Source organism: Nelumbo lutea, chromosome 6 (assembly GCF_056320005.1).
Source record: "Nelumbo lutea isolate HS-2025 chromosome 6, American lotus-T2T, whole genome shotgun sequence".
Lineage (NCBI taxonomy): Eukaryota > Viridiplantae > Streptophyta > Magnoliopsida > Proteales > Nelumbonaceae > Nelumbo > Nelumbo lutea.
The window spans coordinates 24400372-24672885 of record NC_142689.1 but is presented as its reverse complement, the minus strand read 5'-3'; the positions used below and the strand labels follow the sequence as shown (position 1 = coordinate 24672885).

At 38.8% G+C, this 272514-nt stretch overlaps 9 protein-coding genes, 2 long non-coding RNA genes, 2 other non-coding genes and 2 pseudogenes across 21 annotated transcripts; 7 read left to right on the top strand and 8 right to left on the bottom strand.

Moving 5' to 3' along the window:
* Positions 1–12161: 12161 nt before the first annotated feature.
* Positions 12162–14994, bottom strand: LOC148848005 (large ribosomal subunit protein eL24-like). Its single transcript, XM_088950424.1, has 5 exons — positions 14818–14994; positions 13281–13356; positions 13052–13153; positions 12774–12922; positions 12162–12619 (listed from the first exon to the last, which is right to left on the bottom strand). Exons 1-5 carry the CDS (start codon positions 14826–14828, stop codon positions 12463–12465), a joined length of 495 nt encoding a protein of 164 aa, XP_088806550.1. The 5' UTR covers positions 14829–14994; the 3' UTR covers positions 12162–12462.
* A 712-nt stretch (positions 14995–15706) lies between these two features.
* On the top strand, positions 15707–16144 carry LOC148848004 (uncharacterized). The gene has a single exon (XM_088951298.1). It carries the CDS (start codon positions 15707–15709, stop codon positions 16142–16144), a length of 438 nt encoding a protein of 145 aa, XP_088807424.1.
* Positions 16145–29225: 13081 nt separating this feature from the next.
* On the top strand, positions 29226–33731 carry RBL2 (RHOMBOID-like 2). The gene is made up of 5 exons (XM_088949896.1): positions 29226–30223; positions 31369–31532; positions 32293–32459; positions 33033–33283; positions 33400–33731. The coding sequence occupies exons 1-5, from the start codon at positions 29931–29933 to the stop codon at positions 33509–33511; spliced, it is 987 nt and encodes a 328-aa protein (XP_088806022.1). The 5' UTR covers positions 29226–29930; the 3' UTR covers positions 33512–33731.
* A 1945-nt stretch (positions 33732–35676) lies between these two features.
* Positions 35677–35749, bottom strand: TRNAR-UCU (transfer RNA arginine (anticodon UCU)). Its single transcript has one exon. It is a non-coding gene; the product is annotated as a tRNA-Arg (tRNA).
* Positions 35750–35931: 182 nt separating this feature from the next.
* On the top strand, positions 35932–37092 carry LOC148848001 (uncharacterized). The gene is made up of 2 exons (XR_016100925.1): positions 35932–36584; positions 36705–37092. It is a non-coding gene; the product is annotated as an uncharacterized LOC148848001 (long non-coding RNA).
* Positions 37093–39745: 2653 nt separating this feature from the next.
* LOC148848000 (putative pectin methyltransferase QUA3) lies at positions 39746–50006 on the bottom strand. Its single transcript, XM_088950560.1, has 7 exons — positions 49197–50006; positions 44142–44345; positions 43853–44063; positions 43500–43761; positions 42150–42524; positions 40938–41033; positions 39746–40278 (listed from the first exon to the last, which is right to left on the bottom strand). Exons 1-7 carry the CDS (start codon positions 49611–49613, stop codon positions 40056–40058), a joined length of 1788 nt encoding a protein of 595 aa, XP_088806686.1. The 5' UTR covers positions 49614–50006; the 3' UTR covers positions 39746–40055.
* Positions 50007–51123: 1117 nt separating this feature from the next.
* On the top strand, positions 51124–51533 carry LOC148847999 (Bifunctional inhibitor/lipid-transfer protein/seed storage 2S albumin superfamily protein). The gene has a single exon (XM_088948281.1). It carries the CDS (start codon positions 51168–51170, stop codon positions 51531–51533), a length of 366 nt encoding a protein of 121 aa, XP_088804407.1. The 5' UTR covers positions 51124–51167.
* Positions 51534–65082: 13549 nt separating this feature from the next.
* On the bottom strand, positions 65083–68941 carry LOC148847998 (protein IQ-DOMAIN 22-like). The gene is made up of 4 exons (XM_088950311.1): positions 68292–68941; positions 66580–66780; positions 66041–66118; positions 65083–65948 (listed from the first exon to the last, which is right to left on the bottom strand). The coding sequence occupies exons 1-4, from the start codon at positions 68715–68717 to the stop codon at positions 65223–65225; spliced, it is 1431 nt and encodes a 476-aa protein (XP_088806437.1). The 5' UTR covers positions 68718–68941; the 3' UTR covers positions 65083–65222.
* Positions 68942–71841: 2900 nt separating this feature from the next.
* LOC148847997 (ABC transporter G family member 22-like) lies at positions 71842–73407 on the bottom strand (annotated as a pseudogene).
* An 18510-nt stretch (positions 73408–91917) lies between these two features.
* On the top strand, positions 91918–116424 carry LOC148847995 (putative NOT transcription complex subunit VIP2). Of its 2 annotated transcripts, none has more exons than XM_088951551.1 (16): positions 91918–92079; positions 92296–92367; positions 94142–94261; positions 94613–94712; positions 94806–94984; positions 95077–95125; positions 95245–95466; positions 112528–112737; positions 112829–112921; positions 114446–114534; positions 114646–114825; positions 114944–115363; positions 115455–115507; positions 115625–115666; positions 115949–116093; positions 116190–116424. In XM_088951551.1, exons 3-16 carry the CDS (start codon positions 94244–94246, stop codon positions 116247–116249), a joined length of 1860 nt encoding a protein of 619 aa, XP_088807677.1. In that variant the 5' UTR covers positions 91918–92079; positions 92296–92367; positions 94142–94243; the 3' UTR covers positions 116250–116424. The 2 variants fall into 2 exon arrangements, with proteins under 2 accessions (XP_088807677.1, XP_088807676.1); XM_088951550.1 differs by having other exon boundaries at positions 92271–92367.
* On the bottom strand, positions 94632–94712 carry LOC148847996 (small nucleolar RNA snoR35). Its single transcript, XR_016101635.1, has one exon. It is a non-coding gene; the product is annotated as a small nucleolar RNA snoR35 (small nucleolar RNA).
* A 4571-nt stretch (positions 116425–120995) lies between the features above and the next one.
* HAP2 (hapless 2) lies at positions 120996–247194 on the top strand. Of its 2 annotated transcripts, XM_088949774.1 has the most exons (18): positions 120996–121385; positions 121894–122037; positions 122492–122580; positions 126175–126214; positions 153340–153397; positions 153481–153541; positions 166602–166680; positions 167459–167593; positions 208811–209005; positions 211090–211170; positions 211252–211352; positions 211777–211894; positions 211993–212025; positions 212138–212231; positions 212308–212396; positions 227846–227961; positions 246296–246396; positions 246480–247194. In XM_088949774.1, exons 1-18 carry the CDS (start codon positions 121155–121157, stop codon positions 246896–246898), a joined length of 2184 nt encoding a protein of 727 aa, XP_088805900.1. In that variant the 5' UTR covers positions 120996–121154; the 3' UTR covers positions 246899–247194. The 2 variants fall into 2 exon arrangements, with proteins under 2 accessions (XP_088805900.1, XP_088805901.1); XM_088949775.1 differs by lacking the exons at positions 227846–227961; positions 246296–246396; positions 246480–247194 and adding an exon at positions 227208–227339.
* On the bottom strand, positions 247112–249677 carry LOC148847993 (cytochrome P450 87A3-like; annotated as a pseudogene). The gene is made up of 9 exons (XR_016100757.1): positions 249339–249677; positions 248906–249226; positions 248655–248804; positions 248326–248574; positions 248127–248216; positions 247924–248002; positions 247765–247831; positions 247510–247637; positions 247112–247432 (listed from the first exon to the last, which is right to left on the bottom strand). The product of XR_016100757.1 is annotated as a cytochrome P450 87A3-like (transcript).
* A 7647-nt stretch (positions 249678–257324) lies between these two features.
* LOC148847991 (uncharacterized) lies at positions 257325–262712 on the top strand. Of its 2 annotated transcripts, XR_016100759.1 has the most exons (3): positions 257325–257463; positions 260780–260848; positions 262328–262712. It is a non-coding gene; the product is annotated as an uncharacterized LOC148847991 (long non-coding RNA). The 2 variants fall into 2 exon arrangements; XR_016100758.1 differs by lacking the exon at positions 262328–262712 and having other exon boundaries at positions 260780–260935.
* On the bottom strand, positions 257563–260916 carry LOC148847992 (cytochrome P450 87A3-like). 5 transcript variants are annotated; one of them, XM_088949776.1, is made up of 10 exons: positions 260725–260916; positions 259830–260004; positions 259369–259693; positions 259118–259267; positions 258786–259037; positions 258587–258676; positions 258382–258460; positions 258184–258290; positions 257965–258092; positions 257563–257888 (listed from the first exon to the last, which is right to left on the bottom strand). In XM_088949776.1, exons 1-10 carry the CDS (start codon positions 260750–260752, stop codon positions 257798–257800), a joined length of 1425 nt encoding a protein of 474 aa, XP_088805902.1. In that variant the 5' UTR covers positions 260753–260916; the 3' UTR covers positions 257563–257797. The 5 variants fall into 5 exon arrangements, with proteins under 5 accessions (XP_088805902.1, XP_088805903.1, XP_088805904.1 ...); XM_088949777.1 differs by lacking the exon at positions 260725–260916 and adding an exon at positions 260084–260269; XM_088949778.1 differs by lacking the exon at positions 260725–260916 and having other exon boundaries at positions 259778–260267.
* Positions 262713–272514: the final 9802 nt, after the last annotated feature.

Here is a 272514-nt window from a genome sequence, read left to right as displayed (position 1 = left end):
AACACAAACCTAATTAAATTTCTATTCAACCCCCAGCTTTGTATGGACTTACTTGCTAGTAGGAGTGCAACTTGGGTGGGGCCAACCTAACCTAACCCAAGTTTTTGCATTGTTTGGGCTTGAGCTTTTAGGTTGTAGACTAGGATTAGGCTAGAAAAGTTGTGTTTGACCTAAAATTGGGTTGAGGCATTGGGCAGTCCAACCCAATTTGTGCCCAGCTAGCCCAACCCAACGCAAACCCGCTCAAACGAATACAAACACACACACACACACATATATATATATATATATATATATATATATATCAACTCTACTCTTAAATTGGATCATAAAGCCCATTGGAAGATGGCTATATAAAAATATATAATAATTTTTTTCAAATCCAATCAACCTGCTCAAGCCCTATAGGGCTGAACCTGATTCGTGTTGAATTAAGCTCAGATTGGGCCTGAATTTGCAACCCTTAGGGTTGGGCTTGGGTTGAACTTAAACACAACCCAACACACCTGAGTTGCCACCCTACCTTTTTTTGATAGGTAGTTGCCACCCTACTTGCTACTTGCCAATAGGTACAAACAAATAGATAAGGATATGGATAAAAGGCATGCACTCCTGTGTAAACCATGTGGAGGAATTGTGCTATTATTTGAGATGCGCATCAAATAGATTTATACCACTATTAAAAGTACAAACAAGAGTGTAAAACTTTTGTTTGATTTAATTTGGTCCTTATCTAGTTGTAAGGGCAAAAATGCAGTTTGAACTATTATTTTTTACCTTATTTAATTCCCTCTCATTGAGTATTCTATTTAAGGTATTAACAACTCCCATAATCTTTTATTGAATCATATTCTTAACTAAAATGCACTTATCTTTTGTTTTGCCCCTTTTAATATTATATATTCATCATATCAAACAAAAATAAAAAATAAAAGTAGAAAAGTTTGGGTACATGACTACATTTCTAATATTTTAGTAATCATATTAAAGAAAAATGTGTAATAGAAATAAGTGTTTTTATTGATGATAGTAATGAAATACAAAATTCAACACTAATCCAAAAGTGAATTTGTCCTCATGTTTGATGGTAGGTCAATAGTTCAACCTTTTAGGTTAAATATAAAAGGGATGGCTGGTGCACAAGAGTCTCATCAATCTGGGGTCTAGGGAAGGATAGATGTATACAGCCTTACCCCTGCAGATAGAGAGAGGTAGTTTTCAAGATTTTAGGTCAAATATGTAAACCACTGATGTCGTAATTAAATAAAAAAAATAAAAAAAGAAGAAAAAAACTCAAAACAATTACACAACTTAATAAATCTTATAAGAATCAATTGAATACATATTTAATATCAGATATTCATCATACTAAACAAAAGTAAATTTGATAAATAAGAATTATTTTTATATACAGAAACATACAAAATACTGAAAAAATATCTGGAAACATATTATTACTATCGTCACCATCATCATCATCATCCAAAATTGCCACATACAAAGCAATGTACACTTACTAGTATCATCTAAATGGGTGATGTGTTGGTTGCCTTCATCCATGTCATCCATATGCTAATCTTGTACTAGAATTTTACCTAATTAATAATAGATAATCATTTTATTTTATTAATTTAAAATTTTATAATTAAAAATACCTATATTGAACATATAGATAGAGATCTTTACTAAATGAATATTTTTGAAAGTTCTACTTTCTTTGTTGTGTTTTAGTAAGGTGATGCACCCAATGTATTCTTGAATTTGGATTAGTGGAATGCATTAGCTATTCAACGGGCTGTGGAACCAATGATGAGGTTGATGTGGGTCTCATCTATTTAATACTGGCATGAAAACTTATCATTGGTTCCATAACCCACTTAACAGCTAAAGAGTTCAGCTAAACCTTGCTTTGTATTCTTATAATAGAAAGTTTCAATTTGAACAAATTTTATCAAATTCAACATTTGGGTTCGTCCTAGGCCTAAAGTTGGCCCAACTCAGTTAAATCACTCTGCCCGAGCCAAGCCCAAATCCCAACTCAGCTTAAAGTTGCTACCAACTTTTGGATAAATTGATAAACCATGGACTTTGAATATGAATAACCATGAAAAAAAATACGAATGTAATTAATTAAAGATCCTTTTGTCATTTCAAAAGGTTGATGTAAAAAATGCAAAGATTGATGTGTTTTAGATTATCAATGGTGCTTAACCACAAATTGAATATACTGAAATCTCATATGAGAGGCGGAGCTCGATCGAAGTGATATGAACAGGCAACATCAGATGAGTCCAACAGGTGGGGAACTGGGTCAAGCTGAATTCTGGGGATGGCACTTGCTGTCAAGGGATTGCACGAGTTCTTTTGCTCATCAGGCTTTGGAAAAAAATTAATAATTCAAATTTTATATTTTGAAAAATTTTATACGGATTTTCTTTTTTTAGGGGGATTTTGTTTCCATTAAGGTTGGATCCACAACCTATCATTCCTACAAATTTAGCAAGTGTTTGGCATCGATGCCAATGCTTCAGAGATGTTTTATGAGAAAATGGTATCGTATGCATGAGGATCTGTCACACCGTTTCTCAGAAAATAGCTCATTTTTTTTTGTTTGGCATTGATGTTGTCACATAAGTTGTTTTCTGAGAAAACAATACTGGTTTTGTTTGGTACCATTGCTATATAACCGTTTTCAGCAGTGCTTTACATTATCCACCCCCAAGATGATGCCACATCATTGCACCATTGGCAGCAACAAGTTGTTTTTTTAGAAAACATTGGATTTGGCATTTCTTCATACCACACTTTCTCAATTTCAAAGGCATGGCGTAGAGCAACGTTTTTTTATAAAAAAACGATGCTAAATAAGAGGTTATTTTCTGAAGCACTGATTTTTCTGACGTGGCACTGATATGGCGCCGTTTTCTCAAAAAATGGCATCTGATGCCAAACACCACCTTAGGTAGCATTTTGGAATGGCTGTATTGTGGTTCCATTGCTTTTGTACTTAAAGTCCAATTGAACACCACATGGATGTTTTGGTTTTACCTTCCAAAAATCCTGTTTGGTTGGGAAAAGTTTAGGACTCAAACCGAGGCTGGGTTAGCCCAAACCCAGCTACAAAAAATTAGGGTTGGGTTGTAGTTCAGGTTATTAGGGTTGAAAAGTATGAACTCAATTTAACTTTGCAAAATATTATATACATAAGTATTTATGCATGTAAATACTTGTGATATGTGGATTTACCATTCATGCATGTATGTGTATGCAACCATGCAACTATATATATATAGGTGTCTTTTCGCTACAAATATTTATGTATATATGTATTTATCTATTTATTTATATTTCTATACATGTATGTATATATATTGTAGATTTGTATGTCAAGAATTTTTAATTTATAGGCATTTTTTTTCTATAACATGATAATTATGTTCATTTACAAATAATAACATTATTATTGAATTATCATGAACCCTTACAATCTAAGAAATAAATACATTTGACAAACGGAAGTAGAGAAATTGAACCAACCCAAGCCCAAGCTGAACCCAACTTGAAATTTTAGGATTGAGGGTTCAACAACTTGGGTTGGGTTAGGGATGACCTTGATACGATGTGAGGGTGTTTTGATGTCATATTAGTCGATATGCTACTTATACAATGGTGTATCGACCGATATGCCACCAAAACAATACGGGCGGAACTTAAAACAACGAACGAGTGAAAAAAAGCTTTTTAAAAAAGCCTTCTCCCCTTCCCCCAAACCACTCCAAATATTTGAAAAACTTGCCTACATTGCTAGATCCACTAAAAAACCAAGAAAAATGCATCAAAAGTGAAGATTTGAGAAGATTTTTCAAGTTTTGGAAAATATTGCGAAAATAGGTGAGTTTTTCAACTTTTTTTCATTTAATCCTTTTGATTTGTTGTTTTTTTTTGTTCGAATGCTTGAGTGTGTTATGATCTCAGTTGATCTACATTTCCCATGTAAAAAAAATCACAATTTTTTTTTATTATATGTGTAGATCTATGGATTTTTGTGAGGAAAATTGGAAAAAATAAAAAATAAAGAAAATTGAAAAAATGTTTGTTATTTATTTAAATGTAAGAAATTAATATGTTAGAAACCTATGCATGATCTACCATATCCATGAAAGATTTGAAATTCTTTGTGTAATATTTTTTTTGTAAATTTCAGAATTAAAAATTAAATATTACTTATTTATTTATTATTATGATTTATCCATAAGAACTGCATATACTGTTAATATATGGCTTATCTATCATATTCATGGATCATTTGGCATTTATTCTTAAAGAGTGAACTTTTTGTAATTTTTAGAATTAAAAATTAAATAATAACTATTTATATTTTATTGTGGTTTGTCCATAAGAACTGCATATAGTGTTAATATATGGCTAATCTATCATGTCCATAGATCATTTGATAGAATTTCTTCAAATATGATTTTTGGTTGATTTTTTTTTTAATTTTCAGAATTAAATATAAATATTAATTATTTAATTTTTATTATAATTTGCCCATAAGGGTTGAATATATTCTTAATATATGGCTGATCTATCATGTCCATAGATCACTTGATATTTTTAGTTCAAATTTGATTTTTTTTTATAATTTTCAATTACAAACAAATATTAATTAATTATTTTTTATTGTAATTTACCCATAAGGGTTGAATATATTCTTAATATTTGGATGATCTATCATATCCATAGATCATTTGATATTTTTTCTTTAAATATGATTTTTTGTTGTTATTTTGTAATTTTCAGAATTAAAAACAAATACTAATTAATTATATTTTATTGTAATTTGCCCATAAGGATTGAATATATTCTTAATATATGTCTGATCTATCATATATATAGATCATTTGTTTTTTTTTGTAATTCTCATAATTAAAAACAAATACTAATTAATTATTTTTTATTATGATCTCCCATAAGGACTAAATACAGTGTTACTATATTGTTGATATATCATATCCATATTCTATTAAAATATATTAATTTAATGTGTATATATATTAAATCCTTATATTTAGTATTATTGATGTATTTTTATGTTATATTTAAGTTTTTATAGTGCTTCCTATGTGTATCTTATTTTTTTCTCTGATACGGATGCGTATCAAAAGCGTATCTCGATAAGTATCTTAAAATTGCCTTCCTGATATACTAAACGTATTCGATACTTTGAACCTTGGACTAACACAACCCAACTTTCACCTCTGAAAAAATTGAGTACAACTGTTTGTACTACCATTTGTATAGAATAATGTGCATAAAGAAAGGTTGTTTCCCCCAACAAAGGGGTGTTTCCACTTTAGGTGTCATATGTGCACCTAGTAGAGTGAAATGGCATATATGTATTCAAAATAATAATGAATTGTTATGTATTGTATGATGTGACCTAACAACTTAATCTCAAGAAATCTAATGAAAAATCAAATGCAGGCACTTGAACTAAAAATGCAACCACACCAAACACCCACTTAAGGGGTTGTATGCCAACCTAAATGTTTTTGTTTTCATTTGTTTTTAGAATCATCACATCAAGAAAAAAAGGCAATCTGAAAAGCAAAAACAATGTGGTTTTGTTTAAGAAAACAATGCGTGTTTTGAAACGATTAAAGTAATGGATTTCAAATAAAATAAATAAATTTTGTCGTATGAAAATTTTATAAGTTATGAAATATGTTTAACTAACCAAAAAAGAATGCGTGTTCAATAACACACTTTCCATTTCAACTTTGGAAACAAAACACACACGTGTAATCAAGAACAAATTTTTTGTGTTCCTGTAACGAATTCATTTTAAGATCAACCAGTTTTGTTTTGTTTTCTGTATTTGCAACAAGAAAAATAGTTCAAACTGGAAAACTCCCTCATGGATAAGAGTGTTTTCAAAAACCTTGTGGGCATATGAAGGGCTCTAAATATTGATTGGGTTGAAGAGCTAGGAGTTCCATGTATTCAGCCCTATTTTATGGGATACAAAACCCATAATGAGTTCCAAAACTCTAATAACTTGCCATTTATACCAATGGTGGAGCTAGAAATTTTCTTTATGGGAGGGTCAAGTTATATAAATTTCTTTTGGCTTATGGTAATGAAAAAGTTATATTAAGAGAATTATATTTTAGAGGTTCACAATATAAACAACACAAATATTGCTCAAGAAAATCGAGAATGCATAAATGATATGAGGGGTGAAAGGACTATTATATCTTTGGGTTATAGGTTTTGTAGCTATGGATGGCAATTTTAACCCAACATGGCGGGCACCTACCTTGATGGGTTTTCCTTTCTTTTGGTTGAAAAATATATTTTGGGATGGTGATGGGTTTTGGGATTTTAAAACATATAGGTACAAGCAGCGTACTTTTTTGTCAAAACCTTAACCCTTCTCGACCAATACATTGAATTTATTCTTAATGCTTAAAATAATTAAAAAAATATTCACTTATTGGAAATTTTGATATTTGCTCATGTTATTTTGGTTGTTTAATGCTTACATATGATAATAATTTTTTATTAACTTTAGTGATTGTATTAATTTTTTACTAATTTAAATTATTTTAGTAACTTTACTAACTTTATTATATGTGTTCTAGACCCAACCCGTCTCACCCTCAAATGTGAGGGTGGTACGGTTGGGGAGGGTGTTGTGTTTTTTTGTGTGGGGAGGGTTTGGATTTTGAAAATCCAATCCACTATGGGTTATGGGTAAGGCACAAGTTGGGAGCCTTAGGGAGGCGAGAAGGGTCTTGAATTTACAAAATCCTCTTTGAACTCACTTTGTTGTCATTTCCTCTTTGAAGTAACTCCTAGATCCCATAATTATTGCTTAATTCCCAATGTAATTGACTTACTTTGTCCCATGGTCCATCTTCCTAGCAAAAACAAGAAAATGAGATAAGGAGTTAAGCAAGTAGGGTTTGTAAAGAAATAGGGTGGAAGGGTTGGATCAATTACAACTTTTTTATAAAAGAAAAATAAACAAATTTTCCTTTTTTTTTTATTTGAGAGTTAAATGAAGGGGCATTAAAGAGATTGAGAGTGGTTATTAATAGACTTCTATGTTTTTTTATTGGAAAAAGGGGTGTTGGAAGGACTCACTTTATCACATGTCTGTTATGCCTAAATAATAATGGTTTTAACAAAAATTTGGGTAGTGCCATTGGTAAGGTATTACGACTAAACATATGTGTTTTGATAATAACAAACGCATTGACAGTACTAATGGTATACTAAATATGCAGCTAATTTAAGTAAATTTTACTATGGTAAAATTAGGTTAAAAAAAACATGGTAATGAAGATAAAAGATCAAAACATTACTTGATTCAATTGCCTAAACTTCACATCTTCAACACCATGTTCAATCTCTCTTTATAGGGATGATCAAAGCAATTTTAATCATAAAAATGGCTATAATAAGAATTCAAGGGCTTGAGAACTACTCAAGAATATTAATGTTACAACAACTCAACAAAGATGAAGAATGTATTAAGTGAATAGTTTATATTTATTACTTCATCTTCTATTCAACTCCATCAATTACTCAAAAGTCAAATTTGTCCTTAAGATTCCGGTAATAGCTTTCCAACTACTTAAGCCTAAAGATGATTATTCCTTATTAATTGGCCATTTTCATAATTACAAATTTATGGTTGGTCCTTATTCTCCAATTGTAAATCTCAACGCACACACATCTTGTGCAACTTCCTTTATATTTCTCTTCATTTACTTTGAGCTACCTTTACATTTCAGTAGTTACTTTTGCTTTTTGTTGAATCTTTATTTACACACTTTTTTATTAACTTGTTTAGCAACTTCTATACTTAATTTTTTTCACTTACTTTCAATTACTATTTAATTATTTACTTTCTAGTAATTACTTGTGTTTCTTATTATATTTATATTTAATTGTTAACCTCTACAACTACCATGGTCATGTCGTTTATTTGTTTTGAAGTTGCAACAGGTTATTCACTAAAAAGTTATTTTTGGCCCTGTTTGGTGGTACATTTGAAAATACTTTTTATGCTTTCAAAAGCATGAAAGTACAAAAAGTGGAACATGTTTATTTAAAATATTCTTTCTTTTAAAAAAACAAAGTAAAAGAACAAAAAACACAGAAAGCACGAACTCAACTTTTAATATTTCATGCTTTTTGATCATTTGACCTACTTTACACTTGTCAAACGTGTGAGTCAATCGCACGTGTGATACTTATTTAATAACATATATAAATACCATATGAATCATATGCACATTAATGTATTCAGTCACACGTGGCATTCATCTATGTTGTCATGTGACATCCGCATGCCGTCAATCAAACATTCAAATTCCACGTGCACATCGCATATATGTGCCACAACGTGGCATCTGAATATAATTAATGACACATGTATTCCATATAACTTTAATCTATGCTACCATATGGCATCTATATGTCAATGGCCCATATTTAAATGTCACATGACATCCATATATGATGCCACATGGCATGCACACGTATGAAACATTTTGTTGTATTCAAACACCATTATTTACTTTTATATTGAAAAACATGTTTTTGATAAATTTCTATCTAAACAACTATTGAAATAAAACACACGAAGCCAAAAGTATACCATGTAATTTGCACTATGGTGATATTGAAAGTATAAAGCACAAACTAGTGCCAAATAAGGCCAAGTTAATCATTTGAACAACTACCGAATATTTTGATTAAGCCTTTATTTTGCTACAATTTATATTGAATGTTTATTTAATAAATCTCAACTTTAGATTTAGGGGAAAGTATGTAAGAATGAACTATTCAATGTTTTTAAGCTATACTCAATTCACCCCATTCTTGGGCATGGCCTTCAATCCCAACAATAATTAGGGATCTTACGTAAAAAAATTATCTCAGATGGTCTTTGAACAAGGTTTTTAGCCCACAGACTTGACTTCGGACCTAAAAGCTCGGCTCAATTTTTTTTGGGCTGGGCTCAAGATTTGTCAAAAGCCCGACCCGACTTTTATATAGCTTTTAAACCCTAAATTTTCTTAAACCGACTAACCCTTCTCAGTTCTCATTCTCACTCTCAACTCTTAGAACCGACGGACTCAAGCACCGGCGCCACTAGTGAACTCCGGCAATAAGTCCTTTCTCTCTCTCATTAAGTTTGCCCACCTTTCCCATTTCCCTCTTTTCATCATTCCATCTTCTCACTCTCACACTCTTAGGCATAGACACCATTAATTAGGTAGTCTTTCTCTCCGGTGGTGAATCCTCTCTCTCTCATTAAATTTGCCCATAATCATCTTCATCTTTAGGAAAATTTCAGCCTCTGTACAAGTATAAATTCAACCCACGTTTGGTTGAATAACTTTACATAGTTAAAAAGATGTAAGGCTGCTGAGAAAAGAGGAAAAAAATAAAAAATTTCAGCCTCTGTACAAGTATAAATTCTACCCACATTTAGCTGAATAACTTTACATGGTTAAAAAGATGTAGGACTGCTGATAAAAGAGGAAAAAAATAAAAAATTTCAGCCTCTGTACAAGTATAAAGCAACTCTATGTCATTCCGAAGTTATTCCGGGGACTTTTCCTCTGGTTTCCGCTTTTGTTCATCCTTTAACGATTAAGGAAATACTCCAGTTCAGGCAAGTTCAGATAACCTGATGCATTGTGGCAATATTATACTATTAGGGAAAAAATCTATCATTTTGTTAGATTGGGTTTCGGGTTTAGGCCCGAGCATCGGGCTTAGGGCTTTTAAGGGGTGTCAAGCTTAGGCCTAAGTTATAGGCCCGTTGATCAGACCAGGCTCGGATTCAGGCCTGAAAAAATCCTATTAATAAAAAGTAAAAGCCCAACCCATGAGTAGGTCTAGACACGAATACAGTGATAACACCTCCTTCTTTTTTTTCAAAATGGATTAAAACCTCCCTTGTCAGAAGTTTGTGTTATAGAACCATCAAAAACTCTATTTTGCTTTTGTTAATTCTTCGAATCTTCAAACCAAGAGAACTGTTACAACTTACAAATCCATTGGACTCGGGAACAACGGTTTCTTTACCCTCCTAATGTTGTGAGCAATTCGATTTGAGAAATGGATGCAGACCAACCTAATGTTGGGATCACTCGGAAAGCCAATACCATAAAAATTTTTATCTAATATTAAGAAATCAAAGGCAATGGTCGGGATTTCATTGGTCTCCCTGATTGGAAATATTCTAAATCTATTATATTTTGCAAAAGATGATCTTTTTGACATTCTTTCTTTCTTGCTTTAGAGGGAAAGGGTAAGATTCGGCTCCTAAAATTTTTCAATTACATTTAACATCGCAACACAACTTGACCATTCCTAAGGAGGAGAGGTTTAGGGTCAGTTTGGAAGGAGTACAGATGCAAATATGTAGTGTAAAAACATGTAAAATAATACAAAATATAAGATTTTGTACTGTACATATTTTGTATTTGTACTCCAAGGAGGGTAAACTCATTACCTGATCAATCCGCTGTCTGGTTAACGTCCAGATCCATAACCCCCAACCAAGTGGTAATGAGATTTGATCCCAACCAGCCAGAAAACCTATCAAACTGTGTCATATATGATTGGTTAACTATTCTACATTTTAACACTTGGAAAGGGAGTCCAGATTTGATGTACTTGGTGCGTTAAACTTCAACCTGAATGTCTAATGAATGAGAACATCCACATGTTATCTCCAACTAGGGGTACAACTCAGGTTGGCCCAACTTATCATTTTACACTGCTTTGGGCTAGGGCCTTTGAGCCAGACTCATTCAAAAATTCACAAAAGCCCAACCCAACTGTAGCGAGGAGATGGATGTCTGTTAAAGCGGCCCTTTAAAGAAAAAAAAAAAAAGGGTATTAAAAGTAAAATGATTAACTTGTTTACTTGAACGAAAGAGCTTCTATCATAATATGCCAAGTGACACCCAATCTGATTATTTTGGATTTAGATCTTAGAATTAACATATGTTTAATAATTGTATGTTTGTATGCTTGTTTGTATATAATAATTATTTTCTTTTTAATTCACCATTTTAAAGATAAATTTAAGACAAATAAGCAAATTTAGATTAAATTTGAATCCAATCCAAGTTTTGAAACAAAGTATCAATAACCAGATTGGATTTGGGTTTGGCCGAATCCAAACCAAACCCGACTTGATCATAGCAATTCAACTTTTTGAGAGAAAAAGAAATTGAAAGATCCATCATTAGACAATATTTATTAATGGATAAAGATTTAAACCTCCCTGACATTTCACTTAAATATTACCTAAATATTGAAACATTCCCTCATTATTCAAATTGCACACGGATTCAAGGTTCAAAGTATCAACACATTGGCCCGTATCGATATTTTAAACCTTGCACGGATTTGCTGATTTATCTTTAACATAAACAGAAAAAATGACTAATATACATAAATTTTGGAATTAAATTGATTCGTATTTAATTTATAAAAAGACCCCTACAACCTTAGAACAGTGAAAACTTGACCACCAAAATAAATGCTCAAAGAACTTAAAAAGCATAGATTGTTCATATCAGTTTTATAAAATAGTCCTTGTTTAAAGATGCCGTTGACCAGCAAGGTTAAAGTATGACACGTATCGGCTGATATGGGTCGTTACATATCATATTGGGAGCACCCAGATACACCTGTGTTCTGACCTGTTCAGGGGATGGAGGAGCCTTAAACCAGCCCTCCTAAACCGGATTTGTATCGATATTTAGAACCTTGTTGACTGGTGAGGCAAGGTTTTTGTCCATGTATCATGTGCTAAGAGACAGGAGGCTTTTATCTACTAACGTCATCTAAGAACTGTGTTGCAAGTTGAGTTTGAGAAGGGGATGTATCAGTGCCTACTGTTTAGGGTGTTTGAGAAGCGTGATGTGAGAGCAGGGTCTGCCTGCCTGGAATCGAGCTATGCGCCTATGCCCCTTACCATAGGAGCTGCACCCAGCTAGCGCACAACCTGATCCAGCCCAGTATCTCCCTCACACTGATTAAATAAAACATTGGTGCATCCCAATTCAATTTATCATCTATCACTGTAGATTTTGGCTATGTAAATTTTGCAACACAAAACCTGATACAAAATTTGCATCACCTTCCCCTCCACCTTCATTCTATATTAATTAAGTGGGGATCCTTCCATATATAAAGTAGGGACTCGGTCATTCCACTACTCGTTTAAACTCTTCAGTGATCAGTCCTCACAAACACAAATAAAATTAATAAAAATCAACCAACTTGATCTGCAAAGTGCAAAGAAACAGAGCCTACAAAATGAAACAAAATTAAAAGCTAGAAACAGGAAAGGGTATCAAGGCAACGTTTGGCGAACACTTATATCAAAATCCCTGCAAGTAAATTGCAAATGCTGGCAGCTCAGCGCTTTCCACCACCACCTCCAAGTTTGGGGCCCTTCGATCCAGAACCCTTCGGCAAGTTGCCCTTGCTCTGAGTCTTCTGTGACTTTGCCATCACCTCTGCTTTCTTTGCCTTCTTTTCATCCTTGGTCTTCTTAATCCTCTCTTTGATTTCCCTGCATAATAATATTCAAGACATTTAGCGTCTTTAACATTAAGAAAAGCTAAAACTTTCAAATGAATCTAGTTTGCCCACTACCAGCAGAAGCTACACAATATTAATAGCTAGAGTCGTCAGAAGAAAATATTGAAACATGGAACTAAACACACCGAAGAGCAGCCTCCCTTGCAGCATCTCGGACCTCTGCCTTCTCTGTTCTCCTCTTCTGGATCACTTCCAGGGTAGCACCCACTATTGACCTTGAGTAAGGTTTCTTAGTGGTACGACGCCTCTTCTTTACAGCCTCAGCAGCAATGTCCTGTGGGTATGTCAAGAATCAGATTCAGTGTCAATGGACATCAACGGGATTAATCAAGAAGCGAGTCGAAGGTTGAGAGAGAGAGAGAGAGAGAGAGAGAGAGTTTCTACTTCAAAAACATCATATTACCTTCTTGTGCTGTTTCCTGTACATTGCCGTCCAGGTAAGCTTTGATGGCTTCAGTCGGTTGTGAAAATACCTCTTGCATTTCGAATTGGCAAAGAGAAAAACCTGTATTGATAAATCAGAAGAAACATCAAGTACAAATGGTTAAATCAAGCAAATGGTTATACACACATGCATGCAATCCACAAGGAAGAAGAAGAAAGGAGAAAAGAGACAAGGGACATATTCCTACCTGAGAATCTGCACGTACAAATCTGATTCCCTTACCAGGATAAATCTTGGCACCGCTGAAGCGGCAGAGTTCAGTTCTGAAATTCCACAGGTAGAGAATGTAAGAGTTTTTTGCAAATGCTATAGAACCTAAGATTTGGGAATTAGCATTGCAGTTTCTCTTTGCAAGCTCATCCAATTGTACATATACCCAACATTTCAGCTGATGATTTACAATTACAAAAGAAGAACAGGGAAAGACAAATGTACTCCAAATTAATTATCTTGTAATTTGTTGGTTTCATTAAATTACACCTCCACACAAATCTTTAAGCTAGATGGGTACCACCAGAAGAGCTATGGTTATATCCTTAAACTTACTTTTATCAAGTTGTAGAATGACAATAACTGTTGCACGCTGGTTTTGATCTCAAAAAAAAAATACATTAGAAAGAAAAAGAAACTTTCTGGAGGGCTTTTTTTACAAGTCACTGCACATGTCATCGATTGATTTTTTGAAACTTAGAATGCCCGAGATAAATTTACAAAGACCACTCTACTGTACTCTGTAAAAACTAAATAAGTCAAACATATTCTGACTACGGTGATAATTTATTAACACGTTCAATAAACTGAGCTGAAGAAATTATTCATCCTAAATAGAGAATTTATTAACATCATCATCATCAACCAAGTCAACCCCGACCATATGGGGTTGGCAACACGAATCCCGTTTCGTCATTCTGTTCTGTTTAATACCATACCCATTGTTCAAATATGGGCACTTAAATCATATCTAACTACAACCCATGTTCAATTATCATGATAATGATAATTTATTAACATGCTCAATTAACGGAATCGAAGAAATGAACCATTCTAAATGGATAATTTATAGACAACATCCTTCGAGGATAAAACCGAAACAAATCATGATAATAATCCCACCGTCCGGAATAATTGAGACTGCCACAAGCTGTTGTTCACCTGAATGAAATTCAAATTACTAAAGCAGTTCGATTATCCAAATCTAGGTGGTAGACCACCCATCAAATAGAAATATAAGTACATTTTAAGGGTCTCATTAAATCAATCCATCGCTAAATCTAGCCACATAACCACCAAGCATAAGTGAAATTTTTGGTCAAAAACTCGTAGCCCTCAAAAGATTATTTCCTGCGAGCTTGACAGGATCAAGGTGCAACCATTTGGTGGTTCAGAATCCTAAGTAGAAACTAAAGATTTCTATACGAGAAATAGTTCGCATTGAAGAAACACCCATTTCCGGTCAAGCATAATTTCATCTGCAAGTCCACAAAATGACCTAAACCTACGACGACTATTGAATATAATCAGCTGTTGGACATACTTAACTTCATCGAAACGTTAAAACATGTGAAACAGGGAGATAGCAAGCATCAATAATAAATATTTCTATGATTTAAACAATGGCAAAAGACTACTCTAAATAAATCTCAACTTTATTTCACAGAGAGACAGACACAAACGTACACACCGAGAGAAGAAGAGGAAGAGGAAGAAGAAGAAGAAGAACGTACTTTAGAACCATGGCGGCTGACGCTGGTGTTGCCGCTCTACCGTTCCTATCGTCCCAAAAGAAACCCTAAACAGGACGAACAGAATGAAAGGTAAAATAAAACAACCCTAAAGCGATTAGGATCTGCATTTCAATAAGTAGGTCATTTATTATGACACTCGGATTGGAATCTGTCGTCAAGAAAATAAGGAAATCAAACGAGGTCTTTTAAAATACAAAAACCTCCCCTTACTTTTCTGACAATCATAAAAACGTCTCGTATAGTTTCACTTTAATAAAAACCTTCTCTTTATTTTTTAAAAATTCAACAAACACCATCCTTCCGTCAATGGCCAAGATGAAAAACGTTAAAGAGTTGTTAATTTTTTCACAATACCTATTTTGCCCTTTACGAATTAATGTGCATATGTTTTTACTAAAATAGCCCTATCTCAGCAGTTCCATAATCCGTTCGAACACTATTCATCTTCTTCCTCACAACGCATAGTGGCAGAATGGTGGTGCACTCCATAATCCGCTCGAACACCGTTCATCTTCTTCAACTGCTTCGCCATTAAAGCATTCACGGAGTCTCACACGAGAAATCTGTAAGTTCTGCTCATGTAAGAGTAGCAAAAAAGGTCATCCCTTCATCTTTAAAACCCTTACAGACCATTCTTATCAAACCAGAGTTCCAAGCCTCCCTGGGTTTCTCTTATCTCTTCTCTCTCTGTTTCTTTCCAAAGATGGAGATGATGAAAAGATTCGGCGGACCTACAATCTCTGCTTGAACGTTCTCTTGTGCCGGCTTTGATAGTGCTCGGCTTTCAGCTCTTCACTTGCTTGAACGTTCTCTTGTACCAAATCCGCTGGCTGATGGAAGCCGAGACCCCATCTACCCACCGTCGGTAATGAGTGTGATGGTAGGATTTTTGAAAGATCCAGCAGGTATCAAGCCTGCAACAAAAGTTTTGTTGGCATTATGCCTAATAGAATGCAAACGCAACATGGCCGTGGAGGCGGGAGTGGTTGCAGAGGTGGTGGAGACAGTGGCGGAGCTAGAAGGATTAGCGGCAGATCAAGCGCTAGCTGCACTGGAATTGCTACGTATGGTCTTAGAGGGAGCGATGGAGCTAAGGGCCCATGCTTTCGCCGTTACAATGCTGTTAGAGATGGTAACGAAGATGGCGGGAAGAGGGAAAGAGCATGGGATAAGTGTTTTGGCAGTGATTTTTGGAGGGGGTGGCTCCGCCAGAGGAGGTTGGCTGAGCAATGATGCTAGCACCGCAGGGAGAGTGCAACACAAGGGCGAGGAGGAAGGGGGGCCGATTCTAAAGGTGATTCAATAGAATGGAGGACTGGATCTGACGGAGGACAGGCGCTGATGAACATTGATGGACTTTTGCTTCTTTTAGCATAGGCATACCACATACGTAGAGTAGAGTAGAGAGAGAGAGAGAGAAAGAGAGAGAGAGTACAGAAGAAAAAGAAAAGAAAACCCCCATCTTTTTTTAGACAAAATACAAAAACATATGCACATTAATTTGTAAAAGGGTAAAATATATATTTTGAAAAAATGATAATCTCTTTAACTTTAAGGGAAGTATTTGCTGATTGGAGGTCTTTGCTAAAATGAAACTGTATAGAAGGTTTTTATAATTATCAAAAACTTGAAGGGAGGTTTTGTATTTTACCCTTTTCATTATGATATTTTCTTTGATTAAATAACAAAAGATTCAATCCAAAGGAGGCACCAACCCGCAAACTATAGCTAGCCACGAGGAATTAGGGTAAAGTGCATGGGCCAGGTCATAACTAACCAACCAAATTGATTGGGTCGGTTCCCAATTAATAATTGGGCTAGGACCGATTTCTGTTGTTCTGAGCTGATTAAGACGCGATGTATATATTTGGAAGATGACCAAAAAAGCTTATTCCATTCAAAAATCAACAATTACATAAGCATCCTCTCTCATCAATTCCTCAATGAACCAATTATTTTGGTCAATAATATATAGAGTTATTTTGGTCTTCTTATAATAACTAGTAAACGTGCATTTGCATGTGACAGTATCTCCAAGACAAAACTATTTATAATTTATATGTTGTTTTTGAACAGTTATAAGTGGACAGTTTTTGGAGCGTGAGTAAAGGACATATATGCCATTTTTTATGCCCTTCGTATGTTGCTTAGATAAGGGGTAAACATGTTAGTATAGATATATAGACGTATTTGGAAGATGATCAAAAAGCTTACTCGATTAAAAAATCAACAATTACATAAGCATCCTCTCTCATCAATTCTCAATGTATCAATTATGTAGTTAATCATATGAATTATTATGGTTAAAAACACTTATTTTATCGATATATAAATAGTTTACTATTTTGTTATCATTTTTATTAAGATTATATAATAAAAAAAATGAACTTATAAGTTAATATAATCATAGGTAATTATTGATGTTAAATATTATTGGATTTAATTAGATCAAATCTAATTATCTCAATTAATAATTGATTTGACTTTGATCAATTTTATAAAGCTGAGTAATAATTGGTTCCAGACCCATTGAAATCTATGAATGATGGGGCCATTATATAATAAATAAAACAATTGCATTAGGGATGGCAAATTTTCCTATAAAACAAGGGCCCTACCTCAAATAGGATGGGTTTTCCTTGATATTAAATAGAGACAGGGCGGGGATGGAGAAAAAAATTTTGCCCCGAATTAGGGACAGGGGCAAGTTCAGGGTTTGCATATAATTGCCTAAAAACTCAACCCAAACCTAATGGTAAATTTGTATTTAATATTAATTTTTTAAATATCTATAAGTTTTCCCCAAATTCTTAAAATTCTAGAATCCCATAATTTATTTTCTAAAGTACTCCTAAATTTTCATAATCTAATTCCTAAATGCCCACAAATTCCAATAATCCAATTTCTAAAACATCCACAAAATAGATTATTTTTAGGAAGTTGCCTCAGGACAAGGAAAAATCAGGGATTCCCAATTCTTGATGGGGAGTGGGTGCCTTGCCCCAAACTTGCCTTAATGCCTAATAAATGGAAAAGAGTTTCAATATATATATATATAGGTAGTATCTTATTCAAAAGCTTATGCTTTTTAGTGAATAAGTTTTTTAAAGAGTTTGTGGGTTACTTGGTGACCGAAGTTGAAGTTGGACAAATTACTATATTTTTCAATATTTTATTATTTAATTCTTTTATCCACTAAAAGACAAAGTATTAAGTTTATTTTCAACAAAGTCAGAACTAGATCAATAGTAATTTTTTCTACAAAATCAACATTATTTTTGCATCATGCATGTATCTTTTAATCGATCTAATCTACTATACACCCATTGGATTACAAACAATGGGCTATATTATTTCAAAGAAATTTTCAAATTTCATTTTGAAGCATTTTTTCATTTTGTTTTTAATTCTTTTTTTCTTGTTTGTTTAAAAAACCAAAAGAGATAGGGAGTAGAAGACATAGGATTTGGAGAAAAATGGCCTAATAAGTTTTAAATCCACTACAGTTTTTTTTTTAAATTAAAAGTAAACAAATTCTTTTTAATTTTTAACTAGTAAGCGAGCACGTGCATTGCATGTGGGAGGTTGTCATGATAATGATTAAAGTATGACAAATTAAAAGGAAGTTCAAGCGTTCAAGTAAGAGAGAGATCTTGAATAATTCTTTGTGCCAAATATGGGTGAGCAAATGGGTAGGTTCTACTTAGAACCGAATGGAATCGATCTTACCTAATTTGTTATAGGGTAGGGTCTGGTTCCAAATTCTTGGTGCCGACCCCCACCCAAGCCGATTCCAAGTTCTAGGAGTTTATCCTACCCGATGAAACAACCTTGGTTGGCCTTGGTAGAACTTGCCTTGAAATAAATCCCAAAATACTTTTGGGGATGTAAAGATTTGAATCCAAGCACTCATGGTTATAAAGGCCATGGTCTCACTTGACCATTGAGTTACTTTAAGTGATTAGATCATTTGTTTTAATGTAAATATTTAAATGTGTATAATAAGTAATGTAAAAGTTAATGCTTATAAAATTTAAATTTAAATTTTAAGTTTTGAACCATATAATGATAGTCTACATATTAACTTACTCAAGTTAATCAATAAAGATAACATAAGTTTTAGACTATATATGTCATATTTATTGGAAATCAAGTTTTTAAAGAACATTTTTTTTTTTCAAGGGGGAAAGTAAACAAAGAACATGTTCCATATGTAGACCCTGGAACTGACCCCAAAACTATCAAGGCCAGAACTGACCTTCATAGGATAAGTTCCAGTTCCAAAAACTTGGAACCAACACCTATAAGGTAGGTTCTAGGTTCTATCATGGAACCAAACCGAATTGACCCATGCTCACCCCTAGTGGTAAAGAAGGACAAAATTTCAAATTAATGAATCTTGAATAACTGTTTATGATTTATTATTGAAATTGCAAATATGAGTGGATCACTTTGGCCATAATTCACCGAATAATAAGATTCAACTCTTTCCCTATTGAAATCACCAAATATGAGGGCTAAAATTGTAACAAAGGAGGCATAACAAACTACTTCTTTAACAAAGAAATGAAGTTGCTTTCTTTAATGTGTTATAGGTTTTTTTTTTTTTTTTGGATCGTCTCCGCTGGGAGCCTCTAAATGTATGCATTCTAGTAGTGCGTGAGATAAACACCTAATGTTAGATGGTAGTAAAGAATTTTATGCAATGGAAGAAAGCCAACAAGAAATTTATGCAATGAGACAAAGCCAAGACAGTAAATCCAGAAAGACCAAAATCCATACCTCTAATTTCTCTTTTACTTCATAAAGAAGAATTATATGGCATATTCAACTAATATTGATCAACACAATGGCATCATATGGCTTCAATGGTTAATAATAATAAGCACCGATACCATGTCTTCAATGGCTTTAGTGGCATCATATGAGCTTTAATCGGTTTTTGTCCTTGAGAAAATTTGCTTAATTACCAACAAAAAGAAGAAGATGATTCAAGGAATAAGATATCCTACATTTCTTCTCAATATTTACATTCCCAAAAGTAGGGGTGTCAATTGACCGGTTTTGGTTTGGATTCAATCTGATCCAAACCTTATCAAATCGGATTTGGACAGTCCATTATAATTATTGGATTGGGCCAATCCAAAATAAATTGGTCTAGATTTTTATTGGTTTGAATTTGACATAAACCAAATTTCCAATAATCCAATCATGAGGCCAAACCCTTGTCCAATTTGAAATCAATCAAAATTGAAGCCAGCATAAAATCACTTTTATGAAAGTACTTTTATGGAAGCACTTTTATGAAAACACTTTTACAAAAGCACTTTTATAAGAGTAATTTTATAAAAAGTATTTTTACAAAAGCACTTTTATAAAAACATTTTTACAAAAATACTTTTATGAAATTACTTTTACAAAAACACTTTTATAAAAGTACTTTTACATAAAAGCACTTTTACAAAAACACTTTTGTAGAAGTACTTTTATAAAAGCACTTCTATGAAAGTACTTTATAAAAGCAATTCTATGGTAGTACTTTTTAAAAGTACTTTTATGAAAGCAATTTTATGAAAAAAGCACTTTTACAAAGGTGCTTTTTCAATGCTAAAAGTGCTTTTATATGATCTTTGATATTTCATTCAGTTTGGATTGGATCCAATTCAGTCCATTTACATTTTAATGGATTGGTTTGGATTTGATTTGTATCGGATTTGGATCGGATTGGGTCCAGTCCATTTGCAAGTGAGATTTGATTCTACATCAACATTGGAACAAACCAGCTAACACACCAATGAGCCAGCCCTCAGTTGGTTTTACATCTTGGGAGCTGGAGGAGTGTTAGAAAGTGATTTTTTACATTTTAGTTCAGGTTTTGGGGGGAGGGGCAAGGACTCACTTTATTACATTTTTGGCCCTACCTTCACTTAGTATATTTATAAACAATGATTTTAACAAAAAGTTCAGGGGGGGCAAGGACCCCATCAATATACTTGGCACTACCCCTGTCTAGAGCATTGAATCTAGCCACACATTGGGAATATTGTTGATATAAAATTCAAGATGTTGCCTATGTGCGGCTGAGTGAACGTGACCAACAATGAGTTGAAGTCAGTAGGTTCGACTCCTTAATGACTTGTTAGAGCAGTTCTCCAAAGCTTTTGTGAGGGCATAGATATGCGGACCACTAAAGAGTCAGTTTAATTCCCCTGAACCGGAACCAAGTTGAGCCAGTCCAATCCAAAGACCAACCCAGGTTACTAAGCAGTTAGCCACCCTAGATGACATGGTATAGTTTGAGGCAATGTTTTAAAAACTGATCCGAAATTGGAACCTCTTTGGCCACCAATTTCAGGGTCAGCAGTTCGACCATTCAACTAAAAACTGTTGTTTGGTTGAACAGATTGACAGTTTGACCACATGGGTCAGCGGGTTACTAATCAAGTCAATGGCTTTTTACAAAAAACAGGTTAAGGGTAAAACGAAACCTATTGTCTATATGATTTCCAGACCAAATGGTGTCACCGTTCGGGTCAAGTACAGTTCAAAAACACTGGTTTGAAGAGGTTCTTCATTTAGAAAAGAAAAGAGAAAATTTATATAAAGGGTACCCATATCAGACAGGGGAACCCAAATATTCATTCTCTTCTCCCTCCTTTCTTTGATCCTCCTCTTTCGGTGAGTATTTAGTACAACCCCTTTGATTCCAGCATCTTAGAAAGTCACTTCAGTCCTCCCAAATGGGCCCTGAATATCTGGACGGTAGATTATCTTAAATTAAGGAAAAAAAAAGTGATTTTATGAATATAGATGATTAGAAGCCATTTGAGCTTTAGTGGGGACCCATTCAACTCAATGATCAGTTGTTGAGAAATGGGAGCGCACACCTTTCAGTAATCTCCCAAGAGACGCTTCATCAATTCAAAATAAAAACCACATAAAGGGGACCTCTTTTTAGCAGCACATGCATTGAGCACTGTTTCATAATTGAGGTTCACCGGAAATCCTTAGATATGCCGCAAAGTTTCCTCAAAGAATTATTGAGCCAGCAATCACACTTGTACAAATCTTCAGGGCAACTATAATCCAAGTTTCCGATAATTTGGATGCACAGAGTATTAATTAATAGAGTTCATAATGTACTAAGCTACTCCATTTGACAAGGAAACATGATAATATGCAGTTGACTGCTAGTTAAATCAGGAATTTTTACGCCTTATCTCAACAATCTTGGGAAGGAATGAGGGATGTGATTTTTTAGCTATTTAATGAATCCTCTCTTTTTATTTTTGAAATACAAAAAGCAATCAAATTTGTAAATATAATTAATTATTCTCACTTTTTTTAGAGCCCGGATCACATGTGTAGAGGACTCAAAACAAATAGAAATACCGAATATAGGGAGGGAACTCCACAAAATCCTAGAGTCCGCCATTAACAATTGCAGACCTTTTTCTTCAAGCTTCAGCCAGTGGTGGAAGCCATTTGGCAACACTCATATTCCTTCAATCTTCAGTGCGGAACTCTTGAATATATAGACTTCAATCATGGGCAAACTATATCTTATGGTGAAGATGAAAATAAAAAACAGTGAAAATGATAGACAAATATGAAGTAATAATTTGAAAAAGAAATATATCCCAAGTGCTCAGACTTGGGCGTTTGATGTATGTCTCTATAATGCAAACCGAGTTTTGATGTTCTTATCATCGTTTTCCCACTGACATACATGGTTAGAGCAGCTCCTTTCACAGGTTCTTAGAATTTTCTGTTTGCTTTTATATCTTTCCCAATTTCCATTTTTTTTTCTCATTTTTATTATAATTTTGTCATATTTTTCTCAAAGATTTTCAATCTATTCTCAGAATTTTCTATTTGTCTATTAATCTCTGGTTGCCTTATTGGATATATTTCTTATTAAGCAAAATACAAATTTTACTACTTTAATAATACTCATTTTGAGTTTTAGGATGTAGAATTGAAAAAAGAGTTTGGGTTTTGAAATGAAAAATATGTATTTTTCGTTTTTTGCTCAGACATAAAATTCAGGAGTGGGATTCTTTTTTTTTGGATATTCTGGAATGGAAGTTGAAGAAGGGTTTCTTTTTCTGGTTTTCGCTTCTACAAATGGTTTTTTTTTTTTTTGCTCAAACATAATGTCTAGGAATGGAAGTTGGAAAAGGGTTTCGTTTTTTGGTTTTCTATGCTTCAAATGGGTTTTCTTTTTCTTGGGCATTTCTTATTTATTTTTAGTCCTTTTAATTTTAAAAATATGAAAAATAGCATTAACAGAGAGCCATTTAATTAGCTTATGAACATTATTGAGAGTCTCGTTCACTACTGATGTGTTATCAAATGAATGGAAGTGCACATGGGTGTACACAAAAAATGAGTGTAGGAGATCCCAACTCACTTTTTTATGAACTACTCTTTGGATGTTTTTTTATAATGAATCTTTTATTTTAATCAGAAAACTGAATTAGAAAGATTAATATGGATCAACGACATCATTTTAAATCGATAGTATTTTTATAGGTAATCACAAGGTTTTTAAAATCGACCCGGAGATTGAACCGGTCAAGGTCTGGTTCCCGGGTCGAACAATCCGGCTGTTCAAACTGAAAGGTCGACCCATTCTGACAAAAAAAAACAGTCAACTATTAAACGGTTCAAACAGTTCAATCACCTGAATTAACGATTTACTAACCAAATCAACAGTTTTTTTGCAAAAATCTGATTTTAAGAAAAAACAGTACCAATCACCGGTTTCCAGTTTTTCCGGTCCAGTTTTAAAAACTATGAATAATCATGTGTGAAAGATAACTATTTCCACTTATCTGAGTGTGAAAGCTGAAAGGTGCTAGCCACTTGTGTGAAGTGGATAGTTCAAATCAAAATTTTATGTGGTTACGTCAGAATTACCAGCTGCAATTTATATCATTTCCCCTTTTACTCTTTCCACTCTGAGCTCCAATTTCTAGTTTTCTACGTTCTACCAACTCAAATCAGGATATTTCCTTGAAAGCTTTGGAACGGAATCCAAAAAATTAAAAAATAAATAATAAAATGATGATTGAACGTGTCATGCTTTTCACCAATAAACCTGTCCAACGTCATTCGTTTGTTTAAATTTAATACTCATTAGTTGAAAGAAATTATTTGCCTACATCATAATCCAGTAAGTAGGGCCGGTTGGCTCAGCAGAAATTAAAAAATAGAACCAGCTGAGAGGGAGAGATAGGGAGATGCTACCTGAAAGACAATATTATTGTATATGATGGTAATGCTATGGTGCAATATTTATTTTACTAACAGTCATTTTCTAGTCGGGCTTTTTACTGTTTAGTCCATTCTCAAGAATCTTAGGGGTAGATGTCGGTTCGGAATTGATGCCAATGCACGGGGCTATGAATGTTATAGGTGAAGATACTTATAATTTTGAATTATTATAGGCTTGTAATTGAATTCAGAATTTTGTGGTGGAGCGCTGTTAACTTATCCCTAAAATTCATCCAAATGTTGGCCCAACCTTGGACAGGGAGAGCGAACATGTTTTCAATCCATAATCTTGATTTTCCTTCAACTAAACAAGCACAAGGGGAAAACTACTTAAATTTTCTCATAATTGGTTGAAAACTTTGTATTAAAATACTACTTAATGACAAAAGATGCTTCTTATTTGGAAGTGTGCCAATTGACCATCTCAGCTATTGGGTCATTAGAAAACATTTGTATTTACTAATACATCATAATCAATTGGGTAGAGGAGGAGGAGTTATAAGAAACTTTGAAGCATGGCTTCTCTAATTTCTATGGGAAAGTAAACACCTTACATGCTGAAATGTTAGTTTTATTGGATGGGATTCAGGTATGTAGAAACTTGGGTTTAGAAAAATTGAAGTTGAATGTGACAATCTTCTTTTGATGAATATGATGCTTAGGTAAATGTACATTTCTATGGTATACGTACATACTGATCGTTCAGACCATCAAAGTATAGAGGATATCGAATTGATATCGCAAGGATGTATGTGATGAGTTCACAATTCATCGGTTGCCTACGATAAGCTTATAATTCGTCAAACGTTTGTGATGAACTTTGGTCGTGCGGTTCTGCGATAAACTTTGGATGTGCGCAGAACTGCGATGAATTCGAGACCATTATAGAACCGCAAGATCACTATAAACCGAGAACAAATATCGGTTACACATGTGTCCTTAAGTTACGCACGTGGGTTTAACAAAAGTGCGCCTACTAAATAAATGATGTCACCGGTGCCACGTTGGTTAAATGGGTTACAAAATGAAATAATATATGCGAATTATGAGAATTCTTAAATGAAATGAAAGTTTATTTTTGAGAGATCTCATAAGACACATGGTGAAACCCTAATAGTGCTTCTTATTGATAACCAACATTGAATCTAATATTCCATTTTCTAATAGAATCAAACACTTTTGACTCTTTCCTTTCGAGACCTTGGGATCTCTCATAATAAATGAGGGACCATCTCATAACAAAATCATCATTCGATCATTCCCTTACTCATTCAACCTTATCACCTTATCATTTGCCCTAATCTTCAACTTACTTCCTCCCTCCAATCTTCCTTTATCTTTCAAGAAGACCACCCTCGCGTAATCTATTCACATGGATTGTCTTTTATAATCATTGTAGGATAAAGTGATAAAGGAGTTGATGTAGGATTGCAATATCAGGTTTCAACATGCCTTAGAGAAGCCAATAAAGCAATTGATTACTTAGCAAATCTTGGAATTGATAGTGGGGTTCTTAGTAATTATCAATTTAATGATTTGGATTTCTAACCCTAGGATCGGGTTTGTTGATGTGTAATCTTTCTTTCTTTGTGTTATTGTTGTGGGTTTGGGGGATTGAGTGTGAAAGAGAGAGCTTTCTTGTTGGATTTGGGGCAAGCCTGGCTATATCCTCTTCTGATGTTTCTTCCTTATGATAATGGTTAATAAAAATTAGTCAATTGCCAAAAAAGATTTTATTCACATCATGTTGTCAGAGCTGGACTGGATAGGTAGGTAATAACCAAAGCCATGAATTCAAACCAGTTGTTTGTTTGTTTGTTAGGTTCTTAGAAATGTTGACTTGGTGAAGCATACCCCATTTGCATGTGTTGATATGTGCTATACCTTCCAACATTTATTGCTGTAAGCTTATTTTAATGTAAAATAACTTCGATGATTTATAATTATTTTCATTTTTATGTTTTCTATTTAAGCTGTGACCTGATCAATAAAATGGTCATTTTTAAGGGTGCAATTCAGGTTGGGCCGAGTTAACATTTTACACTGGTTCTGGATTTCAACAACCCAACTGGTTTTCATCAACCTGCTTAGAACATTGATTTATCATAAATCATAAAATAACAACAGTATTTTTTTTTTTAATTCCAAACTTTACTCTTGTTGGAGGAGCAGTCTCTTTAAAATTTTATCAATCACCCAACATCAAAAGAAAAGTGAAATAATACAAGCTGAGAAGATGTGGCACACCTTGCCCAGAACCCAAAACAAAAATCACACCTCCTTCTGACGTTATCTTCTCAACCCTGCCTAAAAGATTAAACAAAATAAAACAAAACAATAGAAAGTTAAAGCAACAAAAGCAAAAGCCATTTGTCAATTTGCAAAACAGGGATCTTCCTATAATCTTCCTTGAATGAAGGGTGTGATAAACTTAATTCTCTTGGAATTGCACATCTCCTGTCTCTCTTAAAACATAGATAATATTCCAATACAATAGTAAATTTGGATCTATAATTTGGTCGGGAATAAAGGAGGGGAAAGTTGATCAACGGGCATATTCTTTTGCAAAGGATTATAGGGCATATAGAAAATATAAAATATTATAAATATGATAAGATATATACACTTAAATTGTGGTTAAATAGAATTTTTTTCCTTGGGCTTTTATAAAAGTAACTATGGTTCAAAAATGTACACAAATTTAATCAATATAAATATTAAAGAAGCAAATGCATATATGAACAATAATGGTTTAATATGTTACTTTGGCCCCAATCTTTTGTTGAAAGCATATTTATCTAGGTAAATGCATTTACTCCAAAGAAGTATGGTCTGTATTCATCGTAAGAAGGTGTGTTTCATCTGTTACCGCTTTTACTCTTGGGTTTTGTGTATTGATCAATGGGAAAGTGTTTTCAACTTTTCTGTTTTTTCTCAAGTAAATTATTTGGCCATTTCTCTGAGAAAGTGTTTTCTTTCTCAAAGGTGAATAAATCACTTTCCCATGAAGGAAGAAGCTTTCCAAACCATCATGGGCCTAAAATGCTATTACCATCACACAAGAAAAGTTTGTGGCAAGCAAATTTAGATGACAAAGGATGAGTTGTTTGGACCCATATATGGAAAACTAAGTCAGTTTTCCTAATAAAAAAAAAGTGTTACAAGACTTGGACCACAGTGGAGCTGGTGGGCTGTTGACCCGGTGATCTAATGAACTTACATCCTTGTTTCCTCGTACTACATAATACATATTAAGGGAATTAGGGGTGGGAGCATAACAGGGTCCATGTGAGGCCCATTGTCCTTACCACACCCAAGCTTCCATTTATGGATGGGCGGAATATGACAAACTCGACGACATCAATGAGTTTTTATAATTTAAATGGATTAATATGAATTAATCAATATTTTTTTGGGAAAATCTATGATGCGGAAAAGATATGATATGAAAAGAGTTTTAATCAATTAAAATTTATTTACAAATTTTGATAAATAACATCTTATTCGTTATCATGTTTATGATTTCAATTTATTGGCTAATTATTTTTTGGATATTGTATCTTTTCCTTATCATAGTTGAATCCTTTTTTTTTTATCAAATGGAATAACCAGTAAAATTGTAAAACCATTAACCAGTAGTGAGCATTTCTTTTATTTATTTAAAAAAAGTATATTGTATTAAAAGATTTTTAATCAATAAGAACTCATCCCACCCATGAATTTTGATAAATAAGACCTGATTGATTATCACGCTTTATGCTTGTAAAGTTAAATGGACAGAAGTTTTTAAGATATTATATGTTTCTGATATCATAGTTGAACTCATTTATTTATTATCTTCATGGGGCCACACAACGAGAGGTAGTTCATCCTTACCACATGTGACGTGCCCATGAATGTATGACAGTCTATAACCCGACCCAGCATCCGACCTGATTTGTGAGATTTGGATTTTATAACCTGCATCAGATTACTTTATTAGGATTTCATTCTTCTATATATTGATTTAGTATATAAAATTTATATATAATAAATTCAATACTTCATAGTTTATGAATTTAATTATTTTTGTATAAGCCAAAAATTAATTAAAAATTACTTGGTAGTAAATATGCCTAACTTTAATCTGGTTATAAGATGCATTGACATAGACCCATGGTGGAAAAATTTTCCTAATTAAACCGGTCCATTTCAGGCCACTTGTCCTAGTTTTTGACATTTGTGTATTTTGGATGAGGTGGCTTTTGAAAAGACCCGTCCCTATTGCAAAACAACATATGAAAATAAAATCAAAACATCAAGTGTCCGTATTTCATTGGAGGAAACAGAGGCTGATAATGCTGCATCAAATCAAATATACTTTGCTTAGATTTGACGAATTAATTCGAATCACTATCTATCAAATCTATTTAGATGGAAAAGAAAATATCCACGCGGTAAATTGAATGGGGAGTAGCTTGGAAGCAAGAGAAACAGTCCAAGTGGAGTGTCGACGTTCCATCCAAGCATCCAACCGACTCCACTTCTGTTGAGACTTGGAGGAGGAAAAACGTGGAACCACGGAAATGAGTCATGCTTGCTCACGCACTCCGTCCGCACTCGACAATCGGCATGCACGCGGATTTGCTTCCTATTCCACCCCCACGCACCTACACGGAAGCCTCTCCACCAAATCCTATCCTCACACGAGTCCAACGAGTCAGACTCTGTTTCGTTCTGTGTAATCGGTATACTGTTTAGCCGAAAGGCCCAGTGAATTTACCTCAACAAGTGTTTTTGATAAAAGAATAATTTTAATATCTTAGAAAATTTTGTTTATTATAAAAACCCATTATAATGATATAAAATATAAATAAATTGATCAATTACTCGATTAATCAATGTAATCTCACGAGATACAGGCAAAACCAAAGAGGCCTAATAAACTCTGATTCCCTTAACAGCTTAGGCCACAGCCGATGTTCTACCTCAGTCGGTCCATTTGCATTTTGCTACTGAAAAGGGCAAATGCTTGGGAGCTTATATCACAAAATTCAATTGGGTTTGGGTTTGGTGGGTGGACCCAAAAATTTTTTAGTAGAAATATGAACAACTAAAGAATGAAACCCACAGACAACAATCAACCAAACTCGATTCACCCATGGATTTTACTTTTTGCTGCTCATTGCACTGCCCTTGTAAGAACAATCAAGTACAATTGAATTGCCCCCAAAGGATTCAAACCCAATTCTTCCAACAGATCTCTTTTTCTCTGTCTGACCCAATTGAAGCCGAACTCAACTGAAACATTCATGGAGTACCAAACAAAATGGGGACAATAAGACCATTCCTTTTTTTTTTTCTTCTGTTTCTTGGAGTGCCTAGATACTAGCAATGAAATGGGGACGGATTTTGAGGGATTTGGAAAAACTAACGGAACATGATTGGTTTGGTAGTGTGTCTTCCGGAAACATAACAAATTACAATTGTCAAAGTGTTTCTTACCAAACACAAACACCCCATTAATTTTATCTAAAGTCCCACTCCCACCCAACCACTTCGGTAACTCTTCTTCTCTCTTCTTCACTGATTTCTGTCATCCATAACTGCCACGTTCGGAGAGTCAGAATTAAGAGGTTTGCTCATTTAGATTTCACCATTATTAAAACCCCACACCGAGTCTCCCTCGTTGCTTCTCCCTCTCTCTCTCTCTACTCTATACGCGCACAACTCATTTCCCTTCTTATTATGTATAATCTTTGAAGATATCCAGATAAACAGAGTCAGAGAAGACAGAAAAAGAGATCGATTTGGAGAAAGAATAGTGAACGGATATGGCGAGCGAAGATCTGGAAAGAGGAGGAGCCAAAAACAGAGCCAACGGCGGCCCTCCACCAACATATTACTCCTCTTCTTACTATCAAGATACTCCTGAAAAGCAATGGATTTCTTGGTTGATTCCCGCCTTTCTTGTCGCCAACATTGCTATGTTCATAATAGTCATGTTTGTAAATAATTGCCCTAAGAAAAATCTCGGCTTTGATGGGAAATGTGTCGCCAGGTTTCTCGGCAGGTTCTCCTTTCAGCCTACCAAGGAGAACCCCCTCTTCGGTCCTTCTGCTTCAACGTAAGTAGTTCTTCACCGACTAAATAACCATGTTTCCCAATCCCTTGCAATTTCCTGTTGATTTGACTTGTTGTTGGTTTAATCCACTGCTTTAATTGTGAATTCTTTCTAGTGATTTTATTGAATTCCGTCTTGTTTCATCTTTGATCTTCTAATTTCCCTGATTTTTTTTTTCTTCTGTGGGTTCCTGGGACTCAGAGATGGGTCTTCCATATTAGAGGGGTGCTGCCTGGTTGTGAAGGTTCCCTTTTATTCTTAATGGATTGATGTTTCATACCCAAATATTATGCAAAGTTTCATAGTTTATAAATCAAGTACAAAATTGAATTTTTAGGCTTGTTGACCTTTTGAGATCCGAGGAAATACTTGAACCAATTAGTAATCTTTAACTTTGCTAGGCTGTAACTTGAAATTATGGTCTTTGTGCTTGTTGATGTAATCTGTGCTTGGGTTTGACAAAGGAATTATGCGCATGTTTTGCCTTAGGTTTGTTGTATCTTTACCCCTACTACCAGGGCACCTACAAAAACGTAGTTTCTTCTGCATCCTTTTAACTTAATCTGCAAATTTTGCACATTTCTTTTTGTTGTCTTTGGTATTCAATGTAATGAAGGATGAGAATCATGCCCTATTCCTCTGCAACTAGTTTTGACTCCTGAACAATATACTCTCAAAGGCATTATATGATCATGGTTGCCACTTATTTCTTTTGACTTGCTGTAGACAAATTAATAAAATATTATAGTAAGTTAGAGACACAAAATTCCATAAATGGCATTTACCTTTCCATCGGTTATAAACATGCACACAATATATGGACTTCTGTTTCTTATGCTAAATTGGGTCATTCATGAACAAGAAATTTCATTTCTTTCTTCTTTTGTGTCATTGAATTTTGATATTTTTGGAGTTTCCCTTGATTCAAGTTTGACCTTGTAGTTTGTTCTGCTCTTGAGAGAGATAGATGCCTTATTTGTTTGTGGAACTGAGCAGTAGCAAGCATAGAAACTGCTGATCTTTCTGTTATGAGGTTTAAAAAATGATTTTTTTTTGTTTTGTGTTGTGCATTAATGGAAAGAGTAAAATGAAAAGGGTGTAAAAGTAAATAAGAGGGAACTAAGATTTGATTTTATGCTTCTTGGCAGATTAGAGAAGCTGGGAGCTCTTCAGTGGTACAAGGTGGTTCATGGACATCAAGGATGGAGGCTTATTAGTTGTATCTGGTTGCATGCAGGGGTTATTCATCTAGTTACAAACATGTTTTGCCTCATTTTTATTGGAATCCGCCTTGAACAACAATTTGGGTTTGGTAAGCATTGATTTATCATCAACTTAAGCTAAATGGAATTGATTGCTAATTTTATGAATTAATACAATATCATTAATGTTCAGTTTTAAGTTATAACTTCTAGTACAGTAATGTAAATAAAAAATGGTTTTTGCATCAATTCCCCTATGCTTTTAGTGATTTTGTATATTTCTCAATTGATAGTTGTATGTTTTACAGATTGACTTCATCCATTTCCCTGCTGTTAAAAGCAACTTAAAACTGTTAGTTTAAATAATGAAGTGACAAAAACTTCAGTTAATTCACCTCAATTCATAAAGGAACAGAATCCATTTCCATGTGTAAATAAATTAACAGAAGGTTGAGACCAACAACATTAGGTAATGGTCTTTGTTCCCTTTTTGATTTGATAGATTTGAGGGTAATTTTGTTACATCATAATTTGAAGTAATGGTTATAATTGCTTTTAGATGTAGGGCCATGATACAGTTGCTCTGTAGACATATGGGGATCATGTAAAGTTGAATGGCATATCGGGGAATGGTTTAGATGCAAAAATCCCTAAACAAAAGGCCCATCAGTGAAGCTTGTGTAGACAGGGTTTGATATTAGATATTTGATATTGACACATTAAATAGTTCTTCATCCATCATCTCAGTCTGTGTGTTGTTTATTGTTATTAATATAGTTAGTATATTTTTTTGTCTACTATACCTGCCTTCCGGTTGTATTAGTAATTCTTTGACTATTTCTCACATTTACTTTGGTACGATTATTGCAGTGCGGATTGGGTTAATTTACCTCTTGTCTGGATTTGGTGGGAGTGTTCTCTCTGTCCTTTTCATTCAAAACAATAATATATCTGTTGGTGCCTCCGGTGCTCTGTTTGGACTCCTTGGAGCAATGCTCTCAGAACTTGTCACAAACTGGTCTATTTATACCAACAAGGTGAGACCTTCAACTCACTTCTTTTATGATTTTATGATTCTCGAACAACCTAATTTACATTTCGCTAGAAAATTTTCCTTCTAAGTTTCTCATGGTATTGAATACAACCCCGTGGGCGCTCTTTGTTAAATCCCCAGGTGGTTTTGTTTTCTAATTGACTAAACAACCATCGTATGAGGATTCATGTTATATCCCGGTTGTTTATATCCCGATGTTTTTTCCTCTAATCAGTCCTAAAATTATATACAGCTTCTTTTTGGGCATTAGTTCCAATGAATCTGCTACTCCCTTAACATATTAATTTTTTATGAATAAAAAGTGAGTTTGTTGAGGGAGGTAGAGAGAAAGACACCAAAAGAAAATTTTGCTATGATACCCCTTATTGTAATTGATTAGTTGCTTACTCTTGTTTACAAAATTCTTGCCAAGGTTGTAGGTGCATTAGATAACAGTATTCTCATTAAATGCGTGATCAAGCATGGGTTTCGCTTTATTAATGGCTTCTAACTTCTTACATTTATCCAAAAAAAAAGGGCTTCTAACTTAATTGTTTGCCATTCCTTCTTTGTGAAGGCCGCAGCACTGTTAACACTGGTTGTGATCGTTGCCATCAACTTGGCAGTTGGGATACTCCCTCACGTTGATAATTTTGCTCATATCGGAGGATTCTTGACTGGTTTTCTGCTCGGCTTTGTTTTGCTGCTACGCCCCCAGTTTGGATGGATTGAACGCCATAATCTTCCAGCCAATGCTCGTGTGAAATCAAAGTACAAAGCATACCAATATGTCTTATGGTTGGTTGCACTCATTTTGTTGATTGCCGGGTAAGCTTTACCAGTCTGAACTTTGAAATTGTTTATGGGTGATGTATTTTTACTTTAGGGGTTGGATTCTTTATCATTGAAATCATGGTGTTCTGAGACTGAATCTCTTATTGCAGATTTGTAGTTGGGCTGGTAATGTTGTTTAAAGGAGAGAACGGAAACAAACATTGCAGTTGGTGCCATTATCTGAGTTGTGTCCCCACCTCAAGATGGAAATGTGATAATTGATTGATTCATATGTTTATTTTTTCATTTTCTGTTTGTGTTGAGTTTGGTTTCAGCCATGTAAATAAATGCCTAGTTATGGTTTTTCAATCGAGGATGCTTTCCCTCCGTTTGGACACCATGAGTGGTAAGCTATATTTGTTGCTGTTGCTGGCAATTTCTTTACCAGCATGTGTATACACATAGAATTGACATTGAATGGAGATGTATTCTATTTTTTTTTTTATAATTCTTTTTAGTAGATCATTGTGATTTGTGAATGCCTTGTGTTGTAGTCGATCTTTGTAATCTTTTAGGCCTCATCCATTTGTTGGAAAGTTTTTACCTGGGTAAATGAGACAATGTTTTCAACCCGCCGTTCAAAGTGTCACCAAGCCATAATTTTAGGTTTGGTTCAGTCAAAAGACCCGTCAGATGGTAAAAAAATCTTGACTTGGTCAAGAATAATTTGACCCGGTTGATTTGATGACTGGGTTATGGGTTGTACACTGAATATATCCTATTCCACGAACCCTACACTTGTAAAAGAATAATGGGAAGTACATCGTATTGACCAGCTATTTCGTTAAGCCAATCCCATTCCACGAACCCTACACTTGTAAAAGAATAATGGGAAGTACATCGTATTGACCAGCTATTTTGTTAAGCCAATCCTATTCCACGAACCCTACACTTGTAAAAGAATAATGGGAAGTAGGTTAATTTGCATATTGATCAACTTCTCCACCCTTCAGCTTATCAAATGGTATCAAAAAATAAAATTACCAAATAGACCTTTACAAGTATGTTCATATCAGTGGCATGGGGTTGGGATTTCGAAGAGAAAAAAAGAATGTTAGATTATTGTACATTGAATCACTTCAAAGACATCGGTCTATATACGTTTTATTAAAACCATGATTAGACCTGTTCATGGCCAAGTAGCTGAGCTGGTTTGGCCTGAGCTCAACCTGATAGTATATATATGTCATATTGAGATCATTCATAATTTTTGGATTTTTAAGTCTTTTAATATAAATAAATGAGGGATGGGTTTGAGCTCGGGCTGAATGTATTCTGTGGTTAAGCCTGAAGCAGTTTGGCCCGTGAATAGGTCTAATCATGATTTTCAAAACTGGACGATCGGATCAGAAAAACCATGAATCATTAACCTGATCGGTTTTGTTTTACCCCATAGTCATCTTTTGGTCAAAAACTGTTGATTTGGTCAGCAAATTACTGACCCGGGTGTCGAATCATTCAACAGTTTTTAACTGTTTTTTATTTATTTATTTTTATTTTTGTCAGGGCCGCCCATTCGGTTCGAATGAATAGACTATTCGACCCAGGAACCGAACCCCTGAACGGTTTGTTGCCTGATTCGGTTTTAAAAACCTTGGATCTAACTGTGATATATCATTGTTATCATTGGTTCAAGTTTTTTTGCTTACCCATGCAGTTCATGCACCACAGGTTTTGCCATGTTGAAATAGGGAAATTTTAATTCAAGCTTTCTTTTCAATTTTGAATCTAGAATTTTATTTGAAAGCTAGATGTGGAAGATTAAATAAAGACCAATAAGAAAATTTCAATTCAATATGTTTTCAATTTTGGACTTGTAGCTGTTTATTCTGAATGTAAAACTTTATTCAACTCATAGCAACCTGAAGATAATCTTTCATGGTCATCATTCATCACAAGGGTTTGGAAAGCAAATCTAGCAATTCTAAAGCTGGCATTAGGATGATTGTTAGAAATGGTTTAGGTGTTCATTAAAGCAGTTCAAACTGTGTCCCTCCTTGTTCTGCATCTAAGGTTGAAGCACTGGTCTTGTTAGAAGCTCCATCAGTTGCCAGGTATTGGTCTAGACGTTCTGTGCTTATAGATTTTTCTGGTCTCCCCTGAACATAATGGCCAAATGGAAAACAATCAATGTCTTTAACTCTATCTTATAATCACAACTCATTAGAGTTTTGTCTCTAAAAGGATTTCTGCCAAGACTCTTATAAATTCTGCCATTTGGAAAAAGAAATTGAAACAAAATAGTGGGAATGGCAGAAAATGGAAAATAAACAAGTGACGTGATAACCAACTACACCACGACACCAACCATGCTGGTGGATTACCTGTTTCCTTGAAAGTTAATTATTATTTCACCCAAAGCACAATGATAACGATAAAGCTTTATGCATACCCGGTGGGACTCGAACCCACAATCGCCTGATTAGAAGTCAGACGCCTTATCCATTAGGCCACGGGTACCCTAGTTTGATTGCGTGCTAATAGAAGTTCATTCTTGTCGTGATTTTTTCCTTCAACGATTTAACTCTTGAGCTGTGAGGACTGATGGTTGATGACCGGTAGGACTGACAACTGACAGTGGGGTTAGGATCGAGACTTGACAGACAGCTGAAGAGAAAAGTGGCAGTCGAAGGGATATTATCGAAGGAGAGAGGAGCAGGAAAGTGGTGGAGCGAGAGGGAGAGAGATAGTGTGGGGAGAGGTTGGGATCGAGACTAGTGACTGACAGCTGAAGACTTGAAGAGAGAGGTGGCAATGGAAGGGATATTATCGAGGGAGAGAGGAGCGGAGGGGGAGAGAGACGGTGTGCGAGCGAGAGGGATAGAGGGGGAGAGGGAAACAAAGTGGGAATGTGGAACCGAGGAAGAAGAAGAGGAATGAGGGGGAGAGAGAGAGAGGGCTTGGAATTGTAGTGTCAGACTCGCTCTTCTAATCATATCGGCGGGTTGAGCCTAACGGACAAGGTACGCAGAGAGGGAGACTGTGGGAGAGTGGAACTGAGGAAGAAGAAGGGGAATGAAAGAGAGAGGTAGAGAGAGAGAGAGAGAGGGAGAGTAACCGTTGCAGTGGTGGTGGCAGTTACGGGACAGGGGAGGGGAAAAAGAAGAAGAAGAAGAGAGAGGGAGACTTAGGGGGAGAGAGGGGCTGCGGTGGCGGAATGGACGAATTCAAGAAGACCCCTGTTCTAAATTGTTTTTGTTTCGTAGCTTCGTCTGGATTCCTCTTCAAAAGTCTTGTTGTATCAGTGAATACAAAGTCTTGATTTTACCTCGAGGTTTTGGATTTTCAATTCTATGTGAGATTACAATTTAGGCTCGTCAAAGTTTTATTATTGCTTTATTGGTATTTTTCTACTGCATAGGCATGTTTTTATTTATTTCTTTCTCTTTTTGCTTCTTGCTTGTGGCTGAAACAGGGGCTCTGCCTTATCTTCTTCTTCTTTGTGATGGTGACGAGCTTTTTCACCACTTAGAAAAACATGGGAGGTTCTCTGAGTCTAAAGGCATTTGTATGTCGATAACTTCTTATTGGACTATCAAGTTTATGGATTTGTCATTTTGTTATATTGGGTTTTAGATTCATAGGATGGATGAGGGAGAGCAAATGCAAGTTATATAAGGCTGATGTTGTAATTGTAGATTAATTGAGTCGTAAGTGGAATGTTTTGGTCTTTTAGTGCTAGATTTTTATCTGCATCCCCTTCATAATCACATCATGTTTTTAAAATTTTCATTTTGTTACTTTTTTGTTTTGGATAATCTATTCTTAAAGTAAGATCTATCCATTTCTTTGTAGAGCATGTAGATATTTTGTTTACATTCATTCAAGAATTTTTTATATTTGCGGCATCGACAATATCCAATTGTTACTTCATGAAGAGTTATTCTAATTCAAAGGATGGGAACTCACATTGAACGAAGGCACCACCTAATCAATGAGAAGGCTTCTTTCTCCTTTCCATCTCTGAATTTTTTAATTTATTTTATTTGTTACTCCCTATAATTTGTATAAATTTGTATACCTCTCTTTAGTTTACAAGATGAACCTGCATTTAGAACTAATCTTTTAACTCTCTTACCTCTCTCTCTCTCTCTCTCTCTCGTTATCAACGATTACAATGGTGACTCATTATATATCCTTTTTATTATCTTTCCAGACAAAGATACACATCTAAGCTTTTTGAATGCATCAAAGGGGAACATATTATGATCCTATACGTTGTTACTTATAATAGATGCTCGTATACATTATCTGTTTTTTGTTTATTTCTCTTTTCTGCATTTCCTCATCCAAATAAAAGAAACAAGGAATAGATAAACCAAAAACTAATAACCAGGAAGTAATTCTATCAAATGGGGGTGAACAACAAACAATGTTTAGCCTACCAGAATTCTGCATCCAACTAGGAATTCCTTTGAAAAAGGAAGAAGATATACAAATGGATGTGTAATAAAAGTAGAAGGCACACTATCGATTATTATATTTTGGAAAATCCATCTCTATACAAGTTGTATGGACCTATAGAATTGGTTATGTATGCTCTGATGTAACATATGGATAGATTCCTGTCCAGTAGATTTTTTTTTAGCTATACAGTAGATTGATTAAGCTTTTGATTTAGAATTTAATCCTTAGGCTGGAGACTTAAGATTATTTTTGGCTTTCGCACAAGTAACTTAGTGGTGTCTAATAATAATCTAATATCTAATGTTCTGTTAAAACACATGTCATATGTTATGATGATGATGGTAGATGGTATATATTAGTATATGGATCTACACATGGGTCATAGTTACAGAAATCCACTTTTGGGTCAATCAAGATCCTTTAAATAGAGATTTTGAGTTTGTTAGAACTTGGAAGGATCAAAATTATCTTCTAATCTAATATTGTAGGACAACCAGTCTATTGAAAAGCCTATTTTTAGAAAGTATACTTGTGATTTCAATTTTGAGTTGGTGGTTTGGGTTTGTGGGTTTATCTTGAGCCAATAAAATATAATTTTGTATCTCTTAAATTCATAATTCAGTTAATCGGGACTCAGGTTTGAGCTTTAGGCTGAACAAAAAATATAATTTTGGTTCATGACATACATAATGACATGAGTTCCATGTGCTACAAGTATGTTTTTGTGGGCACGTGAATTATATTGATACGTATCGGCCCGTATTGGCCGAAATGTATCGTGTACATTGGTACATGGTACCAATGTACGAAATCTATTTCCTCTTAATACAAAGTTCTTTTTATCTTTTAAAATAAAAAGGAGCAAGTTCAAAATTATTGGATAGTGGTACATTGGTACCACTATGTGTTGGAAACTTGAACCATATTTAGGAAACATGGGGATATCAACTTTGATTCTATTCATTTTGAATTTATATATGCAAAAAAGAGTAAAAATTAAGAAAGTTGATTGAAATTGGGTTTTTCTTTTTTTTTATTGATATCAGTATTTTATATAAAAATGAAAGAATTTATAGGGACAGGAAAAAAAGGTATAACATATCACAATTTTTTTTCTTTATTTTTATTCTCCCAACTATTCAGCACGGGCACCCCTCGCTGGTTTCTATATAGAACATCAAGTTTCATTAATCTACTCCTTTGACCAATCTATTATTTCTACCTAGAATATAAATTGCTGGTTGAAATGACATTCCGGGTATTACGTGGCAACACATTTCTCACATCAACCCAAAATGCAATTCCATTATATCAAACGCCCCCTAAAAGCTGAGTAGCCACAGATTTTGACACAATCTGCGCCTTGACGGCTTGACCCACGACAACTTGAATTGTACAAGTACTTCTTCAAACGGGTATGACATGAAGATTCAGTGTGTGCCACCCCAACCTTTCATTCTGATTTATTTACGGATCTCCAACGGTACTAACAATCATTGAAATTGCGCAGCTCACAGAAATAAATCGAGTCAAGGACGAGACACCTATATCGTCAATCAAGATGCCTACTGAAATGAGATGGACTCAACGCCCTGTCCAACTGAAATGCCGTAGAATTCAATCACATTCTATGAATCTTTGGGAGTTGGGACTCGGGAGGCGCCTCAGACTGAACTAGGAGTCAATCGGCTACTACAGCCTGTTTTTAAGTGCATCGACATTTAAGATGGGATGAGATGAGTTTACCTACCTACAGGCTACAGCTATCATTTTAATGGAACAGTCAAGATTATGAGACAATAAAATGCATCAACACGTTTTCCAGCAGATTAGCTCCTCGAGACCAACAATTTATATGGCCAGCGGCAGCCCAGGCCCCAGTGCACAAGGCTCCCAGCCTCTCACCAATGTGGGGTCTGGGAAGAGACAGATGCATGCATCCTTACCCCTGGCACATAGACAGTCAATAATTTAACCTAAGGGGCCAGACTGGTGAAAATGGCTTGAACGCCCTATTTAACAATGGATATGGCAGTGAACAGAATAGAGTGGCAAAACAGGATTCATATTCATGTAACTGACCGCATATATAGGCTTAGATAATGAAAAAGAAGATAGCCAATCATTTTGCTTGGCTAAACAGCAGAATATAATTTACAATCAATTCTGAACGCAGCTAAAATGATGCCCTTGCAACCAAAAAGATCAACAAAAACATGAGGCAATAAGAAACCTGCATTTCCTTCTCCTCTCCTTTCTCCTTTTCCTTCCTTCTGTAGTATCATTGACAATGACTTGCTAGATTCACAAGAGATGGTAGGGGATTTGGGATTGAAGATTTGAAAAACAGAAAGCTGTGTCAGTGGGAAGCTGAAGGTAGCTTCCAGAATTTCTTGGTTGCTACAAGAATCTTCTCCCTCCCAGTTGATTCAGGTTCTGGCTCATGTATATTGGCAGTCCACCTTATTGCACGTGCAATCCGACCCACCTTGTCAATGACTTCAGGGGAATCTCGAACAACCACTGTTCCTTCAGGACGCAACATCCGATCAATCTCCACCATCAAATCCACTAAATTACACCTATAACCCAAACATGGAGGAGATCATTCCCAAATCTATATACATCAGGCTCAATGAGAGTAGGCATTCAATCAGAGGAAAAAAAAAAAGTGAAAATTAACCTCATATTTCTGGAGAATTTCTCCCCCTTCCTCACCACAAATAGTGAAAAATGTAATATTAGTCTAAAGAGTTCAACTATCATACCAGAATAACTTAAAGCCAATCAAACAGTACCATAAAAGAGGCTTTGATTGGTCATCAAAATTCACAGAGGTGCTTTTATTGGTCAAAGCTCTTCCAGTACCATGTCTTTCTGGTACCATAGATTTTCCCTATTCTAAATCCTAGTACAATCCATTCCAATGAAAGGAAAGAAAATACCCTCATTTTTTAGGAAATTTATTTTAATAAATAGGGATAATATTTTTGCTTTCCTCAAAATGCAATTGTGCATAATACCATTTCTGGGCAATTTTTGTTCATATGAACCAGCCCACCCCTCTCAAGACCACAAAAATCTGTGATCAACATTGGGTAATGGCCTTTTAAACAACCATATACAATTAAATAATATAATAATTTTACAACAGAACATAAATCATTTTGCATTTGTCAAATCTAAATTCTAATTAAAATATGCATTAAGCAATCAGTAGATGATGAGATTACATCAGTACCTGTTCTTGCCTGATCCAGGATGCTTCACAAGTGATTCAATGCTGGTTACATGAATGAGATCATAAGTTCGAGGGTATGTTGAGAAAGGCTCACACCTATCAGCACCAATCCAACTGTTAGCACATTGATGAAGTGCATAGAAGTGATAAGCTTCTTAGTCCTATAAGAAGGCTTGTACATTGTATCCATGTTTACGTCCATCAAATGAGGCCATAAAGAAGCCAGAAGCAGTAAGAAAGTACTTCACTTCAGAAATGCAAGCTTCTCCAATGCTAGGCCTTCTTTCATTAATTTTTTAACCATTAGCTACTTAGGCAAGATAGAATTATATATATGATCTTTTACAAGATAAGGAAGAGGAAAGGTCACCATCAATGACCTGATGCAGCAAAAACCATGTCTAGTTCATTTTTTTATGGGTAACAGTTGAGTTTTATTAGATCATAAGAAGAATGAGAATATATACAATATGCCAAGCATCTATCTCAATGCAAAGGTTGGAAAAGTGTTTGCAGATATTCTAACCCAATGGAAAGTTGGCTCTAACTCCCTAGTCAAATATTTGATTCCCCTTGTAATAAACTTGAACTGCTGTATTGCACTATTGTTTTCCAACCAGCCTATGGCAACTTTGGAGTCCCCTTTATAACCTCCTTGAAGTGATTTGCCTATTTGCATTAACAAAGTCACCACCAGCTGCCAATCCTAAAGATGGTGTCCATGATATATTGGCCAAAACAGTTCATTGCATTTACCCAGTGCACAACTTTCATGTGATGCTTCCAATGACTGCTTCTTTTCTACATTCTTTCCAATTGAAGACACTAGCATTCCTCTCCTCTCATATTGTATAGAGAACCACTACTCTTGTACATTGCCATATAACCATATCTAGTTTTTTCACCAAGGATGATCCTATTTTATTAACAATAGACAAACATTTCATTGCTTTGGTAATGTAAGGAGCACTGCTCACTTAATTGCTTTGGTGATTTCAATTTTCAAATTCATTCACTTAAATTTCATTGATCAATATATTATAAGAACATGAAACAATAGTTGGTTTCTAAAGGAACAACCAACATATATGGCTCAAATGAACATGAGAAAACAAATGGAAGGGCTTGCGGAGAATATGGCAGATTTATATCACCATTAGTATTTTGTTAATTGTTATGTCAGAAAAAGATTTGTTTGTAACATTTGCTTACCAATCATGATACATTCCAATCAGGCCTCTGTCATAAATCATGCCAAGTGTAGAGGGTTTCCAAGGAGGAACAACATTCATCACCCACACAGGATCAGATAACAATGCTGCTGCAAAGCCTCCAAAAAATGCATTCATGTCCATAACATTGCGTATGGATGGAGTCCCAAGCTTCAAGTTGAGAGATTTCTTGTAGTATGCAACCCTTCTTGCCCAACGCCGTGTATCAGCCTCAAACACAGCAACCCCATTTTTCAGAAGTTTCACTCTTGAAGGAGCTTTTGTTACCCTGTCAGACCAATTAGGAATGGTCCCAACAGCATATTCTCCTTCATGAGTAGGCATCTTACTCACACAATTCTTCAACTTGAAGTACCTGCCAAGTTATCCGGATCAGACATGCATTTCCATTATATTCTATGAAGTTATGTGGTTGAACTCTTTCCCCAGTGCAAATAAGCCAAGTCTTGGACAACTGATTTATTTATTTATTTATTTGATAAGTAGCCTTGGACAACTGATATTAAAGGCTGGGTCCCAGCTTAAGTTCAAAAAGGGGAAAACAAGTTAAGATGCAAAATATCAGCAGAAACCGTAACCAAGATAGCTCAGGATTTTCCGTGTTAAAAATGATTCCTAATATGAAGCAGGGAGCCAGGGATGGGGGCAGGAGAGGGGAAAAAGCAGGAATCAGATACAAGTGCTGACACTGACATACTCCAACTCAGGAAGCAGATATGTTGAGAAGAGCTGAACCAAAACCACCAAAACCATAGTTGACAATATTTTTTTTAAGGATAAAGAGAAATTTTCATTAAATAAAAAAGAAAAGGAATGTTAATGTGTGGTTATTATTCCAAGATTAAAAAAAAATGACTAAACAAACCTAATACATCACAAAAGATTGTTTTAAGCAACATCATGTTTTTTGTGACTTAAAATTTTTGGACAAAAGTCAGCATATCAAATATGAAAATATATGAACAATTATATGATGAATAGTATATAATTAATAAATGCAGAAAATAAAACAAGAAGGCATAAATCATACATACATACATATATATATATATATATATATATATATATATATATATTGAAATTCCATATCATTCGCATACATATATGGTTGATGTTTGAAAAAAAAGTCACATATTCTTGTGGAATCTATCAATGATATGTTTCCTTGAATGTTTATTCACATACAATCAATACATGCATAATATGCAGTCACTAATTAGGAGAAAGTCTATAAGGCAGGATGGCAACCGAGATGGTAAGATCCTAGTCCTGCAACTAAGGGTGAATCAAAACCACACTGCAAAATTATATAAATACCTAGGAATCTTACCATGCATTATTTGGGTCATCAGACTCGTTACACAATTCAAGTCCAAACTCATTTTGACTAGGGGTGCATGAATCAGCAGAAGGCTTTTTCCAAATGACAGTGTTACCATCCACAACGATCAGCTCATAACACAATGCTCTTGCTATAGCTTGGAGATCTGCCCATTCTTTATCTTGTTTAGGCCATTGTACAGGAGGGCCAGAGATTACCAAATAACCTCCTGGTTGAAGCAACCGATCCACTTCAACAAAGTATGTTCCATCTGCAGCCAAATTTCATTGCTGATCAGGAAAAAACATATATATCATTGCAAGCAATTGCGAAGGAAGACATTATCAGAAGAAAAAACTCACTGTAGGCAGTAAATGGGATCAGACAACGAGAGCAGTGAACAAGATCAAAGGAGTATGCAGGAAAGGGTAACCTGCGAGTACCAAGCATGGCAACAAATGCTGGTATACCCCTTTCTAATGCAAACTGTATCTGTGCTTTATGTGAATCTCTTGGGGCAAAAGACAGGGTCAAAATATCTTCCTTAAGTAGGTAACCCCCAAAGCTGGCAACCTGCAGAAGATTGAATTATGCTACCTCTGAAAATACAAATACCAACAGAAGATCAAGGTGATGAAAGAAGAATCCTACCCCACATCCCATATCCAGAGCTGTCCTCAGAACTCCTCCACTTATGGGGATATATTGTCCCAGCTTTTCAATATATTGTACAGCACCATCAGGAAACATTGTACCTCCACCTGGGAATATAAAGTATGGGCCTTCTTCCTTCATCCATCCCTGGTGGCCTTTTCTGTCAGCAATTTTATTATGCGGCATGTTGCTGTGCCATACCTGCATTTAAAAACGCAGCTGTGATACTGAGAATTATGTATCAATTCAATGAGAGAAATATAATATATTTGTTTCTTCAAATACCAGTTTAGATGGTAATGACAACTTCTGCACTGTATCAATGCAGATAAAACAATAAATAGCATTATCTGCCTGCAATGAAAAATGAAATGAGGACTCCTAAATTATAACCAGGGTTCACAATTTTGATATTGATGGACACTTTTCCAAGCACAAAAGAGGATATTCACTAAAAATATTTTGAAAATCAAAAGAAGTTATAGAACATCACTAAAAACATGGAATTTATTAATGAAACATCATGAACTGTTAGCAGTACAAGTCCATATTCAAAAACCACAGTAAACAACTATACATATTGAATAAGAAAAGATTGAGCCACTCGGATAGGGAACTCTCTCTTCCACCTTTTAGTCTTTAGTCATCTTCTTCTATATGCCATTTATGCCCTGTTTGGCATCACTCCGGAGAATCAATTCTCCAGATGAGAATGTCATTTGGGTGGTGCCTTTTCCTCAGATCAGATTCTATTCAGAATACAAAACACACACACACACACACACACACACACACACACACACACACACACACATTTTTCAGTACATTTCTTACAAGTGGAAAAAAAATCACTTCTTACAAGGATGGATTCTCACAACATCCTTTTTAAGTTGCAAACTATATGCCCAAGTTACACATGAAAGCGAGGACACTTGCGTACATTTGCATAAAAAATACTCCTGGCTTGGAAAAAAAAAACCCTTCCATTACTCAGTCTACTTCATTCTATCCTCAAAGGCTCTCCCTTTGTTCAATGATGCACGAGAGCTCCATTGGTGACACCCATTTTCATCTATCTTTGATCTCTCAGGTAAATCCTTTTTCTAATCGTTTCTAGTAAAACTGTAAAAGCTACTCCCATTTCCTCCTTTGTTTAATCTTTCTGAGAAAAATGACTCCATCTTCTCCTTTGTCAATGGATGATCCACAAACGATTCAAATGTTATGGTCTTTATTCTGCGGTCAGGGTTAGAACAGGGGGAGGGGGAGAGAGAGAGAGAGAGAGATGGTGGATCAGAGAGGCTTGTTTCCTCAGTTGAGTTGCAGAAAAAGCAAAGGAGGAAGAGAAAGAAAAAGAAGTGTGGTGGCTAAACATCAGTCTGGTCCTTCTGGATGTTGAGAAATAGGAAGTGCCAAACGCCCACATTGTTTCTTAGAATCTGGAAAATCCAGAGTTCATTCCTTTCTGAAAATTTCTGAGAATGAGAATTTCCCAAAATTGGTGCAAAATGGAGCCTTACTTGCCATTTGATTTTATCTTATGTCACCATCTGTTTTGATCAAATTGAGGATCCTCTTGTCTTTTTTCATTTTTTTTTGGAATTATAGTAATTTAGTAAGTGATCACATCCAAAATAGTAAGCCAGTTTCCAATCACAGAATCCCCATTTTTTTTTTCAGGAGAAGATTTCCAAAAAAATTAAATTGCTTTAACAAAATATCAGAAAATTTCAATAATATTCTCAAGACACTTTTGAAATTTTGAATTGATATCATTGTAAAGGCTCTTTTGAGATTGATGAATGAATGTATGAATTTAAATTGCTCTTGCAAAATTATGGTTTGGTCCTGACTCCATTAGGACTTATCCTTAATTTAAATTGCTCTTGCAAAATTATGGTTTGCTCTTGCAGGTAGTTTAGCCTTATTATTATAGGTTTGCTTTCCTTATTGCTTTTATGTTCTTCTTGCAATACTGGATTAGCTTCTCAATTTCTTCATTTCCCCTTACTTTCCACTCTTTTCCTTTCATTCCCTTGGCATTCTTTTACTTAATTTCTGCAATGCTCTTTATAGTACACCAGTCATCCTCACTAGCTTTTTCTATTTATAATTTATTTAACAAACCTGTAAGCTCTATTTGAAATCACCTTCACCCACTTATCAAATTTGTTTTCACTTGTTCTATTGGTTATTTAATCTCTTCAAGTTCTGTCCAGCCTACTATATTGGGCAAATCAAAGCTAAGTTTCAAACTAACAAGCTGAGGAATTTGTACCCTGTTTCCAGCTTGCTTAGGTCCATTTCAGCCTTCTTAGTTAGCTGCTCTTTAGGTTGGTCCTGCATCAGACATCTTGTCCAGCCATGCACTAGCTGTATCTACGTAGCATGGCTAATAACTTCTCTCTAGAGTGCATGTGGCTTTGAAACATTACTCCTTATATGCCTTATATGCCTTTTTTTTAGATAGAAAGGTAAAGTATTTCATTAAATAACAAAACATGTACACAATCCTTGCACAGTAAGATACTGGACAAGGCAAGCATCAACTTTGTACACCCCAAAAAAACACTATTCCATAAAATTCATACAAAAAGATTGTTATGATCAAAAGAAGAGCTGTAAGGTATTCTTGATTCTTGAATAAACCTGTGTGTTGCCACCAGTGGCGGATCCAGGACCTTTGATCAATGGGGGCAGGTATTATCATAACATCAACTTAGTCACAACATTTGAGCTTTTCCAAAATAGTAAAATCACCAAAAAGAGTAACAACTCCTAACAGGACCCAAACTTCCTAAAAAACATATTTTAATGAAAGAAGACTTCATAACCAAACTTGGACTCAAAATATGCTAAAACAATTAAGATACTTGACTTACTATAAAAGAATAGCTTTTAGAAAAATGCCCGTTCAGGTGCCAAAATGACAGTGCGATACTGGACTTACCTGTTACTTTTCCTATCTGATCAAGTTTCTTCCTACTATTTTTCTTCTCTGGGAAACTAGCTCTAGCAAAGTGGCATCCTGAATAAGTCTTACAGTCTCAAGAACTCTCAACTCCCAAACTCAGTCACAAGTTCAATGAAACCAAACGAATCATGCTCTAACGTTTGTTTAATTCTCTAAAATTTCTATTTTGCCCCTATATAAACACTCATGACAGGCAAATATATGCCTCTAGCTCTGGCCTCGCCTCCTAGGCCTTTTAAAACCATGAAAAAAGGACCCCAATTAGGAAGCCAAGTTTTATTTGACCCCCAAACTATTTTATTTTATCGGGGGCAATTGTGAAGAAAATTAAATTTCTTCATACCTGTAAAAACTTTTTCAAATTGCAGTTCGGGAAATTGCCCACATTGACTTCTACATAGATCTGCCCCTAGACGCCACCCATGAGTATATTCTAATCCAACTACTTTTTAAAAATATATCTTCTGAGCTGAACTTGTCTTAAAAAAGTCTACTGCTTTTTTTTCCAAACTGACCACAGCACTGTTGCTGGAATTACCCCCCAAAAAATCTTTACTTCCTCAACACCCTCAGAGATTTCTTACAAAGCAAAGTACAGTACCCTCGTTATTTTAAGTGACACTTCACAAACATAAAAGTTCTGTTTCACTTACAAACTTTGTTGTAAGACAATAATTTTAGAGAACTCAAGAAACAAATTCTAAAGGAAGTTCCAAACAATCAAAAATGCTTGATCTCCCATTCCTCATAAAAATGTTGGGCTTAACACTACAGACAAATAATGCCTTTTAGCCAATCGGTTCCTCAAGATGAAACATATGATGAATGGTAATTCTGACAAATTAGATAGGGGGTGTTCAAAAAAAGGCTATGATGTGAAACATCAAACATCCATCTTAGATATGAGCATAGATCATGAGACACAGTTCTTCTTGCCCATAAGTTATATCTCTCACCATAAGAAATAAATAGCACAAATTTGTTCACAAATATGAACCTTATTTCTTTCCATCAAAATGAAGCCATAGAAGAATCACATCAGCTAAATGTGCATCCCTCCTGGCAATGCACCATCATAGTTCATCCAACACTAGTAAGAGATTTTTTTGTAATAAAATAAAATTTATTACAAGAAAAACAAGAATAATACAAGGAAGGTGCCTGGAATCACTTGAGGGAAGGAAAAAAAAAAAAAAAACACTACCAAACAAAATCAACTCCAAAACACTCGATTTAACTCCACAGTCAACACCCATACTCACCCCACCAAACAAGGAAAATGGCCCAGAAAATAATAAGCCCCCTCAACGACTACAACCCAACAAAGACATCCCCGAGACAATCTGAAACAAACAGACCAGCTACAAAGCAAGCCCCAACTGAACCAAAAGAGTACGATCAGAAAAGACAATCCAAACACTAGTAAGAGACAGCTCACAAGTTTGAGGAAATATATCGTTACAAAATTACCCACTTAAGAAATTCCACTAAAGACCCGTTAGAGTGGAACGCAAGCACAACGAGGATCTCCGTTGCTATTTTGAGATAACAAAACTGCATCCACTTTCTATAAGGTTGAAATCATTTATCTAGCATCTTAAAATTATTCCTGCTTAATGGAAGAAAATTGATGCAGTATTATTTTGCTAAAACAGTAGTGCCTGTAAGTTAGCGTGTAAACATCTTGATTTGCCATGACATAGAGTTCACAGACTTTTTACTAACACAGCCAGATAGTTCCAATAATGTCTAACAGTTATGCTACCCTATAACATTAAATTCCTATAATGTCCCGTACGAGGTACATTGAAGGTCCTAAATGCACGAACTGAGCTTTTTCCAGTTATACCTCCTGCCTCCATTAGATCATACTCTAGTACAAAACGTAGGATAAAATTCCCCTAAATACTCCAAATTTGTTGATTACAAAACAAAGATTGATTGTTCTTTCCGAATTCTACAACCAAGGACTTAGAGATTAAAAGTTTCTTGAAGAAAGGCAAGACATTAGAGTTCGGGGTGCATAAACCGGTATTAAACTCTGGGACACGTAACCACAAAGAGAAGATATCATGTACCTTGTGCAAGCTGTCAGGCCACTGCACTGAGATCCGGTACCCATCGGGCGGAGGGATCAAGCAGAGGGGAGTCTCTTCGGGCAATGGGCAGTGACGTTCTCGGTAGAAGTTCATCTCTCGGCTAAGCTGACTGTTCCTTCTGGGATCCTCACAGGGCATGTAATCAACTGCATCGGCAGGGCATGCTTCAACAGTTTGCTGCTGCCCAGCCTCAATCAAAGCAATCATCCTCTGCCTCTGGCGGGGATCGGCCATGGAAAGAGTCTGACGTCCGGAGGCGGCTAGCGAATCACCGAGTGGAGTAAAGACGAGGAGGAAGAAAACGAACACGGCACCGAATAAAGCAGCGGAGACGAGATCCAGAAGCCTCCACTGTCGAGAGTTTCGCTTCGAAGATGGAAGATTCAAGTGCCCCATTGTTAGTGTTAGAAGGAAATCAGATCGGATCAGATTTGCATTAAAGTCCCAATTCCCGTGGCTTCCACCGAAATCCTAGGGCTTCTAATGGTTTCCGAACCGAAGTGAACCTTTTCTATGCGTCACTGTGATTACTAATCACAGATGCAGAAGGTATGAATTTCGAATAACAAAGTTTAAGTTCCCCAGGGGGTGTCTGAGTGTCTCACCTAACTCGCTAGCTCCCTCTCACTCACACACTCTCATCAGTCGTTCACCAAGACAGAGGAGCGAATTAATCACAAGGAGCTTCTCTCTATCTCTGTTTCAGCACTGACGAGGGAGTGGGGAAATGGAAAGGCTGTATAGGCGCGGTTAGCTTTTTTTTATTTTTTCTACTGTACCCGATACGATACGATACTAACAACACGATACCTGCTATCTACAAAACACAACCGTCAAATCAAATGTCCCCGACAAAGTTTGGGCTGTTTACTGCTTCCTACATATAGCACGTTACCCTATTTAGAGTACCGTATTCGTCTTTTTCAATTAAAAGAACATTGGCTTAATTACCATTTTACCCCATACTCATGCTAACGTGTCATGCACATTGCCCACGACCGGCCACTGGGAGGGAAGCATAACCAGAGTTACGACTTACGAGTGTAGCCAAAAACCAATAAGCCAATAACGCAATAACAGCCACACTCCACAAGCCAACCCCAGCTCGGTCCAGCCCATCCCACCCTAACTTGAGCTATAGTATTGGACTACAGGTTGGTTACTGATTAGGCTTGTAAATCTGGGTTACGGGATGGACCTGGGCCTGGCATAACTAATGGCCCATCTTTGGCTTGGTTTTCTACCTTTCTTTTATTAGTGAACCCACCCACCATCGTCTAAAATTAAAATACATACGAGTTGAGCAAGAATCAGGTCCTTCACAGTTCACATTAGCTGCAGGACTTCTGGCTGCAGTAGTGAAGCTAAAGCCTTAAGATTCTCTTAACATGGGAACGTTGAAAATGTTATTGGCTCTGACAGCCTATATATATTTCAAAAAATATATATAACATTTATTTTATGATGAAAATAGTTGGAAAAAATATTTATATTTTTTTAATAGTTTATTAAAATTTTCAGATTGAAATATCTGACATCTTTAGTGGATTCGGATTTAGATCAACATTTGTCTGACGGTCTGACCTGATATTTTATATAAACTGTTATTTTTTTCTTTTAATAATTTATTAAATTGCTCAAAGATCAGAGTTGGATATCTAACATCTTTTAGTGGATTTAGATTTGGACCAACATTTGTGTGATTTAATATTTGTATTATGTTTCCAATTCTGATATACCCCATTTCAAATCCAATCCAATTCATTGCATCAATTGAAAACTTTGAAATTAAAGTTAAGTCATCCAACCTTCATGAGGGGCACACATAGTTCATGGTACACCAACTCAGACAAATTTAACACAACCTCAAAATGATGAAGCTATAACTTGATCGGAGCTAGGTCGGCATAGCTGAAGTGGTGTGAAGGGGTCTGTGTGTGTTGATGATATATGGAGAGCTGCAACTGTAAGGCTTGTAAGGCTTGGTTAATGGGAACACTGATCTTGTTCTCATCATGTGCCACACTGGTGGCCGGAACCATCGACTGCGGGATAGTGACGACGCTCGTCTCCACCTGTACCAACTTCATCACTTACGGCTCGCCGGACCCCTTCCCGGGATCACCGTGCTGCGACTCCATTCTAGCGCTGGATCACATGGCCGACTCATCAACCAACAATCGCCAATCTGTGTGCAGATGCTTGATGTCTCTCATAAGTCCTTACAACCCAAATTCCACAGCTATCGCTACGTTACCTGGATTCTGCGGCATCTCTCTTGGCTTTACCATTGATCCTAACACTAACTGCAACTAGTACCTCTCTCTCCCTCTCCCCTTCTCTCTGATTAGGCCATGTTTGGGAGTGTTTAAGTTAAAAATAAGTGTTTAAAAATAATTATTTATTTAAATAATCATTTATTTGCATTTGGCATTCAATTTTTTCAAATATTTATTTTTTAAAATAAGTACTTATTTTATATTGGGTGTTTGGTAAATTTTTTCTCTAATAAGCATTTGTGACAATTTTGTCCTTCATTTTATTTCAAATTTTTAAAATATACCCTTTAAAAACACTTTTATTAAAATTATTTTTATAAAAAAACACTTTATGAAAGTATTTTTATAAAAATATTTTATGAAAGTACTTTTATGAAAATGCTTTTACGAAAATACTTTATAAAAATACTTTTATGAAAGCACTTTTACAAAAGTACTTTTATAAAAACACTTTTAAGAATGTACACTTATGAAAGTACTTTTGTAAATGTACTTTGATAAAGTGCTTTAATAAAAGTACTTTTGTAAAAGTTCTTTCATAAAAATACTTTCTTAAAAATGCTTTCATAAAAGTACTTTTATAAAATTCAAGTAGGGATAATTTTATAAGTGGCATTTTAAAATTCAATCAGGAATAGTTTTGGAAGAAAATAAATTAAATAAGTATAAACACTTAAAAAAATCTGAAAATTTGGGCTTAAAAAATAAGTTTTTATTTTTAAAATAAACAATCATTTTAAATTTATTTTTCCAAATACTAATAAGTGATTGATGGCCCAAATAAATACTTATTTTGATGCATTCCCAGGCATGACCTTAATTAATTTTGAGTAGCTTTTAACAATTTGATTTGGTTTTACTGGCTGTGCAGCATTCCTTAAGGTTGGGGCAATTTGGCTGCGTAAACTGCTGCCTTTGGCCACGTAAAGAGTAGTTTGTTTGCTTTGAATAGTGAAAGCGTTCAGATTATAATAAGTGGTGGGTATTTGTCAGAATTAGAAGCTTGTGAGTAGTTTGTTTATACAAGTGATCTGAGTTCAGAATTAGAAGCTTATTAATATATAGTTTGTTAGTTTGCACCCAGTGAGAGGATTGGCGAAAGTATTTCAAATATGAATTACAGATCGTCTATCTTCACAAAACACCAGTCTGACCGATCACTGGTATTGATATAGTCTGTGTATGGGGAAGTCCGTAGATTATGGGGTTCTCATTTTCATGCTGGTTTGAAAAGCAGTGGCGTCAGTGTTTCGATCAGGTCATGTTTGGCTAAAATCCTGCTTCAATATTTGAAGAATGAGTTTTGAGTCAGAAAATCACTATTTCGAGCCTAGAAGGATAATTATTTTTTGAGTCAGAAAATTGATGAGCTACATTTTTTAGCTCCAAAAAACTAATTCTAGGAATGTATTTGAGCCTAAAAGAAAGGGTTTAATTTCAACAATATTCGTACATCGAAACTTAATATTGATTCTTAGAAGCACAGAATTCATGAGAACTAATTCTCTGAAACTATGCCAATGCAACCTAAGCGCTTTATATATATGGTTGTTTTGAGAAAACCTTGAGAATCTACAGTAGATTTCACGAGAGCAGTCCCCAAATGGACCCTTTTATTTTTTGTTTTATTTTTTTTTATTGAGAAACTATTTCACCATTTCAAGACTTTAGACGGAGCCCTCTTAAATTCTATTTCAGTGCTATGGTCAGACCAAAGCTCTCTTTGTTTACAGTGAACATCTGAAATGAACACATCTTGCATATGGTTCATGGGTTCAGTTTTGCATCTGTTTCAAAATTTGCACTTTTGGCTGGATTTGGTTGCTGTGCAATTTTATTTGTTTCAATACAAATGTATGGGAGTGCAAATGAAAATAATGCAAATTATCGTTTTATTTTGTTTTGGGTTTTAATTATTTTATTGGTCTTATTTTACTCTATTTGTGCTGTAATCAAATAAAATAAGGTAAATTTTGAAACAAAAAAAAAAATCAAGTTTTGCACTCAAATTTTTTGCGCTACCATAATTTTGCATTGGTGCAAATAAATTTACTTTATTTCATTTGCGTTATTTATTGATAACGTAAATTTTATATTAAAACTTTAGGCCACTTTGGCATTTTCTTTTTACCTTAAGGCTCAGTTTGGAAAGAGTATAAATGCAAATATGTACAGCGTAAATGCATACAAAGTATAGAGTTTTGCACTCACATATTTGCATTTGTACTTCACTTGGCGGTATTTAGTGGGGGTAAGAAATTGACCATGATTCCCATGTCCATTTGACGCAATATCAGGTTTCACAATAATTGAAGATACCAGAGAGTATATGTCAATTACCCAGTTACCCTCATGGAAGGTGGGTAAGCAACAATTACCCACACTCTCCCCTGTCTCTCTTAATCGAATAACTTTATCATAGGAGAAGGTTGGAATCTCGCTTACCCAAATAAATTTTAGATAAACATATTTACAAAAGTAAGTCAAAATGAATCACGTCATTTACTTCCTACCAAGGTTCAAATTATCGCTATTGGCACGATTTTTTGAACCTTACTTCCTACCCCATTCCTCTCATATGAATAACCCTACCTCCTACAAATAGGAGACTGCATCATCTAACTTTCTATTTTACTTGTACAAACAAACAAAGACAAAGACAAATCTATAGCAAAAGTAAATCAGGATTAATCTACACAGCGCATTTTCACTCCCATCTCGCCCAAGGTAAGGTCAATATCAGTTGAGAAAAAGATCAACAAATGTGACGTGGCACATGAAGAACACAAGTACAACGAATGTTTGGATTTATCTTTCCATGGTGCATTATTTTCTTTTGCTAAATCCTCCTCCAATTATTCAAGGAAGAAGACTGTACATTGTGAAAATGAATACTGTGCTGAGACATATAGACAAAAAGCCTCAGCAACCGCTCTGTTCAATCGTTTCCCCTCTCTGATTGGATGGAGCTTGTATTGTATGGTCAAAGTTTGCAGCAAATTTGCAGTACCCAGAAGTTGGTTGGATCATCATGTGCCCGAGTTTGGGCCGGGTCGACACATTTTCTACTCCAAGTAATTACGAGTTGTCGCATTGTGAACTATAATCCAATTAACTTGGCTTCACAGTTCACTTCAGAACAATTCTCACATGTGGTGTTGCAATGCAGACGCTCAACACCTTCACGAGCATTAAATAAATCCTAAGCATGCTTTAGTCCTTCATAGTACAGGGGGACCATACTTTGCATTCCATTGTCAAACCTTTTTCACATAGACAGTAGCATCACCCCACTCCAACACCCTAAAATCCTGATTTCCCCACTTCTCACCCATTTCTCTGATATTTATCTTTTTATGCCACGTGGCATCTTTCTAAAGGATTCAATGCTTCTAAATTGAGCCATGTGTCAAGTTGTAGCCATGCTAGCCTGAACTAATATCTAGAGACCCAATTAATTGAGGGACACTGGATAAGAATCTATTGAACAGAGCATACATTATAGTTCAAGTAACTACTTGACATTACTAAAGTATATCTGATATTATTAAAATTAAATACCATAATGAGGAAGACACCATTAATTGGATGTCGGAGACATTTAATTAAGTACTTTTATTTTTCGAAAATCCTGTTTCAGAAAATGACTTTTTCCGAAACCCGTTTAGGCCAAAAAGTACTTCCAAATGCGGTAATGGGATCAATCAATGAAGAATGTACACAGTACACACCCGATTAACTATGAATGTATTCCTCATCCTTATTTAATATGGAAAGCTAGAACAGTACGTTCATAGGTGTAGGAAACCATTCCCATGGTCCATTGGGGTGCAACTTAGATAAAGCTGGATTGGGAATTTGTTAAATTTTCAATGGATTCATGTCTACATTGTAGTTGAAACCAGTATTTTTAGACCTGAAAAACTGGAAACCGGTTCTTTTTAATTCTGAAATCGTTTTTTTTTGCCAAAATCGTTCATTTGGTCAACAAACCGTTGAACCATCAACCCGGCTGGATAACAGTTTTTGGCCACTTTTTATTTTTTTATTTTTTTAATCAAAACAAATCATCCTTCAGACCGAACAATCTGGCCGTTTGACTCAAAAATCGGTCCTAAAATGATTCCCTATTCAGTCCTGTTTTAAAAACCTTCGTTCAAACTCTTCAAATTGATCAACTCGACTTGTATTTATAATCACCGACAATTTTTTAAAACTCACCAATTCTCCCCATTGCTATCATAATTTTTGGGCCCCACCTACTAGGGGTTCTTTGCCATTGTCAATATGCAGGATTTTGTTTCTCAAAACTAAAATCATTTACTGTTTTTTCTGTTTATTTTTAAAAACCTTGGTTGAAACTCTTCAAATTGATCAACTCGACTTGTATTTATAATCACTGACAATTTTTTAAAACTCACCAATTCTCCCCATATCTATCATAATTTTTGGGCCCCACCTATTAGGGGTTCTTTGTCATTGTCAATATGCAGGATTTTGTTTCTCAAAACTAAAATCATTTACTGATTTTTCTGTTTATTTTTAAAAACAAAATCATTCACATTGTCAAACACCCCTTTAAGCTCAGTTTGGAAGAAGTACAAGAGTGCAAATCTTATGTTTTGTATTATTTTGTGTGTATTTGCACTGTACATATTTACATTTATATTCTTTCCAAACTATTTGTTGATACTCAAAGAAATCCATTAAAACTAAACAAAAGGAAGACAAGAATAAGTCTCGAGAGGTTAGCTAGAGTCAGATCTTGCAAGAGCCTTCCATTTGTTTCCCATCAGAAATCAGAAACAAAAGTTGTCTCTACAGCTGTGTTTGGTTGCAGTACAATTTTATTTGCACCAGTACAAATGCATGAGAGTGCAAATGAAAAAAATGGAAATTCTTGTTTAATTTTGTTTTGGGTTTTACTTTATTCTGCTACATGTCTTAATTTACTTTATTTATACTTATACTGCAATCAAACAAAATAAGCTAAAATTTAAAACAAATATAGGTCAGAATCTACACTCAAATCATTTGCACTGTCATAGTTTTGCATCAGTAAAAATTTATCCACTTGGCAGACTGCGGCCGAGAACCAATAAGTTAATTTACAAACCTCACATTTATTAACAATACGGTCAAACAGTTTTTTTTCTTTGACAAATAGAGGTTTAAGTGAAGAAAATTTTCATGAAAATGGGTTTTCACTACAATCATCATCATGGTTTTTTTTTACAATTTCCCGATAAAATAAAATAAAAAATTAACAACCCAATAACAAAGCAGATCATCCAATACTTTTAATTTACAATAAATGTCATTGCATCCATGTTTTATATATTAAAGCCCCCTTGGTTCCCATTTATCAACTTATCCATATTCTTATTTTAGAAACGTGTGGGATTTACAATAAAATTGATTTTCTCGAATATCACTTATGTGGGTAAATGATCTTCTTCTTAAACTTGAGTAAGTTGAATGAAAAAAAAAATCAAAAAAAAAACGCCCCCACAAGACACATTTACCCAGGTAAATTAAATAAAAAAGAATATGAGGATAAATGCACTTATTAAAGAAAGTAATTTCCTAAAACACGAACAAGGCCTAACAGTCATAAGGAAACGCTGCAACAAAATATTAGATATAATGGAGAAAATTCGGGAGGAAATAATGATTTTAGGTAAGAAAAATAGATTTGAACAAAATTTCAAAGAAGATAGAGTGGAAGAGAGAAAGTAGGAATTTCAAGAAAACATTAAAAAACAAAAGCAAAATAATAAAAGAAAAGAACAAAGAGCACAAGTCTGATCTCAGATGTGAATTAAATTTACGAAAAATAAAATATAAAATATAAAAATCATAAATAAAACCCCATGATCATCTAAATCTGCTATAATATATTGTAATATAAAATTAAGTTAGATTAGATAACATATGGGACTACCGCATGCTGGCTGTGGCAGACGTCCTTAACTTGATAGCATAGCCAAGATCCTACCCACCATCACCACCATGAGCTCAGCGATTCCATGGAAGATGATATATGGTTGTGGCATCAGAGTCTGAATTGTAATATATACATATATATATATATATATATATATATATATATATATTAAATAATGAAAGCATTATTGGAAACTTGAGAACTGTTACACACTTAACGTTATTTTTGTTTAATCAAAATGAAGGGTTTTGAATGGTCAAAATTCTTCCGCTATCATACCTTTGTCAGCATCATGGATATTGTGTTTTATTGGTCAAAACTTTGAAATTGACATGGCATATTGAATGGAATGAAACTATGGAATAAGATTTAGTTAACTGCCTCCGCCTCTTTAGGGGTAGGGATATGCTACAATAAAACAGTGCCAATACTGTCCCAACAAACCATTGCATTTTACATTGGGAACATTTCTCTTTGATAGGGAGATGTTCCCAATGTGTGGCTATAGAGGTTGGTTGTAACATGTTGGGAGCATGTGGTTAGTAGCAGATCTAAACTTTGCCCTAGATGATGATATTGATGATGACCATTTGGTTTCTATAATAGCTGGTGAATGTGAATGTTGACCAATTTTTTGTGTTTATTCGGAAAATTGTGTGGAATTCAAAGTCAATAAATTTTTCCTTTCGTAAACTCCTGGTCATTTATTTGGACAATACTCACCATTTTAATAGTTGGGTCATTTTTTTCCTCTAGGGAAAAAAGAGGCTAAAATTAATTGAACTAAAATACTCGCTTAAAAAGAACATGGATAAATAGTTCAGGTAAGGGTAAAAATGGTTGTGAGTTCCATAAAGTTTATGACGGGCTCAAAGAAATGGAGTCATTACCCATTTTTTAGAGGAAATGTGCCTTCATTTTCAAATCAGAAAAAAAAAAAAAACGATTTATTTACTTTGATAATGATTTCGTTCTCCATGGGAATGGCACTGAATCAAGAGATTCTAAAATTCGGAAGGATTGGGAGAGGAAAGGTGTTACGCACCCCTCTCTCCAAACTGCTATAGAAGCCCAATACGGGAGTTGTTCAAGTTCAATTTCTAACAAAACAACACTAAAAATAGTTGCTCAGAGCTCCTGAAATCAGGTGAAAACGCTCCCAACTTCACCTGGAATTGATTTGAGGTGATGTTATCAGGTCTTAGGTACTGATTTCTCTAAGACCCTCGCCTCGTTACCTCTTTTTTTCTCAATCTGAAGGAAATTATGAATGCAAGTTTTCCATGGTTTCGGGACTTTAAGCAACCCAAAGCTAAATTGAAAACAAATATTACAAATTCATGTTCAAATGTTAAAATGAGAGACTTACCTCTCGTGTAGAACATTGACATGAGTTTTTCAGCAGTTGAATTGAACAAAAGAAAGGTTGGATGAATTCTGAAGAGGTTTGAAACTATTTGGAGGTTTCATGCAAATATCAAGTTTGAAACACAGTAGAACAAATTTGGAATTTCAGGTTCAAATGCTTGGGGGTCTTCTCTTGAACAGGGCACCTACAGAAGTTGAGAACGTTTCTTGGATCTCTCATTTCTTTTTTTCTTTCTCTTTCTTCTTCCCCTCCTTCTTAAGCTCAAATTGGATTGGTATTTATAAAGAAAGAGGGGAGATAAGTATGAATTTGTTCAACTACAACATTTGTAATTCAACAGAATTTTATCACGTAAATAGGCAAAGATTCTTTAAAGAAATAAATGTCCAGTTAAACTTTCCTATTTGGTGAAACATTTTCTTCGATTTGGAAGTGGTTTTCATGTGTTTTGTGCATCCAATGAGAGCTTAGGGCATGCCTAACATGGCAATCTCGTATTTGGGGTTGTCAATGATAGAAAATGTAAATTTAGTAAACTTTTAAAAATGTTTAGTCTTTTCTAAGTTTTAAGTGGGGGTATCTTTGGGATTTTAGGTCTTTTTACGCTCAATTTCATTGGTCTAGGTGTTTTAACAGGTCAAGAATAGGTCTGACATCAGCCATCACCCTTTTGATGTTTCAAGTTAGGACAGATGAGGTAATAAATCGATCTGGTGCGTCAAAATGACATCTTTTTAGTTTAACGATTGAATTGGTGAATTAGGATGTGAAAGTTGACATACTGCAGTTTTTTGGGTCTCTGAACACAGTAATGATGTTTGATTTGCCAAATAGGGTCAGGATGATGGAGATCAATGGCTGACAAGTTCAGTTTAATGTGATTTACGAAAATATAATCTTTATTTTATGAATTGTCAAACGGGAGAATTTTGGTTTGAAATTTAGTGGGTATGCATTTTTGAACATCCTGAATCTAATGGAAGTGATGGATCTTTGATAAGAGATGTGGATTTATAGATTTGGTTTGGGTCAATGATTTATCAATTAACAAGATAGTACAAAATAGAATCTTACTTTTTTAAAGGTCAAATAGAAGAGTTTGGTTTTGAAATTTGACATGATGGGTTTTTTTGGGTCTCTAAACATGGTAGTGAGGTCTGATCAATCAAATGTAGCTAGGATGGTGGATGATAAGTTCTAATCGATGAGATTTGTTGAAATAGGATGGTGAGTCAAATGAGAGAGTTTTAGAATGAAATTTAACGGATAGGCACGGATTAAGGTAAGGAGTCAAGTAGATGGTTCTGATCTAAAAGATAAATGTTATTCTAAGTTTTTTAAATCAAGGCCGTTGGAATGGAATCTTGGTACTTTCAAGGTTGATCATTATAGACTTGTAGTGAGATTCGCTAGTTGAGTGTATCCTAAAGATCTTGAGGCGATGAATGCATTGGATCAGGGCCATTAGAAAGGAAGTTGGCATGATGAATTGTGGATATATGACTAATTATATTTTCTAAGTCTGTAGGTCATATTTGATTGGACGTCGATGTTGATCTCAATGTTTTTATTTATCTTGTGGATTGTGTCAAAATAGAAATTTTTGGCTTTATAAAGTCTCAATTTGATATGATTGTGATTCCAAGTTTTGAGTCTAAAATGAATGAACTAAAAGGTAGGGTGAAGGGGTCAACCAAAAATTGGGTGCTAATAATGGTAATAGAAGAAAATGTTACTTAAGCAATTTCTTGAGAAAACAAAATGGGGTAATTCATTTACCCGAATAAGTAACTTACCGATATGGCCTAGGTTAAAAGTATGGATATCTAATGGTAGCAAGCTGCACATCTCAAACGTGTTGGTAGCTTATCTAGTGTCAAAGTTTAAATGGTTATTTTTCATGCTTGACAAGTTTCACTATTTTAAGGCAATTAGTTAAAAATGTCAATGGATTCTAAAAGTTTAATAAGTGTTGTGATTCTTCTAGATTTGGATGTAAGAACTTGTATTCAATTAATAATTAGATCCAATGTAGATTTAACTCCATCCAATCTTATTAAAATCTAAATCCAATATGTAAATAATTTTTAGATATAGAATCCAATCCAAATCCCATATTATCATATTATGGATTGGATTATAATTGGATCGAATCCGAGCTGATTGTAGCCCTACTATTTAGTGTATTGATCAAGCATGCAATAATTTGTATTACAGGGGCTACTTATAGGACAAGGTTATTTGGAATCTGAAAGGAATGGACGATGTTATATTATTGTTCCTAAAATGTTAAAAGGATTTAGCTCGACGATTTCCTATAATCTAAAGGATTTTCTCCAAGACCATGGGTAGCATTTTCTTCTCTAGTTGTGATGGAGACGAACTATGTGGTCTGTAGAGATAGACAACGTGGGTTTCTCGTAGGGGTGGATTCGAGCCGAGCTGAATAGTACCAGGCTTGAGCTCAACTCAAGACTGTTCTACAAGGCTCGAGCTCGAGCTCGATTTTGAGAAAAAATATTTTATAAAAATAAAAAATTATATATATATATATATATAATTTGATAATTAAAAAAAAGAATTATAATAAATAATAATTATAATATTTTTATTATATATATTATTATATATTATTATATATTATATGTATATACCCGAGCCGGCTCACGAGCCTCAGGAGCCGAGCTCTAGCAAGCTCGAGCTCGGCTCATTTAATAATCGAGCCAATGAATTGGGCTCGAGCTCTAAAACTGAGTCGAGCTGAGCTCGAGCAGCTCATGAAAAGCTCAGCTCATTGTCACCCTTAGTTTATCGCATGGGCATGCCTCAATGAAATCGGCCACATCGGTTTCATCTATATAACAAGTCTATAAATTTTCTCCTTTTTTAACTTTTTAACTTTTTTAATTCAAGTCATTTATGAAACCATCAATTAGAAACTCTACTTTCCCAAAAATAAAATCTTCCTAAAATATCTCCCCCCCCCCCCACACACACACTTTCCAATAACCTAAATAATCTAATATCCTAAAACTTCTCCTAAACAACCTCCCCCACTATCCCCAACTTTCTCCTAAGTTATCTCTAATTTATTAGAGAGTTTCTCTCCTAAATTATCTCTAATTCTTATTTATCTTCAACCCCACTTTTTATCTACATATATCTAAAGAAAGTTTGAATTAAAAAATTTAAGATTTATTTAAGTATTGTAACAAAATTATATAATAACTTTAAAATATTTATTAAAAAGACAAAAATAATTATAATCGATTTAATAATATTCATATTATTAAAAATTATATATTTTTATAAAATTCATTACAAACAATATAAATTATGATTTTCTGGATTATTCAATCTAAATGTTATTCAAATAATAAAAATATAACACTAAAAATGAAATATTATTTAAATATTTCAATAACTAAATATCTTAAATAACAAAATATTAAAATTAATATTTTAAATCAATTAATAAGATATTTTAAGTAGTTACTAAATAACTTCCAATTATAATAAATAGATGAAGATTTTAAATATTTAGTTAAATTACTAAATATTTTAAACAATGAAATTATGTATTAATAGTACTATAATTTTATAGATTATTAAATTCAATAAGTAATTAATATTTTAAATTTTAAATACTGATATTATTTCAATAAATAAGTGATATTGTAAATAACTAATTTCATTTATACCAAATAATAATTATAGAAAACAACTTTCAAAAAATTTGTTTATTAATAATTATTTTAAAAAATAAATATATATTTATTATATAATTATATATACTAAATTTATTATTTATTGTATTTCACTAGTTATTTATTATTTTTTGTGATAATATATTTTCAATAATTATGTATAAATCTATTTTTGTTTTGTTATTTAATAGAAATTTCTCGATAACTATTGGAGTTTAAACTACTATTATTTAGCTTTTTAAATTTAATTTTTTCTGTATTTTTGCTATAAATGTTTAATAATTATTGAAGATTAAACTATTGTTCATGGGTTGATTCGATTCAATTGTAGGTTGTTTGGCCAACCAAATCCACCTAGTCAGGTTGGGGAGTTGGTCACTCAGATTATTTCAGTTTGTGTCAATTTTCGATTTGGTTGGTCAGTTCAAAAGATTTAAACTTAAAAAAAAATTTAAAAATTAAGTTTAAACTAAAAAAATTACAATGCCATTATTAAAAATTAAATTTATGATATAAAATATTTTAGCCTAAGAAATATTGGAATTTTCCCACTTTCATGTATTAAAAAAATATTTAAAATATAAAGTATTAATATATATCTATGGTCGAGTCGTTCTATTTTAGTTAATTTACAAATGGCCAAAGCGAAGCTGATCCAACCTAGTAGGGTTGGGAAATTGTTGAATCAAAGTTGACCGGAAATACTAAAAATCGGCTTGGTCAATTTCATTTGTTTGATTAGGAATGGCAACAGGGCAAGGCGAGGACGATAAGCCCCTTCCCCTCCCTGTCCCCATGAAAATCCCCATCTACGTCCTCATCTCCATCCCCGTTAACAAGGACAAAGTTATCCCCATCACCGTCTCCACATGGATCCCCATCCCGACGGGAATCTTCACTCCCCGTGATTCTCTATAATGTCAACGATTATGTTTTTGTTTTTATTTTATTTAAAAAATAAAAAATATATTTTTAAAATTTACAATCCTATTAAAAAAGATTCAAAAATACTCAGCCATATTTTTTAAAAATATTAACATATAGATGTATCTGTACATATATACATCTAAAAGTATATACATATATATTAACAGGGATCCTATGGGGCAGGGATTGAGGTCCCGCGGGGCAAGGAATGCTCTCCCCGTCCCTGCACTATCCCCGCCAACAGGGATGAAAATTTCACTTTCTCAATCCTGAGAGGAATCATCCCCATCCCCATCTCATTTAGGTCAAATCCCCATAGAAATCAGAAAAATTAGGAAAATTGTCATCTATAAAATGTTAAACAATTTTATTTAAAATTAATTATTATTATTTTGTATTGTAAAAAAACTATTAAAAATAATATATAAAATATAAATAATTATTAATTATTATATACTCTTTATTTACGTTTAGCTTAACAAATCCCATGCGATCCCGCTAATTGCAATGATATTAGGTGATGGGTCTGAGTCGTCTGACGATAGAGGCCATTCAGCAACTGTTGATCGTAAGATACGCTCGTGAGCGATGGAGCGCTTGTTAGATTGGACGACTAGGTACAGTAATAAGGAGACGGGGACCCGCATTCCGATCAATTCAGCTACAGAACACATTCGATGGTAATCATCTTAGTGGGTCCGAAGCTCACGTTGGAAGTTGGAACATGGATACGTCGTCAAATAAGAACCTCGTGTTAAGAGTCCAATTCCCAAAACTCCGATAAATGTGGGATTTTGATCCCAACCACCGAGTTCACATCTCCGCCCACAACGTTTCGCCTCACAACGCCCCACTCCAACCCCACCAAGCTATCTGCCACCTTAAAAGATTTTGAGCTTTCTTTTCTTGTGTCCCCACAACAAGAGATTACAATCCAATGGATCTTATAAACAGCCTACTTCTGTATGCGTGTTCATACAGTCATACAGGAGGAGAAAGAAGCATTTAATGTATTGAGCTGGTCGGAAGGTCCAAGGCCGTGGAGGAACCGGCATTGAGCTGGTCGGCCTGAGACGACCACCGACAATTTCATAACAAGAATCTTCTCCCGCATTCACAACTTCCCCTTCGTGATCTGATCAGCTGCCGGCAAGGGGAACTGATCTTGACATCTCATGACAAATACGTCTCCTACCGGGTCCCACGGTAAACTGCAGGACGCATTCTCACGAGTTACGACAAAGCCAACTGCCCCTAAAAACCATTTCTGTACTGGGTAACTAGGTACGGAGGAGGAGAACTCACGGTTTAACTTTTTAACTCACCCAGCGCAGATAAGGAGAGAGAGAGAGAGAGAGAGAGAGAACAAACAATACAGGTCACCACTCACCAAGGAATCGAAAGTCGGAAACTTGGGTATGAAAAGAGAAGATAAAAGAGAGAAACCATGGGAGGTACTTGGTACTACCAGTCTACGTCTTCCGAATTGGTCCTGTTTGCTTTAAGTTTTGACCCACCCAAATGTCCATCCTCCCTCGTTGGACTATCATAATCGTTTAAGGGGGAACCCACCTGGATAAAAGAGAGAAACTGAACTCTGGTTAGGAGCAACTATCAAACAAGTAGAACCCAGTTATTAGCAACCAACAACAAGCTCAATCTGGTATAGATTAAAAGATCACACAAGTCTTGACAAAACAGTGAGCATGATCCAAGCCCAATTCACAAGAAGCCATAAAAACAAAAAGCAGAAAAACTTTGATTCCACGACAAATATTAGTATCTGTTGCGGTATACACCACTAGAGCCAACAGAATCCCCACGATATGGCATTCCAAGCCTATCCAACCGCCCTGAACCAGGGTACGCTTTGCTGGTGAAGTTGGCGTGCAGAACCGAAGCCCTCTGTGAACTTGATCTGGAATCCCCCAAGCCAGGCCCATGAACAGAAAACCTTTTGGTCGAGCTAGACTTCTCAAACTCGGGCCGTTGCTTGGGTGCACTAAGGGATCTGACCTTGGCCTTGGATGATTCGGTATTTGCCATGTAATTAGGATAGTCACTGTACCCACTCAAGAAGCTTCTGGAGCAGTCACTCCTACTTGGCGTGAAGGGGCCTCTCCTGGCACTACCAGGCCGCGAAGACGCAGAAAGAAACTGAGGGCTGTTACTAGCACTGTCATCAACCTCGTAGGAGAACTTCAGAGGGCTCAAAGACTGTACTTCGCCGGATGATGGGCTCGGAATCGACAGCTGAGCTGTGGCAGAGTCCTTTGACAGTGATTCCAATGTGGTGGTGAAGCTTTGACTCTTCCTATCTGAGGCCAAAGTGTGTATGTTATGCCTCCTTGAGTTCAGATGAGGTTTTCCGGTATCTATTTCAAGGATCTTGTCATTTTTCTCATCATCCGTCGGCCCATTTCTCACAAAGGACCAATTTGGACCTCCGTGTGCTTTTTCATTGTTGTTTATGTCCCAGTTATTTGGCTTTGGGCTGTTCCTCTGTGCATGGCAAGAACTGAGGCAATAAGCATTTGGCTATATGTAATAGACACAGAAGGATACACATAATGACACAATACAGTAGTCCATACCCTGAGTGTCGAAGTCCGGTCATATCTGGTACTGCTGGCCCGGATTGAATGTTCATATTTCTCAGGGGTTGCAGGGCCCTGCAACAAGATGAGATAACAAATCATTCATGGTTTTTGTTTATATTTGATATGAAAACTTTTGAAGAAAAACTAATACCAGAAAGGCAGAAAGTCCACCTTTTTCAACAATTTCAATCAAAAGTTAACAACAAAGGACCAATGGACCGATGATCTTCATCATTTCAGACCAGTGTGTCATCCATCACAAATGACTCAAATTCTTGCTAAATTCAGAGACAAATTACATTTATAATCCCAACCCACAACCCACGACGCAATATGCTTTTGTGGGGGCCAACTGTTATTCTGTTCATCCATCAGTTCCACATTATAATAGACAAAAGTTTTTAATCCATGACAGAGTACCAATAGCAGTATAGAGCTGTAAAGCATCTGAAGCGCCAAATATAAAACTACGAAGGAAGCCAGAAAAAGAAGAGCACTCAATGCAAAAAGCGGGAGAAGTAAAGCCTGCTTACAGGGTGGTGAGAGATTGAGTGCTTGCTGTAGGTATGCCGAGTTTCAGAGCCAAGGACTCGACCCGCTCGAGCTCGTGCCTGGGCTCGTACCAGCGCCTGCAGACACCTTAACTGCTCTGCCATCCCCTTTCGAACAATGTGGCCCCTTACCAGCGCCTGAAGCTTCACCAGCCCCTTCAATGCCCGCAAAGCCCTCCTCGCCTTTACACCCAAACATCAAGTTCCAACAATTACCACCACCAACCCAATCAAAATCAAACACTGGAACTGAATCACACTGATCAAAGTTCATAAATTAAAGACTTTTTCTGATGGCGCGAAATCACGTCACCAGTATTGCTTTTGAGAAAAGAAATGCTTTGCCTCACTGAAAATTTTTTAAAAGCAAAGAAGCGCGTTGGGCGAAATCATTTACTCAACAACTCTTTAACATTGGAAAAGTCTGACATCCAGGAAGACAATGACATCTCATCTCGCACGCCGGCCCACACAGGAATTTAAAAAAAAAAAAAAAAAAAAAAAAGAAAGAAGAGGAAGCTAAACACGAGATCAGACTAATTTCTCTACGTAATAAAATAAGCCAACTGGCAACCATTCCCAAAATGACATATATGCCCTTCTAAGGTCATGGTTTCACAAAGACACGTGTAATCCTGCTCTGTAAAATTGTAAATTCCATCCATTTACTTCCTAAAAACAGGTCAACTGATTCGTCTTGCATAGACGCATAGACTGTACTCCTAATTAAGCTGAGCGTTTCCAGTGTCCATTAACGGAGATTAGTAAAAAACTGGAGTTATGATCAGAAACAGAGTCAGATAACACCCATTCAGGAACCGAATTAAAACGGGAAAAAGGGAGGGAAAGACGATTACCAAAACCATTTACTTTCGGATAACAAGAATTGACTTCTCTGATCTCTCTAATGGCGAAAAAACAAAAGTTACGGAAACAAAAAGCAGAAAAGGAGCTCCGCAGTCCCCCCGGCCCCCCAAACATAGAAAGAAGGTAAAAGTTAAAGTTCAGGGGATCGGAAACCCTCTCTCAGAGTATCTAACACGTTATTGCCTGGTGCTTTTGTCCAAGTTTTTCGAATCAAAACCACAATCGGACAGCAATAATGGCCATTACAAAGAAAAATGCTGGACTCCGAACACTGCATCCACAGACGAACCCTTATCCCGCTGTCTCAGATCTTTCAGTCGTAGAGCGCAATGGATAGCATGTCGACCAGAAACAGACCCAAAACATGGAAAGAAGATACATGGAAAAATAGTGTGCCAATTTGCCCAAGGTTCGAAAAACGAAGAACGCGGCAAGGAAACACTCGCTTTAAAGAAATGCAGAGTACCCGCGAAATCATGGAAAGAAGAAACGCTTTTATGAACAATGCGTGAAATTAGTAAACCAAAAGATTAAACCAGATTGAACTTGTCAAATGAAAGAATTGCCTAAGAGCAGAAACAGGTTCTCCGTAAGCTACTTCAGAGTCTTGTTTGAAGAATAGTGGTGAATTTTGGTTCTCTACTCGGCCAAAGCTAGCAGTTTTGCCCCCATTTGTTTTCTTTTCGTATTTATTCTGATTTCAAGACCGAAGACGAGAAAATCACGACCATTCGGCTCTGGAGATGGAGCATTGGCGTGATTTTGGAAAATTTCAAGAAACTTCTTAGTCGGAAAAAACAGAATGGAAGAAATGAATACTCACTAACCAGATAACCTCGAAAAGTTGCTTGAATCTTAACAGCAGCCCACACTTCTCTCCTCCCACTGTTGCTGCTAACGTACGCGGTGGCGCACCGCCCACTACTCGTCAATTTCACAACCGCGGCAGCGGCCTGGGCTGCAGCTACTGCGGCCTCAGCCACAGCAGCAGTTGCCGCGGCAACGGCTATAGCGTGTTTGTTCTGATCAACACTGTCAACGTACGAACACGAAGCTCCTTCCCTGTACGACCCCTTCCTTTCTCCCTCATTCACAGTCGCTGGCACAGCACGCTCCTTGTCCCTGAAAGATCTGACGAAACTCCACTTCTTCTTCTCCTTCGCCGGCTTTCCCCCTGACACACCGGCCCCGGCCGGCGGCTCTGCTTTCTTTCCCCCCAACAGTCCTCGAAACCACTTGGTGGTCTTCCCCATTCTCACTATCTAAAATCCGCCAGCGGTTTTGAGCACTGGTTTCGCTTTCGGATGTACAGGACCATCGCAGAGAGAGAAAGAAGAGGACGAAGTGTCTCAGATGGAGACGGAGAAACGAAATATGAAATTATGAATAGAGAGAGGGAGAGAGAGAGAGAGAGAGAGATTAGAAACAAGATATTAGAAGGGAAAACCAGAAAATAATGACCGAATTTTTTTGCAGCACTATTAACACTAAAATAGTAATAAAATATAAAATTAGAAACAAATAAATAATAAAGAAATGATGATCGTTGTGGCAAATCTACGGTCGCGACGCAAGATAGGATGCTGTTCTCACCGAAATTACACTATTACCCCTGTTTAAACTTGAAAAGTCTTTGTTTCCTATGAGTGTGTGGTGAGAAGTGGGAACCGAGAATTACCTGACTTCATCCTCGTGATGTTGATGGACGGTCGAGATGATTGAGGCTATCATCATCATCGGTGTTAAAATCTCAGAGACTTGAGTTAGTACTTGGCAGTAAGGTAGTTGGTACTATACAGAACATCTCTCACCGAAATTACACTATTACCCCTGTTTAAACTTGAAAAGTCTTTGTTTCCTATGAGTGTGTGGTGAGAAATGGGAACCGAGAATTACCTGACTTCATCCTCGTGATGTTGATGGACGGTCGAGATGATTGAGGCTATCATCATCATCGGTGTTAAAATCTCAGAGACTTGAGTTAGTACTTGGCAGTAAGGTAGTTGGTACTATACAGAACATCTCCTTGTACCGTAGATGCATAGTAGTTGGTTACTTCTTGGTTTAGATCCGAACCTTCCGAATCCAAGGACCAAGATCTTCTAGTTTTGGATTCACAGAAATTTTTATGCAGGAGAGTCCATCACGGACGTGTATGAGATTGATGAAGATGATGGCCCCATCTGCCCCTCTCTCCCTCTCGCATCATTCTCGATGCTTGAGCATTTCATATGATATTTGTTTCCTCTCACTCACACGTCATTTTCTTTTGTACTATTCGATGTGATGACATGGTCATCGGTTTGGTTAACACGGACAAAATGATGAGATTAGATTATTACAATCAAACGGCGGAGAACAAAACAAAATTTCTTTTAAAGGCTTCAACAACTAACCACCCACCATCCCACCCCAAGGTCCCCAATCCATCCGGCGTCCGTGTGGGCGGCCCCACGTAACTTCTGGGTCCGGGCGTTTGCATATTCCTCCATCCTTATGATTGCTACACGTGTCAACTGGACCCACTAAGGATTCTTGACCAATTGAAGTCAAACACGAAACAAGCGAAGACACCATACAACGTGGCCTATACCCAAAGTAAAATGCAGACAGTCTGTGCCTGAGGAATAAGGATCATATATGATCGTATGGTTGATTCCTAGCTACAACATTAATGGGCTGGCTTTAATCCGATGTAACCGAACCAATTATACGAGTTGTGGTTCTGGGTTGGCCGGTTGGGACCGTTTTTCAGGCTATCAATGAGTCGGGTCTATCCAATGGACTCAAACCAACCGAACCGATTAGAATGGTTTTGATTCCATGATTTTGTTTTAATTAATAATTGAGTTGTTTTCAATTTTTGCTTTCTCATATAAATTTAGACCTGGAATCGATTATTTTATTAAATATATAATATTTTATTAATTTTTGTATAATTTTTATGGTATTGTATGTTTGAAAAGGTAAATTTGATAGATAGTAAATAAGGTAATATTAATTAGAAATGTTTAATTTAATTAACATATAAATAATTTAATATTTCTCTATCACTTTTATTAAGGTTATATTAACAAATTTTAAATTTTAAGTTATTATTCCTATAAAAATACAGTTTTTAATACAATCAAGTCTATCAAGTCTAGACTATATAGACCAGACTAATCAAGAAGGTTCGAGGTCTATAATTTTGTTCCGATTAATAATCAGTTCAAAACTGGTTCTACCTGGATCTTACCTAGACATTACCCGTTGATAGCCCTATGTTTTTTGCTCTTCAAAATAAAGTAAATACCCAAACTAATTATGCAATCAATGATATATATTCATAAATGTCAAGTATAATCAGGGCTAATCAGGCCAGACCCCAATTATCCGGTTTAGTTTTAATTTTTTTTTATGTGTCATGATTTAATTGGATCGGGACTGCCCATTCCACAAGTCAGACCCAACCTATTAATAGCTGGGCGTTGCTCTTGACATAAATACATACAAAATACAAGAGATTATATTTTATAAATCGACACTTGTATTCCTTGCAAATTCAGCCGATTGGAAAAAATACAAATATATATATATATATATATATATATATATATATATATAATATAAAATGTAAAGTTTTGCAATTTACGTATTTATATTTGTATTCCTTTCAAACAGAGTCTTTAGAATGGAATGTAGTTGAAAACAATTTGCTTCAGTATCCGGTGCAAGCAAGTGACATGAAGCTATATTGTCTTGCGTCATATTTATATGACAAATTAATATCGATAAATAAATAAATGACCCAAAAAATAAAAAATAGGAAAATACATGTGAAAGGGTCTACAAAGGCGGCAGTCCACGGCTAACAAACCCAGCCGGTCTCCTCCCGAGTCCTGAGTGACATAACGCCACCTACTACGGTCTCAGTTTGGCCTACCAGCCGAACCAATCTTGAATATCTTACAAAATCCAGAGACGGCTAACCAAAATAAATTAAAGACTATAGGAGCTTAGTGTCAGGGGAAGGCTGGCAAGAGTAATCGTTCAGCCGCTTCCCTTTTCTACCAAAAAATAAAGGTATAAGACTATAGGTTTATTTAAGTAATCAGTAATTGGCTTTTTATATATTAATTAAAATTTAAAAGAGTTTTAATTTATTCGTTAATCGTAAATTTATAATGCCTTCAATCAGCATCCAAGAGGTTATTCGTCTTCCTCACTCTCTATCACAGGTATATTCTTCTACTTCTTCTTCTGGTCGAATTTCTTCTACCTCACAAGAGGCTATTCGTCTCCCTAACTCTTCTGTTCGAACTTCTTCAATCAAACATCCGATAGTTGTTCCCTCTCCCTTCTCGGTCAATTGAGATGGTCCATATGTCTGTTAAATTACAAATTACTGAATTGTGGAAATGTGAAGATGGTTGTGAATACAGGAAAGAATCCCCACAATACAAGAATGAAGAACAACAGCCCTACCTGCAAGCCTTCTTGGTTGTTATTGATTGAACAATTTTGAAAGAGTAGCATCTAGAGCAGAATAGGACTAGGAAGATACTTTTAATATATACTTCATTGATCTTTCAACCTTTTGGGAGATGAAGCATCAAAATGCCACCAGAGGAGTCCTATTATTATCACAGTAGATACAACTTGGGTGACTCGTAAACAACTTAAATATTCATGGCACCTCTTTTTCTGACCTCTCCTGAAAATAATTGAGCACTGCTACCACCAAGATGCTCCCCAATCTCTCGAATGTAACTTTCCCTATATCTCTGACTCACTATCAGCCATCATAGGTTTCAGAAGCTTCTGCTTCTCTATGTTTGAAATCCTTGTTTCATAAGCACCTACAAGATACTGCAGAGAAGGCAGAATGTAGATATATTTGAAGGAATTCCATGAAAAAGTAAAAGAATCAAATAAGTAGACATAAGATTAGCCTTATGATCAATTTATAACATATTGGACGTCCACAGGGGATGACCTTCCATATTGTTTTTCAAGAAATTGGCCTCCAAGTAACATTTTATCCTCTAGAACAGATGGGATTGATTTGTCATTTATGCTCCCATTTGCAAGATCAATTAAGAACTTCGTTGGGTTCAAAGTTATCAGAGGAGAGCAACCAATTGAAGATAAATATAGCATAGCTTCATAGGCTTTTCTGAAGTGCAATGAATTGCCTCTGTCAAGAGAATTAACTTGTCGAACTTGTTGAATAGTCTGCTTGATGGCTGATGAATTGTACTCACTACTATTTTTCCAGCCTACAAAATCCCACACTGAAATTCAAGGAAGGGTGTTCTCTAAATTAAAGAAAATAAGAAATGTCGTGCTTTATTACCTTTGCAATATTGTGTAACATTTGAACTATTCTGCTAAGATTTGTAGTTGAGTCTAGACAAGAGGTTGGTTCATCTAGGAAAAGAAGTGATGGGTTGAGTAGGATTTCATTGCCAATGCTCTAACCATGGTGCTCGGATTATCATCTCCAAGGATGAAAGGATTAGCTTTCAATTACTACATTAACAAAGGAACTCTAGGTAAGTAAGCACTCTACTTTAAGGATTAGCTCTCATTATGTCTTATACCCAAAGACCGAACAGTGTACCTAGCCTTTGAGAAAACGGGGGTGTGCCCACTCAACTGCTCAAACACCTTCGCGGCTCTGGTGAGATGATCTCCACCTTCACTCAAGAGATGCTGAGGACTAATTTTTGAACTTTGATCTCCCGCATTAGGTTCAAGAGCTTCTTCTCTGAAGCCATTGCTCTCCGCATATGAGGTTACAGAGGCAACCGAGTGGGTTGATCGTTTACGGAGGGAAGTAGGGGGAGGGTGACATTTAACAGCGAACGTTAATGTCTTTCTTATCTTTAAATGAATTTCTATTATCAAATGTGATTTTAAATGTTGTTTTTGAAATCGGTTACCTACAATAACCCGCATTCACCGAAATAGAAAGTCGATTGTTAATTGGTCCATCTCATCCGATATGATATGGAAAACAACAACATATGTTTTCCCTAATACCCAACAATCGTAAAAGACCATAAGCGATGCATAGAACCTGCGCCAATTTGTTTACGTCCAAAAGCAAGGTTAATCTACTGATATTATCTTTTGATAGAATTTCAATATCTTGATGTACACTTGGAAGAGAGGTGGTTGATCTCACACCCATTACAAGGCAGCCCTACTTAATAGGGGTGAGTAAAAAAAAATCAAAAAGTCGAATTGATTGACAAAATCGATTGAAATTAAATTGAAAAATCGGTTAATCGAATCGGTCATTTTGATTTTGATTTGGTGTTTAAAGAAAACAAAATCAAAGGTATTGGTTCAGTTTTGGCTAATCGATATAGAAAATTGATAGTTAACCGAACTGAATGGTTAGGGTCCGGTTATTGGGTTGAACGGTCAGCCCATTCTAACAAAAAAATAAAAAATGGTTAACCGCCTGGGTCAGTAGTTTGCTTACCAAAATCAACGGTTTTTTGATAATTCCCATTTTGGGGAAAACGAAACCGGTCACCTGACTGGTTCCCAATTTTTCTGGTTTGACCATTCGGTCCGATTTGGATTTGAAAACCATGTTATAAATTAATAAATATTTTATATATATATAAATATATTTATAATATATGACATATTATTTATTATTTAAGAATATAATATTTTTTATATATGTATAAATTTTATTATATATTATAAAAATTAAAAAAAATGAAAAACCAACAAATCGAACTAATCAACTAGTTAAGTGATTGGCATCGAATTGTGAGCACCCCTACTACTTAATGGATATAGAGCCACAAAAGTTTCTCACATGCTTAATTGCTCGTGGGGACAGTGTATGAATCATCACTATTCATCTTGCATGAGAGGAAGGATTTACATGTGAGTTGGCCATAACCATATCTCTTTACCTCGCCTTCTATGTCTAAATTAAATAGCTATCCTGTGTCCCAGTACATAGGGGTGTTCCAAACCCAACAGTTGCCTAACATAGTCATCACTAGCAAGGTTTTAAAAATCGACCTAGAAATGGAACCGTTCTAGCTACCGATTTTCATGTCAGCAGTTCGACTATCTAGGCCGAACAGTTTGGACGGTTTACAACTTTGCATTAGGGAAAATATTTATATGTTTATATGAGAAAGGATAATAGAGAAGAACTGTTGTCATCTAAGAAAGAAGAAAAGAAAGAAAGGAAGGAAGGAGGGAGAAAGGAAAAAAAAGAAAAGAAGAGAAAGGAAAGGAAAGAGGGAAGGAGGGAAGAAAAAGGAGGAGGGAAGATGAGGAGGATGATTCGATGCTCACTGGCAGCAATGGTGACAGTGAGGTGGCAGTAATAGGCACAAATATGAGATCTGAGTTCTTGAATCTCAGATTTGAGATTGATTTCTTTGCAACGTCTGTATTGTAGTCTTCTTCTTCTTCTTCTTCTTCTTATTATTATTATTATTATTATTATTATTATCCTCTCCCTCCCTCCCTCTCTCTCTCTCTCTCTCTCTCTCTCTCTCTCTCTCTCTCTCCAGGATCTCAGATCTGAGTTTACGCGTTTCTCTCCTCTCTACAACTTCTTTAAACTAAGAACTGCTATTCGAGTCAAACGAGTTGGTGGTTCGACCACTCGGGTCAACATTTTTTTGACGAAGTTAATGGTTTTGACCAAAGAATGGTGAAACAGAATCGATTGCTTATACAATTTTGGGGCCAAATAGTCCGACCATTCGGGTCAACGATGGTTCAAAAACATTGATCACTAGTATAGTCCCAATCCCCCCTTTCAACATGTAAGCGACACCTCTGATGGATTAGCAAAAGATAAATGAGAGCCCCAATTATACACAATTAGATCCATAATCTAGTGCCCATTAACCTTGGTGGAGCTATCAACCAACTTACACTTGGCTCTTACATTACACAAAGGCTTGTTTTGACGGTGTTAGGTTTGGATGTCACACAGGTTTCTTCCATTACCAAAACTAACCAGATGACAAGGTGGCTCCTATCACCATTATCCTAGCCAAATCGATCAATATTGAAAGTTGGATATCTACCTCTTCTGCTAAATCAACTTTCCTCCTGTAGGTACATACCACACTAAGACTATCAGAATATAGAGGGTGTTAAACCAACACTACGTGGGCGCCCGTGATGAATCCAAAACCCACCACATGATTCCGATAAATTCATCACAAATTTGCGATTGCAATGAACTCATACCCGGGACAAGTTGCAATGAACTTCAGCTAGCGCGAATCCGCGATAAAGCTAAGACACACACGGATTTGCGATGAACCCCGAACACGTGCGGATTTATGATGAACTCTGAACACATGCAAAGTTGTGATGAACCCGACACCATTACAAGAACTGTAGAATCACGGTGGATCGGGAATAAATGTTGGTTACACATGCGTCTTTTAATTACACGTGTGAGTAAGCACGCCAAACGATGATGTCACTTGTGCCACGTCGGAATATTAGGGTTACATAAAAAGAGAATCCGAAAGGGATAGGATTCTCCAATAATGATCCCTTAATAGTCAAATAAAAGGAAATATCTCATTTCTTAACAGAAAATATCACATTTCTTAACAGGAAAAAACATTTTCCTTGATAACCTTAACTTTCTCCCTATAAAAGGGGGAGAGCAATTCTTCTCCAGGGAGAGAAAGCACAATCATAACTCTGACCTAAGATTTCTCACAAGGGGATTCCCTTATCTCTTCTCTTCTCCTCTCTTCCCCACGTCCTCTCTCTTTCTCGTTGCCATCCTTAAAATACATTTCAGCCATACATCGAAAACTCCTGCATGAGATGTGCTATGAGGTTGTTCTCTATGAGGATCAAAGCCCATGCCAAATCCACAAATAATAGGGTTCCAAGTGGCCTGGACCCCCTCAAATCAGTCTCTTCTCAACCCTTATTGGGTAATGGCGATCGACCATTGAACCGGGACTGACTTTTTTTTATGCCTATTTTGGCCTGTGATCAGTAGTTCGTTGGTCCCCAAAGTCTCAAGTGTGTGTAGAGAACTAGAGATCAATTATCATTTATAATAGTCTTATACATCAGATCAATCAGGGAGTTAATAGTCATGCATGGACAACATCCTGGTGTAGCGTGTGCTCGTTTTACAGTACAGGTTGCTGCTCTAAGTGGGATCTAAATCCGTGATCGGACATCTACCATCTTCCCTCAAAGCCCCAATTGCAACGTTGTTTTCACGTCCATGTCAATATTTGTGGTGCTTCCTTTCTTCCACTTTTGTGCCCAACTCCAAACAAACACTAAACCAAATACGTGGTCCCTTCTTCTTCTGTTTATTACTTAATAGTCTTAACGATACTGAACGAATGTGCAGAGGGAGAGAGAGAGGTCCCCACATTCCGAAGTCGAACTAATGAGGGCAATCATGAACCAACAAAAAACGTATTAGAAGCCAATCCATTCATGGTGATCGAATGGATTAATAATAAGTTGGTAATATAGAGCTTGTTAGGAGTGAGAATTATTTAGTTAAAAGCATGGTTTTTAAAATCGATTCGGTGATTGAATTGGTCAGGGGTTCAGTTAGTGGGTCGAACAATCCAACCATTTGAATCGAATGCTCAGCCCGTTTTAACAAAAAAATGGTTAAAAAACTATGGTTAAAACTGAAAAATCGAATAAAAAATTAAAATCAAAATTTTTGGTTATCTTAATTCAATTTTTAGAGATTTCGGTTTTGGTTTTGATTTTCAAAATTAAAAACTCAGTTAATCGAAAAAATTGAATTGACCAAACTCTTATGTAATATGTAATATATAATATATAATATGCTATATATTAATATATTAATATAGTATATAGTATATATTAATGAAATTCGGTTTTAACTGAAAATCAACTCAAACCTTTCACTTTAGATTATTTCAATTTTCTTGTAATTCAATTTCTGTTTTTTTTTTTCAATTTTAAAAATTTCGATTTATTCAGCTAAAACGAATACTCATCCCTATATACAGCTAGCGAGGGTGGTCCAATTCCAATCCTCATTGACGCTAGAGATCTTGCCCCGTTTCTCGTCACAGACACAAGCGGACCCACAACTTGGTTAGACCGCTATATGGCCAACCGCACTTTTAACTTGTACTTGTTGGCTTTAGACGGAGTTTGGGGGTGCTTATTTGAAAAGTGGAAAATCTATGATACCTAAATTACATTGTATGTGTTTGTTTGGATGGTGTTTATTGAGTAAATGTTTCCACATAGGTGCCCTATCAATAAAGGCCTCATTATGCACATTCATACATATCAATATTTATAAAAGCAAACATAATTTCTGTGCACTTCTCCCATTTTATGAAGTTTTGTTTCGGAACTTCCCTCAACCAATATGTGTTTATTGGTACTTTGGTTGATGTGATGATTAATGGTGCCTGTGTCATAAATGCCCTCATTAATTGTTTTTATCAATTTTACGGTTACATCAAATACAAAATGTTTACTCGATAAATGCCAATGAAACCAAATACATACATTATATCCAAAGAGCTTTCACCACTCAAGGCACCAATACCCATGATCGATCATCTTTTTTATGAAATCAGTTGATTAAATGTTTTTCTGGTATTATGTCTTTTGGATATTATAATCAAATCCTTGGAAAATAAGTGATTATTCTAATCAGTGTTTGTGAGCGTGAAAAAACACCCATGATAAAGAAATAATTATTTATTAAAATAAGCACTTAAAAATAAGTCTATCGCAGCTTATTCAGTTAATCATGTTATTTTATTAAATGGGTCATGGGTGCACCACTTTCTACAATTACATGCCACCCAAATTAATTAGATTTGTTTGTAACTTAACTGTGCAGCACACTGTGTCTACTCTGCTCTGCTCTTGGTCCTACCAGTTCCACACTCGGCTAAACAAAGCCTACACTGAGACAAACAACAAAAAAGGACCTGAAGCCTGAAAGCAAAACTAATCAACGGTCGCCTATCTGAGGGATACATATTGGATGCCATTAGTCATAGACTCATAGCCTCATAGACACCCCACCTTAAAAATCTTCACCCATAAGATTCTTGTCAGGTTTTGTGCTTTGTTATCATGTCTGTAAATAAGAAAACTCTGTTGTAGTTGTAGTTACATTGCCACAAAAATAAGCTCTAAATAGGGGGTGTAAATGGATCGGATTTTGATTCGATCTCATTAGCATACCGATTCTATATTGTGTTTTGGATTTTCGGCGTTGGATTTGGATTATTCCTATCTAATCTGAAAATAGATGGATCCGATATGATATGACTAACAGGGGCTACCCAAGCAAGCATTAAGCTATTGATATGATATGACTAACAGGGGCTGATATATATCCTTTATAGGATAGCAAAAGACATGGTACCCGAAGAGCTTTGACCATAAATACCTGATTGGTCACCCCTTTATGATATAAGTTGATTGATGGTAATTTTTTTCAATATCATAATCGAACACTAAATTTATACACATTCATCCATAATAATGGGCATGTTTATTAGTTCACCTAAGCTATTAGGTTATGTCTTTATTAAGTACTTAAATACTGTTTATAACCAATTGGGTTTCAAAATTTATGTTTGGGTAAACTAAAGATGCCCAATTGCCCACCTTGTACTTTAGGGGGTTGTGACATTTAGCCCTTTGAAATTTGTTTCGAGCTAAATGCCTCTGCTCCCTGCACTTCTGGGTTCCAGCACTTTGCCCATGGTCAATTAACAAAATTAACAGTAAAGGTAAAACTATTAGATTGCTCAGTCAAGATTCTATGGACTGAGATGAACAATGATGAAAATTACAAGGATGTACATTTTAAACGACAATATCTTCTACAAATTACGTAATTGTCTTTCCAAATGGTTTGGGTAAAATCATCACCAAAGAAGATGGCAAGCTACCTATGGATAAATCCAAATTTGAAGGTCAATTGATCATTTGCAACACTTCAACATGTAAGAGTTGGGATTTTATAAAACTAGAGAACATTCCATGTAATCAATTGATGGAATAGTAACAACAAGGGGATCTTTATTTGCAAACAAAGTTCAGGGGAGCTAAGTGTCATTACTCCCTTAGTACAATGTGGGTGTCTACAACTTGATTTTTATGTATTTTTAAGATTTACCATAAATGTATATGTGCATTTATACGTGGCAGTATCTTTAAGACAAGTTTATTTATAATTCATGGGTAGTTTTTGAATAGTTATAAGTAAGTAGTTTTTGAATGGTTATAAGTGGACAGTTTTTAAAGTGAGAGTAGAAGACATATATGTCATCTTTTATACCCGTTGTATTTTTAAATATAGGATAAAAAACATCCGATGAAAAATCCAAAAACAAAGGGCATTCACTTTTTTATAGGTAGTATAGATATAGATATGGGTTTTCTTAACATATCCATGTGTATCCTAATTATTTTATATCCTGCTGTTTTCCTAATTATTGGTAAGTGTCTTAAAATTAAAGGTACAGCCTAGGATGGGTTTGGTTGGATAAGATTAAAGTTCAGGTTATTGACCTTCGCTTGACTATGGGTTGGGTTGGTATTGGTTAATTAGTATTGAGGTGTTGGCAACCCAAACTCAACACGTCTTTCATATATGCATGAAAAATGTAATGATTTAACCTGTGACCCACCACTTGGGCAGGAAAGTGAATTCATTTTTTTTTCAATAACCATTCAAAGCCTGAAAAAGGATGAATATCTAGGCACACCTTTTCCTCCCACAGAAATATTTTGCCTTTTGGACATCACATGAGCCACTCTATTACAATCCATATTAATGAAATAAACTTTATCTGGCCCGAATTTTTAGATACATACAAAATATCATCAATGTACGAAGAACAAGTCCAAGGAGCACTGTCACACCACCCTTCCAACAATTTATATATTAGTAGTTAAACTTAATAAGGATATTTCTAAAATTCTAGTGGTTAACAAACAAAACAACTACCTAAATTGCTTTAAGCTTCATCTCCAAAACTCTCCTTTACTATGCAAGCTCCTCCAGTAGCAGCTATTAGTTTAGTATTACTATAACAAACAAACCCATTAAGACCCTTTGGAGAGCTAATCATGTCCTAATCACAATAGAATTAATATTCCCATTAACATAAGAGTTACCCTCTCTCAAAAAATTCAAATAAATCAAATCATATTAACTTATTTGGTTCAATTCAATTTGATTTTTGATTCGGTGACTAACTTTGAAAAACTTGAATACACACATATATAATTTTTATATGTACATTTATCAATGGAATTTGTGCATATTTTCAACCCTATTAAGTTAGGCTACAAATTCTGATAAAAGACGGGTTTTTAAAAATGAATCGGTGATCGCATCGATCAGGGGTCCAGTTACTGGTTTGAACTGTCCGAACGACTGGCATGTTCTGATAACAAAAATAAAAATTTTAAAAAAATTGGAAAACAGTCAAAACGGTTCGAACAGTTAACCGGCCGATTCAACGGTTTACTGACCAAAATCAACCATTCGGTCCGATCCGGTTTTAAAAACAGTGGATGCAAAAGATATTGAACAAATGCTTTTAGACCCAACCGCTTTGCTAAGCATTACTACCTTAAGCTCAGGTTGGACCAGTATTGGTAAAACTGGGTTTGACCTTGGGATGGGTAAGGCCAAAGTTTGACGCTTGAGATTGGACAATCAAACCAATGTGCAATGGGATTTGACCCCAAGTACGAGTAAAAGATCATACCAATTGAACCACGATCAGTTGGTGAATGGTCATATATATGTTAATAATTATGATGAATGGTCATATATATATATATGTTAATAATTAAGATTAAAGACAAAAATTTTCTATAGCATAATAACCGCGTTCTATACATAATAATGCTAAAAGTGAACTGATCTCAACTTTTAAAATGGAAATTAAGAATATTTGACAAAAAGAAAGAAAATTTTAAAATAGAAAATAAGAATATTTGACAAAAAATAAAGAAATAGAAAAGTTGAGCCAACCAAAACCCAATTGAATAAGGGTAGGGGGTATGGTTTTAATGTATGCACCAATGTTTTCAACCTGTCATTGACCCGATCGGTTGATCCGTTCAAACTGTCACCTAGCCAAGATTTCAGGTATGGTTTAGTCAAGACCCGTCAAATGGTCAAAACCGTTGCGGGTTACACACTTAATACATGCAAATTTTTGGAGGCCATAACTTTGCACTCCGACGTCTAATTGGCGTGATTTTTTTGAATAACTTTTTGATATCTATGTGTCCCAAGGTGCCATACCCGCTATTTTGCAAAAAAAAAAAAAAAAACTCTTTTTTTGCCTCAAATTGCAAAATTTAATATTTTTTTATAAATATAAACTGAATTAAAAAACATAAATTAAATATAAAATAATACATATAACATATATAAAACATATTTATACAATATATATATATATATATATATATATACACACACATATTTATATAAATAAATAAATAAATATGTATATGTGATGACATGGCATGGTCTAAACCATTTGACCTATCCGGTTGAACTAGTGGCCCGCGACCCAGAGGCAAAAATGATTTGGCTTCCGGGTTGGTTTTAAAACATTGGTGTACACTTTCCTTGCATATGATGGTGGAGTGGCCATAGGCCCTCGCTTAATCCTCAACTTATTAGAATATCCAATGGCCATGTGACAAGCCACATGTTGATGGTTGATAGTTGATGATCATTTCCATGCAACACTCTCACACACAATCATTCATTTTAAATAATTACCTATTTATTTATTTTCTATAAAAAACAAATTGATTTGATTGTTTATTTAAAAACATTTTCATGTATGGAAATACCAATGCTGTTGGATTATTTGGATCCATATTCCAACTCTTATTTGATCAATGGATATCCATTTGACCCAGTGTAGACTGGATGATCAAGTGGTTAGATCCTTGGTCAACTTGAGACACTTGTCTCAAATCTGATAGAGCATAAATTCTAATGTTAAGGAATACTTGTCTCAATTGGTCATTCTGGTAGCTTTTGTTCCTAATCTCAAGGGAGAATCAATTATAGAAGGGATCTCTCCCAAATGCTTCACAACAATGAGATAGGCCCTTTACGGAGAAAGAAAAATTATCCTCTCAACTTTAGCTCTAATCAGATTAAATTATTCTTTCAGACACATTGTTTGAAAGGTTGATGTCTCACGTGAAATTGCTATCATTCTCTTTGTATGCAAGTAAAACCGCCAGAAATCTTAACCGTTCGATTCTACATGCACATGAATCAATATGTTGCATCTCTATTTGACAGGTAGGGATGTAACCAAGGTTTTAAATACCAATACGTCTGATACGCCAATAAAAACATATCAGTACTTTTTTTACTTTTTTTAAAATCGATTGAAAAGGCCGGTTAAAACCCCGATACACCCCTGTATAGGCATATTGCCGTGCTCCTCATGTGTCGATTTTTTAAACCATGGGTGTACCATCACACCACGTCGTTTTTTTCATAATATACAATAATGCTCACTTGGTAAGTCAATTGACTCACGACAAATTTTTGCAAAAATGTCCATTCAAACAATCATCATGATTTATATCCACATCTGGCTTACAATGACAATGCACGTGCTTTTCTTTATTTTTTTCTAAAAGTCAAGACAAAACACCCTTTTTTGGGGTTTTGTAAATAAATTAATTAATAATGAAAGCAAATGGGTAGTTCATGTCCGTATTGACCATGGTTTTTTTTCATAGTAAACTTCGATTTCATTAAACAGAAAACAGCACTAAAGAGGGAAACAAGGAAGAGAAAACAGAAAAACTAGAGAGACACTATTGAGAACTGATTAAGAGAGGGAGATCTACTTTCAAAGCTGACGATAATCAGTCTAGAAAGGAAAACAACCAAAAACGATTGATACACCATTGAGACAGAGGCCTTTTGGGGCCAAGGAGTGAGTTACAAAATTGAAACATGCGCATGGAAAGGCATACGATGTTTAGGTTTATTTTCACCGTTCACCTGTTTATATTATTGGGATTGAAAGGGAATGTTGGGCAATTTCAACTTTTGTTATGAGCAATTTCATCGTGTGATAATAATAACTAATGGAGGGGGTCCTATGTTGCAGGGGCTTGCCCATAAATTATCAGGCTCGAGTCCAATTTAAATTAGAGACTTGAGTTCGAGCCAAAAGTTTGGTAGTTTGAACTCGGCTACCTTTGATTGCAGGTTTCTTAAGCATCTGAGGTTTCGAGCCGAGGTCTCCCTCAACTATTGAAGTGTCAAGTTGAGGTTTCCCTACCAGGCGAGATCTCAAGCTAAGGTCTCCCTTAGTTGATGAGGTGTCGAGCTGACGTCTCCCTCAATTGTCGAGGTGCTGAGCCGAGATTTCCCTCAATGATCGAGGTGCCAAGCCGAGGTCTCCCTCAGTGGTTGAGGTCTCGTCTAACTCAAGCTCAATTTGAATTAGAGACTTGAGCTTGAGCTCAGAACTTAGAGCTCGGCTCTGCTTGAACTCAACTACCTTTGATTGCAGGTCCTCTAGTAGCTGAGATACTAAGTCGAGGTCTCCCTCAGTTAGAGAGAGAGTGTGGTATTCTTGTAATTTGTAAGAGCGAGAGAGAGAGAGAGAGAGAGAGAGAGAGAAAGTGGCATTCTTGTAATTTGAAAGAAAAAAAAAGCAAAAGAAAGAGTTGGTAGAGAGTGGCATTCTTGTAATTTATAAGAAAAAGGCAAAAAATGCTATCCCTCATCCTTAAGCCTTTTTACGTACATATTTCAGCTTAATATATTTACTAGCAGAAGGGGGCCCTACATTGTAGGGTATCGTTCATAAACTATCAGGCTCGAGCTCAATTCGAATTAGAGACTTGACCTCGAGTCAAAAGCTCGGAAGTTCGAGCTCGACTACCTTTGATTGTAGGTCTCTCAAGCAACTGAGGTCTCCCTCAATTGTTGAGGTGCCTAATTGAAATCTCCCTCAGCTGCTTAAGTGTCAAGCTAAGGTCTCCCTTAGTTGACAAGGTGTTGAGCTGAGGTCTCTCTCAATTGCCAAGGTGCTGATCCGAGATCTCCCTTAGTGACCGAGGTGCCAAGCCAAGGTCTTCTTCAGTGGTCGAGGTGTTGTCTAGCTCAAGCTCGATTCGAATTAGAAATGAGCTTGAGCTCAGAAGTTTGAGCTCGACTTAGTTCAAACTCGACTACCTTTGATTGCAAGTCCCCTAGCAGTCGAGATGTCAAACTAAGGTCTCCCTCAATTGGAGAGAGAGTGGCATTCTTGTAATTTATAAGGAGAGAGATGGCAAGAGAGAGAGAGAGTTGGTATGAGAGAGTGGCACTCTTTAATTTGAAAGAAAAAAAAAGCAAGAGAGATAGAGAATTGGTAGGAGAGTGGCATTCTTGTAATTTGAAGAAAAAAAATGAAAAGAGTGAGAGTTGGTAGAGTGGCATTCTTGTAACTTCTAAGAAAAAAGGCAAAAAATATTGTTCAATTCCATTTCCCTATCCTCATGCCTTCGGCCTTCTTACGTACACATTTCAGCTTAATATATTTATATAGATATAGATAAGAGCATATTTTTTAAATTACCTTTATCGTTTGATAAATTACACAGACCCCCCATACTATGGGGTTAGTGGCAAAAACCCTATACTTTAATTTGCAACAAAGGCCCCCCAGACTTTTACTTTGTCACAAATACCTCCTTAGCCATTAAATAAGATAATGAAAGGTGTTAAATTACCAAAATACCCCACTAAATGTTTTCTATTTTCTTTTTTTTTTTGCCATTTTTTCTTAAAACCTAATTACCCAAAACATAATTGATCATCACCAGAAAAGCAAAAAAAACACAACTTTAAGACTGTTAATAAGAAAACAAAAGAGAATCCATGGTGTATCTTCAATCTCTCCATGTTCTCTAGCATAGGAAGCAATATTCCCTCTCTCTCTCTCTCTCTCTCTGGTATTGTTCTTTTTGTATCAGAAGAAGAACACATCTCCAAGTTCTCATTTTCTTCATTTGAGTGCTTGTCTATAATGAGAGAGAGCTTCTTCTTGTTTCAACAAATACGCCATACAAGTGAACGACTCTTCTTGGGGAGGTAGTTCAATGCAGGGGTGTCGTCCTCTAATATAATTGGTCCCTTTGATCCAAAATGCAGATGTAGTCACGTGATTCGACAAGAAGTTCAAATCGGGTATCCAGCCAGCTGCCCAGTTCTCTCTAGTATCACAAATATAACATTTCTCAAGCAACCCACTGTATTTGACCAAAGAGCAATTATGCAACAGTGAGATGTCTCACGACATTTTTATCAGATGTAGCGGAGAAGAGGGGTTGAAGCATTTGGTGCTATCAATTTGTATCGATAAGAATAAGGTCATTTAAGTGAAGAGGTTGCAATGAAATTTCAGGGAAACCAAACCATTTTTATTGTAATGGAATGTCAGTGAAGAAAGTTCCTCTTATTGCAACTTGGACAAGTTGATCTAAGATATAAACTCAATGTGCATGTATGTTTCTTAAGCATAATTCCAAGTTGAGATTATGCGTGTGGCTTCTGTGTTTTGGTTGATTTTTGGTCATTTGCATCTGAAATTTACTGGTTAGTGTTTTTCAAAACTATTAAAGGGAAGAGCATAACTAGAAGTCAATTCATGATAAGTTTAAGCCTAGAAGTCTAGTAGGGAATACTGACTTCTAACTTTTTTTTGTTGCAGAATTTGAAGGAGCGCATGATTATTTTTCATGTCATCAAAGGCATCAGTGTAAAGTCACTTCTCGGATCCTATGTGTTGTCCTCTTTAGATTCTCAGTACGTTTATGAACTGGGTTCCTAATGGTTCTTGCTTTTCCCGTTTACGTTTTACGGTTTTAGTGTAGTGATGGGTATCTATGGCAGTTTGGTCAAAGATATCTTTCTCACCATTCAAATAAACATGAAAAAGGGTAATTTAGGGATTTAAAAATAAAATAGTTAAATACAAATAATTTTTTGAAGATAACTGACGAAACACTAACGGAGAGGGGTCTTTGTCTAACGACTAAAGTTTAGGGGGTCTTTGTTGCAAATTAAAGTACTTGAGGGGGTCTTTGTAATTTACCCTTATTTTTTAAGGCAAAATATTATATTTCATTCAACAATGAAACTTGCATGAATAGAAAGTAATGGTCATAGTATCAAGCAAGAAAGTATTAAAACATTGTATGAAAATAGAGAACTGGTAACAGAACCAAGTAATAATACGAGTATCTAAAAAGAACAAAATATTCACAGTGGATAAAGGAGAAAATGAAGAAATATTTGCAACATACAAATGGTGAGGCAGAATCACCAACAGGAGAGATAAATAACCGCATCTCCAATCACCGAAAGGGAGGGATAAATACAATTGTGATTCCCCATAACTTTAATCATCCCTAACCATAACCATTGAAACTTTAACTACTAAATTGAAACTAATTGGAACTTTAATAAGGCTAGAACCATAACCGTCGAAACTGTTATCACCAAAACTGGAACCAACTTGAAGTTTAACCACCTAGAAAATGTAACCGTCGGAAGTAGAACCAATTGGGCCATTAACCACATGGAACTGAAAATTGTCGGAACTATTATCGCCAGAAGTGGAACCAATTGGAACTTTAACCACCCAGAAGTAAAACTATTTGAATTATTATCTGAACTAGAATGTTAACCACTCGGAATTTTAATCATTGGAGCTATTATCATCGAAACTGCATCCACCCGAAACTTTAACCATCTGAAAATATAAGTGTCAGTGGAATAAAATAAGGGAACAGTTACCGGTAGTGAAAATCAAAGTAGCGGTTAAGGCCACAACCCAACATTTTGCCTCCTGTAGTAAAATTCCTACAAAAAAAGAACAAAAGAAAAAAAATGAGAAGAAATGAAAGAGAGTTGAGGATTTGACTGAGTTTATCAAGAAGAAGAGAGAGGGGTGAAGGAAAGGGTGAAAGGAAGAAGAAAACGGAGAAAAAAGTGAGAGAGTGGGAAGAAGAGTTCAAGGACAACTCCAAGATGGAGACTCTCTTAGAGAAGAGATAGAGGGAACCTTTGGAACTCCAGAGATGAAGACTCTTCCGAGAAAAGAGAGATAGTCTCTCTTCTTGAAAATGGAAGAGATACTCTCCCATTAAGAGACTCTCTATGGTTTAGTTAATTGACTAACTCTATCTTTATTATTTACATATTGTCTTTGTGTATCCTTAAGTTTTTTGACAATTGACATCAATGTTATGTACTGATGAAAAAAAACAAAATATTAAAATTGCCCTCTACTATTCCTCACATTTTGAAAATAAAACCCAGTTAGTAAAAAATTGTAGGAAAATGAGGATTCTACCATTTTTCATGCTGATCACCTCTATTTCAGATGAAACGTTGTTGTGGGGATTATGATGTTGATCACCTCTTCTCAACGCTGAAGAAAAAAGGTAGGATTCTGTTAAAATAGAACCCAAAAAGTTTCGATATACTCAAGACCACTCTCAACCCTCTCCTCTATTTCAGATGCAAGTTCCCTTGTTCCTCTCACCAAAGACCACTCTCAACCCTCTCCTCTGTAATGTAGTTGCAAGCACTGACTGTTGCAATGTTTTAAAGGTATTGTGAGGAAAATGAAGAGCAAAATTACAATTAAATACGAACTCCAACTGTGTTCTGAGCTGTGACTGCAGTAATGACAGTGGATCAATACATTCCAAGCGCCCCACATGCCTTAAGATCAACTTGAATTCCAGCACCAGTTTCAGAGTCAGAGTCGGTGACGGTCAATACATGTGGAAATTTCCTTACAAAACACTTAATTCCCCTTGAAAGCATTTTGTCCTACCTTGCCATGGAAGTTGTAGTTCCCTCACCTATAGAAGTTCTAAGTGGCAATCCATGATACATACTTCGTGAATAAGATTTCAAATCTCTAAAAAATTAAAAGCCTTTTGGGCCACTATGAATAGGGTTTTTAGACAAATAGTTGTAACAAGAGGGCGAAAACAAAGTGAACTTCAAATTTGTATACCAGAGAAGTACTTTTATAATAAAACGAGTGGACTTTTTCCTTCCATGTTATTTTTTCCCTTGGTCTCCTCGGTGAACTATTTAGGTGATGTTTGGTACCGCTTACATTTATTCAATAAATGTTTATTGATGGTGCCACATAGGTGCCATCTCAACATTTTCTCTCTCTTGCTCTTTGCATACATCGAAAATGTAAAAAGTGAACTTTTGTTTATGTGCATGCGAGTCATTTGTAGAAGTTATTTTTTGAAGCTTCTACAAACGGCCAGGCATTTATTCATTGTTATGCTAAAGTGGCACCTAGTGACGCCAGCAAATAAAGTATAAACGTTTATTCAATAAACATAAATGGTACCAAACACATACTTAGTATTTACGGTTGAGGATAGCTGCAGGGAGGCCAAAAGAGTGAGTGCCAAAGGCACTTACGCTCGATGAAACGCCGGTTTGAAATAAGGATATTTTTTAAATAATCTCTCTCTCTCCTTTTTTTTTGCCCATCGCCACAACATCGCTGAAGGAGCAAAGCAACAGACCGGAGCTTATGTTGTGAAGTAGCAACAGGAGACGATGGATCTCCCCATTTGCAACCTCAAGTGATTTATTCACTTTCTTTATAGGCTTGGAGGCTGACTTTGGTATGACACCTCTCAAAGAACCACTCAACCTAAAAGCTTAAGTTGTTAAGTGAGGTGCTTGAATAGGTTTTATTCTCTAAGATGCCCCCTCACACGAAAGCCCATTGGGCTTGAAGTGTGAATAAGCACAGGTCCATCCATACCTTTTGCTGTAACTTAATTAATTATAACGGGGGTGACTAGGATCAAACAATAGACCACTTGGTCAAAGTTGCTCGGTACCATCTCAAATAACCATTCATCCTAAAAGCTTGAGCTGTTAAGTGAGGTCCTTGAATAGGTTTTATTTTAGAACAATACCATAACCATAAAATGGTATTTTAGGTTTTTTAAAAACATATCAATCATGTGATGTCACATGTTAACAGAGTGTGATGGAAAGTTAGCAGCAAGATAGGTTTTAGACAATTGTCAGAAAACTTAAGAGTACTTTTAAGATAATATGTAAATAGTAAGGATAGAGTTAGTTAATTAGCTAAACCATAATGGTAGTTTAAGAAATTTGTCATAACAATAATAACTAGCGGAGAAGGCCTGTGTTACAGGGGCTCGCTTATAAACTATCAGGCTTGAGCTCGATTTGAATTAGAGACTTGAGTTCAAGCTCGAGCTCGACTACCTTTGATTACAGATCTCTCAAGCAACTGGGGTTCCGAGCCGAGGTCTCCCCCAATTGTCGAGGTGTCAAATCAAGGTCTCCCTCAACTGCTGAAGTGTTGAGATGAGGTTTCCCTAACAGGCGTCGTGTCAAGCTAAGGTCTCCGTTAGTTGATAAGGTGCCAAGTTGAGGTCTGCCTCAGTTGTTGAGGTGATGAGCCGATATCTCCCTCAGTGAACAAGGTGCTGAGTTGAGGTCTCCCTTAGTGTTTGAGGTGTCGTCTAGTTCGAGGTCGATTTGAATTAGAGACTTGAGCTTGAGCTCAAAAGTTTGAGCTTGACTTGATTCTAACTCAACTACCTTTGATTCCAGGTCCCCTAGTAGCCGAGATGCCAAGCTGAGGTCTTCCTCAGTTGGAGAAAGAGAGTGGCATTTTTGTAATTTATAAGGAGAGAGAGAGATGACACTCTCGTAATTTGTATGAAAGAGATAGAGTGAGAGTTGGTATGAGAGAGTGGCATTCTTGTAATTTGAAATAAAAAAGCAAGAGAGAGAGAAAGTTAGTAGAGAGTGGCATTTTTTGTAATTTATAAGAAAAAAAGACAAAAATACTATTAGATTCCATTTCCCTTTTCTTCAACCCTTCCTATGTATACATTTCAGCTTAATATATTTATATAAATAATAATAATAATAATAAAATAAATAAATAAATAAATAAAATAGATAATTAACAGAACCACACAATTCATGGTGATTTGTACCTAATGAATTCCTAACCCAACATAAACCATCAAGATGCACCCTAGTCCTAGTCTTAGTGCCATGTTTGTCTTTCTATAAAGTAAATGTGAAAGACTAAAAGTTCTTAAAAATTTATCAAGGCTGCAAACTATACTTGATTGTATATTCAAATTCAATTTCGAGGTTTTTTTTGAGGAGGTTCTATGGGAGTATACAACAGGGTAGCCCATCCCCCAAACCAATAATCCCCAACCTTTGTGCAAGTGGGATTCAATCCCAAGTCTTTGATACAACCAACCAAAGACCTTACCGACTAGCCATTTGGCACCTTGCTAAGGGTTGCTTGAATTACATTCATTTACAATTGAATCAAATATAGATATATCCCAATCCAATCTAATATAATATTTTTTTCGACTTTAAATATTAATGTTTATATATATTTAGGTTTTATATTGTATTAATAAGCAAAATTGGTTTTAATATTGTATTTATACAAATAGTAATATATTGTATTTGTGACAAACATTCCTTGGTTGGATGATACAATGTGTTAAATAACCAAAATATCCACCCAAACTGTCCTTATTTTATTTTCCTCATCATTTTCTCTTAAACACCAATTGACATGTAAAGACCTCAAGTTTCTCCTAACAAAACCACCTAAAACAATAGGAATCATTTCGTTGACATAAAAAAATAAGTTTATTTAAATTCTTGTTTCATTTTATTGACAAAAATGTATATCTTCATCTTTAAATATAAAAATTATCCACTCATTTCTTCAATAAATTAAGAAAACTAAATGGAACCTTAAATTTACATCTATCATAAAGAAATCTCTACCATTTCATTTGAATGTATGATAAAAAATGTGCAAGAATTTATTAAAGCAATCGAGGGGACTTCAATTTTATATTTAAAAAATTAATCAAATCATAAACCATTCAAATAAATAAAAAAAAAGGATTGTTTGGAGAGTTAAAAAAATTTAAATAGTTGAATAAAAATATTTTTTCAAAGCTGATTGAGGTAATTGTAATAGAGGGGATATTTGTTACAAAGTGAAAGTTCATGGGTCATGAAAGTTAATGGGATAATTGTCATGAGCCACAGTAGAAGGTCTTTATCTTTAATAAAAGTTGAGGGGTAATTGTCACTGGCGGTCTATGTAATTTATCCGAAAAATAATTTATCTGATGTTAGGAGTAAATGAGAATACACGTGGACGGTATAGATGTTTTTGAGGCCGCAAAACCAAGGAACCTTGGGCTAAATCATGACCCCTCTTTGGATTCAGTATAATTCATTACACAATATCATTTGACCCAAGGATCGCACGGTCGAGATCTTCTCTGGAATTACATAAGTTAGCACTAGAGAAATCATGAAGTGACGAATGATAACACTTCAGCAAGCTACAAGACTTCGACGACCTTTCGTGATTGGACTCCGATATCGCTCTCAAAGGGTTTCTCTTTCCGATTAATCCCCTTTTCTTCTTCTTCTTCTTCAAACAAAGGAAAAAATCACAGATCATTCTACACACAGAGAAAGTATGTCGTCTTATACTTCCGCTTTTTTATTTTATTTTTTATTTATTTTCCATCAAATTTTTAATTTTTTTTCTTTTACTGAATGATTATTGTCTGCTGTTCTAATTTTATTTTATTCTTGATCACTAACTATTTCATGTGTTTGGTAGGTTTTTTTGGGTCTTATTTACGTTTTCATTTTTCTTTTGTAGGCATTTACTAGTATTTCTTTGACAGGATTTCGACTTTTTTCGTCGTTCATATCTCGGATTCAAGGCTTCTGCAAGGACCTCGTTTACGGTCCTCAAGGTATTAGTGTTATTGTTTTATTTTGTAATTTCTAAACCCTCCGAAGTCGAATTTTGAGCTTTAAAATTAAAGGAAGCGATCCTGTTTTGGGCTTGATCGCTTGTATTGCACCCTGGTCTGAACCTCATCTGTTTATTGGCAATGATGGTTGTTTCATCTGCCTTAAATAGGTTACTGGAGTCACTTCGCCTTTGATGTTTAGTTGATTCCCTATGTTATTTTAATATAATCATAATGGGTTATTGCTATTTAGCAAATGTTCTTTTGTTTTCATGCTTCACCCAACTGAATAGTTTAAATACAACCTCCAACTTTACAATTCTTCTCCGCCTTTCCCCTTCTTGATTCGTCCGTGGATGTCGAGTCCACCTTTTGTAGATGCATCAGACAATGATGTTAATTATACATCATTAATATTTGTTTTGTTTTCAAAATATTGTGATTCATTCGGGTTGTACAGCGTCTACAAACTTGTATAAGCTATGGAATATTTGCTCATAATATAAAAATATGTTTGCGGTCTCACCTTTTTTTTTGCAACATAGACCTGGAGATATGTATGGTTCTAGATGTATGGAATGTTTCCGTAGCATATGGAGGGCTTTGCAAGTTCAATGGGAGAGGGTTTTTTTTTTTTTTTTTTTTAATTTTTTTACAGTATTTGACACCAATATGGGGAAGCATTTCTTCTATTATGATTATAATTTATTGCAGAAAATGTAGTCTGCTTCTATTTTTTGTTTTTACTTTTCATGTGCAGACTTGGTTGTTGTTTGGTTAGCCTCTTTAAGCTTTCTCATGCAACAGTAATTGGGGCCTTTGGGTAATAGGAAAATATGCTATGCAGGCTCTGCTTCCTCAGGCTGTTCCGTGATGTTTATGGGGGAAGGGGAATAAAAGCAATTTAAAGGCAAAACATTGTGGACTTCACACAAATACCTTGTGGGTGATGTGCTTTAGAGGTGCCTTCTGTGGTTGCACTGACCTCCTATGGGAGGATCTTTATAGTTTTGGGTTCATGTGGGGAGACTGGTTCTAATTAATTTCAAGCACTAGCTGCTCTTAATGGCTTGATTTTGAAGGAAGAGCTCAAGATTGTTAAACTAATTGTAGGAAACTCGTGGATATTGTCTGTATGTGTGTTGTTTGGGGGTTGGGGTTATAAGAGAATGCCAGCCATCTCAGAGCATTGCCACAACCATGTTATGTTGTGTTTTTCCATTGCTTGCTGAATGGAGGCTAACAAGGTGATGGATGTTCTTGCCAAGTCAGGGGTTAGTTAGGATATAACACATTATTATTGTTGTTGTTGTTATTATTATTATTATCTCCCCAATTTTCTTCACTTCCTCGTTTATTTTAATATAACCAGTCATTACTTGTTGGGAGAAATAAAATTGTTACTTACAAGTTGAAAGTAAGTAACATTTTGGAAAATTTAACTAACTAAAATATCTAAAAGTAGTGATTTTTTCTTTTTTTTTGGTGGACTTTTATGTGTTAAGGGTTTACACCACTCGTGTTTGTATGGTTTTACTGTTCTGATATTAAGGGTATCCACATGAAAACTAATTTTAGAATGTTGTTTCTAGTAGGCAGAGTTATGGGAGGGGGCACTACATGGATCTTTTTCTTTCTTTGAATGTTATTATAGAGTGAGAAGTAATATATCTGCTGAATAAAACCAAGAATGGTGTTAAGGGATTTCTATTGTGGATCTTGTATTTAATAATTTAATATCCTTCTAACTACATTGTTTTGCTTTCTTTTTTAGAGAGGAACTCTTACTTCAAGATAAAAGCAAGGAAAACAAGGCAAAAAAGGCTGCTGCTTGGCGAGGAATGCTTTCCTGCATGCCTGTTTGATATTATCTGCAATGGCTGGGATACTTAATGTATTTTCTCTCCTTTAAAAATTTCTTTGACATTTTCATATATTGGAATTCTAGCAGTTTTGTATTTGAGTGTAAGGATCTTCTCAAGGTGTTAGTGAATAATGCAGTATACACTCAATGATGTTCATATGTTTTAGACCTGTTATTGAGTGCTTTGGTTACTACTTGCATTTCTTACCCTGTATATTCTCTTTGACACTGGATTTAATCCTTTCACTTTTAAAGTGATTTTTTTAGGAGCAACTTCATTCCATGATTCCACTAGCTGTGTAATTGATTTCCATAGACACAAGCATCTATTTGATGCAACCTTTGTTTATTCACTGAAATACATGGAACTTCTGGTTGCAGTCAGGTTCATCTTCAAATCTTCCAGAGACCACTGGAAGACCTTTTGCAACATCTTTTTCTGTTCAATCTGGTTCTGCTGGCCCTGTTTTTCATCACACTGGTTAGTAGTTTGTGCCTGACCTTTTCAGCTATATATATTTTCAAATTTGTTGTTACCCTACTTAAATTTCATACTTCTTTTTTTTTTGGTTAGGAACCATGCAAGGACTGCATAATATTCATGGGAGCTTCAATATTCCCAACATGCAAGGAACACTTGTATCAAGAAACTCAGCGATGAATGCTGTCCCTTCAAATGGTGTTCAACAGCCTGCAGGAAGTCTTTCTAATGGAAGATATACCTCAAACAATATTCCCATTGCTCTTTCCCAGGTGCTTACAGGCATTTGCTGCTATTCTAGCTATGTGATTACATAATTAGTTCTAAATCCTGGTTTTGTTCATTTCATCCTTTTGATATGCAGATGGCTCATGGAAGCTCACATGGACATTCGGGTGTCACAAGTAGAGGAGGTTTAATTGTTTTAGCAAGCCCTCAAGTTTTAAATTTGCATTATTTGAATGGTGCTTCTATTATCATTATGAGGCTTCCCTGACTTATACTGCCAGTATTAATAAGAGTTTTCTTGCAGGATTGGGAGTATCTCCAGTTTTAGGAAACACAGGTCCACGAGTTACCAGCTCGGTGGGAAACATTATTGGTGGTGGCAGCAGCATGAGTAGGAGCTTAAGTTCTGGTGGAGGATTATCTGTACCTGCTCTTGCATCTCGCTTAAATTTAATGGGTGGCAATGGATCTGGGAACCTTGGTGTACAAGGACCTAACAGATTAATGAGTGGTGTGCTCCAACAAGGTAGTGGTTTTAATCTTATTATTGACTATATTATTGGCTTGACATTCACTTAATACCCTGTTATGCTAGTTGTCTTTTGTCATATTCTGTGTACTTGTTTTATTAATGGACTCAACTGACTATGTTGAATGTTGGCATGTTTAGACCTTTGGAACCTAGTCGTGTACTGTAAAATATTGAGAATATATTTACATATGCTATATAGAACTTTTCCTTTTTTTTTTCTTTTTCTTTTAACTTCGTGGAAAGCTTCTTCTCCAGCCCAATAAAAAGGAGATTAAAACTCTGGTGGTTCTTGTGTGCTAAAATTAATGCAAAATTGGCATGGGAAATGGATAACAATTAATTTTCTTTTTGTATTAGAAATTGAAAAAGTCATCTCTCTCTCTCTATATATATATATTTGGTTGGCCATTTTTTGGATGATCATGAAGTTCAAATCAAACTGTTATGATAGGCTTAATTTTATCATGAAGGCCTTGCTTGTTTTTTTGGATTATGGGATTGTGGTTCCCATTGATTGCTTTTCCCATGTTAGTTTTTCATGTTCATGTAGAATCCATAGAAAACTCCCAGGTGGGTGAGTAATTGTCTCACCTGGGGGAAGTTGACAAAATGTGTTGGGACAATTTTGCCCATTTTAACAATGACTTTTCATGGACAAAAGAGTCATTGTATAATTTACCTGAGAATCAAAAGAGCACAGGTAAGTTCACTTACCTAGGTAAATAGCTTTTTGAAAAATGACTGAGACTGAAGAACTTTCATTTTAATGTATCAACCTTCTTCAGTACTGTCCATTTATCAATTATGTTGCTTTTGATTAGGGTTTTAAAAAGGTTAAAGGTGTAGTTGAGGGCTGATGGCTAAAAAAGGTGAGGCATAAACCTCAAGAATTTTTGAAATGATTAAATAAAGTTTATTAATAATAAAAAGAACATATGATAACTTAAGATAGAATAAATAGAATTTACAAGCATTCATAAAATAGAGTCTATAAGTGACAAATTCTTGGCTTTTAGCATTCAACAAAATAATAGCTAATCAGCTAACGAACATCATCAAAGTTTCTATTGCCAATGAGATATTCTAATGAATCATCCACATAATTGACATTTGATTTCTGGTTACTCAACTTATTAGAGGAAAATAAACAACTTATTTGGTTTAATCTATGCAAAAAAAAAAAACAATAAAAAAGAAAAGAAATCCATTAGGAAGAGAGTCGAGAATAGATAAAATAATTTTCTTCTAGAGAAAATATGTAAATGGTCAAATATAAGATGTTAGGTTTCTATTTATCCAAAAGCATAGATATTAAGAAAAATAATCCACTTGTTGACCTAGGATGAAGAGAGAATAGTGATGATTCTTTTTGGCCCTTGTTGCTTTGAACTCCTCTAAAACCCCAAGAGAAACTAGGAAGTCTATTTGATTTATGGTTTTTCATTTTAATCTTTTTATTTAGTCCATAATTACCAAATTGTCCTTCCCATATGTTTTAAACTTAGAAAAAGTAAAACAATATATATTTTTTTGTATTAAAAAACTCAATTGGCATAGGTTTTAGAGGCTTACTCCTTTCTACATTTTTTTTTTGATCAATAACAACAACTTCATTAGTTATAAAAGAAAAGAGGGATTATGGATACAGGAGGGGAGATAAAATATCTTATCTCCCCAATAACAAAATAGAAAGAGAATACAAAAAGAAAAAAATTAAAAACTAGCCCAAAAGACAAACTCCCTATTAACCCCTTGCTTGGCCAACCCATCTGCAAATGAGTTGGCACTCCTCTTCACTCAGCTGTATTGTATCTCAATGTCCCTACACAACCATAAGAACTGTTTCTTTTCATTGTTATAGTTCCACAATTCACTGTCCTCTTTCTTCAACCAGCTAACTACCACATTCGAATCACCTTCCAGGATCAAACGATTGATATTTAATTCCTTTGCTCTTCGAATTCCTTCAAGCGCTGCAAGGATCTCAGCCCTAAGAGAGTCACCTTCTCCAATAGGGCCAAAGAACAAAGAAATAACAATCCTTTCCTCATTCCTGAAAACTCCTCCAATCCCAGAGGGGCCCTGGATTCCTTACACTACTTCCATCAAAATTCAACTTTATAAAACCTAAGGGGGGAGGGGACCAAGAGGGACAAAGAGTCCTCTTGCACCTAGCAATGGAAGCAATCTCTTTCCAATTTCTTAGCAAGTCATCCACAGGAAAGTTTGAAAACAACTCCAAAGATTTGAGCTAGTGGGCAGCCCTTAAAAGGATTAAATCTAACAGTTGTTTCAGGGTTCTTTCCTTGTATGAAAAAATACGTGAATTTCTTTCTTCCCACAGTGACCAGCACATAATTTCCCTAATACTCCACATAGTCTTCCCTCGCTTCTTAGGCCATCTGAAAAAAGGAGAGAACAAACTTTGGACACTCTCCGGAGGATTCCAAGAACACCCAGAACGGGAGAAAATCCACTCCCATACAATTTTAGTAACCTTACAAGAGACCATGAGGTGGAAGCTGGATTCCCCATTATCTTTACAAAGAGCACATCTATTAGGAATTAGATAATAGTTGGGTCTCTTTCTCTGAAGTAAGTCAAATGTGTTTATCTTTCCAGGAAAATTTCCCAACAAAAAAAACCAACTCGAGGAGGAATAGGCTTGCTCCATATTTCCTTAGTCGGAAAGGACAACCCAAAAGGGACAGAAGGCTGAGTTAAGGTTTCAAATAATGAAGCACAAGAGAAAGAACCAGAGGTCGAAGGGGTCCAAAATTTGGTGTCTTCCTTATCGGGATTTAGGAAGATATTCTCAAGGGTGGCTAGCAAAGGTAACAAGTTGTCCAAATCTGTATCCCTAATTGCCCTATGCACGCCTAGGTTCCACCCAAAACCAGAAGTGGAGTCTGAAGGAACCAAGAAAGAGGAGGTAGGTTCATTTTTCAAGCCTGACAGAGCATACAAGGATGGAAATTGGTTCTTCAGAGGTGAATCCCCGACCCAAAGTTGTTCCCAGAATTTTATTCGGTTACCAGAGTTTAGACCATACTTGATCCAAGGGGAAAAAACTAGAAGTGGATTGTGAATGGATTTCCAAGAAGAATGATAGGGTTGCTGGTTGTGTTACAGAAGAAGAGTTGGTTCGAGGGAGCTCACCCTCCTAAAATGGACGAGAGAGAGAGGAAGAGAAGAAAGGAGGAGAGAGGAGAGGAACTCAGGACTTTCATTCATGCCACTCAATTGATTGCTACAGATATTTATAACTGCAGACAGTGGCTTGTAACAACCTAATCGTGACCTGTAACAACCCAACAAACTCTGCTCAGATCTCTGGACGTGGACGGTGCGTGTAAACAAACCTCAGAGGAGGTGTTGCGTGCTTGAGTCGTGGGGTGTGCTGATCTGGGCCTGAAGTGTCCTGGGCCTGCTTCTAGGCCGATCCTAACATCCCCTTCCGCATCAAGAACGACCTTGTCCTCAAGGTCGGTGGTGGGGAAATGCTTCTGTAGCTGGTCAAAATCTTCCCAAGTAGCATCCTCCTGTGGCAGCCCCTTCCAAACAACCAAGACTTGTTTGTGAACCTTGCTGCCCTTCTTCACCCAACGGATGTCCTTAACATGCTGTTGTTGAAACACTTTCTCCGACCTCTGTGAACGGTGGAAGCGTGGGACTGTAACATCAGAGGAAGATAGGCAAGGCTTCAGGAGGCTAACATGGAATATGGGGTGCAATTGGCACTCTGTAGGGAGGTTTAGTCGGTAGGCAACAGCCGCAATGCGTTCAACCACTTGAAATGGCCTAAAGTACCAGGGAGATAATTTCTGAGTTGACCTCGCTAGGGATGCCTGCCTGTATGGTTGGAGTTTCAAGTATACCCAATCCCCAACAGAAAACTCCAATTCCCGGTGCTTCCTATCATAATCTATCTTCATACGTTGCTGGGCCTGCTGAAGATGGAACTTGAGGGTCTTGAGTATCTGATCCCTTGCTGAAAGCTGGCCCTCAACTTCAACAACTGATGTTGTCCCCTTTTCATACGGCAGGATAGATGGGGGGTCACACCCATAGAGCACTTTGAAAGGGGTGGTTCCTGTTGATATTTGGATTGGAATGTAGTGTTATACCAGAACTCGGCCCATGGTAACCATTGAGCCCACTGTTTGGGCTTATCTCCCACAAAACACCGCAAATAGGTCTCCAAACATCGGTTGACTACCTCCGACTGCCCGTCCGTTTGTGGATGATAACCGGTCGAGTGAAGTATGTGTACCCCTTGAGCGGTGAAGTAAGCTTGAGCCACCTCCCGAATGTAAGCTTGAGCCACAGTGGATGCTGAATAAGGTCTGGAGAGGGCAATGACGTATTTACTTAGCCCGTCCACAACCACCAGCACTACTGACTTCCCTCGAGAGGTGGGAAATCCAGTTATGAAGTCCATAGTGACTTCTTCCCAAACTCTTTCTGGTATGGGTGGGGGTTGCAACAGTCCTGCTGGTGCCTGTGTGTTATACTTTTGCTGTTGGCAAGTAGCACATCTCGCTACATACTCCTGCACCATGCGCTTCATGCCTTTCCAATAATAGTGCGAGGCCAAACGTTTATAGGTACTAAGAGCCCCTGAATGTCCTCATGCTGAGTCGTGAAAGAGTCGTAGTAAGTCTTGGTGATGGTTGGATCTGTCAGAAATCATCATTCTCCCTCTGTAAAGGAGAACCTCACCCTTCATGGTGTACCTATCGATGCGAGCTGGTTCCTTAAGAACTTGGGCCTGATTCTGGGCTAGGTGAGTGTCATCGTGGGCTTCCTGCCTTAATTGGTCCATTAGGGTATAAGTTGGCTGTGACACCCCAGTGTTGTGAAGGTCTTCCACCTGTGAGAGTGCGTCGGTGACATCATTAGAAGGTCCCGACTTGTACTCAATGCTAAAGTTGTACCCCAGTAACTTGTAGGCTCACTTTTGCTGGTCAAGGCCCATAATTATTTGCTCCAGCAGATGCTTGATGCTGTAGTGGTTCGTGCGCACAATGAATCTTCGGCCCAAGAGGTATGCCCTCCACTTCTGCATTGATAGTGCGATAGCCATGAGTTCTTTCTCATATGTGGACTTGGCTTGGGCCTGGGGAGAGAGGGCCTTGTTGTAGAAGGCCAATGGTCAGCCCTGTTGCATCAAGACTGCGCCTATCCCTTTGTCTGAGGCATCCGCTTCAACCACAAATTCTAATGTGAAATCGGGAAGAACCAATGTTGGAGGTGTGGTCACAACCTTCTTAAGTAACTGGAAGGCTTCATCAGCTTTCTGATTCCACTCAAATGCATGCTTCTCTAGTAGGCTGGTAAGTGGTGCCGCCAGGACTCCATAATCTTTAATGAAGCGGTGATAGTACCTAATAAGCCCAAGGAACCCCCTGAGGGCCTGTGGGGAGTTGGGCCTAGCCCATGCGACCATGCAAGCAATCTTCTTTGGATCTGTATGTACCTGGCCATTGGAGATGATGTGCCCCAAGTAGTTAATCTGGGTCTGCCTGAAGGAGCACTTAGAAGGTTTTGCAAATAGCTGATGGCGGCGTAGTAAGCTTAATGTACACTGCAAATGGTCCAAGTGAGCAACCCAGTTTGGGCTGTAAACAAGCATATCATCAAAGAATACAAGCACAAATACCTGTAGATAAGGCTTAAAAATCTCATTCATGAGTCTTTGAAATGTCGATGGTGCATTAGTTAAACCAAAGTCGAAATGCCCATCCAGTGTTTGGAATGCCGTCTTATGTATGTCATCCGGGTGCACTCGGATCTGGTGGTAACCCAATCGCGGATCCAGCTTAGAGAAATATTTGGCCTTGCCCAGCTCATCAAATAGCTCTTCAATATGAGGGATTGGATACCGATCTTTGACAGTGATATTGTTCAAAGCTTTGTAATCAACACAAAATCTTTAGCTTCCATCCTTCTTTTTTACCAAAATGATAGGGTATGAAAATGGGCTGCCACTGGGCCGGACAAAGCTCTTGTCTAGTAACTCTTTAACCATCCTTTCCACCTCTGCCCGCTGGTAATGGGGGTAACGGTAGGGTCTAACATTGGCAGGTGGGCCCCCCCGGTTGTATGGGAATCTTATGATCATGGGCTCTTGGGGCGGGAAGGGTAGTGGGCTCCTGGAAGACGTTAGCATAGGTTTGGAGTAACAATTGAAGCTATTGTTTTTGTTTAGGGCCGGGTTATCAATTTCAGATGAAACAGCTGTGGGCCCAAGTGGCATTGGGCCCATATTCATTTGTAGTGGGGTGGCATCGTACTGGCATTGTTTGAATATAGCATCCAAGTCTTTTGTTGTTATGGGCTGACTCTTAACCCCTTTCAAGGTATAGGTGCGACCCTCTTGTGAAAATTGCATGGTCAACTCGGCCCAGTTACAAACCACAAGGCCCAAAAGCTGCAACCATTGTATTCCTAGGACCACGTATGCTCCGGAAAATTCTAAGGGGTGCAAGTCTACCTTGAAGGTATACCCTTGAACCTTGAGTTCGACTGACTTGCATTTCCTGTCACAGGTAATTCGCTGGCCATTGGCCACATTGATTGCAAACATCGTGATGACCTCAATCATTAGTCCCAGTTGTCGGTCTAACCTGGAGGTTATAAAATTTAAGGAACTCCCACTGTCAATCAAGATGGATACCTTCCTTCTTGAGATTTGGCCGTGAACCCGCATTGTTCGGGGGGCTTGATATCCAGACAGACCTGTAAGGAAATAACACATTATTCAACTTCGGGAACCACCTCCATCTGTTGAACCTCAGTGTCATCGGGGGGTGGGTCAGGGTCATCTTCTTCATCAACTTGCAGAAGGTAGACATGTTGGGCCTTACATTTGTGCCCTGTGACGAATTTTTTGTCACAATTATAGCACAACCCTTTTTCTCTTTGGGCCTGCATCTCTGTCCACGATAGCTTCCGGTAAGGTAAGGTCAGTGAGCTAGTTTTCTGGTTAGGCCGAATGGGCTTGGCAGCGGTGGTCACTGCATTGGTAGGGGTTGGAAGTAATGGGCCCGCTGGAGGTCCTGTAAACCTTCCAGTTTCTTGAGCCGATCCAGCCATTCTTCTTGTAATTTGGCTAAACCAATGTAGCTAGTTGCATGGTATTTACTTCAATTCTGATAGCATCCCTCAATCCCCCTATGAAACAACCCACTAGAGCAGCCTCCGGCCAACCATGAACTCTCGTGGCCAACCGCTCAAACTCGTTTTGGTATTCTCTTACCGTACACATTGGCCTTACTCTAGAGAGGGACTCATTGAAGTTCTCATAGCCAGAGGGTCCGAACCTCACACGTAGAGCCTCAGTGAGATCCAACTAGGTGGTTTGGGGATGGGTCTTCCGGTACCACTAGTACCACATAATTGCTTTGCCATCCATGTGAATGGCGGCAATGGGAACTCTTTGCTCAACAGGGGTCTCATGAAATTCAAAATACCTCTCAGCCCAGTATATCTAGGGAATGGGGTCATCACCTGAATACAGTGGGAAGTCGATCTTGGCGGCCTTGATAGGGAAGACTCCACTTCGTCGGCTTCCGCTGCTACTACTGGATTCCTCGACCTCTGAAGCTCTGGGTGCCACTAACAGCTGTTCAAGCTGACCAACCAATGCTGAGAGTGTTCCCTTGATGTCTCTCAACTTGGTGGTGGTCTGCCGCACTTCCCCTTCGATCCGGTCAATCCTCTCTTCAGCCACCGCCGTTCTGGTCGTCGGCATGGAAGCTAGGCTCTGATACCAACTGATAGTAGGGTTGCTGGTCGTGTTACAAAAGAAGAGCTGGTTCGAGGGAGCTCACCCTCCTGAAATGGACGAGAGAGAGAGAGAGAGGAAGAGGAGAAGAGGAGAGAGGAGAGGAACTCGGGACTATTTCATTCATGCCACTCAATTGATTGCTACAGATATTTATAACTGTCGATAGTGGCTTGTAGCAACCCAATCGTGACCTGTAACAACCCAACAAACTCTGCTCAGATCTTTGGACGTGGACAGCACATGTAAACAAACCTCAGAGGAGGTGCTGCGCTCCTGAGTCGTGGGGTGTGCTGATCTGGGCCCAAAGTGTCCTGGGCCTGGCTCTCCATAACTGGGCCTGCTTCTGGGCCGGTCCTAACAGAGAAGTAGCTGTAGCCCTTGCCAAGATTCCAGGATCCCAACAATTGTCTTCCAGCCTATGTATGCTAGCCACAATCTCAGTCCACAATTTATCCCTTTCCAATGTAAACCTCCACAATCTCAGCTCCTTTCTACATTTCTTTCTAACAAAGCCTCAAGCCTCCAACCAGAATTATGAGGCTGAAGCCTTGAGACAAAATCTTAGACCCTTGTCTAAAGGTTTAAGCCTCTTAAAACAATGCTTTTGATGAATGGGTATTATTTTGGAATTGTGAATAAGAGAATCTTTAATGAGAAGAACAAATCAAAGGGGGAATTGATTGGAGCTAACAATAAGAACAACACATTGGATAAAAAAAACTTTGGATCTTTTTCGAGAATTCTCAACAAATGATGTAATAAGGTCTTGGACTTAAGTGGCACAAACAGTTAGACCTGTAGAAAGTGTAAGAATGGTTTGGAAACCTCCATCAGTTAACAAGCTAGAGCTAAGCTTCAGTGGTATCTTCTAGCTTGTTGGGTATGCCAGGAAGGGCAGGAATAGGTGTTTTCACTTTTCAGAAACCACCAAGGAGTGGCGGCGGCCCTGTTCTCAGAACCAATTGCTTTTGGAGATTCAGTCCAAGCTGAAATTATGGTTTTCTTACAAGAATTGAGGCTTGCAGTACAAATTGGAGTAAGGGAATTGGAAGTTGAAGGGCATTTACGGTTAGTCATCTCTTGGTCCAAGAATTTGAGCTCAACTCCAATTTTATAACCAAGTTTCTTCCATTGCTTGCTGATGTGACAACCCTAAATAAAACATATGCAGCTGTGGCTATAAACAAGGCTAACTCTAAGAAATTGGAAAATCTACTGAATTCCTTCTCTCTTCGTTGGCAATTGATGATGGATCGAAACATTCAAATGAAGAATCCCCTAACCTGAGGCACACTAGAACCAAGTCAGAGGACTCAGAGGTTGGAGATAATGGTTGGGTTAGTTGCTACAATTCTGATAATGATGATTCGAAATCGATGGAAGGTTCCCTCATAGGAAGTATCAAAGAAAAAATGGGGGAGGATGAAGATGCTACAATTCTGATAATGATGATTTGAAATCGAATTCAATTGAATAGGAAAAAACGACCAAGAGCGATGAACTACTAGTGAACCATCCTTCCTAGTGGCCATGTGTCGTCAATTCGGTTTATGATCCTAATCCTTTCCTTGTGCTTGAAGTAGGTGTTTCAAAGGCTGTGACAATTGTTGTTCTAGGGCCAGTGAAATAGAGAAGAGTGGTGGTGTTTATATTGGGAACTAGCCTAGGGTTAAAGGGGGAAGGAGTGGAGAAGAGGAAGAGAAGGAAAAAGGTGTATAATCTGGGAATTAACACAATATTTGAGGCTTTAAAATAGAGAGAGGTGGAATCATGGCAAGAAGGTGCGGAAAATAAATCTAGAGAAGTTGAGGAAGGTAACCCAACTTTCAATGGGCAGAATTGTGAGGTGGAACTGTATAGAACTAGTGTGGAAGTTGAAGATCAGTAGCAGACTTTGTAGGAAAATTAGGTTTCAAAATCAAGGATCCAAATGATTTGAAAATCTACATTAACAAGTTGGAAGGAGGAAAAGCAAGAAAAAGGAAGTTAAGCAAAGCAGAAAGATTGAGACTAGATGCGGAAGGGGATAGAGTTCAGCCAAATATAATCCTGCTTGAAGAATCTAAATTGATGGAATTCAATAGTAGATGGGCGAGAAGTCTATGGAGGAGTAGGGGAATTAGTTGGGCCTTTGCTCCTTCCTAGGGTTCCTCAGGAGGTTTAATTGTATTATGGAGGAATGAAGTCTTGGAAGCTATAGAAGAGTTGATTGGAAAGTTCACAGTTTCTATAAAATTTAAATAGGTGGAGAATGGATTTGAATGGGTAATGACTAATGTTTATGGACCAAATGGTTATAGGGAGAGAAATGAAATGTGGGAAGAAGAGCAAAGTGTGCCATTAGGGGGCTTTGGGAGGGGCCTTGGTGTGTTGGGGGTGATTTAATGTGATTAGATTCACAGAGGAGACCAATAACCCTAAGCGAAGGATAATAACTAGCATGAGGACGTTCAATGATTTTATTAATAATTATGAGTTGAAAGATGTGCTCCTCCTTAATCATAATGTTACTTGGCCCAACCTTCAGCTCAATCCAATTTGCTTTTGGCTGGGTAGATTTATTTTCTCGGTGGATTGGGAAGAGCATTGGGGTGTTTTAGTATTGAGGACTCTACCAAGGGTTACTTCTAATCATTAGCCAATCACAGTCTATAGAGAAGATTTGAGAGGATTAGGTTTGACACCCTTTAGATTTCAAAATATGTGGCTTAGCCACCCTAGCTTTATTCAGAAAGTCAAAGAATGGTGGGAAGAAGGTAGATCGAAGGTGTTTTGGAGAGGAATGCTGTTTCATAAGAAACTATAGTTCTTGAAATCGAAAATCAAGGAGTGGAATATAGAGTGTTTTGTAGTGTGTTTTGGGAGATAAGAATAAAGGAAACATGAATCTCTCTCTCTCTCTCTCTCACTCTCTCGATAAGTAGGATTATAGAAAATAAGAGGTTTTTCACCAAATTAAAATTTTGGATGAGAAGGAATCTTTCGGTACCTTGGAGGAGGGAGACAGAGTTAAGGTGGGTGTTGAGGAAGCAACTAGATGATATTCTACTTAAGGAAGAGATTAGTTGGAGGCAAAAGTCGAGGAGTAAGTTGATTATAGAGGGAGACATGAACTCCAAATATTTTCATTCCTTGGCTAACGGTAGAAAAAGGATGAACATAGTGTCTTGTCTGGAAGTTGATGGTGAGGTGGTTACCCAACCCTGGGAGATTGATAGGGCCTTTGTGGAACATTTTAAATCGATTTTTAGAAGGTTGTTAAGTGAAAGTTTTGGGATTGAAGGTTTGGACTGGGCTCGTCTCTCTGAGGATGTTAAAGTGTGAATAGAAAGACCCTTTGAAAGGGAAGAGATTAAGAAAGTTGTGTTCTCAATGGACGAATCCAAGGCGCCAGGGCTGGATGGATTTACCATGGCTTTTTATTAGGATTGCTAGGATATAGTTGGGGGTGATTTGTTGGAGGTGTTTTAAGGAATTCTTTGGAAGGGGAATTATTAATCCTAGCCTCAATGCTACTTTTATTGCTTTGATTCCAAAAAAGGTGGAGCTAATTATCCTAAGGATTTTAGATCAATAATCCTGGGAAACAATCTGGAAAAGATAGTTAGAAAGGTTTTGTCCCTTAGAATCAGACTAGTTCTCTCCTCCTTAGTCTTGACAAATTAGGGTGCCTTTGTGCAAGGTAGACAAATTACCGGTCAAATACTAATTGTCAATGATTTGGTTGATTGGTTATTTTTGATTGAGGTGTTAAGGCAATATGGGTTTGGGCGAGATGGTGCAAATGGATTTGGGGGTGCTTAAAGACTCGTCATTACTCGGTGTTAGTAAATGTACAATGATGGATTTCTTCTCTGCTAGGCATGGTATTAGACAAGTAGATCCTCTCTCTCCTTTTTTGTTCACATTAGTGGATGTTAAAAGTAGACTCATCTTAAGGGATGATTCGAGGTGCCTAATTTGGGGTTGGAGAGTGGGGAGAGATAATGTGCCAATAACTCATTTACAATTTGTAGATGATACCATCCTATTTTGTGAGGGAGATGAGTTAGATTGAATTATAAACCTAAAATGTTTGGTGCAATGTTTTGAGAGAATGTCAAATCTTAAAATCAACTTTGATAAGAGTTGCATAGTTGGGGAGATGAGTTAGATTGTGGAGATGCTAACATTATAGGGTGCAATGTTGCTCATTGGCCTTTGACTTTTTTAATATTACCTCTAGGAGGGTTATGGAATCCAGCTGTAGAAAGATTTTCTAAGAGACTAGCCAATTGGAAAAAGGGATACCTCTCCCTGGGTGGAAGAATAACACTCATTAGATCGGCCCTTTCCAACCTATCGGTTTGTTATTTGTTTGTCTTAAAGACTCTAGTAGGAGTGAGCAAAAGAGTAGAGAAGCTAATGAGGGATTTTTTATGGGGTCAAGGGGAAGGTAAGAGGGACCATAGGATTAGTTGGGAGGTGGTTACTAGAGGAAAAGAGGAAGGAGGGCTGGGAATAGGTTATGTACAAAGGAGGGATACAACTCTCCTAGGGAAATGGCTATGGAGAATGCTGCTAGATTGGAATAAACTGTGGGTAAAAGTGAGTAAGCATTCATGGGTTCTTGGACAATGGCTGAGATGCTGGAACTTCGGCTAGTGTGAATCGGGCCTCTCCTTGGAAAGCCATCAATGTGGTACTACCACTCTTTTCTCCTTTCATCAGATACAATCCTTGTAATGGTAACAAAGTTAAATTTGGGGAACATATTTGGTTGGGTCCTCCTATTGAAGGAACAATTTCCATCATTAGTTGCACTTTCTTGCTCCAAAAAATGAAACCATTTCAAAATTCCTGGTTCCTTCAAATTTGAGTAACGGATTCAGTTGGAATTTGGGATTCTGGAGGGTATAAGAGACTATGAACTCTAGAATGTACTCACCTTACTACAAAAGTTGGAAGAATATGTTTCTTGATCCATCTAAGCTAGATAACTGAATTTGGACTTTTACCCATTCGGGTTCCTTATCTTGTTCCTCTAAATTCTTGTCCCAACCCCCTTCTAGCTCTTTGCCTTGTTTTCTAATAAAGGAGGTTTGGTTCAGTGTTTTAAAAGCGCAAGGCGAGGCACATGCCTTTTTGAAGCAAGGTGCAAAAATAAAAAAAATGTTAGAAAATTAAAATAAGCCAAAAAATTAAAAAATAAAAAATGTTAAACATAATAAAAAATATAAACTTAAAATTTAAAAGAAATGTTTTAAAAATCTATTATCTAAAATTAAAATACATAAACATAAGATGTAAAGCATATTCAAATGAGAGTTTAAAAACAAAATCAAACATATAAAACATTTTCAAGCATGTAAAACCTCTAATCTCTTTTTTCACTCAATTGCATTACTTCAAGTAGCTAATGTAATGTAAAAGATATTACATTCTTGATTCTACGAGCTACCTTTGTGCCACGCCCCTTGAGGCAAGCCCGAACAAGTCCATGGTAGGTGTTAAATTCTTAGTTCTCACACAAAAAACAATGAATTTATAACTTTCATTGCCTTTTAAGAAGATATTTTATTGCAATGAATGAATGAACAACATTAACAAATAGGGGGGCCTTGAGGGGCATGGCACGGGGGTCTGGGGGTGGACCAGACCCAACCGCTATGTTCGAAAAAAGCGAAAAAGCGCCAATTTTTCAAAAGGTGCACGCCTGGGCTGAGGCTGGTGCGCCTTTTGAAAGGGTTGCATCTAGGACCTAGGCGAGGCGCATGCCCTAAAATGCGCCTCGACTGTGTTCTTAGGCGCACCTTTTAAATCACCGGTTTGTTGTAAGCCTGTTCCTTTTAGAATTAGCGCTTTCTGTTGGGAAGTTGTTCATGAAAAGATTAATACTTCTGATCTACTCCAAAGAAAGTGACCAAATTGGTGTTTATCCCCTCATTGGTGTACCTTGTGCAAGGCCAATGGTGAGAACTGTTATCACTTATCCTTTGTTCATTTACTTATTTTATTTGGGAATGTTCTCTCGCCTTGTTTGGGTGTTGGTGGCTCCCTCCAGCAAATGTTCAAAGCTTACTGGATCCCTCTTTCTCCAATTAGCAAAGAAAAGGGGAAGAATTATGTGGAGATGTTTAAGAGCGGCAATATTATGGACCATATGGGAAGAAAGGAACTCTAGAATTTTTCTAGAGAAGGAGAAGCAAGGAAGAATTAATGGAGTTGATCCTTATCAGAGTGGTACATTGGCTGAAATCCTTGCATTACCTTTTCCAATGTGTCAATGGATGGATTCTTTAGGAAGTGGAAGTAAGTGGCTAGTTTATGCTCAACGTAGCCCATCACCAATTTTTCTGGTCTCCTCTGGGAAGAGGGTTTGTTAAACTAAAATTTGATTGCAGCAGCTTGGGAAACTGAGGTTTATCAGGTATTGGTGAAGTGTTTAGAGAAGAGGAGGGCAGAATCCTAGCTCTCTACTTGGAACCAGTAGGGGAGGTGGACTCCCTTAGAGCATAAGTATTGGCTCTAATGGAAGGTGTTCAAAGAGCAAAAGGCTTGAACATTAGGAAGCTGATTGTTGAGGGAGATTCCAAACTGGTAGTAAGCTGGTTACAAAGAGAAGATTCAAAATTCTGGATCTATAGCAATGAAAAAAAGAAAGCAAGGTGGTTGACATGAGTATGGAAATCTCCTTCAATTGGGTTAAACGTTGCGCTAACTCATTAGCTGATGTATTAGCAAAAGAAGGGGTGGGGAGAGAATCTTTATTCTGGGCACTCTTGTAATTGAAGGAAAGATGGGGGCGAGACATGAGGTTTTATTTCTCATTGACTGAATCTTCTTTCTCTTGTACTTTATTTTGTACACTTTTGATCTATTAATGAATTGAAAATATTGCTGTTATTGATGAAAAAAATTTCCAGCTTGGCTCCTTGGAAATACAGACATGTCTTCAGGGAAATTGACACCCTAGCAAAGAGATTTAATTCTACTTTTGGCTGGATAAGGACTACAAATGGGTTGGCAGATGTTTTGGCAAAGCAAGGAGTTGACAGACCTAGTTTGTTTTGGGCAAAATTGTAATCTGATGTACTTTGGACCGTTGGGAACCTGTTAGCTTTTTTTGAAAATGTAACTGTGGCTTGGAAGTTATTTTGGGATGACATCCCTGTCCTCAACTAGTATTATCTACTGCTTTCATTAATTCTAATAAAATAAGTTATTTTCTGCTGATAAAAAAAGATTTTGGAATTGTCATCCATTTTAGATGTGTTACCAATTGGATATAGTTGCTTGTGTGTGTGTGTGTGTTTCCACCGGGGGGGGGGGTTGAGGTTTGGGACATCCTATGCATGTGCCTAGCAATTGAATGCGAATAACTTTACAATGGGTTCAAAGATCTGCTAATGGACTGGCTGATTGTCTTGCTAAACAAGGGTTTACTAGGGGACAATTATTTTGGGCTCACTTGTAAACTGCAGAGATTGAACTTGATTGCTTGCTGTAAGATTGTAAAGTTCGGTGGGTGGGGGGTTCAGGGAGAAGCCATGATTTCTCTCTTCCATGTACTAATGTTGTAACGAGAAAGATGATGAAGACAATGAATCTAGTGATGAAGATATTTGAGTAGAGATGAAACTTGTGTTATTGAGAGATCTGCTGATTTGGAGACCATGGTGATTACGGAGGTGGAGGTGAGTAAGTCTTTGGGTCTGTTCTTTAGGTCAAGAGGAACTTGTGAGGAGAACCTTTAAGGATCTAGAAGAGAAATATGGAAAGCCTAAGAGGAGTAATGGTTGAAGATAATCATGATGTCCTGTGTCAGCTGGACCTGTAGGGGCTCTCAATGAAGAGAGTGAAGAGTCATTTGCATGTCAGATTTTTAAGAACACGGTTTTGGAGCTAGAGAGGATTAATTCTGGGTTTTAAGAATTTCAGAATGGCTCCTCTTGCAGTGAGAAGATTCAGAAGCCATAGAAAACATCGAAATGTTCTCTAGGTTCAAAAGTTTTTACTAGATTGAAGGTGTGGGGGGGGGGGGGGTTGGACCAAGCAAGAAGGTTATGGAATCAATGGAAGTTCTTAAGACGAAGTACAGAGTTCATGTTCTGGATTGTTTTTCTCAGATTGCTGGATATTTGGTGTCTGATGGGGTTTTGTTTTCTTTGTTTTTCGGACGGACTGGTTTTTTGCTTGTTTGAGCTTGTTGTATGGAAGTTGTTATTTGTTGGGTTGTATGGTTGTCTGGGTTTGGATGTTTGTTAGGCTGCCCTTTGGTTGGAGAATTTATCATCTGGGCTTTTTTCTTTTGCTTGGTTGTTTTTTAGTTTTGTAGTTTGGTTGGGAGTACGTGTGTTTTTTCTTTCTCTTGGGTGACTTCTGGTCACCTTCCTTCTTTTTATTTCTTTTAATAAATTTTATTTTATTAAAAATGAATATGTACACTATTTGTTTATATAAAAAAATTAATGTTCTTTGTTGCTGATAAAAAAATGTTCACTCTCTTTCCATAAATAAAAGGTCTTTAGCATAATTATTATCAACATTGGTGCCTGGGAATGGTTTAGGTACATTCACCATAACTTGCGAGGAGTTGTATGGTTGTAAGATATGTCATAGTCTCCACCTTTCCTCCATTAATGCCTTAGGGGCTGTTTAATAAAGGATGAAATTGCTGAACTGTAAGATTTATTGCTTTGTCTTTAGTTGTTAAAATAATTGAATAACAAAACTTTCAAGGATATAGCAGTCTATCCAACTTCAGTTTCAGCCATTAAGGAGCCCACAACCTGCTTAAAATCTTATTTAGTAGAAGACAAAGTGATAAGCTTTTCAAATCAGCATATTCATCTGTTATCAAATGGCCCCTTAGTGTTTTGATACTACTAGATTTTAAGCAACCTGAAACCTATTCTATGATTTTATTGGTGATATTTAATGTAATTTGTACATGATTGAAGCTTTTCTGCATCTTGTGAAGATAAGGTGATTTGGTCAAGAGAATATCTAGACGCCCTCTTTGCTGCTTGATTTGATTTACCAGGACTTACGGTCTTAAGCTTTCTTCTTCATTGTATGTCTCTACATTCCTGTATGTAGGGCTTCATTTAAGTATATTATTTCACAAGTCCTTCATAACATTTGATGCTAAGCTAACCCAATAATCTATTATGTTGGACAGTAAAATCTGGTTGCTCTCATGGTTTGGTGTGATTATTTATTGATTTACTACTTATATATGGTATTTATCTGCTATAGTAAGTAACATGTACTGAATTCAGCACCACAGGTGATATCTATGCTAGGAAATTCTTATTCTGCTGCTGGAGGTCCACTGTCCCAAAACCAAGTGCAAGCAGGGAACAACCAATTAAGATCTATGGGAATGCTAAATGATGTCAACTCCAATGAAAATTCTCCTTTTGACATTAATGATTTCCCTCAGTTGACTGGACGTCCTAGTTCTGCTGGAGGTCCTCAAGGACAACTAGGTAGTTAATAATTTAACTTTTTCTACTATTGGATTCTTGTTTGGAGTTGCTTCTCCTGCAACATGATATAGTTTTACCTACTCACTTGCAGGTTCACTACGAAAGCAAAGCGTTGGTGTTGTCCAACAAAACCAAGAATTTAGCATTCAAAATGAAGATTTTCCAGCTTTACCTGGTCTTAAAGGTGCTTTTTCTATTGTTTTTTGGATCTAGACTGAAAAGATGATGTTCTTTGTGTGATTGATATTACTTGCTTTCAGAATGTCTTGTTGCCATAAATTATATTTCATTCTTGGTCTAGTATTGTTTTTGAGGTATTTTATCTTTGCTTGTGGGAAAGAAATAAGAAAGTTTTGGTTTTAGTTATTTTTCATTCTCTTCACCCACACTGCATTTATTTATGGAATAAATAAAAATAGAGGTTGAGAAAGTTTTTCTTTCCTCTTGTCAATTGTGGCACTATTCATTTATTTATGTCAGGAAACAAAGGGTGAAAAGTAAGCGGGATTTTTCATAATCCAGATTATGAAATTCTCATATCTTAAAGTACTTGTAGTAACAAAGACACATGAACAGCTTATGCATAAAAAAATGTACATTGTAGATCCTAGGAATTGGACCATCAAGGGATTTGAATTCTTGTTAGCTGCTTCCTTAAAGAAGAAGGAATAATAGAAAACTAAAAGTCCAAGTATTTTGGTTAAGTTTAGATGTTGCACTAATTTCAAAATTAAAAAGAAAAAGAAAAACTAATTTCAGCGGCTGAGGGGCATGTAGGAAACATCCATTACAATCTTGGTGAATTTTGCATGATCCTGAAAAGGATGACCTACCATCTTACATGGAGTAGTCAAGCTGTAACTTCAGTGGATGCTTGACAAGGACCTGGTTTTCTCAGGAGTATGTGGTCCTCTCCAAGATAAGGGTTAAACCGTCGTTGTGCAATCTGGCTCCACTGGCCAAGGATATTCAACGAGGAGAGATTATGGCACTTATTCAGGTGTTGAGGTTGATGCATGCTGTAGATATGTTGGATTTCTTTTTTTTGGGGGGGGGGATATAGGGTTGCCCAAATGTTATTGGATGGGTGAAAGGATTATGAGGGCCCCTGCACCTGTGACACCACATCAGGAATGCAAGATTTCTGGCTTATAGAGAGTTCAACATCTATTCAGATTGATTGAAGATCAGCTAACTCATCGGATGTCTTGTTTATTCTATTTTTAAGTTCTTTTTGCTGATCAGTAAAAAGCACAATCCTATCTCTGAATCTCACTTATTCTATTATTTTTCCTGTTAATGTACTCTGCTCTTCCACTTCTGCTGTAGAATCTGCATTTATGATAAAGTAATGTTTTGTCTGTGTTCAATCATAGCAGAAATCTTTTGAGCTTTGACTGTACCAAATGGTTTATCTCTTGGTCCCGCTTAACATATTTGTTATTTATTGTGTTGTCGTAGCAATTTGAATAATTTCTACAATGGGTTTATATGATGCTATCCTGATTAATATTGTAATTTGGTGCAATATCATTTTGTCATAATCCATTTTACATTTCAATGTTGTATTTTTCAGTTCTCTTTATCTAAAGTCTTGACGCAACTTTCATGCATTTTGACTACACCTGGAATTTATGTTTTTCTTTCCACTAGGATGAGGAATTTGGGATTGTACATTGGTATTGATTTGTCTGTAATTGTTATGAAGGTGGGAACAATGATTATGGAATGGATCTGCACCAAAAAGAACAACTTAATGACAATGCAATGTCTATGTTGCAGTCCCAACACTTCTCTGTGAGTCATGTTTGGTGGAAAATTGTGTTTCCTTGTGTTTTGTGTGAAAGTTATTATGTCTTATTTTTCAACTTTAGTTTAGCCTCATAATTTCTTGCTTAAATTATATAGATGGCGAGATCTCCTGGCTTCAGCTTAGGAGGGACATATTCATCTCATCGCCAGCAACAACAGCAACATACTGCATCGGCAGGTAGTGGTGGTGTATCCTTTGCTTCTGCAAACAATCAAGATCTTCTGCATTTACATGGTTCTGATATATTTCCATCCCGCTCAAGCTATCACTCACAGGTTCGATCTTTGGTTTTTATGCAAAATATCTTTGCAGTTCTTAGCCTTGGCTACATTCCAAAGTTGCCTATTTGATTGCTTATATATTTATATCTTCTCTTTGTTTCTCTTCTCATAGGTTCAGAGTGGCCCACCAAATATTGGGTTAAGACCTGTGAACTCCCCAAATTCAGTTTCTGGTCTAGGGTCATATGACCAGCTTATTCAGCAGTATCAACAGCTTCAAAGCCAGTCCCAGTTTCGACTACAACAAATTTCGGCTGTGGGTCAGTCATATAGGGATCAGAGTGTGAAGCCAATGCAGACAGTGGCTGATCGATTTGGTTTGATTGGTTTGTTGAGTGTCATAAGGATGAATAATCCTGATTTGACCTCCCTTGCTCTAGGAACTGATCTGACAACATTAGGGCTAAATTTGAGTTCAACTAATGACATTCACAAAAGATTTGCTTCGCCTTGGTCAGATGAACCTGCCAAGGGGGAGCCTGAGTACACCTTGCCGGAGTGTTACTATGCAGAACTGCCACCTGTGCTACATGTGAGCTATTCTGACCATTAAATGAGAGTATTCCCAACCCCATTAACCCCAAAAAAGAAAAAAAAACTGATCTTTGTTGTGGTGGTTGCAGCAAGGGTATTTTGCAAAATTCCAGCTAGAGACATTGTTTTATATCTTTTACAGGTGTGCTTCCCCTTCCCCTTTCTAAATCTCTCATTTCCTTATGTCTTCCTTTGATAATTTCACTATGACTTGGTAGATCATACATCTAATGTGAGATGTTTTCTTCTGTGGTTACAGTATGCCAAAAGATGAGGCCCAGTTGTATGCTGCCAATGAATTGTATGTACATTCTATGTTTATCTATTTGGTTCTCTATATTCTGTCCTTGACATCGCCAAATTATTCTTGTGAAAAACTCCCTTCAAGGTCTATTGGCCTTGTGTTCCTAGTATTTCTAATCATTATTCATGAAAAGAGGGATTGTAATGGTCCTTTAACTGATCATTGACGTTATTATTGCAGTAGCCCCCCCAAATGGATTGTGTTGCTAATTAGACGACTTTTTTTCTGTATTTTTGGATGCAGTTGCTAATAGCAGCATTTTACATCTCGGCCTTGTAGGTACACAAGAGGGTGGTTCTATCACAAAGAGCTTCGGCTATGGTTCATAAGGGTTCCAAATATGGAGCCTTTGGTTAAGACTAACACATACGAAAGAGGATCTTATCTCTGTTTTGATCCAAACACATGGGAGACAGTTCGAAAGGTGTGCACAAGAACACTTGCATGTTGGTTTTTAGATTTCAAAACCCATAATCATAGCCGGTTGACTAATCAAGCCTTCCATATTGTTTGGTTGCAGGATAACTTTATACTTTATTACGAATTGGTAGAGAAGAGGCCAACCCTACCTCAACACTAGCACTTTTTTTTTTATTTTTTTCCCAAAATGTAAATTTCAGTAACAATTGGCAACTTTTAGTAGGATATCATCTTTTTTTTTTTTTTTTTTTTTCCTTTTGTTTTTCATTTGGCCGTTGTAGTCTTATTTGACCTATTTTGGCATATTCAAAAAGGAATTAGTCTTCGCAGTTCTACCTTTGAAGGCCTGAACTCATCTTATGCTTGGTTTGTTGCTAAACTGGCAATCATGATACCAAAAACACAGGCATTCCAGCATTCTTTTTTATTTGTTTTTGTTTTTGTTTTTTTTTTTCATTTGAGTATTGTGGTTAAGGGAGGTGCTGGACCTTGTGGATTATGTTATTTTTAGGGGGGATAATTTGCTATTAACATCATAGGTTTTTTCTATCAGCCACAACGTTTGAGCAAGATGTATTTATTCATGTTTAAATCTTAAAAGCTCACGAGTGTTGTGGACGTGATGTACCTAGTGGTGTTAGGATATACGAATTCGATTCTATCTATTGATAAACGGAATATGTTTTCAGGGTTGATTACACCTAATTGGATATACTAATCCATTATAAACGAATTGGATACGAGTTCAACTCGGATTGGATCCGATCCGTTCTTAATTTTCCCGTCAATTGAAGTCAGGGATGAACTTGCATTGAGCTATTCATCCCTAAAAAATTTACTCAGCTAGTGATGTAATCTAATTGGTTGAACAATTATGCCATTTTTGGCCTGGTTAATAGGTTATAGTTTTTGTTTTGTGTGGTTTAGGCTTTTAGCCATTCCATCATTAATATTAAAACTCTCATTTACTATATGTGATGCATAAAGTTTATAATTAATAAATTCAATGTAAGTTGAAAATTAATTAATTTCTTAAAAACTTTAATTGAAGCTTCTATTTGGATTTGGATTTGGATTTGGATTTGAAGTTTCAACCTGTACTGGATTTTGATGCGGTTAGATCCAATGATGCAGTTGTAACGCCAAAGACATGGTCAATTTTGTCTTTTTCTTTTTTCTTTTTACTTTTACATGGTTTTTTTATTTTTATCATATGATTTATGATGCCACGGACCTAGATGGTGTATCAGTGTATGTAATATTGGAAAAATATATAGACTACAGTAACAGATTTTTTATAAACATATATCCATGAATCTTTTCGTAGTGAGTTAATATAGAATTATTTTTTTTAGAGAATTGATAATATTATAGAATACTTTGGTTATAAATGCACCAAACAAATTTATTTATTTAAATATTCTTAATATTATTAGACATGTAATCATATATTAATATTTATATTTGGTTTCAATATTAAACAAAATTTCTATTACAATAACCAGAGCATTTAACCTACTAAATAAAATGACAATAGAGTTACTAATTCCTTTGAGTACTGCCTGTTTTTTTTTGTTTTAAAAATTCAAAAAATACAGAAAAGTCGTGTCTTGGATATTAAAAATGGGATAACTACATTTTATACACATAATGATGTGAAATCTATGATACAGAAAGACATGATACCGAATTAACCCATCAAAAACCCCAATTTTTTATTTTTAATGAAAACCCAATTGATTGGTTACCACTTTTATATGATGCCTCTTTAATTTTTTGAAGCCCTTTGTATATGATGCCCATTGATTGATTACAAAATTTTCCAGTATTATGTATTTTCAGCATCATAGTCGAACCCATCTAATAAAGATGCCAGATTGTTCCATGTGCCACCTCATAAAAGGTGATACTCATAGCAGAGATCCACATCCGATTTGAAAGGATTATTGATTTATTATCTTTGGCAGTTCGAATTCGAACTTTCAAATTGTTGTCAACTTTCAACCTACAGCTTGCTAGCTTGCACTTTGGGGTAGTGACACATAACCCCTCCAAAATTTCTTTTGTGACAATTTTGCTAGCAACCTACATATTGTTAGCGTGCCTTGGGCGTTGTAAAACAAAACAAGTACAAGAGCCATGAGAGGTTAAGCAGAATCAGAGCTTGCAAGGGACTGAATGCACTTAGGACAGTCAAAGACAAACAGTCCCCGATCCTGAAAACCTCTTTGGGCTACAGAATGCGCACAACTATCATAATTCCTGTTCACAAAAGAGAAAAAAAACAGAAATAAACTCCATAGCAGTCACAATATCCTTAAAAAAGAGACACCAAATTTGCTGGGTCGCAAGAAACTCTGTTTTTGGTAGCATTTAAAAGTTACTGGAAATCAGATTCAAGAACACAGCTAGATAAACTGATCATCTTTGCCAAAGTCTAATCCCTGCCCCAACGCAATTGCTTCGGCCTGGAGAGCTGAGGCAGCAAAAACAGGTCAATAACAGGCCGCCACACAAAAACCACTGTGATCTCGGATTACAGCACCAAAGCTTCCTAAGTTATTTTGTCTGAAGCCTCCATTAACATTTACTTTGATTTGTCCTGCAAATGGAGGTACCCAAGAAGCCTTTGGACTCTGAGGTATCTTAGATGTACTCATACCTTCGGAGGAGCTCTTCGAAGTCCTTGTCATGAGCAGTGATTGCCTGCAGACATCCAACAAAATCATTTTTGCATTGAGGCTTTCATTTTCAAATAAGACTTTGTTTCTAGTTTTCCATATAAACCAAAGTAAGCAGTGCTTTGAATAAGGCTGACTGAGTTTTCCTTCAAAACTTTACAGGATTGAATCCAATTTAGGAACCAACCACTGAAAGACATGTCTTGAGGATAAACATCCATTCTAGCATTGAAGCAGCTCCAAAACCAAACCTTCTTAGCCAACTTACAATGGGACAGGACATGAAAAACAATCTTAGTAGTTTTACTACACAGTCTGCATACATTAGTATTGACAATTTTCCTATTCACCAGGAATGCATTTCTGCGACATTTCCACAAGAAGATTTTTACCTTCGGCTCTGTAGGGATGTTCCATTTAGCTTCCACAGGGAGCTATCTGACACAAGGGCATTCTCACCATTTTCCGTGATCAGCCTTTGTTTTTCCATGAAATAGGCTGGCCTAACACTAAAGTTACCCTTAGAGTCCAGAGTCCAAGCTAAGACATCCACTCAATCTCCCCTAGCTAGATTCAACTTTACAATTTGATCTGCAAGGGTTTTACTCAGGTGGCTTTGAATTGCCTCAACATTCAAAGTCTTGTTCTCTTGGTCAATCAGTTCACTGAACTGGTCCAGGATTTGGACCCATGACTCTAAAACCTACCACACCTGTCAGCTAGTTGTCTGCCCAAATGGAGATGTCTCTACCCTTGTTGACTAACCGACAAGCCCCTTTAAGCACTACTTTCCTCCCTGCCATAATGCTCTTCTAAACCCAAGAGCCTTTAGAAGACAATTTGTCTTTTAGAAAATTTTTGTTTCTGAAGTACTTGCTTTGAATGACATCTTTGTTTGCAAGTCTCCAACTCAAACCACCATTGTCTTTGTTTTTTGTTAGGGTATCCCAAGATAACCAATGGATTTTCTCTCTCTTCCCCCATCAAAAAGACATTTGAAATTTGCTAATTTCATTACAAATTTTCTTTGGGAGTAGGAAATAAGACATGGAGTAAACTGGTATAGCTGCTACTACTGATTTCAGGAATACCTCCTTTCCCGCTTGGGTGAGATACTTCTCATTTCAATCATTTGTTTTATTCTACACCCTCTCTATCAAGTGGGAGAACAGGTTTGTTTTTGATCTACTGAAGAGGGTTGGCAGACCCAAATATTTGGATGGGCTCCCTACAAGTTTGACTCCAAGGCTCATAGCTATTATCTTCATGAATCTAAGGTGGGTTTTTGAATTGAAAAAACCCTAGAATTTGCAAAATTCACTTATAGTTTTGGATGGCTTCCACCACATGGGCCCTTTCTTGGAGTGAAGCTTTGATAAAAATATAATTGGTATTTGCAAAAAATAGGTGAGAAATAATAAGACAATAAGCATTTAACTTGATACCTGAAAATTTTAAATTCTTGTCATTAACAAATTTGAGGATAAAGGTAAAATTACTAAAATGTCTTTCCAATTTTTAGTGTTTTTTGAATTTTTCTATTTTCTGTATTTTTTGTTTTTTTTTTATTTTGTTGCAATTTCATATTTTTCTTCATTTTTTTTTGTTTTTTCTTGTATTATATATGATTTCTTATTTTTGTTGTATTTTTATCATTTTTTATAAAATGGTCTCATAAAATGATATAAAAGCAATTTGGGGTTTCAGAAATCAGAAGTGATGGAATGGTATCATGAAAGCAATGCATCTATTACCATATTCTAAAATACAGTTATCCACATCAGTTTACTCACTCTTGCTTTTTACCTCCTTAGAATTTTGTGATTTTTTGGTTTGAAAAATAAAAAATCAAACATGAATTAATTACAACTGATTCAATTTCCTTTTCATTAAGAAACATGTAATCACTCCCCAATATCAATATGATGGATATTAGACACATGGCGATTTTTTTTTTTCAATTTATCTAATTTTCTTTCATTTTATACATATTTATCTATTATTGATGTCATGGGTTTACCCGTTTGACCCGTACGGATGATCGGTTGACCTGCAATCCGGAGCAAAAAAACGGTTACATTTTGGAGGGAAAAAAAAATTAAACGGATAAAAACCGCTTGCTCACGGCTTGGGTGTTCATATTGTAGGTTGTTAACAGTTCTGGCAATGGAGTCGCGCATGAGTTAGAGCATAAAGGTTTTTGCAGTAAGGCAACAATGGTTTGTCACCTCCCTGTCTGGATCTTGGGTTTCGTTCAGAAGTACCGTTTTTCTTTGATGGGGGTGTAAGTGGGGTGGGTGGTTTGAGTCTGGCTTCTGGTTTAGTTTTCTGTCTTGGGTTTGCTATTGGAATCTGTCCTTGGTTATATTGTTTCCTCACTTTTAATGGAGATATTCTTTTTTATCAAAATAAAAGAGAAGAAGGAAATGGAGACGCGATTGGGAGTAAGACCATTTTGTTTGATCTTCTTCTTCCTCTTTTTAAGTATTGAGTTGGTAACTGGAGTTCAGATCCTTGCAAAATCAAAGCTCGAGAAGTGTGAGAGGACTTCAGACTCTGTCAGGTTGAACTGCAATAAGAAGATTATTGTAAACATGGCGGTTCCTAGTGGATCGGTAAGCAAATCTCTTCTTATTCAACTCTTTTTTTTTTTTAAATATTTATTGTCTTCATTTGATGTATTTGTGACAACGAAGTTGATGAGATATAGTTTGTTGTGTTTTTTCTTTATTTTTTTATTAAGAAAAAGAAGCTATCCATACTTTACTAAGTACATTACGTTGCCCTAATTTTGGTCCTGGCTTCGTCTGATAAATGATTAATCGATTATGGGCTTATTGAACTCAAACTTTTATCAACATACAACTTCATGAATGTGGTAATGTTGTTTTAAAATTGAAGCCCCACAGCTTATGAGAGTTTTCTCTCATTTTCTCAATAGTTTTTTTTTTTTTTGTTGTTGTCATGCTCGTGATTTGAACGTTTCATTTTAATTCTTCGTGAAATTTAAAATTCTTAAGTCACGATCTAGCATGGTGGTGGTATGTAGATATTGTACCTCTCATTGTTTATGGTCTATACATATTCTAACCAAGCACACATATGATGCATTCCTGCTTCCAGAGTGGGCGAGAAGCTTCAATTGTTGCAGAAATAGTTGAAGTGGAGGAGAACGCCACCAACAAGATGCAAGCCTTGAGAATACCACCTGTTGTAACAGTTAACAAGTCGGCTGCATATGCCCTTTATGAGATTACTTATATAAGAGTATGGAGACTATGTGAATAACTGATTAATACACCCTTGTTGGACTCAAGCGCTTTATATTTTCTCTGCCTTATTAGTCTTTTACTTCTAGATATATCTGGTAAATATTTTGAGTAGATTTTAAGTTTTGGTTTGGACCGCTTGGTGCTACCAGTGGAAGTAACTAGTTAATTTTGTGTTTATGAGGGTCAGAACTAATTTAATCAAGGAGTAGCAGTGAATTAGAAATTATGAGGAACTTTTTGAATATTTATTAGTCCCCTCTCTTGTGTATCTTGGTTATGAAGTTCTAGTAAATGTGTTGGACAATTTGGTGCTGAGTGTTTATTTCTTTATTCTAACTTTGAATATGTACCAGTCTTATTAGAGCTTATGAACCTTAGTTCTCTATTTCAAATTTCTCTACAAGTCACTTGACCTAGTTACTTTGACATTTATTGGTTTGAATTTCCAGGATGTTCCATACAAACCTGAGGAGTATTATGTTAAGACACGCAAATGTGAGCCAAATGCTGGTTCCAAAGTTGTTAAAATATGTGAGAGGCAAGTATATTTCAAATATGCTTGCGCAATCTGACTATGTTTCTTATAGAAAATTGACTATGTTGATAAAGTAGTCCTTGTTGATAAAGTAGATTTATACGCAAGTATCTTTTTTGGGTCTTCGTCCATCTAGTCCTTGTTGATAAAGTAGATTTACATTCATGGTCATGAAGAAAATTGACTATGTTTCTTATAGAATCTTTTGCTACAATCTTTCCTCCTCATGCTTGTAATTGTGGATAAGTTTTGCATAGCTTGCCTATAACATAGAACCTGTTTGTTGTGACCGTTTTATTGAAAATATAAACCAATTGATCTTAAATCTCATGAAAAATAAGGGTTGTTCTTTGACTCCCGCAATAAAGTTTATCTTTTCAGTTGGCAACAAAAAGAGCTGATATATACAGGTATACAGTTAGAAACTCAAGTACAAAAATAGTTTATTACTGCATCCTTGATCACTCTATACAAGAACCTCTCTACCTCTCTAGCCTACTTCTGGCAAGAGAGTAATGAAGGTCAATCTATGGATCCATCTGAATGAGCTTTTCAGCTAGCTGCCAGGAACTTGCCTCCTTAGTATGATATCTGAGAACCGAAGGGTTATCTGAATTAGTTGATAGCCATCCAATCACAATTCGGGAGTCCCCTTCTGCTATGAGGTCAGTCCATCCCGAGGAGAAGGACAACTACAAACTTTGTTGAAATAGGTAAAAGTCTTGGTCTATGATTTCTTTTTTTTTTTGGGGGGGAGAGGAATTTGCCAAGAGGGATTTTGAGTACTTCGAGAGAAAGAGGACAGAAGAGAGGCTGAAGAAATTGGAAGATAGAGAAAGAGGAGACAAGTGGGATGAAGAAGATGATGGGCAGGAGGAAAGTTTTGAGGAAGAGGATTAGGAAGTCTTGGCGTTTGGGCTTTGTTTCAGGGTCATTTGATTAGGAGCAGGGTGCAGGTGGTCATCTTGGAGGTTTTTTTTTTCCTTTGTTTAATATTTTTGGTATGTCGGTGTCTTTGGGTGTATTTGTCTTTTAGTGTTTGCCTTTTCTCTTGGGTGATTTCTTGTCACCTTTCTCTCTGTATTCTCTTTTTATTTTAATGAATTTCTTTTATCCTTCTTTTTTTTTTTTGAGAAAGAGTTTGAGGAAGAAGAGGAACTAGAAGTCATGGTAGATCATAGATGTTATCCAAGTTGATAAAAGAATTCAAGTACAAAAGAAGGTAGCTCTAGATACCATTGTTGATAGAGAAGTTCAAAATGGCAAGATACTGGGTTTTTTCTTTTTAGATGGCGAAGAGTTTGCTAAAGAAGTGTTTTTTGTGTTGGAAGAAAGAGACAGGACCAAGGATTCAATTTTACAACCATGGATTAAGCAATTAGGATGATGAGAGTATTTTGATTATCATGGGGGGGTGTCATGAAGATGAAGTTTTTTGTTATTTTGAGGATGGAGGGCTTGCTCTTGAAGGGGCAAGGAAGGAGTGAGGATTATGTGGAAATGTATTAGAACAGCTTCACACTGGACAATCTGGGAAGAAAGGAATTTGCAAGAATCTTTCAAGAAAAGGAACAAAGTTTCCTAGATGTCAAGGAGTGTATTTTAACAAGGGCGATTCATTGTCTGAGAACTTTGGATTCTTTCCACTTGTTTTCCTTTGATGACTTTTGGAGGAATTGGTCAGCAGTGGCAAATGGCTCCTCCAAGAAGGAAAGGGTTACTGTAGTTTGGACCTCATCATCTGAAGGTTGTGTTTAGATGAATTTTAATGGAAGTTAGTTAGGGCAATCCTGGCCTCTCAGGTATAGGAGGGGTTTTGAGGGACAGGGGTAGTAATATCTTAGCCTTGTACTTGGGTCTAGTGGGAATAGGAGACTCAAATTGGGCTGAGTTATTGGTGGATTTACAAGGTATTCTGATTGTAAATCAACTTGGTGTTGAGAATCTTCTAATTGAAGGAGACCTTAAGGTTGTTGTGGGTTGATTAACAGATCCAACTCAGTCATTTGGTGCTACAAGGATCTCCTAAAGAAGGCTAGCTGGTTAATAAGGAATATGAATGCTAGCTTACATTTGGTGGGCAGGTGAACAAGTGCTATGGCTGATTATCTTGCTAAACAAGGGGCTTTGAGGGAGCATCTGTACTGGACTACCTCATAATGTTTTGTTTCTAGTGCTCTGTTGTTTTTTACACTTTCAAGGGAGGTTGCATGAGTTTGGGCTGCTTGTAACAGTTCTCATACTTTGGTAATAAAATTACTGTTCAATTATCAAAAGAAAAAAAAAGATACAAGGTTTTACACTGAATGTATTTGTATTTGTACTCTTCTCAAATGGAGCCTATAAGGGGAACACGATTTTTTTTTTTCTTTTGATAAATACCTTCAAAGTTTCAAATTTGCATACACTAAATACTTCGCTACAAGAAATTCAAAATACATTGATAATTGAAAAAGGTTGGGACTATAGAGCATGATGAGAGCTCAACTCATAAGTCTTAATTGCAACTATTTGGAAACTATAAAACATGATGAGAAACATGGTCTAACTCTTAACTTTATACTTATATCAACATCAACCTTGATATTTTTTTTGACTATTAACAAGATTAAGGAAAATATATTCATATTAGCAAAAACAATTACAAGAGAGAAATCTCATGAAAGGGAATAACAAAAGAAAGGTATGAAGTACAAGCACCCAAGCAAACAAGCTAAATATTAGCACCTCCCTTTTATAGACATATCAACCTTGATATGTCTCTTCCTATAGTTGCTTCTTGAAACCATGAAGATACACCCCTTTGAAACTGTATTCAGGCCTAAATAATATTAGAAATTGTATAACTAGTCAAAGAACTTGATGTAGAACTATATGGATATAGAGATCATGGAAAATATATTTTAGTAGAAGGAATTAGAGGAAGAAGATGACAGAAAAACTCTTGTATATTGGAATCAGCCTTGTTTTAAGTGACAGAAAAACAATTACTAGAAAAACTCTTGTATATTGGGATCAGCCTTGTTTTTCAAAACAGGGGATGCATAAGTCTGAACTGTTTGTGGTTCAAATGTAATTCTGATTCTCTAATGGGGGCTGCATCTTGCGCCTCTGTTTGGATGCTGTTATTGTAACCAGTAACCTAGAGAAAGAAAGGAAAAAAGCGAATCGGAGTTTATGAATTTCCAAGTAAAACAGGATCTTGTTTTATCTTTTAAAGAGTTGGTAATGGCAAATTCCTAAACCTGTGACAAAACTTGACTCAACCTTTTGACTTGTGGGGTTATAACCTGGTCTTTTAACAATGTTCTCATCATCGTGAGAACATTGTTATTGTAACCAGTAACCTAGAGAAAGAAAGGAAAAAAGTGAATCGGAGTTTATGAATTTCCAAGTAAAACGGGATCTTGTTTTAACTTTTAAAGAGTTGGTAATGGCAAATTCCTAAACCTGTGACAAAGCTTGACTCAACCTTTTGACTTGTGGTTATAACCTGGTTTTTTAACAATGTTCTCATCAACGTGTTAATCACTAAAATGTTCAATGGTTCTTGTGCATACATTGTTTCCATTGACTGGTTTGTAACATTGATGTTAGGTTACGCGATGAAAATGGCCACATTATTGAGCATACTCAGGTGAGATGTGTTGATTTGTGTTTCCTTTTACTTTTTATATGGTTTTATTTTTATTATATTATGAATACTCTTTTTAATGAATTTCCACATTTATTTTTTGTCTATTGAAAGATCATGGAGGTTCTTTTTTCTTTTGTTTGTAAAGTCAAATATTTGGCAATTTATATCCAATAGCCAGTCTTCCACAATATGTGCCTTGTTGCAAATAATGCGATGTAAAAGATCTGTTTGTGATGGAAATAAAAACTGCCAAAGTGTGGAAGAAAGCTCAAGAGAATGCATGGTTTTTGACAAACTACATTGTGTAAAGTTGGCCACGTTTCATGAGACATGTTTCCATGATTTTGCTTGGGTTTGAAAATTTGATTGTATTGCCTCAAATTTCATGTCACTAGAAAAAGCCATTCATTTATAATCTATGCAAGACTGTGAACAAATTTTGTTCAAAATACGGACAGCATATGGCTATCCGTTTGTGATGGGAATCTTTGTCTATGAGTTGTTTGAGTTTAAATCTGTCTATGGGTTATTTGAGTTTATGGCCCCATTCATTTTTTGGGAAGCCATTTACTTGGTTAAGTGTACTTATAGGTAAATATTTCCCAAGAATCACTTACCTGGGTATGTGCATAAACCCATGTTCTTTTGATCAAAAGTGTTCCCAAGGTAAGTTAAACAATGACCATTTTTACCCATAAGATGCCATTATTATAAGGGGCAATTTTGTACTAACATGTTTTGGGCCTTTTGGCAACTTCCTCCAGGTGCAAAAGATGATAGGGAGTGGGCTGCTAATCCACTTCTTTTTCATTTTTGTTTCATGTTAATTTGACAAATGATGAAGGAAGTGCTTGTGAATCCAACAAACGATGTTCATGCTAATCTTAGGGTGTTGGAGAGGAGTTTGGTCGGTTGATTTGTTAATTTTGATCCAAATGTAGATGATTTTAGGGAGTGGGCTGTGGCTGTTTGGCGTCCAAGAAAGCCTTTTCAGGTTAGGAAACTAAATGCTGGATTTTTCCTCTTTATGTTTGATGGTGTGGTGGAGGCAAACTTTATTCTGGTGAGAGAGCAAAGTGAGATGCGGTTTCTAGATCTTAGGACCGAGAGGTGGAATCCCCTGGTTGATGCTATTAGAGATTTAGGCCCGTCAAGTTTTGTTTGGATTATCATCTTCAATATCCCTTTACATGCTTGGAATTTTCCCACTTTCGAAGTTATAGATGCTTGTGGAAGGTTTAGATTTATTGATGCAAACACAAACTCTTGGCAGAATCTAAATGTTGCGCGCATTTTGGTGGAAGCTATAGAGATCCAAATGGTGCCATCTTTGTTATCTCTTCACTTTGTTGGGGAGAGGTATGAATAAAGACTTGTCATTGAGGCTTCCCACCCTTTAAGCTGGGCAAATAACTTTGATGAGTAGAGGAAGTCTAGTAACAAGAGAGCATAGTTCTCTAATGAAGCAAGTGAGAAGCCGAATGGACAAGTTGTGGAAGGAAGAAAAGAGGTTGATGATGAGGGTATTTTCGTTATTTTAGGAGAAAAATGGTGCTGGATTGATGGGTCATGATGAAGGTGGAGTTTGGAGGAATTCAAAGAGTTGTGAAGTGAGTGGGGCCGAATTGAAGTTGGTTGACTTAACTAAAAGGGCGTGCTCGCTTGTTTTAGTGGGTTGCAGTGATGATGTGGAGAAGGGGAAGGCAAGACATGTGGAATGCCTTAATGAGAAGGATGTAATAGAATTTGAAGGGACATTTAGGATTGTTGGGTCCAATGGAGGACCGAGTGGTGCCCAAGTCTTGAATGTTGACATTAATGGTAGGAAGGCAAATCAACTTATGAAGGGTAAAATTGACAAAAGAAGGTTTCTAGGATTCATTTGCCCAAAATTTAAAAGGCTTGGGACTTAAAGTAGAAGTTTTTTGTCCAGGGTAAGAAGGGTAAAGCGGGAAAGATGGGTCTAGGTGATTGCCGAGTACAACAATTGTGGTATGTTTTCTTAGTAGAAAGTATTAGAGAGTTAGTGGAGAGAAGAGAGAAGAGAGAAGAGAGAAAGAAGAATTTGGAGTCAAAAGATAGGCTAGCGGCACCAGCTCTTCTATATATATTAGGGAGGCCCAACTAATAAGATAAATACAAGTACAAAGACAAAAATGCCCCTATGACATAAGTACAATACTGTAAACACTCCTCCTTAAGTTGAGACATAGATATCAATCATGCCCAACTTATCACATAAGTCATTGTGCGGGTCTGTAGCAATATTGATGGCAAACTTGTTGTCACAATACAATGACATAGGACTATCAACAACAAATCCCAATTCATTTAATAAATTTTTTATCAACAACATTTCAATAACACAATGGGACATAGCTTTGTATTTTGCTTCTGTCTGCATTGAACCTTGCTACCACACTTTGTTTCATACTCCATGTGACAAGATTTCCTCCCATGAAAGTGCAATATCCACTAGTATATTTCCTATCATCTATAGGTCCAGCCCAATCAACCTTTGTATACACTTCTGTTGTAAGGCTTACTTAATAGCTGCTGTTACAGTGACAATTACTTGTTTTTTCTTCTTTCTTTTTTCTTATTATTTTGATTCTAGGATATGTCACCAGGGGCATACTTTTAATTTCAGATTCTTTTATGAAGTTAATATAAATAGAAAACTGGTGGCTGCCAACAGACACTTTTTTCTCTCCCAACCATACCTCTCACTTCCTCTCTCTCTCCCAATCCCCACGAATCACCACATGGTATAAGAGCAGGTTCTCTGGGTTGAAAAAGACCTACGATCCCTCCTGCCGAGTTCTTAAAAGTGTTTGGACGTGGCTTTTTCTGCAAAAACCCTAGCAGTTTCTGGCGGCAGCTTTTGTGATCTCTTTTTCCTGGCCGTAATAGCAAGAAAACCCTAGTCGGAGAAGGGTGATGCTGGTGCAGACTCCTCTGTTCGATGCTGTGAAGTTAAGTTCAGATTAGCACCTTTGTACAAGTGCTGAACAGGTGTGTTTTTTGTTTCAGTTTGTCTCAGCGTTCTTTGGCCAATGGTGTGTAGGGCTCATGCCTTGATTATATAGTTATTTGTTTGGATGTTGGATGGTTAGAGTGTGTGAACTACAGTCAGACTGATTGTAATGTCTGTATTGGTGGTGCTGAACCGATTACCGGACTGGTTTATTGCTCTGTTTGGACGTTGTGTTGACTGAATCCCTTGTTCTCAGCAATATTTAGTGTTCTTTTGCTCACATTCTAGGAGTAAACCCTGAGTTGTTCACATTCTGATTGTGGTGGCTGTGTTGTTGGGTGATATTTGGACTGGTTTTCAGTAGTATTCAATGGCAAGTCATGAATTAACTTCATCGGGGGCTACACCAACCCGCAGCACAGCGGGTATGGGAGGTGAAAACATGGTTTTTCCCATGCCAATTACCCCTTTAAACGGTCTGAACTACCTGGAGTGGGCTAAGAGTGCAAAACTCTATGTAACAGCAAGGGGTACAGCTGGTTACATCAATGGAAGGGTGAAAGAACCCAAGGGTGAGACGGCTGAACATGATAGGTGGGACCAAGAAAACAGTATGGTGATGTCTTGTCTCCTCACAGCCATGGAACTTGATGTGAAAAAGAATTTTATGTGGGCAAACACCGCTAGTGAGATCTGGGAACATGCCACAACTACCTATTCTGAGCAAAGGCATTACGCCAAGGTTTACCAGTTGCAAGCTGAATCCTCAACATGTAAACAGGGAAACCCTAGCTTGTCCTCATACTATTCATCCCTTACCTCCATATGGAAGGAGTTGGACCATTATCAGGCCATAGAGTGGAAGCACGATGGTGATGCTAAGGCCTACAGGAAGCTGGTCTCTCAGCAACGGGTGTTTGCTTTTTTGTTGGGATTGAACCCTGCATATGAACCATTGAGGGTGCAAATCCTAGGAAGCAAAGAGTTGCCTATGGTTCACGAGGTATACTCCCTTGTCCAATCTGAAGAAAGCAGGCGGAATGCGATGGTTACAGCTGAAGGGGAGCAACAAGTTGCCTTGGCTGCAATGAATAATAGCTCAACAGGAAAGAAAAGTGACCCTAAGAAGGCGGATGATAAAGATAAGCTATTCTGTACCCACTGTAGGCGTTCTCGACATACACGTGACACTTGTTGGGACATCCACGGGAAACCCAAGTGGGCAGCAAGAATGAAGAATAGGGTAAAGGTCATTTGAAGAAAATGAGCACAACACATGTGGCAACCCAAGACACTCAAGTTGCCGGTAGTACCCGGGACCACCCTAATAAGTCTGACCCCAAGGAGGATATAATGAATTCATTTAGAGAGCACCTGGAATCTTATGGTAGGGCCTTGCGGCAAATGGACAACTCAGTCACTGGTACTCCCTCTACTTCATTTGCATCTACTTCAGGTAATATGGCTTCTGCATTCCATGTTACTCCCACAGATTCCCCTTGGATCATTGACTCAGGGGCCTCCAACCACATGACCGGTAAGCCTAACTTATTCCAGTCTTATAGCCTTTTGTCAGGAAGGGATAGAGTGAGACTTGCAGATGGTTCTTTTTCTTCCATTGCAGGCCAATGATCTATATCCCTTCCCCATGGCCTTAACTTGAATTGTGTATTGCATGTCCCTCAGCTTCCCATAAACCCGCTTTCAATTAGTAGCATTACAAGCTCCTTGAATTGTAGTGTGACTTTTTTTGCTGACTCATGTGTTTTTCAGGATCTAACTTCTGGGAGGACGATTGGTAGAGGAAGCCTAGTGGATGGTCTCTACATTCTCGACAACAAAGCTGGTCTCTCGGTGTCACCCTCAGAGTTGGATAGTCAGTCAAATAAGAGTCAAATTTTCTTATGGCATAGTTGTTTAGGTCATGTTTCTTTCGACATTGTTAAAATAATTTAATTGTTAATGTTAGGGCCTGTTTGGATAATTAAAGTATTTCTTATTTTGTTTTTTCTTTCTGTTATGTCTGCTATTTTACTCGGGGGCACAAGGGTCTTTTCCCTTGTTATTTCTGCCGCCCTATATATATATTAAAATAAAGGCTGGTGCCGCCAGCACTGTTACATTGCCAAACCTTTCTTCCTTCTCTCTTCTCTTCTCTTCTCCTCTTCTCCTCTCCTCTTCTCCTCTTCCCTTCTCTTCTCTTCCTCTTATTTCTGGCCAGCCATACTGTCAAGATGGTATCAGAGCGAGAATATTGATTAAAGTGAGCAGATCGAACAACCCTCCTGAGAGAACAGATCGAATAGGCTTGCTGAACCTGGACGGAACAGAAATCTGATTCTGGACAGAAAAAACAACTCTACTGGTATGGTTCTCCCTGTTTTTTCCTTCTTTACCCTCCTTGGTCATGTGTTGAGTGAAAACCCTATGAGTATGGGATGGCTGAATGCTGTCGAAAATCTATATACACCTGTTTTCTTGGATCGTGTGATCCTGTTCATGTGTTAAGACAACTGTAGGTCAAGGATGACCTGTCTTCTCAAGGATTTGATTTGATTAGAAGTAATAAGGATCTCTCCTGCTGATTAGCGGCTGCTAGACATTCTGGAATTCTGGTAGGTTAGGACTGTTAACACTATACAAGTCTGAAATATGCTGAATTTGGTACTGTTTATGCTCAACCTGGTTGTTAAACCCAAGTGTGTGGGTGTGGACTGAGTGGGGCATTGTTTTGTGGAGTAAGGAGGGGTACTAAGTCTGGTGTTTGGGACTGATTATCTGTTTGACCATGTTGACTGAGAATTTTGCTACTTCAGAGATTTCAGGGAGCCACAATGGAGTGAGTGGGGGAATGGATATGAGCTTTCCCATGGCTGTTATTCCCTTTGATGGTCTGAACTATCTTGAGTTGTCTAGGGGAATAAAACTCTACATCACTACTAGGGGGAAAATAGGATACATCAATGGGAGAGTGAAGGAACCGAAGTATGGAAGTGCTGAGTATGATAGGTGGAACCAAGAGAACAATATGGTGATGTCTTGGATCTTGGTTTCAATGCTGCCATAGGTGAGGAAGACTTTTATGTGGGCTGAAACTGCTTTTGAGATATGGGAGCAAGCGAAGTCCACATATTCAGAGCAGAGACACTATGCCAAGATATATCAACTACAAGCTGAATCCTCTACCTGCAAGCAAGGGGAGAGGAGTCTCTCAATATACTGTTATGATTTGACATCAATATGGAAAGAACTTGATCACTATCAGAATGTGAACTAGAAGTGTGATGAAGATGCAAAGGCCTATAAGTCACTTGTATCTTAGCAATGGGTGTTTGCCTTCCTCCTAGGGTTGAATCCTTTGTATGAGTCCATCAGGGTGTAGATCTTGGGTAGTAAAGACTTTCCATCATTTCAGGAGGTGTATGCCTTGGTGCAGCCAGAAGAAAGCAGAAGAAGTGTGATGAATGGTGTAGAAGGGGAGTCAGTTGCCCTAGCTGTCCGAGGAAATTCATATACAAATGTCGGAGATGGTTTTAAAAAGGGCGACACTCAGAAAAAACCAGATGATAAGAGCAAACTTTGGTGCACTCACTGCCAGAAGACACGACACACTAAAGATACATGTTGGGATCTCCATGGCAAACCTAAATGGGCACAGGATTTGGGTAAGAAGTCAACATCTGATCAGGGCAAGAAACCAGGCCAGCAGAATGAAAAAAGCTATAACTCAGCTAATATGACATCGATAGAGACTAGTCCGGTGGTAACTTAGGAGCGACATCCCAGTTCTGACCCTAAGGAAGATATTATCAACTCCTTCCGTGAACATTTGGAATTGTATGGTAAGACTCTTTGCCAGATGGATTCTGGTCCTACTACCTCTACCTCGTTTGTGTCTACATCAGGTAATGCCACAACCTTCCATGTGTCATCTCATACTACTGATTCTCCCTAGATTATTGACTCCGAAGCCTCAAACCACATGACTGGTAAGTCAAATATGTTTCAGACATATAATATTCTCTCTGGGAGAGATAAGGTAAGACTGACTGATGGTTCTTTTTCTACCATAGCTGGCCGAGGTACCATTACCTCTCCCACTTGGCCTTACTCTTCCTAATGTATTGCATGTTCCGAAATTACCTATTAATTTGCTGTCTATTAGTAGTCTGACTCACTCCTTGAACTGCTCAGTCACTTTTTTCCGTCTTCATGTGTGTTTCAGGATTTGACCTCGGGGAAGACGATTGGTAGAGAAAGCATGGTGGATGGTCTCTACGTGTTGGAGAATAATGCTGGTCTAGTGGCGACAGAGTCCATGAGTTCGTCAAGTGAGAGTCAAGCCTATTTATGGCCTAGTCGTTTAGGTCATCTTTCTTTTGAGTCATTAAAAGTTATGTTTCCAAAGTTGTTTGAGTCCTTGCCAATGAGTCAACTACAATGTCAAACTTGTCGGTTGAGTAAGCATTGTAGAAGTTCTTTACCTTTACGGAATAAAAGATCTGAATTTCCATTTCATATTGTTTATTCTGATGTTTGGGGCCCTGTTACTCTACCTACTGAGGCTGGCTATAAGTACTTCATTACCTTGATTGATGATTATTCTAGATACACTTGGGTTTATCCTATGCGATCTCAAGATGAAGTGCCACAAATTGTGAAAGATTTTCAACGCATGGTGTTCACTCAGTTCCAAACGGAAATCCATATCTTCCACGGACAATGTGAAGGAATATTTCCATAGTGATCTCACGAAGTTTTTTGCTTCGAGTGGGTCACTTCTGCGAAGCTCTTGTGCCAAGACACCCCAACAAAATGGTGTGGCTGAACGGAAGAACCGCCACCTTCTCGAAGTCGCCCTTGGCTTATTGTTTCATATAGATGTGCCAAAACGGTTTTGGATGGATGCAGTATTGTGTGCGACATATATCATCAATCGCGTGCCCTCTCGGCTACTAGAGTATAAGGCCCCACATCAGCTCTTGTTCCCTACTGCCCCGCTGTCCACCATTCCGATGCGTGTTTTTGGGTGTTGTTGTTTTGTCCATAACCTGTCCCCTACTCGTGGTAAGCTTGATCCTCGGGCTATTCCTTATGTTTTTCTTGGTTACCCTTTATCTCAAAAGGGGTATCACTGCTATGATCCCATTGCTCGCAAGTACTATGTTTCCATTGATGTCTCATTCTTTGAGAATCAACCTTTTTTCTCGGTTTCTCCTCAAGGGGAGAGTAGTAGGGTTGAGGAGGAGAAACAAGCGACGACTCAAATTCAACTACCTCCTTTAACCCGATCCTCCTCCATTCCGGGTCTTTCATCGTTGCCATAAGAGCCAATAGAGTTCAAGAGCCGTGGAGCCTGACACTATGCAACCAACATCATCGGATTCACTTGAGGCAGATCCATCTCATCATCCAGGTACACTTGTTCCCATTGATATGTCTGTTCCTCTAAATGCTGATTCACCTATTACCAATGATCTTAATATTCCTATTGCTAAGACGAAGGGTGTTAGGTCGTGTACCACTAATCATCCTATCTCTAATTTTGTGTCCTATGAGCATGTTTTGCCTTCATATCATGCCTTTCTCTCCTCTGTGGACAGTGCCCCCATTCCTAAGACTGTGGCAGAAGCTTTGTCTAAACCTGAATGGACAGATGCAATGCAGGAAGAAATTGTTGCTTTACACAAAAATGACACTTGGGAGTTGGTAGACCTTCTTGAAGGGAAGGAACTAGTGGGGTGCAAGTGGGTGTTCACAGTGAAACACAAGGTTGGTGGAACTGTTGAAAGGTACAAGGCTAGACTGGTAGCAAGAGGCTTTACACAGGTATATGGAGTGAACTATGCAGAGACTTTTGCTCCAGTATCCAAGATGAACTCTATCAGGATTCTTCTTTCCTTGGCAGCAAATCTTGACTGGGACCTTCACCAATTGGACATCAAGAATGCTTTCTTGAATGGTGACTTGGAAGAGGAAGTGTACATGACCCAACCCTCAGGGTTCTGTGCCAAAGGCAGTGAACAAAAGGTGTGTAGGTTAAAGAAATCTCTATATAGGTTGAAACAATCACTTCGGGCTTGGTCAGTAAGTTTCAGTTAGCAGTTCAACAGATGGGGTTCAAACAATGCCAAACAGATCATACTCTATTTGTGAAAAGAGGTGAAGGTAAAATTGCAACTTTTATTGTGTATGTGGATGACATAGTGATCACAGGAGATTGGGAGGCCGAAATCCGGAGACTAAAGAATTTCTTAGCCACTAAATTTGAGGTGAAGGATCTAGGTCCCTTACGTTACTTCCTTGGAATTGAAGTTGCCCGCTCTCACAAGGGCATCTTTATTTCCCAACAGAAATATGTACTGGATCTACTGGAAGACACAGGTAAGTTGGGGGTAAAACCATTTGATTCACCTATTGAACCTAATCACCGTCTGAGAGACAGTCAGGGAGAGTTTTTGAAAGATGTGAAGATGTTACAGAGACTCGTGGGGAGACTTTTGTATTTGTCTATGACCAGGCCTGATATTGCCTATGTAGTGGGTGTCCTTAGTCAGTTCATGTACAGCCCTAGGACAAATCACTTTGAGGCTGTAGAGAGGATCTTGAGATATCTCAAGAAGTTTCCCAGAGCTGGTTTGTTGTTCCAGAAACACAGTCACTTAAAAGTGGAAGTATATACTGATGTAGATTGGGCAGGAGCAATCAATGATCGAAAGTCTACCAGTGGGTATTGTGCCTTTGTAGGAGGAAACCTTGTTACATGGAGAAGGAAAAAACAAAGTGTGGTGGCTAGGTCTAGTGCAGAAGCAGAGTATAGAGCGATGGCTCATGGGGTTGCAGAAATCATGTGGATAAGAAACCTGTTAGGTGAACTGGGTTTCACAGTGAGCAATCCTATATCACTCTACTGTGACAATAAGGCTGCCATCAATATTGCTGCTAATCTAGTTCTGCATGATAGGATGAAACACATTGAAGTGGACAAACATTTTATTAGAGAGAAACTTGAAAGTGGAGAAGTGTGTACACCATATGTCAGCTCAGAAGAATAGCTCGCAGATATCTTCACCAAAGGTCTTCATCATGTGCGGCACAAAGATTTATGTGACAAGTTGGGCATGATTTTCATCTATGCTCCAACTTGAGGGGGAGTGTTAAAATAATTTAATTGTTAATGTTAGGGCCTGTTTGGATAATTAAAGTGTTTTTTATTTCGTTTTTTCTTTCTGTTATGTCTGTTATTGTACTTGGGGGCACAAGGGTCTTTTCCCTTGTTATTTTTGCCGCCTTATATATATATATATATATATATATATATATATATATATATATATATTAAAATAAAGGCTGGCGCCGCCAGCACTGTTACATTGCCAAACCTTTCTCCCTTCTCTCTTCTCTTCTCCTCTTCCCTTCTCTTCTCTTCCTCTTATTTCTGGCTAGCCATACTATCAAGAGACATAATAAAATGTTTGTTTCTAGTTTTATTTAAGTCATGTTCAGTGTCAGAGTTTATGTGTCAAACGTGTCAGTTGAGCAACAATGTAGAACAACTTTTCACTCAAGCAATAAAAGATCAAATGTTCCTTTTCATGTTGTGTATTTTGATGTATGGGGGCCTATCAATATACTCTTTGAGGGAGGATATAAGTACTTTATTACATTGATCGATGATTAATCTCGCTATACATGGGTAATTCCTATGCGTAGCAGAGACGAGGTTCCGAAGATAGTGAAAGACTTCTAGAGGATGGTGTTTACGTAGTTCCATGTTGAAATATGGATCTCCCAATCTGATAATACGAAGGAATACTTCCATGGGGAGCTCAATGAGTTCTTCGCCTCCCACGGATCTATTCATAGGAGCTCATGTGCCAGAACACCACAACAAAATGGTGTTGCAGAAAGGAAAAACAAACACCTTCAGGTAGCTTGTGGGATGATGTTACACATGAATGTCCCAAAAAGGTTTTGAGTGGATGCTATACTTGCAGCTGCGTATGTCATCAACCGCATGCCCTCCAGAGTACTGAACCACATGGCCCCTCATCAGTTGTTGTACCCTCAGTCTCCTTTATTTTCCATCCCCATGAGTCTTTGGTTGTCGGGCCTTTGTCCATGATTTGTCTCCATCTCGAGGTAAGTTGGACCCTCGGTCCATTCCTTGTGTCTTTCTGGGGCACCCCTCCTCTCAAAAAGGGTATTGGTGCTTTGACCCAATTAGTCATAAATTCTTTGTGTCTATGGACGTGTCCTTCTTTGAGTCCAAGGCATTCTTCCCTCCTCCTCAGGGGGAGAGTCGTAGTGTGGAAGAGGAGAAGCATGTTCAGGTATCTCTTCCTTCTATTCCGGACCTTACTCCCTTCCATGTCTTCCAACGTACACGTCGGAGAGATCAAGGGGGTGATAGAAATGTGGAGCATCCAAACACTGAGCAACCAACATCATCAGACTCCCAGGAGGTAAGTCCATCCCCTAACCTTACTCCTATTGTGGATGACCTTGACATCCCTATTGCCCAACGAAAGGGAGTCAGGTCTTGCACTACCAAACACCCCATTACCCACTTTGTCTCCTAGTTCCCAAAAATGTTGTAGAAGCCTTAAAATGCCCTGAATGGGTAGATGCCATGATGGAGGAGATTAATGCCCTCCACAAAAATCAGACTTGGGAATTGGTGGATCCTCCAAAGGGGAAAGACCCCGTGGGGTGCAGATGGGTGTTCACAGTGAAGCACAAGGCAGATGGAACAATTGAAAGGTACAAAGTGAGACTAGTAGCCAAAGGGTACACACAAGTACATGGGGTTGACTATGATGAGAATTTTGCCCCGGTGGCTAAGATGAACTTGACTAGGGTTCTCCTGTCCTTAGCTGCTAATTTTGACTGGGAATTGCACCAACTGGACATAAAGAATGCTTTCTTGAATGGTGACTTAGAAGAAGAGGTATACATGGTTCAACCTCCTGGATTCTGTGCCAAGGGGAGTGAAAATAAGGTATGCAAGCTACGGAAGTCTCTCTATGGCTTAAAACAGTCTCTCAGAGCCTGGTTCAATAAGTTTCACATGGTAGTTCAAGAGATGGGATTCAAACAATGTCATTCTGATTATACATTCTTTGTGAAGAGATGTCAGGAGCAGGTTGCTGTATTGATAGTGTATGTAGACGATATCATCATTACAGGAAGTTGGAGCTCAGAGATACAGAACTTGAAACAATTCCTTGCATTGAAATTTGAAATGAAAGATCTAGGACTCCTGAAGTATTTCCTTGGGATTGAAGTTGCCCGCTCAGAAAAGGGTATCTTTGTCTCTCAAAGGAAATACACCCTTGATCTATTACGGGATACAAGTAAATTAGGTGTAAGGCCGGTAGATACTCCTATGGATGTGGACCACAAGCTAGGTGACTGTGTTGGTGAACCTTTGAAAGATGTGAAGCAGTTCCAAAAGTTAGTGGGAAAGCTGATTTATCTGTCCATGACCCGTCCAGACATTGCCTATTCCGTTGGGTCCTGTTCCAGTTTATGCACTCTCCTAAGAAGCCACACATGGAGGCAACAGAGAGAGTCCTTTCTCACATCCACAACTCACTGCATTTCCCAATTTCTATCCTATGATTGCCTGTCTCCCTCTTACAAGTCCTTTCTCACTTCCATTGCTGATATTCCTATCCCCAGAACATTGCAAGAAGCCTTATCAGTTCTAGGGTGGAAAAATGCGATGAAAATTGAAATGGATGCCCTTTTGAAAAATAATAGTTGGGAGCTAGTTAACCTACCCAAAGGAAAGAAACCAGTTGGATGTAGATGGGTATTTACTGTGAAACATAATGCTGATGGCTCAATTGAAAGGTATAAAGCCCGGTTGGTTGCAAAAGGGTTTACTCAGATTTATGGTATAGACTACTTGGAGACTTTTGCCCCAGTAGCCAAGATGACCACTATTCGCGTTCTATTAGCCTTTGCAGCAAGTTACCCTTGGCCCTTGTTCCAGATGGACGTTAAAAATGCCTTTCTGAATGGAGAGTTATAGGAAGAGGTCTACATGCAGTTGCCCCTTGGATTCTATGATACAGAGACATGTAAGAAGGTTTGCCGACTGAATAAGGCATTGTATGGATTAAAGCAATCCCCTAGAGCTTGGTTTGATAGATTCAGACTAGCCCTTGGAAAATTCGGCTATGTACAGGCCCGGTCAAATCATACACTATTCGTTAAAAGAGTGAACTCTTCTTTGACCTTGCTTGCTGTATATGTGGATGATATTGTAGTGACAGGGAATAATAATAGTGAGATTGAGTCCCTCAAACAGCTCCTTCATCAAGAGTTTGAGGTGAAAGATCTTGGTGCACTGCGATATTTTTTGGGTATTGAGGTTGCTAGGTCTAAGCAGGGGATCTTTATTTCTCAAGGGAAGTATGTTCTAGATCTGTTGGCGGAAACTGGAAAGTTAGGTGTCAAGCCTGCTGATACACCCATTGAATAGAATCACAAGATCAGTGCAGATGGTGGAGAGCCTCTTGGAGACAAAGTTATGTTCCAATGGTTGGTTGGAAAACTCCTATATCTCTGTCTCACACAGCCAGACATCAGCTATGCAGTCAGTGTTGTCAGCCAGTACATGCGTTCCCCTAGAACTACTCATCTTCTTGCAGTTGAGAGAATATTATCATACTTGAAGAGATGCCCAGGTAGAGAGGTATACTGTTCAAGAACAATAATCACATGAAGGTGGAGGTTTATACAGATGCTGATTGGGCTGGGATTGCTGATGACAGGAGGTCTACCTCTGGATGTTGTGCCCTTGTAGTAGGTAACTTTTTCTCTTGGAGGAGTAAGAAACAAAGTGTTGTTTCCCTCTCTAGTGCCGAAGCTGAATACAAGTCAATGGCTAACGGAGTGGCTGAAATCCTATGGCTGAAGTCACTGCTTGAAGAGTTGGGTATTGATTATGAGAAGCCCTTGATGCTGTATTGCGATAATCAGGCGGCTATTAATATAGCTCACAATCTGGTGCAGCATGACAGAACTAAACATATCGAAGTTGATTGACACTTTGTCAGAGAAAGGGTTTCATCACAAGAAGTGTGCCTCCCGTATATTACCTCCAACATGCAGCTCGCAGATCTTCTCACCAAGGCCGTTCCAAGGAAGAAGTTTGAGGTAGACCTATTCAAGTTGGGAATGACAAATATCTATTCCCAACTCGAGGGGGAGTGTAGAGAACACTGATGTGGGCCCCACGGATGTGGTCCCCACTGTGTTTGTATGACAGCACATGTAACCTTTGTTAGTTATGTCAGTGTTAGTTGGTAGTTATCTTAGACAACTTGTTATCTCAGTTATTTATTTGTTTTATTTGCCATGTAAGCATTAAGGGCAACTTTGTCCTTTCCTACATTTAGTGAACATAAACTATAAATATTGAGAGAGTGACAGAGGCAGATTCATTCGATCTGTCCCTCCTTTCAAAACCCTTGTGTACTTCTGCTTCTTCTCCTTTCTTCTCCCTCTTTCTTCTACTTTTCTCAATCCAAAATCTTTTGGAATTCAAGACTGACGGTAGTCTTGATCGACTACTGAGTTCATTTTGGCAACTAGGGCAAAAGTCTCAGTGTAATCTACTCCATGCACCTATGTGAGCCCCTCTGCCACCAACTTGGCTTTATATCTTTTTCACTGTGCCATCAACCTTGTGTTTCACTATAAATACCCACTTGCGCCCTATTGATTCTTTTCCATCAAGAAGGTCTACGAACTCCGATGTACCATTTTTATGTAAAGCACTTATTTCCTCTTTCATTGCATTTGTCCATTTAGGTACCAACAAGGCCTCAACCACATTCTTAGGGATAGGGACACTATTAATGAAAGAAAGAAAGCATGAATGGAAGGTGATATATTCTCATAGGAAACAAAATGGTATATTTGGTGGAACAAGACCTAACACCCTTTTTAGCAATAGGAATGTCAAGATCATTAGCAGTAGAAGAATCTATATCAATGGGTTTAGGAATATCAATAGGGACAATGGTACTTGGTAGAGAAGGATTTGCCCTTGGGAATTCCAATGATGTCGGTGATTCAAGTTGCTCTACTGCTTTTGAACTCGGTTGGCCCTTTCGGTGATGAAGAAACATACAGAATGGATGAGGATCAGGAAGAGGGGGAAGTTGAACTTGTACATGTTTCTCCTCAACCCTACTCTCCCCTTGAGTAGAAATAGGAAAGAAAGGGTCATTCTCAAAGGACACATCCATAGAGACATAGTATTTCCTAGAGATAGGATCAAAACATTGATAACCCTTTTGAGAAGAAGGGTGACCCAAGGAGACACACAGAATAGCACCGGAGTCATGTTTACCATAGGAGGGAGATAGGTCATGAACAAAACAACAAAAACGAAACACACGCATGGGGGCTAAGAACAATGGAGCTTTGGGAATAAGATCTGATGTGAGGCCTTGTATTCCAACACCCAACACGACATATGGTTAATGAAGTAAGCAACAAATAGAATAACATCCATCGCAAAACATTTAGGAACATTCATATGAAGCAACATCCCATGAGTAACCTCAGGAAGATGACATTTTTTTCCTTTCTGTAACTCCATTCTGCTAGGGTGTTCTAGCACATGAACTATGGTGAAGAGATCCATGCGAGGTAAAAAAACTCAATGAGGTCAAAGTGGAAGTGCTCCTTTGCATTGTTAGATTGGAAGATTTGGATTCCAGTTTGAAATTGGGTGAATATCATACGTTGAAAATCTTTCACAAATTTTGAAACTTCATCTCTTGACCACATTGGATAGACCCACACATATCTGAAATGATCATTAGTAAGTGTAATAAAGTACTTATAATCAGTCTTGAAGGGTAAAGTAATAGGGCCCAAACATCAGAATGAATAATATGAAAAGGAAATTTAGCTTTATTATTCTTTAAAGGAAAAGGATTTCTACAATGTTTGCTCAATTGACAAGTTTGACATTTCAACTCAGACATGGACACTGACTTAACAACTTTGGAAACAAAGTTTTCAATGACTAAAAAGTCAAATGACCAAGATGACTATGCCATAAGTAAACCTGACTCATAGACTTTGTAGTTGCAAGACCAGACTCTATGGCTTCAAAACCAGCTTTATTCTCCAACACATAGAGACCATCGACCATTCTACCCCTACCAATTGTCTCCCTTGAGGTCAAATCCTATATAACACAAGAAGGAAAAAAAGGTTACTAAGTAGTTCAATGAATTTGTAATGATATTAATGGAAAACAAGTTTATGGAAAGTTTAGGTACATGCAATACATTTGAGAGAGTAAGGCCCAATGAGAGGGAAATGGTTCCTTGACCAACTATGGTGGAGAATGAACTGTCAACTAGTCTCACCTTATCTCTCATGACTCATAGACTTTGTAGTTGCAAGACTAGACTCTGTGGCTTCAAAACCAGCTTTATTCTCCAACACATAGAGACCATCGGCCATTCTGCCCCTACCAATTGTCTCCCTTGAGGTCAAATCCTATATAACACAAGAAGGAAAAAAAGGTTACTGAGTAGTTCAATGAATTTGTAATGATACTAATGGAAAACGAGTTTATGGAAAGTTTAGGTACATGCAATACATTTGAGAGAGTAAGGCCCAATGAGAGGGAAATGGTTCCTTGACCAACTATGGTGGAGAATGAACCGTCAACTGTGCTGAAATCCATCTGATGAAGATTCCTACCATACAGCTCATGATGGTTACGGAATGAGTTGATGATATCTTCTTTTGGATCGGAACTAGGAGGACAACCTTGGTTGATAGTGGGACCTAAAGTCTGATGTTCCTGGGAAACCATGTTTGCTGAGTTATACTTCTTTTGGCCCTGCTAAGTAGGCTTCTTAGTCTGTTCTTCAACTGATTTCTTACTTAATTCTTGTGCCCACTTAGGCTTTCCATGGAGATTCCAATAAGTGTCCCTAGTGTGCCTGGACTGTTGACAATGAGTACACCACACTTTGTCTTTGTCATCCACCCTTTTCTGAGAATCACTTTTCTTAAAAGAACTTCCATTACTAATGTTTGCACTCCCCTAATTGCTAGAGCAACCGTCTCCCACTTTGAGCAATTCATCACATTCCTCCTACTCTCTTCTGATAGTACTAGAGCATACACTTCCTGCACTAATTGGAGATCTTTACTTCCCAATATTTGAACCCTAATAGATTCATACATAGGGTTCAGCCCCAAAAGAAAGGCAAAAACTCATTGCTGAGAAACCAGAGACTTCGTAGGCCTTAGCATCCACATCACATTTCCAATCCATATTTTGATAGCGATCCAATTCTTTATAGATGGAGGTCAAATCCGAGTAGTATGTGGAGAGACTCCTCTCCCCCTACTTGTAGCTTGAAGTAGCTTGCAACTGATAAATCTTTGCATAATGTCATTGCTTTGAATTGGTAGATTTAGCTTGCACCCATATCTCATAAGTTGTTTCGTGCCCACATAAATATCTTCCTTGTGGCAGCATGAATAGTAACAGCCATGACATCACCATGCTGTTTTCTTGATCCCACCTATCATGGTCTACATTCCATGACTTTGGTTCTTTAGTCTTATCACTAATATAACCTATTTCCCCCCTTAGTTATGTAGAGTTTAATCTCCTTTGACCATTCAAGGTAATTGAGTCCATCAAAGGGAATTACAGCCATATGTAAATTTCATATCTAATCCCCATTCACTCTATTGTGATTAGAGGACACACCGGAGACAACTGAAAACACCTTCACAGCATCTGTTCACCCCTCTTACAGATCAGCCGATGTACTTTCCCTCTAGATTTGATAAAAAAGGAAAGGAAATCTGAAGCAACACTTGATCGAACTGTCTTTAATCCCAAAACCGATGCTCTAATACCATTTTTCTCAGTAGAAAGTATTAGAAAGTGTTGAGCAGGAGGCCAAGAAGAAGAAGAAAATAAGGAGAAAAGAAGAAGGAAGAAGGAGAAGAGGAAGAAGAATAAGAGGCAACTGAGTTAAGGCCTCAACAAAACTTAGCTTCAGTCGAGTGAAGCTTTGCATTTATACTATTCTGGCTGTACATAACAATATGTCTACAGAATTACAAAAATACCCTTGCGGGTACTAAGTCTGTGAATAGTACATATGTTACACTTGTTAACACTCCCCCTCAAGTTGGGGCATAGATATCAATCATGCCCAACTTGTCACAGAGACCTTTATGTTTGGAATAGTTTTGCCCTTTTGTAAATAAGTCTACTAGTTGGTCTTCAGAGCTGATGTATGGAGTGCATACTTCGCCTGTGATGATTCTCTCTCTGATAAAATGCTTGTCAACTTCAATGTGCTTTGTTCTATCATGTAGTACCGGGTTGGCAGCGATACTGATAGCTGCCTTGTTGTCACAGATTAGAGTCATGGGTTTACCAACTGGAAAACCCAACTCTCCCAATAGATTCTTTATCCACATACCTTCGGCTACTCCGTGTGCCATTGCACGGTACTCAAATTCAACACTGGATCTAGCTACCACGGTTTGCTTCTTACTCCTCCAAGTAACAAGGTTCGCTCCTACAAAGGTGCAGTAACCACTAGTAGACCTTCTGTCACTTTGGGATCCAACCCAATCCGCATTTGTGTAAATTTCAACCCTCAAATGTCAATGTTTCTGGAATAATAAACCAGCACCCGGGAACTTCTTAAGATACCGAAGTACTCTCTTTGCTGCTTCAAGATGGGTGGACCTAGGTGCATGCATGAACTGGCTGAGGACACCAACAGCATATGCTATGTCTGGACGAGTCATAGAGAGGTACAACAATCTTCCTACAAGCCTCTGAAATTGCTTCACATCCTTAAGAGGTTCACCTTGGCTGTCACTTAACTTATGGTTGGGGTCAATGGGAGAGTCAGCTAGTTTAACCCCAATCTTTCCAGTGTCCTTAAGCAAGTCTAGGACATATTTCCTTTGGGAGATGAAGATACCCTTTTTTGATCGGGCAACCTCAATTCCAAGGAAGTATTTGGCAGGTCCTAGATCTTTCACTTCGAACTGAGTGGCAAGGAAGCTCTTCAAACTTTGAATTTCATCTTCCCAGTCACCAGTAACAATTATGTTAACCACATATACTATTAGGGCAGCCATTTTACCTTCTACCCTTTTTACAAACAGTGTGTGATCTGACTGACATTGCTTGTATCCCCTCTGCTGAACTGCAGTATGAAATCTGCTAAACCAAGCTCTTGGTGATTGCTTCAGCCCATATAAAGACTTCTTTAACTTGCACACTTTCTGTTCACTTCCTTGAGCCAAAAAATCGGGGGGTTGAGCCATATAAACTTCCTCTTCAAAGTCACCATTCAAGAAGGCATTCTTGATATCGAGCTGATGTAGATCCCAATTCAGATTGGCAGCAAGAGAGAAAAGTACTCTAATAACAGGGGCAAAGGTTTCTGCATAATCAACTCCATATACTTGAGTAGAACCCTTTGCCACTAAACGAGCTTTATACCTCTGCACAGTTCCATCAGCCCCATGCTTAACAATGAACACCCATTTACATCCAACTGGAACCTTACCCTTAGGGAGATCAACAAGTTCCATTCTTATGAAAAGCATCAATTTCTTCCTTCATGGCATGTCCATTCTGGTACTGAGAGAGCTTCTGCCACATTCTTGGGAATAGAGATACTGTTAATGGAGGTAAGGAAGGCACGAAATGAAGGTGAGATTTTCTCATAGGAGACAAAGTTGGAAATGGGGTGTTTTGTGGTGCACAACCTAACACCTTTCCTGTGAGCAATAGGAAGGTCAAGATCATTAGCAACAGGGAGGTCAGGACTATCATTGGGAGTCAAGTTACCTAAGAGAGTATGATCTTCTCCTGAGGAGTTTGATGGCATTTGAGGTACAACTTCTGGATTCTCCACAGCTCTTGAACTTGGTTGGCCTTTATGACGATGAGAAAAAACACAGAAAGGTGGAGGATCAGGAAGAGAAGGGGGAGAAGGAGAAGGATTAGGAAGAGGAGGAAGCTGAACCAGTTTCTCCTCATGCCTACACTCCCCCTGAGGAGAAACAGGAAAGAAGGGCTCATCTTCAAAGAAGGTAACATCCATGGAACATAGAATCTCCGAGAAACAGGATCAAAGCAACGATACCCTTTCTGAGAGAATGAGTAGCCAAGAAATATACACGGGATAGCACGAGAGTTCAGTTTCCCCCAGGTGGGAGATAGGTTTTGGACAAAGCACCAACAACCAAAAACACGAGGAGGGATAGAAAGAAGAGGGGCCTTAGGAAAGAGAAGCTGATGTGGGGCTTTGTACTCTAACCAACGAGAGGGCATTCGGTTAATGAGGTATGTAGAACAAAGGACATCCTCAAGCCAAAATCGTTTGGGAACATTCATGTGGAGTAGTAAACCCCGTGCCACTTCATGGAGGTGTCGGTTCTTCCGTTCAGCCACACCATTTTGTTGTGGCGTACGGGCACAAGAGCTCCGATGAAGAGAGCCATGTGAAGCAAAGAACTCCGTGAGGTCACTATGAAAAAACTCTTTTGCATTGTCTGACTGGAATATTTGAATCTCGGTCTGAAATTGGGTGAAGACCATCCGCTGAAAATTTTGGATAATTTTTGGCACTTCCTCATGGGTTTTCATTGGATATACCCAAGTGTATCTGGAATAATCGTCAATGAAGGTAATGAAGTACTTGTAGACGCTCTCAGAAGGTAAGGTAACAGGGCCCCACACATCAGAATGCACAATGTGAAAAGAAAACTCAGATTTACTATTTCTTTGAGGGAATTGAGTTCTACAATGCTTGCTTAACTGACACGTTTGACAGGAAAAATTAGAAATAGACATTGACTTACACAGTTTTGGGAAAACCAATTTCAAGGTTTCAAAAGACAAATGACCCAGACGACAATGCCACAAATACATTTTACTCTTTTTGAACTGACTCATAGACTCTGTAACATGAAGGCCAGCTGTCTTCTCCAGCATGTAGAGTCCATCAACCATACGACCCCTACCAATCGTCCTCCCCGAGGCCAGATCCTGAATCACACAATAGGTAGGGAAAAAAGTCACAGAACAGTTCAAGGAATTTATAATACTATTGACTGAGAACAAATTCAAAGGGATTTTTGGAACATGAAGAACATCAGAAAGAGTAAGGCCGAGGGGAAGAGAGAGAGTTCCTTGACCAGCTATGGAAGTGTATGATCCATCAGCTAGTCTCACTTTATCTCTTCCGGAAAGAGGGTGATAAGTTTGAAAGTAAGAGGACATACCGGTCATGTGTTTTGACGCTCCAGAATCGATGATCCATGGAGAGTCAAGGTTGTGTGAGGCAGCATGGAAAGCAGTGGCAGAATTACTTGATATGGATGCAAAAGAGGTGGTGGAGTTTACAATATCCTCCCTTGGGTCTGATCCAGAGTAGCTGTGTTGGCTATGTGGTGTTTGAGGCACAGTAGAAGTGGAGGGCTGATTCTTCCGAGAAACCATATTTTCCATGTGGTGTTTCTCGGTACCTTGTTGCCTGGGTCTTCTAATCACATCTGAGCCTTGCTTCTTAGGTAAATCCTGAACCCACTTTGGTTTTCCATGGAGATTCCAACAAGTATCTTTAGTGTGTCGGGGCCTCTAACAATTAGTGCACCACAATCTTTCCTTATTCACGATTCTAGGTTTAGAAGTACTCAAAAAACACAGGTACACTGCCTTACAGAGCTGTTACAGTCCACAACTAGGCACTTGCTGATTTTCAGTTTCACAGAGAACCAAACACAAACACTGCAACTACAGTACTAGGGGTTATCACCTACACTGTATAGGAGTTCACAAAAACACTATACGAACTGCACATGCAGTGTAACCAGGTCTGAAAGACCTACAGTTCACAACTTTGATACAGCTTCTCAGCCCAAAAAAGGCACAGTAGGAGCAGCAATACGAGTGGTGATTCACCACACCTAATCGGATGATATTCACTTTCCAGGGCAGCCGAACAGTCACACTAGTTCTAGGGTTCATCAACAGCCCCTTAGAATGCAGACTAGGGCAACATACAATCGGAGGAAGGGGAACAATCCCTACTCAGATTCTGGAACATTAACAGTCGTGCAAGAAGCCATAAACAGGAAGAGAGAAAAAAATCTCAGTATCAGCAATAGGCAGCACAGTCATCTGTCATGAACTCGAACTTCCCTTCAGGTCAGATTGCAATAGGCAATTCAGTCATGAACTCGAACTCCCCTTCAGGTCAGAGCCTTCCTTCGAACATTTGGGATGGATTTCTACAGTCCTCTTAGCCGAAGCAACCCAGTTACCAGCAAAAAACATGTAGCCAAACCCTTTTTCTGTGCTAGGAAGTTGAACAATCAGCATACTTGTAGCAGAGCCCCACTCGGCAGTGAAGACTAACCGCAGCACTAGAAAAGCTTCCTCCTCCTTGTCTTCGAGCATCAGTACTAAAGCTCCTTCGCAGCAGAGGAGAGAGACCTCAGTTAGTTGTTTTCTAGGCCTGGACAAACCTGCTCTGATACCATGTTGAGCAGGAGGCCAAGAAGAAGAAGAAAAGGAGAAAAGAAGAAGGAAGAAGGAGAAGAGGAAGAAGAATAAGAGGCAACTAAGTTAAGGCCTCAACAAAACTTAGCTTCAGTCAAGTGAAGCTTTGCATTTATACTATTCTGGCCGTACATAACAATATGTCTACAGAATTACAAAAATACCCCTGCGGGTACTAAGTCTGTGAACAGTACATATATTACACCTGTTAACAGAAAGTCAGTGAAGAGAAGAGAGAACTGAGAAGAGAGAAAGAAGATAGGCTGGCGATGCCAGCTCTTCTGTTTATATTAGGGCAACCCAACTAATAAGATAAATACAAGTACAAAGGCAAAAATGCCCCTACGTCTAGGTACAACTACTGTTAACATGGTAAGAAGAGGATAGTTGGATGAATAGGGGTGGGACATGCCATTCGATGTCCTATTGGTGATGCTTTTGGCCTCAGATTTCAAGTAATGGGGCGATCAGTGATAAAGCCACAAAATCCTCGTATTGTTCATGTGATGAAAATCTTCTTTTGGTTGATGCTTAGTTTGGTAGGGGTAGGGCCTACAAGAAACTATAAATGGGTTTATAAAAAAAAAAGGATAGGGAGGCAATTTGCCATCAGTCTTTGACCATAGGGGTGATATTGGATGTTCGACCATCAAATTCCCATTTTGGGAAGTTGCAACAAACAAGGAGAGTGTAGATGGTTCTGAATCTGACGTGAACATGATTATGTGAAGTAAGAAAGAAAAGGACAAAGTTTCAAGCAGTGTGCCTCTTCAGAAATTAGTTGAGAGAGATGTCATAGTTGATAAAAGCCTTTGTTTGTTTTTTTGGAGTGGTGAGGAGTTTGCTGGGAGGGCTTTTGAGGAGTTTGTAAGGAGGAGGGAAGGAGTTTTTGGGGAAGGATGTGAGATATGGAATGAGCCTCTTTGTATGTGCAAGGGTAAGGCTGCATACATCTGCCTCTCCCCATACCCCGCATTGGTTGGCCTGTCAATGATACCCAAAACTCCACGGCCTGATCTGACATCTGATCAGATTTAATTTGAATCCTATTATATTATAATATTTATTGATTTTAATATATAAAAGATATATAATTATATTTAAAATTATGAAAAAATATTTTTGTATAATATATTATATATGAATACATATAATAAATTTAGGATGTTATATTTATGTTAATTTATTATATATAGAAGTTGAAAAATAATTAACTTTTTGATTTTTCTGAATCCGATTTGCTTACAGTCCTATGCATTGGTGGGAGCCTCATGCACTAGGCTGCGCTTTTAGGTGAGGATTGGGGGCTGATTTTTGCAAGGTGTGGGTGGGTTTTCATTAAGGTCTCTGGTTGGTGGATCTCTCGGATCTAGGCGCTTTTGGGGTTCTTCTTTTGTCTTCTATTGAGTCTAGTTTGTCATGGTTGTCTGTTTATTGAGTCATGTTGTAATTTTGGTGTTGTTAGGGGGATCTTGAAGTTGTTTGATGGGTCCTGTGGTCGTATGTATGCATGTGCATGAGGAAATGCCCAAGAATACAGAAGTATCCTGTGGTCGTGGCTACCCAAGAATACAGAATCTTGAAACAACAATGCCCAATAACGAAGTATGTATGTATGCATGTAATATGCATAATTAATATTAATTATATACATATATTTGAGGAAATAGTTGGTTAGCCACGAGTGTGTGGTTCCATACCCACACTCAGGCTCTAGTGTGTGTGGTTTCATACCCACACCTAGTTGTTTCTAATTTTTGTTTATTTCCTATTCTTGTAAGGATCCTAAAAGCTATAAATAAAGGAGTGTATGGGGTGGCAGATCATTCACCACCGAACCCCTTCTTTCTTTTCTCCTCTCTTCACTCTTCACTATCTCTCTCTTTCTTTCTTTTCTTCTCTTCAAACCTATAATACAGTAAACAGTTCTTTTTCTTCTTTCAAGTTGGTATCAGAGCCTTAGATCTAGGGTTTCTCATGTGGATTTAATTCATCCGACCACATGAGAATTGTTTAGGGCTGAAAGTTCAGAAAGATCCTTATTTTGGCTGATTCTTGGAGGTTGCAAGAAGGCTTTAGCAGCTATCCTAAGATTGGAGAGAGCTTCTTGTAATCAGGAAGAATCAGGTAGGAATTGAGTTATCAAGATCGATTCTTGATCATGATATAAAAATGGATACATCCTAGAATCAGGAAACTCAATTCAGGTATAAAAATGGATACATCCTAGAGTTCTTTTTTGGATGTCTAGGATCAGGAAACTCAATTCAGGCTGAAACTTGGGTAGCATTCACAGGTTTAAGGAGAGCAAAAGCTAGGAACATGAAAGAGATCAAAATTGAAGGGGTTTCAAAAACAGTCTTTTGGTGGTTGAAGAAAGATCAAGAGGTAGCTTGGAATTATATATATATATATTCAGGGAGTTACAAAGCATTATAGAGGAATTGCAAACAAAAGTGATTTGGGTTCGAAGGGCTGTCAATGGTTCGGCAAATGAACTAGCAAAGCAGGGCAGGGGGTATCAAGGGGCCAGTTGTAATGTGGCCAAGTTGGCTTGGGGCTAATGTATTCATGTATGGTGGTTAGTCGAGGCTAGCCCCTCTTCTGGGTTCTCTCCTCTATTGTACTCACTTTTTATATTAACTAATTAGAACTGTTATTCATAAAAAATGCATACAATAATTTTGTAACCCATGGCCTGCTGCCAATATTTGGAACTAGGTTGTATCATTATTTGGGTGCAGAGGTGGAACTTGCCCTCCGAAGTAAAGCTGCTGTTAGAAATGCTAGAATTTTTCAAGAAAAGGAAAGAAGCCTTGCTGAAGTCAAGGAATGCATAATGACAAAGACAACCTTTTGGTTGAAATCTTCATACTTGTTGGAGGATTACACCTTTGATGATTTAAGGAGAAACTGGGCAGCAGTGGCTTCTACAGTCTCCACAAAGAACAAACCACAAGTAGACTGGAAACCCCCACCGGAAGGAATGGTAAAATTGAATTTTGATGGTAGCTGTCAAGATAACCTAGGGCCATCGGGAATAGGAGGGTTTCTGAGAGAGAAAGACAGCAACATGATGTCTTTATGTTCAGGATCAGTGGGAGTTGGTGATATTCTGCAAGGGCCAAGATACTAGTAGTGGTACAAGGCATACAACTGGCCTATCAACTTGGAGTGGAAAATTTGATAGTTGAGGGGGATTCCAAGGTAGTAGTGGGCTGGCTGACAAATCCAGAAACAACTTGTTGGGGTTACAGGGATCTGTTAAAGTGAACTGGCTGACAAGAAATATGACAGTCAATTTTCAGTGGGTTAGCAGATCACCAAATGCAATGGCTGATTCTCTGGCCAAACATGGGGGTATCAAGGGGAGATCTGTTTTGGGTTACCTTGTAATTGTGTTTTAGGCTTGTGTGTGTTTATTGTTTATGGTTCAGTCCTTGGGGGAGGTAACACCTTGTGCCTCCTCCTAGGCTGATTGTACTCTCTTTATTTGAATTAATAAAATTTCTCTCATTTATCAAAAAAAAAAAAAAGATAATGTAACCCATGGCCTATTGACTGGGTTGATTAATTGACCATTCAACAACCTGGGTCGATGTTTTTTTGACCAAATCAACATTTTCTGACCATTTTTCGGATTTAAAATTTACCCAGACCGGAAATTTCCTTTGGGTGATGGTTTGAACGGTTTGATCATCGGGTCGATGGTGGGTTGAAAACATTGGTAGAAAGTATCAATCAAAATCTTGCCCTTAGTTGACTGCATATCCACAGGCCCAGCCAATGTTTTGAAAGGTGTGAGAAGGCAGGTGTTTGGAAGCGAACCTTTGGGGAGTCCGGGCAAGGTGCCCCCAAAACGTCCTGAGTCGCATGGCAGAGGCATTGATGTCTCTGTGACGTACATCTCAAAAGACTCTTGCATGAGGTGTACACTTCATGCACCTCATGCACTTCATACAAAAAGAAAGAAAAGAAGAAATAAATGAAATGGAAAGAAAAAGAAAGAAAAGAAAGAAATAAATGAAAAGGAAAGAAAAAGAAAGAAAGAAAGAGTGAAAAAAAAGAAAGAAAAGGAAAGGGAATGGAAGGGTAGGGAAAGGATGTTTGGGTCGGGGGCTCCACCCTCTGATCCCTTGCATCTTTATTCCTCTTAATACAAGAAACCTTTCATAAAAAAGAAACAAGAAAACAAGATGGGATCCTTCTTCTTCCTTCTTCTATACCTCCTCTTAAGGGGGATCATGTCCTTTCTTGTGCTCAAGAGCCTGACACCTCTTTTGTTCTGAACTATGCCTTGCACCTCTAGGTAGTGGGGTGCCTTGTATCATGCCTCCACATTTTATAAAACATTGGTTCCAGCTGTCCTTGGAGTTATTTGAAAAATATTGTAAACTAAACTTTCATCTTATGATAACTTATTTTTATTTTGTTTTATTATCTACACAATATCTTTTGCATGGTTATGATTTAATAAATTTCATTTTCTTCTTGTTTTATATGTGGCGTTTATGTTCCCCTTTTTTTTGTCTTGATGAATAGCCAATTTGTTGTCCTTGTGGGACACGACGTCGTGTGCCTTCTTCATGTGGGAGCTTTTGTAAGTGCTTAATCTTTGGTTGTTCAATATTCTCAAATTTTCTTACCAGGGTAGTTATTGATGAGTTTTATTTTTTTGCTTAGTTGGTAAACTGATGAAAGGAAAAGCCAACACTGCACATTGTCTTCGGTTTCCAGGTGATTGGTATGGTTATTATTTCTCTTTTTTTTTTTCTTATACTTCATTTTTGCTTGGCTATACTATGTTAATTGTTAAATATCCTTCTTTATAATATGCAGATGCAATTATTCAATTATTTCATCTTCTATATATACTAATGGGGTGCCCTTGCATTGCAGGGGCTGATAAGAATACAAGAACACATTAAATAGGCAATTTTATTCATATAGGTAGATTTAATGTTAGTTGCTTGGGTAAATGAAGCAAATTGATTTAGTGCAATTTAATTAGTCATTTTAGTTAATTTAACTTAATTGATTAAATATGGTAAATTAATTAATTATTAATTTAATTAATCTGATTAAATACTTAAATTACATTAATTACTCAAATTTTAAGACAAATAATTTAACAATTACAATTAATAACTTTAAAGTAATTAATAGTCTTAAAAAATTCATTTAAGTGAAATTAAGTAACTTAACATATGATATGCACTAAGACATTTTACCAAGTGTATACTGTTAGAGGGGTTGGGGGGAGGGAGGGAGAGAGGGTGGGGAGGGAGTAGATGAATTCTTGGAGAGAGAACGAGAGTGAGAGGAGAGAGAATTTTTAAAATATTAGTTTGCTTTTGTTCCACGGAATTCAATTGCGACGTTAAAGAGATGTAGATGAAAAGGCCCGATTTGGCCTAAAAATTCTAGGCTTGGTCCTAAGTTTTATGTTTAGACTTGGTTTGGGCCTGGCCCTGCAGATTTTTTGTCCAAGTTCACACATTCGGCTCACAAATTTCCAAGTCAAGCTTGGTCCCAACCAACAAGCCCAACCTAACTAAAAATTCAAGGCTTGGACCTAGGTTTGAGTGTGCATTAGGCCCACAAGTTTCCAAGTTGTGTTTGTTTCCGATACTTCAATCCCAACTTGGGGCTTGCTTAAATGAAACAAAATTAGAAGACTTAAATAATTAATTATATTGAATAATTGAAAAAATATATTGTAAATAATATTAAAAGTTCATGGAGAGTGGTTGAAGGTAAATGAAAATTTGAAAACAAAGATAAATAAAAAAGTTGTAGAAACTAGGGTTTCAAGAGAGGAACAAGGGGAAGAAGAGAGTAAGTGTTGAGGGGTGTGTCTTTCATTGTTCACACTCTCAAAAGAATACATTATTGTTGAGATAATTTAGTTATTTTTGTTAGGGTCTGTTTGGCTGGTTAAAGCCTTTTTTTATTTTCTGTTATTGTACTTCACTTACAGCAGGGGCATAGGAGTCTTTTCCCTTCTTATTTCTGTCGCCCTATATAATATAATAGAAGTTGGCGCCGCCAGCACTGTTCCATTGCTCCAAACTTTTTATTCTTTCTTTCTTCTTCTCTTCTCTCCTTCCTCATTTTTCAATTGGATTTATTGCCAAGATGACCTGTTTTTTTTCGTCTTTATCTGGGCAGAACAGAGGATTGAATCTAGGCTGATCAAATCAGATCTACAACTGGTACAACCCCAAGGTTTTTTTTCTTCTTTTATTTTTTTCCTTGGTTGTGTACCAAATGGAGAACAAATGAATCCAAACCGCTGAATGTCAACAGACTTTTGTGAGTGTTATACCTCTTTTGTTTGTTGGATCGTGTGATCTTGTACCTGTGAAAAGGTGACTGTAGGTCACAGATGACTGTTTTCTCTGCTCGTTAGTCTGATTTCATGGGTGTTAGGATCTCTCTTATTGATTAATTCTGTGGAACTTACTGGAAAACCAGTAGGCTGGGACTGTTCTTCATGCAGATCTGAAAATCAGTCTCGTCATAGTTCTTCTTTGGAAATTGGTGCTGTTTTTATTGTGCTCAGATTAAGTCCAGAACTGAATTTTTGTGTGTGGAGCTTTTGTCGATATAAGGAGGGATCCTCAGTTGAGAGTTTAGATAAAAAAAATTGTGTTTACCATGTCGTCTGAGATTTCTGCTACTTTAGAGTTTTCAGGGAGCCACAATGGAGTGAGTGGGGGAATGGATATGAATTTTTCCATAGCTGTTATTTCCTTTAATGGTCTGAACTACCTTGAATGGTCTAGGGGAATAAAACTCTACATCACTGCTAGGGGGAAAATATGATACATCAATGGGAGAGTGAAGGAACCGAAGAACGGAAGTGCTGTATATGATAGGTGGAATCAAGAGGATAGTATGGTGATGTCATGGCTCTTGGTTTCCATGCTGCCACAGGTAAGGAAGACATTTATGTGGGCTGAAACTGCTTGTGAGATATGGGAACAAGCAGAATCCACCTACTCAGAGCGGAGACACTATGCCAAGATATACCAACTGCAAACTAAATCCTCTACTTGCAAGCAGGGGGAGAGGAATCTCTCGATGTACTATTCTGATTTGACATCGATATGAAAAGAACTTGATCACTATCAGAATGTGAGTTGGAAGTGTAATGAAGATGCAAAGGCATATAATTCACTTGTATCTCAGCAATGGGTCTCAAGATGCAAAGGCATATAAGGCAAGAAACCAAGTCAGTAGAATCAGAAAAAGTATAGCTTAGCTAATATGGCATCTCAAGAGACTAGTTCATTGGTAACTCATGAGAGGCATTCCGGTTCTAACCCTAAGGATGAAATTATCAACTCCTTTCGTGACCATTTGGAATTGTATGGTAGGACTCTCCGCCAGATGGATTCTAGTCCTACTCCCTCTACCTCTTTCGCGTCTACATCAGGTAACACTGCCACTGCCCTCCATGTGTCATCTCATACCACTGATTCTCCTTGGGTTATTGATTTTGGAGCGTCAAACCACATGACCGATAAGTCAAATTTATTTTAGACATATAACTTTCTCTCTGGGAGAGATAAGGTGAGACTAGCTGATGGTTCTTTCTTTACCATAGATGGCCAAGGCACCATACCTCTCCCACTCGGCCTTACCCTTTCTAATGTACTACATGTTCCGAAATTACCTATAAATTTGCTTTCCATTAGTAGTATTACTCACTCCTTGAACTGTTCAGTCACTTTCTTTCCGTCTTTATGTGTGTTTCAGGATTTGGCCTTGGGGAAGACGATTAGTAGAGGAAGCATGGTGGATGGTCTCTACGTGTTGGAGAATAAAACTGGTCTTGTGGCTACAAAGTCCATGAGTTCGTCCAGTGAGAGTTAAGCCTATTTATGGCACAGTCGTCTTGGTCATGTTTCTTTTGAGTCATTAAAAGTTATGTTTCTAAAGTTGTTTGGGTCCTTGTCAGTGAGTCAGCTACAATGTCAGACATGTTAATTGAGTAAACATTGTAGAAGTTCTTTTCCTTTGAGAAATAAAAGATCTGAATTTCCATTTCATATTGTTTATTTTGATGTTTGGGGCCCTGTTACTCTATCTACTAAGGCTGGATATAAGTACTTCATTACCTTGATTGATGATTATTCTAGATACACTTGGGTTTACCCTATGCGATATAGAGATGAAGTGCCAAAAATTGTGAAAGACTTTCAATGCTTGGTGTTCACTCAGTTCCAAACTGAAATCCATATCTTCCAATCAGACAATGCGTAGGAAGACTTCCATAGTGATATCACATAGTTTTTTGCTTCGAGTGGGTCACTTCAATGAAGCTCTTGTGCGAGGACACCCCAACAAAATGGTGTTGCTAAAAGAAAGAATCGTCACCTTCTCGAAGTAGCTCATGGCTTATTAATTCATATGAATGTGCCAACACATTTTTGGATGGATGCAGTTTTGTGTGCTAGATACATCATCAACCGTATGCCATCTCGGCCACTAGAGTATAAGGCCCCACATCAGCTTCTATTTTCTACAGCTCCGTTGTCCACTATTCATCCTATCTCTAATTTTATGTCCTATGATCACATTTCACTTTCATTCCGTGCATTCCTCTCTTCTGTGGACAGTGTCCCCGTTCCTAAGAATGTGGCAGAAACTTTATCCAAACTGAATGGACAGATGCAATGCAAGAAGAAATTGATGCATTACACAAAAATGGCACTTGGGAGTTGGTGGAACTTCCTGGAGGGAAGGAACTAGTGGGTTGCAGGTGGGTGTTCACAGTGAAACACAAGGCTGATGGAACTGTTGAAAGGTACAAGGCTAGACTGGTAGCAAGAGGTTTTACACAGGTATATGGAGTGGACTATGCAGAGACTTTTGCTCCAGTAGCGAAGATGAACTCTATCAGGATTCTTCTTTCGTTGGTAGCAAATCTTGACTGGGAACTTCACCAATTGGACATCAAAAATGTTTTCTTGAATGGTGACTTACCTCCAGGTTTTTGTGCCAAAGGCAATGAACAAAAAGTGTGTAGGTTAAAAAAATCTTTATATGGGTTGAAACAATCACCTCGGGTTTGGTTTAGTAAGTTCCACTTAGCAATTCAATAGATGGGGTTCAAACAATGCCAGTCAGATCACACTCTATTTGTGAAAAAAGGTGAAGGGAAAATTGTAGCTTTAATTGTGTATGTGGATGACATAGTGATCATAGGAGATTGGGAGGCTGAAATACAGAGACTAAAAAAATTGTTAGCCACTCAATTTGAGGTGAAAGATCTAGGCCTCTTATGTTATTTCCTTGGAATTGAAGTTGCCTGCTCTCACAAGGGCATCTTTATTTCCCAACGGAAATATGTACTTGATTTACTAGAAGATACAGGCAAGTTGGGGGTTGTAGAGAAGATGGGCCAAATGGCCCATAGGCTGTTTATTCCTTCTTGTTATTTATGTTCTCCTGTAGTGGGCCTTATTCTGGGCCCATCCTGTCTATATTAAGTTCTTTGTAAATTCTTGCCCAACTAAGGGCCTCCTTGTAAGTACTCAAATCTATCTTAATAAAATAGTATTAGGGTGCTGAGAGAGAGTAGGTTCGAAACTCTCATTCTCAGACCCTCATTGCTGAACTCTCAAGCTCTCCTCTCTTTCGTTTTTTTCAGGGGTAAACCAATTGACTCACCAACTGAATCTAATCATCAGCTGGGAGACAGCAAGGAGAGTTTTTGAAAGATGTGAAGAAGTTCCAGAGACTTGTAGGGAGAGTCTTGTATTTGTTTATGACCAGGCCTGATATTGCTTATGTAATGGGTGTCCTTAGTTCATGCACAATCCTATGACAACTCACTTTGAAGCTGTAGAGAGGATCCTTAGATACCTCAAGAAGTCTCTCGGAGTTGGTTTGTTGTTCCAAAAACATGGACACTTAAAGGTGGAAGTATATACTGATGCTAATTGGGTAGGGGTATTTGACGACCGAAAGTCTAATAGTGGGAATTGTGCCTTTGTAGGTGGAAACCTGGTCACATGGAGAAGTAAAAAACAAAGTGTGGTGGCTAGATCTAGTGTTGAAGCAGAATATAGAGCGATGTCTCATGGGGTTGCTAAAATCATGTGGATAAGAATTTTGTTAGGTGAACTGGGTTTTGTAGTGAGCAACCCTATGTCACTCTACTATGACAATAAAGCTGCCATCAATATTGTTGCTAATCTAGTCTTTCATGATAGGACAGAACACATTGAAGTGGACAAGCATTTTATTTGAGAGAAACTTGTGAATGGAGAAGTGTGTACTCCATATGTCAGCTTAGAAGAACAACTTGCAGATATCTTCACCAAAGGTCTTCATCATGTGCGGCACAACGATTTGTGTGACAAGTTGGGCTTGATTGACATCTATGATCCAACTTGAGGGGGAGTGTTGAAATAATTTAGTTCTTTTTTTAGTGTATGTTTGGCTAGTTAAAGCTTTTTTTTTTAATTTTCTGTTATTGTACTTCATTTATAGCAAGGGCGCAGGAGTCTTTTCCCTTCTTATTTTTGTCGCTCTATATAATATAATAGAAGCTGGCGCCGCCAGCACTGTTCCATTGCTCCAAATCTTTTCTTCTTCCTTTCTTTCTTCTTCTCCTCTCTTCTTCCCTTCTCTTGTCTCCTTCCTCATTTTTCAATTGGATTTACTGCCAAGAATTATAATATGAGAAAATAATAATTACAAGAAGGCCCCTATATGGGTGCAATACCTATCTTGGCATATGAACTAGATAGATTATTAAGTCCAGAACCAGATGAGGAGGATGTACCACCCTTCTCTAGCTGTAACAATATATTCCTGAGTTTGTCCATCACATCAGAGGAGTTAGGCACATCCAAGGGTTGAGCATCATTACCAACTGTAGCCAAGTGAGCATTGCCCTTCTTCTTGGTTTTGTACTTCTCCGACTTTAGATGAGGATTGAGCTTCCAACACCTTTTTTTAGTGTGTCTTGGCTTCTTGCAGTATTCACAAATAACATCCTCGACCTTCTCTGCAATGGGATGTTTGCTAGTATTTTGCTTGGGTCTTGATGACATAAAGGCAAAATGATCACTCATAGAGGATTGCATCATGGCAGTTCTTCGACTTTCTTCCCCTTCTACAAGAGAGTAAGCAATAGCAAGGGAGACAATGTCGACACTAAGAATGTGTTGCCTGGTGAAATCAAACTTTGGGTTTAAGCCTACCAAAAAATCAAAGACTCTGTTCTCCTCTATGTACTTCCGATACTGCTCACCATCTTTAGGGTCATTCCAAACTAGAGATTTCAAGTGATCCATTTCTTCCTAGATAGACTGTAGAGAAGAGAAATGCATAGCAACAGATTCCTCCCCTTGATGCATACTGTAAGCTTCCCCTCCAAAGCTGGTACACTCTAGTAGTATTATTAACTTGGGAATAAGTAGCAACCACCCTATCCCAGATATCCTTGGCAGATGGAAGAAACATGTAATTTCGGGCAATATGAGGTTACATTGAGCAAATCAGCCATGACATAACAAGGGAGTTGTCCTGTTCCCACCTTGCGAATTTCGGGACTTCATGACTCGGCTTCACTTCCCTTCCTGTGATGAATCCTAGTTTACCCCTCCCAATAATGGTAAATTTAGCAGACTGAGACCACTCTAAAAAATTAGTTCCATCTAGTTTAACAGTAGTTATCATACCACTGGAAATATTTGCAGTTCCTGGGAACACACTGGGAACCATCTGAAAATCCTTAGGTGATTCCATTTTCTAACAAGACACCTTTTCACCAACCAAAAAGGACCCCCAACACTTTAACCGAGGTTGTAGACCCAAAAACCAGGTTACCACATTGTTAAGAACCAAAGGAAGTTGGAAAAAACTAGGTTGGCAGCAAAATAGGAGAAAAAAATCTCCCAAAAATCACACAGTGCTCAGAAAATTACGGGACCACATCCCATCAATCCCAAATTGAAAAATGACTTGAATGGTCTAGGTTTTTCAGCAGAAAAATATCATTAAACCTGCTATACATGGCTCGACATCGTAGGCACCTGTATGGACTGCTGACATCCGACGGCGGTCTGACGTCAACAGTTCGCCTCTGGGTAGGAGATCAGCAGAGAACAACTCCCAGATGCTTCTACCCGCTCTAATACCAAGTTGTAGAAACTAGGGTTTCAAGAGAGGAAGAAGAGAAGAGAAGAGAAGAGAAGAGAAGAAGGGGAAGAAGAGAGCAAGTGTTGAGAGGTGTGTCTTTCACTGTTCACACCCTCAAAAGAATACATTATAATATGAGAAAGTAATAATTACAAGAAGGCCCCTATATGGGTGCCCAAATACTAAGAGAGTATAAGAAAGGAAAAAAAACCAAAAACACCCCTATCTAGCCATTCTCAACAAAAAAAATAAAAAATAGTATTATGGTGGGAGTGGAAAGAGAGATAGGACTATCAACGGGTTGGGTCTAGGTAGAACTGAAACCGACTTGACAAGAATTACGAAGGACCTAGAACTGAACTGAACCTGATAGGGTCTAATTTTAGACTAAGAATCGAATTGATCGGTTCTCAGGACAATCGAGTCTAACTTGATGAACCCAATTATAATAAACCTATTGAAAATATTATATATATATATATATATATATATATATAAAGTATTAGTTTATATGGAGATGCACCAGAGCAATAATTATTTGGACCTTATGGGAGGAAAGAAATGCTATGATCTTCCAAGAGAAGCAGAGAAGAAACAATAAGTTATGAACTATGTATTGACTAGAGTAATACATTGGCTACTAACTTTGGATCCGTTTAGACAGTTCTCCTTTGATGATATTTGAAGGAACTAGTTATTAATGGCTTCTAGTTCAGTATAGAAGGCTAAAACAAGGTTGATATGGGCACCTCCCAGTGAAGGAAATCTAGGTCCTTTTAGAATTGGAGAATCATAAGACATAGGGAAGGGAATCTGGTAGCACTTTTTTCAGGACTGATGGGGAATGGAGACTGTTGAAGATTAATTAGTTTTATGATGTTTTTCTAAGTAGATGTTTATGTTAGTTGTTAGATAGGAGGTGGGGACCACAACAGTTATGTGAGTCCAAATTTTATTGTTTTTTGGAAGGTTACATAAGCTGTTTTATGTTTTGCCACCCTATGAGGGCATAGTTGTCTTTGTACTGTTCTATTATTTTAGTATAAATAATAAGTGAGGGGGGCGGCCAGCGTTATTGCTCTCTTCTCTTTCAAACTCTCTTCTTCTCTTCTTCTCCCTATCTCTTCCTTCTCTCTTTAAGAAACTACTTTTTTTTCATATTTTTTAATTCAACAAATTTCTACTTGGTATCAGAGTAGTAGCTAGGGTTTCTTGAAGCATTCTCATGCAACCCTAGATCAGCCGATTGCATGAAGAAGTAAAGGGCTGATCGATCTACTATAGATTGCCCAGTTCTTAGAGTTTTTGGTATCAAAATCAGGTAGAACTAGAGTACGGGGAAGAGTCCCAGAAAAGTTGGACTCTTTGTTTTTGATCTGATCTTGGGCGCCTAGGTATTGTTAGTTTTCTTTTGATTTTCTGAAGAGGGCGGTTTGGTTTCTGCATTTTTCTAGGCCTCCCAGAGTGAAAGATTCCCTTCTCTCTGTTGGGAGGCATGCGGAGGAGAGAGATTTCCCTCTAGCTAGGGTTTTCTTCCTCCGGAAGGGTTGGTTTCTGTGTGTGTGGTATTAAATTATTTTTTGAAGGTCTCCAATCTATTTTTTCTTACTATTGAACTGTTTTGAAGTAAATGAGAGTTGGAATACCGAGATGAAATCTACCGGTACTGTGGGACTGGGTGTTGGAGGTAGTAGTGATATTTTTGGGTCTGGAATAATTACTACAGTAAAACTTGATGGCACAAATTATTTGGAGTGGGCACAATCAGCTAAGATGGCTATTGGTGCCCATGGAAAATTAGGGTCTCTCACCGGGGAGGAGAAGAAACCCGATACAAACTCTTCCCAATGGGTGCAAGAGAATTGCATGGTAATGTCCTAGCTGTGTAATTCTATGTTACCTCATATTGCAAAAAATTTCCTATGGGCTAATACTGCCAAGTAGATTTGGGATGGAGTGACTGAAACCTATTCTCAGAAGCAAAATGAAGCCAGAGCCTATCAGTTAAGAAATCAGGTTATAAGTTTGAAGCAGGGAGAAAAACCTCTTGTTGTGTATTTCTCCATTCTGAAAAGCCTATGGTAGGAAATAGATCACTTAGAAACTGTGGTATGGGAAAGTGTAAATGATGCAGCAACTTATCACAAACTAGTAGAGAGGAATAGGGTTTTTGAGTTCTTGGCAGGATTGAACCCTGAAGTTGACATTGCTAAGCAACATATTCTTTCTAGAGAGGGTGTGACACTCTCTCAGGCCTATGCTTTTGTCTCTGGAGAGGAGACTAGGAAGAATGTAATGCTGAGACAGCTTGGTACTGACCAGTCGGCCATGGTTGGTACAACAAAACCTAAGCCGAATGGAGACATGGGGTGTAGTGAGACTAGAAGGAAAGATAAGAAGGACTTGGTGTGTGATTATTGCAAGAAGCCTAAGCATACCAGTGACACTTGTTGGAAGCTTCATCCAAATCTTATGCCTGCTCGGATAAGAAACAAGAAGGGAAATGCAAATGTAGCCACTACAGGAGACTCTTCAGCTCCACTCTCCCAAACTGATTGGGAATCTATTGCAGTAGCAGCAGTGAGAACAGAATTGGAGAGGTTTGGATAGCTTATGAGTAAGAAAGATTCACCTAACCCTAGCCTTCCAGATGGACAACGGAATGCAAGAGCCAACTACACCACTTCCTTTGCACATACAGGTAGTCCATATGCAACTACAAATCTTGCATCCACTTCAGGTAAGGAGGGACCTCCCTGGATTATAGACTCAGGAGCACCTGAGCATATGACTAATGCCCCTACCATTTTCAGTTCCTATTAGTTGTGCTCTGGTAGAGATAGAGTCTCTACAGCAGATGGTTCACATATACCTATTGTTGGGAAGGGGACAGTTAGAGTGACCAATGATATAACTTTGTCCTCTGTTTTACATGTCCCTAGACTTCATACCAACCTACTGTCTGCTAGTTCTTTGACAAAAAATTTGAATTGTTCTGTGACCTTTCTTCCTGGTAATTGTGTATTGCAGGATCTGGAGTCAAAGAAGATGATTGGGAGTGGTCGTGAGGTGAATGGAGTCTACCTTTTGGATGAGATTCCGAGACATTGGGGCCATCATGTTAGCAGTAGCAGTAGTAGTTGGTTAGAGTCAGTGAACCAGATTATGCTTTGGCACAGCCGCTTGGGACATCTTTCTTTTAATTCTTTGAAATGTCTTTTCCCAAAGCTGTTTGAGTCTGTTCAATTATCTAATTTGGAGTGTGAGAGTTGGCAGTTAGGAAAACATTGTAGACAGTCTTTTAAACCAAGTAATAGAAGAAGTGCTTTTGCCTTTAATATTGTTCACACTGATGTATGGGGGCCTTATCAAATCCCTTCCATGGGAGGATTTCGTTATTTTCTTTTGTTTGTGGATGATTATACACGATATTCTTGGCTATATTTGATGAAATTACATGATGAGGTTCCTAACTTGGTATGACAATTCCACCAGATGGTTCTCACACAATCTGGAGTGAGAACTAAGGTTATGCCTGAGAGTATTTTGAGAAGGATCTAACCACGCATCTCTTAGAACATGGTGTAGTTCATCAGAGCAGTTGTGCATATACACCGCAACAGAATGGAGTTGTTGAGAGGAAAAATAGACACATTGTGGAGGTGGCAAGGATTCTTATGGTGCGCGCTTCAGTCCCTGTGCAGTTATGGGGAGATGCAGTTCTTATAGCTGTACATGTGATTAACCGTGTTCCTTCACGGACTTTGGGGTTTAAGGTGCCATTTTGCCTACTTTTTCCAAATGGAGATATTTCATATACCTCTGAGGGTTTTTGGCTGTGTTTCTTTTGTTCATATTCTTGGCTCTCATCTTAAGAAATTTGATCCTAAGGCAAAGAAATGTGTTTTCCTTGGGTATGCTCAAAACCAAAAGGGGTATTGCTGTTACGATCCAGTGTCGAGGAACAGATTTGTCACTATGGATGTTACCTTTTTTGAATCCACATTCTTCTTCTCGAGTGGTTCTCCACAGGGGGAGAGTTTTGGGGTTTCTTGTTCCTGTGGTGCCTCCATCAGTTCAGCCAGCACCTACACCATTAGTTCAGCCACCACTTGCACCATTAGTTCGGCCCGCACCTGCACCATCAGTTTAGCCAGCACCTGCACCTCTAGTTTCATTACCTGAGCCACTACGGGCAACCTTACAGCAATATCAGCACTGGATTGGGTTTGTGTTAGGCTTAATCAGGTATTGTTGGGTTTGGGTTGAGACGAACTCATGCGGAACCTGATCCATTGGGATCACAAAGTTATAGTTTTTCTTTTTTCTTATTGTTATAGGTGTAAGGTGTCATAATGTTGCTTGTTTAGATATACTCTAATGATGTGCAGATCTCTCTCTCTCTCATTAGAAGAAGACTGGGAATTATGTTTTTACTTCTTTAAATGAAACCTGAAACTATGTTTATCATAGTGGCATTGAAAAATTTGTAAATATAGCACTCACTAAGAATATGGGTACTGTTCATGGGTCAGGCCAGGTTGTAATTGGTTGACCTTATAGGGTTGGTTTGGGTTCACTAATTCCATTGATTTAGTCAATCAGGTTGAACCATACCCCTATCAAAGCCAACACATTGACAAATGTTGTCCAGCTTCTCCAAGGCCTTCATTATGCATATACTAAGTTTAATCCTACAGAAGGGAGATTGTGGTGGATTTTTTCCCATTAGCCATGTGTTACAAATGGGTGATGGGATATGCTAGAACATGTCGGTATTCTGTTTTAGTAAATGGGATGGTGGTGGATTTTTTTTCCCAGCATTAAGGGGAATAAGACAAGGAATTTCTTGTTTACTTTGGTTGCGTAGGTACCCCTATCCCCTTTCTTGTTTACTTTGGTTGCAGAGGTTCTTGGGAGATTGATTTCTAGAGCAGATTCTAGGAACTTAGTTAGGGGCTGGAGAGTAGGTAGGGAAGAGGTACCACTAACTAACTTGCAGTTTACAGATGATACGGTGCTTTTTTGTGAAGGAAGATATTTGAGATGGACAAGGAATTTGAAGCTTGCTGTGCAATTATTCAAGCAAATGTCTAACCTTAAGGTGAATTTGGAGAAAATTTGTTTAGTGGAAATAAACATGAGGGAAGGAGAGATCATAGAAAGTGCAGACATCTTGGGTTGTGTAGTGTCTAATTGCCCATTGAGTTACCTAGGCCTTCCCTTGGGAGATAATCCTAAACATGGAAATTTCTGGAATCCAGTGGGAGAGACATTCACAAATTTTTAATTACTTTGTCCACTCGAAAACAAAGCAATGAGTAATTCAGTTCAGTAATTTTATCCATTTTCAAAGGGCCACTTGATGATTAAACCAATAGAGTTGGTATTTCACTTCTTACTTCTTAGTTGTTACTGATATTGTTTTATTTTTCACCAACTCTCATGTGATCTTGGAAGTGTTTCTCATGGATTTCTTTGCTTTAACACCTTACATGAATTAGATTTAATGGGTAACAATATTCATGTTATATTCTTCGTGTATGTGCACGTATGTGATATTCCTTTTCTTTCTTCCATCTCTCTTCTTTATGGGTACTATTAATTGCTATGATTGCCTTTCTTTTCTCTTTCATTGCCAGGTTCCATGTTTTTGGTATTGGAAGGAGATTACTAGGCTTCAGTGTTCATATTAAAGTGAAGACAGGGTCTAAAATATCAGTATGTTGAGAACATTCTTGTAATTGCAAAATCTACACACACACACACACACACACACACATATATATATATATATATATATTGCCTATATTCTTCTTTTTATTCAGTAGCGGTTGAACATTTTATTATGATATATATGAAAATGATGTACAGTAGTGTGCCAAGCACCACCTCTGGGGTAGCTAGTCTCAGATAGCCACCCTTACCAATATATTTTTTTATGATTACAAATTCTACACTGGGTAGTTATACCCCAATACATTGTCTTGCCTTTACAACTTGTTTTGCAAGTCTAACAGCTACATTGTTCACTAGAGTCTATCTATAAAATGTTCTCAATTCCATCACTAACGTTGGCCAATTCTTTGTAATGCAGAAATTCTACCATCCTTAATCTTTGTAGTGCAACCCATATCTCTGTCTGAGTATAGTCACCAAAACCTGCTGGCATGGGGTATAGATCTAAGATATTCCCCTCCTAGTTTCTGAACGGACCCTCTACTCCCAGTTTGCTGTCTATGTTATTTCAAAATTTTCATATTTCTCCTCTGTGATAACCACTCTAGATGCTTTGGGGTATATACAGTCCAACCCTAAAGCTTTATATGGAGCCCTGGCCTGGCCTATGCTGCAGGGTTCTTCCATGTAACAAGGTTCCCTACTTGACACAATTAGACGGCCTTTTTCTTGATATTTTACATTGGAAATTTTTGTATAGTCTGTTTGAATTATCACTTCACATAGTAATACACCACTTGTGGATTTCCTTTTTCGGCAGGAGGTGGTTGTTGGTCCTGAAAATAGAACGGTATTATCAAATGATAATTTTCTAAGAGTCAACCTTATTGGTGACTTTGTTGGTTATACAAGTATTCCATCATTTGAAGACTTCTACCTGGTAATACCGAGGCAGGTATGCTTGCAACATTAATGTAAATGATCCATCATAATCAATGAAAGAACTTTATTTTTCATGGTGGATGCTTGCATGTAATAAAGGTATTCAATTTTTGTTTTTGTTTTTCCCTTTTGCTGGCATGACCTTGTTGTAATAATATTCTTTCTTTTTTATATAATGGTTTAGTTACTTGTCTACATCTTGCATTAGATTAGGGTTTAAAACTTGAAAACACCAGGGTGTAACTTGTTCAACTCATCTTAATTTTGTGTAGTACCATATTACACTAATGTGATCCTGTGCATAGTAGTTTAAGCACATCAGTACTTATGGTACTAACTAGGGATACAACATTTGAAGTTTGGTTAATAAAATATTCTCATCAACAAAGCCAAAATAGATGAACGACACAATCAGGTCCAAAGTACCTTGCATTTTATCAGGAAAACTAAGGAACTGAGTTGTAAATCAGTCCACTAAATCTGATGTAAACTTGGAAAAATTAGAGAAAAAAAGAGGAAGAAAAGAAGAGAACAGCAGTACAAGAGAAGGAAGATGGAGAAAAGAGGAGGAAGAAGAAGAAGAGTTCGAATGTCTCTTTCCTCCCTTCTCTAATCCTTTTACTAAACTTCAATCTTAACATAATTACAAGTATACCCTTAAGTGGGTGGCCAGCTAGGCAGTAACATAAAAAGAACTGGCAAAAGAAATAATAGGCCCATTAAGATAGGCCCATTAGCTAACAAATAAATAAAACATACTACAAGAAAAGTTACTAGGGCCCATTCAGCCCAATCTCTTTACACTCCCCTTCAAGCTGAGCATAGATGTCAATCATGCCCAACTTGCTTATATTGTGTCAGCTTCCCTCTCAGAACTCCCTTGGTAAAAATATCAGCCAACTGCTCTTCTGAGGTGATGAATGGCAAACAAACTTCTCCTAAGGAAACTCTTTCCTGTATAAAATGTCTATCAACATCAATGTGCTTAGTTCTATCATGTTGAACAGGATTATGTGCAACATTGTTAGTTGCTTGGTTGTCACAGTAGAGCATTATTGGCTTCTCATAGTAAACTTCCAATTCTTCTAAAAGGGATTGTAGCCACAATAATTTTGACACACCATGTGCCATAGCCCTATATATGGCTTTAGTGGAGGATCTAGCAACTACAGACTGTTTCTTACTCCTCCATGAAACAATATTCCCTGCCACCAAAGCACAATAACCTGAGGTGGATCTCCTATCATCAATACACCCTGCCCAATTAGCATCAGTGTATGCTTCCAGCTTCATGTGTCCATGTTTGGCAAATAGAATACCTTTCCTTTAGAGTACCTTTCAAGTAACACAGAACTCTTTCTGCAATAGTCAAATGAGTATCTCTAGGAGAATGCATAAATTGACTAATAGCACTCACTGCATAGGAAATGTCTGGCTGAGTCATACAAAGATATAAGAGCTTCCCAAGAAGTCTCTGAAACACTCCCTTATCAGATAAAAATTCACCATTTGTAGCAGAAAGCTTGTGATTAGGATCAATAGGAGTAGAGGCTGGTTTAACACCAAGTTTTCCAGTCTTAGCAAAGTGGTCAAGGACATATTTGCGCTGAGAAATGAAGATACCGTCTTTTGATCTAGCAACTTCAATGCCCCAAAAATATTGAAGATCTCCTAAATCCTTGATCACAAATTCAGAATTAAGAAATCTTTTGATTTTATTGACCTTTCGGGTGTCATTACCCGTGACCACAATATCATCAACATAGATTATCGAAAAGGTCACCAGAGAGCCACTTCTTTTCAAGAATAAGGTATGATCCGATTGAGTTTGTGTGTAACCAAATGAAACAAGAGCAGCCCTGAACCTCTCAAACCAAGCCTGAGGAGACTGTTTGAGACCGTAAAGAGATTTCAGCAGTTTACACACCTTCCCCTGCATTTCCTTTTCATACACCCCTGAAGGCAAAGACATATAGACCTCTTCATGTAGATCGCCATTCAAGAAGGCATTTTTAACATCAAACTGGTGGAGAGGCCAATCAAATGTAGCAACCAGAGATAACAAAACCTAGATTGAGGTCATCTTAGCCACAAGAGCAAATGTCTCAAGATATTCAATATCATACATCTAAGTGTAGCCTTTAGCAACCAACCTAGCCTTAAACCTCTCAATAGAGCCATCAGAGTGATATTTAATGGCAAATACCTATTTACAACCCACTGGTTCTTTCCCTTCAAGCAAGTCAACAATATTCCAGGTATGGTTCTTATGCAAAGCATCCAGTTTAGCCATCATAGCATCCTTCCATTCAGGTTTAGATAAGGCTTTTGGTACAGACCTGGGTATTACATGGGAAGAAACAGAAGCAAGAAAAGAGTAGTAGGTAGGATATAGAAGGCTATAAGATAGGTGTTTGGAGATACAATGGGCTGTACATTCCACTTGCCCTTGTGGAGAGCAATAGGAAGATCAAGGTCTGGGAAGGATGTAGCTGGGTTAGAGGAAGGCTGACCTGTTACCTCAGTAATGATGGGAGGAGCAAGAGGCTCTTCTATAGGAGAGGAAACAACTTGCCCATGTCTAAATCTGTGCCTCTGGTACCACCTTTGAAGAACAGGGTGAGGAGGAATTACAGGAGGATGAGGAACATGAATATTGGAGGTAGGCTCAGTGGGAGAAGTGGACACCACATGAGATGACTCAAAAGGAACAGGAAGAGGAACTGTTGGAGACATAGCAAAGGGTTCCTCAGATTTCTCCCCCTTAGGAGGAATACTAAAGAAAGGAGTAGACTCAGCAAACGTGACATCATAAGATACAAAACGAGTGCCATTAACTGGACCAAAACAGCAATATCCCTTATGTGTGGGTGCATATCCAAGAAAAAAACATTTACGAGCCTTAGGTTCAAATTTGTGCCTTTGATGGCTATGAACATGCACATAGCAAGTGCACCCAAAAACACGGAGAGGAAGAGAGAAGAGATCCCTAAAGGTGGTTTTGAAGCCAAGAACCTGGGAAGGCATACAGTTAATAAAAAAGGTAGCAATAAGGACAACATCTTCCCAAAATTTTATAGGAACATGGGATGCAAAAAGGAGGGATCTGGCAACTTCAACCACATGTCGGTTCTTCCTTTCCACCACTCCATTCTGTTGTGGAGTGTAGGAACAAGAACTTTGATGAATAACCCCAAAAGTTTCAAGATAGGCTGAGAGGGTTTTCTCAAAATACTCTTTAGCATTATCAGAACGGAATATTATGATCCAGGTGTTAAACTGGGTAAGAATGAGTTCATGAAAATTTTGCACAATAGTTGGTATTTCATCCCTGGATTTCATGAGATAAATCTAAGTGTAACAAGAGTAATCATCAATAAAAAGTGTAGAGAACACTGATGTGAGCCCCACAGCTGTGGTCCCCACTGTGTTTGTAGGACAGTATGTGTAGTTAATTGTTTCAGTCATGGTAGTGTCAGTTGGTGGTCAGTTTGTTAAAGTGTGCCGAATAGGGGTAGTTTAGTCTTCTTATGTTTGTTAAGTAGCTTGCTTATGTGGTAGTGTTATTAGAGTTACTCTACCCCACACTTAAGTAAAGGCATTTTTGTCTTTGTAAAGATTATTAGAGTCTAATATAGATTAAGGGGGTCAACTGAAGGAGTAACCCATCAGATTTCAACAGACCCTTCTTCTTCTTCTCTTCTTCTTCTTCTTCTTCTTCTTCTCTTTCTGGTTCGGACTACTGTAGCACCAGTCGAAACATGGTATCAGAGCCATGCTCCTGACCTACTTCAGTTGGTAAAGCACCTCAGTAGTGTTCGTGACTCTTCTCCTTCGTTTCTGGTCAGTCAATGGAGAGAATTGGTTCGCCCTAGGTCAGAAACATCACAGCTCGTCTCTCTTTGCTGCGCATAATCTTCTTCAGCAAGGAAAGTGACTTCAACAGTGAATGGTTGATTGATATTCTCAAAGGAAGGTCGGTTTTCTCTTCTTCTAGTGTTACTGATATTTCTGGGTAGAAACCCTACAAGAAGCTGTTAGTATTGATTGGAACCTAGAGAACTAGGTTCATTGTTTCCCTAGAAAGGGCTGTGTTTAGTAGCCGAATGGTGTAGGGCTGCTGTGAGTTGTTGAATGGTGTGGGGCTGCTGTGAGTGGCCGAGTGGTGTAAGGTGGAATGACCTTGCCAAGCTCTTTGTGGTTGTGTAATGCCCTCTTAAGTGTGTTAAACAACTGAACTGGGTGTAGCAGTTTTGACTGTGTTATGGTGCTTGTGATGCACATTTTTTTTTATTGAGTTGTTGTAAGAGGGCCTATTTGTGATTAGTGAGTGGTAATTTGATGCTTATGTGGGTCGTAGGTGTGTGAAGTCAGCAGTAGTGTGAATAAGAACAAGTGTGTGTTCTCACTGTTGTGTTTAGGGGCTGCAGTAGGTGCTGAAGTATCAAACTGTGAACAGCTTCAATCAGCTTGTAGCTGAGAAGTAAGGTTGGAGGCAACTGTGAAAGAGTACAATGGCAGCAATAGGAGATGGGTACAATGATCAGAAACTTAGTGTGGTTATTTCCTCCGACTACCTAGGGGTACAAATGACCTCAATTAAGTTGAATGGGGAGAACTATGTTCCATGGGCTAAATCAGTGGAAGTGTTTCTCAAGGCAAAGAAGAAAGTAAAGCATGTAAGAGATGAGAAGCCACCGGTTGACTCTCTAGGGTTTGATGATTGGGAACAAGAAGATGCTCAAATCATGACTTGGCTATGGAATAGTATGGAGCCCAAAATTAGTGCCAACTTCATGTTCCTTGATACGGCTAAGGATATATGGGAGCACATTAAGAAGCTATATTCTGGACAAGATAACACAACAAGAGTATATCAGCTTTATCAGGAGTACTTTGATTTACAACAAGGAACCAAAACACTAGAAGAGTACTATGCCTGCATGAAGAACATAAGGAATGAACTCAATGTCTATCATCCCCTCACTGAAGTCGGAATATGAACCGGTTAGAGCCCAAATACTGGGGGGCTCTACTCTTCCTACACTTGAGGAAGTATTCTCAAGGCTTCGTAGAATTTCTTTGGGACAGACTGAGAACCCCACACAGTCTGATAGATCAGCACCTGTGACATCTAGAGGAGGTGGACATAGTACAAGAGGTGGTGGTCATGCTCCTAGAGGAGGTCGTGGCAATTCCATGATTGGTCGGGGTAGCCATGATTCAGGGGGAGGCCGTGGCAGAGGAAAAAATAACTCTACAAGGAAATGTACTCATTGTGGTGGGGAAGGACACACAATGAATCTGTTATGACCTACATGGCCCTCCCTCTAAATGGGCTAATCATGCTGTAGCAGGCGAGGTTGATATCAGTGACAGTAAACTGACAGGCCGAACTCCTCCCACATCTACATCTACTTCTGGGAGGGAGATGGTGAGTGAACCGCGTGATGAGTATGAACGGTTCCTTCAAACTACTTCACAACATACCACTGCCACACTTGCCCAATTAGGTATTGTTTGCATGTCATCTAAAACTCCTTCCTGGATTATTGACTCTGGAGCTCCATATCATATGGTCGGGACTCTAGGTGTGTTCTCTTCTCTTTCTGAAACCTCCACATCACAAACTGTTACACTTGCCAATGGGTCCTCATCTCCCATCTGTGGTGTTGGTAATGTTGACATGGCTTTTGTCCCCATATCATCTGTTTTATCACCTAAGTTTCCATTCAATCTTATGTCTGTTAGTAAAATAACCAAGGCTCTTAACTGTTCTGTTACATTCTTTCCTTCCACTTGTGTTTTTCAGGATCTCAAGATGGGGAAGAAGATTGGTGGGGGGCATGAAGCTGGTGGATTGTATTACCTTGATGGTGGTGGATCTTCAATTGCACTTTAGACTTCCCTTACTCCTCTACAATGGCATTGCCGACTGGGACATCCATCTCTCAAGGTTCTCAAGATGTTGGTTCCATCATTGAGTCAATTGTCAGTTTTACAATGTGAGTCATGTCAGTTTGGTAAACACCATCGTGTGTCCTTTAGTCCAAGAGTTGAGAGTCGTATGTTGAGTCATTTTTCTTTGGTCCATTCAGATGTTTGGGGTCCAATCAAAATAGAGTCCTATAATGGGTACAAGTATTTTGTCTCCTTTATTGATGTCTGTTCAAGAATGACATGGATTTACTTAATGAAAGAGAGAAGTGAATTATTTTCCATTTTTCAAAAATTCCATGCTGAAATACGCACACAATTTGGTGTTACAATCAAAGTTCTTTGTTCAGACAATGGTTGTGAATACTTTCTTACTTCATTTCAACAGTATTTAGAACATCATGGCATTATTCATCAGATCTCATGTGCTTTCACCCCTCAACAAAATGGGGTGGCTGAACGGAAGAATCGTCAACTTCTTGAAACTGCTCGGTCTATGCTTCACCACTGTAGATTGTCAAGACTGCTATTTAGTCTTGATCACTAAGAGATTTATGGTTCGATGAGAAGAGAATGTGAATAAGATGTAGAAGAAAGAGTGATGGAAGAGCAATAGAACACAGAATTTTAGGAGAAGAACAGAATGCCAATATTTTGCCGCCGCCACTTTAAGTTAATATATATAGGTTATGCTAGTTACATGAAAGGACATATCTGCCCTTGGTGTTTACATCATAACTGCTAACAAATAACAAACAATATAAAACTGAAACTAGAAATAACAGAAAAGAAAAATAACCATAGCTGTGACTAGATACATTCTACCCTACGGACAGAGTGGGACCACAGCTGTGGGGCCCACATCACTGTTCTCTACACTCCCCCTCAAGTTGGTAGTATATGTTCATCATTCCCATTTTGGATAGATCCGGCTCTAGCTTCTTTCTTGATACGACTTTAGTAAGAATGTCTGCTAGTTGCATACTGGATGTGATGTAAGGGAGGCATACTTCTTGAGATGGGACCCTCTCTCGCACAAAATGACGGTCAACTTCAATGTGTTTGGTTTTGTCATGTTGTACTTGGTTATGTAGTATATTAATGGCGGCTTGATTATCATAGTACAACATCAGGGGCTTCTCATACTCAATACCCATCTCCTCAAGTAGAGATTTTAGCCATAGGATTTCAGCCACTCCATTGGCCATGGACCTGTATTCTGCTTCAGCACTTGACCGGGAGACAACACTTTGTTTCTTACTTCTCCAGGAGACAAGGTTTCCTCTCACAAGGGCACAATATCCCGAGGTAGACCTTCTGTCATCAACACTCCCAACCCAATCTGCATCAGTATAAACCTCCACCTTCATGTGATTGTTGTTCTTGAAAAGTATACCCCTACCTGGGCATCTCTTCAAGTAAGCTAAGATTCTTTCTGCTGCAAGAAGATGTGTGGTTCTAGGAGAATGCATGTACTGGCTGACAACAATAACAACATAAGTAATATCTGGCCGAGTGAGGCAGAGATATAGGAGCTTTCCTACTAGTTGCTGGAACATAACTTTGTCTTCAATGAGCTCCCCACTCTCGGCACTAATCCTGTGATTCTGTTCAATTGGTGTATCTGTAGGCTTGACACCTAACTTTCCAGTTTCTGCCAACAGGTCTAGAACATATTTCCTCTGAGATATAAAGATCCCCTGTTTGGATCTAGCAACCTCAATACCCAAAAAATACCGAAGTACACCAAGGTCCTTCACCTCAAATTCTTGGTGAAGAAGCTGTTTAAGAGACTCAATCTCATGGCTATCATTCCCTGTGACCACAATATCATCAACATATACTGCCAACGGTGTCAAAGAGGACTCCACCCTCTTGATGAATAGGGTATGATCTAACTGGGCCTGTACATATCCAAACTTCACAAGTGCTAGTCTGAATCTATCGAACCAAGCCCTAGGTGATTGTTTCAAACCATACAAAGCCTTGTTGAGCCGGCAGACCTTCTTACCTACTTTTGCATCATAGAATCCAGGAGGCAAACACATGTAAACTTCTTCCTACAGATCTCCATTCAAAAAGGCATTTTTCACGTCCATTTGGTATAAAGGCCAGGTGTGACTTGCTGCAAGGGACAAGAGAACTCGAATAGTAGTCATCTTGGCTACCGGTGCAAATGTCTCCAAGTAATCTATGCCATAAGTCTGTGTAAACCCTCTTGCAACTAACCGAGCTTTGTACCTCTCAATAGATCCATCTGCATTATGCTTCACCATAAATACCCATTTGCATCCAACTGGTTTCTTTCCATTTGGCAAATCAACTACCTCCCAGGTGTTGTTCTTCAATAGAGCATCCATCTCAACTTGCATTGCATCTTTCCATTCAGGGACGGATAGGGCTTCTTGCACTGTTCTTGGAATAGGGACATTGGAAACGGAGCTAAGGTAGGACCTATAGGTAGGAGATAGACGATCATAGGATAAAAAATGGGAAATACAGTGGGCTGTGGATGTGGTACAATGTCGTTTCCCTTTACGGACTGCAATTGGAAGGTCAAGATCATCTGTAGGGGAAGCCTCTGTGGGCTCTGGGACTGAAGTATCTAGACCTGGAGCTGCAGATGAGATTGGAGCTGGTCTGGACTGCTGATGATCAGGATCAACCTGCCTGCACTGCCTGTGATAAACCCTCAACTCCTGATCCCTCTGACCACCCTCACCATTGCAGCTTTCCCTCAACTCCTGATCCCTTTGACCACCCTCACCATTGCAGTTCTCATCACCCAATGGAATAGGTAAAGGAATAACCCCACTCTCACTGCTCTCCCCCTGAAGACAAGAACTCAAACCCCCACTCTCACTACTCTCCCCCTGAGGGGCAACCCGGGGATAATATGGTGTCCCCTCAAAGAAAGTGACATCCATGGAAACAAACTTCCTCCCGGAGACAAGATCATAACAGCAATAACCCTTTTGAGTTTGTGCATAACCAAGGAAGATGCATTTGGAGTCTTTGGGTTCGAACTTGGAGGGATGGGGTCCAAGAAGCTGAACAAAGCAGGTGCAACCGAATGTCTTAAGGGGAATAGAAAACAAGTCCTTACATGGGTGTAGAAGCGAAAAAGGAGATCGCATATCAAGGACCCTGGAAGGGACCCGATTAATAAGGTATACCGCCGTGAGGATAGCATCCCCCCATAAGCGAATGGGGACATTGGAAGTAAACATGAGGCTTCTAGCCACTTCCAAAATGTGCCTATTCTTCCTCTCGGCAACTCCATTCTGCTGAGGTGTATGAGGGCAAGAGCTTTGGTGGATAACCCCATGATGAAGAAGATAAGATGTCAATGATTTGGCAAAGTATTCCTTTGCGTTATCAGATCGAAGAACTTTGATCTTGGCATCAAACTGGGTTAGGATCATTTGGTGAAAATTTTGGATCAGGGAAGGTACCTCATCTCGTGAATGCATGAGATAAACCCAAGAAAAATGGGTATGGTCATCAACAAATAACAAAAAATATTTGTACCCACCCATGGAAGGGATATGATAAGGCCCCCAAACGTCAGTATGCACAATATCAAAAGAATTATCACTCTTTTTATTACTCAATAAATAAGGCTTTCTACAATGCTTAGCAAACTCACAACTTTCACACTGTAGCTGAGACAACTCAATAGACTCAAATAAAGTAGGAAACATACTCTGTAAAGATCGAAAAGAAATGACCTAATCGGTTATGCCAAAGCATAACCGGACTCACACTCTGAGAAACAAAAGATAACTTCTCTACTGACTCTCCTTGACGGAACCGTTCTCCGAGCAGATAGATCCCATTCGTCTCACGGTTAGTCCCAATCACCTTCTGCGTCTCCAAGTCCTGAAAAACACATCGGTAAAGGAAGAAGGTTATTGAGCAGTTCATATGTTTGGTAATACTACTGACTGAAAGAAGGTTAGTATCAAGCCTAGGCACATGCAAAACAGATGATAGGGACATAGTATCTGAAATCTTGATGTCACCCTTCCCAGAAATAGGAACCAAGGAGCCATCAACAATAGATACCTTATCTCTACCAGAAGACAAATGGTAAGTAGTAAACAGTGAAGGCAAGCTAGTCATGTGATCAGATGCACCTGAGTCTATTACCCAACAAGGCTCAGTTGTACCTGGAGCTGAGGCATGATAGGATGAAGCTCGAGTACCTGAATGGGTGAAGGCAGATGTGACAGGGGCTGATGGAGGCTGTGGTGGCTGAGATGAATTTCCAACCTCCTTTTCTAGCTGTATTAGGGCAGCCTGAACTGCAGCTAAGGTCTCCAAAGATGTTCCTTTTGTGCCAGATGAGGATGCTGAATCAGTGTTCATGGCTACATGAGCAGTGCCCTTCTTGTTTCTTAACTTTGCAGGAACCAAGTGAGGATGCAATTTCCAACATGTCTCTTTTGTATGTTTGGGTTTCTTACAATGTTCACCTACTACATCATTCTTGTCTTCTTTCCTTCTGTCCTTCTTTGAATCACCCCCTAATTTGGGTGTAGCCGCTACAAAGGCTGATATGGGTTGCATCATAACCTTCCTTTTGGTTTCTTTGCTGTGTACAAATGAGTAAGCCTGAGAGAGAGTCACACTGTCTCTAGTCAAAATCTGCTGCCTCACAATATCATACTCTGGGTTCAGTCCCCCTAGGAACTCAAACACTCTGTTTGTCTCGATGTGCTTTCTATGGGTCTGAGCATCTTTGGGACTCTCCCACTCAAGAGTCTCTAAGTGATCAATCTCATGCCACAGGGACTTCAAGGTAGAGAAGTAAACTGATACCGGTTTCTCTCCTTGTTTAAGGGAGTTCACTTCACATTTCAATTCATATGCTCTAGCAACATTAAGGGGTTGGGAGTAAGTTTCTTTCATAACATCCCATATCTCCTTAGCTATCTTTGCCCACAAATAGTTCCGGCTAGTATGAGGCTGCATAGAATTACACAGCATGTCATGACCAAGTAGTTTTCTTGCATCCACTTGGTATATGTCGGGTCTCCCTTGGAAGGTTCCTTCATATCTCCCAGGAGGTACCCTAATTTACCTCTTCCACCAATAGCCATCCTGGCTGATTGGGCCCATTCCAAATAGTTTGATCCATCAAACTTTATGGTCGTAATCTGACCACCCATCTCAGAAACACCACCATAACTGATGTTCCCAAGACTACCTTCTGCCTGAATCTTAGACTCCATTTCTGTCAAGTCTCAAAAACAGTACTTGAGTCACCCCAATCACAATCAAAACAGTATAGGCCTGATCTGTATTCTCAGTGTATGTGCACAAAACCGAAGTAATTCTGATTTGAAACCAACTAGCCAACACAGCAGTAGCTGTCCGTAGATCTCTAACCCCCTTAGAACTCTGAGAACAACTTTAAAACAAAACTGATATGCTAGGGAAAGTTAGGGTTTTAATCAGTCCTGAAAGGAAACAATTCAGTCGCCCAGTCCAAACTGTATAGATGAGCTTGCAGTAATAAGAAACCCTAGAATCTGATCGGACCTACCAATCAACTTAAGAGTAGCTCTAGGTAGATCACAGTGTTCAGTCAACCACTAGGGCTTGCCGCAGATCACTTTCAAACCAAGGAAAAATAGTTCGCTGCCTTCTAGGGTTACCTGAACCCTAGTCTTCTCTGATCCTTCCTGACCACCAACACTCTGCAACCCTAGCAAGTTTCCAACAACTGCTAGTACCTCTGGCGATCTCCAAGAATCAGTCTGCGAACTCCTCCTTTTCAGCTTTCAGTCCTAGGAGATTCTCATGTGGTCGGCTGGTATTAGACTCACATGAAAAACCCTTACTTCGCTCTGATACCATGTAGATTGTCAAGACTGCTATTCCGTCTTGATCACTGAGAGATTTCAGGTTCGATGAGAAGAGAATGTGAAGAAGATGTAGAAGAAAGAGTGATGGAAGAGCAATAGAACACAAAATTTTAGGAGAAGAACAGAATGTCAATATTCTGCCGCCGCCACTTTAAGTTAATATATATAGGTTATGCTAGTTACATGAAAGGACATATCTGCCCTTGGTGTTTACATCATAATTGCTAACAAATAACAAACAATATAAAACTGAAACTAGAAATAACATAACCGAAAAATAACCATAGCTGTGACTAGATACATTCTACCATATAGACAGAGTGGGACCACAGCTGTGGGGCCCACATTACTGTTCTCTACAACCACATGAATGTTCCTAAACGGTTTTGGAGTGATGCTGTACTCACTGCATGTTTTCTCATTAATCGGATGCCCTCTTTTATTCTTCATGGTCGGTCCCCCTTCTCTATCTTGTTTCCCACTTTATCTCCGTTTCCATTAACTCTTCGTGTCTTTGGTTGTGTGTGCTTTGTCCACAATCCGAGTCCTAGAATAGACAAGCTAGATGCATGCTCAATTAAATGTGTCTTCCTTGGCTACTATCGGACTCAAAAAGGGTACAAGTGTTATAATCCCATTACCCGAAAGTGCTATGTATGCCTTGATGTCACCTTTTTTGAGTGTGTACCCTTCTTCTCCAGTCATGAAGCACCCTTGTCTTCACCCTTACCTCCTCTTCCTCTTCCTGTCAGTGATCTAGTTCCAGAGGCTGTTGTTGGAGTAGACTCATCACCTCATCAGTGTAGGTCACTACTGAACGACCACCGATCCGCCAAGTGTATACACGTCGAACGACACCGGCCCCTCCTCCGGCTTATACCTCATCTGCGGATCCTCTCATGGTTCCTATTGCTGAATCTTCAGACCTTGACCTACCCATTGCCTTACGGAAAGGTAAACGCAGTTCTACCCTCCATCCCGTTTCCAATTTTGTTTCATTATCTCGTCTTTCTACCTCACATCGCCAGTTTGTTTCACTTTTGTCCTCTATTTCCATATCTAACAATGTTCAAGAAGCTCTTAGTTCACCTGGATGGCGGCGGGCAATGGAGGAGGAACTTTATGCTCTTCAACATACTCAAACGTGGGAACTTACTACTCTCCCACCTGGTAAGCATGCTGTGGGATGTAAATGGGTGTATACTGTGAAATACTTGCCAGATGGTAGTGTGAAGCGTCTGAAGGCCAGACTTGTTGCTAAGGGTTACTCACAGTTGTGTGGAGTGGACTACATGGAGACATTCTCTCCGGTGGCTAAAATTGGTTCTGTTCGTGCACTCATTTCCTTGGCAGTTATGTATGATTGGCCTCTCTTTCAACTTGACATAAAGAATGCCTTCCTCCATGGTGATCTGGTGGAGGAGGTTTATATGGAGTAACCACCTGGGTTTGTTGCTCAGGGGGAGGTTGGTAAGGTGTGCAAACTGAAGGAGGCAATTTATGGGTTGAAGCAATCTCCACGTGCTTGGTTTGGGAAGTTCAGCGAAGTGGTGAAGAGTTTTGGAATGAAGCAATGCCAGGTTGATCACTCAATGTTCAGCTATGACTCAGAAACTGGGAAGATTTTATTAGTGGTCTATGTGGATGATATTGTATCACTACTAGTGATAAATTGGGGATTTGCAAACTAAAGGTATTTCTGCAAAATCATTTTCAAACAAAAGTCCTTGGAACATTAAAGTATTTCTTGGGAATGGAAGTTGTCAGGTCAAAACAAGGTGTAAATCTATGCCAAAGGAAATATGTCCTTGATCTATTGGAAGAAACCGGGCTGTTAGGTGCAAAACCGACTGAGACCCCTATGGAAACAAATGTTAAGTTAAGCAGTGATACAGGAGAAGTATTTGAAGATCCTGGAAGGTATAGACGACTAGTGGGAAAGCTGAACTATCTGACTATCACGAGACCCGACATCTCCTTTGCAGTTAGTGTGGTGAGCCAATTCATGTAGAACCCTCGTATACCTCACTAGGATGCAATTGTTAGAATTGTGAGGTATCTGAAAGGAGCTCCAGGCCGTGGGCTATTGTATAAACCAGGGGGAAAACTTGAAGTAGTTGGGTATACAGATGCAGACTGGGCAGGCTCAATGAATGACAAAAGGTCTACTACAGGCTATTGCACATTTTTGGAGGAAATCTTGTGACATGGAAGAGTAAAAAGTAGACGGTTGTGGCCAGAAGCAGTGCTGAAGCCGAATATAGGGCCATGGCCCACACCACCTGTGAATTAGTGTGGTTGAGGAATCTCCTACAAGAAATTGGTTTTCACATGGATAAACCTATGAGATTGTACTGTGACAACCAAGCTGCACTCCATATCTCTTCCAATCCTGTCTTTCATGAGAGAACAAAGCACATAGAAGTTGATTGCCACTTTGTGAGAGAGAAGGTTTTTGCTGGAGAGATAAATACAGAACATGTGGGCTCAAATGACCAGTGGGCAGATTTGTTTACAAAATCTCTAAGCTCAAGGAAAGTGAACTATCTTTGTAACAAGCTGGGATTATATGACATATATTCTCCAGCTTGAGGGGGAGTGTTAAAGTGTGCCGAATAGGGTAGTTTAGTCTTCTTATGTTTGTTAAGTAGCTTGCTTATGTGGCAGTGTTATTAGAGTTACTCTGCCCCACGCTTAAGTAAGGGCATTTTTGTCTTTGTAAAGATTATTAGAGTCTAATATAGATTAAGGGGGTCGACTGAAGGAGTAACCCATCAGATTTCGACAGACCCTTCTTCTTCTTCTTCTTCTCTTTTTGGTTCGGACTACTGTAGCACCAGTCGAAACACAGTTTTTATTTGCTTTATTTGTCATGTACTAAGGGCAGATCTGTCCTTTTCCTTATGTACTGAACATAACCTATAAATATACTAAGAGAGTGGCGGCGACAGATCATTAAGAATCTGTCCCTTCTTTCAAACCTTTGTGTTCTCCAGTTCTTCTCCTCTTTTTTTCTTTCTCTTACTTTTCTTCTACTTTTCCTAATCTGAAATCTATTAGGGTTCAAGGTTGATTGTAGTCTTGATCATCTACTTGGTATCAGAGCCTATCTAGGGTTTCTCATGTGAGTCTAGTCCAGCCGACCACATGAGAACTATCTAGGGCTGGAAGTTTATGAAGAAGTATTCATTGGCTGATTCTTGGAGGTTACTAGAAGAGTTTAGCAGCTGTTGAAGATTGTCACGGCTTGCAGAGTGTTGGTAATCAGGAAGAATCAGATAAGGCTAGGGTTCAGGCAACCTTGGAAGGTAGCGAACAACATTCTCTGGGTAAGTCTTATTTATTTTCTAGAGATTGCTATTAGTCGAGATAGATTGGACCTATCTAGAAGGAGCGGCCGAACTGTTTTAGGGTTTTCTCTGTATTCTAGGGTTTGACATTAACCTTGTGGAAAACCTAACTGTTGGGCCGAACTCTTTTTATCTTCTTGGAAAGTGCTTGTTTTAGGGTTTTCTCTCAGAGGTGATCAGTTTTAGGGTTTCACATTGACCCTACGACAAGACCTAACTGTACGGACTGCTTGGAAAGTGCGGCTGAGCACTTATTTCAGACCTACGATTAAAACCCTAATTCTGTTCCAGCATCTCAGATTGCTCTCTAAGCTGGTTTCAGACCTATTTTTTGGTTTTGAGCTCTTTTAGGGGGTGTAAAACTTGTACGGACTGCTTGGTACTATGATTGCCGATTGGTTTCAGTTCAGATTTATACTGGTTTCATGCATATATTGTGATTGCCGATTGGTTTCAGATCAGGCCTGCACTAGTTTCATGCATATACCGTGATTACAGATTGGTTTCAGATCAGACCTGCATTGATTCCATACTAATTTCTGGTTGTGATCGACTATCCAAGTGCTGTTTTCTGTTGTAGTGACCCTAACAGTTCGTAACTACTGATTCTTGACCAAAGATGGAGTTTAAAAATCAGGGAGAAGGTAGTTTTGGGAACAACAATTATGGTTGTATATTTGAAACTGGTTTTCGGATTACAACTGTGAGATTTGGCGGGTCAAACTACTTGGAATGGGCCCAATCAGCCATGATGACTATTGGGGGAAGGGAAAACTAGGCTACCTCTTGGGAGATGTGACAGAACCTTCCACGGAGGACCCAATGTACACCAAGTGGGTTCAAGAGAACTACTTGGTTATGGCATGGCTGTGTAATTCTATGCAGCCACGTATCATCCGAAATTACTTGTGGGCAAAGACAACCAAGGAGATATGGGATGTTGTGAAAGAAACCTATTCCCAACCCCTTAATGTTGCCAGAGTTTATGAACTGAAGTGTGAGGTGAATAGTCTTAAACAAGGAGAGAAACCAGTTTGTTTACTTCTCTACCTTGAAATCCTTGTGGCATGAGATTGATCATCTAGAGACTCTTGAGTGGGAGAGTCCCAAAGATGCACAGACTCGTAGAAAGCAAGTCGAGACAAATAGGGTGTTTGAATTTCTGGCTGGCCTGAATTCAGAATATGACATTGTGAGGCAACAGATACTGACTAGAGATAGTGTGACCCTCTCTCAAGCATACTCCCTGGTGCATAGTCAAAAAACTAGGAGGAAAGTCATGATGCTATCCTCATGGCAGTATATCTCATTAATCGGGTTCCTTCCCGGGTTCTTGATATGAAAACCCCTTTTTCCCTTCTATACCCAAACGAGTTGTTGTTTACCGTTCCCCTTAAAACCTTTGAGTGTACCTATTTCGTTCAGCTTCTCGGGCCCCATCATTCCAATTTTGAACCTAAGGCCTCCAAATTCATTTTTCTCGATTATGCACAAACTCAAAAGGGTTATTACAGCTATGATCCTGTTTCAGGGAAGAAATTTGTCTCCATGGATGTCACCTTCTTTGAGGAGACACCCTATTATCCTAGGGTTTCTCCTCAGGGGAGAGCAGTGAGAGTGGGGATTTGGGTCTCTTTCCTTAGGGGGAGCGCAGTGGGAGTGGAGCTATTCCTTTACCTATTCCATTGGGTGATGAAGGCTGTAATAGTGAGGGTGGTTAGAGGGATTAGGAGTTGAGAGTCTATCACAGGCGATGTAGGCAGGTTGATCCTAGTCATCGGCAGTCCAGACCAGCTCCAGTTCCTTCTGCGGCTCTAGATCCAGGTATTATAGTCCTAGAGCCCACTGAGATACCTTCCACTGTTGCCACTTCCCCTCCTGTGGATGACCTTGACCTCCCTATTGCCATCCGTAATGGGAAACGGCATTGCGCCACATCTACAGCTCACTGCATTTCCTAGTTTTTATCCTTTGATCGCCTGTCTCCCTCTTACCGGTCCTATCTCACTTCCATTGCCAATGTCCCTATTCCAAGAACAGTGCAAAAGCCTTATCAGTTCCAGAGTGGAAAGATGCAATGCAAGTTGAAATGGATGCCCTGTTGAAAAATAATACTTGGGCGCTAGTTGACTTACCCAAAGGAAGAAACCGGTTGGATGTAGATGGGTATTTACTGTAAGCATAATGTTGATGGCTCCATTGAAAGGTACAAAGCCCAGCTGGTTGCGAAGGGGTTCACCCAGACTTATGGTATAGACTACTTGGAGACCTTTGCCCCAGTAGCTGAGATGACCACCATCCGAGTTCTGTTATCCCTTGCAGCAAGTCATTCTTGGCCCCTGTTCCAGATGGATGTTAAAAATGCTTTTCTGAATGGAGACTTATAGGAAGAGGTCTACATGTAGTTGCCTCCTGAATTCTATGATACAGATTCAGGTAAGAAGGTTTGCCGACTGAACAAGGCATTGTATGGTTTGAAGCAGTGACCTAGAGCCTAGATTGATAGATTCAGACTAGCCCTTGGAAAATTCGGTTATGTACAGGCTCAGTTAGATCATACACTGTTCATTAAGAGGGTGGACTCCTCTCTGACCCTGCTTGCTGTATATGTGGATGATATTGTAGTGACAGGAAATAATAGTAGTGAGATTGAGTTCCTCAAAAACAGCTTCTTCATCAAAAGTTTGAGGTGAAAGATCTTGGTACACTGTGGTATTTTTTGGGTATTGAGGTTGCTAGGTCTAAACAAGGAATCTTTATCTCTCGGAGAAAATATGTTCTAGATCTGTTGGCGGAAACTGGAAAGTTAGGTGTTAAGCCTGCTGATACACCCATTGAACAGAATCACAAGATTAGTGCAAAGGGTGAGGAGCCTCTTGAAGACAAAGTTATGTTCCAACGGTTGGTTGGAAAGCTCCTATATCAATGCCTCACTCGGCCAGATATCAGTTATGCAGTTAGTGTTGTCAGCCAGTACATGCATTCCCCTAGAACTACCCATCTTCTTGCGGCAGAGAGAATATTAGCATACTTGAAGAGATGCCCGGGTAGAGGTATACTGTTCAAGAACAATAATCACATGAAGGTGGATGTCTATACAGATGCCGATTGGGCTGTGAGTGCTGTTGATAGGAGGTCTACCTCTGGATATTGTGCCCTTGTGGGAGGTAACTTTGTCTCTTGGAGGAGTAAGAAGTAGAGTGTTGTTTCCCGCTCTAGTGCTGAAGCTGAATACAAGTCAATGGCTAATGGAGTGGCTGAAATCCTATGGCTGTGATCACTATTTGAAGAGTTGGGTATTGATTATGAGAAGCCCTTGATGCTGTATTGTGATAATCAGGCGGCTATTAATATAGCTCACAATTCGGTGCAGCATGACAGAACTAAGCATATCGAAGTTGATCAACATTTTGTTAGAGAGAGGGTCTCATCACAGGAAGTGTCTCTCGTATACCACCTCCAACATGTAGCTCGCAGATCTTCTCACCAAGGCTGTACCAAGGAAGAAGTGAGAGACAGACCTATTCAAGTTGGGAATGACAAATATCTATTCTCAACTTGAGGGGGAGTGTAGAGAACACTGATGTGGGCCCCACGGATGTGGGCCCCACTATGTTCGTATGACAGCATGTGTAACCTGTTAGACAGTTTTGTATGCCCTTAGCTTCAATCCAATTTGATGTACTTTTGACATTTAGTGTAAATAAACAAAGTACATGTTTGGTTCATGTTTGGTATATTTCTGTGTAAGACCCTAAAACTGGACACTTATAGAGACTTGTGTTAGTTTTAAATGTTCACAGCCATTGGATAAGTCTGGGGAGATTTATCCTGCCAAGGCTGATACTGATGTACCACCAAGTGTTGGGATGGCTTTTCTCGGCCATCAGGGTAAGACCCATGGCACATGCAATATGGGATTGTTTGAATCCTTGAACTGGACCAGATTTCCAGTATTGCCCTAGACCTTGGAGACAGATGGGCAAAACCAGAAAGTTACACCTGACCCCTGGACTCGATTATGACACTTCACTAGGTGTCGGATCGGGCTGTCTTTGATATGTCAATCAGTGAGATCCTTAGTGGGGGTCAAAACCTGGACATGTTGGGGCAGTCTGAGAATTCATCTGAGTGAGTGATCATAGTGACAGAATCAACCCCTTTGTCGGACAATGGTAATGATCGGGAATGCACTCTCTCTGATGGAAACCAAACTGCCGGCAATTGATTTCAAACGTTGGAATTTTGTTTTTTGCAAAAATAATATATATATATATATATATAAATGTATATGTACGGTTTCAAAAGATTTGTAAAAGGTTTTAATTCCCGGGATCCATGTGAGTAGAGAGTGCGGCACTGTTCCTTGCAGTCGAGGGAGAGGTATTCTCTTGCCGGGCAGTGCTTGATCATTAAGGGCTGAGAGGTTAAGTGTAAGACCATTTAGGATAATACCTGATGGGCTAATCTTGCACCTGCCCACAGTCCCCTGGGTTTTTATAAGATGGCTTGGCCCAGGGACCACTTGATGTAAGCGTTGGGCCCATAGGGTCCATGTGATGGGCTCAAGGGGGTCACTGTGTTTTTCAGTGAATTCGGCTGGGGCTTGTAATAAAGGCTGGGCCGAACCCATGTGGTTGGTGTGTAGATCAATGCTTGGGTCCCACACCATACAAAGAAGCCCAACTAGGAAGCAGATTGGAAACTAATTAAACACTGAACACTTAATGGGCCAAAAGCCCATTACGAGCTGGGCTGATATGATCACCCATCTATGGGGCGAATCTAAGATTAATGTTAGTTAAAAGGATTGGGCTTATGACCTTATCCACTCTGGGAGACCAAATTCAAATCAGATTTGAATCTGGTAACCTCCTGATAAGATTAGGAGTAAACTAACTTAATCTGTAGATGGGATTAAGATTATCCCCTATCCAAATATTGATTTGGATTGGGATAACTCCTAATGAGGAGGATTTCTTAATCAAGAAGAAAAGAGGAGAAAATAAGGTCCGTGTTGTCAGTTGTTTATGTATTCAGGTTTAGTATCATAAGGGTACTGTTGTAATTTCTCCTTTGTTTACATTGTTCGGCTGTACTAGTATAAATAATAATAGATCATTCTTTTGCCCCCTAAGTTCAGAAGGGGCTTTCAGTCATCCCGGCTCTCCTCTCCTCTCTCCCTCTCTTCTCTCCTCTTGTCTCTTCACTTGCTCTTGCTCTTGCTCAACATGGTATCAGAGCAAGTCGTCCAGGCCTGAAGGGTGGTGTCAAGCAAACCTGTTGTTCAATGTCGAGCAGATAGTCTTTTTCATCTCCCAGGGCTGTATCCATCGTACTGCTAATCAGTTGTATTCAGTTCGACCCAGAAGTTATGGAGACTTTTCATCTTCCAGCCCAAAAGTGGTATTCATTGTCTATTCGACTGTAGAGAGGCTATCATCTGAGGTTCGTAGAGGGAGTTCTGGTTTACAGAGAGGCTATCATCTGAAGTTAAAAGAGGTACTGTTCATTTACTGTTCGGCTGCCCTACGGATTGACTGTTTATTGATTGACTGTTCAACCGATTGATGGACTATTGAGGGACTGCATTTCTTTAACAAAGCAATTGTATTCAACATTTTTTTTTGTATTCCTTTACCCCTTCGATGGATTGTTGATGTCCTAAAGCAGATATTGTATTGATCTCAGTCATTGACTGTTCGGCTACCAGACCTGCCGATTAGGGGTGTGGTGAACTTCACCTGTTTTTTCTATTCTGTTGGAGGGTCATATGACCTCTGTACAACTGTTGGTCATACAGACCTGATTGTGCACTGCAACTGCAGTGTTCTTTTCTTGGATTCCTACAAGACTGTAGGTTATGCAGACCTGTTCCAGTACTGCAACAGCATTGTTCAGTCTTTGCTCCCAGTGAAACCGTAGGTCAGAAGGACTTGTTTCTATAATAGCCTTGTACGGAAGTACTCCTTTGGTTGCTATTTTGTTTTAAACCAGAAATCATGAGTAGTGAAGATTCAACCTCATCTGGAGTTTCCTCAATGCTGAATGGAATGGGTGGGGGTGACCTATCCTTTCCTATGGCTGTTGTCCCTCTTGATGGTTTAAATTACCTAGAGTGGTCAAGAGGGATCAAGTTATACATCACTGCAAGGGGGAAGATAGGCTATATTAATGGGAGGATAAAAGAACCATCCTCCGGGAGTGCTGAATATGATAGATGGAATTAGGAGAACAATATTGTTATGTCCTGGCTCTTGGTTTCCATGCAACCTCAAATTAGGAAGAATTTCATGTGGGCTGAAACTACGAATGAAATCTGGGAACAAGCAAAGTCTACATATTCAGAATTGAGACTATGCCAAAATTTATTAACTGCAGGCAGCATCTTCTACTTGTAGACAGGGGGAGAGGTGTTTATCAGTCTATTAATCTGACTTAACATTTGCCTGGAAGGAGTTGGATCACTACCAGAGTGTGGATTGGAAGTGTGATGAGGATGCTAAGAAGTACAAACAGATTGTCTCCCAGCAAAGGGTGCTTGCATTCTTACATGGTCTGAATCCTATGTATGAATCTATCAGAGTTCAGATTCTCAGCTCTAAGGATCTCCCTTCTGTTCAGGAAGTCTATGCTCTTGTACAATCTGAAGAAAGCAGGAGAAATTTGATGAACAACCCTGGTGGGGATGCTGTTGTGTTAGTTGCAAAAGGGGGTGTATCTACTGGTGGGGGATCTTCTTCCCGGAAAGGAGATCTCCAGAAAAAAACAGAAGATAAGGAAAAATTGTGGTGCACTCATTGCTAGAAACCCCGACACACCAAAGATACCTGTTGGAATCTTCATGGGAAACCAAAATGTGCTCAAGATCTGACTAAGAAGTAAGGTTTAGAGGTGAATAAGAAGTACGAGCAGCAAAATACAAAGAAACATCACATGGCCAACATGGCTACTCGAGAGCATCAACCCACCATTTCTACTGTGACTCAGACACATCTCACTAGACCTAACCCGAGGGAGGACATTATGAATTCCTTCTGTGACCATTTAGAGCTCTATGGTAGAGCAATTCGTCAGATGGATACTCCTCCCTCAACCTCATTTGCATCTACGTCAGGTAACCCTGCCACTGCTTTCCATGTTGTTTCTCACACCCATGACTCTCAATGGATCATTGATTATGGAGCATCAAAACATATGACTGGTACGTCCTCTTACTTTCAAACCTATCACCCTCTTTCTGGAAGAGACAAGGTGAGACTAGCCGATGGATCATACTCTTCCATAGCTGGTCAATGAACTCTCTCTTCCTCTTGGCCTTACCCTCTCTGATGTTCTTCATGTTCCAAACTTTTCGATTAATTTGTTCTCTGTTAGTAGTGTTTCTAATTCCTTGAATTGCTCAGTGGCTTTTTTCCCTTCTCATTGTGTGATTCAGGATCTGGCCTCGGGGAGGACGATTGGTAGGGGTCGTATGGCTGATGGACTTTACATGCTGAAGAATAAGGCTGGTCTTCATGTTACAGAGTCTATGAGTCAGTCCTGTAAGAAAAAAGTCTATTTATGGCATTGTCGTCTTGGTCATTTGTCTTTTGAGTCTTTGAAAGTTGTATTCCCAGAACTGTTTAAGTCAATGTCTGTCTCTGACTTTTCTTGTCAAACGTGTCAGTTGAGTAAACATTGTAGAACTCATTTTCTTCAAAGACATAATAAATCTGAATCTCCATTTCACATTGTTCATTCTGATGTGTGGGGCCCTGTTACTTTACCATTTGAGAGGGGCTACAAGTATTTCATTACTCTCATTGATGATTATTCTAGATTTACGTGGGTATACCCGGTGCAAACAAGGGAAGAAGTACAAAAAATCATTCAAGATTTCCAGCGGATGGTCTTCACTCAATTTCAAACTGAAATCCAAATTTTCCAATCAGATAATGCAAAAGAATTTTTTCATAGTGACCTCATGGAATTTTTTACTTCGCATGGTTCCCTTCACCGTAGCTTTTGTGCCCGCACACCACAACAAAATGGTGTGGCCGAACGGAAGAACCGACATCTCCTTGAAGTGGCTCGAGGTTTACTACTTCATATGAATGTTCCCAAATGGTTTTGGCTTGAAGCTGTTCTTTGTTCCACTTACCTTATAAACCGTATGCCCTCTCGTCGGTTAGAGTACAAAGTCCCACATCAACTTCTCTTTCCTAAGGCTCCCCTTTTTTCTATTCCTCCTCGTGTCTTTGGTTGTCGGTGTTTTGTCCAAAATCTGTCTCCCACCCGTGGGAAATTGGACTCTCGTGCTATACCTTGCATATTTCTTGGTTACTCCATCACTCAAAAGGGCTACCGTGTTTTTGATCCTGTTTCTCGTAAATTCTATGTCTCCATGGATGTTTCTTTTTTTGAGGACGAGCCTTTCTATCATGTTTCTCCTCAAGGGGAGTGTAGACCTGAGGAGAAACTAGTTCAGCTGCCCTTTCTTCCTGACCCTCCACCTTTTCGTGTTTTTTCTCATTGTCGCAAAGGCCAGCCAAATCCAAGAGCTGTAGAGAATCCGGAAGCTGTACCTCCAGTGCCACCAGACTCCTCGAGGGAGGATCATACTCACTCAGGTATTTTAACTCCCAATGATGTCCTTGAATCTATTGAAAATGATTCCTCTACTGTTAATGATCTTGACCGTCCTATTGCTCATAGGAAGGGTGTTAGATTGTGCACCACAAAACATCCCATTTCCAACTTTGTCTCCTATTGCTCACAGGAAGGGTGTTAGGTCGTGCTATGGCTCACGGGGTTGCTGAAGGCATGTGGATAAAGAATTTGTTGGGGGAGTTGGGTTTCCCAGTGACCAAACCTATAACTCTATTTTGTGATAATAAAGCAGCTATAAGCATTGCTGCCAATCCGGTGCTACATAATAGAACAAAACACATCGAAGTTGACAAGCATTTTATCAGAGAGAAAGTTATCACAGGCGAAGTGTGTACCCCCTATGTCATTTCTGAGAACCAGCTTGCAGACATCTTTACCAAGGGTTTAAACCTTTCCAGACATCATGATCTTTGTGACAAGTTGGCCATGATTGATATCTATGCTCCAACTTGAGGGGGAGTGTTGTCAGTTGTTTATGTATTCAGGTTTTGTACCATAAGGGTACTGTTGTAATTTCTCCTTTGTTTACATTGTTCGGCTGTACTAGTATAAATAATAATAGATCATTCTTTCGCCCCCCAAGTTCAGAAGGGGCTTTCAGTCCTCTCGGCTCTCCTCTCCTCTCTCCCTCTCTTCTCTCCTCTTGTCTCTTCACTTGCTCTTGCTCTTGCTCAACAGTTCGAATATACCAGATTTCGAACCAAGGGTCTTCCATCCAGAAAGAAGAAAGTCTTCTGCAACAGAGATTTGATCTCAATAACTCCAGAGTGAAGAAAAGCTGTTCAGCCATCTTCGTCCCAGGAGTTCTCCTCCAGCCGCCGCCAACCCCTCTTGCAAGATTCGATCTTTGTGGGAGAAAGAAGTCAAGAAATCAGTTCTTGACATCAGTCTTGCAGAAAAGACTGAAAAGGATTCAGTGTTCAAGAGTTTCCAGTGGATTCTTGCGAAGGATCCAGTGTGTAGGACGCACCCTGCTGGTTCCTTTCCATCAACAGCTGTGTCATCTTCAGCAAGAGCGGATCTTGGCATCTTCTTTGGGCGTGAACACCAACTTTGGGAGATACTGTTTCTCCGGATCAGGTATAATCCTTCCTGTTTCCTTTTGGTTCAGATCTGGTTTGATTATGGTTCAAGTAGAATCCTTGAATATTGTATTCTAAATTTAGGGAATATGATTCCCAATTGGGAGAAGGTAGGAAAATTTTTGAAATTCGCCCACCCATTCCGCACCCTTGATGGCGTCCATTAGATGGATCGTACCATTCTTTCATAACCATTGTTAGTTATGTCAGTGTTAGTTGGTTTATTTGCCATGTAAGTATTAAGGGCAGTTCTGTCCTTTCCTACATTTAGTGAACATAACCTATAAATATTAAGAGAGTGGCGGCAGCAGATTCATTCAATCTGTCCCTTCTTTCAAAACCCTTGTGCACTTCTGCTTTTTCTCCTTTCTTCTTCCTCTTCCTTCTATTTTTCTCAATCCGAATTCAGTTGGGATTCAAGACTGATTGTAGTCTTGATTGACTACTGTAACATAAAGAGAACTAGCAAAAGAAATAACAGGCCCATTAAGATACGCCCATTAGCTAACAAATAAATAAAACATACTACAAGAAAAGATACTATGGCCCATTCAGCTCTGTCTCCTTACAAACTGGTGTGATCACTTCAGCCTACCCAGGCCCAGTTCCTAGAGCCCACAACAGTCCAGGTGCAAAGCCACCCATCGTGTAGCAGTTCGTTAGAAGACAGAGGGGACCAGTAGCCACGACAGCAGATCCAGTTCGTTAGAAGACAGATACATGGGAATATCTGATTCTCATGATGAACCATCTGAGCTAGTATAAAAGGGCTCCCGATTCTATAATAAGGAAATGAATAGAAACCTTTCTTCTTCCTCTATTTTCTCTATTCTTAGAGGTGAGTCTCCCTCGGAGAGGCTACCATGGTAGGCGGTTCCTACCAGTTGGTATCAGAGCCAGGCTACCACTTCCAATGCTGCCAACACGATCCACTACAGTTGATGAAAGGGTTGATCAGATTGAATTTGGATTGCACCAGGTGGTCATTGAGCTAAAGGAACTATGGGCTACTATGTCCGCCATGGCTTCCCAACAATAGGCATGGGAGTCTAGTCAGAGAGATGGTGAGATGGAGGATTCAAATTATCATGGAGGGGGAGGTGGCACACCACTTCCAGGAAAGGTAACCAAAATTGATTTTCCAAACTTATCCAGCGGAGATCCTATCCATGCTCTGATGGGCCTAGGTTCTATACAAGCCATGTTGGTCACGGACAATTTTCTGGGAAGACCCATAGTTATTCTCATTGATAGTGGGTCAAAATTGAACTTTATCACTTACCTCATAGCCAAACAGTTTAGTATGATAGTCCAACCACTTCCCCTTTTTCAGTTCATGTGGCCAATGGACATAACATAACCTGTGATTGTATCTGTAAGAGGGAATCCATCTCCTTCTAGAGACAAAAATTCTGGGTAGACTTGCACCCCTTGTAATTATCTGGTGCTAATGTCATCTTAGGGTGCAATGGCTACGTAGCCTTGGCTTGGTGCTATGTAATTGGATTAATATGACCATGGACTTCATCAACAGTGGGGAACCTTGCCACTTACAGGGTCTGCAGCCCAAAAATTTGCTTCCGACATCCATAAACACCCTAGTTCAGGCCTCTAAATTCTCACACCTGCTCCTATTTATGTACTTGAGCTTACAACCCACTTCCTCCACTCTTGTTAACCTTGGTGAAGCCTTCCCAAACTCCACCTGCCAATAGGCCCTCTAGGAATTGCTGGCCCAATTCAAGGATGTCTTTGACAAGCCCAGCACACTACCTTCTACCAGAGCCCAAGACCACAGAATTCCCCTCATCGCTGACTCATCCCCCACTAATGTCTGACCCTTTAGATGCCCCTATTTTTAGAAACTGGAAATTGAGAAGGCTATTACAAAACTCCTACACCAAGGCTACATTAAAATCAGCACCAGTCCCTCCTCCTCTCCTGTCCTGTTAGCCAAGAAGAAGGGTGGATCTTGGCAGCTTTTTATGGATTATTGCACCCTAAACCAAATAACCATTAAGGCTATTGGACGAGTGTTTTCACTCTTGGATGAGTGTTTTCACCAAACTGGATTTACATTTAGGGTATCATTAGGTACGAGTGCCCCAGAGAACATACCCAAAACTGTTTTTCGAACCCATGATGACCACTATGATTTCTTAGTCATGCCATTTGGACTTACAAATGCCCCTTCCACCTTCCAGTCCATCATGAATGACCTATTTAGACCTTACTTGAGACGGTTTGAGCTGGTATTTTTTTATGACACCCTCATCTATAGCCCAGATTGGCGAGCCCACCTAGAGCACCTGCAACATGTATTATCAATTCTAAGGGGAAACCAATTGTATGCAAAGTTCTCTAAGTGCTCTTTCGGCCAGAGCAGAGTCCACTATTTGGGGCACATAGTACATGAGGGGAGGGTCACAACTGACCCAAAAAAAAGTGGTGGCCATCTAGGATTGGCCCAAGCCCACTATGGTGACAGCCTTGAGAGGCTTTCTAGGACTTACAGGCTACTACGGATGGTTCATTTAGGGTTACAAGTTCATATCTTGCCTCCTCACCTGCCTCTTAAAGAAAGAATCATTCATATGGGATGAGGAAGCTCAGAAGGCTTTTAATGAACTCAAGGCTATGGTCACTACACCACCTATTTTGACCCTACTGGACTTCTCCCAACCTTTTGAACTTGAATGTGATGCCTCTGGTGTGGGCATGGGGGCAGTACTGATGCAGTAGGGAAGACCCTTGGCCTATTCCAACAAGGCCTTATCTTCTACTCACCGAGCCCAGTCAACATATGTGAAGGAGTTGATAGCCATCATGTTAGCCGTCTAAAAGTGGAGGACCTATTTGCTAGGTCGGAAATTTGTCATCAGAACCGACAAGAGGAGCCTTAAATGCCTCCTAGAACAATGGGCCCACACTCTGGAGTAGTAGTAGTGGCTCAACAAGTTAATGGGCTTTGATTATCGGATTGAGTACAAACCAGGCATCACTAACTGGGTGGCTGATGCTCTCTCCCTAGTGGAAGAACTAGCCCAGCTCACTTGCTCTGAACCAACCTACCCTTTGTTTGAAGCCACCTGGCAAAAGTCAAGGCAAGATCCCCAACTCCAGTTGATCAGAAATCAGGTTCAAGAAAATCAGGACAAGGTAAGTGGGTACACTATTATTGGGCCTGACCTGTTTTTCAAGGGGCGTTTCATGATTTTGCCCAATTCAACCCATATCCCGTCTACTGAAGCTTTTTCACAATTCCAGCCGGGGGGGGGGGGCATTCAGGAATTCTGCGAGAATTCTGTGCACTCTTAAACACTTGGGAAGCCATTATTATTGGATAGGTATGCTCCGAGATCTTCAATGGCATATTGCTGAATGTGGGGTGTCTCAACAGAAAAATAGGAAGCCTAATCACTAGCTGGGATTTTGGAGCTGCTCAATAGAAGCTTATCTGTGTTGCTCTGCAGGGGAAAGGCCCAAGCAGTGGGCTCACTGGCTCCATGGACTTCATTACAAGTCTACCTTGTTCAGCCAGCAAATAAGTTATTCTGGTGGTGGTTGACCAGCTAATGAAGTACGGACACTTTTCAGCTCTACCTCACCATACACAGCTGCCAAGTGTTCGTGAAGGACATGGTCAAGCTGCTTGGGACCCCAAGGTCCACCGTTTCTGATCGAGACCCCTCCTTCCTCAGTCACTTCTGGAAGGAATATTTCCAGCTGCAGGGTACCAAGCAGTTCCATTCCACCAGCTATCACTTTCAAACGGACGAGCAAATGGAGGTTCTCAATAGATGCCTAGAAGCTTATCTGTGTTGCTTTGCAGGGGAAAGGCCCAAGCAGTGGGCTCACTGGCTCCCATGGGCCAAGTATTGGTACAATACGACCTATCACCCTGCCATCGGCATGACCCATTCAAGGCATCATATGGACGTGACGACCCCCATACTCTCCTATGAATTGGGAACCACTAAAGCTACTGAAGTAGAATCCACATTAACAATCCGAGATGAGTTCCTAAAAATTTTCAAGGCCAATCTATCTAAGGCCCAACCGAGGATGAAGACCCATTATGATGCTTGTCACTGACATGTAGAATTTCGGGTAGGCGAGTTTGTCTATCTAAAGCTGCAGCCCTATAGGCAAGTCTCAGTAGCTCATCGGGCTTGGCATAAACTTGGCTTTGTAGCCTATTAGCTCGAGCTCCCTGCTACCACCAAGCTCCACCCTGTGTTCCATGTTTCCCTCCTCAAGAAGGCCTTAGGCCCCCTCACCAATGTTGTTGCCACCCTTCCCTATTTCACAGAAGAAGGGGATCTGGAAACTAAGCCCACACGCATAGTTGACTTCAGGTGGTTACACCCAGGACATCAAGTGATCCCAAAAGCAAAGGTTGAATGGGCTGGTCTGCCACTAGATTTTATGTGCCTTAGGAGAACTCACCCCTAGAAAGCTAGCTGTTAGATGAAGGGAACCCAAGCACATATATACCCCATTACAGCATCCCATACTATCGATGTGGGATACCTCACATTAGCATCCCATACTACCAACTTGAGACATATGGATCTTAACATTCCACCATGCTCTGCAGTCCCGGCGCTCACGCAGGCTGGCTTTGCACTAGTCCACCCAGTCCCGGCCAAACACTGCAATACTGACATCACCACCTGCGCCGCATGATTGCAACTGGGAGGCATAGTGTAGGCTCTGATACCATTTGTTATGTGCCTTAGGAGAACTCACCCCTAAAAGCTAGCTGGTAGAGGGTGGGAACCTGAGCACATATATACCCAATAACAGCATCCCATACTACCGATGTGGGATACCTCGCATTAGCATCCCATACTACCAGCATTGGACAAATGGATCTTAACACTAGAAGATGCCACATGGGAGCCATACCTGCAGCTTCAAGACAGGTTCCCTAACTTGGACCTTGAGGGCAAGGTTAACCTTAAGGAGGGGGGAGTTGTTGTGACCACTTCAGCCTACCTATGCCTAGGCCCCAAAGCCCACAACAGTCCAGGTGCAAAGCCACCCATCATGCAACAGTTCGTTAGAAGACTGAGGGGACCAGTAGCCATGGCAGCAGATCCGATTCCAGAGAGTTACATCTACACATGGGAATATGTTGAGACCCAAACACCCCCTCCAGAACCCACTAGGGGAGTGGAGCAGGCCGCCACCTATCAGCCATTGACAAGAAGACAGAGGAGCTAGGCGGCAGAGCCCCAGAATTAGTTACACTCAGAGTTGGTTACTCTGCCACCTGAAGATTTTCCACCCATGTTATCTGCCAGAGTTAGTTATTCAGAAATCAGAGAATATTCCCTATGATATTACACCTATAGGCCAGCTATATAAGGCCATCATCACATAATGAAAGCAATGAATGATTCTCCCTTAATTTTCCTCTCCCTGATTCCAGTTTCTTCCTTCCCTCCCTTCTCTCTTTTCTCTCCATCTTCTGTTTCAGGAGGTCAAGCCTCCCTCGAAGAGGTTTCCGAGGTGAGCGGAAACTCACCAAGTTGGTATCAGAGCCAGGTTGCAGACCAGCTATGCCGCAGACAAGATCCTCTACCATGGAAGACAGAGTCGACCAACTTGAGATTGGGTTCCATCAGGTACTGAACAAACTCAGGGATCTCAAGGTTGTCATCTCTAACCTCGCTTCCCAACAACAATCTGGCGAGACCGGTCATCCAACAGGGGCCAATGCCTCTGTTTCTGGTAGCCAGGGAACTGGGGGTTACCCCGCCGGAAAGGTTACTAAAATCAATTTTCCCAACTATTCTGGTGGAGATCCCATTCCTTGGATTTTCAGAGCAGAGAGATTCTTCGAGTATCATGAAACCCCTGCACACCAGCGCGTCGCCATCGCTTCCATTCACCTAGAAGGAGATGCTATTCTCTGGCTTCAGTGGTATCGACAAACCCATCCTCAGGTAACTTGGGCGGAGTTCACAGAAGCCTTGTGCATCTGTTTTGGGCCGACGACGTTCGTGGATTACGACGAACTCTTCACTCGACTAAAACAGACCGGGACAGTAGCAGACTACCAGCTCGAGTTCGAAAGAATGACGACCAAGGTACATGGATGGCCGGAGAAGGCTTTGGTAGGGTGTTTCGTGGGAGGTCTCAGAGAAGACATCCGCTTGGAAGTGAGTGCTCTTTGACCAGCGACAGTGATGGCAACGGTGGGAATGGCTCGCCTGCAAGAAGAGAAGATGGATAGCATGCGCAGAACCAGCAAGCCTTCCTACCCGAATGTGAGGGCTCCCCAGCGGACCGAACAACAACCCATGAAACAAATTGGGGATTCTCAGAAGCCCATTCTGCCCAGGCCCACTGTGCCCTTCAAGCGCCTCTCATGGCTGAGATGCAAGTCCAACGCGAGAAGGGCCTCTGCTACAATTGTGATGACAAGTTTGGACCGGGCCATAAGTGCCGAGTCCAGCGAGTGTTTCTCCTTCAAACAGAGGAAGAACCGGAAGAAAACGTAGAAGACTGTGAACTGATCTCAGTTGAACCAGAACCGGGGGAGCCGAGATCTCCTTACACGCCCTCATGGGCCTCAACCCTCTTCAGTCCATGCCAGTAGAAGGAAGGTTGGTGGGCCTATCTGTGATGATCTTGATTGATAGTGGCTCAACCCTGAATTTCATCACTTGCCGATTAGCAAGGCAACTAGGTATGTCTATACAACCCACTCCACTCTTTTCAATCTATGTGGCTAATGGAAGTCAGTTGACATGTAATGGTGTGTGCAAGAAGGAAAGGATCCTTATACAAGTCCACTATTTCGTGGTGGATCTCCACCCATTGGGCCAAAATGGGTGTGACCTCCGAGTCCCCAAGGTGATAATGGACTTTTATCAAGATGGTCAAACTTGCCATCTCCAAGGGGTGCGACCTCTGAGTCCCCAAGGTGATACTGTAACTTCCATATTACGGGCCTCCAAGGATACTGGACAGCCCTTATTTATGCACGTAGGCATGCAGTCCACAGCTCCAACTTTAAACAATCAAGGTTGTGACCAACCCACGGAAGCCCAACACGAGGCACTACGATCGATACTTGATCAGTTTGTTGATGTGTTCAAGGAACCAAGCCAATTACCTCCACCCCGGGCCCATGACCATCAGATACCCCTCTTACCAAATTCTAAACCGGCCAATGTGAGGCCATATAGATACCCCTATTTCCAGAAGCTAGAAATTGAGAAGGCGGTAAGAGAGCTAATGAACAAAGGGCATATACAAACCAGCACCAACCCATTTTCATCCCCTGTACTCCTAGTAAAAAAGAAGGATGGCAGTTGGCAGTTTTGTGTAGATTACCGGGCCCTGAATCAGATTACAGTGAAGGACAAGTTCCCGATACCCCTCATTGATGAACTGTTGGATGAGTTAGAAGAAGCACAGGTGTTCTCCAAACTGGATCTGCGATCCGGGTACCATCATATCCGGGTTCACCAGGCCGACATCCACAAGACCGCTTTCTGAACCCATGATGGCCATTATGAGTTCCTGGTTATGCCGTTTGGGCTCACCAACGCCCCCTCCGCCTTCCAGGCCCTTATGAATGACATTTTCAGGCCTTTCTTAAGGCAATTTGTTTTAGTATTCTTCGATGACATTCTGGTTTACAGCAGGGACTGGAGCACCCATATGGAACATCTGAGACTTACTCTCACCACTCTAAAGGAACATCAATTACATGCCAAAATGACCAATTGTTCTTTTGGACAAAAACAGATACAATACTTAGGCCATGTGGTTGCAGCAGGGCGGGTCATGGCACACCCAGAAAAGATAGAGGCCATCCAAAAATGGCCCAAGCCCACTACTGTTAAGGCTCTCAGGGGTTTCCTTGGGCTTACAGGGTATTATAGGCGTTTCATTAAGGGGTATGGGCTCATGGCCGCCCCTCTAACGTGCCTGTTGAAGAAGGATTCTTTCAGATGGGCTGATGAAGCCCAACGGGCCTTTGAAGACTTGAAGACAGCAGTTTCGAGCCCTCCAGTCCTTATTCTTCCAGATTTCACTCAGCCGTTTGAGATTGAGTGTGATGCCTCAGGTACAGGGGTGGGGCCGTCTTGATGCAGAAGGGACAGCCCATTGCTTGCTTCAGCAAGGCCTTATCAGCCACCCACCAGAACCAGTCCACTTATGTCAAGGAGATGATGGCAGTGGTAATGGCAGTCCATAAATGGCGTACCTATCTATTGGGACGCCAATTTATCATAAGGTCAGACCAACGAAGTCTGAAATATATAGCAGAACAAAGAGTGCACACTCCAGAGCAGCAAAAGTGGCTAAGTAAACTGATGGGCTTCAACTACCGAATAGAGTATAAACCTGGGCTTGCTAACAGGGTAGCTGATGCCTTATCATGGGTAGAAGAGCTGGCCCAACTAACCTACTCTCAGCCCAGTTTTCCCTTGTTTGAAACCATAAGGCAAGAAGCAAGGACTGATCCGCAGCTGCAAGACATTAGGGAAAAGTTAAGGCAGAACCCTTCCCAAGTTGCAGGGTACCAAATTGTGGGACCAGACCTCTTCTTCAAGGGACGGTTTGTGATTGCTCCAAATTCTAGCCACAAAACTGAACTATTGAAGTTGTTTCATGATTCCTCCTTGGGAGGACATTCAGGAGTGCTTAGGACTCTAAAGAGGCTCAGCAGACACTACCATTGGGTAGGTATGTGCAAGGATGTGTTACACTATGTATCTGAATGCCAGACCTGTCAACGGCAGAAATACTCCTCACAGTCTCCTGCGGGCCTCCTACAGCCCCTGAAGATTCTAGAGTAAGTATGGGAAGACCTCTCCATGGACTTCATCACCGGACTTCCCTGTTCTTTAGGGAAGGAAGTTATCATTGGTAGTAGTTGACCGTCTCACCAAGTATAGCCATTTCTCTGCCCTGCCTCACCCTTACACCGCAGCAACGGTGGCTGACATCTTCATACGGGACATCGCCAAATTGCATGGGACACCAAGATCCATTGTATCGGACCGTGACCCTGCCTTCCTAAGTTCATTATGGAAGGAATACTTCCGATTGCAAGGAACCCAACTGCACCCATCCACAGGTTACCACCCCCAGACGGATGGACAGACTGAAGTTCTTAATCGGTGCTTAGAAGCCTAACTGAGGTGCTTCATAGGGGAGAAGCCCAAATAGTGGGCTCACTGGCTTCCATGGGCAGAATAATGGTACAACACAACTTATCAGTCAGCAGCAGGAATGACACCCTTCAAGGCTCTATATGGCAGAGAACCTCCTCCCATATTACCTTATGAATTTGGGTCGACTAAGATGGCAGAAGTAGAGACTCGCCTACTGGCTAGAGATGAGATCCTTAGACTGTGTAGAGAAGATGGGCCGAATGGCCCATAGGTTGTATATTCTTCTTGTTATTTTTTGTTTCTTTTCTGTAATGGGCCTTATTTTGGGCCCATCCTGTCAATATTAAGCTCTTTGTAAATTCTTTCCCAACTAAGGGCCTCCTTGTAATTATTCAAATATATCTACTAAAACAGTGTTATGGGGCTGAGAGAGGGTGAGTTCAAAATCCTCTTCTCAGACCCTCATTGCAGAACCCTCAACTCTCCTCTCTTCAGTTTCTTCATGGTATCAGAGCGTATCTGAACTTGAATATCCTAGGGCTGGAGGCTTAGTCACGTACTGCCTGATTCTTGGAGGTCATTGGACAAGCCTAAGACTAGAATCTCTTGGAGAAGGGGTTCGGTGACCAGGAAGAATCAGAGAAGAAGAAAAAAAAGGGGGGAAGGGGAACAACTCAGTTCTGTTTTGAAGCTCGACTGTGTTTGGACTGTTGAAGCTCGAACAGTAAGTTGTGCTCAGTTTTCTGGTTCTGTTTTGAAGCTCGATTGTGTTTGGACTGTTGAAGCTCGAACTGTAAGTTGTGCTCAGTTTTCTGGTTTTGTTTTGTTTTACCTTCGACTGTGTTTGGATTGTTGAAGTGTCCGAAAATCCTAGCTGTTCTGTACTACCTTCGACTGCATTAAATCTGGTTTAACCCAGAAATTTCTGGGCTGTTTTTCTCTTCTTCTTGGACTGTTAAAACCTACCGAAACTTCCTTGTAACAAGGCTATGTATTGTTACTCTTGTTTGGCTGTTTTAGGGGGCTGTACGAACTATTTTTAGGGTCTTTTCACTTTCTTGACAGTGGGGTTGTCTCTATTTCCCACACTGTGTTTGTGAAAAGGCCTATTCAGCAATACCGATTGGTACTTACTCTTCTTGACTGAGTGTACAACTTTGAAAAGGTACTTCGGCTGAGTGCACAGTGCCTAGGAGTTTCTAATTACTTCTTGAAGCCTGAACTCAGTGTATTGTCTTCTTGTGGTCGGCTGAACTCAGTGTGTTGCCTCCTTGTGGTCGGCTGAACTCAGTTATTGCTTGTCCTTATTCAGTATACTTGTAGAAGTCATCTGAAATCATATTTGGAGTGTTTACATGATGTACTCCTCAGAGTTTGAAAACAAAAGTGGTGCTGAATATGGACTGGTTCAGGGGACTCCAAGTGATTCCTTATTGACTGTGACCACAGTTAAACTAGATGGAACTAATTATCTGGCATGGTCACAATCAGTAAAGATTCATGTATGTAGTAGAGGAAAGTGGGGGTTCATTTCTGGGAGTAAGAAGGCTCCCCCAGAAGATGATTCATCCTACGAGAGGTGGATGCAAGAAAATTACAGTCATTGGGTGGCTTGTGAACTCAATGCAGCCACAAATCAGTCAACACTACCTATGGATGAATTCAGCAAAGGAAATTTGGGACAGCGTTGCAGAAACCTATTCCCAAAAACTCAATGTGGCTCGGGCATATAAATTGAGAAGTGATGTAAAGAATTTAAGGCAAGGAGAGAAACCTCTTGCTGTATATTTCTCAACCCTGAAATCCCTATGGAAAGAGATTGACCTAATAGAAGCTGTAACTTGGGACACCACCAATGATGCAGAGACCTACTGAAAATTGGTTGAAAGGAACAGGGTTTTTGAGTTCTTAACTGGACTAAACCCAAAATATGATATCACAAAACAAAATATTCTTTCCAAGGAGTGTCTCTTTGTCACAAGCTTATGCATTGGTGAGTAGTGAAGAGAGCAGAAGGGCTGTCCAGGTTCAAGGGGCTGATATTAATGATCACTTTGCCAATATGGGGATTAAACCTAAAGGGAATTTTGGAACTTCTAGTGGCACAGGAAAGAAAGAAGTTATATGTGAGTACTGCAAGAAGCCGAAGCACACCAAAGACAAGTGCTGGAAGTTACATCCTAATCTTGTTCCCATTCGGTTTCAGAAAAAACATGATAGTAAAAGATCAGGAAGTGCAAATGTAGCTGTCAGGCCAGATAGTGAAGAGATGTTTGCTTCTGCACAGTTGGCAGCCATGAGAGCAGAATATGAAAAGTTTGGGAAGATGATCAGTTAGCTGAGTGATGTGACCTTTCCTTCCAACCCTTCAGGAAATTCTACTGCTTCAGCATTTGCTCATTCAGGTATAAGGGCTTCTGCCAATCATGCTACCTCTTCAGGTAATCTCAAGATCCCTTGGATTATTGACTCAGGTGCTTCTGACCATATGACCAATCTGTCTACCTTGTTTGTTTCATATGACTTACTTCCTGGACGTGATAAAATCACTTTAGCTGATGGTTCACTTGCCCCTATCTCTGGTATGGGAACCATTAAGGCTACGGATTCCTTGTACCTACCTTCTGCACTTCATGTACCTAAACTAAATACAAATCTGTTGTCTGTGCGCAGTTTAACCAAGTCACTAAACTGTTGTGTAACATTTTTCCTTCCTACTGTGTTTTTCAGAATCTGGAGTCTCAAAAGGTGATTGGGAGTGGCCATGAGGCAAACGGAATATACCTGCTTGATACTCCGAGACAATGCACTGATCATCTTGGGAATGTTGCTCTTGGATCTGTCTCTTCAGAGTCTGTTAGTCGGATTATGTTGTGTCATTGTCGTTTTGGTCATCTGTCTTTTTCTACCTTGAGTCATCTATTCCCTGAACTGTTTAAGGGAATTAGTCTGTCCAGTCTTCATTGTGAGTCTTGTGAATTGTCAAAGCATTGTAGAAGCAATTATCATTTGAGCAATAAAAGATCTTTTGTTCCTTTTAATATTGTGCATTCTGATGTGTGGGGACCTTACCACTTACCCTCCATGGGTGGCTACAAATATTTTATCATGTTTATTGATGACTTTTCACGGTTCACTTGGATATTTCTGATGAAATCCCATGATGAAGTTCCAAGACTTGTAAAACAATTCCATGAATTTGTTCTAACCCAATTTGACACCAGGATTAAAATCTTCAGATCGGACAATGCAAAAGAATACTTTGAGAAAAACCTATCCTGCTATCTTTCTGACATGGGGGTTATTCATCAAAGCTCATGTGCTAGGACCCCAGAACAGAATGGGGTTGCTGAGAGGAAAAACATGCATATTGTTGAGGTTGCAAGAAGTATCTTATTTGCCTCACATGTTCCTACCAGGTTTTGGGGTGATGTTGTACTTACTGCTACCTATCTTATAAACTGCATGCCATCCAGGGTTTTGGGGTTTAAGCCTCCCTTCACTCTTCTTCATCCGGACAAAGACCTTTTTCCTGTTCCTATTTGTGTCTTTGGCTACACCTGTTATGTACATGTTCCAAGTGTCCAAAGGCATAAATTTGAACCCAAAGCTCAAAAGTGTATCTTCCTTGGTTATTCCCCCACACAAAAGGGTTATTGTTGTTTTGATCCAAAGTCTAGCAATCGGTATGTCTCAATGGGTGTCACCTTTGATGAGTTTTCCCTTTTTAATGGTTCATCTCCAGAAGGACATTGTCCACAGGGGGAGGATTTGACACAGGTGTTTGCTCTTCCTCTTCCTGTCCCTGTTGAGTCCCTTGATGTGTCTGCCTCTCCTTCAAATGAATCAAGGGTGGATCAGTCGTTCCATTCTCCTTGTCCCAGTACTCTACCTCCTCGTCTTATCCTCAACCCCAAGGTGTATCAAAGGCAAAGATCCAGAAATGTGCAGGTTGTTTCTCCTACAACACATGAGCCTCATACACTTCCATTCACAGAAGAGACATCATGTATTGGTTCAGCACCTTTGGATTCATCCTTCCCTGACCTTGATATTCCCATTGTTGTTAGAAAAGGAAAACGGAAGTGCACTGCACACTGCATTTCCAAGCACCTTTCTTACAATTTGCTTTCACCTTCATACTTTGCCTATCTCTCTTCTGTTGCTTCTCATCCTATTCCCAGGTCTGTGTCAGAAGCTCTTAAGATTCTAGAATGAAGGGATGCTATGAAATCTGAAATCGATGCCCTACACAAGAATGACACATGGGAAGTGGTGGATTTGCCTGAAGGGAAGGATCCTGTTGGTTGCAAGTGGGTCTTTACTATCAAATACAGAACTGATGGCACCATTGAAAGGTACAAGGCCAGGCTGGTTGCAAAAGGCTATACACAAACATATGGGATTGATTATTTAGAGACTTTTGCACCTGTTGCCAAGATGACATCTGTGAGGGTTCTTCTATCTTTAGCTGCTCACTTTGACTGGCCCCTTTATCAATTGGATGTGAAGAATGCATTTCTGAATGGTGAATTACATGAGGAGGTTTACATGTCTCTTCCTTCAGGGATGTATGGAACTGATATGAAAGGGAAGGTATGCAGGCTGAATGGTGAATTACATGAGGAGGTTTACATGTCTCTTCCTTTAGGTTTACATGTCTCTACCTCTGGGTATTGCAGCTTGGTAGCTGGTAATGTTGTTTCTTGGAGAAGCAAGAAACAACCGATTGTTGCTCGGTCTTCTGCTAAAGCAGAATACAGGGCCATGGCACATGGGGTTTCTGAATTATTATGGCTTAACCTTTGATGGAAGAACTTGGAGTTGAATATGACAAGCCAATGATGTTGTACTGTGATAATCAGGCTGCCATCAACATTGCTCACAACCCAGTGCAACATGATAGAACCAAGCATATTGAAGTTGATCGACACTTCATTAGGGAAAGGGTCTCTTCGGGTGAAGTGTGTCTTCCTTTCATCACATCTGAAGGACAGTTGGCAGATTTTCTCACCATAGGCATTCCCAAGGCAAAACTTCAGCATGATACCAGCAAGCTTGGCATGATTGACATCTATGCTCAGCTTGAGGGGGAGTGTAGAGAAGATGGGCCGAATGGCCCATAGGTTGTTTATTCTTCTTGTTATTTTTTGTTTCTTTTCTGTAATGGGCCTTATTTTGGGCCCATCCTGTCAATATTAAGTTCTTTGTAAATTCTTGCCCAACTAAGGGCCTTGTCTTATTTTGGGCCCATCCCGTCAATATTAAGTTCTTTGTAAATTCTTGCCCAACTAAGGGCCTCCTTGTAATTATTCAAATATATCAAATAAAACAGTGTTAGGGGGATGAGAGAGGGTGAGTTCGAAATCCTCTTCTCAGACCCTCATTGCAGAACCCTCAACTCTCCTCTCTTCAGTTTCTTCAGACTGCTCAAGGCCAACTTGACTAAAGCCCAGCAAAAGATGAAGGCCTACTATGACTCTCACCACCGCCCACTAGAGTTTCAGGTAGGTGATTTTGTCTACCTTAAGCTCCAACCTTACCGCCAGGTCTCAGTGATGAGACAGGCTTGGCACAAACTAGCTCCCAAATATTATGGGCCCTATAAGGTGCTGGAGAGAGTGGGCCTTGTTGCTTACAGATTGGACCTCCCTGCTACCTTGAAGCTACACCCGGTGTTTCACATTTCACTTCTCAGGAAATCTGTGGGGAATCATACCCCTATCTCACTGAACTTACCCCAATTTACAGATGAAGGGGACATTTACACGGAGCTTGTCAAGATTGTGGATTTCCAATGGGTTCGGCGAGGAGGGAAGTTGGTGCTAGAAGCCAAGGTTGAATGGGCCGGTCTGCCTCCAGAAGAGGCCACATGGGAACCTTATCTAAGGCTGAATGAGAGGTTTCCCAACCTAGACCTTGAGGGCAAGGTCAGTGCTAAGGGGGGAGGAACTGTTGAGACACAAACACCCCCTCCAGAACCCACTAGGGGAGTGGAGCAGGCCGCCACTTATCAGCCATTCACAAGAAGACAGAGGAGCCAGGAGGCAGAGCCCCAGAATTAGTTACACTCAGAGTTGGTTACTCTGCCACCTGAAGATTTTCCACCCATGTTATCTGCCAGAGTTAGTTATTCAGAAATCAGAGAATATTCCCTTTGATATTACACCTGTAGGCCAGCTATATAAGGCCATCATCACATAATGAAAGCAATGAATGATTCTCCCTTAATTTTCCTCTCCCTGATTCCAGTTTCTTCCTTCCCTCCCTTCTCTCTTTTCTCTCCATCTTCTGTTTCAGGAGGTCAAGCCTCCCTCGAAGAGGTTTCCGAGGTGAGCGGAAACTCACCAGAATATCTGATTCTCATGATGAGCCTTCTGAGCCAGTATAAAAGGGCTCCCGATTCTGTAACAAGGAAATGAATAGAAAACTTTCTTCTTCCTCTATTTTCTCTGTTCTTAGGAGGCGAGTCACCCTAGAAGAGGCTACCGTGGTAGGGGGTTCCTACCAGGAACATAGGAGATAGTGTGGCAGAACAAAAGAAAAAAATGTCTTGGATTCAATACTCATTGGATCAGCATGAAATGCATTTTAGTTTGTCTTGAGACTTTGAGAATTGTTCACTAATAATAATAGTCTATTCAATGGTTTCATTTGGAGTCGGTTTTGGAATGAAAGATTTACCTATAATTATCCTCATTAGTGTAACATGATTAGCACTTACATTAGAACTGAAGTGTAAGTTTTATAAGGTATTTATTTTTGATAAAAAGGTATCTATTGTTGGGCAATCAATAAGAACACATCTTTAAAATGAGTACAATAGAGACGAGGATTAGGAGATAGATGAATGGCAAAACTATCAAGAGATAAACTAGAAATGAGTGTATAAAGGAGAATTCGATGCAACTTGAAGTCTGTATGTGTGTGTGTGTGTGATGGAAGATACTGGCTGAACTTTGACCAATCAGAACCCCTCTTGAACTTTGATGTGATTGGTTACCACTGTTATGATACCAGTTGATTGGTTGTGTATGTATATATCTGATATTGGATTTTGTGTTTCTCATACTGGTATTGGAATTTTGCTATTTATTCTTGTTTATTTTCTATCTATTTTGTAGAGAATGTGGATCAAATAGGGTGGTTGGTTTTACTTAATTATTTGTCTCTGAGATTGATAAATTTTGAAGGGTGGCCCAGGTCAACCACAAAACTTGGGTCGGAATTTTTCCATGTGGATGCTATTGGAAAGAGTGAGATTTACATTAGATGGTCTTGAATGCAATAAAATTGGTGTCAGTTATGAGGCTTACAATGGGCAGCCAAACTTTTGCGCCTCACCGTTTCGGAGTTGCTTGCATAATCAGTTGTGGAACTTTTGGGAAGTAAGTATTTCAATCAAACAACTAATTAGTTTCTTTTTGCACTGTTGCCACATGCCTAAGCTTAGTTATTTCATTTGTTGTTGGAACTATTGTAAACTTGAAAATCTTTTTCTTTCTTTTCAATTACCAAAAAAAAAAAAAGAATAAAGAATTTCCAATTATTGTGTGGCACATTTCTGCAATGTGGGCTCAGTAGTCACTCATCAACTAAGAAAGGTGATAGGTCCGGTCCAAACTTACTAAACGGATTATTCTATTTTGCACAATGTCCACCAATGACTGCAAGATGTTCATTTTTGAATGAGAGAAGGGGGTTATGCACATCCATTCACTCCAGAAGGGATTTACCTACTTCTTGAGGGCAACCCAAAGAAGAGAAGTTTGGGCAACGTTTGAAGTATACCAGTTAAGAAACAAGAGACAACTATTCTGGTAACATAGAAAGGGAGCCATGCTGCTTGCAGATTCTGTATGATTCTTGGGTTCATTCCTGAGGGGTTTGGTTCTTGGTTTTCCATGTTTAGATCTTTGTGAAATTGTTCTAGAAAACGTCTCATGCCAAAAGTATACATTAAAATATACTAAAGTGAGAGATTCATCACATTTGGAAGGTTTGAGATGCCTTATTCTCAAGGTTCTACTAGGATGATGGGTAGCAATATCTTAGCCATTCCCCCAACCACTCCCCGGATCATAAGGGACTATTACACAGGGAAAGTCTTGGCTATGTTTTCAGGTTTCTTGGGGTTGGGAGACTCGCTAAAGGCAGAACTGATGGCACTACTACAAGGCTTAAGACTTGCCAAACAAGAAAACTTTCAGCAGTTGGAAGTAGAGGGTGATTCGAAGCTAATCATTTCTTGGGCAAAGAATAAACAGCTCACGTCATGGATCTATAGGCATGAGTTTAGGGAAATTGAAAGCATAAAACAGGAGCTGATCATAAGGGACTACTACATATCTTCCTCACAAAATGAAGCCCTCAAACACCCAAAGAAAAAAAGAAAAGCACAAACAAGAAATAAGTTAGTAAGACAATTCAAGGAGAAAAATGCAAAAATTACTTTACTAGCTTACAAGACATGCTAAAAATAAAAAAGAGGAGAGTCATGAAAATATGTCCTATATTACTTACTTTTAGATTATTGTGATTGCAAGGGGATTTCCATGCTTGACTGTGTGGTTCAGACAGAGTGGGTTAGTTTTTGCTTAAATTGTGTTGCTTTTGGCATTTTGAGTGGGTTTCTTTGAGGAGAATGGGTCTATCATGGGAGATAAGTTTATGAGGGTTCTCTCTCTCTCTCTCTCTCTCCCTCAGCTTTTTGTCATGCCCTGTAAGGCTATGCTACTATGAAATGATAGCTTTAGAGTCCACTGGTCAGACTGGCTTGATTAGTAGTGGTGTCAATTTAGCTAAATCTAGGCCTCATGAATGGAATATTTGTAATGATCCAATTGAAAGAAATTTTGGGTAAGAATTGGTATTCTACCAATTCAAGTGTTTCCAATAAATTGGAATAGTTAGATCATTCAAGATTTTGAATCATTGACAAGGTGATTTTGGTTAGTTTGGTAGCAGCTAACTAATGGGTTTAAGGGGTCGAATTGGGCATTTCAAGGTTTTGGGTTTGGAGAAGACAATAATGAAGTCTAATTTGTCTTTTGGGTTCCCTCTCATGGATCCAAACACAAGGAAATCTTTTTTGATCAGGGGTTAAATATTTGAGTTTAGGGTAGAAAATAGTATATGAAACTAGGGGTTTAAATATACCTAAATGGCCATCATTGGGTTACTAGGCTCTTTAGTATAATTCTGTGTTGTTTTTTTAATCCTCAGTGGGCCCACCTGATTTTTGATACGTTGCTATGGGTTCGTTTGAGCCTACAGATTAATATGCCTATGCAATGATTAGACCTTGCATTTGGATGTTGATACCAAATTAATCTTTCAGGTGATTCTGAATGAATAGAAAAAGGTGGTTCTGACTGATTTATTATTATCTTGAAAATCAGCATTCATTTGTTTTTATATTCTTATGGTTTTTCTTAAAATTGTATGGATAATTTATATTATTTTCTGACAGGCCGATCAGAATCGAGTTCGTCGGAACCAAATGCCCCTATATGGTGTGGAAGGAAGGTTTGAAAGGATAAATGAGCATCCAGTTATGTTCTAAAGTTGTGGTTTTATTGTGAACTTTGTCCTTATGCATTTTACTCAAAATTTTACTTGGAACAATGTGCAGGATGCAGGGCCACATTCATTCTCAATAGGAATCACTGAAGTTCTTAATTCAAATCTATTGATAGAACTTAGTGCTGATGACATAGAATATGTCTATCAAAGGTTATCACTAATATGCTGCAAATGGTTTATCTTCACTTGTTTTTCTTTCACTTAAACCTACACTTATGTATTGTTTTCATATTCTTTGGGCCCTTCATTTGTTATTTAACAAAATATTATTCTAAGAGAAACTTCTGTAAATCTTTCACTTAAACCTACACTTGTGTATTTTGTCTTTCTAAAACGTATTTTTTTTGGTTGCTATTTAGTAGTTTTATCTGTTTCTTCTTTGTCCATCAAAACATTAAATACTTGAAAAATAATTTTTCTTGATCATCTACTGTAAGCTAAAATTTTGAGAAAATATTATTGAACTTCTGTTGATTGACTCCATGTCATATATCATTGTCAAACTTGCATTGTTGTATACATTTGTTGATTTATATTAGGGAAATAATGATAATAACTCCTCATTTTTCTTCAGAAGCCCTGGGAAAATTTTAAGTGTTACTATTCCAACTTTTGAAGCCCTCACTCAATTTGGCATTGCTACCATCACTGTCAAAAACATTGGTAAACTGGAAGCATCATACAGCTTAACGGTGTCTCCTTTGAATCTTCCACTGCACATTCTTTCATGAGTATTAACAGTGATTACACATCTAACATGTAAATATGATGATGATATTCTTTCTTGCAGTTTGATTGCTCAAAAGGTGTCACCCTCATGGAGGTAACCTTTATGTCATCCGTGTATGTAAAGTTGTAAACCAGTATAAACATTATCTTTAAGCACTCAGAAATGATTTGTTTCACAGAAAACTAAAAACTTCATATGGTTCTAGGAGCAATTCTTCATAATGAAGCCTGAAGAGATTGCAGTTCGCTCGTTTAAGCTGTACCCAACAACAGATCAAGCAGCAAAATATATATGTGCAGGTAATTATCAAGTACAAGATTAGTATGTAAGAAAGTATGAAATATATTTTTGTTGAAATGCTTATGCTTGATGCAGCTATACTAAAGGACTCTGATTTTAATGAAGTTGATAGAGCAGAGTGCCAATTCACTACTACAGCTACTGTTCTTGACAATGGATCTCAGGTTTGAAGAAAGCTAAGAAATATTCTTGAATCCATTTCATTGTTTCATTTTCAAGATAACAATGATGTTTACTTAACTCTTAACTAAGAAATTCTATATTTGTTTGTTGTACTTTTAAAATGTGATTTTAAGGTTATGTAATTGCGGACAGACTTTACTTCTTAGGTTTAGATCTTTAGCAGAAGTTTTGTAGGTTTGAGTTGTTTGCAACAGTAGAGGTGGCAATGGTGTGGTGGAATGTGCAGAGAATGTTAGGGCAATTAGAAAAAGCGGGGCCCTTCCAGACTTTCTATCCTGCACCTTGGACTAGAAATATGGGTGTGCAAGACAGCCAGGCCTCCTAGCAGAGTAGTACAAACTTGTATTTGTTTTTGTTTTTACTGTAGCTACTGTAGCTACTGTAGCCACAGTAGTCCGAACCAGTAAGGAGAAGAAGAAAGAGAAGAGAAGAAGAAGAAGATGAAAGAACTGTCGAACTTGATAGCTAAACCCTATCAGTCGACCTCTTAATAGTGATTAGGCTTCTAATTAAATGTACAAGGACTAAACTGCCCCTACTTAAGTATGGGACAGAGAACCTCTAATAAGACTGCCACATAAGCTCATAACTTAACCAAGGTGAGATGACTAATCTACCCTTATTCCGCTAACTCTAACACTCCCCCTCAAGCTGGAGAATATATATCATATAATCCCAGCTTGTTACATATATAATTCACTCTCCCTTAGCTTAAGGCATTTGTAAACAAATCTGCCCACTGATCACCTGAGCTTACATGTTCTGTGCTTATCTCTCTAATAAGAACCTTCTCCCTCACAAAGTGGCAATCAATCTCTATGTGCTTTGTTCTCTCATGAAAAACAGGGTTGGATGAGATATGGAGCGCAGCTTGATTGTCACAGTACAACTTCATAGGTTTATCCATGTGGAACCCGATTTCTTGTAGGAGATTCCTCAACCACACTAATTCACATGTAGTGTGTGCCATGGCTCTGTACTCGGCTTCAGCACTGCTTCTAGCCACAACCGTATGCTTTTTACTCTTCCACGTCACAAGATTTCCTCCAAGAAATTTGCAGTAACCTGTAGTAGATCTTCTATCAGACACAAAGCCCGCCCAATCTGCATCCGTGTACCCAACTACTTCAAGTTTTCCTCCTGGTTTATACAATAGCCCACGACCTGGAGCTCCCTTCAAATATCTTACAATTCTAAGAACTGCATCCCAGTGAGATATACGAGGGTTCTACATAAATTGGCTCACCACACTGACTACAAAGGAGATGTCTGGTCTCGTGATAGTCAAATAGTTCAGCTTCCCCACTAGTCGTCTATACCTTCTAGGATCATCAAATATTCCCCCTGTATCACCGCTCAACTTAACATTTGGTTCCATAGGAGTCTCAGCCGGTTTTGCACCTAACAGTCCTGTTTCGTCCAATAGATCGAGAACATATTTTCTTTGGCACAGGTTTACACCTTGTCTTGATCTAGCAACTTCTATACCCAAGAAATACTTCAATGTCCCAAGGTCTTTTGTTTGAAAATGATTTTGCAGAAAGACCTTGAGTTTGTCGATCCCCAATTTGTCACTGCCAGTTATGACAATATCATCCACATAGACCACTAATAAAATCTTTCCAGCTTCTGAATCATAGCTGAACACTGAGTGATCAACCTGGCATTGTTTCATTCCAAAATTCTTCACCACTTCACTAAACTTCCCGAACCAAGCACGAGGTGATTGTTTCAACCCATAAATTGCCTTTTTCAGTCTGCACACCTTACCAGCCTCCCCCTGAGCAACAAACCCAAGTGGTTGCTCCGTATATACCTCCTCTATAAGGTCACCATGAAGGAAGGCATTTTTTATGTCAAGTTGAAATAAGGGCCAATCATACATAACTGTCAGGGAAATTAACACACAGACAGAGCTAATCTTAGCCACTGGAGAGAAGGTCTACATATAGTCCACTCCATACAACTGTGAATACCCTTTATCAACAAGTCTGGCTTTCAGACGCTCCACACTACCATCTGGCAAGTATTTAACAGTATACACCCATTTACAACCCACAACATGCTTACCAGGGGGAAGAGTAATGAGCTCCCACGTGTGAGTATGTTGAAGAGCAGAGAGTTCCTCCTCCATTGCCTGCCTCCACCCAGGTGAATTAAGAGTCTCTTGGACATTGTTAGGTATGGAAATAGATGACAATAGTGAAACAAACTGGCGATGTGAGGCGGAAAGGCAAGATACTGAAACAAAATTGGAAATGGGATGTAGAGTAGAACTACGCTTACCTTTCCGTAAGGCAATGGGTAGGTCAAGTCCTGAAGGTTCAGCAACAGGAGCAACGACAGGATCTACGGACAAGGTAGAAGCTGGAGGAGGGGCTGGTGTCGTTCGACGTGTATTCACTTGCCGAATTGGTGGTCATTCAGTAGGGATCTGCACTGGATGAGATGATGAGTCAACTCCAACAGGAACACCCGGAACGGGATCACTGACCGGAAGAGGAAGAGGAAGTAAAGGTGGAGACGAAGATGCTTCAGTTCCTAAGAAGAAGGGAACAGACTCAAAAAAGGTGACATCAAGACAGACATAGCACTTCCGAGTAATGGGATTGTAACACTTGTACCCTTTTTGAGTCCGAGAGTAGCCAAGAAAGACACACTTAATGGAGCGTGCATCCAACTTGTCTATTCCAGGACTCAGATTGTGAACAAAGCACACACAACCAAAGATACGAGGTGTTAATGGAAAGGGAGACAAGGTGGGAAACAAGATAGAGAAGGGAGAACGACCATGAAGAATAAAGGAGGGCATCCGATTAATGAGGAACACGCAGTAAGTACAGCATCACTCCAAAACCGTTTAGGAACACTCATATGATGAAGAATAGACCGAGCTGTTTCAAGGAGATGACGGTTCTTCCGTTCAGCCACCCCATTTTGTTGAGGAGTGGATGCACAAGAAGTTTGATGAATGATGCCATGTTGTTCTAAATATTGTTGAAAGGAAGTTAGAAAATATTCACGACCATTATCTGAACGAAGAACTTTGATTGGAACACCAAATTGTGTATGTATTTCAGCATGGAATTTTTGAAAAATGGAAAATAATTCACTTCTTTCTTTCATTAAATAAATCCATGTCATTCTTGAACAATCATCAGTAAAAGTGACAAAATACTTGTAACCATTATAAGACTCTATTTTGATTGGGCCCCAAACATCTGAATGAACCAAAGCAAAAGGACTCAACATACGACTTTCAACTCTAGGACTGAAGAAAACACGACAATGTTTCCCAAACTGACACGACTCACACTGTAACACTGACAAATGACTCAAAGACGGAACTAGTATCTTGAGTGCCTTGAGAGAAGAATGTCCCAGTCGACAATGCCACTGTAGAGGAGTGAGTGAAGTCTGAAGTGCAACTGACGATCCACCACCGTCAAGGTAATACAATCCACCAGCTTCATGCCCCCCACCAATCTTCTTCCCCGCCCTGAGATCCTGAAAAACACAAGAGGAAGGGAAAAAAGTAACAAAGCAGTTAAGAGTCTTGGTTAATTTACTAACAGACATAAGATTGAATGGAAACTTAGGAACATATAGAACAGATGATAAAGAAAGAGAAGCCATGTCAACATTGCCAACACCACAGATGGGAGAGGAGGAACCATTGGCAAGGGTAACAATTTGAGATGTGGAAGTTTCAGAGAGAGAAGAGAACACACCTGGAGTCCCGGTCATGTGATCAGAGGCTCCAGAGTCAATAATCCAAGGAGAGGTTTTAGATGACAGGCAAGCTATACCTGAGTGGGCAAGAGTAGCAGTAGTGTGCTGTGAAGTGGACTGAAGGAACCGCTCATACTCATCACGCGGTACACTCACCATCTCCCTTCCGGAAACAAATGTAGATGTGGAAGGAGTTAGGTCTGCCTGTTGATTATCACTGACATCAACCCCACCAGCAATAGCATGATTGGCCCATTTAGAGGGAGGGCGGCCATGAAGATCATAACAGAAATTTACGGAATGTCCTTCCCTGCCACAGTGGGTACACTTCCTTGTAGAGCTGCCTTTTTCTTTGCCACGGCCTCCCCCTGAGTCACGACCACCACCACCGCCAAATATGGAACCACCACAACCTCCTCGGGAGGCATGTCTTCCCCCTTTCGTACCATGTCCACCTCCTCTGGCTGTTACAAAAGCTGATCTATCAGACTGTGTGGGATTCTCTATCTGTCCCAAAGAAATCCTGCGGAGCCGAGCAAACACTTCCTCAAGTGTAGGAAGGGTAGAGCCCCCCAATATTTGGGCTCTAACTGGTTCATACTCTGATTTCAACCCCACTAAGAACCTTGTGACATCTAGTTGTTCCCTCTGTTGTTGCTGAACTTTAACATCTGGAGTGAGAGGATGATAGACATTGAGTTCATTTCTGAGGTTCTTCATACTGGCATAATACTCTTCTAGGGTTTTATTTCCTTGTTGCATACCAAAGTACTCCTGATAGAGCTGATATACCCTTGTAGTATTATCTTGCCCAGAATACAGCTTCTTGGCATGTTCCCATATGTCCTTAGCTGTATCTAAGAACATGAAGTTGGCACTTATTTTGGGTTCCATACTGTTCCATAGCCATGTCATGATTTGAGCATCCTCCTGTTCCCAATCATCAAACCCTGGAGAGTCAGCCGGTGGTTTATCTTCTTTCACATGCTTCACTTTTCTCTTTGCCTTGAAAAAAACTTCCACCGACTTGGCCCATGGAACATAGTTCTCACCATTCAGTTTAATTGAGGTCATCTGTACACCTAGATAGTCAGAGGAAACCACCACACTAGGTTTCTGATCACTACAGCTATCTCCCATTGCTTCCATGATACTCTTTCAATGCTGCCTCTAATTTGAATTCCCAATCACCAACTAAGTGCTACTGTCAAGAGTTTGATGTTCCAGAACCTACAGCAGTCCCTAAACACAATGATAGATACACACGCCTTTGTTCTTATCCACACCACTACTGATTTCACAAAAAAAAACACAGACTACACTGACATTAACTCAGCACTTACTAACCACATGCAAGCTCATTTACAACTACTCAACAAAAACTCAACTAGCTGTCACACCACTACTGCTGTCAAAAGTTCGTGCATTACAAGCACCACCACACAGCCATAGCTGTCACACACAATACAGACCTGCTTTAACGCTTTTAAGAGGGCACCACAAGACCAACAAAAAAAAACTCAACTAGTACCATTGCATTACACCTTGCACCATTCGGCCACCTACAGTAGCAGCCCTTACACCATTTGGTCACTGTAAACACAGCCTGTTCTTGGAATTTTTTCCAAGAACCAGGGCAACAACCAACTTAGTTTTCTAGGTTCTGATCAGTCCTCTCAAGTTCTTGAAGATTTTCAACCCAGAAATACCAACAGCACACAGAGGAGAGATAACCAACCTTCGTTTGAGAGCTTCAGCCAACCACTCACTGCTGAAGTTGTTTTCTTAGGAAAGAAGGTTCTGTGCACCAGAAAAAAACTGTGATGTTTCAGGCCTGGGACGAATCACTTTTCTCCATTGACAGCCCAGAGAAGAAAAGGAGAGAACTGAAGCACGAACTGAAGTTGTCACGAACTGAAACAGGTCACGAACTGAAGTTGTCATGCTCTGATACCATGTTTTTACTTTAGCTATTGTAGCTACAGTAGTCCGAACTAGTAAGGAGAAGAAGAAAGAGAAGAGAAGAAGAAGAAGATGAAAGAACTGTCGAACTTGATAGCTAAACCCTATCAGTCGACCTCTTAATAGTGATTAGGCTTCTAATTAAATGTACAAGGACTAAACTGCCCCTACTTAAGTATGGGACAGAGAACCTCTAATAAGACTGCCACATAAGCTCATAACTTAACCAAGGTGAGATGACTAATCTACCCTTATTCTGCTAACTCTAACAGTTCTGTTTTCAAATTTGCATGGATTTGACTCGAGAAGTTGATTATCAGACCTTAACACAAGTGCAGGCTTCAAGATCAAAACAATCCCTAATTGGATGGGCAATTGATCCGTGGTTAGCTCTTGGTAGTTAGGATTATTTAAGGTGGGATTCAATTCTACTTTCACACGCAAAATATTGAATGTATATAATTACCAAAAAATGGACAATAAATGGGGAAGAGAACTTATGTTCAATGAGAATGTGGAGTTTTTGTTTGACTAAATACCCCAAATTTTGAATTTGGTTGCTCTATAATTGTAAGGGAAAAAATGTAATTTGAACAACCACTTTTCTACTCATTCAAATCCCTGTCATTAAGTCTAGGCTGTTTAGTTCACAGTCAAAACTGGAATCAAAATCCCTTGGAATTGGAATCAGAATGGTCTATTCCGTAGCCTGTTTGGTTCAAATAGGAATTGGAAATATCTGGAGCTTATGCCCAAGGGAGGGGGAGGGAATGGCTATTCTCTCAAATGGGGGAATTCCATTCCACCATGAATGGGAATGGATTCCGATTCCGTCAAACCAAACAATTGGAATGGGCATTCTGATTCAAATTCCAGACCCCTATTCCAGTGAACCAAATGGGCCCTTATATTTAACTCCTTTTAACATTCATTGAATCCTATTCTTTACTTGAATACCCCTTTTTCTAATTTGTAGTCTCTCTAATTGTGAGGGCACAAATTGTAATTTGAACTACTACATTTCTCCTCATTCAGTTCCCTCTCATTAAGTCTTATATTTAGGGTATTAACTCTTGTTCTTTCATTGAATCCTATATTAATTAACTATATCAAAGAAAAATAAGTGTGACAAAGAATAATTGTTTTATTGATGATAGAAATAAAATACAAATTTAACCTTTTGGGTCAAATGTGTAAACCCTTGATGTCATAAATAAATAATAATAATAATAATAATTAAAAAAGATGAAAACACACAAAAGTATAAAAGAAATACAAAAAATTGTAGAAAACATTTGGGCACCTCTCTAATATCATTTTTTGAAGATAAATAAAGAAAAAAAATTATTAACTAAGGACAACGAGAAGAATACAAGCGGTGCTGAGGCATCACCCAAAATGGAACAAAACAATTAAGACCCAAAAAACATCTTTCATGCAGAACTCAAACACCCCACACCACTCCCAAACAACCAAAGAGGAAACAATAAAACCCTGAGGAATATCCCCAGCTCGCCTTCCAAAGGTCACGGCCGGAGAAAACCTCATAATCTGAACCACCTGCCCAAAGGAAACAAAAGACACCCTTCCCTAACCTCCATCGGGATTGTTAGCAACCTCTTTCTTTTTCTTGCCAATTCTTTTTTTCTTCTTGATCCATTTATTAATTCCAACCGCCAAAAGGCCCCCTTCAGTCTAGCAAACACCTTTGCCACTGGAACAGATCTGTTAAATTTTTTATGTCTAAACCTTTTAACTGCATTAGGAGGATCCTTGTAATTCTTCCTTTTGTCCTGAATCTCATTAATTCTTTCAAGCTCTAGGACTGCATTTTTTTTTCAAACACTTGCTTTGCTGCCTGAAAACCTCCACTGTTATGCGATGTCCTTGCTTCACTCTGAAGATTGCCGTCCTTCTCCCCCTCAGCCCCATTAACAAGAACACCAGAATTCGAACTATCTGTCTTGCTATCCTTCAAAGGCCCCTTAGAGTTTTCTTCTACTTCCACAAACGCTTTCCTAGCAAAATCCACTCCACCAAAGAAGAAAAGACCCAACGATCTTCTCATCTCTCTAATATCATATTCATCGTATTAAACAAAAATAAGTGTGACAAATAAGAATAATTTTTATAAACATAGGAATATAAAAAGAGTGTACAAAATTTTGGAAACATATTATTTACTATCATCATCATCATAAAAAATTTCCACATGCAAAGAATGTGTACACTTACTAGTTACAACAAAAGAAAAGAGTATGCCTTTCATCAATTACACAAGGTAGAGAATTGGATTAAGGAAAGGGGATATAAATATCCTTCACCCATATGGCAATTCTTAACAACGTAATGATTAGAATAGACAAAATTGAATTGTAGAGAAGATGGGCCATAGGCTGTTTATTCTTCCTTACTGTTTATGTTTTTTTTTCCTGTAATGGGCCTTATTCTAGGCCCATCCTTTCTATATTATGTTCTTTGTAATTCCTTGCCCAATTAAGGGCCTTCTTGTAATTATTCAAATTTATCTTAATAAAATAGTGTTAAGGTGCTGAGAGAGTGTAGTGCTCGAAACTCTCATTCTCAGAACCCTCATTGCCGAACTCTCAATGTCTGTTTTCTTCTGTTTCTTCATGGTATCAGAGCAGGCCTGAACTTCAGTATTCTAGGGCTGGAAGCTTCAGTTTGTGTTGCCTGATTCTCGGAGGTCATTGGAAGGTGCCCAAGACTCAAATCTCTTGGAGAAGTGGTTCGGTGGCCAGGAAGAATCAGAGAAAAAAAGGGGAAACAGTTCAGTTTCTGATTTGAAGCTTAAATATTGTAAGTTCTGCTCAGATTTCTGGGTTATTTTTCTGTGTTTGGACTGTTGAAGTGTCCGAGATTTCTGGGCTGTTTTCACTCCTTTTGGACTGTCAAAACTGCCGAAGCATCCCTGTATTCAGTGCTGTAACTTGTTGCTTCTATGTAGCTGTTTTTGGGGGCCTGTACGGACTGTTCTTGAGGATTTTTTTCTCCTTTGACAGTGGGGTCTTCTCTATTGCCCACACTGTGTTTGTAAAAATGCCTCTTCAGCAATACAGATTGGTATTTACTCTTCTTGGCTACTTTTTGGTGATTATTTTGAAGTCCCTGATTTGAAAAGGAACTTTGATTGAGGGCACAGTGCATAGAAGTGTTCTAATTACCTCTTGAAGGCCGAACCAAGCTGTTTGGGTGTCTCGTGTAGACAACAAGGTTCGGCTTCAGTCTTGGTTCTTACAACTTCCGGGAGTAGTTTGTCCTTGTGTATTGTTGTTTTGAGAATTGATTGAACTCAGTCATTGCTCATCCTCATTCAGTACACTTGTAGAAGTCATCTGAAATCATATTTGAAATGTTTACATGATGAACTCCTCAGAGTTTGAAAACAAGAATGGTGCTGAATATGGACAGGTTCAAGGAACTCCAGGTGATTCTTTATTGACTGTGACCACAGTTAAACTAGATGGAACTAATTATCTAGCATGGTCACAATCAGTAAAGATTTATATATGTAGTAGAGGAAAGTGGAGGTTTATTTCCGGGAGCAAGAAGGCTCCCCCAGAAGATGATCCATCCTATGAGAAGTGGATTCAAGAAAATTACACTGCCATTGGGTGGCTTGTGAACTCAATGCAGCCACAAATTAGTCAACACTACCTATGGATGAATTCAGCAAAGGAAATTTGGGACATTGTTGCAGAAACCTATTCCCAAAAACTAAATGTGGCTAGAGCCTATAAATTGAGAAGTGATGTGAAGAATTTAAAGCAAGGGGAGAAACCTTTAGATGTATACTTCTCAACCGTGAAGTCTCTGTAGCAAGAAATTGACCTAATAGAAGCTGTAACTTGGGACACCACCAATGATGCAGAGACCTACAGAAAACCGGTTGAAAGGAACAGGGTGTTTGAGTTCTTAACCGGACTAAACCCAGAATATGATATCACAAAACAGAATATTCTTTCCAAGGAGAGTGTCTCATTGTCACAAGCTTATGCATTGGTGAGCAGTGAAGAGAGCAGAAGGGCTGTCCAGGTTCAAGGGGCTGATATTAGTGATCACTTTGCGAATATGGGGGTTAAACCCAAAGGGGTTAACCGGACTAATCTTGTTCCCATTCGGTTTCAGAAAAAACATGATAGTAAAAGGACAGGAAGTGCAAATGTAGCTGCTGGGTCAGATAGTGATAAGTACTATACTGAAGAGATGTCTGCTTGTGCACAGTTGGCAGCTATGAAAGCAGAATATGAAAAGTTTGGGAAGATGATCAGTCATCTAGAGGATGTGACTTCTTCTTCCAACCCTTCAAGAAACTCAGCTTCTTCTGCATTTGCTCATTCAGGTATAAGGGCTTCTGCGAATCATGCAACCATTTCAAGTAATCTTAAAATCCCTTGGATTATTGACTCAGATGCTTCTGATCATATGACCAACCTTTCTACTTTGTTTCGTTTCATATGACTTGCTCCCTAGACATGATAAAATCACTTTAGCTGATGGTTCACTTGCCCCTATTTCTGGTAAGGGAACCATCAAGGCTATAGATTCCTTGTTCCTACCTTCTACCATTCATGTACCTAAGCTAAATACGAATTTGTCTGTAAGTAGTTTAACCAAATCACTAAACTGTTGTGTAACCTTCTTTCCTTCATACTGTGTTTTTCATGATCTGGAGTCTCAGAAGGTGATTGGGAGTGGCCATGAGGCGAACGGAATATACCTGCTTGATACTCCAGGACAATGCACTGATCATCCTGGGAATGTTGCTTTCGGGTCTGTTTCTTCAGAGTCTACTAGTCGGATTATGTTGTGTCATCGTCGTTTGGGTCATTTGTCTTTTTCTACCTTGTGTCATCTATTCCCTGAACTGTTTAAGGGAATTAGTTTGTCCAGTCTTCACTGTGAGTCTTGTGAGTTATCAAAGCATTGTAGAAACAATTATCCTTTAAGCAATAAAAGATCTTCTTTTCCTTTTAATATTGTGCACTCTGATGTGTGGGGGCCTTACCACTTACCCTCCATGGGTGGCTACAAATATTTTATCTTGTTTATTGATGACTTTTCTCGGTTCACTTGGATATTCCTGATGAAATCCCGTGATGAAGTTCCAAGACTTGTGAGACAATTCCATGAATTTGTTCTAACACAATTTGATACCAGGATTAAGATTTCCATATCTGATAATGCAAAAGAATATTTTGAGAAGAACTTATCTTGCTATCTCTCTGACATGGGGTTATTCATCAAAGCTCCTATGTTAGGACTCCAGAACATAACGGAGTTGCTGAAAGGAAAAATAGGCATATTGTTGAAGTTGCAAGAAGTATCTTATTTACCTCACATGTTCCTACAAGGTTTTGGGGTGATGTTGTTCTCACTGCCACCTACCTTATTAACCGTATGCCATCCAGGGTTTTAGGGTTTGTCTCCCTTCAATCTCCTTCATCCGGACAAGGACATTTTTCCTATTCCTCTTCGTGTCTTTGGCTGCACCAGTTATGTTCATGTTCCAAGTGTCCAAACACATAAATTTGAACCCAAAGCCCAAAAGTGTATCTTCCTTGGTTATTCCCCCACACAGAAGGGTTACTGTTGTTTTGATCCTAAGATTGGCACTCGGTATGTCTCAATGGATGTCACCTTTGATGAGCTTTCCCCCTTTTATGGTTTCTCTCCAAAAGGACATTGTCCACAGGGGGAGGATTTGTCACAGGTGTTTGCTCTTCCTCTTCCTGTCCCCGTTGAATCTTTTGATGAGTCTGCTTCTCCTTCAAATGAGTCAAGGGTTGATCAGTCGTTCCATTCTCCCTGTCCCAATGTCCTTCCACCTCTACCTCCTCATCCTATCCTCAATCCCAATGTGTATCAAAGGCAAGATCCAGAAATGAGCAGGTTGTTTCTCCTACAACACATGAGCCTCATACACTTCCAGTCACAAATGAGACAACAAGTACAGTTTCAGCACCCTTGGAGTCATCCTTCCCTGGCCTTGATATTCCCATTGCTGTTAGGAAAGGAAAACGGAAGTGCACTGTACACTGCATTTCCAAGCACCTTTCTTACAGGTTGCTTTCACCTTCATACTTTGCATATCTCTCTTCTGTTGCTTCTAACCCTATTCCCAGGTCTGTGTCAGAAGCTCTTAAGAGTCCAGAATGGAGGGATGCTATGAGATCTGAGATTGATGCCCGACACAAGAATGACACATGGGAAGTAGTTGATTTTCCTGAAGGGAAGGACCCAGTTGGTTGCAAGTGGGTCTTTACTATCAAATATCGAGCTAATAGCACAATTGAAAGGTACAAGGCCAGGCTGGTTGCAAAAGGCTATACACAGACATATGGGATTGATTATCTGGAGACCTTTGCACATGTTGCCAAGATGACATCTATAAGGGTTCTTCTATCTTTAGTTGCTCACTTTGATTGGCCCCTTTATCAATTGGATGTGAAGAATGCATTTTTGAATGGTGAACTCCATGAGGAGGTTTATATGTCTCTTCCTCCAAGGATGTATGGAACTGATATGAAAGGAAAGGTATGCAGGCTGAAGAAATCCCTTTATGGACTAAAACAGTCCCCTAGAGCATGGTTTGAGAGATTTAGAACAGCACTTGTTAACTTTGGTTATGTGCAGACACAATCTGATCATACTCTTTTTGTGATGAGGAGTGGACCTTTGGCAGTATACCTCATTGTGTATGTAGATGATATTGTTGTGATTGGTAATGATGTTTTAGGAATTCATGATCTCAAATCCTTCCTTCATACAGAGTTTGAGATTAAAGATTTGGGGGAATTGAGATACTTTCTTGGCATAGAAGTTGCTCGATCCAAGGATGGGATTCTTATCTCCCAAAGGAAGTATGTTCTTGACTTGCTCTCTAAAACTGGAAAGATGGGTGCTAGACCAATTGCTACTCCTATTGATATGAGTCATACACTCTCTGCCTCAGATGGGACATTGTTAGAAGACAAAGGAATCTTCTAGAGACTTCTTGAGAACTTTTGTACCTATGCATGACTCGGCCAGATATTGCATATGCAATCAGTTGCATTAGCCAATTCATGCATGCTCCTTGAGACACTCATATGGCAGCAGCAGAGCGAATTCTATGTTATTTGAAGGGCTCCCTAGGAAAGGGAATTCTGTTTGCCAAGCATGGTCATATGAAACTTGAAGCCTACACCGATGCTAACTGGGCCGGAAACATTGATGACAGAAGATCTACTTCTGGGTATTGCAACTTGGTGGCTGGTAATGTTGTTTCTTGGAGAAGCAAGAAACAATCTGTTGTTGCTCGGTCTTCTGCTGAAGCAGAATACAGGGCCATGGCACATGGAGTTTCTTAACTATTATGGCTAAAATCATTGATGGAGGAACTTGGGCTTGAACATGACAAGCCAATGATGTTGTACTGTGACAATCAGGCTGCCATCAACATTGCTCACAACCCAGTGCAACATGATAGAACTAAGCATATTGAAGTTGATTGACACTTCATTAGAGAAAGGGTCTCTTCGGGTGAAGTATGTCTTCCCTTCATCACATCTGAAGGACAGTTGGCAGATTTTCTCACCAAAGGCATTCCCAAGGTAAAACTTCAGCATGATACTAGCAAGTTTGGCATGATTGACATCTATGCTCAGCTTGAGGGGGAGTATAGAGAAGATGGGCCGAATGGCCCATAAGCTGTTTATTCTTCCTTACTGTTTATGTTTTTTTTTCTGTAATGGGCCTTATTTTGGGCCCCATCCTTTCTATATTATGTTCTTTGTAATTCCTTGCCCAACTAAGGGCCTTCTTGTAATTATTCAAATTTATCTTAATAAAATAGTGTTAGGGTGCTGAGAGAGTGTAATGTTCGAAACTCTCACTCTCAGAACCCTCATTGCCGAACTGTCAATGCCTGTTTTCTTCAGTTTCTTCATGAATTAACCAACCCAGGAATTGAACAGCACAAGGACCCAATAGAAAACTTAAAACAACTTGCAGAATCAGACTGAGGCTGGCCTAGTTTGCTTTGGCTACACCACCTGTCACCAAAAAAAATTTATATCACCTTAAGAAATATAATCATAACTGTTGAGTTTTTTACCAATAAGAGATGGATGTTGAAGTAAAGATGGCCATGTCTTGGCTACTTCATAAATACATGACAAACGAAAACATTTACTTATTAACAAAATATGAGATTGAAGTAACAATATTTGAGCCTCAAACTAAATTTGCGTAAAGGTTTATTATATCCCAACATCACAAGACAAAATGCTTCCATTTGACTGCCTTGCTTAAAACTTGTCATACCATTTTGTGTTCCATAATTTCCTCACAAGAACATATTGATGGGAGTAGAAAAGCTTGATAGTTGTTTTGATATAAACTTTATGAAAGAAGAAAGAAGAGAGAACAGAAAAGTTTCAGCTAGAAAGGAAAAGAAGAAGAAATAAAAGAGAATGAGAGGAAGCCAAAAAGAATAAGTTCTGGCCGCCCCCTTCCTTTTAATTATATACTTCATAAAAAGAATGTACAAGTACAAGTATGCCCTTAGTAGGTCAGCTACTTGTAAGTAGCTAAAAAGAAACAACTTAACATAAACTAATGGGCCTAAGGCCCAATAACTTCCTAACTGAATTATGTAAATAAAAAATAAACAAAGTTGGCCCAATAACTCAACAATGGGCTAGCTCAACCTTTTTTCCTTTTGTACTACAACTATGGGTTTACAATTTGTGGAATATTTTGAATTTGCATCTATAGAACTCAAACTTATTTTTCTATATGTATATGTTCTCTTCATGTTATTGGATGATTTAGTTGTTCTTTTCCCTATCTTAGGTTTTGCCTACAATCCCTACATAGTTATAGAAAAAGGTGTGACTAATGCCATTGTTATCTTCTTAGAGATTTTTTTAAAGAGGCAATCAATTTGTTCATCAGGATTGAACCTCTGGAAGTATATGCTAAATGTTGATGGAATCTTTGAGGCCATACCTTTGCTTTACTTTTCAGGTAAGATATTAAAAAAAGAAAAATAGGAACATTAACAATGCTTCTAATTGCCTGCAATTTACCAGAAGGGTGATTTTTAGCTCGATGTTGTCATAATGAAGCTCAGAGGATTTTGACTTTTCTTGGAGGATTCACTTTTCGTGGTCTGGAGGAAGCATTGCCAGCATCTACTACAACAAATCTTGTACTAGTATTCAAGTAGAATGATCATTATCATCTTCCACTATTTGGAGAAAGGTTAACTATGATATATATCAAAATTCACCGGAGGGGGTATTGATTGGTCAAAGCCTTTGTGGTATCATGTCTTTCCAGCAGCATACATTTTCCCTTTGGAGGGCCCTACGAAAACCAGAGAGAAGAAAAATACTGTCCCCATATTAGGAATAGGAATTAAAAAACTGCAATTTCCTTTGCTTTCTACCAGGAAATACAAATGATGTTCCATCTGTATTTGTTCCTTTCTTTTTATGGAATGGTACCTTTTCATTGTCATACACACCTATTCTCAATACTAGTGTTTTAACAAAGACTAATGTACAGCACCACATAGGGAGCTATTTTCAAATTTTCCAATTTATATCAATCTTAAGTACATGGTTTTGTTAATATTCAATGAATATACTTTAACTTTCTCAAAAAGAAATATGCTTTTTTATGAATTTTTCTATATATCATCCAAAGTATTTTTTACATTCTCCAGATTACTCCTTTTCAACCCCCCAAAACTGGTATACATGGCTTCTTTGAGTCTATCAAAAGCATGTGGAAGAAAATGTGGGATGGCATGGGAGACTTTTTTACTGGAAGAACATGCAGGTATGTGTATCGTAATGGAGTCAATAGATGTAACTTTTAACATATATACTCCATTACAAATTAAATAGTAATTAAAATTTTGCTTATCCATTTGTACTTTCCTCTTGGTGTGCTTTTACTGTTTATGAATCACCTGATTGTGCTCTGTCAATTTCCATGTGTATGGACAGTCTTATGGCTTTAATGCGTGCTCTGAATCCTAAGGTAAGAGTGATTGATGTGCAAAAGAAAGGTTATGTACAATTTAGAGAAGTTTTTGGGAAACTAGGATTTTTTGTGGACCGCATATGGCTTCAATAGGGCTTGGAAGTCCAGCCACCCATGAAGGGATATTTAATTGGTGGTGGTAGGTGGTTGTAGTGCTCAGTCTAAGTCTTCTAGAAATATGTTATTTTCGTAGTAAAATTCTGGTTTACATTTTTCGTAAGTTCCGGTTTCTAATTTTCTTTTATATGTAGACCTCTTTACTCTTCTTAACACCATTAGTTTCTTCTTAACACCATTAGTTTGGTAGTAAAACAAATCCATATTATAGAAGTTGCAGTTTCTAAAGTTTTCTCTAAGTTCAACAGTAATGTCCTAGTTACAATTCAAGAGGGAAAGCTTTTTTTTTTTATGAATAATTTGAGCTTTATTAAAATACTTTATGTAAAATCTTTACAATCATCCCTTAGAGAGGCACGAGCTGCTACCTCTCATACAAAAGAAAAACACGTTACAACTGTGCCCTGAATAAAATAGACCTGTTCACCCCTTGTTTAGCCAAAGCATCCATCACCCCATTTGCTGATCTTCTCTCCCATTGTATCCTTAAATTCATATTCCTGGTTAGCCATGTAATTTTTTTCATTTCACTCCTGTAGCACCAAATTATAGACTCAGGATTCCTTAGCCATTCCACCACCACTTTCGAGCCCCTTCTGTTACCACATTTGTCAAGTTTAGCTCACAATCTGCACACCATGAATTGCAGCAGCAGTTCGGCTTTGAAAGAGTTCCCCATACCCGTAGGGCCAAAAAAAGTGCTATAAGTTTACCTTCTTCATCTCTCACCACCCCTCCAATTCTTGAAGGGCTTGGATTACCTCAGCTACTCCCATCAAAATTCGATTTAAGAAAACCTTCACTTGGTGGTATCCAGACCACCTCCACTCTGTCCTTTCTCTTGGAGCTTTTAGCAACTACTTCCCAATTCCTCCAAATATCATCAAAGGTAAACTGGAAGAGCAACTCCGAAGTCTTGATTCAGTGGGTCACCCTAACCATCATACAAATCCTAATTTCTTCCTTGCTTCTCTCCTTCTCTGAGAAGATTCTTGCATTTCTCTCTTGCCAAATGGTCCAAATCAAAGTTGCTCCGGCACATCTCCACATTATCCTCCCTCTCTTCTTTGGCCTAGTAAAACAGGAGGGATCAAATAACATAGTAACCTCCGTAGGTATTGTCCACCTGCACCCAAACAAAGAAGAAAACCAAAGCCAAAAATCTGCAACAAAGGGGTTGGAAATCAGTAAGCAACAACAACTCTCATTACTGGATTTGCATAAGACACACTAGTTTGGGGAGAGACAGGAGATAGGTCTTCTCTTTTGAAGCAAGTCCATAATATTTACCTTCCCATGAACTACTTCCCAGCAGAAGGCCCTTACCTTGGTTGGAGTGGGTCTACACCAAAGCTCTTTGAAGGGAAAGGAAGAAACTGAGGAATCACAAGTGGTCTTGAACAAAGAAGCACAAGAAAACAAACCCTCAGTGTTAGGGGCCCAGATCCGTTTATCAGGTTTACCAGGTTCTAAGAAAAACATTTTGAAGGAGTTATAGAAGGTCTAGACAAGCCAAAATTTTGCTATCCCTAAGGCATCTACAGAATCCAAAGTCCCAACTGAGTCCCACAGGATTTAAAGGGGAAAAAACAAAGCTTAACACAAACTCATTTTTGTACAAAGAAACGAAGTATAATGAGGGGAGTAGTTCCATTAACGGACAAGAACCAGCCCAAGTATCCTCCCAAAATTTAACAGAAATCCCAAAGCAGACATCATATCCAATGAAGCGGAGAAAGTGAGGTAGAATGTTATGAATAGCTTTCCAAGGTGAGGCCATGTTTGCTGGCTATTACTTCATGCCATAGTCTGTCCCTTTCCACTGGCCACCTCCAAAGCCATTTCCCTAGCAAGGCCTTATTCTTTTTATCCATGCTACCGATACCCAATCCTCCTTGTTGAAGATTCCTACACACAACCTCCCATCTAACCAAGTATGAACTGTAGAGTACACTGATGTGGGCCCCACTGCAGTGGTCCCCACTGTGTTCGTAGGACAGCAGTGTAGTTATTTGTTTCAGTTATAGTAGTGTCAGTTTGAGTCAGTTTGTTAATTCAGTTGTTATTTGTTTCAGCTTTCATTTACTTTATTTATTATGTAAGTACCAAGGGCAGATGTGTCCTTTCCATTATGTACTAAACATAACCTATAAATATTAAGAGAGTGGTGGCGGCAGATCTGTGAGAATCTGTCCCTCCTTTCAACAACTTTTGTTCTCTTGTTTCTCTTCTATTCTCTCTCCTTTCTCTCTCTCTTTTTCTTCTGTTTTGCAAACCTAAAACCTATTAGGATTCAAGACTGATTACAGTCTTGATCTTCTACTTGGTATCAGAGCCTATCTAGGGCTTCTCATGTGTGTCTAGTCCAACCGACCACATGAGGACTAACTAGGGCTGGAAGCTTTGAAGAAGTTTTTCGGTGGCTGAATCTTGGAGATTACCAAGAGAGGTTCGCAGCAGTTGAAGACTTGTCGCGGCTTGCAGAGAGTTGGTAATCAAGAAGAGGCAGCGAAGGTTAGGGTTCAGGTAACCCTAGAAGACAGTAAACCGAAGTACATAAGTAAGTTTTTTTTTACACTAAGTTTCAGAGACTGCAATCAGTCGAGATAGGTTGGACCTATCTAGAAAGAGGGGCAGAACTGTGTTCAAGTTTGTTCTAGGGTTTGGCTTGCCGAACTGTGTTTAAGTTTGTTTCTAGGGTTTGACTGTTGGGCCGAACCCCCCTCTTCAAAGGTGATTAGTTTTTAGGGTTTCATATTGCCCTACGACAAGTCCCACTTGTGCGGACTGCTTGGAGAGTGCAGCTGAGCACTTACTTCAGACCTACAGTTGAAACCCTAATTTTGCTCTCGCAGTAGTGGGCCCCATAGTAGTGATTTCAGAAAATAACATCTCAGATTGATAGGCTGCCTGGTACTGTGCATGCCGATTGGTTTCAGATCAGATTTGAGTTGATTTCTTGCATATACTGTGATAGGCAATTGATTTCAGATCAGATTTGGGTTGGTTTCAGATCGGATCAGATCAGATCAGATTTGTGTTGGTTTCGGATCAGATTTCAGACTTGCTTGTTTGACTCTGTTTTCTGGTATAGTTGCTCTAACAGTTTGTAGCCACTGAATCTTGACCAAAGATGGAGTTTAAGGGTCAAGGAGAAAGTAGTTTTGGAAACCACAGTTATGGTAGTATATCTGAAATCGGGTTTCAGATTACAACTATGAGATTTGATGGGTCAAATTATTTGGAGTGGGCGCAATCAGCCATGATGGCTATTGGAGGAAGGGGAAAACTGGGTTACCTCTTGGGAGATGTGAAAGAACCTTCCAAGGAGGACCCAACATACACCAAGTGGGTTCAAGAGAACTATTTGGTTATGGCATGGTTGTGTAATTCTATGCAGCCACATATCAGCTAGAATTACTTGTGGGCAAAGACAGCCAAAGAGATATGGGATGTTGTGAAAGAAACCTATTCCCAACCCCTTAATGTTGCCAGAGCCTATGAACTGAAGTGTGAGGTGAACAGCCTTAAACAAGGAGAGAAGCCAGTTCCTGTCTACTTCTCTACCTTGAAATCCTTGTGGCATGAGATTGACCACTAGAGACCCTTGAGTGGGAGAGTCCCAAAGATGCACAGACTCACAGAAAGCAAGTTGAGACGAATAGGGTATTTGAGTTTCTGGCTGGTTTGAATTCAGAATATGACATTGTGCAACAATAGATATTGACAAGAGATAGTGTGACCCTCTCTCAAGCATACTCCCTGGTGCATAGTGAAGAGACCAGGAGGAAAGTCATGATGCAGCCTCAGCCCTCTTTCCCAACCTTGACAGCTATTAAACCCAAGCCAGGGGGTGACTCAAAAAGGGACCGGAAGAAGGAAGATAAACGGGATCTGGTATGTGAACATTGCAAGAAACCCAAGCACACAAAAGATACTTGTTGGAAGCTACATCCTCACTTGGTCCCAACAAAACTAAGAAATAAAAAGGGTAATGCTCATATGGCAATGAACACTGATTCAACATCCTCATCAGGCACATCCCTAGAGACTTCAGTTGCTGTACGGGCTGCCCTCATACAGTTGGAAAAGGAAGTTGGGAGTTCAGCTCAGCCATCTCAGTCACCATCAGCTCCTGCCATATCTGCATTTGCACATTCAGGTACTCGAGCCTCAGCTTACCATGCTTCAGCTCCAGGTAATACTGATCACTGTTGGGTAATAGATTCAGGTGCATCTGACCATATGACTAGCTTGCCATCTTTGTTCACTTCTTATCACTTGTCCTCTGGCCGAGATAGAGTATCCATTTTTGATGGCTCTCTTGTTCCCATTTCGGGAAAGGGGGACATCAAGCTATCGGATACTATCTCTTTATCTTCTGTCTTGCATGTTCCTAAGCTTGATACTAACCTGCTTTCAGTTAGTAGTATTACCAAACACATGAACTGTTCAGTAACCTTTTTCCTTGACCGATGTGTTTTTCAGGATTTGGAGACGAGGAAGGTGATTGGGATTGGCCGTAAGACGAACGGGATCTATCTGCTTGAAGAGAGTTCTCGTCGGGAGGAGTCAGTGGATAAGAAGTCTTTTGTTTCCCAATCTGTGAGTTTGGTTATGCTTTGGCATAACCGATTAGGTCATTTGTCTATTAAGTCTTTGAAGAGTCTGTTTCCTGCTTTATTTGAGTCTGTTGAGTTATCAAAGTTGAGGTGTGAGAGTTGTGAGTTTGCCAAACATTGTAGAACCTCTTATTCTTTAAGTAATAAAAGGAGTAATTCCTCTTTTGATATTGTGCATACTGATGTTTGGGGGCCATATCATATCTCTTCTATGGGTGGGTACAGATATTTTCTATTGTTTGTTGATGACCATACCCGGTTTTCTTGGGTCTATCTTATGCGTTCTCGGGATGAGGTTCCTGCTCTGACCCAAAACTTCCATCAGATGGTTCTCACTCAGTTTGGGACCAAAATCAAAGTCCTTAGATCTGATAATGCAAAGGAATACTTTGCTCAGCCATTGACCTCCTACCTTCTTAGCCATGGAGTTATTCACCAGAGCACTTACACCACAGCAAAACGGCATTGCCGAAAGGAAGAATAGGCATATCTTGGAGGTGGCTAGAAGCATTATGTTTACCTCCAATGTACCTATTCGCTTCTAGGGTGATGCTATCCTCACGGCAGTTTATCTCATTAATCGAGTTCCTTCCCGGGTCCTTGATCTGAGAACCCCCTTTTCCCGTCTATACCCAGACGAGGAGTTGTTCATTGTTCCCCTTAAAACCTTTGGTTGTACCTGTTTCGTTCATCTTCTCGGGCCTCATCATTCCAAATTTGAACCTAAGGCCTCCAAATGCATTTTCCTTGGTTATGCACAAACTCAAAAGGGTTATTGCTGCTATGATCCGGTTTGTCTCCATGGATGTCACATTCTTTGAGGAGACACCCTATTATCCTAGGGTTTCTCCTCAGGGGGAGAGCAATGAGAGTGGGGCTGTTTTGAGTTTCTTTCCTCAAGGGGAGAGTAGTGAGAGTGGGGTTGTTTTGAGTTTCTTTCCTCAGGGGGAGAGCAGTGAGAGTGGAAGTGGGGCTGGTAGAAGTGGGGTTGTTCCTTTGCCTATTCCACTGGGTAATGAAGGTTGTAGTGGTGAGGTGGTCAGAGGGAGCCGGAGTTGAGAGTCTATCACAGGCGATGCAGGCAGGTTGATCCTAGCCTTCGGCAGTCCCGGCCAGCTCCAGTTCCTTCTGCGGCTCCAGATCCAGAGCCTACTGAGATACCTCTCACTATTGCCACTTCCCCTCCTGTGGATGACCTTGATCTCCCTATTGCCATTCGCAAAGGGAAACGACATTGCACCACTTCTACAGCTCACAGCATCTCACAGTTCTTATCCTATGATCATTTATCACCATCTTACCAGTCCTATCTCACTTCCATTGCCGATGTCCCCATTCCAAGAACAGTGCAAGAAGCCTTATCAGTTCCAAAATGGAAAGATGCAATGCAAGTCAAAATGGATGCCCTGTTGAAGAATAATACTTGGGCACTGGTTGACCCACCAAAAGGAAAGAAACCGATGGGATGCAGATGGGTGTTCACTGTGAAGCATAATGCTGATGGCTCTATTGAAAGGTACAAAGCCCGGCTGGTTGCAAAGGGGCTCACTCAGACTTATGGTATAGACTACTTGGAGACCTTTGCCCTAGTATGACCACCATTCGAGTTTTATTATTCCTTGCAGCAAATCATTCTTGGCCCTTGTTTCAAATGGATGTTAAAAATGCCTTTCTGAATGGAGACTTACAAGAAGAGGTTTACATGCAGTTGCCCTGGATTCTATGATACAGAGACAGGTAAGAAGGTTTGCCGACTGAACAAGGCATTGTATGGTTTGAAGCAGTCACCTAGAACCTGGTTTGATAGGTTCAAATTAGCCCTTGGAAGGTTTGGTTATGTATAGGCCCAGTCAGATCATACACTATTCATCAAGAGGGTGGAGTCCTCTCTGACACTACTGGTAGTATATGTTGATGATATTGTGGTGACAGGAAATGACAGTCATGAGATTGAGTCCCTCAAATAGCTCCGCCATCAAGAGTTTGAGGTGAAAGATCTTGGTGCACTACGGTACTTTTTGGGCATTGAGGTTGTTAGATCCAAGCAGGGGATTTTTATCTCTCAGAGAAAATATGTTCTAGATCTGTTGGCGGAAACTGGAAAGTTGGGTGTTAAGCCGGCTGATACACCCATCGAACAAAATCACAAGATTAGTGCAGAGGGTGGGGAGCCTCTTGAAGACAAAGTTATGTTTCAACGGTTGGTTGGAAAGCTTCTATATCTCTACCTCACTCGGCCGGATATCAGCTATGCAGTTAGTGTTGTTAGCCAGTACATGCACTCCCCTAGAACTTCTCATCTTCTTGCGGCAGAGAGAATATTAGCATACTTGAAGAGCTGCCCGGGTAGAGGTATATTGCTCAAGAACAATAATCACATGAGGGTGGAAGCCTATACAGATGCCGATTGGGCTGGAAGTGTTGATGACAGAAGGTCTACCTCTGGATATTGTGCCCTGGTGGGAGGTAACCTTGTCTCTTGGAGGAGTAAGAAGCAGAGTGTTGTTTCCCACTCCAGTGCTGAAGCGGAATACAGGTCAATGGCTAATGGAGTGGCTGAAATCTTATGGCTGAGACCACTACTTGAAGAGTTGGGTATTGACTATGAAAAGCCCTTAATGCTGTATTGTGATAATCAGGCAGCTATTAATATAGCCCACAACCCAGTGCAGCATGACAGAACTAAACATATCGAAGTTGATCGACATTTTGTGCGAGAAAGGGTCACATCACAAGAAGTGTGTCTTCCGTACATCACATCTAATATGCAGCTCGCGGATATCCTCACCGAGGCTGTACCAAGGAAGAAGTTAGAGACAGACCTATCCAAGTTGGGCATGATAGATATCTACTCCCAACTTGAGGGGGAGTGTAGAGAACACTGATGTGGGCCCCACTGCAGTGGTCCCCACTGTGTTCGTAGGACAGCAGTGTAGTTATTTGTTTCAGTTATTATTTGTTTCAGCTTTTATTTACTTTATTTATTATGTAAGTACCAAGGGTAGATGTGTCCTTTCCATTATGTACTAAACATAACCTATAAATATTAAGGCAGTGGCGGCGGCAGATCTGTCAGAATCTGTCCCTCCTTTCAACAACTTGTGTTCTCTTGTTTCTCTTCTATTCTCTCTCCTTTCTCTCTCTCTTTTTCTTCTGTTTTGCAAACCTAAAACCTATTAGGATTCAAGACTGATTAGGGTCTTGATCTTCTACTTGAACAAAGTAACCAAGACCTATTGCAAACCCGGTGCTATATTTGGATGTTCAACATGAAACCTAAAAAGAAATTCCAGAAACTGTAACCCAAATGTTCAATGAAAGGATTCATTACATGTCAAAAATATGTTGAAATAGCGATTCCTTTTCTGGGAAACCACGATTTCTTACAGAATTCTTCACAACAAAATTTCTTCCTGTGGATGATGACAATACTAAACCTATGTTGAAATTCTTGTACAATTATTCATCCTTGCCCACTTCAAGAAACTCAATTACATTTTTTTTTTTCTTTTTTGAAACTGAGGAAGAATGATGCAAGTATAAGATAATGGACTATTTGCAACTTAGATAAAAGTTGCCTTGTCAGAATAAATATAGACTCAGACAAGATTGGATCTTATGCAACAGTCCTAGGTGTTCAGTTGTCACTTGGCCAATGAAATGTCTTGGGATTCCTTTAGGGGGAAACCCTAAGTTGGCCAATTTTTGCACTGCAGGTGGAGAAATCATCTAAGAAGCTAGCCATGTAGAAAAGAAACTACATGTCTAGCCTTCCGGTCTACTGTCTCACTGTTTTTAGGATTCCAGAGTTAGTGGTTAAGAGGATATGAATAAAAACATGAGCAATTCCTTATGGAAACTGGGAGAAAACAAAAAAATATCATTTTGTAAAGTGGGGAATATGTATAGGGAAGAGAAAAGGGAGTTAGGTTTGAGAAATTTAATAGGAAAACCTCCTTGCTAGGGCAGTGGTTGTGGATATTACGATATTAACCCTTAACTCTAATAGGTTGCGCACTGTGTTCGTATTTCAGCATAGCATATATTTTCTGTTAGTTATGTCAGTGTTAGTTGGTAGTTATTTCAGTTTTGTTGTTACAGCTTGTTATTTCAGCTTTATTATTAGTTTATTTGCCATGTAAGCAATAAGGGCAATTCAGCCCTTTTACAATTAGTCAACATATATAAATATTAAGAGTGGGTCGGCAGATTATTGACATTGACCCTCTCTTTCTTTTCTAAAACCCTTCGTGTGTTTCTGCTTTTCTCCCTCTCTTCTTCTTTTCTTCTTCTGAAATCTTTTCTTTTACTTTCGAATTCAAGACTGATTGTAGTCTTGATGGACTACTTGGTATTAGAGCAAGGATTAGGGTTTCTCATGTGAGTCTGATCCAGCCAACCACATGAGAGTTTCCTAGGGCTAGAAGACTAAGAAGGATCGGCTGATTCTTGGAGGCTACTGGTAGTGTGCGGCTACTACTAAGAAGATTGTAGAAGGTTGGGAGAGCTCCAGTAGTCTGGAGGAATTAGAAAAGGCTTCGGATCCTCAGGATTAGGGTTCTACATCAGACAGAAGGTGGCGGCCAGAGATTTTCTTTCATAAAGTAAGTTTTTGCTTGAAAATAACCTTGAAAGAACCATCTTGGTCTACTCTAAGAGGTGCGGCTGGAAAATCTTTCTTTTCTCTTTAGGGTTTTGAGAGAAAACCCTAAAATTCAGAATTGTCGTTGGTTTTAGATCAGATCTGAACTGGGTTCATACAGAATTCTGTTTTTCTTCAAAACCTTAAAATTCAGAACTGTTGTTGGTTTCAGATTAGATCTGAACTGGGTTCATACAGAATTTTGTTTTTCCCTTGTTTGTGGAAGACCTAGGCTGGCTGTTATCAATTGTTTAGGTGCTGTTTTCTATTATAGTAGCTTCAAAAGTTTTTGTTGCTAATTCTTAACCAAGAATGGAGTTCAAAAATCAGGGGGAACGTGTTTTTGGGACTAGCAATTCTGGTAACATGTCTGAGAATGCACTTCAGATTACAACTGTGAAGTTTGATGGATCCAACTACTTGGAATGGGCCTAATCGGCCATGATGGGTATTGGGGGTAGAAGAAAACTTAGCTACCTGTTGGGAGATGTGAAAGAACCATCTATGGAGGACCAAATGTATACCAAATGGGTTTAGGAAAACTATTTGGTTATGACATGGCTGTGCAACTCTATGCAGCCACATATCAGCCGAAACTATTTGTGGGCAAAAACAGCCAAGGAAATGTGGGATGTTATGAAAAAGACCTACTCCCAACCCCTTAATGTTGCTAGGGCCTATGAATTGAAGTATGAGGCTAATAACCATAATCAAGGAGAGAAACCAGTCTCCTTTACTTCTCTACTTTGAAATCTTTGTGGCATGAAATTGACCACCTAGAAACACTTGAGTGGGAAAGTCAGAAGGATGCATAGACTCATAGAAAGCAAGTTGAAAGTAATAGGGTTTTTGAATTCCTAGCTGGTCTGAATCTTGACTATGATATTGTGAAACAGCAAATACTAACAAGGACAGTGTGACCTTATCTCAAGCCTACTCATTGGTGCATAGTGAAGAGACTAGGAAAAAGGTTATGATGCAGCATCAGCCCTTCCCACCAGCCTTGGCAGCAGTTAAACCTAAGTCTGGGGATGATACAAAAAGGGATATAAAGAAGGAAGATAAGAGGGATCTAGTGTGTGAACATTGCAAGAAACCTAAGCATACTAAAGACACATGTTGGAAGTTGCACCCTCATCTAGTCCCAGCAAAACTGAGGAACAAAAGGGGTAATGCCCATATGGCTGTTAATACCGATTTTGCATCCTCATCGGGCACAAAAGGTACACCTCTAGACACCTTAGTTGTTGTTCGGGCTGCCCTAACACAGTTGGAAAAGGAAATTGGGAATTCAGCTCAATCATCTCAGTAATCATCAGCTCCTTCCACATCAGCCTTTGCTCATTCAAGTACTCAGGCCTCAGCTTACCATGCTTCAACTCCAAGTAACAATAAACATTGTTGGGTAATAGACTCAGGTGCATCTAACCATATGACTAGCTTGCCATCACTGTTCACTACCTATCACTTATCGCCTGGTAGAGATAAAGTGTCCATTGTTGATGGTTCCCTTGTTCCCATTTCTGGAAAGGGAGACATCAAGTTGTCTAATACCATTTCCTTATCTTCAGTTTTGCATGTTCCTAAGCTTGATTCTAAGTTTCTTTCAGTCAGTAGTATTACAAAATATCAAAATTGTCCAGTAACCTTCTTCCCTGACCGATGTATTTTTCAGGACTTGGAGACAAGGAATGTGATTGGGACAGGCCATGAGACGAATGACATCTATCTGCTTGGAGAGAGTTCTCGTTGGAAAAATCATGAAGATAGGAAGTCTTTTGTTTCTCAGTCTGTCAGTTCGGTTATGCTTTGGCATAATCGGTTAGGTCATTTATCCTTTCAGTCTTTGAAAAGTTTGTTTCCTAATTTGTTTGAGTCTGTTCAAATGTCAAATTTGAGATGTGAGAGTTGTGAGCTTGTAAAGCATTGTAGAACATCTTATTCCTTGAGTAATAAAAGAAGTAGTAATTCTTTTGATGTTGTGCACACCGATGTTTGGGGCCCGTATCACATCCCTTCTATGGGGGGGTACAGATATTTCTTGTTGTTTGTTGATGACTATACCCGTTTTTCTTGGGTTTACCTTATGCGTTCTCGAGATGAGGTTCCTACTCTGACACTGACCTTTCATCAAATGATTTAACCCAGTTTGGGGTCAAAATCAAAACCCTCATATCCAATAATGCGAAAGAATACTTTACTAGGTCACTGGCCTCTTATCTACTTGATCATGGGATTATTCACCAGAGTACTTGTCCTTATACACCACATCAGAATGGGGTTGTCGAGAGGAAGAATAGACACATATTGGAGGTGGCTAGAAGCATTATGTTTAACTACAATGTGCCTATCCGTTTCTGGGGCGATGCTATTCTTACAGTAGTGTATCTCATTAATCGAGTTCCTTTATGGGTTCTTGACATGAAGCCTATCTTTACCCTTCTATACCCCGATAAAGAATTATTTGTTGTTCCCCTTAAAACCTTTGGTTGTACTTGCTTTGTTCAGATTCTTGGACCTCATCGTTCCAAATTTGATCCTAAGGCCTCCAAATGCATCTTTCTCGGTTATGCACAAACTCAAAAGGGTTATTGCTGCTATGAACCTACTTTCGGGAGGAAATTTGTCTCGATGGATGTTACTTTCTTTTAGGAGGTACCTTATTACCCTAGGGTTTTTCCTTAGGGGGAGAGTAATGAGAGTGGGGTTAACTCGTCAGAAGTTTCTTTACCCATTCCATTGAGTGATGAGGGATGTAATGGAGAGGGTTGTCAGAGGTGCCAGGATTTGAGAGTCTATCACAGGTGGTGGAGGCAAGTTGATTTTGGCCATCAGCAGTCCAGGTTAGCCCCAGTTCCTTCTACAGATCCAGATCCAGGTACCACAGTCCCTTTATCAGATCCAGGTTTCCCTGAGATACCTTCCACTATTGCTACTTTACCTTCTTTAGATGACCTTGACCTCCATATTGTAATCCGTAAAGGCAAACGGCGTTGCACCACATCCATAGCTCGCTACATTTCCCAGTTTTTGTCCTATAATCGCCTATCTCCCTCTTACAGGTCCTTTCTCACATCCATTGTTGATATTCCTATTCCTAGAACAGTGCAGGAAGCCTTATCAGTTCCCGAGTGGAAAGATGTAATGAAGGTTGAAATGGATGCCCTTCTGAGGAATAATACTTGGGAGCTAGATGACCAGTCTAAAGGAAAAAAACCGGCTGGGTGCAGATGGGTATTTACTGTGAAAGATAATGTTGATGGTTCCATTAAAAGATATAAGGCCCGGTTAGTTGCAAAGGGATTTACTCAGACTTATGGTGTAGACTACTTGGTGACTTTTTCTCTAGTGGCAAAGATGACCACTATTCGAGTTCTGTTATACCTTGCAGCCAGTTATTCTTGGCCCTTGTTCCAGATGGATGTTAAAAATTCCTTCCTCAATGGAGACTTACAGGAAGAAATTTACATGCAATTACCTCCTGGATTTTATGATGCAGAGACAAGAAGGTTTGTCGGCTGAAAAGGCCTTGTATGGACTAAAGCAGTCCCCCAGAGCTTGGTTTGATAGATTCAGACAAGCCCTTGAAAAATTTGGCTATGTATAGCCCAGTCAAACCATACATTGTTCATTAAAAGAGTGGATTCTTCCTTGACCTTGCTTGTTGTATATGTGGATGATATTGTGGTGACAGGGAATGATAACAGTGAGATTGAGTCTCTTAAACAACTCCTACATTAAGAGTTTGAGGTGAAAGATCTGGGAGAGCTACGATACTTCTTGAGTATTGATGTTGCTAGATCTAAACACGGGATCTTTATTTCTCAAAGGAAGTATGTTCTAGATCTATTAACAGAAACTGGAAAGTTGGGTGTTAAGCCTGCAAATGCCCCTATTGAACAGAATCACAAGATCATTGTAGAGGGTGGAGAGCCTCTTGAAGACAAAGTTATGTTCCAATAGTTAGATGGAAAACTCATCTATCTTTGCCTCACACAACTGGACATCAGTTATGGAGTCGGCGTTGTCAGTCAATATATGCACTCTCCTAGAACTACTCACCTCCTTGCAGTTGAGAGAATATTAGCTTACTTGAAGAGATGTCTAGGTAGAGGTATATTATTTAAGAATAATGATTACATGAAGATAGAGTTCTATATATATGCTGATTGGGCTGGGAGTGTTGATGACAGAATGTCTACCTCAGGATATTGTGCCTTTGTAGGAGGTAACCTTGTCTCCTAGAGGAATAAAAAACAAAGTGTTGTTTCTCGTTCTAGTGTTGAAGCTGAATATAGATCTATGGCTAATGATGTGGATGAAATCCTATGGCTAAAGTCATTATTTGAAGAATTGGGTGTTGATTATGAGAAGCCTTAATGTTGTATTGTGATAATCAGACTATTATTAATATAGCTCATAATCTGGTACAGCATGACAGAACAAAACATATCGAAGTCGATCGACATTTTGTTGGAGAAAGGGTTTCGTAGTCGTCGTCATCGTAGTCGTAGTCACAGTGGTAGTAGTACTGGTAATGGTAGTGAAAGTGGAAGTGGTAGTGGTAGTCCTGGAGGAGTCTCGTTCTAGTGCTGAAGCTGAATATAGATCTATGGCTAATGGTGTGGCTGAAGTCATTATTTGAAAAATTGGGTATTGATTATGAGAAGCCCTTAATGTTGTATTGTGATAATCAGTCTGTTATTAATATAGTTCATAATTCGGTACAACATGACAGAACAAAGCATATCAAAGTCAATCGACATTTTGTCAGAGAAAGGGTTTTGTCTCAAGATGTGTCTCCCGTATATCACCTCCAGCATGCATTTCGCAGATCTTCTCACCAAGGCTGTTCCAAGGAAGAAATTAGAGGCAGACCTATGCAAGTTGGGAATGACAAATATCTATTCCCAACTTGAGGGGGAGTGTAGAGAACACTGATGTGGACCCCACTGCTGTGGTCCCCACTGCTGTGGTCCCCACTGCTGTGGTCCCCACTGTGTTCGTATGGCAGCATAGCATATATTTTCTGTTTATGTCAGTGTTTGTTGGTAGTTATTTCTGTTTTGTTGTTACAGCTTGTTATTTCAACTTTATTATTAGTTTATTTGCCATGTAAGCAATAAGGGCAATTCAGCCCTTTTACAATTAGTCAACATATATAAATATTAAGAGTGGGTCGGCAGACTATTGACATTGGCCCTCTCTTTCTTTTCTAATACCCTTCGTGTGTTTCTGCTTTTCTCCCTCTCTTCTTCTTCTTTTCTTCTTTTGAAATCTTTTCTTTTACTTTCGAATTCAAGACTGATTGTAGTCTTGATCGACTACTTTTTCAAACTGTTTCAGGGGGGTCAGTTTAAGGCCCATCTACCCCTTGAACCAGATCAGACCCCGAAACACCTGTAATAGGAGCATATCCAATATGCCCCAATACGTTGTGATTTTTCATCCTTGATTAGATATTTTTTTGGACTGTTCTATCCCAAATACTTGTATTTGGACAACTAGTTCCTTGAGGTCCTTCTCTTCTACCTCTTTCTTCAACTTTCTTACCTCCTCCCTCATCTTACCACTAGCATTTCCGATCAAAGAGATTGAGTAGACCTATTCACCCTAAAACTAGGACCTTTTGTTGGGGGATATTTCATAGAAAACTCAACACTTATAACAATCCGGAAAAAGAAGTCGAGCTGGTGCTTATCCCCTTTTGTGTGTCCTTTGCTATGCTAGTGGAGAGACTGCACACCATTTACTAGTCTTACGCTCATTTGTTTCTTGTACTTGACAGTGGTTTTTATTACTCTTGGTTGTAGATGGACACCCCTAATAGATCTAGTCAGTTTATTCTCTTTGATTACCTTTACAATGCTAAGAAGAAGAGGGAGAATCATGTGGCAATGCACTAGGACAACACTTTGTACAATTTGGGAAGAAAGAAATGCAAGATTATTCACTGGGAAGAAAAGCACCAAAGAGGCAATTATTGAAAGGGTAACAGAGAAAATGGTGCATTGGGTGAAAACAATGGATCTTTTTTCCCTTTCCTTTATGGAAAACATTTCATGAGGATGGCACGGTTGGAATAGCTTAGCAAGGACCAAGTGAAGTTAAGTTTCAATCGCAGATCCTTAAGGGGATCCTGGACATTCTGGGGTAGGCAGTGTTTTTAGAAAGAAAATAGCACCATATTGGCAATCTTCTCAGATCCAGCTTGTCACGGACACTTTTTGAGGGCTCAATTGCTAGCTGCTTTACAAGACTTGGCTAGCAAGAATCCTAAATCTTAGGAAGCTAGAAATTGAAAGAGACTCCAAAGTAGTTTTGAATTTGATAAGGGAGAAAGCTTTGTGGTCGCATAGACATGCAATGAGGGAAATCAAAGGTCTAGAGAGATGGAGACAACGTTAAAGTGGGTCCAAAGGTCAGCCTATTCTCTTGCTGACCAACTACCAGAACAAGGAGTATACAGGGAAGAGATTTTATGGGCCAAATTGTAATATGAATATTATAGTAGGGTAGATGGAGTTGTCTCAAACCTAAGCATGGATGTATAGATTATAGAAAGACATAATTAATAAAAGTTACCACTTACTAATAAAAAAAAAAAGTTTATCAGGAGGTGCTAGACTACTAGGTGGCCGTGATAATTTCCATAATTATATAGTAAATTTGTGATTTACTTTTGTTTAGGTGATTTCCGGTTTTTAATTTTCTTTTGAATGTGACTTGTGAGACTAAAATTATATAAGGTGTTTTCACAGATGGTAAGAGGGATTATTTCTTATACAAACAATCTAGTTTCAGGTTTAATAGGTCTAGGTTTTGTCCTAAATCTGGTAATGATCTTTTCTTAGTAATTTAATGGGATTTTGTTGGAAGTGGATTTGATGTAACCAGACACTGGAGGATACAACACTCTTTCCTTGGCCAATTGATTTCCTTTTTTTTTTTTAAGATATTGCAGTCATAGTTTTCAAGGCGCCAAAGCTAGGCTAAGCGACTGGGAGGTGGCTTGTCACCTTGTTGCCTAATCGCCTAAGCAATGGATTTTTTATGTTAAAAACATAGATCCTAGGGTAGTTCCCTAGGCATCATAACCATATTTCTTTAATGATTATTCTTGATGTTCATAAGAAAAGTATAAATTTCATATTAAAGTTTAGAAAATCAACATATTCATGAGAAGAAGGAAAATAAAATTCAAAAAATATAGGGGCAGAACCCTTATTTTTGTTATAGGAAAAGAAGAAAATAAAAAGTAATAGTAGTAGTAGTAGTAGTGGTAGTGATAGTCGTAGTAGTAGTAGTAGCGGTGGTGACAGTCGTGGTAGTAGTAGTAGTAGTAGTAGTGGTGGTGGTGGGGGTGGTAGTAGTAGTAGTAGTAGTAGTGGTGGTGGTGGGGGTGGTAGTAGTAGTAGTAGTAGTGGTAGTAGTGGTAGTAGTGGTAGTAGTAGTAGTAGTCGTGGTAGTAGTGGTAGTCGTCGTCGTAGTCATAGTCATAGTCATAGTTGTAGTCGTAGTCATAGTCATAGTCATAGTTGTAGTCGTAGTCGTAGTCGTAGTCATAGTCGTAGTCATATTCGTCATTGTCGTGGTCGTGGTCATGGTAGTGGTAATGGTCATAGTGGTCATTGTCATAGTAGTCGTGATTGTGGTAGTGGTAGTGGTCGTAGTGGTCGTGGTCGTGGTCGTGGCAGTAGTGGTAGTGGTAATGGTAGTGGTAGTGGTGGTAGTGGTAGTGGTAGTGATAGTGGTGGTCGTAGTGGTTGTGGTCGTGATAGTCGTGGTTGTAGTAATGGTAGTAGTGGTAGTGGAAGTGGTGGTAGTGGTAGTGGTGGTAGTGGTGGTGGTGGTAGTGGTAGTGGTAATGGTGGTCGTAGAGGTGGTGGTCGTTGTAGTGGTAGTGGTGGTAGTGGTAGTGGTAGTGGTAGTGGTGGTAGTGGTACTAGTGGTGGTAGTGGTGGTGGTAATCGTAATCGTAGTCATAGTAGTAGTAGTAATAGTAGTAGTAGCAGTAGTAGTATATAAACACAAAATGATTATTTTAGTTTAATAATGTCTATTTTATAATTCTAATCTCAATAAAGAATGAATAAAAAGTATTTTATAGTAGGAAGTTGAAAACTGCCTGGCGATTAGGCAAGGCAAGCCTCAAAGGTCACCTTGTTGCCTAGGCATCACCTTGACAACTATGATTGCAGTTCATAGGGAAAACAATTCAAGCCTTAGAATTGATCCACTGGCCTCTCCCCAAATGAGTCTATGTATACAGGGAACAAAAAAAAGTAAATGCAGTTTATTGTATGAGATGAATCAGATTGACACTGCCCTCAAGATAAAGACGTCAAATAGAAAATTATTACTAAAAAGAATAGTATAATATTGTTTTTGATCCCTTCATCTCCTCCCTTAAAGTGGAGATCGTTATATTTCTTACATGCCTGGACGTTCTCCAGGAAATGGAAAATCATAGTTTCACTCACATGTCATTACCATATCACATCATGGAAATACAATGATTTCTTAATAGTTTCCTTCCAAGTAATTTTCAAACACAATGCCACATTCTTGAAAATTAAATTCTTATAGATGTTTCTCTATTTGTGGAGGTTTCTTTGGAGGGGGGGAATATTTCATAATTAATATAAGCATTACAATGCCTCTTAAAGGTCTTGTATTTCCTTTGCTTCTGGATTATGCTAATTGACTGACTACTTGTATTCCTGTGACTTTTTACTGTGAGCAGAAGGAAATGCTTAGGATTTTTTGATTTCAGCTGCCACATACAATATATATGTATGACTTGGATACTAATGTTTGGTTTACTGTTGGCGATTTTTCCCACTGGTAATTCTTTTTATTTCTCTATCTTGTTAAGATTTCCTTTATAAAATGGAACAAAAGCATATAAACTATATTCGGAGTTGCAGTGGTTGTGCTTCTTTGGCTTTTACATCAAAAAGGACTTTTTGACCCTATTTACGACTGGTGGGATGACCGAGCTAAGGCAGGGAAGCGGAGAGATTATTTTGATCCGAAGTATAGGACAGATGTTGGTCCATCTCAAATTCGTCTCCACAGGTATCATAAGCAAGAAGGAAGGCACCATGCTCACCATGAGCCTCGCAAGCATAGTCATATTGAATCAGGCACTGATTATTATCATCTCTACCATCCTCATAAAGACAGACACAAACATGGAGGTAAAAGTGATCCTTACCCAAAAAGAAGCAGGGATGGTCAAATCAATGAAAAACATGAACACCCCAGCCTCAGGAAGGAAAGGAAGACTCTAAGAAGACCATCCAAAGTGGCTAGGAATAGTGAAGAGAAACCAAGACGCATATGACAAACATAAAAATGGTCAACTGGAGCACCGCATCCATTTTAAGACAAATTTTAGCAGAGAGAGAACAATGGCAATCTTTTAGGACCATTAGCTGCAGGTGCATGGTATTTTCATGTCCACTGATAATAGTTTACATTGTTCACTTCACCAGGAAGCTCTTTTCAGTTTCTTTCTGTATATTAGGTAGGGAAAAGATAAATTTGCACAAGATCCTGATATTAAAAACATTTTTCATTAATTGTTTTATGTAGATTCTCATATTGACAAGTGTTTTACATGATCTGGATTTTCATTCATTCCTTTATATGTGATATATCCATTCATTCCTTTTGGTCAAAAGCAGTGATTTTGGAAACCCCCAGCATGGTGGCTCTAGCCGTACAAACAACTGGTTTCTAGCATCGATATGGCTTTGTGCTGTGATATATCCAGGGATCATGCTTTCATTTCTTCTCTGAAATCTGAAAGTGAAAACCATTGGGAAACACCAACCCAGGCGTACGAAGTATGTCTCCTCCGCTGACTGCTGTCCACCTGGCAAATTTAGATGTCAAAATTGAGAAATCACTCTGGCATAAACACACCCAAATATGTCATAAAAGTGAACCTACCTATACTTTGTAACCAAGCAGTGAAAGAAGACAGCCATCTGCATCTTGGTGAAGTCCGTTCCAGCACAATATCTCATCCCACCGCCAAAAGCCATGAAATGTTTGGTTGCACCATTTAGTTCCACCCCCTGCTTATTGCATTTATTTTGACAAAGCAAGAAATCAGAAAAGAAAGAAGAATAGTAAGTTGATAAATAACAGATCTAGTTCCTTATATCCCATCTCCATGGATTAAAAGCAAGTGGGTCTTCATACTTGGCAGGATTCAAGTGGACAGCTGGAGGACAGACAATAACCCCCCAGCCTGCTGGAATTGTATATCCTGCATCAATACAGTTTTTAAGTATATTCTGGTTCAACGAGACCAATCAGTAACATAAGCTTGATTTAGTATCAGTTGATAGGTTAAATTACCCTTAAAATGGATATCATGCAATGCTTTTCTGAAAATTCCAGGGACGATATTTGCCAGCCTAACTATTTCGTGAATAACCTGAAACTTTCTTTAGCCAGATAGGTTTTTTTTTTTTTTTTTTTTTTAAAGCAGGCAATGGAATTATGGAAGCAATACTAAAGACTGAACTAGGAATGGTAAGAAAAAGCAAAGACTGCCTAACCTGAAATGTGAAAGTCATTGATTTGTAATCTTTCCATGTAAGCCCAGAATCACCATTCTCCTTTCTTCTTAGAATAGCCTCGTGCTCTTCCTGATAGATAATAGATTAGGAGCAGCATTTAAACCCAATGTCAAGTGAGGTTAATACAAGCTATACCTATGAATGAGGTACTGTCATATAGATGGAAGTTATCACATACCGTCAGCCTTTTCAGCACTGAAGGGTGGTCTGAGAGAAACTTCATGCCTAAGGTTAGAGCCAGGGAAGTCTCAAAGCTAGCAAAGAGAAGCAAAAACATCAAATCCAGAGCAATAGACTCTGTTAGAACGGTTCCTTGTTTCTCTAGTTCTTCAACGACGAGATCAAAGTAATCCCCATGGCGCTTCTCAGGCATTGCACGTCTCTCCACTAGCATATCCTTCAGCAGCTTCATTGCCATCTTCCGCCCCTGGACAAAACGTTACAGTTAAAACACCGGCTACCCAACTGAGTAAAGTACACATTTGGGATATGCAGAAGTCCAAGCACCTGCAAGCATTTATGATATTGTGTTCCAGGAATATCCAGAGGGAAAGAGATGAGTCCTTTTATGAAGGCAACAAAGTTCTCCCTCAGATTCTCTGTCGACTTGGTTGCATCACAACCGATCAGCTTCTTTGCTGTCAGATTAAATATCATCTGCATAATAAGCCAACAAATTAACACAATTACTCTCCATGCATGAACATTTTATGTGAGTTTCAGAGGACAAGAAGAGTTGGGTGTGTCTCAATACTTACAGTTGAAATGGCTTCCTTTATTTCCACAGTATTCTGGCATGTCCACAGATGTAAACTTTTCCTTGCTGCCTCTTCCACTTCTGGGAGAAGCTTTTCTTTCAGGTTTTCAGGACCGAACAGATTCAAAACCAGATTCTTAATGTACTAGTACATGAACCCATGCAAGGAACCCACATTCTGTCGTCCAAAGATCTCTGTAAAGGTGCCCGGATACCAGCTCTGCAACAAGCGTCCTTCTTGTTGAAAGATGAAGTAATTGAGATCCGAATCCGTTGATATTACGACGAGGTATCCGAATCCGTCCGGAAAACTGGCCCATATCTGAAAAGTGAAAGAGAGCAAATTCTATCTAGTCAGGACCCTATATATATATATATATATATATATATATATATATAAATCTTTTCATGATCACTTTCATATCTTTTCATACTTTTCCGTTCTCTCTTTTATAAAAGGAGGAATGTCCGACGAGGTATTGGGAGCAAAGAACTGAAGGGTCTCTCCCAGTAGTGGCAAGCCCATGGAACCAGGTGGGAGCTTTCCATTGCATCTGGGGCTTCTCCAGTTGTAAACCCAATGTATAATGCATGTGATAATGAAGGCCCCTATGCATAAAGCAACAGACATATCTCTTAATATGTACTTTTATTGTATGTAAATACAAATCAACAGAAGTGTTACTACTGGATCCAAGCAAAGTCAGTACTGCTGGGACGGGTTTTTATACAGAGAAAACAAAGGTGGTTAGCTGGTTCCTGCCTTCCTGGTGGTGAGGCAGACAGATAGAACTAAGATAATAAGAGAGCTGGGTGGCTTGGCCGCAGATGGGAGAAGAGAAAATTAAGGAGGGGAAAGACTGCTATTGCATGCATCTCAGAGTCTCTGGGGGACTTCTTAAATAGAAATAATATATATATATATATATATATAAGCTTGCTATCTTTGCTTTTCTGTAGTTGGCTGCTCAAAGGGCTCTATAAGTGATTGGGAATAAGACAGAATAGATAGAATAATGTTGTCTGGAGACTGCCCGCCCATTATTCTTGTCAACCAGTCTTGTATTAAAATGTGAGTGGGGTAGAGTTTTATTAAGGCTTGCATGACAAAGGAATGTGAAGCTCACAGGATGCTTCCGGCCAGCTGATTCCTTCAGTTGCTAGCCTCCTTGTTGTTTCTTGACTACACAGACCCCACGCCCCATGAATTAGTTAAAGATCTCCTAAAATAAAAGGTTAAACTGTTCTGTATCTTACTCTATTTAGTTTTAATATGCCTTGACCTCGATTGCTTACCTGTCATTTTAGGGTTTAAAAGTACACATAATAAAAAGCTCTGAATTGCATTGCAGGCTTTCTCGTTCACGCATTTCGATGGAAAACTGTAGGAGCACAAGGCAAAAATAAAGCCTTCTTTAAAGGTTTGTGGTGTAGTAGACCTCTTCCCTAACTCTAGGGGTGATACTGAAAGGGATATAAAGAAGGAAGATAAGAGGGATCTAGTGTGTGAACATTGCAAGAAACCTAAGCATACTAAAGACACATGTTGGAAGTTGCACCCTCATCTAGTCCCAGCAAAACTGAGGAACAAAAGGGGTAATGCCCATATGGCTGTTAATACCGATTTTGCATCCTCATCGGGCACAAAAGGTACACCTCTAGACACCTTAGTTGTTGTTCGGGCTGCCCTAACACAGTTGGAAAAGGAAATTGGGAATTCAGCTCAATCATCTCAGTAATCATCAGCTCCTTCCACATCAGCCTTTGCTCATTCAAGTACTCAGGCCTCAGCTTACCATGCTTCAACTCCAAGTAACAATAAACATTGTTGGGTAATAGACTCAGGTGCATCTAACCATATGACTAGCTTGCCATCACTGTTCACTACCTATCACTTATCGCCTGGTAGAGATAAAGTGTCCATTGTTGATGGTTCCCTTGTTCCCATTTCTGGAAAGGGAGACATCAAGTTGTCTAATACCATTTCCTTATCTTCAGTTTTGCATGTTCCTAAGCTTGATTCTAAGTTTCTTTCAGTCAGTAGTATTACAAAATATCAAAATTGTCCAGTAACCTTCTTCCCTGACCGATGTATTTTTCAGGACTTGGAGACAAGGAATGTGATTGGGACAGGCCATGAGACGAATGACATCTATCTGCTTGGAGAGAGTTCTCGTTGGAAAAATCATGAAGATAGGAAGTCTTTTGTTTCTCAGTCTGTCAGTTCGGTTATGCTTTGGCATAATCGGTTAGGTCATTTATCCTTTCAGTCTTTGAAAAGTTTGTTTCCTAATTTGTTTGAGTCTGTTCAAATGTCAAATTTGAGATGTGAGAGTTGTGAGCTTGTAAAGCATTGTAGAACATCTTATTCCTTGAGTAATAAAAGAAGTAGTAATTCTTTTGATGTTGTGCACACCGATGTTTGGGGCCCGTATCACATCCCTTCTATGGGGGGGTACAGATATTTCTTGTTGTTTGTTGATGACTATACCCGTTTTTCTTGGGTTTACCTTATGCGTTCTCGAGATGAGGTTCCTACTCTGACACTGACCTTTCATCAAATGATTTAACCCAGTTTGGGGTCAAAATCAAAACCCTCATATCCAATAATGCGAAAGAATACTTTACTAGGTCACTGGCCTCTTATCTACTTGATCATGGGATTATTCACCAGAGTACTTGTCCTTATACACCACATCAGAATGGGGTTGTCGAGAGGAAGAATAGACACATATTGGAGGTGGCTAGAAGCATTATGTTTAACTACAATGTGCCTATCCGTTTCTGGGGCGATGCTATTCTTACAGTAGTGTATCTCATTAATCGAGTTCCTTTATGGGTTCTTGACATGAAGCCTATCTTTACCCTTCTATACCCCGATAAAGAATTATTTGTTGTTCCCCTTAAAACCTTTGGTTGTACTTGCTTTGTTCAGATTCTTGGACCTCATCGTTCCAAATTTGATCCTAAGGCCTCCAAATGCATCTTTCTCGGTTATGCACAAACTCAAAAGGGTTATTGCTGCTATGAACCTACTTTCGGGAGGAAATTTGTCTCGATGGATGTTACTTTCTTTTAGGAGGTACCTTATTACCCTAGGGTTTTTCCTTAGGGGGAGAGTAATGAGAGTGGGGTTAACTCGTCAGAAGTTTCTTTACCCATTCCATTGAGTGATGAGGGATGTAATGGAGAGGGTTGTCAGAGGTGCCAGGATTTGAGAGTCTATCACAGGTGGTGGAGGCAAGTTGATTTTGGCCATCAGCAGTCCAGGTTAGCCCCAGTTCCTTCTACAGATCCAGATCCAGGTACCACAGTCCCTTTATCAGATCCAGGTTTCCCTGAGATACCTTCCACTATTGCTACTTTACCTTCTTTAGATGACCTTGACCTCCATATTGTAATCCGTAAAGGCAAACGGCGTTGCACCACATCCATAGCTCGCTACATTTCCCAGTTTTTGTCCTATAATCGCCTATCTCCCTCTTACAGGTCCTTTCTCACATCCATTGTTGATATTCCTATTCCTAGAACAGTGCAGGAAGCCTTATCAGTTCCCGAGTGGAAAGATGTAATGAAGGTTGAAATGGATGCCCTTCTGAGGAATAATACTTGGGAGCTAGATGACCAGTCTAAAGGAAAAAAACCGGCTGGGTGCAGATGGGTATTTACTGTGAAAGATAATGTTGATGGTTCCATTAAAAGATATAAGGCCCGGTTAGTTGCAAAGGGATTTACTCAGACTTATGGTGTAGACTACTTGGTGACTTTTTCTCTAGTGGCAAAGATGACCACTATTCGAGTTCTGTTATACCTTGCAGCCAGTTATTCTTGGCCCTTGTTCCAGATGGATGTTAAAAATTCCTTCCTCAATGGAGACTTACAGGAAGAAATTTACATGCAATTACCTCCTGGATTTTATGATGCAGAGACAAGAAGGTTTGTCGGCTGAAAAGGCCTTGTATGGACTAAAGCAGTCCCCCAGAGCTTGGTTTGATAGATTCAGACAAGCCCTTGAAAAATTTGGCTATGTATAGCCCAGTCAAACCATACATTGTTCATTAAAAGAGTGGATTCTTCCTTGACCTTGCTTGTTGTATATGTGGATGATATTGTGGTGACAGGGAATGATAACAGTGAGATTGAGTCTCTTAAACAACTCCTACATTAAGAGTTTGAGGTGAAAGATCTGGGAGAGCTACGATACTTCTTGAGTATTGATGTTGCTAGATCTAAACACGGGATCTTTATTTCTCAAAGGAAGTATGTTCTAGATCTATTAACAGAAACTGGAAAGTTGGGTGTTAAGCCTGCAAATGCCCCTATTGAACAGAATCACAAGATCATTGTAGAGGGCGGAGAGCCTCTTGAAGACAAAGTTATGTTCCAATAGTTAGATGGAAAACTCATCTATCTTTGCCTCACACAACTGGACATCAGTTATGGAGTCGGCGTTGTCAGTCAATATATGCACTCTCCTAGAACTACTCACCTCCTTGCAGTTGAGAGAATATTAGCTTACTTGAAGAGATGTCTAGGTAGAGGTATATTATTTAAGAATAATGATTACATGAAGATAGAGTTCTATATATATGCTGATTGGGCTGGGAGTGTTGATGACAGAATGTCTACCTCAGGATATTGTGCCTTTGTAGGAGGTAACCTTGTCTCCTAGAGGAATAAAAAACAAAGTGTTGTTTCTCGTTCTAGTGTTGAAGCTGAATATAGATCTATGGCTAATGATGTGGATGAAATCCTATGGCTAAAGTCATTATTTGAAGAATTGGGTGTTGATTATGAGAAGCCTTAATGTTGTATTGTGATAATCAGACTATTATTAATATAGCTCATAATCTGGTACAGCATGACAGAACAAAACATATCGAAGTCGATCGACATTTTGTTGGAGAAAGGGTTTCGTAGTCGTCGTCATCGTAGTCGTAGTCACAGTGGTAGTAGTACTGGTAATGGTAGTGAAAGTGGAAGTGGTAGTGGTAGTAGTGGTAGTAGTGGTAGTAGTGGTAGTCATCGTCGTAGTCGTAGTTATAGTAGTCGTTGTCGCGGTCGTAGTGGTCGTGGTCGTGATAGTGGTAGTGGTAATGGTCGTAATGGTCGTAGTCGTGGTAGTGGTAGTGGCAATGGTCGTAGTGGTCGTGGTCGTGGTAGTCGTGGTCGTTGTAGTGGTAGTGTTAGTGATAGTGGTAGTGGTAGTGGTAGTGGTAGTAGTAGTGATGGTAATGGTGGTAGTGGTAATGGTAGTGGTAGTGCTCGTAGTGGTCGTGGTCGTAGTAGTCGTGGTCGTTGTAGTCATGGTCGTAGTAGTGGTATTTATAGTGGTAGTGGTAGTGGTAGTGATAGTGGTGGTCGTAGTATTAGTCATAGTAGTAGTGGTAGTGGTGGTCGTAGTATTAGTTGTAGTAGTAGTGGTAGTGGTAGTGTAGTGGTAGTGGTGGTCGTAGTGGTCGTGGTCGTGATAGTGGTAATGTTAGTTGTAATGGTAGTGGTCATTCTTGTTGTGGTCGTCGTAGTCGTGATCGTAGTAGTGGTAGTCGTAGTCGTAGTATTAGTCGTTGTAGTAGTGGTAGTGGTGGTCGTAGTGTTCGTGGTCTTGATAGTGGTAATGGTAGTGGTAGTGATAGTGGTCGTAGTAATAGTGGTCATGGTAGTCGTGATCGTAGTAGTGGTAGTGGTAGTGGTGGTAGTGACAGTGATAGTCGTAGTCGTACTAGTAGTCGTAGTGGTAGTGGTAGTGGTAATGGTAGTAGTGGTGGTAGTGGTAGTGGTGGTGGTGGTGGTGGTGGTGGTGGTTGTGGTAGTGGTAGTGGTAGTGGTGTATGACTTGGATACTAATGTTTGGCTTACTGTTGGCAATTTTTCCCACTGGTAATTCTTTTTATTTGGCTATCTTGTTAAGATTTCCTTTATAAAATGAAACAAAAGCATATAAACTGTATATGGAGTTGTAGTGGTTGTGCTTCTTTGGCTTTTACATCAAAAAGGACTTTTTGACCCTATCTACGACGGGTGGGATGACCGAGCTAAGGCAGGGAAGCGGAGAGATTATTTTGATCTGAAGTATAATGTTGGTCGATCTAAAATTCATCTCCACAGGTATCATAAGCAAGAAGGAAGGCACCATGGTAGACAAAATAAAAGGAGCAGCCACCATGCTCACCATGAGCCTCGCAAGCATAGTCATATTGAATTAGGCACTGATTATCATCATCTCTACCACCCTCATAAAGACAGACAAACATGGAGGTAAAAGTGATCCTTACCCAAAAAGAAGCAGGGATGGTCAAATCAATGAAAAACATGAACACCCCAGCCTCAGGAAGGAAAGGAAGACTCTAAGAAGACCATCCAAAGTGGCTAGGAATAGTGAAGAGAAACCAAGATGCATATGACAAACATAAAAATGGTCAACTGGAGCACCGCATCCATTTTAAGACAAATTTTATCAGAGAGAGAACAATGGCAATCTTATAGGACCATTAGCTGCAGGTGCATGGTATTTTCGTGTCCACTGATAATAGTTTACATTGTTCACTTCACCAGGAAGCTCTTTTCAATTTCTTTCTGTATATTAGGTAGGGAAAAGGTAAATTTGGACAAGATCCTGATATTAAAAACATTTTTCATTAATTGTTTTATGTAGATTCTCATATTAGTTTATAAAAATAATATATATATAAGCTTGCTATCTTTACTTTTCTGTAGTTGGTTGCTCAAAGGGCTCTATAAGTGATTGGGAATAAGATAGAATAGATAGAATAATGTTGTCTGGAGACTGCCCGCCCATTATTCTTGTCAACCAGTCTTGTATTAAAATGTGAGTGGAGTAGAGTTTTATTAAGGCTTGCATGACAAAGGAATGTGAAGCTCACAGGATGCTTCCGGCCAGCTGATTCCTTCAGTTGTTAGCCAGCTTGTTGTTTCTTGACTACACAGACCCCATGTCCCATGAATTAGTTAAAAATCTCTTAAAATAAAAGGTTAAAATGTTCTTATCTTACTCTATTTAGTCTTAATATGCCTTGACCTCGATTGCTTACCTGTCATTTTAAGGTTTAAAAGTATACATAATAAAAAGCTCTGAATTGCATCGCAAGCTTTCTTGTTCACGCATTTCGATGGAAAACCACAGGAGCACGAGGCACAAATAATGCCTTCTTTAAAGGTTTGTGGTGTAGCAGACCTCTTCCCTAAATTTGAGAATATAGGGGTTCTAAGGATCTGATTTGACAAAATATATATATCTTATCAATAGCAAACCTTCTTTTTTCTGGTAAAAATAGGCAATCTTAGATCATCACTGGAATGTAATGACTAATGGGTTTCACCAAACTCTTGAAAATCTTCCCAATATCCATGATAAATACTCCAATATCTAGCTGATGGTGTGCTTTGACTCTCTCTCTCTCTCTCTCTCTCTCTCTCTCTAATTATCTATCTAAATATCTATGTATGGTTTAATTTTTTAAGTGTGTAATATCTCATGTAAGTGTGTGTTCCAACAACTGTGAAGTAGTAGTGGTGGTAGTCGTAGTCGTATTAGTTATAGTAGTCGTAGTCGTATTAGTCGTCGTCGTCATAGTCGTAGTCATAGTGATAATGGTACTGGTAATGGTAGTGGAAGTGGTAGTGGTAGTAGTCATAGTAGTTGTAGTAGTAGTGGTAGTCGTCGTCGTCGTAATCGTAGTCATAGTCGTTGTCATAATCATAATCGTAGTCATAATAGTCGTCGTCATGGTCGTGGTAGTGGTAATGGTCATAATGGTCATGGTCGTGATAGTGGTAGTGGTAGCGGTAATGGTTGTAGTGGTCGTAGTTGTCATGATCGTAGAAGTGATAGTGGTAGTCGTCGTCGTAGTAGTGGTAGTGATATTGGGGGTCATAGTGGTCGTGGTCGTGGTAGTCATGATCATAGTAGTGGTAGTGGTAGTGGTAGTGGTAGTGGTGGTAGTAATACTAGTAGTGGTAGTAGTGGTATTGGTGGTGGTGGTGGTGGTTGTGGTAGTGGTAGTGGTAGTGGTAGTGATAGTGGTAGTGGTAGTGGTGCATGACATGGATACTAATGTTTGGTTTACTGTTGGCGATTTTTCCCACTAATTCTTTTTATTTAGCTATCTTGTTAAGATTTCCTTTATAAAATGGAACAAAAGCATATAAACTGTATATGGAGTTGCAGTGGATGTGCTTCTTTGTCTTTTACATGAAAAAGGACTTTTTGACCCTATCTACGACTGGTGGGATGACCGAGCTATGGCAGGGAAGAGGAGAGATTATTTTGATCCGAAGTATAAGACAGATGTTTGTCGATCTCAAATTCATCTCCACAAGTATCATAAGCAAGAAGGAAGGCATCATGGCAGACAAAATAAAAGGAGCAGCCACCATGCTCACCATGAGCCTCGCAAACAGTCATATTGAATCTGGCACTGATTATTATCATCTCTACCATCCTCATAAAGACATACACAAACATGGAGGTAAAAGTGATCCTTACCCAAAAAGAAGCAAGGATGGCAATCTTTTTGGACCATTAGCTGCAGGTGCATGGTATTTTCTTGTCCACTGATAGTAGTTTACATTGTTCACTTCACCAGAAGCTCTTTTCTTTTCAGTTTCTTTCTGTATATTAGGTAGGGAAAAGATAAATTTGCACAAGATGAAAACATTTTTCATTAATTGTTATATGTAGATTCTCATATTGGTAAGTGTTTTACATGATCTGGATTTTCATTCATTCCTTTATATGTGATATATCCATTCATTCCTTTTGGTCAAAAGCAGTGATTTTGGAAACCCGCAGCATGGTGGCTCTAGCCGTACAAACAACTGGTTTCTAGCATCGATATGGCTTTGTGCTGTGATATATCCAGGGCTCATGCTTTCATTTCTTCTCTGAAATCTGAATGTGAAAACCATTGGGAAACGCCAACCCAGGCGTACGAAGTATGTCTCCTCCGCTGACTGCTGTCCACCTGGCAAATTTAGATGTCAAAATTGAGAAATCACTCTGCATAAACACACCCAAATATATCATAAAAGTGAACCTACCTATACTTTGTAACCAAGCAGTGAAAGAAGACAGCCATCTGCACCTTGGTGAAGTCCGTTCCAACACAAAATCTCATCCCACCGCCAAAAGCCATGAAATGTTTGGTTGCACCATTTAGTTCCACCCCCTGCTTATTGCATTTATTTTGACAAAGCAAGAAATCAGAAAAGAAAGAAGAATAGTAAGTTGATAAATAACAGATCTAGTTCCTTCCTTACATCCCATCTCCATGGATTGAAAGCAACTGGGTCTTCATATTTGGCAGGATTCAAGTGTACAGCTGGAGGACAGACAATAACCCCCCAGCCTGCAGGAATTGTATATCCTGCATCAATACGGTTTTTAAGTATATGCTGGTTCAACCAGACCAATCAGTCACATAAACTTGATTTAGATCAGTTCATAGGTTAAATTACCCTTAAAATGGATATCACGCAATGCTTTTCTGAAAATTCCAGGGACGATATTTGCCAGCCTAACTACTTCGTTAATAACCTGAAACTTTCTTTAACCAGTTAGTTTTTATTTTATTTTATTTTTTTTAAAGCTGGCAATGGAATTATGGAAGCAATAACTAAAGACTGAACTATGAAGGGTAAGAAAAAGCAAAGACTGCCTAACCTGAAATGTGAAAGTCATTGATTTGTAATCTTTCCATGTAAGCCCAGAATCACCATTCTCCTTTCTTCTTAGAATAGCCTCATGCTCTTCCTGATAGATAATAGATTAGGAGCAGCGTTTAAACCCAATGTCAAGTGAGGTTAATACAAGCTATACCATTGAATGAGGCACTGTCATATAGATGGAAGTTATCACATACCGTCAGCCTTTTCAGCACTGAAGGGTGGTCTGAGAGAAACTTCATGCCTAAGGTTAGAGCCAGGGAAGTAGTCTCAAAGCTAGCAAAGAGAAGCACAAACATCAAATCCAGAGCAATAGACTCTGTTAGAACGGTTCCTTGTTTCTCCAGTTCTTCAACGACGAGGTCAAAGAAATCCCCATGGCGCTTCTCAGGCATTGCACGTCTCTCCTCTAGCATAACCTTCAGCAGCTTCATTGCCTTCTTCCGTCCCTGGACAAAACGTTACAGTTAAAACACCGACTACCCAACTGAGTAAAGTACACATTTGGGATATGCAGAAGTCCAAGCACCTGCAAGCATTTATGATATTGTGTTCCAGGAATATCCAGAGGGAAAGAGATAAGTCCTTTTATGAAGGCAACAAAGTTCTCCCTCAGGTTCTCTGTCGACTTGGTTGCATCATAACTGATCAGCTTCTTTGCTGTCAGATTAAATATCATCTGCATAATAAGCCAACAAATTAACACAATTACTCTCCATGCATGAACATTTTATGTGAGTTTCGGAGGACAAGAAGAGTTGGGTGTGTCTCAATACTTACAGTTGAAATGGCTTCCTTCAGTTCCACAGTATTCTGGCATGTCCACAGATGTAAACTTTTTCTTGCTGCCTCTTCCACTTCTGGGAGAAGCTTTTCTTTCAGGTTTTCAGGACCAAACAGATTCAAAACCAGATTCTTAAGGTACTTGTACATGAACCCATGCAAGGAACCCACATTCTGTCGTCCAAAGATCTCTGTAAAGGTGTCTGGATACCAGCTCTGGAACAAGCGTCCTTCTTGTTGAAAGATGAAGTAATTGAGATCTGAATCCGTTGATATTACGACGGGCCTGCCCACCAAACTGGTCCGGAAAACTGGCCCATATCTGAAAAGTGAAAGAGAGCAAATTCTATCTAGTCAGGACCCTATATATATATATATCTTTTCATGATCACTTTCATATCCATACCTTTTTCCAAACAAACAGATGGAAAACAGAAAGACAAAAATCACTTTCATACTTTTCCATTCTCTCTTTTATAAAAGGAGGAATGTCCGACGAGGTATTGGGAGCAAAGAACTGAAGGGTCTCTCCCAGTAGTGGCAAGCCCATGGAACCTGGTGGGAGCTTTCCATTGCATCTGGGGTTTCTCCAGTTGTAAACCCAATGCATAATGCATGTGATAATGAAGGCCCCTATGCATAAAGCAACAGACATATCTCTTAATATGTATTTTTATTGTATATAAATACAAATCAAGAGAAACGTTATTACTGGATCCAAGCAAAGGCAGTACTGCTGGGATGGGTTTTTATATAGAGAAAACAAAGCTGGTTCGCTGGTTAGCTGGTTCCTGGTGGTGAGGCAGACAGATAGAACTAAGATAATAAGAGAGCTGGGTGGCTTGGCCGCAGATGGGAGAAGAGAAAATTAAGGAAGGGAAAGACTGCTATTGTATGCATCTCAGAGTCTCTGGGGGACTACTTAAATAGACAAAGCTTGGAGTTACAACTAGTTTATAAAAATAATATATATATAAATATATATATATATAAGCTTGCTATCTTTGCTTTTCTGTAGTTGGTTGCTCAAAGGGCTCTATAAGTGATTGGAAATAAGATAGAATAGATAGAATAATGTTGTCTGGAGACTGCCCGCCCATTATTCGTGTGAACCAGTCTTATATTAAAATGTGAGGGGAGCAGAGTTTTATTAAGGCTTGCATGACAAAGGAATGTGAAGCTCACAGGATGCTTCCGGCCAGCTGATTCCTTCGGTTGTTACCCAGCTTGTTGTTTCTTGACTACACAGACCCTATGTTCCATGAATTAGTTAAAAATCTCTTAAAATAAAAGGCTAAACTGTTTGTATCTTTCTCTGTTTAGCCTTAATATGCCTTGACCTCGATTGCTTACCTGTCATTTTAAGGTTTAAAGTACACATAATAAAAAGCTCTGAATTGCATTGCAGGCTTTCTCATTCACGCATTTCGATGGAAAACCGCAGGAGCACGAGGCACAAATAAAGCCTTCTTTAAAGGTTTGTTGTGTAGCAGACCTCTTCCTAAATTTGAGAAGATAGGGGTTCTAAGGATCTGACTTCACAATATATATATATATATATATATATATTATCAATAGCCAACCTTCTTTTTTTTTTTTTTGGTAAAAATAGGCAATCTTAGATCATCACTGGAATCTAATGACTAATGGGTTTCACCAAATTCTTGAAAATCTTCCCAATATCCATGATAAATACTCCAATATCTAACTGATGGTGTGCTTTGACTCTCTTTCTCTCTCTAATTATCTATCTAAATATCTATCTATGGTTTAATTTTTTAAGTGTGCAATATCTCATGTAAATGTATGTTCCAACCACTGTATATGCTTTAGTTTTGATTTTCCTTAATTATTTACTAAGAGTAGGAAACCTAAGCTAGTATATTGTGCTGATCAGTAACTTGTTTTGACACATAGAGCACCGTCCCATTGAGCCACGGGCTCGACCCAATGCAACAAGTACCAAAAATTTAGGTAGGTCACTGCGCATTATGACCCACCATTGATATTTATATATTAGTGGTGGTATAATTAGTACTTGTCATAGGGGGAGGGTACCCTATAAGACATAGGAGAATGGAATGGAATTTAGAGTGTGGAGTTGAGAGAACACGAAGAGGTGCTTGGGTACCCTATTCTTTCTAACGTTTTTGTAGAAAATCCAAGATTGGGACAAACTACAAAGAGGTGCTTTGGAATTCTAAGGCTCAGAAGAGATTGGCTTGAGTGGCTGGTCAATGTTTCCTGATGACAGTGATTTTGGTTGAGTTGGGCTTGCTTTTCCTGATGACACGGATTGCTTAACCGCCTGATGAGGGCTTGGGAAGGTCCCATTGAGCCTTGAGAGATGCACAAAGAGGGACAACTCACATTGGAACCATATGACTGTGACCCATGATGGAAAAGTTATTCAAGTATAAAATGCTTAGTGATTGCAAGTTTTCTAGAATGATGAATGAGCATTATTGATAAAAAAAATAAAAAATTGTAAAATACCAATAGGATGCTTTGGTTAATGGTTAGTTGACTTGGTCAAGAGAAGGGGAAGAAGCGGCCCCCATCTGTTTGGCATAACTCTTTGTGTTTTGGACCCACCCTACAAGGGTTTCTGCATAGAGAATTAGAGATCTCTTGGGTTAAATTGTGATTGGACTGTTCTACTTCTACCACTCCAAATTCTGCCCACTTGTTTTGTTTTGTCCAAACAGAAAAATTGCTGGACCCCATGATCGACCCATTTTGGTTTGCCACCTCAAACTGCTATTTCACAATAGGCATTATAGCTAGCTTATGTGGGCCTCCATCATTCCATGATAAATGGTACTTGTTCCTGTGTTTTTTCCAACTTTTCCCCTGGAAGACAGAAAGGCCATCACCTAATGTTGGTCCCAGCTGTCTGGGGGTTTTGAGAGGGGTGGACTGACACGGATCTGACCTTTGGCTTTTTTTTAAGCAGAAGGCGATGGCCACTCTCAGACTCCAACCTGCATTCTCACACTTATTAGCCCAAGATTTTACCACCATACTAAGTAGTGGCTTCTCACTATACGAAAGAATGGGATGACAAGTCCAGCTTCAAAATCTGATGGAGTGTCTCTCTCTCTCTGCCTTTAATTTTAATGGTAGTAGAAGAATTATCAATTCCAAAGAACTGTTGCATGACTTTGCAACAGTCACCGATGAGCCATCGCCCAACTTGAAAGTGCATCAGGTACAAAGTACAACATTACTCAGCTGTAATAGCATCAGCAAAGACAACAGCCTTAAAGTTGTTAAACCCATATTTTATGCAGTATGAAAATAATAATAAAATGTTAAAGCATCTCAGCCTACCTCTAAAAAATATTAAAAATATCTTTTGATTAAGTTTTCAGAATATTTATCAATGTTCATTGAATATATGTACAATATTGTGCCTATTTGATCCGGTCTCTCCCAAATTACCATCTCAGCAACTAGATACCGATATAAATAGAAAAAAAGAAAAAACTTTAGAAAAAATCTAAAGGAATATTATATAATATGGTTGGTTTTGTTTCTAATAACAAAAATAATTTCCACTTCAACAAAACATCCCCTAAATTAGGCAAATATTCTTGATATGTGATTCTTTAAAAGCAAGGTTCAAGGTATCAGTATTGCAATGTATACACAGACTAAGGTACAAACACATAAAACAACACCTCTTTTACTAATTTCTGAAATAATGTATCGTCAGAACAAATGGAAAAAGTAAAGAAATTGTGGAAGGTTTAGCATGGATACACTTAAGAAATTAATGCAAATCTAAATAAACTTAATTCTGATAATAAATTAATTCTTTCTCTTTTGTTTTAATATTCTGGTGTCTATATATGTCATGATCACATTTCCTGTGCAATTAGAAAAAAATCACATCAACTGATGTTTGGCTTAAAACAATGGAATTAATGTTTACATTTGATAGGGGAGATCAAATCAGCCCCCACAGTTTCCAATACATGGCGGGGATATATATGCTGTGGGACTTGTGGGGCGCAGTCTTGTGGGGGCTGATTTGAACTCTTCATAGGGTTGCATGCCGCCAGTGGAATTAAGCTTAATTACTCAAAATATTCCACCCATGCCATGAGTCAGCCACTTAGAAATCTGATATAATACACCACATCCCCAAATGACCCAATAATTGAGATGGTCACTCAGCATTCATCCAAATATGGAGATATAGGATCAAACCCACATATTTACAGGTTCTATTAGGTAAGCTCCAAATCGAATTTCCTGCCCACTACTTTCTATCCACCGTAAATTACAGTCAATACATCTCACAAATCAAAATGGGCGATGTGTGACTACAATTCACAGTGGGTAGAATGTGGGTTGAAAAAGTGAATAGCAAATTTGGGCTCGGAAAGTTCAGTGGACACCCTGCTATGTCCCAACCCCTTTATTTTACATGTGTAATATGTTATACAAAAATAAAAACCATATTTCAAAACTTACATAGTTTATTACTTTCTTCAACTTTACTCCTTTTCTACTTAAACAGTTAAACCCACCCACTTCCTGCTTTAATTTACATAAGATTTGAATATTGGTCTGAATGTTTGTAAGCTCTTTATCTGGGCCACAATATGGTCGAAAAAAGTCCACATTTCCGGATGGGCATGTTCATTTTAACAGTCATCGATCAAACATTCTTGGTCATAATGATTAGAGAATCCAAACTATTTGGTCGGTGACTCGAATAAGAACAAAAAAACAAGCAAAGGTCCCATTCCCATGGCTAGAACTAGAACTAGCTATGACTGAGGTAGCATGTAAATCCCTAAAAACAACCTGTCTTGAGATGTTGATATGCTAAATCGTCTCGTAGCGCTCAAATGTCAATCTGAGCAAGACCTCTGGGGTCCATTCTTTTTGACTTGTGATTGCACGGCTCCAATTTTGTATTTGGGTGGTGAAGCATTTCTAATCGTAGTCCAATCCTGGTGAAAGAACTACTCGTGTGTAAGTAAGCATGGATTCATTGATTGCACAACAAGTTGTTCTTCCTGTCTGTACCATGGCATGCACCATTGAAGCTATTAAACAACGAAAATGGCGGAATAAATGTCGTTTTATTTTAACCTTGTCATGGGTTGCGTGGTAGAAGAGCCAACCCAGCTGCCATTACAACTGTTGATCAAAGTTTTGCTATGTATAATACTTGCAGTTTCTAAAGATTTCTCTAATCTTTATTTACTAGTGGGACCCATGCGATGCACTAGATATGTTAAGCAAAATTGAGACAAAGTGACCCTGATATTTTCAATTGAGTTGAGTTGATCCATGTCTAATTCAAGCATTATTTTTTGGGTTATATCCAATTCGTATAAAATAGATCAAATTACAACCCAATGAGAGTGGCCAAATTTTGTATTCATTTTTATTTGATTTAAATGAAATTTAAATAGGATATCAAATCAGCCCCCCACAACATTCCATAGCACATCCCCACCGTGTATTGAGAATATCTCCTGATGATGATATTATTATTTCTGGTATTATCACTGGGGATGTTTTCAATACACAGCAGGGATGTACTGTAAGACATTGTGGGGGACAATCTAGTGGGGGCTGATTTGAACTTTTTAAATAGATCCAAATTGGGACTAACAAAGCCGAATGATTCCACATCATTTTTTTTTTCATAGTTCCAACCAAAAAATGGTCATATATTCTATCCTAATAAATTTTTGTGATGAATGGTTAACCCAAAATTTACCTTTATAATTGATAATCATCGCCACCATCATCATCCCTCATGTTAGGTGGAAATAATTAACTAAAATGCCTTGAAAAGTATACAATTTGATTTTAAGAAATGTTAGAATCATCCATTTCAATGTTTTTTTCTTGCTATTCATCAAATAATGCTTGTTTCCCCAAGACACTCCATGGGAATGGGAACAAAGAAAAGGTGATTTTGAGATGAAGTCTCTTAACTCTAAAGAATTTCTAGAACACAGGTATAAACCCACTCTCTTGAGTCTTGAATAAATCAAGAAGGCGTATTTTAATCATTCTTGTGGATGAATTTGAGCTCCAAGTTGAATCTTGTTGAATTGTTTGATCAGAATTTCCAATTGCACTTGGGTGTCATTTGCATACCAAGATGATAGAAAGTTAGAATTAATTAATATAAGATGTAGCTTGTGAAAATTTAAGCTAAAGATAAGGTAGTATTTTATTATAATTAGACTCAATGAGATTGATGGGTGATTTGCAGTTGTTTGTTCCCATGTGATACAGCTTTTGCACTTCTATTTTTATATCAAACCCTTAATTATACTTCAAGTAGTGAAGAGTTCAATACCCATTAAAAAAACCCTCTATTATCTTACATTTAGAAATGTGGTCTGTTTATCTAACACAGGTCTAATTTCATCCAATATGATGTCTTAGCAACATACAATCTACTGAGCATGCACGATAAGATCGGAGTAACACCTCTGATCACCACACACACACACAAATTCCTGATTATATGTTGATTGATATAGAGAAGACCCATGTTAGAATATATTACTGTAGTAAGATCTGCACTTATAGAGATGGATGAAACTGATAACCAGTTTCATCACTAGAAGAGATATTGACTGAAAAAGATATGATGCTTTAGTGTAGCTCTTGGATGAGATTTAGGTTTAATTGACTGAAGCATCTTTTGAACCGGGTTTTAAAACATTGGTGGAACTTGCTAAATGCCTTGTGAAAATAGACATTACCTCTCTTTATTGATGTTGGCCTGCTTGGATTTCAGGAGTAGTTGGCGTATAAAGAACTACTTGGTCTCTTATCTTGTTTCTATTTTATTACAAAACAATGTTAAAATAGTAGGTCATTGTTAAAGCTTACGCTAAATGTGGGTTACCATCAGCACATACGAAAGCATATGGTAGTCAAGGAACTGATCTTTCTACAACTAAAATAAACTAATCATGGAAAGATTCCATGAATGATGCAATCCCTTGAAGTCTTCATCACTGCTGCTGCTTCTAAAAATTTCATAATTTCATAATCAAGCCATATCTGGTTAGGATTACGATAGGCCCCCAATTAATCTTACGTATGCCAAAAAGAGGAAATGTCAACAATAGGCTAAGGGGGGAAATAATTGAGCAATTGAACACATGGGGGCAATTATAACTGAAGGGAATAAGGAGAGCCTTGAGGCATTTATAGCTATGTCAATTAGGAATAAGAAGAGTATTGGGCATTTATAACTTGGCCAGCTGGGCATTTATAGAGGGAGTCAGTTATGCTGTGAGAAGAGTATAAGAAGGGGCTTTGGGGGATGGGGGAGGTATGTTTTTTTGAATGAAGAATACTGTGAGTGATTGGGAGAATCGGCGGTTTCTCGAAGAACCGACCAACTGTTAATGTTTTCTTCTGAATGAATACCAGTTTCTTTTGTTGATGTTCGGGTTGTGTGACTTCTGCTATGAGTCTGAGAACTGTGTGTGAAGTTTCAAGGTCATAACAGTGGTATCAGAGCTCGTCTTTCCTCAGCCATGGTGACAGCTAAGGAAGTGGCATTGCAGGTGGAGGGTTTCGAAGAACGCTTGACTTCTATGCATTCTGAATTTCGTGTGGAGATGGATGGCTTATGCAATGAGATTCAGTGACTCGATCCAGATAAGGTAGTAGTTGGACTTTCGAAGATCTCATCTCTGGAGAGCTCGGTACAATCTCTGGAAGGAGGCTTTCAAGATCTGGTGAGACGTTTTGATTTGTTGCTTCATCAATAGGTCTATTCGGCTCCTTTGTCTACGACTGACATTGCTCCTCCCTTAGTCGCATTGAGTCGTGCAGCTGACAAAGGGAAGAGTGCAGCTTTTCCAACATCTTCTTCAATGTCAGTGCCGGAACATACTTCTGATTCACTTCCTTGGAAGTTGGAGTTACCTATTTTTTATGGGGAAAATCCAGACAGCTGGCTTTTTCATGCGGAGCGCTATTTTGAGATTAATGGCTTGCTTCCGGTGAAGCGTCTGCAAGCGCCTGTTGTCTGTTTAGAGGGTGATGCATTGGCGTGGTATTACTGGGAAGATGCTCGGTGACCTTTTCGTAGTTGGGTAGAATTCAAAGAGCTCCTCCTAGAACGTTTTCAATCGACTCAGGAGGGAAAATTATAGGAGCAGCTTTTATCGTTACATCAATCTTCTACTGTTAAGGAATATTGTCGCTAATTCGAGGTGCTCTCCACTCCCTTACGTGACATGTCGGAATCAGTCCTTGAAGCAGCATTTGTTAATGGGTTGCGCCCAAATATCCAGGCCGAACTCCGACAGATGGAACCCGTTGGGTTGATCAGGAAAATGGTTGCGGCCGAGAAAATTAAGGAGAAGAATCGGGCCTTATGGGCTTATCAATTAGGTTTATTTCCTCATGGGCCCATAACATCCCCCTCTGGTGCTCACTTTAATTCACGGGTTTTGCAAGTGACTATTTCTGTTGTCACCCGACCTACACGTGCCACGATTCCTCCTTCTTCATCGGTCCCCATTATTAAGGCCCCGTCACCTGCTTTCAAAAAAAAATGACCGATAAAGAGATGCAGCAGAAGCGTGCGAAGGGTCTATGCTTTCGTTGTGATGAGAAATACAATCCAGAACACGTTGTGCTCAGAAATCACATCAGGTTTTATGGGTTCAAGATGATGTGAAGGAAATTACTTCTAATGCGTCTAATTTGGACAGCACTTCCGGGGACACTGAAATTGCTCCAGCTCCAGATTCAGCCGTGCTTTGTGCTTCGTCTCTTGTAGGCTTGTGTGCAGCTAATTCCCTTAAGGTGCATGGACACATTTTGTCACGTGAGGTGGTCATATTGGTAGACTCGTGTGCATCCCACAATTTTATCTCCGAAGCTTTAGTGGAAGAATTGAAATTACCTCGCGCTCCTACACAGGAGTTTGGAGTTCAGATGGGGAATGGCAATGATGTGAGAACTTCTAGAGTCTGCCGTCAGGTTAGCCTCAACTTACTCGAATTGGATGTCATTGCTAATTTCTTTCCTTTAAAGTTGGGCTCTACGGATGTCATTCTTGGTTTTCCTTGGTTAGCATCCCTCGAGGACTCAATGATGAATTGGGGTAACATGTCTATGAAGCTCAACTTGGGGGGTGTCCGTGTGAAATTGTAGGGCGACCCTTCTCTCTATTCTTCTCAGGGATCTTTGCATGCTACGATGCATAACTTACAACATGAGGGACAAGGGGTTTTGTTGGAACTAAAACAATTGCAAGTGGTGGATTCTTTGTTGAACTCTGTCTTGCCTACATCTCTGTCAATTTCTACTTTACTAGATGAGTTCAAAGATGTTTTTAATATGCCTACAGGTTTACCCCCTACTCGGGCTATGAAGCATGCTATTGTCTTGCAAGAAGGCACTTCCCCTATCTCTGTTCGTCCTTACAGATACCCTTAGTTCCAGAAAGATGAAATTGAGCGTCTTGTCTCTGAGATGTTGGCTGCAGGTATTATTCAGCCAAGTACAAGCCCGTACTCGAGCCCAGTCCTTTTAGTCAAGAAAAAAGATGGAAGTTGGCATTTTTGTGTTGATTACAGAGCCCTTAACCGTGCTACGGTTTCGGATAAGTTCCTCATTACGGTTATCGAAGAACTTCTCGATGAGCTTCATGGTGCTTCTATTTTCAACAAAACTGATCTTAAATCGAGCTACCATTAGATTCTTGTCCACATTGAGGATATTCCCAAGACTGCATTTCGCACCCACGAAGGTCATTACAAATTCCTTCTCATGCCCTTCGGTCTCACCAATGCGCCATCGACTTTTCAGTCGTTAATGAATACTATATTCCATGATTTCCTCCATTGCTTTATGCTGGTATTTTTTTTATGATATTATGGTTTACAGTGCTTCCGAAGTTGCCCATTTGGATCACCTTCGACAGGTCTTCTCTATGTTGTGCACCCACCGTCTCTTTTCTAACTCAAAGAAATGTATCTTTGCTCAACCTAGCATGAATACCTGGGTCATATTATTAGTGCAGCTGGTGTTTCTTCGACCCTTCTAAAATCCAAGCCATGGTTGATTGGCCCCAACCATCTTCACTTAAAGCTCTTCACAGTTTTCTGGGAATTACAAGCTATTATCACCATTTTGTGCATAACTACAGTAAAATAGCATGGCCATTGACACAACAGTTTAAAAAGGATGCCTTCTCATGGAATGCGGAAGCTGAGAATGCCTTTCAGGAGTTGAAACGGGCTATGACGACCGTACTTGTGTTGGCCCTTCTGGATTTTTCATAGCCCTTCTTGATTGAAACAAATGTATCTGGTGTGGGTCTCGGTGTGGTACTAATGCAAAATAATCAACCTATAGCTTTTTATAGCCACAAGCTTAGTCCGTCTGTATAGTCAAAATCTGTTTATGAGCGTGAATTAATGGCTACTATCTTTGCCATTAAAAAATGGCGCCCCTATCTTCTTGGAAGATGCTTTATTATTTGTACCGACCAGCGTAGTCTTAAGTATCTGTTGGAGTAATGGGTTGTCAAAGGTGAGCATCATAAGTGGCTCCTTAAGCTTATGAATTATGATTTTGAGATTCACTACAAACCGGGTACCGAAAATGCTGTGGTTGACGCTCTCTCCAGAGTTCCTGTCGAAATGCACTTAAATTCTCTTAGAGTCCCTATTTTTCTTGATTTTGATGACCTTAAGGAGCAAGTTGATGCTGATCCTTTTCTGACCAACATTAAGAATGCCATCCAGCAATGATCCGACTGCCTATCTGCCTACTCTTTAGTTGGAGATCACCTTCGTTATCATGGCAAATTGGTTCTATCGGCTTCTTCCCCATTTATTCCCCTCTTACTTAAAGAGTTTAATTCTGGTGTTCTGGGAGTACACGCTAGAATCTGTTGGACATATTGGCGAATAGCAGCTGAATTTTACTAGTGGGGATAAAGCATTCTGTCCAGGAGTTTGTGCAGGCATGTGATGTGTGTCAACGCAATAAATATGAAGCCATGTCTCCTGCTAGCCTTTTGCAACCTTTACCCGTTCCTGAACAGATCTGGGAGGATATTGCTATGGACTTTATTGAGATTCTTCCTAAGTCGAAGGGATTTGATACAATCATGGTGGTGGTCGATCGTCTCTCCAAGTATGCCCATTTCATCCCTCTCAGTCATCCTTTCTCAGCTCTCACAGTTGCTCAAGATTTCTTACACAACATAGTTCGTTTACATGGCATCCCCCGATCAATTGTGTCTGATCGTGATAAAGTCTTTATGAGTTTCTTTTGGCACGAGCTTTTCACCTTGCAAGGTTCAGAATTGCATCATAGTTCAGCTTACCATCCTCAGACGGATGGTTAGTCGGAGGTGGTTAATCATTGTTTAGAGACTTATTTGCGATGCTTTGCAGCTGATTCCCCCTCCCGCTAGTCTTCTTGGTTATCTTGGGTAGAATATAGCTATAATACCTCTTTTCACACTGTTGTTGGCATGACACCTTTCAAGGTGGTTTATGGGCGTGATCCTCCTCCATTAATCCACTATGAACTTGGCTCTACGGCTAATGTTGATGTTGACGATGTTCTCCTTCAACATGACGCTATACTTGGGGAGTTGCGTGCTCGTCTACACCGTGCACAACAAAAGATGGAAGACTCGACTGATGCGAACCGACGTGATGTGAATTTTGATGTCGGGAATTTGGTGTATGTGAGAGTGCGACCTTATCACCAGTAGTCTCTAGCTTGCCGAGTCAATGAAAAGCTTGCCCCTTATTTTTATGGACCATTTGCTATTGTGGAAAGAATTTGCGTTGTCGCTTATAAACTTCAACTTCCTCCAGATACACGGATTCACCCAATTTTTCATGTCTCGCAACTCAAGAAGGCGATTAGCAACCATATTTCTTCTCTTGTGATTCCTTCCACTCTGTCGGCTGATATAGAGATGCTTGTGGAACTTGCGGCCGTTCGAGGGGTGCATCCATCCACTATGCCTGGAGTTAGTGGTTCAGAAGTTCTTATTCATTGGTAGGACCTGCCTGATTTTGAAGATTCTTATGAGCCTTTTGACTTACTTTGAGACCAATCCTCATTTTAACCTTGAGGACAAAGTTAGACTTTGGGTGGCGAGTAATGATAGGCCCCCAATTAACCTTACGTATGCCAAGAAGAGGAAAGTTCAACAATCGGCTAAGGGGAGAAATAATTGAACAATTGAACACATGGGGGCAATTATAGCTGAAGGGAATAAGGAGAGTCTTGAGGCATTTATAGCTATGTCAGTTAGGGATAAGAAAAGTGATGGGCATTTTTAACTTGGTCAGCTGGACATTTATAGAGGGAGTCAGTTATGTTGTGAGAAGAGTATAAGAAGGGGCTTTGGGGGATGGGGGGAGGTATATTTTTTTGAGTGAAGAATATTGTGAATGATTGGAAGAGTCGGCGGTCTCTCGAAGAACCGACCAATTGTTAATGTTTTCTTCTGAATGAATACCAATCTCTTTTGTTGATGTTTGAGTTGTGTGACTTTTGCTGTGAGCCTGAGAACTGTGTGAAGTTTTGGGGTCATAATAGGTTACAAGTTGGGCTCCCCTATTTGAAGAATTTCAAGATTAACTGCATCGAATTTGGGTTAGGGGTTGGACCCATTGAAAAATTAACAAATTCTCAATCCAATCCAACCCAAATTGCACCCCTATAGTTCTGTTATAGGATCATTAGTAAACAAGCAAAAGGCATTGGGGTGGTATCGGCGCAGTAGGTGAGAATACACTGAGTATTTGGAGTCTTGTCTTTAAAGACCAAGACTGTTTGGTAAGAACAGTGGTCTACCAGACTGTTAAAACAGCTAGAAAACCTATTTTCAGTGCGAAAAGATCAAAAGCTTCAGTTGAAGCTTCCCAATTTTTGACCTTTTCAGTCTTTTCACTTGCTTGTTTGTCTTCTGATCTTCCTGTCTACACGATGCCAAACGATAAAAGAGTAGTTTTTTTTTGGTCTTTTGAACTTCCTACAGACTGAAAGACATACCAAAGACTGCCTTAATCTTCTTATTCAAATTGCAGATTGTAATCAAAGCTTAGCTTGAGAAGAGTACAAATACAAATGTATACAGTGCACTCTTCCCAA

Coding starts and splice junctions, on each gene's coding strand:
- LOC148848005 (XM_088950424.1), bottom strand. Junction 13,154..13,280: donor TTGTACGTGCAGATTCTCAG/GTAGGAATATGT, acceptor TTATCAATACAG/GTTTTTCTCTTTGCCAATTC. Junction 12,620..12,773: donor GCAAGGGAGGCTGCTCTTCG/GTGTGTTTAGTT, acceptor ATTATTATGCAG/GGAAATCAAAGAGAGGATTA.
- LOC148848004 (XM_088951298.1), top strand. CDS start 15,707: ATGAGTGTGATGGTAGGATTTTTGAAAGATCCAGCAGGTATCAAGCCT.
- RBL2 (XM_088949896.1), top strand. CDS start 29,931: ATGGCGAGCGAAGATCTGGAAAGAGGAGGAGCCAAAAACAGAGCCAAC. Junction 31,533..32,292: donor TGAACAACAATTTGGGTTTG/GTAAGCATTGAT, acceptor CGATTATTGCAG/TGCGGATTGGGTTAATTTAC. Junction 33,284..33,399: donor CTCATTTTGTTGATTGCCGG/GTAAGCTTTACC, acceptor CTCTTATTGCAG/ATTTGTAGTTGGGCTGGTAA.
- LOC148848000 (XM_088950560.1), bottom strand. CDS start 49,613: ATGGGGCACTTGAATCTTCCATCTTCGAAGCGAAACTCTCGACAGTGG. Junction 43,762..43,852: donor GATCCCATTTACTGCCTACA/GTGAGTTTTTTC, acceptor ATTTGGCTGCAG/ATGGAACATACTTTGTTGAA. Junction 41,034..42,149: donor ATTGGAATGTATCATGATTG/GTAAGCAAATGT, acceptor TGGTGCTGATAG/GTGTGAGCCTTTCTCAACAT.
- LOC148847999 (XM_088948281.1), top strand. CDS start 51,168: ATGGAGAGCTGCAACTGTAAGGCTTGTAAGGCTTGGTTAATGGGAACA.
- LOC148847998 (XM_088950311.1), bottom strand. CDS start 68,717: ATGGGGAAGACCACCAAGTGGTTTCGAGGACTGTTGGGGGGAAAGAAA. Junction 66,781..68,291: donor CAACTTTTCGAGGTTATCTG/GTTAGTGAGTAT, acceptor TTGGGTGTAAAG/GCGAGGAGGGCTTTGCGGGC. Junction 65,949..66,040: donor ACCGGACTTCGACACTCAGG/GTATGGACTACT, acceptor TGCCATGCACAG/AGGAACAGCCCAAAGCCAAA.
- LOC148847995 (XM_088951551.1), top strand. Junction 94,713..94,805: donor CCCTGTTTTTCATCACACTG/GTTAGTAGTTTG, acceptor TTTTTTGGTTAG/GAACCATGCAAGGACTGCAT. Junction 114,535..114,645: donor TGCAGTCCCAACACTTCTCT/GTGAGTCATGTT, acceptor TAAATTATATAG/ATGGCGAGATCTCCTGGCTT.
- HAP2 (XM_088949774.1), top strand. CDS start 121,155: ATGGAGATATTCTTTTTTATCAAAATAAAAGAGAAGAAGGAAATGGAG. Junction 126,215..153,339: donor ACATTATTGAGCATACTCAG/GTGAGATGTGTT, acceptor CTTGATGAATAG/CCAATTTGTTGTCCTTGTGG. Junction 153,542..166,601: donor CTTCGGTTTCCAGGTGATTG/GTATGGTTATTA, acceptor TTTCATTGCCAG/GTTCCATGTTTTTGGTATTG.
- LOC148847992 (XM_088949776.1), bottom strand. CDS start 260,752: ATGTGTACTTTAAACCTTAAAATGACAG. Junction 260,005..260,724: donor TTTAAACCTTAAAATGACAG/GTAAGCAATCGA, acceptor CTTTATGCATAG/GGGCCTTCATTATCACATGC. Junction 259,268..259,368: donor TGAAGGAAGCCATTTCAACT/GTAAGTATTGAG, acceptor CTTATTATGCAG/ATGATATTTAATCTGACAGC.